At 53.2% G+C, this 283647-nt stretch overlaps 1 protein-coding gene across 4 annotated transcripts; it reads left to right on the plus strand.

Moving 5' to 3' along the window:
- The first annotated feature begins 37038 nt into the window (after positions 1 to 37038).
- Positions 37039 to 197297, plus strand: LINGO1 (leucine rich repeat and Ig domain containing 1). 4 transcript variants are annotated; one of them, XM_054837044.1, is made up of 6 exons: positions 37039 to 37375; positions 51855 to 52027; positions 86292 to 86334; positions 127623 to 127793; positions 132643 to 132728; positions 195090 to 197297. In XM_054837044.1, the coding sequence occupies exon 6, from the start codon at positions 195102 to 195104 to the stop codon at positions 196941 to 196943; it is 1842 nt and encodes a 613-aa protein (XP_054693019.1). In that variant the 5' UTR covers positions 37039 to 37375; positions 51855 to 52027; positions 86292 to 86334; positions 127623 to 127793; positions 132643 to 132728; positions 195090 to 195101; the 3' UTR covers positions 196944 to 197297. The 4 variants fall into 4 exon arrangements, with proteins under 4 accessions (XP_054693019.1, XP_054693020.1, XP_054693021.1 ...); XM_054837045.1 differs by lacking the exons at positions 37039 to 37375; positions 51855 to 52027 and adding an exon at positions 64391 to 64496; XM_054837046.1 differs by lacking the exons at positions 37039 to 37375; positions 51855 to 52027; positions 86292 to 86334; positions 132643 to 132728 and having other exon boundaries at positions 127628 to 127793.
- The last annotated feature ends 86350 nt before the right edge of the window (positions 197298 to 283647 follow it).

Consider the following 283647-nt stretch of genomic DNA (forward strand, 5'->3'; position numbering starts at 1 on the left):
GATGTTGTCTCTCTGCTCGCCCACCACTGTCACAGCCATCTTGTAGCACACGATCGCATTTGCAAGGCAATGTTAATCACCATAGTAACGAGGGCTTTATTTCTGGCAGGATCTGTCCCCCTGGCTGTGTGGCAGAGCGGGGCCGGCTCCTTCCTGGGCTCCACGGAGCAAGGCTGGCTGCGGTGGCTCCTCGAGGACACACCTGTATTTCCATCCTCTTCTGTGCCACCATCCCCAACTAGCCCCTCACTTGCTGGTTTCTCTCCATCACCTCCTTCTTTCCAGAGCAGTGCCCACAGAGGACGTGTGGGGACCTAAGTCCTGCATTAAGGAGGCCTCATACATCTGGGGTCAAAGCTGGGACTTCTGGGGCAGCAACAGCCTCTTCAGTAGCATCTGGAGGCTCTTTGGTGTCTGCACTCAACTAACATGAGAGGGAGATGGTTGCAGGCTGGTTTCTGCTCAGACCACCAGATTTTCCTTGACATGCTGGAGTTTCCATGAGTGTTATTGGTCTACAAAGACATGCACCAGTTTCTAGACGGCAGAAATGATGGATGACTATCGACTGTGAGGCCCAGCACATGCTCACCATCGGGCTTTTGAACATGTAAATGTGAGAGCTGGAAATGTCACTGTGATCCTTGAAGTCTGGATATTTCTGATCTTGTACCAAGGCCATGTTTCAGTGGGTTCTGGCATTTTTCCACCTGTGGGAAGAGCCATGGAGATGGTCCCAGAGATGATTTGTTCCTCTCCAAACCAAGCAGGGCTTCTCTGAACACCCTTTTCCCCAGCTGGGGTTGATTCCCAGCAGAAACTGGTGATGTGGAGGATCCTGGACATGTTGTGCTGGTGGGACTCCAGCACTGTCTTGAAGGAAACCAGCTGCTGGCTTTGTCCTGTTGAAGGCAGTGGAGAAGATGCTCCCAGAAACACTCACACCTGTAGGCACTTGATTTTGTTCTTTATGGTAAGGAAATCCTCTCCCTGTGGTGCAGGCTGCTGGTTAGCAATGATGGTGACAGGAACGGCTGTGATGTGGACATCTGTCTCCTCGTAACTAGACTGAGACCAATGCCTTATTCCCTGGCAGGCATTCATCAGTCGGCAACGACTTTCTGTCTCGATTGACCCGGGGCTGGAGCTGAGCCAATGACACAGAGGTAAAAGGGTCTATTTACCCATGAAGAAAAAAAACCAAAACCCTCTTGAGTCATCCAGAGCCTCTTCAAGCTTCAAATGCTGGTGAAACCAAGGATGTGCTGTGAGCGAGGAGATACCGGTAGGACCGGGGCACCCAACAAGTGTGCACGGAGCCTCGCCGAAACCAGTGGCGTCGGTGTGGGCGACGCTCGTGAGACATGGACGAGCCGCTCTCTGGGCGTGCGTAGGTGCTGCAATGATGGCAGCAATTTAGGAAGGTGCCTCTTGTGTCCCCTTTTCCCTCTTAGCTCCCCACTGGGTGGGGAAACCCCCAAAACCCCAAGCAGCCGTGAGGAATATAGCCATAATAAAGCCAGCCCCCTGATGGGAAGGGTGTAATGCGCCGGAGCGAAGCGGTTCAGCAGGCAGCGGGTGGTGGGTGCATTAAGGAGTTGGGGATAATGAGAATAATATTAAAAAAAATGTCAGGGAGAGTGGCAGCTCTGGCAGCCTGGGGTCAGGCTCGCCTCCTGCTGGGATCCTGCCACCCACCGGCAGCTCTGCTGAGCCCCGGGAAAACTGTCAGTCGCTGACATGGCATGAATAGAGCTGTTTCCCTGGAGAAAAAAAAAAAAAAAACCCAAAAAACCAGCCTCTGTTGTGTGTTCCCACTCAACGTGTTGCTGCTGTTGCCCGGTGAAACCCCGTGCCGAGCGCGCTCGGGCATACGCGTGGATGTCTCGGGTCTGACTGGGGATGGAGAGAGGGAAATAGGGATGACAGAAAAGGGACAAGATTTTTTTTTTTTAAAAAGAGCAAAGCCAGGAAAGAGATTGACTGGTTGGAGAAGGAAATGGGGGAGAAAAACTCTTTTGGATGAGGAAAGAGCAGCCCCCGTGGTCTCCATCCAGCCCAGACTCTGAGGAAGAACACAAGTTGAAGGAGGAAGAGTAAGGTAGGAGGAAGAAGAAAGGATGAGCTGGCTGGAAGCTATGTTGGAAGGAGGAGAGAGTGGGCTTGGTCTCAGATGTGAGGATGGATTTTCAGAGTAGCCTTGGGTTTGGGTTTTTTTTTTTTTTGTTGGAAACTGCTCCTTTGTCAAACAGAAAGTGCTCATGGGGAAGGTCAGACTTGATAAATCTCCCCAGTTTGAAAGCAGATGTTCAGAAATGAGCAAGAACGTCCCATTTTGGTGATTTGTAAGCGGACAGAATAGGGGAGAGTCGGTTCAAAGAGATTCTTTGCCTGGGAAATGTGAGTTTGCAGTACAACATCTAAAGACAAAAAATGAAGCAAGCCCCGATGACTGAATCCACTCGGTGCTTTCCGGTGTGCTGGGTTTGACTCCCGGCCCTTCCTGGCCGTCCCTGTGTCCTTGCGTCACAGCCCCATGGGGATGCCGGCCCTTTTGGGGGGGACAAACCCCTTTCCTACTAGCTCTAGCAAGAAAGTGACTGAAATCCAATCCAGAAGCCCAAGACAGGGGATTCAGGGGTCTGGAGATTTAAATATGTTGAAAATTCAGTGTGTCTTGCCCAAGTTCTGGTTTCGTGGGTGCTGCTACTGACCCCCTGCCCCTAATTTTTCCGGCCGGGGCACAGGGAGCGGGAGCCCTACGGCAGGATCCGCTGGCCCTCACGCAGGGTAAGTCGCTAAATCGGGGGGAATCTTCTTTAACCGGTCTGCACTGGAGTGAGTTCTGAATGCCGTGTGGTTAATGGGGATTAACGGGAATTACATGAGAAGGGGAGGGAAGCGCTGGGAGGGCTAAACTGCCTTGGGAATGCGGCGTTAAGGGGGGGGGAGATGGTTGCTGGAAACTGGGATGCTTTGGATGATGGTTTTCACAGAGCCTCAGGGTGGGGAGTGCTGGCACCTGTACCCCGAGATGCGGGTTGGGGGGGGCACCGCCCAGGGCATGGCGGGGGCTGCGACGTGCGCAGGTTCGCTATCGCGTTGGCTGGTCTGTACTTGGCTCTGTGAAATTACAGCAGAGCCCCGGTGAAAGGCTTTTCTGGCGGATGCTGCCCAGGACAGCGTAGCCTGGGGTGCCTGTGGCATTAGGAGCCCCCCGGAGCCGAGGGCTGTCCTGGCTCCCGATGACAGCGGCTCCTCTGGGAGATGTCCCAGCCGCTGGCCCGAGCTCCGTCCAAGCTAATTACATGTCGTTAGTGGCTCCGGAGTGCTGACACGTGTCATGTTGACGCTTCCCTGCCTGGACTGTGACGGAATCGGGTGCGGAGCCGGGTCGCGGTGCGAGAGAGGACGTCCCGCTGAAAACACCCTGCCAGAGCTCCGGGAGAGGGGCATGCCCGTTTCCCCCCAGTGCCAGCCGGCTGGGCTCGCCTCCGAATCTGGCTCCTGGGGGTGTTTTATGTCTGGGCAAGTCTCACGGGGGCAGCTGTCGAGAGGCAAAGCAGCTGAATTGGATTTTTGTGCCCGCATGAAGTAGGCTCTGGTTACACAGCCGGAGAGAATAGGATCCTAAATTGGATTTTGCTGCTCACTTGGAATGGGCTCCAGTCATGTGGGATTATTGGAGATTTAAAGCTAACGTATAGGAAATGATAATGAAACCATCCCCCAGCCAAAAAGCTGGGGAGCTCCACGTGCTGCTCCGTTAACAAACGCGGAGGAATCTCACTATTAACGTCTGAGCCGTGAACGGAGCGTCGCTGGCGACGCCGGCGTGGTAATGAAAGTTTGCAGGATGGCGGCACGGCTATCATCTCCTCCTCTGTTTGCAGAACACAAAGGCGCACGTGCCAACGCGGCCGGCTCCTTGCTCTGTGCCCCCCCCCCCATGCCTCTCCCAGCCGGGGTGAATGTCACCGGGGGGGGGGCGGTTCGAGGGGACAAAACGCATCCCCAGGCGCCGGGATGGCCAGCACCCATCCGCAGATCTGCAAAAGCATTGTGTTCTGGGGCGAAATCAATAATGGAATTTTTTTTTTTTAAAAAAAAGAATGAAATTTGGGATGCTTAATTGGATTTGCCTGGTGCTGAGATTTAGTGTCTCTGATTTGTTTCCCGCTCCTCCGCCTCCCCTTCGTTTTGGCCCCGGAAATGTCAGGGCTAATTGCCAGTATTATTTTTCCCCTCTGGTTTCAGCGTCTCTCACCCGAGCGCCAGCAAATGAGGTGGGGTGTCTGCGAGCACCATCGCCCGGTGCTGGCATGGGCAGCCCCTGGGAACTGGGGGGGCTGGCAGAGACAGTTTAATTTGGGGAGCAGAGCTCCTGCAAGCTGCTTAGCTGGAGAGAGTCGGGGTGCGGATCTGAACTGATTTTTGTGAAGAGATTAATTAAAGTGGAGCCGAAGTGGGGGGATCGGAGCTTGCCTGCAGCTGGGCAGGCTGGGTTTTGGGGTACGGTGGGGTCTGAGGCTGGTTGGGTCTGTGCAGAGGGTGGGGGACCCGCACCCTGGCTGGATTTGGGGGGGTCTTGGTGGGGTGGGGAGCGGGGCCGGGTGCCAGCAGATGGCACTCCTGAATGCACCGCGCAGCCTCTTGCTTTGCAGAAGCTGCTCCGAAATGGCTTCCCCGGCTTCTCCCTGCAGCCGCTCCGGGCCAGGACTGGCCGCTATGGGCCAGCACGTCCCCCGAGCTCGTCCTCCATCCTTGCCCTCTGCTCTCCTCGCTGCCAGCATCTCCTGCCCACAGAAGACCCCGTGCCCCGCATCTCTTGTTCCTCCTCACCTGGGTGCTCTCCCAGCCCCTGCTTTGCTCTCCCGCTGTGCCCAGGGTGCAAGGACGTGGGGCCAAAGGTGGGGTCTGCCCAGCGACCCCCCCAGGTTTTGGTGCCCAGGTTGGACGCGCGAGCATCACCAAGAGGGAGGAGGAGGAGGGCCGGGAGCAGAAGCACGCGGAGGCTGTTTATTTTTTGTCCCTTGGGTGATAGGCTCTCACCTCTGCCTTGAATTACGAGTCATGTCACATCTCAGGAGGCTTGAAATTGTGTTTCTCAGCAATGTTCCCAAAGAGATTAGAAGCACTGAAATGGCTGAAATACCCTCTGAGCTGGGAGTGGAACAAGCCACCCAACGCAGCGGAGTGGGATGGGGAAGGAGCTGCGGCATCCTCACCGGGGATGGAGGGAAGGGCTGGGGCAGCTCATCCCTTGCCCCCTCCCGGCTGGGATTGGTGGGGTTTTTCCCCCCACTGCCAGTTCATACTGGTGCAAATGGGATATGGGAAGGGCCGGGGCGGCCACCTTCCCTCTGGTGTGGGATGGAGAGACCCAAGCCCCATCCCAAAGAGCGCTTCAGAGGGATCCCTAAATGCTCACCCGTGCACCAGGGGGTTGCTCCCCAAATTCACCGACGGGAAGTGAGAATCTCTGACTTAAGGGGATTGAGAAGGACCGAGCAGCCAGGCAAAAGCCGACCCCGAGTGCCGAAGGGATTCATTTCCAGGGCTGATCTAGAGGAGGTAGAGATTCAAAACTTCTTAATACAAGGCAGAAGCCAAGTGCCTTTCTGCAGCCCGGCTGTTTATTTTTGGTTGCCTTATTCTAACCCAACCAAAATCATCCTGCTCTGATTGTTTGCACTCTCGTTTTGCCACAGAGAGCTGTGTCTGCTGCATCCCGGTCCTCGCTGCCCTCCTCCCTCTCTCCCGTGCGCATCCCTGTTCCCGGGACCGCGCAGAGCTGCCTGAGATGTCACCAAAGTGAATTGGTCGCCAGGTGCCGCTTTGAGGACTCGGCTGATGGAGTGATTGGTGATCAGCCGACGCCTCGTACCGCAATTAGAGACCTCCTGGTAAGAGAGAGATTCAAAACCCAGGCAAAGACCAAGTCGGTTACAAATATCGAAGAAGCCGTTAAAGATGCGACATCGTTATCTCCCGAGCAATCCGGGGATGCTCACGAGGACGTTAGTGCCAGAGCAGCGCGTAGGAATGATGAACGTATACGTACGCGTGGGTTTTGTGGTATGGAGCGGGCAGAAAGGCGAGCTCGACGACGAACACGTCCTCAAACGTGGCCATCGTCCCGTTTAGAGCCTGGGGAGAAAGGCGGGGTGGGAAGGGATGGAAGGGGCATGGATGAAGCGGGGCGAGCTCTGGCCCGCTGTGAGGAGCGGCGGCCAAAAAGCTGGAGCTGCTGGGATTGAAGGAGGAGCTCACACGGTTGGGTCTGTTTGGGGAAGAGCTGTCTCCTGTTGGGATTCACCGCTCTGGTCTCTGCTGGCTAATTATGTTGCCGCGTTCTTCATGACTTGTGAGACTCAGCAAAAGCCTTGGCGAGGGTTGCCTCGGAGGTCAACACAACTAATTGAACTGAATTTCCAGCGAGAGTATTTACGTGGCTATTTTCAGAGCGTGCTTTTTTCCATAGCTCTTGGAGAGAGAAAAAAAAAAATTATAATGCAAACTGAAAGGGTCAACCATCCTGCTCCTCCACAGCCTGGTGGGACCTGCTGCTCCGGTCCTGGCAGCAGCCCTGCCGGTGGGGAAGATGGTCCTTCCACCGCGTACGGTCACATCTGTGGTGGAAGAGGAGCAGGGCAGCGAGATGCTGCTTCAGAGCCCTTCCAGCTGGGGTATTTAAATCCTCCCGTTCTGGTGAGAGAGAACCCCAGACCCATTCCTATCCGGCTGTGTGGCTTTGTCTCTGCAATAACAATGTGCTTAGTGCGCAGGGTGAAATTAATACGGAGCCAAATTTACCTTGGGAATATTTGAGCAAGTTTTTAAATGAATATTCATTGGAATTTTCATGCTCTTACGTCTTGCTTGGCTCTAACTGGGCAGCTGGGTCAGCTCTTTCCGGGGCATCGCTTGCCATGTCAGAAATGCTGGAAACGTCCCACAAGAAAACATCCACCTCATTTTCTCCGCAGCCTGTGAAGCCGCGGACGTGACGCAAATCCCGCCGTCGACACCCGTGCTACGAGGAAAGACGAGCTCTGCCCTCCCAGGGTACGGCTCCCTTCTCCCATCCCGAAGGTGCCGACCGGCTGGAGCGGAGGGATGCGGGAAGACCTGGGGTGGGGTTGGGGGGGTTGAGGGGGGAGTTACAGCCCTGACCGAGGAGGCGTCTGGCAGCCAGGAGCTGGGTCAGAGCCGCAGGACACGGGTGGGCTCAGCAATTGTAATAAGTACGTGAGCTGACCTGTGGCCAACTCCACAGAGAGCTCTCGGTGCTACGACTTCAATGAGCTGGTGGTAGGTTCAGGCAGAGCTAAAATTAAAACGGGTCAGGTACAGCCAGGGTTTCAAAGCATGCTCGCTCTCTCTGAGAGGGAGAGCAGAAGAAAAAAAAAAAAAAAACCAACCCTTCCTGAATATGCAAAGGGCACTTCCAGAGCTCTAATCCTTTGATTATAACAGATCTTAAGAGAAACTGTGCTACTCCTTGAAGATGGGAAGGGGGGGGGTGGAAAACCGTAACTGCTCTAAACTGATGGAAACCGAGCTTCTAATCAGCAGAGAATAATGATCAATTTATTGGATGTGATACATTTAATGATGAAATACCAACTGTCTTTCCTAATTCCTGTGACTAATGGAGAAGGACGTAGCGAAAAGCATCGGCGTACACCGGTACAGGAAAGCGCTGGAAGAAATACCGAGCTGGGGCGATGGGTATTTATAGGAGCGCAGATGGACAAGGAGCAAAACGTGGAGCTCAGGGAGGGGATGGGGCTCCACGGGGGATTCCCCAGCTCCCTGGGTGCTTCTTAACAAGCCAAGAAAAATTAAGGGGAATGATTTTCCCTCCCCCTTGCTTTACTGCTGACAAAGGCAATCTGTAAAGTGGTGAGGGGGAGGCAACAAGGCTTGTCTGGGTTAAGCAGCCAGGGGAGCGTTGAGCTGGGGCTGTTGGAGAGGAGCGTTAGAGCCTGGGATTCTGCTGAGGGACCCCACTGATGTGTGTCGTCCCCCCCCCACCTTGGTGGCCTTCATCCCTCTGTCCTGGCTGTGCTCCCCAGCGCTGCAGGGACCCCGTCTTGGTATCCTCACTCTTCTGGGTGGTGGGTATGGCATGTCTGCTCGTTTGCTGGGGACGGTTTTGGAGGGCTGTGCTGCTCTCCAGGACTGGAGAAGGCTTTGCTGGACAAAGACCCCCTACCTCGGGATGAACTAGGGAGGCGTCTCTCCAGCAGAGACACGGCGTTACAGCTCTGAGGGGCAAGAAAAGCCCATAAAGACCTCCGACCCTTTGAGTGGGTCTGATGCGCGGATGCCCAGCCTCTCCTGGATGGCCGCTCATCCCAACCCCGCAAGAGGCAGGGGCTCGCTGACGCTTCCCGTGGTGTGGTGGGACCAGCCCTGGGGTGGGAGATGCCTTTGCAGGAGAGCAGCAGGCTGCCTACCACCTTGGCTTTGGTAAGCCCCCCCAGCGCGAAGGCAGCTGCCCGACGCCACTCTCCTTGCCTGCGCGTCTTGCGCTGCCGCTTTTCCTTATTTTTTTTTTTTTTTCATCTGCTCGCAACCCGTGACGTAGAAGAGGGGTGGTGGGAAGTGCAGAAGCTGAGGCAGCCTGTGAGCCGCCCGTGAGCATCCTTGGACGAGGGGCCGTACGGAGCTCATCTCCCGCTCTTCCCACGGGCACAGTAGGGATGAGCATCAGCGGGCGAGCGATGACGACTCAGCTCCGCTCTGCTCCAGGAGCCGCACGTGCCTCCGCCGGTGCAATAGCAGAGCCCGTAGCTAGATGCCACTCAGTACTAAGGCGTCATTATTTTTTACGAACTAAGAGAACATTCCCTAATGCGCCTTGGAACATTATCGTAAATAATTAAATCTGAACTGCAGTTGTCACAGTAAATGAACAAAAGATTGTTCCGCTTCCCATGTGCAAAGTACAAATCACAGACTTTTAGTCTCCCTGAATTTTTACTGCCAATTTAAGGAAAGCAGTGAAGAAAGAACCGATATAAAATCTCCGGGTTGGGAGCAGATCCAAAACCCTTCCTAAAAACTCAGCCTTTGGGCAAATCAAATCCATGGCCGAGGAGGTGATGGGGCAGCTTGTTGCAACGGCTCCGATGCTGAAGGCACAAGGGTTTCGGCGCCGAGCATCCACCTTTCCCCCCGTGGGATCAAGGAACCGTTTGACAGCAGACCAGAATTAGCGAGCTAATGAGGCAGATCGCGAGCTCCAGGTTTTTCCCAGACTCAAGGACGAGCCGCAGGCCATCACGCCGGCCAAATTCTGGGAAAACTCAATATGCGGGATTTGCAAGTCCTGCCTTCGTTTTAAAGCTCAAATCCCTCTGTATGTGATGAAGCACTTGCGTTAAGTCTCAGGAAGGTGACAGGGCGCAATTAGGGGTTTATTTACCTAACAGGAGCATCTTGGTCTGCTCCTAAAGCAGCTGCTAGAGCCAAGAGGACAAACGATGTCCCTGAAGGGTGGGACCCAATGGCCTGCTATGGCCAGGACTTCAGGAGAGCAAAATATAACCTGTGTCCGGGGAAAACCACTCCTGTATATCACAGGGACCCCTGCGGCAACCTGGGCTGAGCTTTGGAGAGTATCTCCTGCCCCTTCCGCCGCCTCGACGTAAGGCCGTCGGCGGTGAGGACGCGGTGATTCGATGACGGATCCTGCTGGCTGCCGCCCGTGCCTGAGGTCCGCGTCTCACCTCCCGAAATCTGCCCGCGCTGCTCTTAACTCGGCGCAAAGTGGGGACGCGTCCCTCCCCCGTCTCCCGCCGTCTGGGAGGGCTTTGTCCTTCCTCTTCCTCGCGGCTGCAAGGGGCAGGGCGGTGAAGGGGGAGGAAGGCTGCTGCTCGCCCGGGGCTTGGTGTTCATGCAGGCGTGATCTTGCCCGCTAAATTTGCATCACGGAGGGGATAAGAACCCACGAGAGCCAACAAGGCCGGGTCCCCGGTTTGGTCGCACCCCCAAACTCACGCTGCGGCGCCCAGCGAGGGAGAGCAAGCGGCAGAATAATCACCTTCCCCCGCTCCGTCCCGGGTTTATGAGGCAAAACGTTTGAAAAGGGCGAATAATTAAGTAGCTGCTTATAAAAGAGGCGCTTTGGCGCTGCTGCCCAGCTCCTCCGTCTCCAGGACCCGGGACCCAGCCCGTCGGGGGGGGGGGGGGCCGTGCCATAGCGGGGGGAGACGAGACCTGAGACTCATCGTCTGCCGGGTGCTGGGCTCGTCCCATGGGCAGAGGGACCCGGCGTAGGGAAAATAAACATCCCGGTTTGCTCTGACGAGCCGGACAGAGTATTTTCGTTTGCTGAATAGGTCCCCACAGCTGAATCCGTTTGCAGACTGTCCGGTACAGGGGGTGTTTCTCTTGGCGAGATCCAGCCGTGGTAAATAATCCGGAATTTGTGCTTGATGGATGTTCGCTCCCCGCCAGCCTGTCTCCGGAGAGTTATATAATTCCCTTTCCCGCAGCTCGGCTGTAAATTCAGCGTGATTCATGGCAGGTCCCTCCACCAAAGGCTTTTACAGCCCTGCCACCCCCCCCCCCCATGGCAGGCAAGGACGGGACAGAGGGCACGGGGCGGCCTGCGCCGAGCGGGAGGATGCTGCTTGCCCGTGGGGGGGGCATCGGGTCTCCGAGGGCAAAAGCTCTTGCGTGGGGTGGGCAAGGCTGCGGGGACAGAGTGGGATTTGATTTTTGGAGGGAGCCAGCCCCTATTCCTCTGTGTAATCTCCTGCCTGGCTACGAACCCGGCTGAGGCGGTGGGAGCCCGGACAGGGGGTGATTCACGGGGTGGGGGGGCTCCCCGGGTATGAGGCTGGCCCCTGCCTGCTCCAGCACTGCCAGGGGAGGCTGTGGCACCCCGGGCGCTGGGGAACGAAGAAGCAACTCTACAAACAGCCTTCGAGTCTCAGCCGGAGCCAAAGGACGGGGTGCTCGCGTGCCGGACGTCTGCCGAAGCATGGACCCCGCAAACCATCGGGGCGCTGCTCTGGGGGACTCCCCGGGGGACACCGGTGGCATTTTGCCTTGCAATGGGGTTGGGGTGGGAGGACGCTGGGTCAGGCCCCGAGCGCCCTGTCCCAGCACAGGGACCCTTGTTAGCGCCGTTTGCCGGGCTGCTCCCCTTCCCCTTCCCCTCCCAGCCCTGCCCGCGAGCTTCCCATCGCAATTTGTTCGGCCCTGGGGGGTGATATCATATCTGCAATATTAAGACACGTGTAACGGAGTACATACCTATCCCCCCCCTTAAATCAGCTAGACCCTGTGGTGGCAGCAGCTGATAAATCCCCTGGGCAGTTAGAAAGGCAGCGGAAAGGCAGGCAAATTTAATCAATCCTTATCGTCTGCGACAGAGGCAGCGAGGAGCGGGCAGGGAGAAGGATCTTTTCGGCCTCTTTTCCCCACCGAGGAGCAGGAGGGGAGGGCAGGGGAGGCCGCGGGATCCTGCCCAGCATCGGGGCTCCGCGGCCGCATCCTGGTGACGTGGAGCGGGGCTGGGGCTCGTGCCTGAGCATGGGGGTCTGCTGGGAGGAGAGGAGACGGAAGCCTGCCAGCCTGCTGCTCATGGGCTTGGGCCGTCAAAATCCAGGCACCAAACCGCGTCAAAACACTGGGACTGTATAAATATCTGTTTCCAGGGACGGGAAGTATGTCTAAATAAAACAAACTAGCCTCCACTGCTCATCTCGGACAATAAACACCTGTAAATCGTGAGGTTTCTGTGACGCGCTGCTGGAGCGCGCCCATTTCTGCTTGGAAAAAATGTTTCTGAGCTGAGCTGGTGGTGTTTGGCTCCGGCGGTTGGCTCCGTAGCTGGGAAAGCAAAGCAAGGCTGGATGCCACGGTGAGGGGCACCCTCACCCGCCCGGCTCCAGGTCGGAGATAAACCACTCGTCCCTGCAAAGCTGCCGGAGCAGGCGCGAGAGCATCAGGCGGCTGCTCGCGGGGACGAGCGTGTCCGTCCAGGCTGCTCCGACGGGGTTGTGGCCTCTGGGGCTACTTGCCAGGGGTGAGGACGCGCTGGCCTCAGGCTCCGGTGGCACAGCTCTGGAAGGTGATGTTTCTGGAGGACGCTGCGGAGCGTTCGGATTCCATCCAACTTCACCAACGTTGATCGATTACTCAATTTTTAATATTACTGTCCTCCCAAGAAGCTTCGTTTTCTTTTTTCTTCTCCTTTTCTCCCTATCGCTGGCCATCGCGTTTTCGTCTTAATCTGCCGATAGTTCATTTTCATCTGACATATTAATCTATGCCTCTTTCCGTATAGATAACTCATCCCTGCGTGATGGCAGGAGCGCATAACCAGCGCCACGCCGGGAATATTTTCCTCACTTCGAAAAGACGGTGCAATAACAAGTAACCAGAGTTGAGCTGGTATCGCCCGTCCATTTTAAGAAGCCAGAGGTCCCTGGCAGAGACCCGCCGGGCGATGCCGGTGTCAGAGCTTCGCTCTCGCTTGGGTGAGGCTTTGAAGCAGGAGCTGGGGGTCACGACGCCAAGGTGGGGTTGGGTGCTGGGACCCCTCCGTCACCTTCCTCACGCGCACCCGTCAGCACTGGGATATTCGGCTGTTGGCACCGGATTCATTTATTTGAGGCTGTTTATCGGGTTTGCGGCTGACTGGGTTTTTTTTTTAGCGCTGTTTGTATAAGGAACGGCATCAGCGTACGACAGCAATTATTTCTGTATAAAGAAGAGCACGGATGCTGTCGGCCGCCCCCGACAGGCGCTGGGATGGGAACTGAGCTGATCCCTGGAGGTGGGGACACGGGAGGTACCGTACAGGGTGGCAAACGTCACCGAAAGGAAGATTTGACAGCAAAAGCTGCCCGGCTTCCCCTTCACCCCTCTGCCAAAGCCACCCAGCTCCAGGGATGCTCCTGGTGCTGTTCCCTTAAACACATAAAAGGGCTCCATCTGGTTTTAATTATTCAAATGAGCTGACAGGGTAATCAATATAAATGGTTAAACGTGGCCAGGATTAGCGTGGGTTCTGCTGCAGTGCTGGGTAAAGGCTCTCGAGGTGGGGAATTAGCTGTTGCCCTGGTGCTGGGGGGGTGGAAAGTGGGGTGCTGGGGGCTCCCCCTTACTTGTGGGGACAGCGTGGTGTCACCGGGGGGGGGGGAGCATGTGTCCGCAGCTGCTCAGGCAGATGCAGGATTTAAAACAATAACCTGCCGTACTTCTGGCGCTGGCTGCTTTTTTTTTTTTTTTTTTTATTGCTAATATACTGCTAATTGTGCTCCGCTGTGCGCTAATACTAATAAAGCAAGATTTAGAAAGCAGGAGGTTTAAGAGAGTAAATCAAGGGCACGGTGCAGCCTCGGCAGTCTGCGGCGCCATTAGCCGCCGCTCCCCGGCGCTGGGGAAGGGTGAGGGACCCCACCGCGAGGACCCACGTGCGGGGTCCCCGTCGCACCCCAAGCTGCCGGGGCAGAGGGGTTTTGTGGGTGCCGCACCCTGGGGTGGGAACCCCAGTTCCTCCCTGATGCTGGAGGATCCCTGTCCCCCTGCCCTCCCTGGCAGCAAAGTTTCTCCTGACCCCTTTTTCCTCTCGGGGTTGCTGCTTTTTTGCTGTGTTGCCATGGAAATCCTGCCTGCATCCGTCCCCGGTCCTGCCTGCATCCGTCCCCGGTCCCGCAGCCAGCGAGTGCCGCCAGCCTCCTCCCTCGAAGAGGGTTTGGTGGGTTTGCTTGAGCCACGGCTCCCATCTCTCCAACCGCTGGATAAAACGGTATTAAAAGATGAAATAGGAGGGGGGGGGGCACCCCCTGGGTTATTCAATCCATCTCTGCCGGTCTCTTATTGAAGCCGCCGGTGCCCGTGCGCCTCGGCGTAGGTGTGCTTCATCGAGCCGGCGCCCGCCTCAGAGGGGGTCGTGCAGAGACACCCACCCTAACGAGATTGCTCTGGGGGGGGTGGATAACGACGTCCTTGTCCCCACCGTCAGGCAGCCGCAGGCTTTTCTAGCCCCGAGTGACGGGAGAGCCGAGGCGAGGCCGTTCCCGTTCCCTCTCCTCCCAAACCCTCATTTTCGTCTCGCGTTATGGCATGGAGATGTTTGACTTTACAGCCTTAGTTTATATTGCCAGCAAGTAACTTAACCGTGCTCTCTAAGTGTTGAAGCTGCGTTTCTTTTTGATGATTTCAAAGATTTATTAAGTTCTCCTAGGGAGAAGGAAGGAGGAAAAAAAAAAAAACCAACCAAACCCAAAACCATACAACCAAACCACGCACCAGCAAATGAGCTTCAGTGGCAGGCCCAGCGAATAAACAGCTCGTGAAGACGAGAGATGGGTCCGGCTCACCGTGCGAGTTAGTTGCAATTAATTAATGGATCGGGGCTATTAATTTACTCCCAAATCCAATCACTGGGGGATGAGGTCACAGCTGGCAGAGAAGTACCAGAAGTATCTGGTGATGCTCCTGCCCGAGCCCTGGCCAGGCCAGCGGGGCCATCCCCAGCCTCTCGTTATCCCTCCCGGGATGCCAGCTTAACGAGTTTCTGCCTACGGCGCCCTAGGTGAAACGCCGTAGGCAGAAAATTCCCGTCTGCCGAGGAGCAGGCGATCGCGGCAGAAACCAGCAACCCCTCGTTACTGCAAACGCTCCTGGTATCGGAAAAAAGAAAATTTTTTTTTTTGGGGGGGGGGGTGGCGTTAAATGCGAAGAAACTGCAAGGTCAGCAGAATTTGGGGCTGCGTTGAACACGGGATGCCGCGCGCGAGGTGCCGCGGAGGCGGTTGCGCCGTGTTACCGCGAGTGTCTCTTCTGAAGGAAGATATTCAGTTGGAAACACGCTGCTTCGCAAGAGCAAAAGGGAAATAGTTACCTGGGGGGGAGACCCCAGGGAAGGGCAGAGGTTACAGCCGGGTCTTGCAATCTCCCTTAAACATGGGTTTAAAACATGCCAAACGAGCTTTCTCTTTTTTATTTTTCTAATTGGTACCCACTTCTGGCGTTGGCGGCGCCGCTTAATGCTGCGTTTCGGACGGGCGCTGGAGCTGGCTTCTGATTTTTACCAAAAAAGACCATTTTCTCCCTATTTAGTCTGCAGGCAGAGGTGGCAGAGCCCCGATGGGACCCCGGTGAATTCGGGGAGCCCCTCGTGGGGTGAAGCCGGCTGCTTTGCTGCTCACGGGGCTGAGCCACGGGCGTACGGGAGGAGCGGTTCCCGGGGGAAGCCGGTCTAATTCACCGTCTCCCCAAACAGACGTGATTTGAAATAATTTCCTCGAGCGTGAGATTGTTACAGGTAGATTATATGGTGATTTTTGAAGGCTTTTCGGATGAGCAGAAACACTCTCCCCTCATCACGGAAAAGACCGAAGGGTTGGAATGTGGTTTGGTTTGGGGTTTGGGTTTTTGGGTTTTTTTTTCCTTTTTTCTGTTTTTAATGAGGGGAAAACACATCAAAATAAGGCAGAGCTGAGCCACGGGAAGGCAGCGACGCAGCCAAGGTCTCCAAAACAGCTCTGATCACCGACTTATCCTCTGAGAAAGGTTTCAAATCGTGGTTCCCAAAGTCCCAACGGGTGTTTCCCCACAGCATCCCCCTCGCCCTGTCCCCCGGCAGCCCTCCAGCCCGGGCAGGGGGATGCTCACCCAGGGAAGCGCCTGGGATAAATCACTGCTGGTCTCCGCTCGCTGTACGAAAGGGTACCCGACCCTTTCTCTCCTCCCCACGCTGGATGCGGAAAACAGGTTTTTCTCTTCCGCTTTGGGTCGTCCGCTGTATTTGCAGGCTGGGTTTTGCCCTTGACCGTCTCTCCTCTGGGTTAAGCGACTGAAATTCATTCAACCTTTCGTATTCCCCGGCTCCTCCTGGATTGACTTTGTTGAATTCGTTAGCGGACACTTGGTGCCGGGAGGAAGGAAGGTCCTGCCCGAGCCCAAGCTCTTCACCGGAGGCAAGTGTTCCTCCTCTGCCGTGATGCTCGGGGGCTTTTGGAAAGGCACAGGGGATGTTCCCAACAGTTTGAGGAGCTTTTTCGCCCGCGCCTCTCTTCCACGGCTGCCAACTGCCTCGTGCCAGCCGAGAAACGGGCTCTCGGCGTCTTTACCTTCACCTCAGCCCACCGGTTTGGCTTTTCCTGAACGCAATCCTACACAAGCACCTCGCTGTTCCTCCCCCCTCCGCCCCCCAGCCCCGCTGCGTACATCTTTAGGTGTTTTCCCGTAGCCAATTAATTCGGCCCCTGCCGAAGGAAGTGTCGCACCACCCCGATCCATCCCGCCTTTCATCCTCCCGCAATAAAGGCGTCCTTCGTTAGCGGCTGCGTTTCTCCATCTCCATCACACCCCTAGAAGCTGTTCGGTAGAGACGGTCATCACCCTCTTCTGCAACCCTCGGTGCCGGCGAGTGGAAGAGAAGAGATTCATTATATTCTGCGGAGGTACCTGAGCCTGAGACCCCCGGATGAGAGGCAGCCGGAGGGAAGGAGAGCTCAAGCCATGCTACGATTAGTTGGAAAAAAGGGGGAAAAAAAAAGTTGAGGCTGTAACCCCGGGAGCTGTGCCAGAGCGGGGTTTTTTAGCACCAGCTGCTGTATTTCCGTAGTGCTGAGCAACGGTGCTGGGGGAACCTCGGTGAGCCGCGTCTCTGAGCTCGGCCACGGAAACTGGGGGAATCTGCACTTTTCCCCCCCCCCCCCCCTTTTCCCCATCACAAACCCTTTGAGATAATGGAAATTTTTTCTGCTATGTGTTTTATTTTCATCTTCTCCCCTCCCAGCCCAGGGATAATAAATCCAGCCTGGCTGGATAGTTCAGGCACATCCAGGGAAGGGGATTCTGCCGGGGGGGTTCATCCTGTACCCGGCGGGGTTGGGGGTGTCCCCCGACGGGGTCTGGCTCCCAGCGGCTTGGGGAGACGCGGCTCTTGCCCGGCTCCGCGTCCCCTGGCCAGCAGCCCGGAGGCGTTAAGCGGGAAAGGTGCGATCGGGATTACAGCCGCCGAACCGGGCATCGCCTTCGCTCGGCGATGAGGCACGTCGTACGGAGCAGGGAAATTACGGGGCACCGGGAGATGCCTTCTCGCCTCCGTGTTTCTGAGGTCAGACCCGATGCTTCGTCCCCAGCTCAGCTTTTCCACCGTAAAACCAACGTCCCTTCATCGGGGCGCTGGTTGACGGGGGGCTGAGAGGTTTTGGTGCGGAGAGCTGCCGGCCATCAGCATCCCCCCGGGGTCCCGGTGGCCAGCAATGGCAATCGATCCGTGGGACTGGGCAAGCGACGGGTTGTCTTTGCACCGAGCGCTTGGCAGGAACGCCAGCCGTAAAGCCGCGCAGCCGCCGAGATTGAAGCGATCCAGCTTTTACGAGCGGAGATAAAATTAAACTGCCGGTGCGGGGAGAGTCACCGCGGGCAGAGCTAAGGTGACTCCGTGCAGGACCAGGTCCTGCTTCACCCGGCCCAGGGGGGTTTGCAGATGTGAGTGGAGATGACTTCTCCAAAGCCCCGAGGGATGAGACCCTTCTCCTCGCCCCTTTCCCGGGAGGGTTTTGCGAGCAGGTCGTTGCCATCCCTCTCCTTTCCCTCCCGATGAATGCTCTGCTGTTCCAAGTTAGCGTCGGTGGGTCTGTCAGAAAAATTAATTTTTTAATTAAAACCATTTTTTTTAAATTTTTTTTTTTTTTTTTTTTTTGGTGGTGCTTTAATGTCTGGGTCTGGAGTAATTATTAGTAGCTCCAGGGAGAGTGTGCTTTAGAAAAATTGTTGGTGCTGCTGCAAAGGAATTTATCTGATTAACGTCAGCCTTCACACGTGGCTGTCGGAGGAGGAGGGGGGGGGGATGAATGAGGGTGGGAGTCCTGCCGCTCTCGAGCGAACTGATTAATCACGGAAAACAAGGCAGGGGTCTGCAGGTGCTGATTTTTCCACCTCGGAGGTGGGCTGGGAGAGGAGGAGAGGTTGGGAGCAGCAGCACAGGGCTCCCTCGCCGTCCCCCGCCCTGCACACGGGTCCCGGGATGCGGCTTGAGGGATGGAAGAGGTGAGCAGTGATGATTTTGGCCCCCGCTGGTACGAGGAGGCAGAAAACCACCCAAGGAGAGCGTGAGCAAAGCCCTGGGTGATTCTCGCCCCCGTCCCGGGTGGGAGTGGAGCGGCTGCTGCCGGCCGTGGGGCCGGGGATGCTCAGCGATACCCCCCGCGGCCGCTCGCACGGGGGATTTCGGCTTGCACGTGGCCAAATCCTTCTCTCGGCCAAAGGTCAAAGGTTCCCTTAAGGAAGCAGCTCTACCCCCGGCTTTTTCCTCCCAACTTCTCCATAGAGGCTTATTCCCATCCCAAAGCGTAGGGCTTTAGATTCCTCCCAAAACTCCTGGCTCCGGAGGTTTTTGCTGTGCCGGTTTAATCCCCGTAGCCCCGGCTGCGCTGGCCTTGGGCTAGCCCGGGCGCGGGATGCTAGCCAGGGCGTCGGAGGGAGCCGAGCAGAGCGGCATCGTTAGCGAACAGAGAGAGCGGCATGATGAAACCCCTCGGCTTGGGCATCCCCCCCTGCTGCAAGCACCTCTGTCCTCCCCAGGGTGCCCAGGGGATGGAGGGAGGGATGGAGGGAGGGAGGGAGGGAGGGATGGAGGGATGGAGGGAGGAATGGAGGGAGGGAGGGATGCAGCAGGAGGGCCTGGGTTGCCTGGGGGGGCAGGAGGGGCCAAATGCTGCACAGCTCAGGACCACCTTCCCCTCACAGCACCCATTTACCCGATGGCATCGTAACGTTATCGGCTGCTTCTCTAATGGGTTCTGCAGGCTCCAGGCAAATCCTACCCTTTGTGCTCAATTAACAGGCTATACCTTAGAGAGTGGGAGGTAATATAAATATTTCCCATGTAGTAAGAGGATTTTTTTATTATTTCCTTTTTTTTTCTTTTTTTTTTTTTTGCTGTGGTGCCGTCATTATAATATTGATTTGACATCCAGGTGTCAGGAACAGCTGGATGGCAGAAAAAATGGCAACTTGAATTCATTTTGCAGAGGGGAGGATGATTTTCCTCCAGGCTTTTTTCCCCCCCCCTCCCCGCCTTCCCTCTGCGATGCTCTGTGTTCCGCCCTGACAGGAACATTTATAAACTGCCACTGTGGGGAGGATTATTAACAGCTCGATTCCTTAAAGATGCAATTAATTATTCACCTGCTTCCAAATCAGTTTAAGCAGCTTCTAAGCTGCAGTGTAAATAAAGCCTGCCCCAGCTCGCCTCTCCCGTTCCTCGCGCGCACGCACACGCACGTATCCCCGCTATTCGTGAAGCCGAGCTCTTTAACCGGAGCCAAACCAGCGGTTGTTGTAAATCACTGCAGCTCCGTCGGCTTCCCGGGTTCTCTGCTGAGTTACACCAGCCGGGATTTTAACTCATCCTTGTGGGGATGGCAACTGTCGCTATTTGCTCGTTTGCCGTATTTTTAGGCTATTTTTGCCTCGTTGCTAAATCCCTCCTGTTTCGTCGTACCCCATTCCCCCCCCCCCCTTTCAGCCCAATCTCCCTTTCACCTCTTCGCTGTATAATAAATCGTCCCCTAAATGAGCCCCTCACTTGAGCATCAGCTGCAACGCCTTGGTGGAGGTTGGGTTTTGGGGGGTTTGGGGTTTTTTGGGTTTTTTTTTTTCCCCTTTTTGGAAAGGTGTTGATTAGCTGCTTTGAAAGGAGAAAATACCGACTGCGCTCCCCGGGGGTCTGCGAGCGAAAAGCTGTGCCAGCCCTGGAAGGGGGGGATTTGGGGACCCAAAAAAAGCAGGTCGAAACAGCTTTAGGGTCACGGCGTCGGGTCCCTTATGGCCCTGCTGGGTTTTTATTTATTATGGTAAAGTTTCTGGCTGAAGTTTAGGTTTGGAAAATGGTAGATATTTGGGAGGGGGGAAAAAAATAAATAAATAAATTTAGGAAGAGGTTTGGGCTTTTTCTCTAATGGAAAGCTGAGACCTGCGGTGGATATTAATGGGAGAGGAGAGGGCAGCCTTGCCGTTGCCACCCCAGAAATGCTGAAGGGCAGCGGAGGGGCCGTGGCCAGCACCCCCACTGAGGTGGGGACCCTCCTGCCACCCGCTCGCTCCCCTACGGCACAATCCCCGCTCCCGAGATGCTGAGGGGCTGAAGGAACCGCTCACCATCGAAGCTATTCAGTGTCTCACCCTGTGGTCCTAACCAGGGAAAATCTGCAAGGGGGTGAGCGTGAGTGCCCGGAGGACGCTCGTCTCCGTAAATAAACTCCAAAAAGAAAAAAAAAACCCACCAAAAAACCCTAAAAAAAAAATTAAACTGATAAAAATCCCTTTTTCCTGTTGCGGGGTCCATCTCCAGCACGAACACAGCCGCCGCCTCGCACGCTTCAAACAGGCCAGGCCGAACCTTTGCATAGATTAGCCGCTAACAATGGAGTTAATAACGATAATGGCACGAACGTCCTGTGCCTGCGTGAGAGACGCTTAGAAAAATCTCCTAGCACCAGGTAATCACCGCGTTTCATAGCGCCAAAGAGATCAATCATGTGGAGAGGCCATCCATCAATCCGCTGTGCCAGGGGCTTCGCGGGCGGGGAGGGAACGCGGGCAGAATGCCACGCGCCCCAAAAAAACGCTCTGGAAAAGGGGCAGGGGGGTCTTCCGGGATATCGGAGCGGGGCTGGGAAGCAGGATGCTGGTGGGTTTGTTTGGGGAGGTGTTAAAGGCCTGGTGGGCTCAAAACCCGGCAAAGCCCCCGCTGCCCTCTCCTCGGGAGGATGCTCCCTCAGGTGCTCCCCTCTCGCTGGCGGCTGGGGCTGGCGGGGCTTCCTCTGCCGGAGACGGATCCTCGGACGCTGTTTCTCCAGCTGGCTGGAATCGCGACCGTCTCCCGCCATGTTATTTGTCGCCCTGTTGCCGGTTGTAACCCAGCCTTTCCCCTTTGCTTTCTACCGAGGAGATGTCCTCAGCTGGGTGGTCCCAGAGCCGCCCTCGGGACCCCACGTGAGATCCCAAACTGGATCCTGCTGGAAATCCTGCCCCGAGGGACTTTCTGCTCTGAAAAACAGGACCTTGCTCCAAAGAGCATCCGTAAACCCGCAGTCCTGGCAGCGGGCAGGGAACGGGCAGCTGTCCCGTGGCAGCTCCGCTCCAGCAAGCGGCGGGATGCGATGGAGAGTCTCTCCCCATCTGCAACGAGTCCGGGGCCGGATCCTGCCCGAGAGGAGTCAGCTGGCAGCCACAGGGGCCAAGCACAGCCTTGGAGAAGGGATAACAAGAGGCTGCCAGCAGCGCGTTACGGGCAGCTCGAGGTCTGCAAATCCTGCCGGACGACCCTTTATCGCTTGTTTAGAGAGGGCTGGTGTGCTGGCAAGGGGAGAACCCCGTCCTCCAGCCGCCCGGCTCCTCTTGCCCCCGAAGCGCGTGGGAGCAAGGCTGAGCTCTAGCCCCTGTGCTAGGTGGGGGTGCAGCCCAGGGAACCCCTCGGCTTCAGCTCCCTGCCAGGGCAGAATTTCGGGTAGAGGACCGTACCCCTTCCTTATTCTGGGTCTCATGGCCACGTGCCGCAAACCCCCCCGTGAAAAGGGAACAAACCGTCCGAGCTCTCTCGCCGCTCTGCTAGGTAAGGAGAGCTTGAAAAGCCACCGTGAGCACCGGCGATGCCTGCCTGCACACAGCCGAGATGGCGGCTCCAGGGGCCCAGCGCTCCCCGGTGAGCTTTAACTCCCATACCTGCACGGAGCCCTTTTAGAATTCACGAGGCGGATGTTACTGCAGAGCACAGCCCGTTGCGCCAGGCTCGGCGATGTGCTCTCCAGAGGTTGACCTGAACTTTCTCAAACGCAGTAAGGCTTCCTCGCTGCGCCGTGGCCAGCATCCTCGGCTTCCACAGCATGGTACCCGGCTACCTCAACACCTCTGCCGAGGATGCCGCGGATGTTGCTCGACAGGTAACAGCATCTTTGTCCTCACGGCCGCTCCGGGAAGGGACGCAGGGCAGGGCAAACCCCGGGAGCCCCCCATCTGGCTCTCTCCTCCCTTCTCCAAACCCTGCCTGGCCCATTCCCCTCTTTCTCCTGGCACGACCCTTTCTTCCTCCCCTCTCCTCCTTTTCCCCACTTCTGGGAGGCTGCTTGATTGCCTGGCTCCCTTCATTAGCGTAATACCTCCTGGAAAATTGGTAAACAGAGGCGTATGAATGAGGTGTTGATTGCAATCAGCGGGGGAGAAGGGGGGCTGAGAGCGTTGGAGAGGCCAACGACGCTTCCCAATCAGCCGGTGGCCTGGGGCGGCTGCTGGAGAGGATCCGCTCCCCAGCTCGAGCCACACGCAGCGGCTGCCCCGCACGGCTCGTGCTGGGGAATGGATCCTCCTCCGGCAGCTGCCCGAGCATCCCTCCGCAGACGGGACGGGATGCTCGCCCTTCCCTCTTGGGAGAGCTGGATGCGGTCTGGGGGAGCCCCTCCTCGCTGCCGGGGTGGGTGGGATGAGGAGGGGACGGGTGCCAGGACACCCTGTCCCAGACCGATGCCAGCGGGGTGAGAGCACCCTGGGGCTCTCGGAAAAGAAGAGCTTAAAGAGATAAGCGTGATCTAAAGCACGTCCTGTTATTCACCTGGGCAGACTGCAATGGAGCCGATCCCTTGCCCGTCCCTTCCCCTGACGCCGCTGGAGACGTCGCGGGGGAAGGCAGAAGACGTGGGGCTGGTATCTGGCGTCACAGAAGGAGATTTGCCTAATTTCTGGCTTGTCGCACGGTTAACTGGTCGAAACCGTCCTTCCCGGGCCACGTCCCGGTTTGGGGCGGAAGGTAACAAGACGCGGGCAGTCCTCCGCCAGCCGCAGCATCGCCGGCGGAGTGGGGAGCACGGGATCCCCTCCACCGGGAGCTCACCCCTGGGTGAGGGGTCCCCGGGGAGGGGGGGCGGGGGGGGGCAAAGCGAAGATGGGCAGCGTGATGCCCATCGTGCAGCCTGACGGCGGCGGCGGCTGATTCCTCCCGCTCCGAACCCTGGGCTGCTGCCAACACGCTCGCCCCAAAGTGTCTGTCATTAAGCAGCTATTTAGGCTTGCAGAAGTTGCCTAATTTTTCAAGGGTGCTGCAAACCCCGGATGCCCTTGAAGTCGGGAGTTGCTGAATTGACCCGATACCTCCAAAAATCGGTCACGGGAGGCTCGTGTCTGATGCCCAGCAGAAATAGGTGAGCAAAGGGCCAGCCCGTGTGACGGGACGGCCGTCTCCCTGCTAGCAAAAAGGGGGTGTCGGGGGGTATCAGAACCCCTCTGACCGCACGCCGAGGCGGGCTGCAGCCCTGAATCGCCGGGAAAACACCGAGAGGGATGGGGAAACACCTTGTCCCGCGGGACATCCCTCTCGCCATCCAGACCAGGGCTCCGCTCCCGGTCCCCAGCCCCGCCGCTCCGCAAAGGTTGCCTTCAAACCCGGGCGCCAAACTTCTCGCAAAGCCCTGCCTGGAAAAAGCGAGCCGAAAAAGGATCCCAGAGGATTATTCCCCAGCCGTCTCCTCAGCAGGAAAGGCGAGCGCCGAGGATGAAGGCAGGAATCAGAGGAGGGCACCTGGAGACTGGGGCTCAGCCTGGGAGAAGCGTCCCTGCAGAAGGAGGCGAACCACCGGCAGTGTTTTTTGCTACCGCGCATCTGTTATTTGACCTTATAAAACTCTGTTTGTGGAGGTGGTTGTTATTTTTCGTTAAATCTTTTAATCTAAAATCCCATTAGGCTCAGCAGCGTGTTCATTTGCGAGCAGAAGCAAAACAGTTCGGTGTTTGCTCATTCCTGCATCTTCCTCACTTCAAACAGCTGTAATAAAGTATTTTCTCTTTCCCTCTTGTTTCCCTTGGCGGTTTGGCTTTTTTAGGAGCCTTCGAGGCAGTTCAGCCCCGGCTTTTTTTCCCCCCCCCTCCCAGCGCCACACGCCGCTTCTAGCTCTGCTGCTTTCTGGTCTGTCGAAATCAAATAATATTCACATGATGTCCTCCGGAGCGGGGACTTTTCTTTGCCTGGTTCTCCCGCCCGGCTGCGCCGGTGGGGTTAAACCCACCCCGCTGTTTCCAGCCCACCATGTCTAGCCTTCGAATAAAACAGCATTAAAAGATACGTCGAGGCGGTGGCGGGGGGGGTTAGGGAGGTATTTTTACAAACCCCTGGGTGCGCAGAGCAAAGCCTGGTCCCCGCACCCGGGCAGGCATCGCGGTGGCCCTTTGCGGTAATTTTCCTCCCTCCCCAGTCTCTGTCATCTTTATTTCGGGACTCACTTAAAACCAGGCTTTGAATAATTCACCGGGAGCATACAGCAGTCCACCCTAACTGGTTCGTCACAACTTCCCTCAACTTCAATAATTCACTTTCCCGGTAGGAGCTGACGCGCTTTCCTCGTACGTGGGTTTGCTGCCGAGCACGCCCGGCTCCCGCACCGAATCCGTTCACGAGGAAGAGAAAAAGGGGATTTAAGGCCAAATGCCTTTGTTTTAAGAAAGGCTAACTTTCGAGCGGGGCAGAGGGTTTGCCAGGCAGCTCGTTCAGCTATGGGAAAGGCAATAATAAAGCGATCTGAAAAAAGGTCTCGGCTTGCTGCCGGAGATGTTCCTCTCGCTGCCGGCATTGATCCGAGGTCCCTACGGCAGCGGCGGGTGGTGGGTCAGCACCCACCCCCCACACACCCCCCCAAGAGCATCCCAGACCTCCCACCAGCGGGGACGTGAGCCGGCCGGGAGCTGCATCCCACCTCAGCCTTCCTAACGAGGTGCCCGTGTTTTCCCCCAGCAAATGAAGTCAGTGTGGTTTAATTAGCCGGCGACGGGCAGTAACAGCTTAGAAGAGTGAGAATGAGAACGGCAACAAGCCGTGGGGATTCGGCAGCCCCTCCACCCAGGCCCTGCTTATCTGGGTAAATTAGGGCTTAATTTAAAGGAAGGAGAAAGGCTCCTATTGCAGGCTGTTGGCAGGGTTGTGCTGGGGAAGGTAGGATGTGCATGGGAGAGAGGTTAAAATATATATATATATATAAAAAACATACCAGCTCTAGACAATAGTGTTTTTGCTGCAGATCTCTTTTTCCTGCCATCTTGGGAGCGCGGCAGCAAGGCTGGAGAGTGATGTGCAACCAGGACCCACAGCCAGGAATAACCAGCAAGCTCCAGGGAGGAGAGCTGGGTACGCTGCCGGGGTCCCGGCCCCGCAAAAGCCGGGGAACGTGTCTTGGCTGGGAGGCAGCCCGAGGTAGGTGATGGTGAGGATGCTTGGGTGGATGTGTGAGAGTGTGGCTTGCGGGAAAGGGTTTATGCTTATGCTAAGTGCGGTGAATTTAATTTCCTTGCAATAGCACTTCAATATTACAAGGCGCTCCAGAAAAATCAGAGAGGGCCTGAAGCGAAATGCAGCTGAGTCAATTGAAGTTAACTTCCCCGGGCACGGGGCCAGGCCCCTCTTTAGAGGCTATTTTTCCAGAAAGGCAGCGAATTGCCTGCAAAAACTGTATTTTGCACTTGCTTTTTGAGTCAGCTGCCTTGAGCCTACCTGAGCCCGAGCGAGCTGCCTGCGGGAAAGGCCCCCACAAGCCCCTGTTTGCAGGGGTGGGGGGCAGGCTGTGAGGAACTGGCCTTACTTCCCCCCCTGGGTCTTTTGGAGGAGCCCCAAGAGCCCTACAGGGGCTCTGTAGGGCCCCCCAGGCACTGCAGCATTCCCCGAGGAGGACTGGGGGGCCAGGCTGGCTGGAGGCAGGTGGGGGACGTTTTGCAGGCGGGGAAGGGTACGCAATCGGGCGAGGCAAAGTCATCATCCCCCCCCCTCCCATATCTACTGCTGGCCGGGGTGGCAGAGGGGTCCCCGACGCTGAGGGACCTTGCCCCCGGGAGACCCTGGGGGGCTCGAGGCTCCGTGTCCTGGGGCAGAGCATCCCCTAGCTCCCCTCGCAGGGTTTCCCTCCCCTAAGGCCGAGCTTCCCGCGCTGTGGTGGGGAGCAGGAGAGGTTTACGCAGCTTTTCTCCCCGCCGTCGCCCCGCAGTCTGCTGCTGCTGCTGCCCGATAGCAGCTATCCGATTGCCCTGCAGCCCACGGGGGAAGGGAACCACCGCTTTGCCTTCAAACAAAAGATGCCCTACACCAACTAACTAGCCACCTGGCTTGCTCCCCAACCTCCCGCGATGCTCCCGTATTTTTCACGCCATTTCTGCACCGTTAATGAGCAGAGCTGCCCAGGCTGTGGCTGGCGGCTCCCCCCCAGGACCGGACCCGGGCTCTGGCAACGAGCTTGTGCCCAGCATCCCGAGGGGATGCTCTGCCTCTTCTCCCTTCTTCATCCTTCTCTTTGCCATCATCCTTTTTATTCAGAGGCACTTCTCCTGGCCTACTTGCATCCAGTTCATTTTCCTTTTCTTAAATAAAACCTGACTCCAGGCCTTATTTGGTAAATAGAGCTGGGAGAAGCCGGGCTCGCTCTTTCTTCTCCTGACAAGCCTTTCAGGATGGGGGAGATGAGATGGAAAGAGAGACAGATGAATAGGATGAAAAAGCAGTGAAGAAAAATAAACATGAGATAAAGGGAGTGTGGGAGAGAGAGAAAAATGAGGCAGATCCGTAGCTGGGATGGGGGAGCAGCGTAAAGGTGACGGGGGGGCGGGGGATGGACCTGCTAAATCCCAACCGCCCCGAGCCCTGTGTGTGACATGAGGGACCGAGGGGAGCAAACTGGGAACGGACTGGGATAACGTGGGCAGTGCTTAGCGGCCCTCCCCAGCTCCTCCTGGCCGTGCCTACGTAGGGATTTGGGGAGAGGGAGGTGGTCTGGTGAAGAGACGCTTGCATCCAGGGAGAGGGTCTCTTCTCCTCTCGTGTCCCCTAACAAATCGTCACCCGAGGCGCTGGTCGCTCATGCAAGCAGCCGGGCGCTTTAACCTGGCTCTGTCTCCAGCTGCCAAACACTGTAAATATCTGGGAGGTGGTTAACACTGGGAAACAACGGAGGTGCTTTAAATGCAGCCTAGAGCCAAACTCACCGCTGGTAGGGCTCATAAATATCCCCTTTGTGTTTCTTCTCCGTCAGAAGGCGGCAATAAAAGAGAACAAAAGCCAAAGTCATCATGGGGTGGCTTCAGCATCTCTGGTGCTTCCTTACCCCTTCCAGGGCATTTCTAATAGCGATGGGGAGTAAAACCCAATTAGTTGGGGGGGAAACTGGTAGCACATGGGTGTTTGCTGGGCACCGGGAGCCCAGCGCCGAGATGGCGAGGCTGGGAGCTGGCACAAGAAGCTCGTGAAGGGCTCAGCGTGGAAATTATTGGTTTTTCCTATTATTTCCCCGTTTTCAGCAGGCTGAGTAGCGCTGAACATCTGCCTGAAGGCAAGTAACCTGCCCCAGCTCTTGAAACCACCAGCTTCATTGGCAGCAAACGAAGTCCTCGGTTGAAGAGATAAAGCGAGGGCTAAAGCGCTAAAATAGCCTGTTCTGAAACCGGGTGAGAGCGAATGCCGTTAAACAGGGTGTGCAACGGGGAAACAGGTAATTGCTAGCACCGGGCATCGCTGGGGAAATTGCTCCCTTTTATCATGGGTCCCATCAGCTCTAAAAGCAAAGGACCCTTGGGGTGGCAGGACCCATGCTAAGGGAACAGGGAAGCTCCATCCGGAGGCAGGTGTCAGCGGTATAGGTCTGTCCCAGTTGTGATTTTTTTTTTTAATAAGCTGAATTCTCAGCTGGACTCAGCAGAAAAATCAATAGCGGGACTCAAAGCTGTCAAAATACATGGAGTTAAATTGGCCAACCCGCAGGCATGTGGCTTCTCAGGTGTCGTGATGTGCGGCCGCACCGAAAGCGGGGAAAAATACAACAGTTCCAAAAATCCTTGGAAATAATTGCCAAAGATTGTTAAAGTCTCTTAAAATACCAGGGGAAGACCCAGAAAGGTGTTGTTTTTTTTTAAAAAGAGTTGGTGGTGGCCGTTGGAGGAGCGGGGGAAGCCACCTTCCCTGTGCTGAAGGCATCTGGGGAGGGTTGGGCTGGGCTGGTTCCTTCCCAATTAGATCTGAAGGATCTGCCACTCCACCCACAGAAGCCGTATCGGCTTTAACAGAAAGCCTCTCTTTCTCCAAAGTCTCTTTAATTCCATCCTTCTAGAGCTGCCTTTTCAAGCGCAGCCCCGACGATGTCCAGCTGCCCTCACAATAGAGACGGCGTCCTGAATCGTTTCGGTTTTGGCAGCTTCGGCTTCAGCTCCTCTGTGGCGGGGAAGCGGGGAGATGCTATCCCCCTCCCCGAGGGTGCTGTGATGCCGATGGGTTTGGGGGACGGCTATTTTGGTCCTGGGTGCCTCATCCGCTCGTAGAGGGACAACCCTGCATCCACCCCGTGGTGTACCCGGGTCCAGGCTGGCTTTTTAACCTTCCAGGCTTGGGGCTGGGAAAGGCACAGGGAGCCTAGCGCTGAGTTTTTAATGGCCAGGAAATTCTTCTGCAGCGAGAGGAGGAAAGTGGGGAGGTAAAAAACGTAAAGAAACAATTTTCTTCTAACGTTTCTCTCTTCTTTTTCAGTGTGAGCCCTTCCGGGAGGAGGTCTTTAAAATTAATAATGTTCTTTCTTTTTCTCTCTCTATTCCCAAGATTCCTGGTTTAAATTAATGAAATGTCAAATACTATTAAGTTCCAATCATGTGGTTGTGATAACAAAGGGACTGATTTCCAGCCAGTTTACAACTCTGATCCGTTCTCCCCTCCCCCCTCTCTTTTTTTGCTCTGATTAAACCCCCCCTTATTAGATTTGCTCTCTCACTGGCTCCCTCTGATTTCCATCCTTTGTGGTCCAAGGCTGGGGAAAGCCTTTCCATTGAGCAGCAGATATTTTTTTTTAAGGCTTTTTAGCAACCCAGTATTTTCCTCCAATGCCTACTCAGACCGTGGTGGCCCCCACCACGATGCTCTGCTGGGAGCCGATGGGTGCTCCAGGGACCTCGCAGCCCCTACGACCCCAAACCCCATCACTTCTTCTCTCTCTTCCTTCTTCCTGCGCTTATTAACTGATGATGTTAATGAGTTTAAAAGGCCACATAATAATCCACCGCACTGTAGCCGGTGGCCTTGCAAGGAAAGAAGAGCTTCGTTATCTTCCCGAGCGGCGTCTTTCGGCGGGGCGATGATGGGGCAAGTACCGTTAATGCAAATGGGAGTGTGGGTCACACGGAGGATGGCAGTGCCCAGGGGTTGCAGGGCATGGCACGCACTGGGACACGGCTGCTGAGGCAGCAGGGATGCCAAGCTGGCTTTTCCCCATGGTGACTTTACCAGAACACCATGAAAAAGGAGAAAAGAGGAAAAAAAAAAAATTCCTTTGGTGGCCACAAACTGCCTTTGGGAAGCCCAGCCGGGGGTCTCCGGCTCCCCCAATGCCTGAACTGCCCAGCTGTGCATCAGGGCAGCCCAGGTGGTAGGGCGAGGGTTGTACAGCAGGCAGCATTGCTAGAGGGATGATTTAGGGAAGGACGAACGGATGGGCTCACACGTAGGCAGCTGGATAGACCCAGCCCCGAAGGGACGGGCAGCGAGGCGACAAGGTGTTCCTGCCCGTGGCTTCATCAATCACCCGTGGGCTGGGCTCTCCAGCGTGCTGGGAAAGCTCAAAGGGTTGATCTGTAATTTAGGACTCAACACCAAAGATACAGTCGTACGGAGAGAAGAAAGCCCTGTCGAGGGCTTTAGGAAATAATTTGCCTTGGCACTCTCTTATAAGAGAGTGAATTGATTTTTGCTGGGCTGTGTCAGGCTGAATTATGAATGGGGAAAAGCAGGGCTGGTGTTCCCAGAGGTGAAGGGCTGATAATTAGAGGCACGTGCGGAGGGGGCTTGGGGGCTGCCACCTTCCCAGCAGTTCCCATATGAACCCGGGGCCACAGCGTCGTTGTCCCCAGAGCCCTTGGAGAGGTGGGTTTGCTCCAGCCTGGGCACAGAGGTGGCCCCCACATGTCGTGCTCCCCAGATCAAGCCAGGAGAAGCCTTTCCTGGACCATCCAGGACCATCTCCTCTCCCAGTCCAGCCAGCGGAGCAGCTGATGCTGGTTGCTGAAGGGCAAAGCATCACCACGGCTTATGGAGGAGGTGGGAGAGCGTGCAAGACGTGATCCCACCACCCTGCTGAGAAGGCACCGTGCCCCCCGCTGTGCTCCTGCCCTTAAAAGCTCCTGGTGCTGCCCGCATCCATCTCCATCGGCCTGGTGCTGAGCTCGCCGCCCGGCCGGCGGGGTGGCTCTGTCCCCCCAAGTGCTTTATCGCTCTCACGCTGTTTGGCTGGATGCTGCTTTCCGAGGCAAAGCCCCTGCCGCAGGCTGCTGGGAGTTGTAGTGCAGTAAAGCCGGCGGTCAGGGCTGGAGACAAAGGCAGGCTCTCGGCTCTGCTTGGCCAGACCTCGCCTCTGCCACGAGCCGCTTCTCCGGAGCTCGGGCTGAGCATCTTCCTGTGCAGCTTGGCTTTTGTCTCCCAGCTGGAGGGGAGGCAGTGGAAGGAAAATGAGGTCTGGGTTTTCCCCTGCCTCCTGCTCTTTCATTTATCATCTCTTACAAACCAGGTCTGGCTCCTTGGTGAGACCTGGGAACAGCAATTCCTGAATACGGGAGACCCTGTAGAAAAGCCTCACCTAATTGCAGAGGCTTCCCAAACAAAGGGGCTCAGGCTATCCGCTTCCTCCTCTGCCCCTTTTCCCGATAGATCTTCCCCGAAGAACAGCTTGTTCGTTAAGCAGTCTGCTCCGTAATCACAGCTAGCCCGGTAATAAGCACGGGGTTCATCCAGCTCTGCACAGCATCCCCCGGTTCCCGGGAGGATGGGAATGCCCTTCTCCCCAGGGAAATAGCAGGCACGGAGAGGAGGTGGCTGCCACGCGGCATAGCCAGCGCTCGGGGGTGGGGGGGTGACGGATGGGGGGGGACCCGGCCCCGTCATCTCCCAGAGCCGTGGCTCAGCCCCCCTCCCCTCCCCAAGTAATTGTGCACGGAAATGGATTCCCATTTCTCTGCTCAATCGCCCTGTTTGCTGTCACAGCCGAAGGTTTTGCATGTGCAATTACCCGTCCCTGCATATATCCGTGGGCACGCTCAGGTGTCGTCTGCCAGCCTTCGGCGGCCGCCGCGCAGCCACGTCACTCTGCGTTTGAGCTTTAACAGCAGCGAAGCAGAAGCCATTTTCCATATGAAGCTGCAGGACCTATGGGGTAAATAAATGGGTTTGAAAGCCTGGCGGTGTAAGGAGTTAATTTAAAACCTGCCTTCTCTTCTTGTGTATTAATTTACTTGGTATTATGTTTAATCTTTCATTTACTGGGGTTTCATCGGCTTCTTTCTCCCCTTCCCCCTCCGGCAGCTCCCTGGGATGCTCTGCCTTCGGCAGGAGGAAGCCAAGCTGGGGCTGGAGAGCAGAGACCAGACCCGGGCCAGGAGGAGCAGCCGGATCCCATGGGAGCCCAGGGTGGCACCTCGTGATCTGCTCTTGTGGGTGCCCACCCAGCAGGCAGGTGCGGGATTAAGACCCCCGCCGGGTTTCCCTGGTGCCGTTCCCCAAGGCGTTAATTGCTTTAACCAACTGGGAGGGCGGGCGAAGGAATTAATCGGCTCTAATCAGGACGAGGGGAGCTGACAAGGCAGCCGGGGGTGGAAGCGAAGGACTGGGTCGTGCTCAGCTCCCAGCGCCTGCTTTATTGCCCACCTGGCCGTGGGGGATGTCAAGCTCTGAAGCCCCCCAGGCACAGCGCTGAGCTAAGGAGGGGACCTCAAGTCGCCGTTCCCCATGTCCCCCCACCTAGCTGCAGCTCCAGCCCCTGCTTTGCTGACTTCTCATGGTCAGCCCCACGTGGAGCAGCTGAAGTTTGGCTGCTTGGGGAAGATCCTGCCCGAGCATCCGTCACGCTGGCCCTGCTCCTGTCGTCCTGCCAGTAGCCACAAAGCTTCGGGTGGACGTGGATGGCTCTTCAGATGAGCACCTCTCTGGAGGGGCACGGGAGGCCAGTGCAACAAATGAAAGGCTGGCGCAGCCAGGGAAAAGCAGGGCAGAGACGGCATTGGCAGGTCCTCAGCGCTCTGAGGTGATGCGAGCCGAATCAGACGAGCGAGACGCGAATCCCCATTGCACGGCGTAGCTTTGTATCCCCAGTCTCGCCGCCGGCAGTGCAAGCCGGGCTTTGTGTCACCCTGTTAATGAGGCTGCGATGCAGCCCTGTGCCCGGTCCGGATCCCCACCGGATCGCTCGCTGGTCCAAAGCGAAACCAGAGGCAGCACGCGGGGAGGGAGGGAGGGAGGCAGCAGGCAGGGCTTGGCAGGGCTCACCAGCAACATCATGACGATGCAGTGGTGGGTGCCAGAAAATGTGGCAGGCATGTCTGATGGTGGCAGGAAACCTCACCTAGAGCATCCCCTGCCCTTTCCATCACCTGTCTCTGAGGCAGATGAGCCTGAACTGTCTCGCAGAAGGACTGCTGGAGGATATGGGGGAGAGAGAGACTGGTGCGGGGCTTATTTAAGCCAGGCTGACTTGAGAAACTGTCCCTGAGGCCATCGTGGCAGGGTGGGTGAATGCCAGGGAGAGGAAGATGGGAAACTGTAGGGCAGGGGCCCGGGGCCGCATCCAGCCCATGCAGCACGGTGTCACGGGCAGGAGGTTCGGTCCATGCCCGGCTGCCTCTTGAGTGCATCGGGGGAGCATCGGCGGCAGCTGCTGCTGGGAACATCCCCCTCCCTCCCCGCTTCCTAATGAACGTAGGTGAAACTTGCTGTGCCATGACTTTAATCAGCAAAGAAAACTGCTAAGCCTTTTTCTTTTTTTTTTTTCCCCTCTCTTTCCCTTTCCCCACCTGCTGAATTCAGCGCCGAATGTGAATTAGGCGGCGTTTGGGCTTGGCTGCGCGCCCGCTTCCCGTGCTAATGCAGGGAGCCAGGCTCTCCCGCACCTCCAGCCTCGCAGGCTAATCCACGGCACGCCTGGATCACCCCTTGTATTTCACACCGTGCGCAATAACCCCCGGAGATTAAAGGCTTCTCGCCGCAGGCTCAGCCCGCCTGCCTCCTCCGAGCACCCGGCTGAGAAGCTCAACCCATGCCGGGGAGCGGGACCAGCCCATAGCACCCATGGGTGGCCGGGCAGGGTGGCTCCGGCCACGGCGCTGGGCTGGAGGGCGAGGACATGCCGCAGCAACCTCGGGAGCTGAGCCCACAACAAGCACTGCCGTCGTGTGCGTGCCATGCTTGTGGCTCCGGGGAGCTTGCGGTTGCGTTAGTCCGTGGCCAGCGTGCTCAGCAACGACGGGCAACCCCGGGGAAGGGACGCAGGGGTGGGTGTCCCGGAGCCCCGGGCATAGGGGGGGTGCTGGAGTGGCACCCCCAGGCTCACACCTATGGGTCCGTCGGCATGGCAGGAGTAATTTGCAGCTCCATTAGTGCTCGGAGTCGGCACAGCGGCCCCGCAAAGTGTCCGTTTGATAAGAGGCAAGTTCCACTGAATAATGAGCAGTAATTGGATTTCAGGGTTAACCAGCTTGCAGCAAAAATAGAAAAGAGCGGAGAGCCATTGGATATTTCTGTTCTGGCTCATCAGACACTGGAGGTTTATCTCTGCTGAGAATAGCACAGGAGAGGTGAAGTTATTAGTGACCATCAGAGCATGGTGATACCATCTCCCTCTTGTGTTTAGTGGGATGAGTCTGTGCGTCCTCTGTGAGTTTCATTTAAGGCTACAGGAGTTTATAACCCCCCGCGGGAGAGCCCCGCACGTACGCCGCTGCAGGCAGCGGAGAGGAGAGAAATCAGCCCTCTTCAGCATGCAGGAGCACCCAACCTCTCTGCCCTCGGCCGGAGGGGAAGGCAGGAGCCGGTGGCCCCGGGGGAGCGGTCTGGGACGGCCAACGGTTGGGTGGACACACTCAGCGGGGACGAGGCAAGGTCTCCTGCCGGTGTCACCTCCCGCAGGTGACAATCTGGCACGGGGAAGGCCGGCACACGTGTGGCATCTGCCGTGCTTGCAGCTGCGGTTGCCCGCTTCGGGGCGGCATCGGTGCGGGTGGAGCGGGCGCTGGCGGCTGTGCCGGCCGCCGGGAGATGGTATTTGAGGCGCTGCACGCAACGGCGCCGGCCCGTCTTCCAGCGAGATTAATTCACGCTGGAAGCGGTGTGGAGAAGGGCTGTTAGCGTGGGGGGGATGGAGAGCCTGTCTTATAAGAGGAGACTGAAAGCCCTCGGTTTGCTTAGCCCAGCAAAGGGAAGGTGAAGCAGGGGTAGGATTACTCCCCATAAATACATCAAGCTAGTAAACACCAGGTACAGAAAGAAACCATTTAAGCTAAAAGACTGTGCTGGCACAAGAACAAATAGGTTTAAACTGGCTAATGTAGGCTGGAAATTAGGAGAGAGTTTTTAACCATGGGAGTTGAGAGACAGTTTTTAGCCATGGGAAGCAGAGGAGGAAAAATACCTCATTGCTTTCCAAATGGAGCTGGACCAGCGTGCGAAGGGAGCGGAAAGCCGGCTGCCTGCGACCGCAGGGGCCTGAAGTGGGACTCGGCAGGGTCCTGCCCGCTCCAGGCTCCTTCCAGGACGTGCTGGGCACATCGTGTACTGCCGGTGTCCCCTGAGGGTCCCCAGTTTCACCGGGCAGGGACATTCCTGCAGGCTGGGACAGCCGACGCCAGCCTCCCTCCGCCCTGGAAATGGCACACAGCTGAGACGCCAACGCCGGATTTCACCTCCTGCATCAAATTATTCTGAATTCTCTGTATATTCTAGGGCCTGCCTAAAGGATGGGTGAAGAATCTGCTGATGAGGACTCTAATCAGTTTTGAGAGCAGGTAATTTCTCAGCTAGAGATCATCTCCAAACAGGAAATCAGATTGAGGAGCTAGCTGCTTTATGCAGCACACCGTGGTGGACTAGAGCAAAGCTTATTGTAATAATAAGCAGAGCTGGAATAAGAAGATCATTACTAATATTATGCATTAATTACTTTACAATCCTCCTACCAGGTGGGTTTTCCTATCTCACTTCTCTCTAGTGTTAATGGCATAGGAATAATTCTAGACCCACTCCTGGCATCTGGGCAGGTTTTTGGGATGCTGTGCCTCCTTCCTGAAACCGGAGGAAAGACATTCCCTGCCTTCAGCGCGTTTTGAGTCTGGCACCGTGCCTGGGATTGTAGTAAAACACAAAGAGCATCTGATGGAAGCAACCACTGGATGGAGCCTCAAAGGTTGTAACAATCCCAGGTTTTGGTACAGATGGTGCTCGCTGATGAAAAACGCCAAGCGCGAAAGCAGTGAGCATCGGTACCGCAGCGGTAAGGTAAGGAGGGATGCTGCCTGCGCTCCTGCCACCAAACTGGGGCTGGGCAGCCGTGCCCGAGCACACCGCCCTGCTCCGTACCCTTGAGTGAGCTGCCTGCACCTCTGCCTGCTCCTGCCCCCGGCTCCAGCCTGCCCCTGCTGCGGTGGCTGCAGTTTCCTCGGGGCAGGGAGCGCCGGGCTCCCTCCCAGTGGGTGCGCAGCACTGAGCACCGCCGGCACCCTGGCCGATCGCCCACGGCCAGGGGCACATTCCCACCCCGGGCTGCACAGGCTGGGATGCTCTCTGAAACCTCACCAAACACACTGTTTCAGTCCGGCAAAATAAACAGAGATAAAGTAACCGTGTGAAGAGAATTCCAGTTTTGATTAAAAGCCATGGAGCTGCAAGCCTTGGCTCCCGCTTGAATAAGGGTGAGGATAATATTGACAGGAGAAAAGGAAAACATCTGATGATATTTGAAGTAAGAGGGTGGCAGGTTTGCAGGGGGCTCGCAGCTTGGCTTGTGAAAGGGAGCCCAGCACATCTTCCCTGGGTCCAGCGTGCCGAGCCCTCTGCGGCTCCTCTCCCTCCAGCCCTGGGAAGGGGGAGGCAAACCCGGCCAGGGGGATAAGATTAGATCTGGGAACAGAACAATGCACAATTCAATCATCTTGCAAACTTGCAAGAGAGCACCCCGAACGCCGCCTAGCAATGGGTTTTACGGATGAGTGCATGAACGTGTTCACAAAAACGGGGCCTGCGGAGAGGGCAAGGGCTGCTCAGGGAGCAGGCTGTGCCGTAGCTCCGTACGCCTTTCCCTAAGGATTATCGTCTCCTGCGCCGTGCGGCCCGTGCCGGGTGTACAGCCACGAGCGCCGCGTGTGTGCGGGACGTGGTGCAAACTGGTCTTGCAGAGCGATGGCTGAGAATGATTCTGCAAGGCCGGGGGGGCTGTTTGGGCACGGGGTGCAGCGGGGATCAAGGAGAGGGGCGCGGGCTGCCAGGCCCTGCAGAGCTGGCAGATTGGGTCCGTAATTTCCAGGCAGAGTTTTTTGCATGGCTGCTGAATGCACCGAGCACCAAGGAAGGCTACGGCTTCCCTTCGGACTTTGCTGAGATGTTACATGGATAAAATCTTCCTTGGAAAGCTCCTCCAGCAAGATGAAGGCTGTTCGTAGAGCTGTGCAGCTGGGGACAGCTTGTCCCAGTGTCCCCTGACTGCAGCGTGACTGGGGTTCACTGGGAAGGTGCAGGGCAGCGGATAAGCACAGCCAGGGATCCAGAAACATTTCCCCCCCAGCAACCCGGCAGCGATGCCAGCCTGGTGGGGATCTCTCACTGTCCCAAAATAACAGAGGGGGGGGGGTGGCTTTGTGTCCCGTTTGTTGGGGCTCAGCATCAGGGCTGGCTGTGCCCTGCACCAGGGACACGGCTGAGTCCCGACAGCTCGACGCACTGATGGCTGCAAAGGCAGCAAAGCTGCCATCAGTGCGTCGAGCTGTCGGGACTCAGCCGCATTGCATACCCAGCACCCATGGGAGCCCAAGGGAGGCCGGGGGGGGGGAAATGTGATGGACATCATGCATCCCCTGGCGGGGGGGGGGGTGTCAGGCAGCACCCCATCTCCCCCCCCCCCCCCTCCTGGCTATACGGACGCTCTCTCTTTAAAGCAATCCCGGCCGCTATTTGTCACCGGGGCCGGGAACAAGGAGGCGGGGGCGGGTGGGGGGCGCGGCGCCTGGGTACGGCGGCTGCTGCCGTTGCTGCCGTTGCTGCTGTTGCTGCTGCTGCTGCTGCTGCTGCTGCGGGAGGTGCCCGGCGCCGCGGCGGCGAGCGGAGCCTTGAACCGCGTTGCGCGGGGAGCGGCAAGAACCGCAAGCCCCGGGGTATGCGCTCGCCCCCGCCGCTGCCGTTGGAGCGGGGTGTGGGTAAGCGGGCGCGGAGGAGCGCGGAAGCAAACGGAGAGCGGCGGGGAGCGGGGCGGAGGAGCCCGGCCGAGCTCCGAGAGGCGGAGGATGCGCCGAGCCCCGCGGAGCCGAGCTCAGCTGCAACGCGGAGCAGCTCGCCCGGCCGCCGGCCCAGCCCTCGGAGGTAACGGCGGAGGAGGGGAGCGGGGAGCGGGGCAGCCGCATGGGGATGGGGCTGGAGGGATGGGGGGGGCACCCTGCCACCGCCCCGTGCTCCCTGGGGACCTGCGGCTCCTCAGGGCATCGCTCAGCAAGTGCTACCCGGCTCCCTCGCAGCGGGGCTGGGATGAGGGAAGGGCCCCCCCACTCCTCCCACCCCACCCCACTCTTTGGGGCAGGTAGGTGGGGGTCGCCGTGCTCTCAGCCCCATCGGCCCACCGCCCGAGCTGCTGGAGGCCCAGCCCGGAGGGATGGCAGATGCTCAGTGCCAACCTCAAAACCGCTGCGATCGAAGCTCGGCTTTGAGGTTCGATGCATCCAGTAACCTCAGGCAGCGCGCACGGGAGATGGGCAGAGCTCGGCGCGGGGCTGCCTTGCTGCCGGCAGGCCGGCTGCTCGCCTGCCTTGCCACCCATTCCCCGAAACCGGCCAACTTTGGGCTGACTCCATGGGGCACCTGGCTCCCAGTAGTGGTGGGTGCAATGGGAGCCAGTCCCTGCCTTGGGCGGCTTAGGCTTGAGCTAGAGGAGATGAGAAGGGTGCCTGGACCATCATGGCTGGACCTCTAGGGACCAACGGCTCAATGACGGACGATAACCCAGATTTAGCAACAAGAGGGGTTCGATTTGATCCCAGATCTTATTCAATCTTATTCACCAGATGATCTGCCCTGCTAGGGAAGCTGCCTGCATGCGTCTTACGTCTTGCCCAGCTTCCCTGCCAAATTAGGGCAAATTGCAAAGCTGTCCCCTTGCCCCCCCATCCATGTCTCTGTTGAGAAACTGAGTCTCATCTCATGTTCCTCGGCTTGTACAGGAGCAACCCACCCCAACAGTGACCGGGGGGGCCCCAGGGCTCTCCTTTTATCTGCTGCGCTGCTAAGAGAGGAGAGAGAGGGGTTTAATTATCCTCAAGTGTCAGTTCAAGATAAATCTGCTGGGACACAGCTCTTGGCAGGTGCGAAATAACAGGACGTTTTCATGCATGGGAGGCTGAGCTGAGAACGGTTCAGCAGTTTAATTGGCGGCTCCTAGGAAGGGTTCATACCAGGGTACAGAAAATGGGACGGTGCAGGCTCCAGCAGCGATCCTGGCGCTACAGCTGTGGCAGAGGGAAGATGGATGCTGAAAGCTAAGAGCTTGCTCCGGTGCGTTGGTTCGGGGGCTTGGCGCAGAGCGGGTGCTCTGGGCTGGTAGCACAATCTTAGGTCGATGCCGTTCTCCGAGGGGCTGATGCTTTTCCAGCATCGTCTCGTTTCTGCTGATCTTTTCAGTCGGTTCCCGAGGGACTCCTTGCAGGGCCATCAGGAGATGTGCCCTGTTTTATGGGGTACTCGGGGAGCCAAGAATGAAGGAACCAGGGCACTCCAGAGCTGTCTTCTAGGCATGTAAGGTGGGATGGCCTCAGGCTTTATCGAACAGCTTCTCTTCCCTCCTTCTGCCAAAATCCCTGAAATGCTTTACAGGAGCTCTCGAGATAAGCGTTTGAAGAATTTCGGTTCTCTGACTCCATGGGGAAAAGCTTGTTTCCTCTCCGAACGGCTGCAGCAGGGGAGCTCGGCACCCACGGGGGATGTTCCTGCCCTGCCACGGCTGCAGTGCTGGGATGCGTGGAGCATCTGTCTCCTCGTCTCCCGTCCCGCCCGTGCCGTGGTCATTGGCCCCTGGAGCTGGATTCAGATCAGAGAACGGAAGCTCCTCCAGCTGTAGCATCCCACTGTGGCCATATCACTGCCATGAAATGAGGCCTCTCTGCAGCCAGACCCTACTACGTGTTGGTCTGGGACACACCAGCAGGATGAAGGAGGACATAATATTCTCTTTTATTGTTCATCCAGATGTGCTGAGCTTTTACATGTCCTCCTTCCTCAGCCTTCCCAGGGGTGGCACAGGACAGATATTTTAAAGAACGGTGTCCCCCATCCCTGCTGACTCGTTGGAGGGGATGTGGATACGCGGAGCTGGTGCCGCTGCTTTTCTGGATGAAGCTGTGGTGGTGTGTTGTTACTGTAGTTATGTTCCTAGTTTTAGGGTCCAAGATAATGACTTAGCCGTACTTCATTTCGGTGCTGGGTGGAAGAAGTCAGCCCTGGTGCAGTTCCCGCCGGCATGTAACAGCAGCTGGCGTTAGAGGTCTGGAGTTGGTCCTGACGACCGTCAGTTCTGGCTCCTCTTGCTTATGGCTGTCATCTGTTGCTGACACTGTAAGATGTTCAGTAAATGTTCTTGTAAGACGGTGAGTTTTGTAGGTGCGTAGATACGGTGTGTTCAGGAAGACCCGCTTACTAGACGTCATCTCAGCACCGTCCCCTTTCCGTTTGTGTTCGCTGTGACTGCCACCATTTCGCTTGCAGCCGTGCTCCAGTCCTGCCAGAGTCGCATCCCTCCTTTGCAAATCCATATTAGTGAAACTTGCAGGTTGCTTTTTGGGTTCGAACCTCGTTGATGCTCCTGGTGCTGATCCCCGTGGCCTGCGTGGTGCTGATGCTGATGTGGGATAGCTGGGTATCTGCCCAGGGGTGGCAGGGCCGAGGACAGCTCTGAGAAGAGGCTTTCTGTCCCTTGCTGTAGTTATATCTGTGCCTGAGTCTCTGACAAAGCCGTTTTGGAGGTGTGAGGCAGAGACTCTTCCTCACCTCTCATTAGAGGTCAAGTTGCCATGAGATGGGTGGACTGAGTGAGAGCAAAATCCACGCTTTATTTCTGCTGCAACAAGCTTTTGATGCCACCTGTGACAGGAGCATATTTAGACTTGATGTATATCCCCCGCCTTGACTTTGGGCTTCGGATCAAGGCGTAAGAGCTTTTGACACATGCACATACAATAAAGGAAAAAAAATAAATAAATTAAACCCACAATCTTCAAAATGTTTGCAAATCCAAGAGCTTATCCTCACCCCGGGTGGGCAAAATTAACCAAGGGTAGGATCAGTAAATCATAGAATCAGCCACTTTCATCATCGAACACGAGGCAGCTGGGAGCGCAGCTGGCACAAAGCAACGTAACCACACCGAGTCTTTGTGGGGATGCTCGGGATCCGGCGACGCAGGGGTTTTGTTTTTTTTTTCCTTTAATACCATTGCAGCAAGTGGCTTGGGAACCAGCAGGGCTCCCAGCAACACGTGGTCAGCATTGGGCCTCAGAGGGGTGGGATTAAGAAAAAAAGGCTATCTGAGGTACCAAGGGCATCCACTGGACATGGGGTCGGTGGGACGGACAGTGGCTGACTCGGGACCAAATGGGTCCCTTGTCAAAGCAGTCTGATAACTTCTCCCTCCTCATCACTCAGTTTTTGGTTGAACACTCAGACTTTTAGCCCGGGGAAGAGATTTAAACCATCCCTGCAAAGCTGAGAACATCCCACCTGGAGATGGGCACAGCAATGCCAACAATCCTAACCATAAAGGGGCTGGTTGTCCAGCATCCCACCGCTTTAGCCACTCTCCTACCTCCACTTAACATCAAAGCCCATCACCAGCGAGGCTGGGCTCTGCTGCCGAGCCATGCCTGTCACCTCTCGGTGCTCTCGAGGGAGCGGAGCCGTACGGTGAGGTGGGATCAGGCCGCCCTGGCATATCAGCATTGGTGGTGCACGACATCTCGAGGCAGCCTTCACCGCGGCTGACCATACGTGGGGCACGTGTCGGCAGCAGCGGGAAGAAGACGGGCTGGCATCTGGCCTTCAAATCCGTCCTTCTGCTGTGACGAAAGCAAACTCGGAGCGGGCAGAAGCAGGGCAGGTGGCATCTCCCTCACCTATGCTCGCATTGAGCCAGGCTGACGTGTGCCCCGCGGGCAGCAGCGAGCCCAGGCTCTCCTGAGGCAAGGTACGAGTGGAGGAAGACGGCACAGGTCTCATTAAAATCAGCGGGGACTCAGAAACCCAGCGCACAGGGAGCGCTGCAAGTGTTTGACGGTTTGGGTTTTTTTTCCAGTGTCTTTGGATCTGGGACGTCGGCCGGAGCGGCGGCAGCTCCCGAGTACCCTGGCGGTGTCGGAGGTTGGGGTCAGGCCAGTCCATCTGGAGTTTCATGGCATTATCTCTTAAACGCCTTTAACTACAATAGGATGGCCTGACTGATTGGATTGTGCTCTGTAATTAATTAGCTGGGTGCGCTGTACATGAAGGAGCTACAGTGGGAAGAGAGGGGGAACCTGCCAGTGAGAGCCGTTCGGCTTTAAATGGCCATTTCTCATTAAACCAGTGTCGTGCGGCATTAGTCACCGGGCACAGGGGGCCATTTCCAGTGTCCCGGCCCTTTTCTGGGACACTAATTGCATTTTTGCTGCCCGACCGTTCCCCCAGAGCTCGATGTGCTGCACCCCACTTCCACCCGGCCTCGGGGACTCACACCTGGGGGTGCTGAGGGGGTGCCCCCTCTCCTCAGAAAGCCCCTGCAAGCGGTGTAGGACTGTGCAGCCCTGCCAGGGCCCGTGGGCTGCTCCCCGCTCCTCCGGCCATGCATTAGCTCCAGCTCCTTTGTCTGCTTTTAGCATCCATTTGTATCTTTAAACAGAAAGCATCCCTCTTAGGTTAATTGTTTCTTTTTTTTTTTTTTTGTTTCTCTTTCTCCTTTGTGTTTACTGTGGGGATTAATAAGGAACTGCAGCGTAAGGGAAATATGCAAAGTTTATTGTTTAATTGAGGAAAACACTGCTGGGCCGGGCCCGGCCTGGCTGGTGCTGGGCCGGGGGCAGGGAGAGCACCCGGTGCCCGGGGAGCCGTGGGGCCTGTGGCCTCCCGGCCGGCCCTGACAGGAACCGTGCCTTGTCCCCACAGCCTGTACTGCCCGGTGAGTCTGCTCAGCTCCTTGCTGTCCCTGTGGCTCTACCTGGGTCAAATATTTCAAGTTTTTTGCTATTTTTTTTTTTTAAAGGGGCTGCTTTCTGGGCATGTGGGTGAAGCCTGGGGGTGGCTGGGCGCGCCTGGCTCTAGGCCCGTTTGTGCAGCTCTCCTTCCTGGATCCTTCCCTGACAGGAAGGGCCTTGGCGGCCTTAACCGTAGCGTGAGGGCAGGACGTGGCCTCACAGGATGAGCTGTGTACCCCGCTGATATTGTGGGCAGAGGGGTGTCCCCTGCCAGGCCCGGGCAGGGGTGGCTCCGGGGTGATGGCCACCCGGGGCACCGTTCAGCCCTGCTGCTGGGTGCTGGTGCGGGTGGAGCAGAGCTGCCTCTGCCCTGGGTGCCTCCACCCCTTGTTGGAGGTGTCGTCTGTAAAGTGAAATCTGCTTTCTGCTCCAGCATCCCGGTCCCCGCTGTGGGGACAGCAGGTTCGTCCCACGGTGCTGGGCCCGTCTGACTGATCCACGGCTCCGTCTTCAGCTCCCGGGTTCCTCTGGTGCCTGTTTGGAAAGCGGCAAGCTGGGGCGTTCGCTGCTGACCGGCACATCTCTGCTTTTTGCAAAATTTCAAGCTGGCTTGTGACAGGGAAGCTGATACTCTGCCTGCAGATGTCCCCTGGCATCAAAATGGTCCCTCCGCCTCTTAAATCTTGTTTTGCCTGCGTTCGCCTTTCCCCTCCCGCAAGCATAGGAAAGCTTTGCCGTACAACCCTGGGTGCAGCTGGGGAGCGCGACCCGTGCCTCCCTGGGAACTCTTATCAAACAATGCTTATCAAACATCCCTTATCCAGCAGCCCGCCGTGTGTCCGGGGGGGGTCTGGGATGGGGTCTCCCCAGGCTGCTGCGGGCCAGGGGCTCCCCGATGGTGCGAGGAGGCTGGGGCGGGGAAGAGAGCAGGGTCGGCATCGCCGCCAAGCCGAAGAAGAAGAGTTGTAGTGCCCTCTGCACCAAAGGCTGATAAATCTTGGAGGGAAAAAAAAAAACAACCCAAAGAAAAAAAAACCAACAAAAAAAAGGCATGTGCCAGCCTAGCTTAACCCACAAAGGAAAACCACGTCATTTAAAAAAAAAAGCTTTTAAAAATAGATTTTTTAGCAGAGAATGCCACTCAGGAGAGTCAATGAGCTCTGTTTCAAGAGTTGGGAAACAAAACGCTCTAGGAGCTGTGAAACGAAACCTCTCATTTTCAAACTCTCCAAGTGTCAGGTGCGGCTCCTCGAGCTCCATGTTTTTCTAGCCGGCTGTGCCGGATCCAGCCTGGCTGTACTGGCGCTGGCTGCTCTCAGTGGCTGCTGCTTGCTGGAAACAGGGAATTCACCATTTTGGTGAAGGGGAGAAGCTGTGGCTCGGGTCTGTGTTACATCTTGCCTTGGTTTCCCACTCGCCGGCGGGGCCGAAGGGGAGGTGGTGAGCCCCACGGAGCATCCCTGAATTTTTATTTTTTTTTAATTGGCTAAGAAGCCCTCTCATTTGCTTCGCCTCTGACTAATGAGGCGCATCTCACTTTGACAATGTGTCACAAGCAATAAATTTCTTGGGAGCTGCTGGGCTGCAGGGATGCCCTCGTGCTCCTGCCTGGGCTCGCCCTCCTCCACGTTGCCCTGCGCCACTGGCTTTTGCCCCAACCTAGCCCTTGAGCATCTTCCCGGAGAAGGAGAGGAGGGTTGGGGTGAAAACATCTGGGTGTGAAAGATCCTATGGATGACATTTTTTCCCATCAAAAATGCATTTTTATTGGGAGATTTTGCAGCGACAGGTCTCCTTTGGTGAGAAGGGGTAGGTCTCCAATAGGAAAATCTAGATGGATCCATGATTTTCAAAGCATTCCCCATGGGAAGGCAATTCTGGCTTTAGCAGAAGTGTCCTGGTCGCTCCAGGGAGGTGCGGAGACTAAATCCTCCTTCCCTACCCATCTCGCCGTGGTCGGGCCATGAGGTGCAGTGACAGGGGCTGGAGCAGCCGTGCTGGGACCCTGGCTCTGGAGGGTGACATCCTTGTGCGTAGTAAGAGCGTATGGTATAGGTATCGTATGGTATAGGTATCGTAGGGTATAGGTATTGTATGGTGCTCATATAGGTGAGAAGGCTGGGGGCTGCCACCCCGGGGCAGAGATGCTCAGCCCCATCTGGCTGTGCAGGAAGGGGTCAGATGTCTGAAGGTGCGGACACCTTTGTGCTGTCACCTCTTGTGAGGTGACACTAACCTTCCCTCTCCCGGTGTCGTTAAGGGACTGCTCAAGGTTTCTAATCATTGATGGGAAGCACCAACTATTAACAATGCTTCTCTTTGTATTCTTGATGGATTCTCTTTAAGCATTGCTCTTAGTGGCTCTCCACTGTTAGCTTTTGTTTTCTCCTCAATAGCTTGTCTAATAAACGCCATTATCGTGGGCACAAATCTACTTCATGTCTCAATTCCACTTGGCAAGAGTTGGTAATAACAGCGCAACAGCATCCTTTGAAAAGGGGCTCTGTCACCAGCAGCCGCGGATGCCGCTTCGCTTCCCACACCTGTCCCCAGAGCAGATAAAGACGAGGGGAAGATGCGTGGCCAGAAAGCAAAAGGGGCATCTGCTTGATAAATTGGATGTCTAAGTGGTGCTGGCAGCAGTCACTGCCGGGGATCAGGGCAGCATGGCCCCTGCCACCCTGGTAATTAGAGGAGATGTGCTTATGGCCTGAGATCCTTCCTAATTCCAGCAGATTGGAGGGGAAAAATGGTGGTGAAGGGTGATGGCTTGTCAGGGACAGAGATCAGAAGTATTTCTTAGAGCTTGGAGGAGCTTCTTATCTATGGCCAAATAAAGCTGTTGCCTCCCAGTCTAAATCTGGGCCTGGAAAGGCTTTAACTGGTAGGTGCTGGGGTGCTTACTGGGTTTTGGGTCAGCCTGCGGGTCCATAGATGGACGTATTAAGGTGACTCCGTGTTTCATCTGAGGGCAGCGTGCTTCCGAGGGCATTTAAACCCACCGAGACCTGACCCTGATGCCAGTGCTGCCGCGACTCTTGCTTGTTACCGTCCCTCCTGAGCGAGCAGCCGCAGCGGAGAGTGAATGGTGTTTTAATTGAGTCAAAGCTTATTTCTGCCGGGCCAGGGGGAGCTCGGCTGCTGCGTTGTCAGAGCTTCCCAAGGAGGACTTCCCATGCTCAGGGAAAGGGGACCAGCAGCAGGAGCACGCTGCCCAGGGTCTGCTCTGAGCTCTCAGCTGTCCCGTTGCTGGATGTCTGACTGCCTCCAAGATCTGTCCCCTCCCTGAGTTTTAAATATTTTATCCTCTCGGTACCTACTGCATGAAATAATTGTTTTAAAAGGCATTTTCTTTTGCTTTTTTTTTTTTCCTTACTCATTTCTTGCATTTTAAAATGTACTCGCCATGTGTGCAGCGCTCAGACGTGCTCTCGGCTTCCCCCCAAATGTAATTGCTTTAAAACTGCTGATAGCTGGTGAAAGCAATTTTCTCTACATCACGGAAGACTCCAGCTCCTCTCATCCTTCACGCGAGCCTTTACAGCTGCTGTCCCCCAACCTTGCCTTCTTTCTGCCGCTGTGCAATGCTCAGCACCTAGGCTTGCGGTACCTCTGCTTTCCGGGATGATGCTCTCGCTTTTCCAGGGGAAGAGGCTTGAGCGGGCGCATGGTGAGGGACCTCTCTGTGGGGAATGACTAGCTTCTTTTGAGCTTCTGCTGCTGCCACGTCTCCCTGGCTGGCTGGGTATCTACCCATGCCAGGCGTGTGCTCGCCTCAGTTTTACAGCTCCACCGCCCACGCATTTAACATGCTCTTTCTGTTTGCAGGACGTGTTGGGCTTTCAAAAGCATTAATGATGGAAAATAAATTGGAATCTGAGAGAAATAATCTTTAGGCATTCTCTGTAGGCCTCGTCTTGCCTTGCCTTCCTCAGCCATGTTGAAGGCTGCGGCTGGAGGGGAATATAAATGAGGAGGAGCCCCAGGTCCCTCTGATCTGTTGTGATGCCTTTTGCTCAGTGGGTCTCGCTGCAGGGAGCCTGCCCGCCTGCTGGTGCTGATAAACCTAAGGGGGTCTCGAGGGGGTGGAAGTGATGAGGCGTTGCTGGATCTTCTCAGAGGGCTTGCAGTCCTGAGTCAAAGAAGGTCAGAGAGCTTGGGGCATGCCAAGGCTTCTGAGGGTCTGTGCCCTGCTCGGGTGGCTTTAGTAGCATCCTGGCTCGGGGCAGTGTTTGTCTGTGCCTCTTTGGTTCTGCACCAACCTGTCCTGGGGAACCAGGACCTTGTGTCAGGGACCCACCTTGCAGATGGAGTTAGGTGGCAGGTAAATGCACCTAAACGTGCTCTGTGCACGCTCCAGCTGTAGCGTTCCCTGAGAGACCTCAGGGTGGTGGGTGTTCTCCTACTGAGACCCCATCAGGTGTCGGTCTCCTGCTTGGAGTGGAAGATGGGATCCCCCCCAGGACCACTGCCCTCAGAACCATCAGGGGATTGGTAGGTGATGGGGGCAGGATGTTTCCTGCCTGAACCTCAGTTTAAGCCTAAAAAGAATGAGATCCGCTTGTGTCTGAAAGCCAAGGGCTTTGGCAGGAGCAGATTTGGACGCGTGGAGGAGTGTCTGCCCCTCTCTCACAAACAGTCCCTGCGTGAAGTGTGACTTCCCGTGACTGGATAATGAACGGCACGGCGGGTTGTTCAGATGGGAACACGGTAAAGAAAATCCTACCAAGTTGTCAGAGCTGACATTTTCACGGCAGCTTTTGGAGGTTCCCTCTCCTCCTTCCCCCATGCTTCCCATGCTGGAGAGAGGGTGCTGGTCACCCTTGGGATGTCCCAACTGAGGCCAGCAGCATCTCTGGAGGCACCCAAATGTCTTGGATGGGCACCCTCACAGCAGGACAGGGTACAGCGGCTTTGTCAGCGTCAAAACATTCGGTCCTTGGAGGAGAGCCAGTGTGCCAGAAAACCTGCTCATTTGTCCTGCTCCTGCAAAAGAAACGTGGAGCTGGCACGGACCATGACTCCATGGAGAGCCATACCTCACGCCGGCCTCCAGCGAGAGGCTGTTCAGGCACTGCTGCCTATCTTAGCCTGGCCCCTGGGCTGCTCTTGGACGTGAACCAGCCTTACAACGAAAGCTTTTTCTATGTCTGTCTGTTTTCTGAGCATCAATTTAATGTCTGGAAAATCCTGTTGTAGTGGAGCCCAGAGCACTTCAAATATGCCTGGGGAGAGGACGGATGCTCTGTAGGGACCCTGCGTATGCCAGGCGGGGAGAGAAACCCAGCCGGCCTCCACGGACAGCTGCCCAATCGGGGGGTTGAGCCTCACGCTTGCAGCTGGAAGAGCTGAGGTCTGGAGGCTGTATTGCTGAACAGGATTTCACTTGAAATTTGGACAGAAATTGTAGGTTTTTGGCGACTCTAGTGCTCGCACGGAGGGCGGGTTGTCTCCTTCTTTCTCCGTTTAAATGGAGAGACACCCAGATGTCTCCAGCTCAAAACCAACTGAATTGAGACTTTCTGCCCATTTTCCAAGGGACTGGGCTTGGTGTGGTGAGGGGAATACCAGGGTTTGTTCCCACAGCATGGATGCCCCTTGCTGGGAGAGCCTGGCACAGTACGTATATGTCCTCCCAGCCTCAGACCTTTTGGAGATGTCTAGATGATGAGCTAGGAGTTTGGGCAGGGAGGTTGCACGGGTCTGAAACCTGCTGCGATCCTCACGTTGGCACGATGAGTGGTGCTTGTACATCCATCCCTTCTGGGGCTGGATGATGCTGATGGCTTTCAGCTCCCCCCGAAGCCAGAGTCACGGCCATCTGGCTGCTCTGAGGTGCTCCGTGTCTCCCCAAAGTTGGGACTTCTTGCAGCGCTATCCTCCCAGTCACATAGTTATGTGCTGTCTTAATAGTGTCAAGCTCTGAATGAGCTCGGGCAATTTGCTGTATAAAGCAACGCACTAAATATGTCAACACTCAGTGCATGTTTTTAATATAATATTTCAGATTGTTTTGAAAGAAGCCAAGATCCTTCTTTCCCTCTTCATTAGGAACGTTTTATGTGAAAAGAGATGAACAATAGAGAGAGTTTGCCAGAGAGAAAGCTTTCTCAAGTATTTGTTGCTGCTGAGAAATCAGCTGCTTTTTACAAAAAAAAAAACCCCTCAGTGCATAACTACCAGGGCAATTAAGCAGTGCTTAAGCTGCCAAGGAAGGTTGTAGGATCGGCTTTGGTGGAGATGTTGAAGGCCAGGCTTGACCATAGCCATCGGGCATGCTTTAGGCACAGTAAATCCCTGTTCTCCAAGGGGGAATGGACTAAATAACCCACCAGCAGCTCCCAGCCACCCAGGAGTTTTAGAAATACAGTCGGAGCTGATCTGGCAGGAGCACTTCCAGGCTGGAGGAGTGAGCGGGGTTGTGAATTTTGTACTGTTTCAGCCCAGAAATTATGGCTTTGGCTTTCAACTTGCTTCTCAGCAGGACCAGGGGTGGGTTCTGTCCTGGTCTCCAGCTGGGAGACTTGGTCTCCTGCCATGGAAAGGGTAAGGCCTCCTGCCTGGCTGCTTGCAATGCTCTGTTCTGGCTGATGCTAGCCAAAAGAAAAAAAAACAACAACCAAACCCAAAAAATCCCACTGCAATACTTTCATCAGGGAAACTGGGTTCTTGTTTCTCCTCCAGAGAGTTTTTCTTTTGTCGCAAGTTGGAGGAAACTTCCAGAGAACTCAGAACTTTCCTCTTCAGCAAGGACAAACCTGGGGAGATGATGTGAGGGAGCCGTTCCCCAAAGCCCCCGCCAGCCCTGGCTCTCCTTCCATCAGGCCTCCCCAGCCATGGCCCCACGGTGGCGGTCTGAGATGATTTCCTCATGAAATGGAAGGAAGCCAAAGAGCCTGGATCCTTCCCATCACGGAATAAACCTGTCTGAAAGCCAGGGAGCTCCAGCCTCATTAGCTGGGGTGGGTGGCACCGGGGTGGTGGACCCTGGAGAGGGATTTGAGAGAAGAGGGTGATCTCACTGCCAGGATCAGCCCAGGAGAAATGCTCCAGACAGGAGAGCATGCAGATGTTGGCATGATAGCCAGCTGTGCAGGGATGCTGGCTGTGCCGGGATGCTCTGACCCAGGGCAGGGCAGGAGGGGACACGACGTGGCTCTGAGGTGGGACCTGGCACGTTGTGCGTGTGCTCTCCGCGAGATGCTGCTGGGGGTTAGGGGAGGCCCTGGGAGAAGCATCCCTGGGGATGCTGCTGCCCGTCGCTGCTTGGTGCAGGCAGCTGCGGCACCATCCCTTCCTGCACCCAGGACAGGCAGGATTTGGTTTTTCTTCACCTCCTGGTAATCCTGCTCAAATATTCTTCCTGCAGATCTGGTTTGGTTTTTTTTTTTCCCCTGCTCCTAAATGGAGTGTTTAAGCTTATTCTTTTCTTTTCTGTGAAAGAGGCAGTAAATCCTTTATCCTGCCTGGCTATTTCTATGCGCGTATTTTCTCATTGTGCTCTAGCTTGTCAGCTGTGTCAAAGCCCGGAAACCTTGGCCTCTGTTGGACTCCAGACTTGGATTTCTCTGTATTTAACAACACAGGCTCTCTTGGACTAACAGTTCTTTTCTCTCCCCTTGGTGTCTTTTTTTTTTTTTTTTTTTTAAATACCTGGTTAAAAAAAGCCCTGACAAAAGGGAGCAAGCAGAGAGGTAATGGTCTGTTGGGTTCATCCCCAGCACCAGCCTGCCAGCGCCGGCAAGGAGTGAAAACTGGGGTGTCCTCCTGCCCCCCACCCCATGCCTCTGGGGTGCCAGGGCTGCCCTGGGGAAGGGGTACCCCCCCACAGTCCCCCCCAGACAAGGGAGCTTTCCAGAGATTAGCTTGGGATCGGGGGTACCTAATGCTCGGGCAGTGGATCTGGTGAGCACAAAGGCAGGATTGCGGCGTGCGGGGGGATTAGCCGGGGGGAGGCGGGTGGCTTTCGGTGTGCCGGGGACATGTGCCAGCTCCGGCCGTGGTGCCCGCTCCTGGGAGCAAACCTGGGGTGTCTCCATGGGGGAGATCTGATGGAGGGACAGACAGACAGACAGCCGTGCTCATGGCTGGGGACAGGATGGCCTGGCTGTGATGCTGCTGATGGCTGCAGGTGGCACTTGGGATGGTCAGTGCCCCCCGTTCCCTGGGGCCAGCTCCACCAGCTCCGCTTTGCAGCCATGCTGGAGCCTCGGGAACGCTGTGGCAGCTTACCACGCCGGGCAGCGCGGGTGTTTGTGCGAGAACAAAGGAATAAACAATGGAAACTGTGATTAATTAACGCAGCTAATTAGCAGCGCGCTTGGCCTGGACTGGAGCTTGGTAAGGTGCCAAGATCAGAGGAGAAGCCAGAGGAGTGACTGTGGTGGGAGCCTCTTTGGGGAGTGAGTGGGGAAGGGGAGAGGATGCTTTCCCACTACCACTTTGCAACGTGCCTGTGCTGGGAGCTGGGATTGGGGAAATCACTGCCGACAGGCAGCTATCGCCGTCCCCAGCAGCATCCTTCCGTTCCCCGGTGCTGCCTTTGCCGAGACATCGCGTCCCTCAGTCACGATCAGCATCAGGAGCTGGGTGTTAGACTCTCCTGTGCTCCAGTGCTGCCAGTGTTAATTACCGAACCCTCATTAGGGTCGGTGGAGTCGTTTTCCCCGCAGAATAGGATCCTCCTCGCTCGCCTTCCCCTACACAGTAGGGCCGTCTTATTCTTTGCTCTCCATTTCCAAATTAGCGCGAGGACCACGATCAGCAAACAAATTTGCAGCAAGCACGTGGCGGGCTTGGAGATTTGGAAGAATCCTTGGCAAATATTTGCCAGCTTCTACCGTGAACCTCGCAGATACTTTTCATGACCGAGAGACTCTGAGCGTAACTGGCAACTTGGGATAGGATGCCAAACCTCGGTTTGGGGATGGATGCTAAAAAATACCTAAGCTAACACTTGCTTCCATCCCTCCTCCTTCCTGTCCTCTCGCTGTGCAGCATCAGGATATCTTAAGATGTGATACACTTGACTGCAGCCATTGCGGCATCACATCATTCCCATTAAAAGGTGGCTGCGGCTAAATACCATTTGCTCAGCAAGGTCTAAAGCGATGCCCTTCGGAGTAATTGGGAGACACGGCCCCTTTTCTGAGGACCGGAGAGTCTATTTTTCAAGGCGCCATCGCTTTATTATTAATTTGTTAAACACTGACTGCTCAAAACTGTTTCAGACGCAAAAAGAGGATGTGAGCTCTGCCTTGGGGACCTCGCCGCTAAATAAATGTATTAAATCAAACCCTTGCTGGAGAGGATAGTGCTGCATGCAAAGGTGAAGCTGGTTAGAGGAGAGGGAAGGTGCCACCTCCTCCATCAGGAAAGGATCTCGCTTCTCTTTCAGCACTGAAGTTGGGAGGAGCGCTCGCAGATCAGCAGGTCAAGGACCTGCTTTCTTTAGTATTTCCAAGGTGGCAGTGAGACCTCTTGACTTGGGAGCAGAGAGGGAAAAAAAGTCAATATTTAAAGTTCTTCACTTTCCTAACTTTCAAGTCGAACTTGCTGTGGGGTTGGGTTTGCTCGGTGGGCGCTCGAGGCCGCGTGTTCCCAGCCTGACGTCTCCTGTGCCTTCTCGCCCGCAGCCCCCTGCGCCCGGGAGCCATGAGCCGCCTTCAGCACCCGCAGAGCCACCGGAGCAGCCCCCTGACCGCAGCCCCTCAGTGCTGTTAGGCTTCCCCGCTCCCCCAGGAAGGTGCCCGTCGCTGGCAGGGAGAACCAGCTGTGCCCGCACCCAGCCTCTCGCATCCCTCCCAAGGTAAGGACCGCATCTTTTCTGTCTGTAAAAAGCAAGGGGTTTACAAATGCAAGTGAAAGCCGGGTTATTTCTGGTGGCGTTGCATCTCCTGCCTTGCCTGGGTGGGCACCGTGCCCGGGGCAGCATGCACGGCTGCCTGTCTGCAGCCTGCTCCTCTCCCCCGGGCTTGCCGGGAGGGCGAGGTGCTGGGTGAGGGGCAAGAACTGCCCTTGTCTTGCAATTAAAAGGTGATTTTGAAGGTGGGGGGTAGCTCCTGATGTAACCCATTGCTTGCAGACCGTATCCTATCTGTGAATTTGCTCGTAGTTTTTGAAGGTAGCCTGGGCTGCTGCAAGGAGCTGGGCTTGGGCGGGACTGGCACCTTGTGAATGCCTTGGCTTTCCCTGATATACTTCCGAGGATAATTGTCTATAATTTGCCTTTTAATGATGCTCTGGAGGCTTCCCAAGCACGCGCCGCCTTTCCTCCCACTGTAAAAGGCCTTTGGGGTATTTTGGAGGCTTCCTGTGGAGAGGAGCGAGGGGGGGGTGTTTGGGAGGGGGCTGAGCCCCTGTCTCAGTGAAACACCTCATCCGCCCTTTGCAGTTTGCAGTAGGGTGGTTTATTTAGGGTTAAAGAAGTAGAGCTTGGTGTGCAGAGAGTGAGCTGGGGCTGAGGCCGATGAGGGGCTAACCGCCCTCCCGATGGGTGCGATATCAGTATTCATGCCTGAGGAGTGGAAATCAGGTTTAGAAACCAAAAACTCGATTTCTGGGATTGTTGTGGGTTTTGAGGTTTTTGGCCTCTTGTTTTCAGGCTGCTCCTTGCAAACAGAGGCATCAGCTGTGTGCGGGAACATATGGGAATCATGACTTGTCCATGCATGCAATCCCTGCGCCCGCGGAGCTGGGGCCTGGAGGAAGATGTGGATGTCACCAACTTATGGCAGGGTGGGCGAGGACACAAGACCCTTGTTTTGAGAGGTCTGCGAGAGGGTCACAGCAGCCCCAGTGAGCTAAAACATAAGCCAGAGCTGGGATCTGGCTTGTCTTGGCTCCCTTTGGGAGCTCCCTGCCTGCACCTCTGGAGCTGGGATCAACTGGGATGCTCCAGCCGAGGGAAGCAGGGGCTGGTTAGCGCTGCTGAGGCTGACATCCTCGGCCATAAATATCCAGCCTGTTCTAATCCTCCCGGTAGCTCCAGCACTGCTGTTTTCCTAAGAGTTATTTGACTCTTTGTGTTGCACTTCTCAGACAAATGGCTTTTAAATAAAACCCTCTGCTAACTCGTTAGGCCTCCTGTCCAGGTCACTTCCTGCATGGGTGATTTATAGGGCTGCTTTTAACATTTTATTAACTTTAAATCGCCGGAGCCAGTCAATCAGAGTCTATCCCATTAGCGGTGGTGAGTGGCAGCCCCGGGCATCAGGCTTTCCTGCAGCCTCCCTCACTTCTGGGGCGACCACAGGGCGAGAGATGGGAAAGAACAGGAGGAGGATTCAGATAAGGAGGAATAGATCGGGGACGGATAAGTGAATCGCATAAGGGTTAAGGAGATAATGGGGCTTGTGATTGTATATGGGGAGCTGGCTTATCTCCTGCCGCTGGTACGTGTTTTGTCGGCTGCATCCCCTGCAGCGTGTGCTGGACCGTGTAGCGATGGGTGAGAAGGATCAGGGCTTGGTAAGGAGGTGGCTGCTCCACCCTGGGCAGGATGTGCCTGTATTAAACCCCTCCTGTAGCAACGCTGGAGACAGAGCCTTCCTCCATGCATGTGTGCATGCACAAGCCCCTTTAGGTCCTGGCATCCCATCCGATCCAGCGGGCTGCTCCCGGGGAGCTTTGAATCCAGTTCCTTACCATCTCAAACCCTCCTCTGCAGCTCCTTCCCCCTTTGAGGACAGCCAGCTCTGGACAGTCCCTAGCGGCGGGGTGAGCGGGGCTGGGCCCAGCACCGGCACATAGGATGCCGGGTGCTGAGCGAGCAGAGACTGCTCCAGCTGGGAAATCCAAACGAAACAGAGATCGTAAGTGATGTAAGGCTGCAGCAGCAGCTTTGATTATCTCTAGTTTTGTTGCTGCTCTCCCCCCGTGCCCCGTCTTTGTTCCACCCATGCTCAGAGATGTTATTCAGTGGAGTTTTCCAGCTCTTGGTAACAGGGGAAAAAAAAAACCCTGAACTCCTGCACAACCAGAGCTAATGAGCTCTCTCTGGAAATAAAAGCATCCTGAGGACAGCCTTGCCATACAGAACAGCCCGTTCTCTGTGGCTGCTCTGGCCACCGCCTCCAAGCCATGGCCCAGCGCGGGGCTGTTGGGAGCTGAGCGGAGCTGTCACCTCCCATCCTTCCCCCCAGCCATTGCTCATGTGAGGCATCGAGAAAGCCGAGCCGTGGTTTGCTCCTCTGGCAGAGCTCTGCTGCGGGGACGGGGATTTGGGAGCGTTTGCCTGACACCCTGACGCAGAGCCCATCCCCTCGGGCATGCTCGCAGGGCACGGCGAGGGGGGGACACGAGTCCCCACAGGCCAGGACCAGTTTTAACTGGCTTGGAAAGGGATTTTTGGGTAAGGCCCTGGCTCCCATCACCAGCTGGGTGGATGGGTGTAAGGAGGTGGGCCCGCCGCAGCACTGCATGTCTGCAGGGAGAGCAGACCTGCAGTCCCCGAGGGCTGTTGAGATTGTCAGGCGTATGGCCAGGAGGGAATTTATCTTGCAGCAAAGCCGGCACCTGAAAGCCATCGCTTCTGATGTGCCCATGATTTGCTGAAACCTGCATCTCCTTTGTCGTATTTCTGTCTGTCTCTGCCTCAAATCCCAGAGCAAAGACTGAGAACTTGCTCGCAGAGAGGAGCAGGGGGGGTTTTTTCTCCACCTTTAAATATTTATTCTGAGCTCTCAAGATATGCACGCTGTGATCCGGGGAGCCTGCCTGCGTGCTGGCAGTGCCTCCTCTATGGCAGAGGGGGGGCTGGCTGCCCTTCCCTCTGGGGAGCACAGGCAGAGCCTGCCCCCTCCTCCTGCTGCTGCCCTGTGCAAGAACTGGGTCCGAGAGGATTGACGTGGGGTGTTCACCTCTTCCCATGCACGTGCTCGTGGGAGAACAAAGCCCAAGGCCCAGTGAAGTGCTGCGCAAAGAAGGCACGGGGTTGTAAGCTGCCTGTTTGGGGAAGGGGCTGAGACAGAGGTAAAAGCAGCCTGACCCATCCAGCGAGCTCCATCGCTGGGGTGGCGCATCCCAAATGGCACCAAGCCGTCTGTACCCTGCCTGACTTTCCCGGTCCCCGGCAGCACGCAGAGCTGCCGCTGGAGGTTTTCCCTCTTGTCTTTGCAGCCTGTCCCGGGCTCTCAAGGTCATGCAGGTAACCGGAGTGATGCCGCCAGCCCTGGCTTTGCAGCCTGAGCTGCCGTGCTGCGCTCAGCTGCGGGTTTGGTCCTCCATCCCTTTCACTTTTTTTGCTCTACTTTTCCAAACCTTCCTGCTGCCACCGCTTGGGTACACAGATTTAATTCAGGGAGAGCAGCCCCGTGCCGCTGGGATACATGTGCCCAGCATGCCGATGAGGAGCGGTGGCTCTGCCCTGGGATGTGCTGGGCACCGAGGGGCTGTGCCAGAGCACAGCCACGCTGCAGACGTGGTCCTGTGGGTCCCTCCGAAAGGAGAGATGGAGTCCCAGCTGGCTCCAACCACCACTCTCCAAGCACGTCCCTGGAAGCTGGTTGTCCCGCAGAGCTGGGTCACCTCTGGCTCTGCCGTAAGGGTGCCTGGACAGAGGGAGAACGGTTTTTTGCACCTTCTCGCCGTAGCTCAAGTACGGTGGTGTTTAACTTCTAGGAGAAAGGCTGGGAGCAGATTTCTCAGCAGCTCTGCAAGGGATGGGAGGATGTCTGCCTTTCCAGGTGAGCACACAAATTGCTACCTCTGCCTCCAGCTGCTGCAGCCCAGGCGGCCCGCTCAGCAGCTGGCACTCACTGGCATAGAGGCTTGTTCCCAGTCCCCCCCGGCGGTGCCAGCCACGGGCTCCCCAGGACCCGTAAGCGTGTGGGCGCTGATGCAGAAAATCCTCTGCAGAGGCCTAGGATTGGATGGCAGGTGCAGCTCTGCCGGGAGATGCCTTGAAACCAGCCCGTAGCCAAAGGCAAGAGGAGGCAGAGACGACAATAGCTGATAGAGTGGTTTGTTGGGGTTTTTTTAAGGAGAAATAAATGCAAGCCTGCTCACTGGTACAGTGAGGAGAGCTAAACTCCAGTAAGCTGCAAAGTGATGAGGTTGGGACCATGGCGGTGGTTCCCTGGCTTGCGCTTCCCACGCCTGCCTGCCCTCTGCCTGTACCCACCACGAGCTGGCAGCAGGACCAGCCCTCTCAACTCTCACTGAATTTCAGACCAGAACAGCCTCGTTAGCAGGAAAAGTTTCCCCGAGAGAAGTTACTGAGGCTGTAAGAGGTGCAATTATCTCTCTCTTCTGCTATTGCAACTGTGGGCACTGAAGTTTACTGCTCTTACACCGTGTCATGGCAGAGCTCTTGTGCACAGGCGGGTGCTGCCAGGAGGAAAAGTTAAATTATAGCAAGGACATTTTTGGGAAAGAAGCTCTTGTTAGCAGTTTGTTCCTGCTTGGTTGTCTCATTGGGTCAGAGCCGTTGCGCCCGTGCGGAGCAATGCCAGCCCCTGCCTGTCTCTTCCCTCCTGCCTGCGTGAGGCTTGGTGGCTGCGAGCGCTGCTGCATGTCGGGCTCCTGCTCTGCCCATGCCCCCTCCTCCTCGCAGTGTCACCCCTTGCCCAGGGCTGCAACACCCTGGGACTCCCTGGCTCCAGTGGGATTATCCACTGAGCAGGAGGAGACAGTGCCAGAAGTGTCTCCTGGGAGTGAAAAGACGAGGTCTGAGACTTATAAGAAATAATTCGTTAAGATTCGAGCTTATTCAGTCATCGGTCATTTGACCTAACAAAACCCCATGGCACCCCACAAGCCGTGGCGAAAGCTCCCAGAGCACACGCAGGGCAAGTTTGCAGCCGGATGTTGCAATAACTTACTGGTGAATGGTTGGGATAAGTCATATTTCATAAAATTGGCCAGGAAAAAGATTGCTGTTTAATTCTTTTTAATCAACAATGGTGAGCAGTGTGTCTTGGTTCAAGCCAGACTAACTTTTAGAGTGATTCATGGATTTTTCCATGGGAAATAAAGTCACCTTTGTGGGGATTGCTGGTATGCGGGGTGCCTGCTTTCCTTCATGAGTAATTCCCCCCCGAAAGCACCGAGGTGTGGAAAAATGATGAACTTCTCTGCGGGAACTGCAGGGGGGACTTGAGAGGGAGGAAGGGTGTGCTTGGCTCTACCACCGCAGCCATGACTGTATCCTTTTGAAGAGCACCGCAGGAGGTGGGAGAGTGGGAATTTCACCGCCAGAAATGCTGAAGGAGGCGAATCTCGGGGAAAAAAGAGCGGAGCTGAGATGTCTGTGCATGCCGTCCTGGGCTTTGCTAAGTGAGGTCAGTTGGGACCAGCTGATGCTCCCCCTTGCAAGGTGCTGCAGCACTCCTCTGCCAAAGCAAACACCCGAGGAGAAGCGTGTCCCAGCATCGTTCATTTCTATTTAATTTGGCTTTTCTTTATTTCCAGCACCTTGACTTTTTGCTGGAAACCGGCCAGCCTCCGTGGTCCTCCGTGCCGTTGGGATCCATGGGTCCGGGGTGGGAGCGTGCGCAGGAGGCGGCAGCGTGCGGCTGGAGGTGTAGCGTGCGTCTGTGCGATGCTGCTTTTTTAAAACAGCCGGGGTGGGATGGGGAAATGCCGGGCGAGGCACTAGTCATAGGTGTGAGCAGTGCCTGCGCCTCGGAGGCGGCGCCGGGGGTGGCGGCGGCCCTTGTTGCGGCGTTGGGGGTTGTTTTTTAGTTTGGAGCTGGAAACCAAAAAAAAAAAAAAAAAAAAGTAGTAGTTCTGCTGAACTTAAACTTGAAACTTGATGTGGTTTCTTGGTGAGGTTGTTTTGGGTTTTTTTTTGGCTGTTCTTGGTGAAAAATGCAGGTATTTGGCCAAACTCTTGAGTTTCCCAGCATGGGAAAGGAAAGGCGGCACAACGGTGGGAGAGGCTTGTGTAGAGATGCAGTTGGGAAGGAGGTAGAAGGAGAAGTCAGCCTGGAGGTCGGTCCAGCCCTGGGAAGCCACAGGCAGGCCGACACGTCCCTTGGTGCAGGAACGGCCCACGGCAGTGTGGCTCTGCCCACCAAATACCCGCCCAGGTCCCCTGTCCTCGCCGCCGCTCCGTGGCGTTGGCAGGGGCTGCGTTCCCAGACCGGCGTGCCACCTTCTCCTTCTCCATCCCTCCCTCTGCCGCGATGCCCATCCCGTATTCATTCCGATGCCCGTGTACTTCTCTAAGCCCAATATACTTTGAATTACTGCTCATCTATTCCTCTTGACATCCTCACGCTCATAACTAGGAAGCCTGCATTACCCGTTTGCACATCTGTCAAACTGCGTGTTCCTTGGCCATTTCCAGAGATACATAAAATTGCCCGTGGTTATGACATTATTGACAACCCGCCCCATCTCCTTCCCCCTCCCCGAGCCCAAATGGCTGCCTCGCTTTATGAGGATTGATATTTGGGCAGTAAATATTTTAGAGCCTCATCTGATGAGTGTGTCTGTGCGGGTGAATACATTTCTGGCTGAGGACAGATGTTGGAGCTATCTTCATTGGAAATGCAGGGTCTTGGCTTTCTCCCTCCTGCCTTTGCAGCATCTCTGTCATCTCTCTCCAGCCCCCAGCGCTGCCTGTTCCCGCTGGGAGGAAAGGGAATCGGAGGGAAAAGCCAAGCAGAGGTTGCCGGGAAGGACTAAGGCTGGTTGGGCTGCAGAGCTCTGCGAGAGATGTTGGGTGTGGATGGCCCATCGCTGCAGCATCCCCATGCTGGGTTCCCCACGTCTGTCAGCAGCAGGACTGAATTTCCACGAGGAAGGTGATTTCCTTTCCCAAACCCAGGGAAGCCACCAATTCCTGCTGTGTCGGACGAGTAGTTTCATCCCTTTTGAAAAAAAAGAAGACAAGCGTCAAGCTGTCTCGGGTTTCCGAGGGATATATTTTGACTCGGCTGTTCTGAAAAGCCGCTTCATCTCCAAAAGTTTCAAAACACACTTCGGTAAATGCCTCTAAAGAGGAAACAACTTGGGAACAACGTATCCTGGGTGACCTGAATCATTTTTTTTAATCTTGCGGAGAAGAGCAAAGGAGCCCATTTTCAGTTCCTCAAAACAATTTGCTCTCTTTTCCTTCAATCAGCAAAACGAAAAGTGTTGCCCGCTTCCTAAGGAAGAGGAGCAGCAGATGCGGAGCTGCAGCGATGGGCTGGGCTCCGGGTTGGGGTGTCACACCTGGGCTGGGGCTGGCGCTCGGCTGGGGGCAGCAGGATTCGGAGAGTTTTTACAGCACATCTGCCCTCGGGCTCTCTGGGAGCTTTGCTTGTGCTAGTAAGGGGAGTTGTCCTTGCACCCGGGTCTGAGCCTGGGCTGGGACTCAGGTCCCTTCCCTGCGGGGAGGAGAATTGCGCGGGGGGTCTGGCACAAGCCCTCTCCCCTGCAGCGGGCTTGGAGCACGTGCAAGGCAAGTCAGCCCTTGGGTCCCTCGCTCCGTGCCTCCTCCTTACCATTTTGCTGCTTTTTTTTCTCTCTGAGCCTGGAGTGAGTGCATTGAAATGTGTAAAAAAAAAAAAAAAAATCGGCTGCCTGGGGGCGGCTTTGCAACCGCTCGGTTGCAATTCCTGAGAGCCTTCATCGTGAGGGCAGGAGTTTCCTGGCTCTGAAGCGGGGTGCTGCGTGCCGGGCTGGGACCTGCCAACGGGGGTGGGGGGACCAGGGCGAGGTGCTGTGGGGGCTGCCGGGCTGGCACCCCCGCCGGCGCGTCACCCGAACGCCGGCTGTTCCCAGGGTGTGGGTGTCCTTTCCGCACCCTCTCCGCTTGCCGACGGGGGAGCGATGTGCAAAGGGGACTCGGCAGCATGGCTGGATGAGGAGGGAATAGGATGGAGCGTTTCTGGGTCCTGCTGCTTGGGGTTTGAAGCTGTTGCACAGGCAAGAGCCCATCAGCCACCTTCTTGGGGGCCACAGGTGAGCGCAGGTGGTTGCTGGTTCCGCGGTGCCGATGTTCGGTACCGTGGAGTCTGGTGCAACACGTGCAACGTCGAGGAGCTAATCTGTGTGGGACAGATCTGCAAAGATGCTGGGGAGAAGAGACAATGTCCAACTCTGCTTGCAAGGGCTTGCGTCTCCATCTCTGAAAAGCCTCGCTGCGGGAGCCGCGCACCGAGGTGAGGAGTTCAGTGGCCTCATTTACTTGCCGATGAAGGATGCTGCCCTGGCCCTGGCCAGTCTGCTCTTTAACGGCAATATAGTATCTATTTATTTATGATTTCCGTGGGTGGTGTTTTGGATGATCTATTGAGCCAGAGTGAGATATTTTGAGGCACAGTGAGATATTTTAAAAACATCTCATCACTCTGGAAATATCCATGGTGCGATAGCTGCGTATTAGTCATTCGGAAAGGGAGTGATTTCAATGAAAGAAAAAACATTTCATCTTGTCAGAGCATTTTCACTCACTGTCTGCCAGGCAGCTGCTGTCAGCCTTCAGTCTCTGTGGCTGGTTTTACTCTTCTCAGGCTCTGCCTTTTTATTTTATTTCCTAACAAGAAATAAAATAAACCCTCTAATGGATATTGGTAGCTATGAACTCATCAATTGTCAGTAAGAAAGAGCCTTTAAAAAGATGCAATAAACCCTCTTTGCACTGGATTATTTCCAGTGGGATTATTTCTCCCGGGGACTATCTCCATTTGGAAGGAGAAACTCCTCCTCCAGGTATTGGACCTTGAACAAAAGCCCCTGCATCCGACATGATTTATCCCCCTGGAAAGTGGGAGTAACTCCAATACTCTCGCACACCAGCTGGGGATGCAGAATTAGGTTCACGGAGAACAGGAGGAAAGATGGTTTTCTCCTAGGAGAAAGAAAAAATAAAAAAATCTGTAAGAAAACACAAATGATGAGGCCCCATCCTGCAAGAGGAAACAGCAGAAAGCCGTTCAGCAAATGAAAAGCCAAATGAGCTGTAAAAAAACCACCACCATGGTAGGAGAGATTTTCACTTGGAGGGAATCCACAATAAATCACCTAATATTCAGCTTTGCACTGCCATTTGAGAAAACGTTCATCATCATCTACTGGTCTCTGCTCTACTTTCCATATAGCTATAGCTGGGGTTTCTATAGCGCAGCCCACGCGCCCCGGGGAGGAGGCGATTCGGCCGAGATGCTCCCATCTCGTTGGATCATTCTCCGTAATCAGGCTAAGAGTAATTACACTGTAGTTACACCGTGAGTACTATGCACCATCGCTTTGCAGGACGTGATTGTCGTTGCCTTGTGCGACTAGTAGGTGACTGCCGAAATGACTAAAACTTACCCCTTGTGGTTAAATGCTTGGTTGGTGCTTATACCCAGAGTTTTCCCAGGGTGTGGGATGCTCGAGCACGTCCAAGGGCACCTCCAGGGCAGGCTGCTGGGGATGTTTTGAGCTATTTTAGGGACGTTTCTCCGCTGCCACGGTTCCCCCTTCGCCATCTCCTTCGAGCTGAGCAATCCTGGTTTCCTTCGCACCCGCTGCCGAAGCCCTTGCTGCGTACGTACAGGCAGGTGCCTTCGCTGGGGCTTGCCCGCTCTTCCCGGCGTGCTGCCGTGGTGCTGAGCTCTGGTTGCGTCCCCGTGCGTGCCCACCCCGCCTCCCGCCACGGCGGTCAGAGCGACTCCAGCCAGGGGTTTAAAATAGAAGCTATTAACTAAAGAGCAGGAGAGGGCGGTGCCGGGGGGGGAGGCAGCCGGGTCCCTCCGGGAGGATGCCAGCACCATCTCGGGGTTTAGTGAGCCCTGGTGCCTTGGATGACGGGGCATCGCTCCCCGTGAAAGCAGGAATCAGGAATTTAGGCTGCCCTGAACCAAGCACCCGATAAACCACATCTCTCGATAAAAGCTGGGCTCGGCGGTGGGGACTTCTAAGCTTTACACCCCTTGCCTTTTATTTCTGGCGAAACGAAATGAAAATGGCAAACCAGAGCCATTTCTTCCCTTTAACCTTTTCCCTTTCACACCCATGCTTGACCCAAAATATTCTTCTTTTGGTTTGCACTCAGAGCTCTCTTGCCGGGCGCTCTTAATTTAATTAACACAAGCTGATCTCTTGCATTTCTTGGCCAGAGGCAGGAGTTATCACCCGTGTGGTGAATCCTCCGCTCTCTCGGCGTGGCATCTTCTGCATCCTTTTGCTGACGGCGAGTGCATCGCCGTCCCGCGCCCCTGAGTCAGCAGTATGCTGCTGCCGCCGGCGTGCTCTTTTGGCTTAAAAAAAACCCCCGAAAGTTTCGGTATTTAAAGTATTTAAGCAGATGGGAAGCCACAAACTACAGTCGGTGGAGGGAGCGTGTTTCATGACTAACAAAATATGCCAGGTAGGCCGTTCCACTTGAGATATTTTCAGGAATATAATCACTTTCACACATCTTCATAAATTTGCCAAAGTGTTAGTTTTCCCCCATATGGATTGGGGAGGATGCAGCATGTCATGACTGTTGCACAGCATCTTGAATGCTGTGTCTTCGTCGTGGGTTTTTTTTTTCTTTTCTTTCTTCCCCCCACCCAGGCTGTAATTGAAATAAAAGGTTGATTGCCCTTCCCCCTAATTAGCGTGGGCAGAGGGTCATCCTCAAGCGTTCCCTGGTCTCCATCCAAAGCAGGGCAGAGGCGGCAGTGGTTAAATCTCTAATAATTCCCACAGAAAAGGGTCCGGGTTGGGCTGGAGCGGGATGGAGGGATGCTGTGCCTGGTGGGGTACCAGCGGGCGCTGGGGGGATGCTCTAAGGGAGCCCCAAAGGCTGCGTTCTTCCCACCGAGCTCCTTTGAATAGATACTCCAGCGTCGTAATGGGGTAAACAAATGCAAAATATTTTGAAGTCATTCAGTCTCAGCATTGGAGTCTTTCTTTTCGTTTTGGTATCGTGGCAAAATTAAATAAAAGGACCCGTTTTCTGCATGTTATTGATCTTTCACTCAAAATCTGGGCCCTTTTCCAGGAAAAATGAGCCCTTTTGTGAACAAAGAGACAGGCACCTTCCCAACAAAAGTCAGCTTTCAAATCCAATGTTCTTTGTGTTTGAAATTTCATGTTTCTGATAGGAAAATATCAATTTCACTCAAATTTGCAGTGAAGTGATGCTAGGGGGGGAAAACGAGGACGACACTGCCCTGAGTGGATTGATGAGCACTTGAAGGCCAGATTGCTGGAGGGATTTAAAAGCAAAGGGAAAAGCAACATTGTCACTGATTTTGAACAGCTTGTGTTGTGAATCCAGATCCAGGCTGATGTGCTGGAGATGGCCCCGCTGTCCTCGTCCCTCGGGGACTCGGAGCCTTCATCGAACATCCTGCCCGGGGCAGGAGGACTCAGCCTGGCTGTCCTGGGCAGATCTCAGTCTTGGTGCTTTATATTCCTTGTGGGGTTTTTTTAACATGCTAGGGCCAGATGCTGAACTGGTGTAAATTAGTGTTGCTCTGGTGTTGCGCTCCACCGAGAGCTGCCTGCTAGTGTCTTAGACAAGCGGTATTATACAGGTTAAGTCATTAAATCTTTGTAGCTCATTTATTTGTTGGTAAAGCACTTGGGAATTGCTTGGGAGGAGATGCCTTGCGCTCCCTTGGACCGTGCTACCACGTGGATGCTCAGCTGCAGAGCTGGGTATCCTAAACATGTCTTTATAGTGCAGCCCCTCGCTGCGACACCCCCGTTGTAACGAGGGGGGCTGCGTTCACCTCCCGATCCTGCTGCTGCATCCTTTGATAGCAAGAAAATTGGTTTTCTGTATCTGCTTTCTACACGTGCTGCGGTGATGCTCTTTCCTCGCTGTAATGCGGAGGAGATGGAGGCAGCGCTGGCTCAAGGGCATCGCTCCCAGGGTTGTCCATCCGCCGCCATGCTCATTCACTACTGTGACATAAAAAGTTTGCCTGCTGACTCCGAGCGGAGAAGTTTCTCCCCCCCCACCCCCCTGCCCCGATGGGATTGCTCCCGGTGCTTTGATCCCTGGCTGCGTGTGTAAGCTTGCTTATCTTTGGAAAAGCACGGCAGCGCTGACAAGCGGGTGCAGGAGATGGGGGCTGTAGGTGGATCGTTTTTAGCAGCGCGCACGCACGGAGCAGACAGCTTGGGCATGTTCCAAAACACTTCCCACGCCCCCGGGCTGAATTTTAAGAAGCTGGGGCATCTGCACATTCAAAACGCTCCGGGGTGGGGGGGGAAAGAAGGAAAAAAATCCCAAAGGCAGGCAGAGCAGCCAGCGCGTGGAAGGGGCGAGCAGCACCCACAGGCTGATGTCTTGCTGCGGAAGGGAGTTTGTTGCAAAGGCTGAGCAGCTCCAAGCCGCTCTCCGGAGGGGCAGAGCACAGGTGAGCGTGGAGCAGCGGTCGCTGGCTTGCCTTGCGGCTGCTTGCAGGCTGGTCTTGCTCTTGGTTGAGTGGGGGGAATGGGAAGAGGAGCTTGAGTTAGGCAGGAACGGTGTCTGGGTGAGTGCCTGTTCCTCCCGTCCATCCGGGGTGGTGCAGCGTCCGAGCAGCTCCCTACTTTTGGGGGCCCCAGAGCCTTGCAGGAAGAGGGGGGTAGCGGGGGGCAGAGCTGTCTTCCTTACGGTGACGGGGAGATGGGGATGAGCCCTGTGCTCGTCCCCCCTTGGGTGCTTCCAGGGGCTGCCCGGGATCCTGCCCATTGATGGCGGGAGGTATCCCACCGACTTCTTTCTGTGGGGCTGCAAGGCTGAGGGCGGCCCTGGTACGCAGGACCAGCATCACCCCCTTCTGCATCTCCTAGGGGAGCGGGCAGGGGCGGATGTCGGGAACACGCAAGCCCCGGGCTTGCACTGGCTGGCTGAGGGCTAGTTCAGCCCTACCCTGGGCTCGCCGGGGCAGGGTGGGACATACAGCCAGAGGTGGGAACCTCTCGGGGATGGAGGATGGCCTCTGTGTATGTGTGTAGGGTCCAGGGAAGTCCTGGAGCCCCTGGAGTGATGATCTGGGGCTTTGTCTCTGAGTCCTGGTAGAGATAAGTAGGTTCAGGCTGTGTTCCCTGGTTGGGAGGCTTTCCGAGCTGGGTGCCCACCTTAGGTGCCTGCAAGCGCAGAGAATAGCCCCAGTGCTTGCTGTTGCTGCTCCCTTGAGATCCAAGGTCCCTGCTCCTGGCGACGTGGGGCATCGGAGGTCTTGCACTGGAGCGTCGGGAAGGGATGGGTGTAAATCCAGAGAGCCCGAGCTGTCCTCTGAGTTCTGAGCTGGTCTGCACTCTGAGATCCAAGGATGGAGAGCACGTCCATCTGTGTGGTCCATTGAGATCCTATTCCTGCTGCCGTTGAGGAGGACAACCGTGTGACGTCCTGGCAGCCCTAAGCCATCCTTGTAGGGGTGTCTGGGCTCCGACAGCTCCCTCGTATCTCACAAAGTGCGCGTCTGCTGGGCCAGGCACCGGGGGATGCTCCTCCCGGTGTATCACGTGCAAGAGGGGCATCTTCCCAGCGCTCCCCCGTGGTTGCCTTCCGTGCTGCTCAGCAGACGGTCACCCTGGTGTCTGGGTGACTCGCGCTGTGCCCTTCTGCAAACAAAGCTGGTGGCTTATTTAAATGTGCCTTTTGCCTGGTTGGTGGCAGCTGGCAATGAGGAGATGGGGAAGCTTGTGAGAAGTGAAAAGGGGAGAAGTCCAGGCATGGAAATCCTCTCCTGTGAGCTAAATGTCTCCAAGCTCGGTATTATTTTTTCCCTTCCTTTTGGGAAGAGGAGACTTCCTGGGAAGCCTCCGCTTCCAAAGCATCCCTCTCAGAGGAGGCTGAAGCAGGGTCTAAATTAATGAACTTGCAAGGCTCTGGGTACCAGCAGTAGTGCTTTCCACCATGTCCTCGTCCCCCAGGTAGCCTTATGGCAAGGAGCAGCCTCTCGGCAACGGCTAAGTTTCTGGGGTCCTTCTGCCCTCTGTCCCTTGTCCCTTGGGGGACCAGGGGGGTGTTTGCACCTCTGACGTCCAAGGGGGGAGGACAAGACCCTCCCCGATGCCGCGCTAGACACAAGATGCTCTTCTGCTAGTGTGCCCCGGGGTGAGGAGGAGGAGGAAGGCAGAGAGGGATGGGGATGGACCCAGGGTGCCCTGGGGGACTGGTTTGTTCCTGCTAATTAGCGGTGTAACCAGCCATCGCCCGGCCAGGCTCCTGGCAGATAATTACCTTGCTGGGTGCAGGGAAGGGAGCAGAAAGACTCGCTGTCCACGGGGACTTTAAAACCTCCCAATTCTTGAACTCATTTGGGAAAGGCAAGCAAAAAAAAATAATACATATATATATTTTAAGAGAGCTATTTCTGCCAGTCAGGCAGGCCAATTTGTTACCAAAGTGACACATTTGATTTGAACTGTAAGAATCAAGTTTTCTTGGCTTTTCTCCTTTTTCGGTCCTTGGGGCAGGGGGTGGCTCAGCCATGGGGCGAGCCGGGGTGCTGCAGGGGGGGTCGGGCTGGGGGCTCTGGCTTCCTCCGTAGCTGATCATTGCTAAGCTCATGGGTGTTTTAGAGAGGCGGGAGAAAAATAAATCTGGGAGCAATTCCCAGCCTGCTCATTGCAGCACGGTCAGGTTTCTGTGGGGCCAGGCTATCCCGCCATCCCTTTGTAACGTGACGGTGTGGATGCTGCCTACGGGCTGCTGGGGGTCCTGGCCCCGAGGCTCGCTGCTCTGCCACCCTGGGGACGGCTCCCGGGGGCTGCCCTGCGGGTCCCCGCCGGCTGTGCCAGGGCTGTGCCGGGCAGTGCCGTCCCGTGTGTGCGCCGTGTGCCCGGCGGGTGGGATCGCTGCCGGCCAGAGCAGCATCTGTGCTTTCCTCGCACCTCGCGCTGGGGCCGGGGACCTCGTTAGCTGCCTCCATCTCCTCTCCCCTCTGTTTATCTCCAGTTTTTCAACTGCTTGTCGGATTTTTATTTTTTAATTTTTTTTTTTTTAATTTTTCTGGCTCGAAGGGAGACATGACTGCTTGAGTCATGATGGGGCCTGACAGCTCCCTGCACGCCCTGCCAGGCTCCACTGAAGTTGGGATGGGGGGGCTGCAGCGACGGCTGCCCACATGGGTCCTGGGGGGTTATGGAGGGACTGGACATCCCAGCCTTTTCCCCCCCATCACCCATGAACCCTCTGCTCTGCGGTGCATGGCACGGGGTCTGGCAAAGCTCAGGTGTCCCGGGAGGTGTTGGGGGCAGATTTGTGATTCTGCTTGGGAGAGCAGAGGGGTCATCGTGGCACGGGGTGACAGGAGGGCAGCAGGGTGGGAACAGCTTGGGATCAAAGCCCAGCACAGCCCTGCCTCTCCCCGCTGGCTGTAGAGGGTTAGGGGCCGTGCCGAGCTAAAGGAAAGGCTTTTGGCCACACACACGCACCCTGTCCAGAAACAGGCTCGCAGGGATGACGGGCTCCTCGCGTCGATGGCCTCGTCCCTGCGCCAGTGCACCCGGGATGTCTGCTCCCTTGCAGAGCGGGGTCCCGGGCTGGTGCTCCCCGTGGCACCTCCCTGCTGAAGGAGCACTGCTGCTCGGTGCCACCCACCAGCGGGGTGCAGGGCATGGCGGTTCCTCCTCCTCCTCCTCCTCCTCCTCCTCCTCCTCCTCCTCGGCACAGGGCTGCGGGTACCAAACCGCTCCTCTCCTGCTGCCAACCCTGCCCTGGCGGCAATCTCATTGCCCCTTCCTCTACACCCCATCTCCCTTCAGAAAACCAGCAGTAACTCTTAGTCGGTGCTGTCTTACGGATCATTACTTCAGAAATCCCAGGGAGAAGGGCACTTGCCCACGATCCTGCGTGGCCAGCGCCATTCTCTGCGGCCCATCGCCACCCTGGCACCCGTTGCTTAGAGGGCAGGGCCACCCCGACCTCTTCCTCGCTGCTCTAGGATGCTCCCAGCATCTCGCCCATGCTTTTTTATAGCCCGAGCCCGCGCTTCCCGGCAGGCTCGCCAGCTGACCTGGATACGGCCGTGCCGCGTTTGGGCTGCACTCGCTTGTGTCTCCCCTGCTCCTTCCTCGCGTTGTGGTGGGCTGGAGACTGCTTTGCGGGCTTGTCGGTGCCGAGGAGGTGGCCTGGTGCTCTGCCTGCTACACCCCAGGCTCGTCTCACAGCAGCGTCCGTCACCCTGCCTGCTCTCGCATCGAGCATTTTCAGTACAGCTGGGTAACAGGGATTTCTGTGAGCACACATCATCGGATCTCTGCTCCGTGAGGGTCCCTTCTCCGTAGCAGGTGCTTTTTCTCCCAGATGCTGTTCTGCAGAGAGGGAACGGGGACAAATTAGCATCCCCCAGCATTTCTGGCTCTCCCGCTCTCTTTGTCTCCCTGCTCCCCCCCCTTCCCTTCTCTCTTTAAAGAGATTCAGGTCATGCCTGGAATTAGGGCTCCCTGAACTGCAGAGAAACAGTGTTTAAACTGCTTACCATCGATTAGATGGAGTGGTTTGGGTTTGGTTTGTCCCCCCACCCCTGCCATCAGCTTCCGATGGGTGTTCGCAGTGCGGCGCGTTAATCCTTGCTTCAATGCCTTTGCCGTCACGGGCTGCTCTTCCCTCCGCAGGTGGGTCTGGGGTTGCTGGGGGGCTGCTCCCCGCTTTGCACCCCACTAGGTAGACAGCTGCTTTCAACACTGAGACTTTGCAGGAAGGCATTTTATTTAGCCGACTTCGTTTATCGCGGCGCTCCGGCTGGGATTAGAGACAGATAAGACGATCAATAAATCCTCCTCTTGGCTGAGATGTGCCATGAATTTTTTTGGGAAGGGGAGGGAAAGGAGGGTGCCTGTTCAAAGGTGGCGAGCCACAGGCGAGGGAGGGGACAGCCAATGCTGCGAGGTGGCAGGGAGGGGGCCTTGGCCAGCCCCGCCACGATCTCGCTGCTGGTTTATAAGAAGACATCTGTACGTGTTGGAGGGGACAAGAAACCCCGCGCCGCTGCTGCGGCTGGCGTGGCTGCGCTGCCGGAGAAAGTAGGTCAGGCTGTGCTGCAGAACCCGGCGCGAAGGCAGAGCCCCCAGACCACCACCCGCTTCCCCCCTCCCCGGCACGGCTGGGCACCCGCCTTTCCCCAAATCTCCCCAGGATGCTCCGCTCGCAGCCGGGAGCAACCTGCCCCCCGCCAAAGGCAGGTACCGCAGGGCTGCGCTGGCGTCAGCCCCTCACCCTGGCGTCAGGGCGTATTTGGCCGCAGGAGAGATGCCCAAGGGATGCAACTCCAGCACCACGAGGGAGCAGCTGCTCCTCTGGCTCCCAAGCATTTTGGGGTCCCCCATTTGCTGGGGGTGGGCAAAGCGCAGGGCCAGCTCCCCCTTTCCGGGAGCATTTTCTGCATCAGCAGGGAGAACTGGGGAGGGGGAGGAAAAAAAGGGTTAAGGGCAGAATTTAACCCCTAAGTCTGCAGCGATTTTGGGTGCCTTGTGGGGCTCTCAAAGCCCCCCTTGGAGGGGAACGGGGGGCAGGACAGGACGAGTGGTGGGGGTCCCGTGGGTCGGGCTCAGGCGGGGCTGGAGGGTGCCCCAGCTTGGCTCAGGAGGATGGCTCGGTCCATCATCGCTTCCAGGAAGGTTTTGTGGCTGCTGGGATGAGGGGAAAGATTAAGATGTGCTTTCAAGACAGAGGTGTTTCAAGTGCAAATCGTGAGCGTTTCCCCGGCGGAGCCCAGCACTTCGCTATAGCTGTGGGCACCCGTTGTTAGATGGAAGAAAACTTTGAAATCGCCTTTGCCACACGAGGGTACGGCTGGGCTCCCGGCTCCCGGCTGCACTCTGGGGAGGGATGCCGTGGGTGCTGGATCGCAGCCGTGGGAGTATGGCTTGCTGCGGCCAGGGCCACGAGGCCACCAGCCCAGGACTGCGAGGCTCAGGGAGGTGACAATCCCATGTTAACGTGGCTCTGGTGGCATCGGTGCCGTGACCCAGAGGGGAGAGGTGGGCGGGGACACTGCAACCTCCAGCGAGGACCTGGACCGATCCGAGAGGGCCGGTGGTGAAGATGCAGCAAGGCAGGCGGGGAATAAATTGAGCGTGTATATCACAGGTAGGTCTGGGCTTTATTGATTTTCAATGAAAGACCGTGTCATGAATTTTTCTCTCCCACTGTATTTGCTGCAAAGTTGCATCTTGACTCCAGGCATTAACCACTGACTGGAGAGCTCGTTTTCCCACCTCAGGAGATGCCGAGGGAGGAGGCAAGTTTGCACGTGGTCTTTTTAAGTGCATGATGGATGCGGTGGCTTTACTAATCCAACACCAGAAAAGAAAGCGGGTATTAACAGCGGAAAATGTTATGTCCAGCATTTTAAGTGACTTATCGCTAAGGGGCTGCATGTGGGATGCGTCTTGTTTGATGGGTTGTGTTACGCATCCCTCGCTGCTCTGGGATCTGCCCGGGAAAGGTGGTCCTGGTCCCTGCTGTCCCCAAGAGGGATGGGATTGTCACTGTTCTTGCTGGTTTTCCTTTCCTCCTGATGACAGGAAGACCTTAAAAGAGAGGGGACATGGTCTCCATGTCAAAAGTTTTTTGGCAGCTGCTGAGGCATCTTGTTGCATCCCTTTTTTAAGCTGGTGTTTGGAATTTAGAGTGGTCTTTAATCCTGAAGTCGTTGTTTTAAAACATTAAAGAACATTTGGAAATGAGTATAGCATGAAATGGTTTAGGAGACGTTTCTCCCCGTCTTCAGAAACGCTTACAAGTCTTTTTTGTTTCTCTGATGAACGTATCGAAAATCCGGGGGAAAGCATTGGAGCCAGCTGAGGGCTCTAAAAGAGGCGATGGCGAGGAGATGTTTTACCCGGTTTCGGGGAGCACCATGCGGTGAGATGCGCAGCCGCGGCAGCTCGTGGCCTCGCAGGGAGAGGCTGGCAAGTCTTGCGGAGGGTTGGGAATGTCCTGGAAGGGTTAATTCTGGCGCTTGGATATAGCTGGGTGCGCTGAAGTCGAAGTGGAGCAGTATGCAAATCTATCCACTTTCATAAACTGCTTAATTAGGCGAATGTTAATGAGACGTTAATTACTGTTGTGCCGGCGAATCCCACGGAACGGAGATTATGTTTCTCTTCAAACATCCAGTCTTAATTATAACTTGCACTTAATTCCACTGTCTTGCCTGGGACGGAGCTGGGTAGGAAGGACGAGGCGCCAGCTCCCGCGGGTGCCCGCAGCACGTCCTCCGTCCTTGGCCACGCCGCCGCGGTGGCTGTGGGCACGTGGAGATGGAGCCGTGTGGCGATGGCTTGGGGACAACGGCAGCGGACCCCTCTCTTGCAGCCAGCTCCTTGCACTCGGGTCCAGCCCAGGAGTGAACCCTCTGGGCGGGTCAGGGTGGAAAATCCAATGCCATGCGTAAAAGCTCCCATCCTTTTCCTTCACGGGCTTGGGAAGCCTTCGGATAGTCCCCGTTCATGCCCCGTGCGCTCCAGGGATGATGCCACATTGCTCTGCTCTGGAGACACCTGCCCCAAACTGGTCAGACTGGGACGGGGGAGCCTCCGGGGCCGCGAGCATCCATCCTGCACCTGGTCCCCTCCTTCCTCGCTTTCTGTTCCTACCTGCTGTGGCCTTTCCAGCCGGACTGCAAATGCTTTCTGCTGCCTGTGATTCCCAATTCCTGTATGGATTTTTAACTGATGGAAGTGAGAATCACTGGAGGTCCTGCTTCCACAGCACCTGATGTGCGCATGTGAATATTTTTAAAGTATGGCTTCGACTTGGAGATCAGCAAGAGATCACTGCGATGATGAGCAGAGAAACGACATCCCGTTTCCAATTTTAACACCTTTTTTTTTTTTTTCCCCTCTATGGCTTCCATTAATGTTCAGGATAATGTAACGCTTTCAAATGAGGTATTAGCGAGCCATGAAATCTGCATCCTCAGGTTTTTTTGGGTCTGTTTTTCATCCATGCATAGCTGGTGGCTGCTCCGGGCTAACCACGAGGTTTCCTGGGTCTTTGCTCCTCGCTGCTAGCCGGGTGGCGAAGCATTCTGCAGCTCCAAACCACTGGAGAGGACAGCATCGTAAAGCTGAAACATGAGATTTGGGCTCCATCCGGGCTTTTTTGGTACCCGTGGGGAGGATTTCTTCCAGCAGCGGGGCTCTTCTTACACAAGGACTTGTTCACCTTGCCACCGCTGCTGGTGGGAGAGCCCAGGGGCTGCCCGCACCGCTCATCCTGGCAGGAGCTCCATGTCCTTCACGTCCCGAGCAAACAGGCTTTTTAATTACGCACGCTGCATCTGCACGCCTCCGAGCTTGTCGCCGGAAACCTGCAGCTGGAGAGCGGCGGCCATCGTTGTCTCGGGCCTTCTCTGAGGGCTGGCGGTGGCTCGGGAAGCTGCTCCAGGGTCAGAGTTGCTTTGGATTCCCACCGCACGCCGCTGCAGCCTCGAGGGGTGATGAGAAAGTGCGTTGTCCCTGGAGCAACCCACACTGGGGGTGATGATTCTCCGTGTTGGATGTTTTCAATTACAAAGGTTGTCAGCTTAGGTTTCGTTTTCCCGTCATTTCTTTCTTTTCTTCCCTCTGTTCCGACTCTGCTGTTTGATTTCCAGACAGGTTTGATATTTCCTCTCCCGGCATGGCAGCAAGCCCTGGGGACTTTTGCGGGCGGCTCGCTCCCACGCCGTTCCTTTGATGGTGGGAAGTGTCCCTCCCGTGACGGACAGGCTGGGCTGGAGGCTGCACCCACCACAGCACCTATGGGGTGCCAGGCTCCGGCCAGCTCTGCCTGCTTCTCACCAAAGCCCTCTTCCAAAATCATCTGAACATCATGTTTTTAATCTCCTGAAAAGCTTTTCCACCAGAAGAAACGTGCCCAACAACCAGAGATTTTTACCTTTTTTTCTTCTCTGCATTTTGCATGTCTCAACGTTGAAGTCTCTGTTAATTAATTAAGAATTAGTTCATTCCAATTCCTTTAATTTTTTAAAAATGGCGGGATCCAGCCACGTACCCCCTCGCAGAGCCTCCCGTCCTTCCCTCCTCCCCTCCTTGCAAGAGCAAATCTCGAACAAACAGAGCCCTGCTGCAAAATCAACAGCTGCGTGGGAGGCAGAGGCAGCGTTTTGCATGCGATTCCAATAAAATACAGCGTGTCTGGGAAACAGGAGAGACGGCAAAGCCAACGCGGGGTGGGGACCAAGAGAGGCTATCACCTGTGTTGTGACCCCGCTGCTGAGATGCTCCGGCATGTCGGTGGCTCCTGTGCCGCTTTTCAGAGCCCAAAGTGCCGTGAGCAGGTGTCGGCAGGACCGGGTGCTCTGGTACGGCACCCCTGGGTGCCAGCACCCGGGGTAGGTACCCAAGGGGAGCGGCTCCGGCTGGACATTGTGGGCAGAGATAGAGAAACCTTCACCCGAACCCGCGATGTTCTGCCTGCGGTCGCCTGTCGCTTCTAATTGCCGAGCCCGGCACCCACTGGCTTTAAAATAAAATGAGGAGAGAGGAGAAAGAAGGGTTCGCTTCAACGGCATGTCTAAATTAGCCTTATTGTGCTGGGAGCCGGGTATCGGGGTAAATCCATTTCCACAGCGCCGTATATCTTTACCGAGTGGGAAGTTGGGGGATAAATGAATGTTCTTCATATATTATCATAGCCTGACAGCGATGAGGCAGACAGAAGCAATGCAAAGGTGATTAATGGGAAAGTTTGAGTTAACGAAGTGTAGTCGTCTCTCATTAGGGGGAAATGAGTTCCCTTTACCACCGGTTGTTGGGCTTGTGAATTTGGGAGCGCTCCTGCCTTTTTTTTTTTTTTAAATGCCAGATAATTTGTTTCTTATTTACCTTCACTCGCCAGGTTGATGGCACGATATCACTAGCCCCGTCTGGAGCGACTGTGCTGGACTTGGGGCTTTCTCGCTACCTGCCGATAGCAGTACCAAGCGTGTGTGGGGGACGCCGATGGGGGACAGAGATGCTCCTGGGGACACCAAGGCAGGGACACGGTGTGCAGAAGGGGATGTTTAGGGCTGGGGGAGCAAAGCCCCTCTCTGCCAGGCGAGGGAGGAGGAAGAAGTGGCTCTCCGGCAATCAGCCAGAGCCAGAAAAGCAGGGCTGGGGCAGGAACCTGCAATATTAACGAGTCTTTTAATGAAAAATACATCTGCTGTTCAGCTGCCTCGTGGCCTGAGATGCAGGCGTGCTTTTTGGTTCAGCGATGGTTGCTGCAGGACCTTTTATTTTACAATAGTTGAAACAAAACTGGAATCTATTTTTAATCCTTTCCCTTTCCCCCTTGCTGCCTTCCCTTGACTCCCCACTGTTGTGCTAACCCCGAAAAAGCTCAATCGGGGTTTGGGAGAGGCCAAGGGCCGAGCTGGGTGCCCCGGTTCGCAGCAGGAGGACGACCCATCCCTGTACGGTCCCTTTGCCCTGTGACCCTGGCTGAGGCTGTCCCGGTCAGGGCTGCTTTGCAAAGAAATAAAGATCTGTGGCTGGCTGCCATTTAGCAGCTTTAGCTTTTCAAGGAGAGAGGATTTTTTTTTTCCCCTGCTAGATTTGGGGCAGGCTGGGCAGGATCTCCTCAGCCTGGATTTCAAATTGTCTTATGGCAATCGTGCCCGGAGGCAGAGGTAAAGGCTGGGTCACCACAGTTTGCTCTTCACTGGTGCTTTTCATGCTGGGATTTCTTAGCGTAGCCATTGCAAAGCCTATCCCACCGGCGAGGAGCGGAAGGGGCTGGAGAGGTGGACTGAGGTCCTGTGCAGGATATTTGCTGGCAGACCCTACTGCTTGGTACGGCTGAGCATCCCCAGAGGTGGAGCACGTGTGTTTGGGCAGTGTCTGGCCCTGCCAGGGCCACGGGCAGCCGAAGCTGCAGCCCCCAGGAGCTGCCTTGCTTTCCTTGCCACCCGCTGCCTGCAGCCACAGAGGCACCATTTATCTAGAGCAAAGAGAGACCTTAGAAAAATAACAATAAAGAAAAGGTATGTGAGAAGCATCTGTGAAATAATAACAAGATCCCAGGGATGGAGCTGCTTTCATCTGGGAGCTCTTTGCTAACCGCGGGTTGCTCCTGTCCCTCGTTAGAGAGGGAGCCGGGCGGCGATGCGCCCGCTCAGATCTTCCTTTCCTTTCAAGATCCCCCCGTGGCGTCCCGCAGGCTGGCGAGCCTGGCCCCTGCCAGCACATCCCTCCTGCCGCCAGCTGCCGAGCCGGTTTTTAATCCCTCTAATCAGCCCCGTATCCAACCCCGGCGGCAGTGGCAGAGCTGGGCTCACCCTGGTCCGTCGCGCCTCCCTGCCGCGTTACATCCCAAATGAGAGCTGTGGCAGGGCTGTTCCCATGCTGGGAGCTATGGAGCATGGAAACCCCACGGCTTTGTAAGGCTGAACTGCCAGCTTTGCGGCCGGTCACCTCCCAGCCAGGGTAGATGCTGATTTACGCTTATGCCGGGTCTGGTCCAGACCCCCGGGCAACATCCGAGCAGTGCAAGTGCTGGCAGGCGCTGTGCTCTGGCAAATGTCCATCAAAACTTGCTTTCCTGGGAAAAAGCTGGTTCAGCCAAGCTAAAACACTTGTGGGGGTCTGTGTTGAAACCTGGGGAGGTTTTTGATGCTCCCACGCGGGTGCAGAGGAGCGTGGGCTCCCAGGGCTGGGCTGGGGGAGAGCTGCCCCTGCCAACTGCCCCAGAGCAGGGTAAAACGTGAAGGGACCCCACTAGCAGATGTTGGGGAGCACAGAGGAGGATGGGGGGGCTCCAGACAGATGCTGGCCATGCCTTGGGCAGAGCTGATGTTTCCAGCTGAAGCCCGTGTTGCTCTGCCCTGCTCTGCTGCCTGCCAACGAGAGGGGTTTGCTGGCTGTTAATGGGTGGTTATTTGCACATGGCTTGGGAAGGGCTTTCGGCACGGTCCCTGGTTGGACTTCTATAATAAAATAATTTTGCTACTCTGGAAAGAGATTCTTCTGCGAGCAAAGCATATTTCAGAGAGTTTGCTTCTTGGTCTGCGGCATGAAGAGAGGCGCAGGGGAAAGGTACGGCATCTTATTTCGGGGCTCGGTAGTTGAAATGTCTGGTGCGAGCTCAGGAGAGGAGGGATTTCTGCAGACCTTGAGAGCTATGGACTTCTGCAGGTTGCTGGAGCTAAAAAGTGGGGTCTCGGAGGAGGAGCTGTGCCGGTTATATCAGAAGGGTGGGCTTGGGGGTCTTGCAGGCTCGTTGTCACCTTGGAGGTGAAGGGAGCGATGCACCAGGGACATCTGAGAGCACGCTCGGACACTGGTGTAACATCCAGCGGCGTGGTTTCAGCCATGGATAAACACATTTACAGCGCTGTGCACGAGAGCAGGATCTGGCCCAGGGCCTCCAGCAGCCATGGAGACGCAGGAGGCCAGAAGCGGAGTGTTTAAAGGCTAATGAAGATGCACTAGAAAATGATTAGCTTTGCAAGCAGCATTCCTGTGTGCTGGAAACAGGGGTATTATGAAGTTCGCACTAAGCCCTTGGAGATCTCTTGAGCAAGAGTGATCTGCATGCTGCGCAGTGCTATTATTGGAAAGGGTGGCTTCGCTGCCTATCATCTGGCTTTGCTGAGTTAGCTCTGTGGACCGTCGCCAAACATAAAGCATCTTTTCCTCGGCCCTTGCCAACCCACCTACTTGGAGTGGGTGATGACTTGTTTGTTCCTCAGCTCAGCTGGAAAAAGTGAGTGTCCCTGTGGGAGGGTGGGAAGAGGGAGCGTCGCATGGTGGCATCTCCTGAGGAAAGAAGCGGATTGCTGGGCTCGGGCGTTCAGACTTAAAAATGTTCAGTTTCCCAGTGCGATCTCAAGGTGGTCCTGCTCAGCTCCTGCAGGCACCCTGTGCTGTGTGTTGGGCTCGGGCATCGCCGCCTGCCGGGCTTGCTCAACTCATCCCCCCCTCAAGTTCCCGAGGGAGCTGCATGTGGTGGCAGGACCCCCACCTTCACTTTTGGGGGGCATGGGGATGCTCTTGCTTGGCCTGAACCCATCCCAGAGCATCTGGACTCCCCCCAGCACTGCCACTGCAGCGAGGCTCAGCCCAGCCCAGTTTTCCCAGTGCTTCCAGGCTCTGGTGTGGCACAGCATGAGACATGGTTCCCCTCTTGGCTCCCGCTGTTTCCAAGGTGAGGAGCACTTGCCGTGCTCCTGCTCGGGGTGGGAAGCATGCTTTGGACTTGGCACTGGATCCAGGCATCCCTGCCGAGACGTGCTCCTTGGGGGATCGCTCCCCGGGGCTCTGACAGCAGCCGTGCTGGCAACACCTGCCGCTGCCAGCCCTCCCGCTGCTGCTCCAGCCGCGGATTCCCCCCTGTGCTGCTGCTAACATAAATCCCCAAGTCCCTTCCATGTCAGACATGAAGTAGTTGCTTTGCAGTGAATTAGGTTGTTGGGGTTTTTTTTAAAAGAAAAGAGCTGGAAAGCGTCCTTTTGGTCCCAGAACTGCTGCCCAAAGGACAGGAGCGGGAAGGAGGTGGGAGAGAGGAGATATCAAAAGGAGATGAGGGATGCCCAGGTGACTGCCAACACAAACAGGAATGACAGGAGAGACCTCGGGAAAGGGCAAAGAGCCGGGGCGCAGGCACACAGCCTTGTGACCAAAGACCTTAAATCTGGCTCCCGAGTGCTGGGGAGAGGGGGTGTCTTCGCACCCCCTTGCCCAGGCTGCAGAAGGGGAAGGTTGCCCCAGCTGGCATCCCTGGCAGCAAGCACCCTTCCTCCTGTGCCGGCAGCCCTGCTGCTGCCAAGGCCGGAGGGGAATTTGCAGACGAGCCGTGCTGCATGAGGGGCGTTAGGGGTGCGATGCTGCTGGGGCTGCCAGCCCCCCAGCCGCGGTTCCCTGGCAGGAAAACTGGGGAGGAACCGGGAGTCCAATTCCCCAGGGACCTCTGTGAGGGCAGCATCGCTCCGGGTCAAGGATTAAATCCATTACAGAGGAGCGCCTGGGGGAAAGCCCTGGACGTGATGCACATGGAGGCTGATGCATTAAACCCGCTTCCTGCGGAGATCTTCTCCCGCTTGCAAGGCAAGAAGAGGGGTCGGGCACGAAACCACCACCCGGAGCTGCCTCCAGCACTAATGGCTTGCATTTGCTGGCAAACCGGGAGCAGCCTGGTTACCAGGCTGGTGCTTCAGACCCCAGCCCCTCCAAGCCACAGCTGAGTGCCGGAGGCAGCTGAGACCCTTCCCCTTGCCGTGCCGGTCGGGTCCCGTGGGTCCCGGTGGCTGCCGGGCAGAGCTGCAGCCCGGGGACGCGGCCGTGCCTTTGCTCCGCCGGAAGGTTACCAGAGCTGATGTGTTTTTCCCAACCGTTTCAGATCCAGCCATAAGCGTCGTGCAAGGAGAAAACCCGTTTAGTCAGAAGGTTCCCAACCAGCTCTAATTCTAAATGATACCTGGGTTCCCTGGAAGGTGGCGTCGCCTTGCTGCAGCCTCAGCGCCTGGCTGGACACGGCTGCCTGCACATGAGGTACAGGCAGGTGTAGGCAGGCATGCCTGTGCCACTTGCTCCCTAGGTGTTGCCTAACAAATGACAGGATGCGAAGAGCCTTCCAAAACTTGCCACATTAGTAGACCTTTTCCACAGTGGGTACTGGAGTTGAAGCAATCGGCCATTCCTGATTTGCTTTGAAAACCACGTGTCTTCACTCTTCTTGTATTTTTCCCTTCTCTCCCCTTCCATCTTGCATCCCCGCACATTTCCTTTTATTCCCCCCCACTTTCCTCCTCCTTTTCATGAGCTATTTTCAAATGCCAGGAAGGGCGAGATCTGAGGGAAGGAGGAGTAACCGAAAGAAAAAAAAAAAAAAAAGGGTGGTAAAATTATTTCACACATTTATGGGGGGAAAAAAAAAAAGATGTGGGTGTGGGGAAAGAGAACAGCTCCAATTCCCACATGACAAAAAGCAATTTCATTCATTTCCCGATGTAGTTTTATCAGGTAGAAAGGTTTGGTTACATTTACGCAGCCCTACAGCTCCCAGTGATGATCCTGGGGTTGTCGCTGGTCCCCGAGAGGAGGGAGTTGTCCCTCCTGCTTTGCTGCCCTGACCTGGCGTGGGTTTGGTGTCAGGGTTTTGGTACCCGGGGAGCTGGGACAGGAGGATGCTGAGAGAAAAGGAAAGATGAGCTGCTGAAAAACGTGGTTTTGGATGAAGCCAAACTTTCATCCAGCTTGGCCCTGGGAAGGGTAGGGGAGATGTTGCAAATATCACCAGCTTCACGGGAAGCGTTTCTTCACACAAGGACAGTATGTTGGATGGTTTCCCATGTTTAATAAATAGGATTAAACCCAGCAACAACAGCGCTCACTGAGAAGTAGGAGTTCAGGTTGTGATAAACTCTTTAGATGGCAAAATCTTCTTATACTCAATTGTTTTTTCATTTAGCTGGGAAAACTGGAAATAACTGTTTTGGTTTGATCCGAAACAATCTTTAAATGTGATTCATTTGGTTCACTGGCCGCGCTGACAAATCTCGTAGCCGCTGGAAAAGGGAAGAAAAAAAACCCCCAAATCTCAAAGGCAGCTTTCCTGCGCCGTGATGCTAAAGATAAGCTGGAGGAGTGATGCTCTGGCAGTCCCAGATTGATGTCCTGTCCCCTTCGTGCTGTTGCCTTTGGCCAGCGTTGGAGAAGTCCCCCAACGGGAGGAGATTGGGGACCCGGCAGCAGGTATTAGCTTGCCCATCTCCCCGGGAGCGAGCCCGGGTGCTTGCAGCAGGCTGGCATTTCACACCTTGGGGAGGGTGACATTTTCTTTGCCGCATTTCCACGTTCGAAAGCTGGCATTTCACCCCAAGAGGAAGCTGGTATTTATAAGGCAGGGCACTGGCATTTCATTCATTGTTACCATCCAGTGATTCAGACAAGGTCGCTTAGCCAGAAAGGTCAGCTGGGTCTCTGCTGTTTTTTGCTGCTTTTCTGTCTTTTTTTTTTTTCCCCCGAGGGAAAGAGGGAACAACAAGCCAAGCCACGTACCAGAACTGCTGATTGCCATTTTTCATGCCTTGAAAATGAAGGTCTGCTATGCTACATAAAAGCTAGGACTTTCCAAAGTCTGTCTGGCAAGAGTGTCTTTTGTAAGGTCCTTATTTTATTTTGCTTTGAGTTCCAAAGATGCAACCCAGAGCCCGGTGCCGGGACGGTGTGGGTGGCACCGGTGTTTGCCCCAGCGCTGTGCCGGTGCTCACCATTGCTCTAGTAATCCTGCGTCATCCTCTTTCTTAGCCTGAGGAGCTGAGCTGAAGCCCACGTGAACCTTAATGTCTTCCAAGGAGCCCAAAATGGCATCTTTTCTGGCCAAACACCAGATTTTGTTTGCAGAGTTGCCCTGGGGCAGGTGATTTCACGTTGCCCCTTCCAGGGTGGGCGAGGCATGAGGAGCGGGAAGGGAAAAAGCAAGTGCAGGTCCCCGCCGTGACTATGGGACTCTTGTTGGACTGGGGCAATACAGACACTGCCAGGGCCCGGGGAACATATATAAAATCAATAAGAAGCTGTTAAATTGTGCCCGAACCTCGCAAGGAACAGCGTGGGGAGTGCTGGCTGCAGAGATCTATCTGCTGCCACTCCGCGGGCTGTGGCACATTCATTAAGTATCTTTAAGATGGATACACCCCCCTGTTCACCTCCTGCGAAAGCCTGGGAATTTATTTCCTCCTGAACCGTGCCATCAATCACCGGTGACAGCACCGCCTCGGCACCGCGCGGCTCAGCCGCCGAACAGCCGGAGAGGCGCAGGGCCGGCCGCCCTGCCTCGTTGGGAGGGGGCTGCCTCGGCCCCCCGCGCCCTGGCCCATGTTCCGTGCTTGCCGGGCGGCTGCTGGGAGCTCCCAGGGCCCCGCGTAGTAAACACGAGAGCCCAAAATCTTCGCAGGAAAATTTTGCCGTGCCCGACTTGATGCTTGTAGCTTTTATCGGAGCAGCCAGACAGGAGCAGAACGAATCCAGCGACCCGGGGCAGTGTGGGAGACGGTACTCGACGACTGAGCTGCTTTGCTTTCCCTCCCCCCTCCGCCTGCCGTGTCAGTGATGCTTTGGACTGGAAAGATGTGACAGGTCCACTTAGCAGGAGAAAAGACCGGCTAGAGGGGGCTGAGTGACCCTCCTGCCCTGCGCCCAGCACCCTCTGCCCAGCCCTTCCCGGACCCCACGGCCACCCCTTTCCTTCCCCACGCTGACATTGCACCCTCCGGTGCTTTCAGCTGTCAGCCAAGGTGCGTGTTACTTCAATTTATGCAGAGACCTGGGTTTTACTTCTTCCTGTAATTTCTTCTCATGCTTTTAATTTTTTCCCCCATATCAGCTGGGAACCTACAGATTATCCCGTAAGAGCAGAATAAAGACTTGTCAACCTTTCTTACATGCTCCTTGAGATGAAAATAACTTCCTGAACCCCTTATAATGCTTTATTTTCTGCCGCTTCTGCTACTCTGAGTATAATTTGACTGACTAAAGGATCTTGAAGTTAAGGAGGAAAAAAAAAAAAGGATAAAATAATAATGATGATGATAAAACCTGCTCCCGAGAGAGCGATAAGGGCCTGGAGACTCACACCCTGGCACCGCCTGCCAGGGCAGGCGTGAGCCTGGCTTTTGTTCCCCAGCTCCGTAAGCTGGTGCTGGGAGTAGGGACAGCTGGTCTCTGCAAAAATGGGACGTTTTTCAAGAGAAGAAAGGTATTGTGTCCCCTGTGATATGGAAATGAGCAAGGAGGTGAGGGCAGGGAGAGAGGATTTCTGATGGTAATGAGGCTTTGCACTGGTTTTCTTGCCTTGCCTGTATCCCTCCCTTTCAAATGTAGGATGGGGTTTCAAGGGCTGTTGTATTCTTTCCCTTGGATTGTTTGTCATGTTTTTTTTCTAACCCTCCTATTGTGTTTTTTAAAGATAAAATGCAGGAGCTGCAATGAAGGGGAGTTTGGGGGAGGGCTGGGAGATGCTGCAGGGGTTATGGTTCCCGAGCTGGGGATGATGCCAGGATGCTACGAGCTCTCTCGCAGGCGGGTTAGGTGGCTTGGGAACGCTTTTCCTCTCCCACCCCACGAACCTCAGCGCTCCTGCTCTGCTGCTGCTGGAGACGGATGGGACCTGCTGAGCTGGAGCAAAGGCTGGTGGGGAAGGTCCGTGCCACAGCCGAGACTGCGGTGGCCGTGCCATCCCCGAGCACCAAGACAGACTATTCCTCTTGCTCCTGACTTAGCGGCTGCAGTAGTACTTGTGACTGTCTAACACTTGTGCCTTATTTTTAGTCTGAGCTTGTCTAGATTCAGCCTCCAGCCACTAACTCTGGTCCGACATTTATCTGCTGCCTTGAGGAATGCTCCGCTATTCCAAAACCCTTCTTCATGTAGGAAGCTGTGCCGCTTGATGGAAAGGGCTGGACACAAATTTCCAGGGCAAACAGTTTCTGATGGAAAACTGAGGTTTGGGCTGAGCTCGATTTGTCAGGTAAAATACGCACTCTCTGCTGAAGAGGTGAACATTCTCCTCTGAAAAGCCAGTGCTGCAAGCCCACGGACCTACCTCCTGGGGGAACGAGGTGGGGAGCGGATGATGCTGGTCTTGCTAGAGGAACGAGAGGGCATCGAATGAGCAGGAGCTGTTTCTCGGGCAGTTTCAGGGTTGCTCTTGCCTCTGTGTTGCAGACAGCCAGCAACGCAGCGAGGCACCTCAGCCGGGAGGGCAGCCCGGGATGAGCAGCGAGGGCTCGCCCGGTGCTCGACTGTCAGTGCTTTCCATCCGTTGTTGATCTGAGGAACTTTACTGAACCTCCCGGGGCAGCTCGTCTGCCCACACTGGGCATAGGAGCTGCCTGCCCCTCCTGCCCTGCCTGCCCTGCCTGCACTGCAGCGAAGGACCGCTGAAATCTGGCTGATTTCTGAAAGTGCTGATTCAAAACCCAGCCGGCGCTCTGCGGGGCTGCTGCGGGTCAGGAGGGTTCGCAGGTCAAATTTGCTATTCAGGCAGGAGCTGGAGGCAAAGATGCCTCATGGTGAGCTTCGCTGGTGTTTATTCCGGAGCTCCCTTTTTAGCCAAAGCCCTTGAGCCGCGCTGGTGGTTGCTCCCCCCCTGCCCAGCAGACATTGCTGCTCAGCTGCTTGATTTTATCCCTCCTAATTTCACAAGAAGTGACAGTAAATCTATCCCGTACGCACAGGACTGCGTGGGGTGTTTAAACAATCATTTGCATCCAGATGTGTTGATAGCTTTGGGGTATCTCCTGACAACGTGGGTTGGAGCTGGATATATTACGCCATAAAAAGTTAACGTTCGGAGTCTGACATTAAATCCGCAAGAGCAAGCAAGTGTTTGGCAATGAGCTCTGCTGCGTGGGGCAGCCCCATCACCCATGGGTGCCGGGAGGGTGTCCGAAGGGTGCCGGGGATGTCTCCCATCAGACCTCCTCGCAGATGTAGCCACACCAGCATTTATGGGCTCCCAAGCACAGCCAAGGGTACCTCTACAGCTTGTCTCCACGTCCAAAAAAGCCCATTAGCCTGGGAGGAAGAGGAGGGGGAGCGAGGAGACGTGGCAGAGGAAGATAAGGCCAGGGAGCGGAGGATTTGCAGGGAGTTAATGGGCGGTGAATTGGCATTACGCCCCGGCAGGTTCTCATTTCCCTGGCTCTGTGCTGGCTCATCCGCACCCCAGCGCAGGGAGGGAGCATCTCCCCGAGCATCCCCAACCTGCCACGGCTGGACCGCGTGGCGCGGGGCAGGGCAGGTGGGTGCCGCCAGTGTCAGGGGTGCACGGGGACGCAGCCGGAGCCCGGGGCTGCCCCAGCACATCGTGGCCACGAGCCTCCGGAGCACAGGGAGCCAGGGTTTGCAGCTCTGGCACGCGGCCCTGGGACCTCTGGCACGCGGCGAGTGGCAAAAGGGACAAAGCAGAGGAAAATGAGGTTACTTCACTGCTGTCCCGCTGGTGACGCTGAGGGAGATGCTCCATTTTAAATCAAACCCGGATCAAAGCGGAGATGGCTCCTCTGCTGCTTGGGGATATATAAGGCTGTGTCTGAGCTCATAACGTAAGGGCAGCTTTTACTACTTAAAGCCATCTCCTTGCTCTGCTTTGCTCATCTGTGCTTGCAGAACAACCCTGTATCTGCTCTGCTTCATATTACATCAGCTTGGAGGAGCTGAAGGGAGCTCGCCGTGGCTTCCCCTCTGGGCAGGAGCGATGTCCGTGCTCAGGCTGTGCCTGCTCTGAACTGGGGAAGGATGCTGACTCCATAGCAGGGTTATTTTTGAGGCTTTCTTGGGCATGAGGGCTGCAAGGCGGTGGTTTGTTACCCTGCTCCTAGGCACCAGGGCAAGGTGTTCCTGCCGGCAGCTCAGCCTGCACCCCTGGGGCAAGTCCCCGCCGGGGAGCCGGGGTGCAGCGGGGCTGGGGGCAGTGCGGTCCGGCCCCACGGGCACGCTGGCGTTGCAGCTTTCCTCTCCGCAGGGCAGGTAGAGGCCATCACCTCGGCCAAAGCAGAAATTTTCCGGTGCAGTTATTAATTCTTCAGCTCGGAGATAACAAACAGCTCTTCTCCTGGTGACTGGAGAGCACTCTTAGCAGCAGCACCGTGACCGCTTAAGTCCTTCACCGTGGCCCCTGTGTCCCCAGCACACCGCACCAGGGAGGGCTTGGCGCTCCAGGAATGTGACCGCAGTGCTGGCATAGGGTTGGGAGCAGCCGGGATGGTGGCGTGCTGGTTTTGGGAGCTGCCGGCAAGGGGCGAACCCTGGGGCTGTGGCTGTAGGTGCTTTGGCCCCAAACAGCTCTGGTCGCCCTCCTCCACGTCCCCCCCTCGCAGAGCCAAGAGGTGCCTGGGAGAGGTCCCCAGCAGCAAGGGGACGTCGCAGGGTGGTCACCTGCGGGCCAGGCCCTGCTCGGTCCGGGGGGCTTCAGTGAGACCTTTTCCCTGCTCATATTCCCTTGCACGGGCCTGGATGGATGAAACGGACTTTGCAGCCCCAAATCCCTTAATCTCCCGTATATTTAACAGTATTAGCCAGATTACAGAAGTCATATACACAGTAATTGCACTCGGCGGAGGACACGCTCAGAATTTCATACTGGAAGGACACGTATTATTCATTTTCTCCTGTCTCCCACCCATCTGTACGGAAGTACATGGAAGTCATGATAAGGATACGTTAAAACACGCAAAGAAATGTCATAGCTGAAATACAACATGCTTTCCTGGCAATTAACCTGGGCGGCCTTGCAGGAGCTGCTCCGGGTGAAATCTGCTGAACGTGGGGTCTAGCAGCGAGGCAGATTTTCAATTTTAATTTATTTATTTTTTCTAAAGAAGCAAGGCAATGCTGGGCACCAGATCCTGAGCAGAGACCGAGCTGCGGGATGTCCCTTGGCTACGTGGACCTCTGGGTCCTTCTAACTCTTAGAAGCCACCGTGGCCCCCTGCGTGGACGTTGGCACTGCCCGGGGACCTTCTGTGGCCCTGAGCGAACACAACCTGTTGCTGGCTGTGTCTGATGTAAAGCATCCCCCCTCCACTGAGGAGGAGGTGACATGAGGAGCCAGTCCCTCATCTTTATGGCTGGGTGTTTGCACGCCCTGTGCCCGGCGCTGCTCCTGTTTGCGGAGCCGATAACCGATGGTGGAGAAGACTTTATTGTCTGAGGAATACTTAATGCAAATGAGCACAATGGCTTAATAGGGAGCACCTGGAGAAATCTCCAAAGAAAGCGCCGTAAATTCCCCTTCCCTTGGATTTATGGGGAGATTTTTCACAGATATTTATGGTTTCCCAGGCGCATTGTTGTGACTCCTTAGCATAGATTTGCATGGCAGGCTCCAGGAGCAGATGAGGCACTGGGAGAGGGGAGCGGTGACAGGGCAGCCCTGTGTTCATACCGGCACAGGAGCGGCGAATGCTCCTTAATCCCTTGGCAAATTCCCACCGTGTGCCACGGCTTGCGATCCCGCCAGCGCCCGGCGAGGCTGGTGAGCGGGGCCGGGTGAATTTAGGTGGCCCTGATGAATTTAGATGTCCCTGATACAACGAAGGCAGAGGTAACGTCCATCCCGCTCGCCATGCCACGGCCCTGTCCGAGCGCGCAGGCAGGGAAGGTTCATTTTTTTCCTTTTAGGCTTCGGCACCGTTAGCTGCTTTGTGTGTCACCCCCTTAAAAATGCCCGCTGCTGTCAACAGCCAGCCCACTGAACGGCGTCTCTCTCTCCTCTTTTCCAGGTTCCTTGCCTAACCAGCAGGTCCTTGCAAGATTTGGGCTCTGGTAAGTGCAATAGCGTTTGCTCCTCATGGAGAGCGTGCTGGTGGCTAAGCATGGCGTGGTGCTGGAGGAGCAGTGGGGCTGGGCACCGGTGCTGCTCCTCAGGCGGGTGTGAGAGCCCAAAGGTGCCTCCGCCAAGGAGCCAGCTCCCGAACAGGGGCCCGGGTGTTAGCACAATTATTTCCCCATCACAGGAAAATTGGCTGAGATAGATACATTTATTGCTGCCTCTCCGTAATCCGTGAAGGGAAACTGTGTGGGCATCTTTGATCCTTCCTGGGTAAACTTTGATGGATGGGAACCAAAAACTTCAACTGAGTAATTGGCGTGATGATTGCAGTAAAAGCTGGGATGGCTTGGCCGCTGCCACTGCTGCACCGCAGGGCTCTGGGGTGGGACTCGGGGGACCTCTGGAAAGATGAGAAGGTAAAGCAATGGGTGGGAGCGGAGCAAAACCTCCCTAGGGACCCTGCAGAGGAGCCAGGCTTAGAGGAGCATTTAGGACTTGGGAGAAATGTGAAAGTCAGAGGTAGCAGTCCTGGCTGCAAGCTAGCATCGTCACCTGTAACCTTTCCAGCGATGGGCTCCTCTCAGGCCACCTGCTCTGCCACCAGCCACCCTGCTTCCTTTCTCCCAGGGAGAAATACTCCCCGGAACCCAGTGGGGAGAAGCATAAAATTTCCCCTTTCTCAGGCACAAGTCCTTGCGTCACTCTGTGTTTGACGTTTTCACGCTTCCAAAGTCCCCGCGGGTTTTCTAACCATACACTTTACCCAGCAGAAAGGGTCCTGCTTCTGTGCTGGGATAAATTAGCAGGACTGTCTTGCAAGCAGCGGGGCTGCCGCGTATTGCGTCATCTTCGCCTTTGGCCTCTTGACATGTTTTCTTTAAAAAATTATGTATTTATCAAAAAAGCAGCTTCTCTGTTTGACGTTACCTGTTGGGTTGATAATTGAGTCCCACCGAAGGTGTTGACACCAGCCACGTGCCCAAGGCTTTGTTGCTGTTGTACCAGCTCGCGTGGCCCTGTTAAACTTGAGAGTTTTTTCTTTTCTTTAGCAAAAAATGGTTCACTAGTTGGAGCCTAAAAATGTCCAAGGGGCAGGATTTGTAGCGGTGTCAGGGTTTTGGGTGCTGCCGGCGTGACCTTGCTCCGGGATGGGACACCACTGCCCAGGGCGCATCTGACCACAGCGTGGGGCAGACAAATATTTGCAATGACGATTGCTTCTTGCCATCGCCGGCCACGCGTGGTATTCCCCGGTCCAGCCCAGCCCCGTGGTTTCCCAGCTGTGGTGTTTGACAGCTCCCCGGGCTGTTGTCCGGGCAGGAGTATTGGGATGCAAGCTGCTGTGCTGGCTGTAAATCCTGGTGCCCTCTCCTTGCGCATCCATCTCACCGGAGGGCATCTGGCACGGCATCGGCTCACCCCAAAAACTACTCCTCACCCCAAAACTGTGCAGACTCCCAATCCATTGATGCTTTGCTCATGATGTTGGCAGACTCAGTTGGGTGCAGCTCAGGTCCCTTCCCTGGTGCCGCTCGCTCCCGAGAGTCCTTCCTGCCCGGCCGGGACGGGTGGGCTGCCGTGTGGCATCCTCTCTGGTTGTGTCTGCTCTGGCAGCCCTCGCTGCCTCGGCTATCACGTCTGCCGTGCACATGCAACTGCTCGGGCCAGCGATTCCCATGGAGGACACACGCAGGCTGAAACCGGCGGCTCGTGCCTAACGCCGGGTGACACTCCGAATGGGATGTCTGCTAGCAAAAGGCATCGCCAGCCAGGAGAGCCCGGAGATGGACCCTGACCCAGAGCTTGTGCCAGCGCAGGATGCGATGTCACGGTGGAAATGAAGAGAAGAGCTGTCTCAGCCGCTGCCAAAACGCTTGCAGGCTGCTCTGCACCAGCACGTCGGGCTGCCTCAGCCCTTGGGAGAGCTGCTCCATGTCGCGCAAGCAGCATCGCTGCATTGGGAGCTGCTCCAGCACGTGGAGAAACTCCAGTCAAGGGATAGATGAACCGACCAGCTGATTTTTCCATGTCAGGGCCATGTTACATCAGGAAGCGAACGTACAGCTCTGCCTTCCCAGGCAATTTCCCCAGGAGCAGCTCTGGCCAGCAGCGAGGAGCAAGTGTCTCTGGACCCGCCAGTCCCCAGAAAAGAGGATAAGGTGGAAAACGGCCTGGAGGTGGGGGGGGCAGCGGTGGTAGAATTGCCTCGTCTGAAGCACGGTAATCAGCTCACGGCTTCTTCTCCCGATCCTCTTATACCCCTCCTGTTGCATATCTCTCCTCAGCCGCGGCCATGTGTGTTAGCATAGATAAAAGCTCTCTTCCCACGCGGGGCTGTTCTCCCCCAGCATGCTTAATCACGAGCCAATGTGGCAAACAGCCTTCCTGGGAGATGCCCCGGGCTCAGCTCCTCACTTTCCCTCCCTGCCTCCTGCCTTTTGCCTCTGCTCCCACTTTCCCCCACACCCCGGGGCTCCCCGCACGCCCCTGCAGCCCGCGCGTTCGTCACGTGCCTCTGATAAATGAGCTTCATCTGCACCCAAAATTAATCACATTGTCATGCCGGCAGAGGATGAGGCAGCTGCGCCGAAATGCCTGAATCTCTGGCTAATTTATCACAGGGGCTGGACGCAGAGTCGCTCTGCAGCTCCTGCCGCATGGGGACACACTCCGGAGAGGCGGCCGGTGCTGGGGAGCTGGTAGGGCTGAGAGCGGACGCCTCGGGAGGAGGTCTCTTCCCGGAGCTCAGCTGTTGATTTGCAACCAAGAGTACCTGGCAGGAGGTTCCATGCATCCAGGAGGGCTGATGCTGCTCCTCTGAGCCACCTCGGACCTGGGAGCTGTTGTCCTCCTGCGCTGGAGGATGCTCAGGAACCCGGAGCAGGAGACTAATGAGGAAAATGGACGTGAAAAAATTATTCCAGGACTTCCAAAACCATTGTTGTTTGTGGACGGTAGAAGCAGGAGGTGCCCAGCCAGGCTGACATGTCCTGTTCCCTTAATTACTACAGCGCTATTCATCAGAAGCAAAGCTTCCATCGGCCGCATGCCTGCAGCACGCGTGCAGCCTGCGATGGGCTGGTGTCAATGCAGAGGACCAGCTCCAGGGACGGGGACGCTCAGCTGCGCCAGCTCCCGGTACAAGACATTTGGGATGGGAGCCGGTTGTGGTGTTTGCTCCTGATATTGCATAGCGGATGCACATTTTTCTGGGATCCAGATCATCCTGCTTGCTCGTTGCCAGCTGCTCCTCTCCATTTCGGTATGAGTTTGGCTGGGCAGACCCTCTTTGCCGAGGTCTGCCCCTAGGACAGACGCGGGTTCCTCCGATACATTCATTCTCGCTTGTCTTGTGGCAATTAATTACTGATTCCAGACCAGACTCAGCTCTGGAGTGCTCGTTAACTAATTGGACGCCTTCCAGCCAAGTCCCAGCAGTCCTTCCACGACGGGAAAGTCGCACGTTCCTTGTCTGCTCCCTGATTGCTTTTGTCCCCCCCCGTAGCCGACGGGAGCACCTCGGAAGAGGTCTGCTGGGGCTGCCCTGCCGGAGCTGGCAGGGGGCTGCTGACAACACGGCGGATGCTTGCTTTGGGATGCAAAACAACAGACAGCCTAGCAAAGCACCATGCAGATGCCCCGTACGGTGACTGATGGCGTGCTTCAGCGGGCTCCGAGCTGGTGGAAGAGGATGGAAACCTGCTCTGCCCACTGGTCTCTGAGGGTTTCGCGACGACTATCTTTGCAGACGTTGTCAAATGTGGGTTTTTGCCTTGTGGCCCAGCAGAAATGCAGGGAAACTGTTGTACTTTGTGATCTGAGGCTCTGCGTTGCCCACGTTTTGCTGTCGCGGGGAGAACCGGTCCCATGTTTTTAGAGAAAAGAGGCTTTTATCAATAAAAATTGAGCTGCTGGTGCTCCCAGCAGCTCGCCCAGACAAAACAGTTAATTGCTTTTGTTAAAACTTTAAATCTTAACTCATAAGGACATGGGCTCCCTTACCGCTGCAGTAAGCTGGCTTTCAGACAAACACAGCGTTTCGGGGATGGGGTGTTCTGGGTCTCCTTCCTACACGTGCCTGTGACGGCCCCGTGGGGTCTCTGGCCAACAGGCACCAGCAGTCATGGGCAGCTGAGCAAGAGGGGACGGAAAGCTCAGTCTGAGCATCTCTGAACCTCATCCTCGGACCTTGCAGCCTGCCGGGCCAACCGCGGGGTTTTCCTCCCTCCTCCTCCGCTTTACAGCGTTTTTTGGGGCTGTGCTTGTGACTCTGATTCCAAGCTCTAGGGAGAGGCAGATGTGCTCATGGCTGTGAGCGGGAGACATGTCTGACCTGATGTTCATCCTTATTTTGACTCCCCCGGGGGCCTGTGGGGTATGATGCAGCCTTCGGTCAAAGCAGAGGAAGAATTACTGCTCTCTCGGCTCAGCTGCATGCTCCGTGAGCCGCTGCTGCGGGGAAAAGTGCTCCCCCGGGTGCCACCACTAACCCCGGTGCCATCGGTGATGGGTCCCGGTGATCGGTGTTGCTCAGCCTTGCCGAGGTTGCCTGCTTCACCAGGCTGTCTTATTCTATTCATATTCGCTTTTTTTTTTTTTAAGGCAGGGCTACAGCCAAGGTTTTTTAGGCACCCCTTTGGCTTGTGGCCCCCGGTTGAGCGGAGATGCCGGGGAGGAGCGGGGGAGCAGCTGAGACGTTACGTGGGGAGTCGGAGGCGCGTGGTGACGCCTGTGCGAGAAATGATTCAACAGCCTGGGAAATAACAGCTCGGGTTGCCAAAGCGCGTGTTGAGAGGGTGGCAGGCAGCGTTCCTCGGGAGTCTGACAGCAGAGAACAGCGATGTTGGGCGATTCCGAGAGATGCTTTTGGCTCGGGTTGTCTGAGGTGGAAGAGTGAGGATCAGTCCCAGGTCTTGCCGAAGTGGCTGGACCGCTGCTGGTGCCGGGACAGGGCAGGACCCGCTGCCGGAGCCCGGCCAAGGCAGCCGCTGGTGGCTCCGCTCGGCGTTTGCTGTCCCCTTGGCTGGGAGGGAGCCGAGATGCTGCTTGGGGCACGGCAGAGCGAGGCATCCCTGGGAGCACACAGGATGCTCTGGAGATGTTGAGCCACCTCGGGAAGTGCTCATGTGCCCGAAGAAAAGGCTGTTCCAGTCTCCGGCCACTGCCAGAGCTTGGGGAAAGCCAGCTGTAGGACTTTGCCACGCTCTGCAGCGATTGCTGTGGGGGTGCCCAGGCCTTTTAGGACTCAGAGCTCAGTTTCTGAAGGACCCGCTCCCTAGAAATTGAAATGAAATGTCTCTGCAGATCCCCATGTACCAGCAGCCGGGGAAACACTCAAGGACTTGCCGTGGCAGGGCTGACCCTGGGGAATTTGCCACCCCTCTTTTCCAAGGTGCAAAGTATTTCGTTGGGTCTAGTCCAGCCCCGCGGTCGTAAATCGGGGTGGCGGCGGAGGCTGCAGACAGGCAGGGAGCGCCAGGGAAGCGCTGCCCGGCAGAGCCCTGGGCCGCTGGCTGTGCCCTGCCCCATGGCTCGAAGGAGCAGGGGCCGCCGCTGCGTCCCTGTCGGAACCGGAAGACGGTGCTGAGCCATTCCCCGCCGGGCTTTGCAAAACAGCTGCAAGGCAGATCCATGGCGTCTCCTGTCCCTCCGTCTCTTGTAGGATGCGTGTGGGTGCTTTGGATTTTAGTGGCATCTTGCATTTTCCTCTGGCCAGGCACAAATAACAGTATTTCTCCCCGGCACCCAGCGATGCAAACCCCTTGCACCCACATTTTGGAGAGGGCGGTGCTGTGAAGCACCCACCCGGCCTCCTCTGAGCTCTGCCTTTGGGGGTTCGGCATGGTTTGTGTTTCCTCGAGCCTCCACGCTTTCGGGCAGAGCTAGAAACGCCAGCCTCCCGGGGGGGCCGGTCCTGGCACGCTCTGAAGCCAGCTCAAGGGAGCTGGAATAACCTGATATGACTCTGAGGAGCCTGATTTCTAGTCCCTGTAATTAAACACCCAGCTGTTGAGATCTTTTGTGTGTATTCAAATTGAAACTTGGCAGGCTTATGGGTAGCAGGGAGCTGGATTCGGTGACCAGGAAGATCTATTGCACTCTTAAAGCAAACTGCATTATAGCCTGGCCGGGATGGGCAGGGATCTGAGCGTGCCAGAGATGCTTTTATGGGCCGAGCCGATGAGATCGGGTGGGAAACTTTGCCGTGTTATTGCTGATACCCGGCCCATGGGCAGGGGTGAGTGGGGGCTTCCGTAGAGATGGGGTCTCCGGAAGGCAAAAGGAGTCCCCAGAGGCCCCTAAGACACATAGGGGCCATACGTTAGGCTGTGGAGGGAGAAGAGGGCTCAGCTGCTGGAGATCTTCCAGGCAGTGCCCGAGCTGAGCCTGAGCAACCACTGCCTCATCCCGGCGGAGCTGGCAGGAGAAGGTGGCTGCTCCTCTGAACCAAACCCCTAAACCCGAGATTTGTCCATCGCTAGCGATAATCCACCGAGAAGTAAATGTCACTTACAAAATTTATGGGAGGGATACTTTGCTAGTCTCCTTTTTAAGGTTATACTAAAAATTAAACCACATTTCCCCCCCAAGGGGGAACGGCAGGCTGTCACCATAAAAGTGTCCTCGTGTGTTGCGGAGCGGCACGCGTGTGCGCGCACACAGCGTTTGCCGGGATCGAAAGGCAGGGCAGCACAAAGGCACTGCTCCTGTGGCTGTTTAGCTGAGGAAAATCGTTATTTTTATACGTGTATTTTTATATCGTAATTTCCTGGCCGCATAAAAAAAAAAAATCAGAGCATTACACAAGCTCAGAACTGAGTCCCCAGTATAAAAACTCGGTGCGTGACTTATTTATGCAACTGAAGCATAAACTCATCAGGGACGCGGGCAGGCGTGCTTGGCACGGCCTCTCGCTCCCGCTCAGGTAGAGCAAGAGAGCATCCCATCCCGGGAGGACCCGCGATTCCCGAGCCACGTGGCATAGGCGCCGTCGGCTCGGAGGCAATGTTCATTTGAGGTTAAGCGAGGAATCAGCGTGGCTTTGACCAACATTTTCTCTTCCCACCCCGAGCAGTGGGCAGCGGCTCGGGGTCCGGCTCTCCCCAGCCACTCGCGTGGCACGTGGCCGGACAGGGCTCCGGCGGCTTGGGGATGTTCATCAGCTCTGGCAGCGGAGCTAATACGATTAAGGGCTTTTCTCGCCCTCCACTCAGTGCTCATTAACATTTCCCTTCAAAGGCATTTATGAGCATCGCTTCGTCTTGCCGCAGCTTTGGCTCACGCTGAGAGGAGCCCCGAAGGCTGTGGGTGCTGCCTGGCCGGCGACGGGGCAGCAGAGGGAGGGAAGGAGAGAGGGAGGGAGGGGATGCGGCTGGGAGAGCCGCTCTGCAATGCCACCAACCCCAACGCTTCCAGCAAGGAGTCCTATTTATACCGGGGACTGGGAGCTCGGGGAAGGCAGATGTCCTGGTTGAGGGAGGGTGAGGCTGCCTATCTGGTAGCCTGCGAACGGAGACCTACAAACAGCTTCTCCGTGGTGTCACAACCCCATCCTCTGCGCAGGCAGGGAGAGAACCCAATTTTGGAAACCTCCTTCCCAGCTCTCTCGATCCAGGACCAGGAGAGGTATTTTTATTTGGTCTTACAAGTAGGTCTTGAGACATCTCTAAGTGGGTGCTTCAGAGCCTGCACGCAAATAAAACCCTCCCGTGCGCCACGCAAAACCCATCGCAGCAGCAAGCCTGAGGCTTTGCTGTCTCTGCCCTGTGCTCTCCTTTTGCTCCGTGTCCCTGTCCCAGCTCTCCCAGGACACCTGCCATGGGGACTGACCCGTGCCCAGCGAAGTTTGTTTGCAGAAGATGCTTCTAGACTTACCGTGATGGCTTCCAGTTGGATGGGGTTGGTGGGACCTTTTCATTCCTGGGGAAAACCGAGGAACGGAAAAGTTGAAATAATTTTTTCAGTACGGCATTTCAAGAGAAACATGCGACTCCTGCAAAATGGGATGTCTGGGTCGTGTCGTGGTCCCTCGTGCGCTCGTGGGGCACGTGGAGTCCATCTCCAGCCCAGGGAGGTGAGGGCATGTGGAAAAATGTGGAGTAGGGATGTGGGATGTTTAGTTGAATTGGAGCCAGACTTTGTTGTCTTTTTAGTCACCTGAAATGTCTTAGTCTGTGTTGAACCAAAGTAGAAAAGCGCGTTTGATTATTTTTTCTGAATATTTTAATTCCTCCACCAAGAAAAACTGAATTTCCCATGGAAATTGCAGTTCCTATTTGGAAACAGGTTGTTAATGTGCTGATCAGCACTACACAAGGCTGCTTTTCCAGGGGCTAATACCTGAAGATTGACTGATTTCAATATCTAGCAAGATGCATCCTCTGATTCAGCCTTTCCCCTGCATCTTTGGGGCTTTTATGCTTTTCTTTCCTCCCACGTGGATCCTCTGGAGCCTCGCAAGACCCGGGCTCCTGCTGCAGCCTGGCTCAGCTGAGCCGAGGAAGGCCTCTCCTCTCTATCCGCCTGCCTATTTTCATGAAACCTCCAGGAATTTAATATCTTTGAGATTTCCAGCTGTCACTCACACGCTGTTGAATTTGACTGCTGAGTCGGAAAGTAATTAGGGGAGACAGACAACACGTGCAGCACGTGATTGCACAGACCTTGTTTTCTTAAGGAAATCGTGCCCCCCCCCCCAAAAAAAAACCCTTAAAAATTCCTCTTTTGAAAATCTTTGGGTGCCACCGTGGGCAGGATGGGTGCTCTCATCCCCGCAGCCCATGGGAACACGGCGCTGAGTGCTTGGTGTGATGACTTTGGTCCTTCTGCTGTGACATTGGGTCTGCATTAAAGACATGGCACGAGCACCTCCAGTGGTGCTGTACAATTTCAGGGCGGACCCATCACCACAAAGCCATCCTTTATAAATAAAGGAGATTTTAATTAAAAGCACTAATTGTTAACAGTCTATTATGCTGCACATTAAGGCGAGATGTTAGCAAAATAGCAGAACATCCATTAAAATACCTGTTAAAATACCGAACGGTGCTGCCATTGAAGGGATTCTGTGATTGCTGAAGGCGTTGCCTTCAGCCCTAGGTCCAGGACGCGTTGGTGGGACGAGAAGTCTTGGTTAAAGCAGCCAACGGTGGCTTTGGAGGTGACGCCCGATTGCTTTGCGTGCCCCATCTTGCCATTGGCGTGGGGGGACCCCAACATCGCGGGGCAAAGGATAGGCAGGCACGGGTGCCACGGGAGCTACCGACCCTGGTACTACGTCAGGAAGGAGCGTAAAAAGCACTGCCTCGTGCTGCAGGCAGCGGCAGGCAGGAGGAGGAGGAGGAAGGCTGCTGATGGAGGCTGCGGGTCCTGGCCGGCTCGCTGCCCTCTGGGCTCTGGCTCTGGGATGCTCGGAGAGACCCGGACCCGCACAGCTGCCTGCCCACGCCTGCTTTTATTCCCCTTCCCCGCTCCTTTCTCTCCCCGCTGGCAGGCGGCCCGGAGCCAGGCTGCTTTTTATGCTTTTTTCTTTTTGTCTTTTTCAACGAGAATAAATCTTTTATCTGTTGACTGTGAGACCGCAATGGAAACAAAAGTCCTACAAATCTTGCGGGTTTTTTATAGCCACCTCCATCTCCCAGGTTGCCTGTTTGCAGCTTGGTCTGTGCCCGGACTTGGCACCGCTGGTTAGGACGGAGCTTAACCCCGGCTGCTCCGTGCTGGAGGCAGGGACGAAGGGATGGAGACGTGGCGGGGGGGCCCTGCCGCCCCCGTGGCACGACGCCGTCTCCGCTCGCCTTGCGGAGAGCGTGATAGGAAAGGAGAAGCGTGCGGATGGGAGGAGGGAGACGTACAGCAAGGAAAAACAGCTCGTTTTGCTTAATTATGACTGACTGTGACAGCCCGCATCTTTAGTTTGAAAAGTATCTGTGAGGTGCGGGTTGCTTCTCTCAAACAGGATAATTATGTTAATTAAAATGCTTTCTTTATAGCAGTTCTGATTAATAAAAACAGTTCCAGTGCTCTCTTTAAACACTCTAACCTTCTGTTGTGCAGGAAAACTGGCTTTTCTCAGCAATTTATGACTTTTAAAACAGATTACAGCGGGACAGCCTGCTGCTTTCACGCAGTAACGCTTCCTACCCGGGGGAGAGAAAGGCAGCCCACCACCGCAGCGCCCTGCTCCCGGGGAACAGACGGAGGAGAGCGCTCGGGCAGCAGCGCCGGAGCAGGCAGCAACATGTGCCCGTGTGGGAGCCGCGGATGGGAGGCGTCGGGGAGCTCTGCGAGAGTGCCAGGGAATAAAAATACCACTTATTTCTCTAATTGCTGTTTATTTCCTCTGCAAAGTATTGGGATAATTAACAAGCTCCCAATTAAGAAAAAAAAAAAAAAAAAAAGAATGTGTGTAGGGGAAAAACAGGTACGGGTGCCAAGAGAACTGGGTTTGTGCCAGAAGATGGTGAGGGGCAGGGGTGGTGGTCCCTCTTGCTGCCCACTCATGGGACGGAGCTTTTCGGGGACTCCAGGACACTGGAGGGCACGGTGGTTCCCCAGCTCCTCGCCGGAGACCTTTACCGAGATAGTGGTTGTGCTTCTAGAGGTTTTAAAGGTTGGGAGCTCTTGTGATCATTGGCGTTTGGCTGATTGATGTTTCATCTCTTGGCTGGTTTGTTGGCTCCTGAAGGGGTTTATTTCTTGCGTGTGGATGTTCAAACCCCCTGAACGTAGTCTGATGTGGGTTTGGAGAGTGGCTGAGCATCTACCACCCTCCCGTGAAGCAGCGGCAAGCCAGGAAGGCTCGGTACCTCTGCGGGTAGCTCTGAAAATACTATAAACAGGCAGCCCGGCGCATGACTTGGTGCTCACAAGGAGGGTAGGATTGCCACACGCTTGTCCCCAAATGCCAGTCCTCAGCCAGCTGAATATTCCCACCATGGCAAGGAAGTTTCGTGTCCTCCCCTCCCTCCCTTTCCCTTCCTCCACATCTTTCCCCCGGCTTGCTGGTACAGTCCTGCAGGCAAATGCCAGCAGGGCTCAGGGGAGTTTGGGTCTGTTCTGCCTTGCTCTTGTAGAAGAAGAGGAAAGCGAGTGCTTGTCTCTGGTTCTGTGAAATACCGCATGTGAAAAGCCGCCCTTGCCCGAAGAGATGACGGCATCAGTTTGCCATCCGGCTGTGACCCCTGACGTAGAGCGGGGTGGCTGGGTGACTTCACTGGGTTCGCTCGACCCGGGTGAACTGCTGGCAGGCGTGGGGAGAAGGGCTGCACAGCCACCACCCCGTCACACATGCACTGGGAAGCAACCATGCGATAGGATTTTTATGCCCTCCATCCCTCCTGTCCTTCCCCGCCCCTCTCCTCCTCTCTTCCCATGTTTGAAGCCTTTTGGGAAAGATTGCGGGGGGAGAAGGGGAAACCCTGGGTACAAACCCCTACAGGCTTTAGGGGAGGGAGGCGAGGGGCCGTGGCGGCGAGGGGCAAGGCAGCTCTGCCCTCCGGCATGTTTGCACCCCGCAGAGCTAGGCGAACGGGGCAGTCGTACAGGGAAGCCATCCGGAGCTTCCCCGCAGGTTATCCCCCCAACCCGGGGGGGCCACAGCAGCCCCAGCACAGCTCCAGCCCTCTCCCTGCCCCGCAGGCTCAGCTGGGGCTGGCCTCACTCCGCTCCTCTCCTCGCTGCCCCGTTTACCTCTGCTATATTTACATGTCTATTTTATGATTTCAATTTTTAATGCTTCTGCTCTTTGAAGATGCTTAATGCTTTGGAGTGGAACATTTTCTTCTGAGTCCTGAGTGCCAATTGAGGACAGACCAATAAATCAACTAATAACTGGAACCTCATTTTCTGCTCCCGTGGCTGCAAGTTAACCCTCCTTGTGCCGCCTAGGCTCTCCCGGTGCTTCCCCGTCTCTCCGGGCAGGACTTGGCTTCCTTCACCGAGCTGGGCTGTGTCACTGTGCCTGCGGTTGCCTGTACCGGGAGGGCTTCGAGGGCGCCCTGCGCTCTGGGTGCAAGCACAGCAAACATTTGCATGCTGTCTGCGCCGGCTCCGAACATCCCTTGGCTTGGGCAGAGTCAGGATTTTGGGGTTCCCACGCTGGGTTGTATCTTAAATGAAGGTTTCCAGCTCCCACTTGCCTTCACCACCGGACCTAATGCCCCATTGCTGGCTGGTCAGCAGAGCTGGAGATTCGCAAGGCTGCCTGCGGAGAAGGGAGGGACATGGTGGATGGGTCTGGCAGGTCACCCAGTGAGACCCAGGCTGTCCCCAAGCCCTCGGCAGCGCCTCAGGCTGGAACTGCTGAAGTGCCAGCTCTGTGGCTTTGCGATGCTGCAAAATCCAGGACCTCTAACTGCGCTCTGCAGGAAAGACATCCGGAGAAAGCCTCTTCCCTGCTGCTCGCGCAGGTGCTCCGGAGCCTGGCAACTTGTGGTAGAGCCGGAGGAATCCCTCAGGAAAGCATCCCGTCTCCGTTTCACTGGCAGCTGGAGCAGATGAACCTCCGGCACAGGAGAACGTGCTCCATGCTACATGTCTAACAGAAAGTGGCAGATCTTAGGTAAATCTTCTTTCCAGCTATTCACCCCAGCCCATAAGGGCTGAGGACTTTGCATGCTGCTGCCTTCATTTGTCCAACTCTATTTACTCTTCTCGTTCATATCAATACCATCTAATCCTTAAAAGAACCACCTGCTTTTACTCGCTCCCGTAGCAGCGAGTTCTGCAGGCTGCTCGCAGGGCGTCCGTGCTCCCCCTCCGCTTCACCTGCACACACAGACCTGCGCGTTTGAAGATTCAGGTGCTATCCCTGCTCTCAAGATACCTTCCCCAAGACAGGCTGCCGGGCTCACCTTGCTGTAGTACTTTATTGCCTGTTGAATTATGAAAGTGCTGCTTGCATCACCTGGCAGACAGCCACGGAGCTGCCTCTCTGCTGCTCTTTAACTTCTGACTTGAAGGTGTTGGGTGCATTAGCCTCCGCTCCTCTTCATCTGGAGCCAGGCCGTGTCTGTGGGCTGCACTAACGCGGCCTGGCCGGGGCCCTGGGGACGCCCTGGCCGTGCAGAAAGCAGCCAGCCGCGGTCTCCGCTCCCTGCAGGCTGCCGTGGTACCGTGCTGCTGCACGGCCGGGCAGGGGTGCAGGCAGGGCAGCAGGGCAGACCCCTGGGCCGGCAGGACACGTGGGCTGAGCGCAGCCACGTCCTGTGGTGAGCCCTGCCAGGCAGGGGGGCTCAGCACCCCCATGCCCCGGTCCCTCACCGGTGGCGGCAGCGGCACCCCCGGCTCTCTGCGCCCCAGCACTGGCCCGCAGCCTTTGGCACGGCTGCCCGGGTGGGGAGAGCGGGGCTTCGCGAGGCTCCGCGGCCGCCTAATGAAGTGCTGAAGCTTCATTAAATGGTCCCTGAGACAGGTACGTCTCCCCTGGTACGCTTCCACCGCCGCAGAAATACAGGGCCGCATAGTAATAACATGAGGCCGTGGCTATGCTACTCCCCCACCTTTTTTTTTTTTAACCAGGCTTCTTGTCAATGCTGTGGTTTTGCTCCCAGGGGCTGGAGCCCTACCAACACATCTGCACGGGTTCCTGCAGGGGCTGGGGCTCGGCTGCAGGTGCCTGGTGGCAGTAGGGGACCCAGCTCAGCGAGGGTTTGATTCCCAATTTTGCTGTCAGAAGTGATTTGTCCCCAGGGAACCCTCCCGGTGTTTGGCTCGGAGCAGCCTGGCCACCGGCCAGCTCGTTTTTGGCAACCCAGGACTGCCCAGGGCTGGTTGGCAGAGCCGCTCCGGTGCGTGGCCGATGGCTCAGGCTGCCCATCGCCGTCTCCATCGGTCCCAGGGAGAGGATGGGGAACAGAACAGGGCCCCTCTCCTTCCAGCCTCGCGCTCTATTGCGCTCCAATGGCCCACGTTGTGTTTATCCATAATTATAACGGGGTGACACGGCTACAGTTTCCAAACCCATACACAAATGCTTAATAACCCAGGGTAATGCTTTCCCGCTCGTGAAGTGGCGCAGGCAGGAACCGCTCCGCCTCGGCCCCTTCCCCTGGTCCTGCGCAAGCCGAGCGTGGGGAAGCGTCTCGAGGCCGCAGCCTGGGAACACGATGCTGGAGGGACATCACCTCCTTCCCCTGCATCCTCGCCCGGGCAGGTCTGTGCACCCGCGCTCTGGAAATGGAGGCAGAGGGTATCAGGGATAGAATTTTCCATTGGAAAATGCCTTTTTTTTTTTTTTTTTGTCAGGCTGCATTATCAGAATCGGCGTGTAGACACGAAGCAAACATTCAGGTGGGAGAGTATCGAAGCAAATCATTCTGACTTCCGTCTGTTGACAGGGTCCAGGAAATTCAAATGTATCACTTTGATTTGACATGTTTTGACTTTTATGTTTTAATTTAATATCCAGGTTATATTTAACATTTTATTATGGTTCGTGTTTGAGAAATGAAATACTTTTTCCCTTACTGCAGCAAAACGCCTGAATGTTTCCCAGCGAAATGCGAGGGCTTGGATTTTTCCTGAGTCCTGTTCTGCGGATGATTTTGATTCATTGAGTTCAGTGCAAAACGAAACTTTTAATTTAGGAATCTCGCACAGGCCGGATATTGCAGTTTTTGACAGATGTGCGGATTTTCTGTTACGCGCGCCCTGCAAAAGGGCACCTGAGCCCTGGAGCAGGTACGGGGGGGTTGGGGGAGCAGCGCGTCCTGGTCTGGTGTTTAGAGGTGCTGCTGAGATAACGTAGAGGAAGCTTTACGGCTTTGACCCGATTGTACCCCCAGCGAACCCCCACTTGTGCAAAAGCAAAGCGGAGCCGCGGGCAGAGCTCAGGGCAGCTGAAATGCTGCTGCTGCCGCCGGTGCCTGTTGAGCACGTGCGCGTGTGTTTGTGCATGCATATAGGGATAAAGCTGCTTTCTGGGCAGCTTTTTTAAAAAACAGATGACAGCTTGTTTGCTGCTAGGATTGCAGGGCTGCCTGGCAGAAGCTCCATCCCAGAACTTTATTTGGAAGATGCTGCCAGCAAATAGCCAAATGCATTTGTATGGTACCAGTCGACAGCATGTTCCAGCCTCCACCTCTGTCGGGGGGGTGTGAAATCATCTCACTAATATATGTGTTTCAACACCAATTATCCAAGCCTCATTTGCTCTAGACTCACAAGACCATGTCCCATGACATCTATTAATTGCATTAAAAATCTCTCATTATCCTAAATCTCCAGGATGCAGAGCTGGAGTTGCTCAGCCCGGGTTTTTGGGAGGGCACGCGTGTGTGACAGCGCGGGGCGGAGGACACATCGTGTCTACGGCAGGCAGGGCACGTGCAGCCACCGCTGTCTGCGCGGCCTGAGCCCCTTTCAGGTTGGCAGCGATCGTGTGCTTCTCCCAAGCCTCTGCCCCCCATTTTTTCATAGTTGGGTTGTACTTTTTTACGTGGCTGATCCATCAGCCAGGATGTGACGGTTCGGCTTGGGGTGGCTCGGCGGTGCCGTTCCCTGTGGCCCCTCACGGCGTTAGGCGACGCGATGTGAGCGATGAAACGTTGCCAAGCACGAGCCACTTGCCTCCTCCTTGCCAAATACTTATTGTTCCTGCTTTGAACTTCTGCAAAGCGAGGTTTGCCAAGGCTCCAACATGAATCATTAATTAATTCCTGGAGGGTTTTTTGGGGTTGGGTTTTTTTTTTTTTGTGTGTGTTGTTTTGCTTTGATAATTGAAAACAGGGAGAGGGAGGCACTGTAGGTGTGGGAGAGCAGAGGTGTGTTCGGGGCCGTTTCACCATCCCCGGTCAGGAGGGTGCTGCGGGTGCCCCGCTTGCTCCGGCTCCTTGGCCCAGGCTGTAATTGCTGCCCAGACCCCTGCCCTCAGCCTCTGCCCTCATCCTGCCTGCTGGGCTCCGTGGGAGAAAACGTACCCGCCTCTGGCTGTGAGCATCCCTCTCCCCTCATCGTCCTCCTCCTGCATGGTGGGGTTTCCTCCGGTGTCTGCGGTGCTGGGGGTGCCCTTTGCCGAGACCCTTGCTCGACACAGGAGCCCCGAGGTTGAGTGACGGGGAATTGCTTTGCTTCCTTTGGAAACATCGCTGTCCGAGGGGCTCTCCGGCGGTGCTGGTAGAGGCAGAAAGCTCAGCAGGGCACCAAGAAGCAGCTTGGAAAGGAAAAGACAAGTAAAAAGGACTGAAAAGTCTCATTAAAAGAGAAAAATACAATTACTGGGGCAGCCTCGGGACTGTGGGGAGCGAAGGCGGGCAATATGATCTTGCCTGGAGGCTGAAAACCCAATGGTTCCTCGTACGCCACGTGCTCCAGTCCCCAACCACCCCGACAGCTCCCTGCCGGACTCGCTCCAGTATTTCAGTGCCTTGTCGGAGCGGGGAGCCCCAGACGGGCCAGTCATATGGTGCTGAAGAGAGGCAATGGCCTCAGCCGCGGCCATGGACAGCAAGCCTTGTCCCCACGCCCCAGAGCCCAGGGACGGGGCAAACGGGATGCATTTGTAGTGACGCCCGGGTCCCCGAGTCTCCGGGAGCTCTTGCTGTTTCCACTCTCTTGCTGGTTTAATAACTTGTTCCTTATTGACATTTTTATTCCGAACACAGGGAAAATGCCAGCGCGGTAATTGCAGTACATGTAAAGCAAGGCACCGTGCCATATCCTCCAGATCATCTCCTTCCCCCTTTCCCCAGCTCGTAAGGCTCGGGTGGAAACAAGCGGTGGCTTGGCTGGAGGGTGGGATACAGGGACCCACGCGTGCCGTGGGGCTGCCGCCGATGGATGGGTGGGACGTGGGCACCGGCCGCTCCTCCACGGTGACTCGCAGGGCAGCGGCAGGGCTGGGAATAACACCAGGTCTAATTGCTCCGCTAACAGCTAGACCAGCTGCCTCCAGGAACACTTACATCTGCAGATATCTTGTGGTTTCTAATACCATCAGAAATCCCTCTTGCTCTCATGTTTACCAGCATGCAATCGCAACCCCTTGATGTCTGCATAACAGCCTTCCATCTCCCGGTTCCCCACAAAGAGTGACAGAGCTATAACAATCTGGAAAGAGGCAAACAAGAAGCAAAAACCCACTGTGATCCATGGAAAAATCTGTGTCCTGCAGGATGTAAATCAAAAATAGAAATGCTTTTCCTTCCCTCCACCCCAAAAGTATTCAATAAACGGATAACGTAAGAAATGTATAATTTTGCAAAGCCACAGTAGCCACCTTTTTTCATGCAATAAGCCAGAAAATGTTTACTGCATGAGCAGAGCAGAAGCTGTAATGTTGTAAAATGATAGTGCTGGGGAGCCATCTGCTTATTGACTGAAGTCTGGAGCACGGGCTTTCTGCTACAGTGTCTTACACAGACGGGTGTGCGTGCACGTGTGCCAGGGATATACACTGAGCGCAGACTGACTACGCGATTCCTTATTGGCCCAGGGGCCGTTTGTTCACGTCTGGACACACGAGAGCGTGCGCTGCGGCACGCATGCAAGCTCGCAGGTAAGGCTGTCCCGTGCACCGGGGAAAGGCAACGATGTGCTTCGGCAGCGTGTCCGTGCCCCGCGTGCACTGGCAGCCTCCCCGTCTCAGCTTGGCTCTTTTTTTTTTTCATCCTGACGCATTTCTCCTCCCGCCTTCATCAACCAAGAGCCAAGCCGCTGAGCCCCACCAGCGTTCGCTGTCGCCTTCTGCGATTGTTAACACGAAAACACGGTGGTTTTCCTAAATTGCACTGTCACTCATGGCAACCGAGGGACCCCATCCGCACGTTGCGCTGGGGCCGGCGCCGAGCTGCGGGCTCTGGGCGAGCTGCTTTCCCCGGCGTTTTTGTACGGGCGGGCTGCACTTCACCTGTTTAGCTCGGCGACACCTCGGGGTGTTGTTGGGTTACGTCGGGACGGGCTGCGGGGTGGCGGCTGGGGAGGGCAGGCACAGGGGGTGCAGCGGGAGGGTCTTCTCCCCTCACCCCCTGCGACTCACAGCTCTGGTTTTCAAAGAGGGACGATAGAAAAGCGAACGTGAAGCAAACAAGCAGACCGATAAGCATAGGGGCTCTCAGGACGCCTTTGCACTAGCATACGATGAGAGGGGGATTTCACTGGCACAGCACCGGCGAGGGGCGCATCGGAGGGCTCAGCGCAGACCTTTCATGGATTTGCATCTCATGAGAGCCACGTGCATCCCGGGCTCCTCCGGCTAAAGCCTCTGAGCCACGCCAGCACATGGTCGCCTGTAGTTAAGTGGAGGATTATGCATGTATGAATGGTTGGCATTGAACTCCTAAACTCTCGAAATCAAATTCTGCCCTGCAGAACGGCGGCACCGCTCCTGCTGAGGTCAGGGGGATTTGTGGCTGCTTGTAAGAGAGCCAAATCTGTCTTTTCTTCCCCTGCGGAAGGTCGTGCCACGGTGCCTTCAGCATCTGGCTAATCCAGCCGGTGCCCTTCACCCATCCACAGACCCACGCATCTCCAGCGCCAGCCGGGGCCGTGCTGAGCCCCGCGCTGGTGTCCCATCTCACGCAGGGACCCGGGCTGCCACACGCGTCCGTGCACCCATTGGTGCAACAGCCTGGCTGCAAGAAATCAGTCTGCAAGTCTCCGACACAGTGAATTTGGTCTGTAGCGTTGCATGCCTTTGTTTTGATGACAGGAGTGGTGAAATAACACCCCTGGGACAGAAGGGATACCAAAATTATGATATTGCCCTTTGGAATTATTTCACAGTCAATGTAGCTTTCCTGTCCTCTCGGTGATATTTTACCCAGACATTGCTCAAAGGATCACTGTCTTCTATTAATCCATTTCTGTTGATGCACCGAATAAAATGCTATATTCCCCCTAGCACTCCTGCTGTCCATTTTGTTTCCGAGCAGCAAGCTGCCACCGTTCACGGGCAGCGGTGTTTGTCTGCTGCTGTGAATTATGATCAGCTATCGCAGAACAGGAACGGGGTACAGAATCATTCAGTCTTCTGCTCTCTCACAAGCTGCTCTTGTATTATTGATAATCCAGGGCTGAGTGATTATTACATATAGAAATTTATTTTAATTTCTTACGATTGCCGCTGTGATGAAATTATGTGCCAGGTTGTACTTACCCTGGCAGCGATAAGATGCTACAAGCCGTGGCAGAGTTTACGTACAGGGCCTGGCTTAGTGAGACAGAGGGATGAGACAGCATTGGTTTTCTCCACTCAGGGCTTTGGCCCAGACCCGCAGAGGGATTTCGGCGTCTGCATTTGCTCGATTTCGGTTTTGGTGGGTCTGGGTCCTGGCCTTGAGCTGGGCGCGGTGCCATTGTTTCGGATGTGTGACCTTTAGACGTTTCCCAGGAGAGCTGTAGCCCCAGCAGCACACGTCAGGCTCCTGACGTGGATTTTCTTGGTTCCCTTTTTCAGAGCCGGCGAGGTTGTCACCATACCCTGGGACTGTTTGGTCCAAGCCGGGCAGGAGCGAGTGGCTTTGCCTGGGTGGCCGGAACCAAATCCAAACTGCATTGTCATTTATTTGTTCCAGCCTGTCCCGTTTTCTATACAATTACAAACTTTGGGCCAGAGTTACAAAGGTACTTAGGCACCTAAGGGTGGAGAGAGGAGCGGAGAAAGGTTAGGCGTCTACACCCTCCTCTTCGCTTGCCCAGTAGACACCCATCTGCGTTTTAAATGTCTTTCGATATCTGGCTGTTAGGGCCAGGTAAAGCTAATTGTATGAGTAATTCTGTTGACTTAGTTACTCCTGTAAACATTGAGAGAATCAGCCCCCTTGTTACTCAATAGAAAACACTTCCCAGCAGCAAATACAAACAAATCACTCTTCATATCATAACATTTTAAAATAAAAATATCAATAAGGAGCTAAGTCAAAACTGCATTTTAGATGCAACAGATTATTCAGCAGAAACCGCGAAAACAATGAAGCTCCTCTGAGTATGATAATAAGCGCACACAGACGTATTGCTTTTTCAGATCACAAAATCTCAATACCCGAGATCAGTAGAAAACTAAGTAGAAAATGCTTTTTATAGGATTCAAATTCCAATTAAATTAGAGCAGATTATTCAACAAGAAAGCCTACAAAATGAAGTCTCAGTTTATGTATTGGAAAGCAAAATGCAAATATGTTGCTTTCCGGCTCGCAGGTTTTCAAACCAAAAGACAAACTTACTTTAAGTAAAAATTATTTCATTCAAATTCTGGGGGAATCGACTCAAGTAACTGATCCTCAACTGAATTATTCAGCTTTTTTATCAACAGACTTATTTCTTCCCTCTTTATTCTTAATTTGCCTATTCATAAATTCCACCGCTTTGTCAGTCATAAGAAATACTTTCCAGTAGCTTTGACAAAGCAAAAATTAGCAGGGAAGAGAACTGGCACATAAACGCTTCGCTGCAAAATACTTCCTTGCAACGTAAGATATTTTTCTCTTCCTGGAGCTTTAATGCCAGCAGAAATCAATGCGATCATCTCAGCTAACCCTCCCGCGCGGTGCTCGCCGCAGGCTTTGGGGACAGTCCCCAGGTCTCCGGACAGACCCGTGGTCTCCGGTGGCCGAGGGAAAAGCATGTGGTGGGGGGGGGGGGGGGTGTCCCGGTGCCGCCGCTCTGCTCAGGGTCCCCGCTGGCATCCCCAAGGGAACAGCTTTGCTTTTAGAAACTCTGCTTTAGGCTGAAAGGTCCCGCTGGGCAGAACAACGGGCTCTGTGGTAGACGTCTCTGTTACTCCATTTCCTTTGCTCTTAAACAGCGGTATCTTTTTTCCAGTTTGCAATTGCCTGGCTTTGACTTCGAGCCATTGGATCTCATTACGCGAGCTTGTGTGGGTCATGGGTGTTTCTAGGGGAAATACCGGTGATCATAAATCTTTCCTTTTGATCTACAAACATCAATCTCTGCTGATCTAAAGAAGACTCAAAGGTTACAGTAAGAGTTTCAGTCAGAGGGGTAGAACTAGATGAAAATCTTAGTTCTGTAATTTTATTAGGAATTGGGAAATATTTTAACAGGGGGATTAAATGTATCTTTAAATACAGAACTTAAAAAGAAGGGATTTGTTCAACTGACATACCGGAGGAATTGTAGGACCTTAGAAACAATTTGTAAAACCTCATTAAATAGGAGAAGGCTCTGCGAATCAGTCCAGCTCTCCTGAAGAACTCTGAACCTTCCTGCTTGCTCCAGTTTGCAGCTATTTGCTGCTGCGGCTGCAGAGCAGTAACCTGCCTGCAGGCACCGCGAGCCGCCGAGCCGCATCCCTGGGACCCCGGGGCTGCGATGCGGGGTAGTAAATGCAGTCAGGGTCAGGGTCCTTCCTTGTAATCGCTTCTGATTCTCCCCGTTTCTCCAGGCGATGGGCTCACCGTGAGGCTCGTGGTACTGCGAGGAGTGGAAAGGGCAGTGGATGCCTTGGATCGGAGGTGGGACTTCGGGGGTGAGACGTGGTCTTCCCTCTGCTCTGGAAGCATTATCTCATGTCTCTGCTGCCAAGCGTCTCCTTGTCCTCATCTCCTTGTTGTGAGGCATCACAGAAGAGAAACTGTGATGTCGTTGCCATTTTTCCCTCTCTGGCGAGCAGGCTGGGCGAGGACACAGAGGGGCCGCGGGGATCAGAGATAAAGCACTAACGGGGTGACTGCTTGGACCCGGCACCCTTGCACCCTGCCGCGGCATGCTGTGCCAGTGGCTCGTGGGGACATGCCACCCAGCCCCATCCAGCCCCGCTGGAAACGCCCCGCGTGCTGCGGATTTTTGCCTCCTGGGGTGTGAGAGGAACGCTGGAGATTTTGGCAGCGGCACAGAGAGCAGCTGGGGTTTCTGGCACCCGGGGAGCTATTGAAGATGGCTTACGTGTTTGAGAGACACTTGGATATGTTGGTGCTGAGGAAGGAACGTCCCCCCACCTTTCTTCTCCCTTGTTTCTTGCGTGGGAGTGAGGGTTCCCCACTCTTTGGTGCTCCAGCTGCGAGCGAGACTCCCTGTGCAAGGAGCCTTGGGAGCGTCAGCCCTTTGGCACAGCTCCGGGGCTCTCCCACCAGCCTTGTGACGACGGCGTTTCCCAGCGTGCTGGCAAAGCGGCCTTGGCTGCTGCCACCCTGCTGTGCCGTGGGGACCTCAGGGTGCGCAGTGGGGGACAGAGCCGGCAGCGATGCTCCTCTCGTGGAGAAGGCAAGCCCTTTGGCCGCTGCTGCTATTTAACACTGTCTTCATGCTGCCCAAGCCCTGTTCTATCTGGTGGCAGAGCCACATGGGAGCATCGAAGATTAACTAGTGCCCTGCGGAGAGGAATGTGGATTTGAGGAAGAAGGGCTTTCCTCACCCCCCTTCCAGATTTTAATGCCCAGCTGACGTGGCAGCAGAATGAAACCCCAGCCTCTGTCCTCCTCCCTGCGTGATCGGTGCTTTGTGCCCACGAGGGGAGAGCCGTGAGGGGTGCCGCAGAGCAGAGCGGCTGGGATTCCCCCAGGACGTGGCTCAGCAATGCTTTATCAAACCCGCAGCGCTGGCTGAGCCGGTGGCTTTTAGGTCCTGCCTTGGACACAGCAAGGGCACAACCCAACCTTTGCTGGAAGGAAGGGACAAAGCGCAGAGCAGGGGCTGCCCGTGTGCGGGGGGAGCTGGGGAGAGAGAGGCAGAGAGGGAGGGAGAAGGAAAGGGAGGGGAGATAAAAGGAGGGGGACGAAGGGTGGTAGAGGGCTGCTCCCTCCATCTCGTTTCCCGTTAGGGTGGCTCGAACAGCTCACAGCGTCCCCTCCTCGCAGAGGGTAATGGGCTTTCTGCAGAGCTCTCTGCTCTACCAGGAGGGAATGAGAAAGCAATGTCAAATACATGTTTGAAATGTCAACAGAAGGGCCCTGCAAGATTGACTGCAGTCTCGTGAAATATTTAATTCTTTCTCTCCTTATGAAGAGAGACGTTATTCTGGATGAAAGATTTATGCAGGGGGGAGGAGGGCAAGGGAGGAGGGGAGAGAGAGGGGGAAGAAGCGTGCGGGGAGAGGGAGGGGACCGGCTGGCTCCCTCTCTCGCTGCTACCCCTAACGGGGTGCCTGTTTGATCTGCCTGCCTATTACTCATCGCTGGAAATGTTGGATGGTGCTTTGTTATCTCAGCCTCGTTTATTTCTATCAGCATATTTTCCCTTTCTGCTGCCTTTATCTTTGCACAGATGTCTATCGCGGAACACGTGCCCACCTGCGCGCCCGCCACCGAGCCCCGGGCAGCCCTGGCACCGTAGCACAGGGTACCAGGAGCTGGCGACACCGGTGCCGGCGTGGAGCCCCGGTGGGATGGCCAGGAGAAGGCTGTCCACACCAAATGGGGGCAGAGGGGTGTCATATTGAACAGGACACCCCTTTTCCAGGCCTGCAGGTTTTATGTTGCCCAAGGGAGAGGTCTTGCTTTCCCGTGTGGGGTATCAGCGTCCGATGCTGCAGATCCGGGAGGACACAACTGTGTCTAAGCAGGCAGAGGGGGACGGGGAGGACAAGGAAAGCATTCCCCTTATCTGCTCCCCGCTCAGCACTGTCATGTGCGCTGTGTTCAAGGGCTCCCTGCCTGTCCATCTGTTTGGGGTCTGCTGAACCTGCAAACAGCCAGATACCTCAGGGCTCCAGAGGGACCCCTTCCCCTCGGCAACTTGCACCAGGGCTGTAACCCGCATCCCGCCCTGCCTCGTGCCCTCAGCTCATGAGGGTGACGGCTGATCCCGAGGGTCTTCCTCGCTCATCCTCCGCAGCAGGGCTGGCACTGGAAGCAGGAGAGGGATGGATGTCTGCAGACACGCTCACCCAGAGCCTCCTGGGCAGTGGAGCTTAGCGGAGGCCTCTGGCATCTGTTGTAATGTCAATAACAGCGATAATCCATCTGAGGTCATGTTAGCGAGACCAGAACCGGCTGAGGAAGCGTTTCCCCACCCCTGCAATTCTTGAGATAGAAAAAAAAGGAGTTCCCAGCAGCAACAGGAACAGAAATATAAAATTCCAATAGCAGTAAAAGAAAAAAAAAAACCCACCCTTGGAAAAAAACCCCTTTTGATTCCACTGAATAGAGGATTTTTTAAAAAATAATTTCAAAACATTTTGATAGTTGCTTTTCATTTCTAGTTCTTTTTGCAAAACTATAAATTACCTTAGATTTATTAACCTAAAAATTTATTTTCTTTCATTTCAAATGTGTCAAAAATGGGACATTTTGACCTTCTGAGCCTTTTCCCAGAATTTTTGTGAAGTGGGTAATTTGTCACAATTGATCCTTTTTTGGAAAGCTTTGAATTTCAACAAACCGGTATTTACTGATGAAAACACATTTAGCTGACAAATTCCCAAACCAGCTCTATTCAGGCGGTGGCTGTGATTTCAGGTTTCCAGAGCAGAGCAGAGAAAGGTTTTGGTACATGATTAGGAACTTCTACGTGCCGGGTGGGGACGCATCCTGCGAGCGGGCGCCTCTCAGACAGTTACAGCTCTCTGCACCTGCCTAGCTCAGATTCAAAACAAGGACCTGGAGCTGAAAAGGACGGTAGTGTCCCCTCCTGAGTCCCCTGGGCCACCCGTGTCCCCACCGTGCTCTGTGCGGCTGGTTCAGCGCAGGGCAGAGCAGCTCAGAAACCCACCGTTCCCTTTGCACCTCCCCGCTGAAACCACACGCGTTGGCATCACTGGCATCCGAGCTGTTATACTCACTGCAGCGTTAAACCTTGATAAATGCCTTTAATATTTAATTGGTCTTTAAAAAACATAAATAGGCAGGATATTAAATGCAACTCCTCAGGCAGAATAAGGCGAGTAATGTATGTTACCCAGCCACTCGTGGCATCTTGCAAAATGCACTTTAGTGTGGTTTGAAACTGAGGGCTTGGGAAATGTTTCCCCTTCTTCGGTACGCTGACGGGAGCGGGACTTCACTGTCTCCGGAAATGAGACGTGTGCCTTCGTTACGCACCCTCCATGGTGCCTCCGAGGCCACGGTGCCCACTAACGAGATCACCAGAGGCCCTCCTGCTCCAGCCTCCGCCGGCTGCCTCGGGCAAGCGGGAGCTATTAGCTCCAGCCATTAGAAACTGTTTCCTGAGGGTCCAGCAGTTGTTGTGTCCAGAAAGTTCAGATGGGAATAAGGCCACGGAGCCAAATTTGGGGTCTGAGTCCCAGGGCCGTCCGTGGGTAACAGCGGCAGCAGTTCTTCCAGCTGCAGTGCAAGTCGCATCCGCTCAGGATTTTGCAGGATGTGCCTGCAAATTCCCACGTCCAGCTGTGCCAGGTGTTCATAGGACTTCAACTCCAGCCCCAGACATCCTGATGTGAGTCCGTCCCTTGGGAATTCGATTCCACTGCCCCACTGAGACACAAGATCACCGTGCGAAGCTTGGGCCTGAGCTGTTGCTAAGGGCAAGTTACAGACTGTAAAGTGGACGTATGGGCAGATAACGGTTGGGAAAACTAAAACAAACAAAAAAAGCCCCTATTCAAACATCTTTTGAAGTTCGCAGGAGGTTCTGCTGATGTGCTGAGGGAAAGTCTGGGTTTATTAGGGAAGCTGGGGTTCAGTCATTCTCCCCTAACCACCCGAGCCAGGAATCCTCGCAGAGGAGGTGGGAGTAATGCAAAGAGCATCCTCCCCTGCCATCACCAGCACGCTCGTCCGACTCCTTCAGCATTGCCAGCACAAGTGGTGGGTGAACCTCCACGCATCTAGAGGCTGATTTTTCAATCAGACGAGCACTTAAGCCTCCCAGAGTTCAGGTACTTGTGTCTCCACTGCCACTCCTGCCTCTTCAGTGTGAACAAGTGGGCTGGAGATCCCGAGAGAACAAGCTTTGCTATGAAGTTGCTGGTGCCTGGGGCTCGCTGGTTGGGGGTGGCACGGAAATAGTCGCTCTTTGAGCTCGTCTCCCTGTTGTTCACCCACAGCAGTGTCTCAGCCACCATCAGCTTCTTCTAAATATGGAGAAATGCTGCAGGCCTTTGGCAGCAGCGCCGGCGAGCTGCCACTAAACACATGGGAATAATGATCCCGCTGCTGGGTGGCCCTGGAAGAGCAGAGATGTTGGGAGGGAGTGGCAGAGCAGCAGCAGCCATAATAAACAAGGAGCGATCTGGCGGGGAAAGGCTTGATCTGAGGGCTGGGTGGCAGGTCTGCCAGGGCTTCTGCCACGCAGGCTGAGGGAGGGACCTGGGACTTGTTGGAGGGAAGTAAAGAGGCAGGAGCAGCTTACAGCTCACCCGCACAGCATTCAACCCACTGCAACCGCGTCTTCGTGCAGCAGCGGGGAGATCCCTGCGCGGGCAAAGCCTTCTGCTCCTCCTCTCTCCAGATGGAGCGGGTGGGGGTGGCGTGCAAGTCTGGATCAGCCAGATCTCGCAGCAGTGCCGTGTCATGCAGGCAGTCCCTGCCTGCCCCCGCCTGCTGCCTGCCCGGGACTGAGCCGGCTGCCACCTTGCACCGACTGGCAGAGCAGAGACGTTGTGCTACGGGACCTGCTACACGCACGCTGGTCCTTCTTCTCCCATGAAGCTCCTCAAAACCTGCCCAGAGCAAGACAGAAGAAGCCACCGTAGTCCTGCAGGAGCTGGCAGCATCCGACTCTCTGCCTTTTCCCTTCTCTTTTTTCTTCCCTCCTTCCTCCACTTTTATTCTCCCTCCTTTGCAGAATCAAAACATTTTGGAGACTCTGCACTCTGTGCTAGCCTATTATTCACAGAACCTCCTATCTCCCTGCTTCAGGATGCTGTCTGGATCCGACCAATTACCAGCTCCCTTGATGTATAACACCATAAAACCCTTAACCTCATTATAGAAAATTTCTTTTGAATGGCCTTTAAAAACCATCTCATTACACAGGAAGAACTGTAATTACCTTTAACAAGACAGAGATATTGTGCGAGCGAGTGTGTTTGGGCTGTCAAAACAGCAGCGGTGGGAGTTCATCTCCAACCGGTTTCACCACAAGGGCAAACGCTTTGTAATTCCCTCCCTTGCCCCGCTCTTCATCCCGGCCCTCCTCCTATCCCTCACTCCTCCTCTCTCCCCGCCTTCGCCGGGCAAACACAACTCCTCGCTTGGCTCCGCTTTCCAAGATAAAGCCCGTCTTCCCTGGGTTTCGTCTAACGCTCCTCGTCTCTGCAGGCTGAGCAAAACTCTTGCAAAGCCCATCCCTGCTCCAAGATAACACGTGGTGGCTGCTGGGGTCCCTGGACTGAGGGTTGGCTTTGGCCAAGTGGAACCAAGGAGGTGACAATGTGGCTCCTGGGACTTGCCATTGCCAGAGCCCCGCGGTGCCGGGGCTGTGGGGACGACACCTGTCCCAAGCAAGGCCACCTGGGTTTAACAGGGAGGGCTGAATGCTGCGTTGCCTTTGCCACCTTCCAGGGAAGAAGAAAAATGCCATTTTGTAGGGCAAACCCCTGCCTCTGTGCCTTCCAGCTTCAGCCTCTATTGACCTGAAGGGCAGGGGTCCGTCCCTGCAGCCTGTCGGGATTCGGCTCTTTGCTGCCATGTTACAGCTCGCCCATGGAAGGAGACTGGAGGGGTTAAATTGTTTTCCTTTCTACGTGCATGTGACTCAAAAGAAGATATTTTTTTCCAAACAAAAATTTTCCCATCCCATCTGTCACTAATGTCAATGCACTCCTTTGCCCAGATCCAGTTTAAAAAAAAAAAAACAACAAAAACCTAAAAATCTAACATTATTTTAGAAAAATCTGAGTACGTGTTGCCAGAGCTGTGATATTTTCCATTTCTCGGAAAGGAACTGTTGCAGTTTTTAACCCTTGGTGTTCATCCCGAGGGGCTCCACCACCCTCGCCGGGGCTCTGCCCCTTCCTCCCTGCTCTCTCCTGGGGTGTTTCTGGCCATTGCTTCTTTATTTCTGTCCTTTATTATTTCTACCTCCAGGTTGGGGTTGGTTTTTTTTTGAGTGCGTTTTCATATTGACAAAGGAGAAATTCATCGAGTGACTCATTTCCAACATGTCCGCCGCCGGTAGCCCTGGTAGTGCTCACTCTGGCGTTAGGTGTTGAAAGAGCATTTCCCACCTATTTCCCCTGGTTTTGAACGTTTATGAACAAATAAAATGTCAGGGGCCAGACCCACCGCACTGCCCTCCCCGCTGAGGGAACCCAGGCCTCAACAAGGCAGGGGCTGGAGGGGACCTGGCAGAACCGGCCAGAACCAGCCAGAACCGGCCAGAACCAGCCGGAACCATCCGGAACCGGCACAGGGCAGCCCCACTCTCCTCACAGCAGCGCCCCCTGGGGCCCCACTTCATCCCTCTCAGCACCGATCTCACTGCTGGTTGTACTGGGAAACGGCACCAAAACCAGTATGGGGACTGGAGCAGCCCTCCCCGACACCTCAGGGCTGTCCGGAGGCAGCACGGCCCATCCAGCGGCCCCTTGGCACGAGCGGCTCCTGCCCAAGGGTGCGCAGGCCCCTCAGCAGGCAGGGTGCTCCCTCGCTTTGTCTGGCCATGCTGCCAAAACATGGTTGTCTTCTGCCATATGGAGAAGGAGAGGGTGGCTGTGGAGAGCCCAGCTGTCATCAGGCAAGCTAATTGCTTAAAAGCCTTAATTGCCCTAAGCAGCCCCACCTGGAACCTCCACCTGACCCTCTCCAACCACTGCTCCGGGAGCCATATTTAAGCTCAGGGCTTGCCCCTTCACTCTTTTCCTGAGCTTCAGTGTGGGTAGATGTGCCTCCAGCTTGTCTCCTTTTGCTCCAGTCTGGGCTGCTCAGGGAGCCTCTGGATGTGGTTTGTTGCTGCTGATGGACTTGGCTGCAGCACCCATCTCTGCCTGCTGTGTTTGGAGCCATGAGCCTGTGCCTTGTTGGTGAGGGCACCCTCAGCTCCTGGCTTGCCTTCTGCAAAAGAGCAGCTGGCCCTCACTGCACCCTCATGCTCCAGGGGATGCCTTTCTGAAGCCACCTGGTGAGTTTTTACCCCACAGTGGAGGGGCTGAGCTCTGGAAGGGCTCTGTCTTTCCTACCACCTCCCCCCTATTAGTAGTACCCTAGTTGAGGTTCCTGTGTGTATCTTTGGAGTTGGGCTTTCTCAGTGTTCTGTTCTTGTGACTCTGCGTGTGTTGAAGACCAGCATGGAGACTCACACTGGATTTATATGTGTTATCCACTCATGGTCATGCTTGTGATCTGCAGCCTTGCTGAGGGCAGGGTTCATGGTGTCCTCCTGGGGCTGGAGCCTGCATCTGGGAGGAAGGTTAACCCCTGGGGCTCAGCTTTGCCTCTCTCCTCTCTGGGGCAGGCAGAGGGGGTGCCAGGTCTTTAGGGAGAGGGTGTCATGCTTTTATTTCATGCAAGATGGCTAGGCTGGACTGTGGTTGATCAAAAGGCTGTGAGTGAAGCAGCTGTGCTGTTTGTGTGCTGTCCCTGCACAGAGGCATGCTGTGTTTGCCAGCCTGCCTTGCAGCCTGCTAGCAGGGCTGAGTTTTCTTTTTGCTCCCCAAATGCCTCGGGGGGGGGCCTGGACTTCTGACAGTCTCCTTTTAAATCTACTAAAGATGGGTGGTGATTGCCTTGGGTAGTTGCCTTCCGTAGTGCAGTGTGCCAGAGGCTCTGGGAAATGTTCTTGGTCTTCTCCCTGCCAGCAGCAGCTCCCTGAGAAGGAGCCTCGGGGTTCTCTGTCACACCAGTTGTGACCATTGCTGCAGCCTGCTCCCATGCTGGGATCTGTGGTATAGAAGCACAGCCCAGGCTTGTGCTGTCCTGCTTTGCGGGGTATTTATTGCAAGTATCTGTACCAAGCCTTGTGCAGGGTGCTCTTCATGGGCAGGTCCTCCTGTACAACAGTCGGTCTGGTTGGGAGCAGGCATGCCTGCAGTGCGGGTCCCTGCCACCCCCGGGACCCTGCAGCGCAAGCTCTGCCTTGGGAGCATCCCTGGGAAATAGGTCCTGGTCTGTGTTGGCTGAGGAGTGTTCCTGTCCTGCTATAACCACCCTCCTGAGAGCAGCTTTGCTCAGCCTCAATGTCTCTGACCTTTTGAGTGTTATGCAGTTGCATTGGCTGCCAGAGCTGCCTTCGGCTCTGCTCGCTGTCTAATGAGCCTGTGGGGATTGAGGGGAAATGGGCAGCCAATAAAAATACAGAATATTGAAAAGGTCAGAGCTGTTCGGTGTGACACAGTAACTCACAAAACTTCTCAGGCATTGCATTTCCTCTCACTGCCAGCCCCTGGTTGTGTGCCCAGGCTGTGGGGCTTGCAGCTTGGCTGTGGCTGGCTTGCATGGGGTGAACACTCACAGCTGTGCTCTTGAGGCAGTGGTGAGCTCTGCAGGCATGCCAGTACTTCTCTGATTTTACACACTGTGGTTGCACCTCTGCAAGCTGTCTTGGAGAAATACTCCTCCAGAAGGAGTCTTCAGAAAGTGGGCTTTGCTTTCATCTCTGTGGAGGGAGAGATGCCTCTGTGGGTGGGGTGTTTGTGGACTTCTGCTAGCAGGTTCCTGCCATGATCCCAAGAGCAGGGAACTGGGCAGAGGTACCTGGCTGAGGCTGTTTCAGTGTCCTGCTCTGGATCTGTGCCCGAAGTGTCACAGCAGTGCCAGGCAGGGACCACAGACCTCCTGGAGAGAGCTTGGTCCTGCTGGGTGCAAGGGGCTCTGGCTCATCCCAGGTTGGTAGCAGCTGAGGGTGCATTTAGAGTCAGATGTGCACCTGGCTTTTCTGTGCTCCTCTGGCACCCCACCTATGGGGGGGAGCAGAGACTCTCCTGCTTGCCTGTAAGGGCAAAGCTTTCCTGCAAAGCTGTGCTGATTTAGCAAATCTGTCCTTTCTGGGGGCAGGGGGGAAAAGAGCATCCAGAAGTTCTCTGACTCCACTTCTCCAGCAGTAGTGCAGGGGGCAGTCCCCCCTCTCTGCCTCTGACCCCTTCTAGTTCTCCACCTCTCTCTCAGCACATCTGTTGTCTCATCCTCTGCCACAGGCCACCGGCTGGTGGGGACCTCGCCTTTCCAGCCAAGGTACATTTGATGGCCCTTTGCGGTGGCAGAGCAGGGCCCAGCGATCTCACCATATGCTTGGCTATGGAAACATGCTGTAGGCCTGCCAGGTGCTGGGAGCAGAGGGAGAAAAAGGTCTTTTAAAACCCACTTATTTCATCCCACCAAAACTGTCATGACAATTTCACTGAAGGCTCCAAATCAGCCCTGTGCCACAATGACAGTTATTGGAAAATATCAAACAGCACTTCAGGCAGTTCCCTTTCCTGTGGGCAAGAGGCATTTGGAAATGACAATTCATTGAGCTTAGGAGTGAAAATTTTCAAGTGTTGGATGTGAAAACAATGGAGCAGGAGGAAATTGCGGGTGGGTGCCAGGCAGGCAGCAGCCAGGGCTGTGCACTGGCATGGCAGCAGGTCTCACCCTGGATGCTGATTTCTCTGCAGACTCTATACCCAACGGTTGGGGCTTGCCCAGGTTTCTGGCAGACTGTTTTACGATGTTTCCTTTGGCTAAATGTGGCTGATTATCCCGTCAGCTCCCCACAGCCGTGCTCCTGTGTGGCCAGCTCTTGTGTGCACCCGAACCCTGGCTGTGGGCACTGTGGATGTCTGTCCTGCCTGGTGCTTTTTGCAGCCCTTGGCTTTGCTATTTTAAGTTCTCATGTGGTGTCCTGGGGACAGTCTTTGTGTGACGTGTAGTTCAGTAAATATGTAATGTGTTGTTTTAGAGCTTTATTGCTTTTATGCAGCGCTAATGTTATGCTATTCAGAGAGCTCTGGCGTGCCTATTAGCAGCTGAAGTGGAGCAAAGGAAGGATGTTCTTCCTCTCCAAGCCCATCGTCTTCCCCTCTTGATGCTCTCAGCCATGATATAGTGGTCTAAAGGAGACAACTTGTCTCTGTTAGCACTCAGTGCAAAACAGTCAATGGGATTGTTGGAAGTGGCTATGGATTGGCCTCATTTTTAAGAGGGATCTAAAATATTTGGCTGAAGTCCCATTGGAGCATTTTCAACTTTTGCAGAAAAACTTGTTTCTGGAGTTCCTACCAGAATCATGCTCTCAGGTTTGGGGTGACCTCCATAAGGAATTGCAGGTGCTTGTAAGGGATTTAGATAGTCTAGAAGGTGTTGTCAGCACCCTGCTGTCCCACACTGCTGCACCTTGGTGCTCAAGCTTATGTGTGCATGGGTGTGCCCATAACAAGCTGCTGCTGTTCTGGATTGGCTCTTCAAGCACCTCACTGGTTTGGGCCCCTAGCAGTTAATAATGGTCATACCTACTTTTAGTGTAATGGCACTCGTTCAATCTGCAGTTCCCAGAATGTGTAAGTGACACAGATTAATATTACGCGGAAAAAGTCAAGCTTCTAGTGCGAGATCGATAGATCATAACTTGGTGATGTTTGAAAATACATCTTATTAGCAGTTCATATTTTGGCACTTTCCGTATATTCCTGTGAACTGCCCTCCCTGCTGTCCCAGGGAGTTGCTGTGCATGTGGCTGCTGATGGCTTCAGAAGTCCTGTGAAATAACATCACCTGTGCTGGATGCCACTTTGTGGCTTTTATCTCCTGTAAAATAAATACCCTGATGGAGAGAGGTAAAAGTGCTGCTGGTCACTGTGGTGCAGGGACCAGGAGCCATTAGCATCTTGCAGCTGTAATGATGAGGGCTTTTTTCTGAGCTGGCTGAACCCCCCGCAGACACCTTGCTGTTGATGTTGTGTGGTGCTGCTGTCACCAGCCTTAACAGAAAGGTGGGACTGGGAGAGCAAAGGGAGCCCAAGGTGGCTGTCCTGTCGTAGATGAGGACAGAGGTTCATTGGAAGGACAGCACAGGTCCTTGCCTCACAGTGACCCTTCTAAGCCGGATCTTTGCACAGAGGCCCTCGTTTGATGGTGTAAAGTGACTTCCCTAGGGACAGGGCTCAAGGTAAAGGCCCAGTCTATTCTGACTCTGGACCAGGGTCTCCTGTAATTCCTGTGCATATCTCCTCCTTTTCCCATGTGCAGTGTATGGTGTTGGGCTGATTTGTCTGTGTGAGTTGGGCTCTTTGGCAATGAGTTCAGAGCTGAGTTTTGCAGCCAGCTGTAATCATCTCTCTTCAGGGCATGCACATGCACCTCTCCCTTAGCATGTCTTGCTCTGCTTTCCCCTCCTTGGGAAGAAGCTAATCTCCTCCACAGCCCTCACCCATCACAGCAGATTAGAGCAGCTCTCAGCTCCTCCCGTGCTGTGGAGGAATTGCTGGGATCAGAGGTTTGGATCACAGCTGTGGGGGATGATCCCTCTTTCAGTAAGCCTGGATGAGAAAGGTGGTGTGCAGTTATTCTGCATCAGTGCAGTATGCTTGAGAAGATGCACTTTCCTCTAGTCCCCAGAGTCAACGGGAGCTGTGCTGAGTTTTGCTCAAATGGAAGATGCTTGTGTACACTTCTGTAAGCAATGAAGTGACTCAGGTTGCCCACTCAGTCTTCTCTTTCCACAGACTGTTCCCAAAGTCCCTCCGGATGTGTCTGAAGCATCCTAAATAAGACCTGTGCACGCTGTGCTCCGAGGTGGAGGCTGCACAGAGCTGCTCAGAAAAAATAGGCCACTGCTTTTCTCACGCAGGCAGGCATTTAAAGAGCCTGTGCGGGAGGAGTGTGGGCATGTGGCTAAATCAGAAGTGAGGAGCCGTCCCCTCCTTTGGCACCTCACCTGCCTTGCATAAAATGGGGACGTTGGGAAGGCAGCCTGCAGGCTGGCTGGCTTTTTATGGTAGCTTTCTTCATGGCACTGGCTTCGTGCAGTGCTCTTACCATCCAGCAGAAATCACTAGAGAGAAGCTTTGCCTTTCTGAGTAGCATTTGCAAAACTGCTCAGTTTTTCCCCTCTCCTCCCAGAAAAGTGAATGGCAAAACTTGCTTGCCTGCAGTGAGATTAGGTAATCAGCCTTGCAGGAATCCCTGCCTTGCTCCCCTGATCATTTCTCTAGCCAGATGCCCAGGCAAAGCATCTATCTCTGTCTTCCAACCTGAGATGCTGTCTCTTCGCTAATTAAATGAGGAATATCATCTCTTTACATTTCTGTCAGATTAATTCAAATTTAAAAGGGACCTATAGGACCAAGAACCACCTTATCCTCTCTTTGGGGATTGCCTTTCTTTTTATTTAAGTTTTTTTTGCGAACTGATAATTCCATCTAAAGGTCTCCTGTGATACTGCGGTAACCCTTGGATGCTATTCAAGTGCATCCTGGCCCCTGGTGTGTGCTCATTGCCTCCTAATTGCTCTAAATAAGTTGGGGAATGATGAAATTAAAGTGCCATTGATATCAGGCAGCCCTGGCATGCTGCAGTTACAGGCATGTGAGGGAAGTGGACAGATGGGGAGATGTTAGGATAATAGGTATTAAATGCAGATTTTACCCTGTTTGGGATCCCCATCTAAGCACGGTTCAACTTCTCGGCACAATAAGTTTGGCAGCCTCTGTGCTGGTGCCCCAGATGAGCATTTGGTGTGGCTTGGTTATGTACAGGACATAAAACTGAATGGCCTCCCTTGGTTCCCCAGAGATTCTTGGATATTGTGGTCTCCAGGGGCAAGGGCATGTAAAATAATCCTGAGGCCACACAACATCCCCAATCTGTAAATCCTCTGTTGCCAGTCCTTGGGGCAATGTGGTCAAACTGCAGTAGGTGTGGGCTGTTGGGTCTGTGCTGGTTCATCAAACAGGCAGGGCTCATCCTTATATTCACTGCCTTAATCTGTAATGGACTGACAGCTGAGGTTTGGGTTCTGGTATTGAACCCAGAAGGGAGAGAGTGGGATGTCGTCCTACTCTGGCGTGCAGGAGAGCTGGCCTGAGACAGCAGTGTGCCTGGGAGCGGCATCCCCTGCTCCTGCCCTGCCTGGGAAAGCAGCCCTTGCCCCAGTGTGGGGACAGTGATGGCAGGGGCTGGGGGCTGCCCTGGGGAGAGGCTGGGATCTGGGTGGCATCATTCAGTAGCTGCCCTTGTGCTCTGCTCACCTGGAAATGCTGATGCCTTTAGTTTCCCTTGCTCTTAAAGAAACTTGCCTTTTAGTAGATGTAGTCAAAGGGGAAGAATGATACCTTGTTCTTGGCTGGCAGTGTTACTGTGTCCTGTAAGAGCAGAGGAGCCTGGATAGGACCTGAATCTGCATCCTAAGCAAAGACAGTTCTGTGACAATCTGTTCCCAGCCAGAATAGACTCATCATGTAACCCATGGGGTGAAATTCATCCAAGTCATGGGCTGTGCAGACCAGCAATTCAACACTCATCCCCATGACTGAGTATCCCATCCCTGATCCTGCAGCAAGAGCTGCCAAGGTGTGGTAACACAATGCTCGAGAGGAGCATCTTGGCCAAAAATCCATTTTTGGAGCCTGCAGGGGATAGCTGGTCCCAGGACTGCAGGTGAGGATGAGCTTCACCAGTCTGCAAGCACTTGTGTGCTTGTGTAGCTTTACGGGTGTGTCCAGCTTTGTGATTGCACAGTTAATACTTTTCTGAAGATGGATGGCAGGTACAGCACAGCAGTTTTCTTTCCAAAAAAATGCCAATCATTTTAATCACTTGCCTAAGATTTGGGTCAAGTCCAGCCACCTGGCTTTGGGTAATAACTCTCCCAAGCCATCTTCAGCTAGTCTTGTGAAGCATTGGTGTTATCAGGACACTGGAAATGGATGGGAGGCACACTGACATGGCAGCCAGCTGGCCTGCAGGATGGATGGGTGGTTGCAAAGTGATGGAAAGTTACATTTGCTCAGCCTGAGCCAATTCTATTCCTGTAACTGGCCTTGGCTGTGACTTTGGCTTCCCCATGGCTCATCGGATGCTCACCCTGTGACATGCTTACCTGGGGGCCTGTTACACAGGCTTTGGGTTGAGACAGGATTCCTTGCTCTGGGCAGCCTTCCAGGCTTGGGGCTGATCTTTCAGTGGAGCTCAGGACCTCTGAATTCTACTTGGTGCACATTTGAAGGCCAAAGGAGACAATTCATGACCCACTGGTCTGACCTGCTCTGCAACAGAAGCCAGAAATTGTCCCCTGGTGATTCCTTTGTCAAGTGCAGTAACTCTGGGTGCACTCAAGCATACTGTTCCCAAAGACACAGGAGCTTGCAGGGTCTTGGCTCTGCTGGCAGGCAGGAGATGTCTCCATGAAGCTGCCATTTGTTGCTAGCTGGGGCATTTGGAGCAATCCTTTGAGTAAGGGTGATCCTGGAGTGCCCAGGCTGCCTGGTGCTGCTGGTACCCTGCTCTGGCAGGGGGCTGCGTGGAGTGAAGCAGTCTGTCTGCCTGAGGGATCATGGACACTGTTCTGGGCTGGTTGCAGCAACCAAGTGTTCAAATCTCTCGAACATGTGTCCCTCCAAGCAAATGTCTTGTGCTGCAGGAGGTGGTTACAGTGGCTGTAAATTCCTACAGGCAGAAAACACCCTGGGTTTGGAGGAGTTCAGGTGTTAATTTGTGGAGTTAGCTTTCTCAAAAGGCTCTACAAGCTGCAGGCATGTGAGCATGATGCCATTTGTGCTTTCCAGTGAGTGGGCCAGTCACCCAGCTGCCCAGCACCCTGCAGTGCTGCTGCCCTGTCCAGGGGTGCCCTCCCACCCATCACTGCCGTTCCCTCTGCTTGGGTAGAAATGCCCCCTCCAGTCGCAACCCCTCTGCAGTTGCGCTTGTGACCCAACACACTGAATTATTGACAAAAGCTGATGTATGCGCTGTTTAGCACAGTGACCTTGAGATCCTCTCTGTGCAACCTCCTGCCTTTGTGTTGGCTGGAGCTGAGTTAATACCTTTCTCCTCGTCTTGTGTGTGTGTTGGCTCATCCCTTGTCTTCCTCTGCTTCCCCTCAGCCACTTCCAGGAGATGACTTGGGCTGGGATAAGTCTATGTCAGCTCCCACCAAGAGCCATCCCCTTCCCTGCACGGCTGAACACAGCATGGTACATCCCTGGACCTGGGAGGAGAAGGCCCCGCTGCTGGTCATCAGCAAATGAGCTGGGCACTGCCACAGCACTGGGGAAGAGTGGAAGCACAGGGCATGGCTGGCTTATCCGTGCAGGCATGCTGGGTTTTGGCCAGTGCTAAAATTGGCTGTTCCTGCCGGGCAAGCAGGGGGAGGAAGGAGCAGTGCTGGGTGGAAAGTCCTGGTGAGCTGGGCTTGGTGTGGGAAGTGGAAGGGGCGTTGTCACCCTGTACAACCCCCTTTTTGGCTGCTGCAGCCAGCTTGGCTCTTATGGGCAGCCAAAAAGGCCAAGCAGGTATCCGGGCTTGTTTTGCCACTGGGAATTGCTTGATGCTCTAACCAACCTTCTGGCTGGTCTGTGCTGTGTGTAACCCTGGCAAGGTTTAGTCTGGGGGAGCTTCATTTCTGGGGAACAGATGCCTGGGGTTGGCTCCAGCTGTGTGCTGTGGTGGTGCAGTTTATCACACTGGGATTCTGCTAATTGGACCAAACTTGAGTATCCCATGGGCTTTGCATCCCCTCCAGACAGGGCAGGTCTCAGACCCTGTCTGGCACTGAGAAGAGCGGGTTGTTACTGGTCCCCATTTGCCCCAGGTGCCCAGAGATGTCCTGGCAATCATTGCCCTGCAGGGCAGTAGGTGGAAGGAAGGATGGACTTATTTTCCCATCTCCTTCCTTCCTGGCTGAGATTTCTGTGGAGCCTTTCACCCAGAGGTGAAGTCACTCACCGTGACCACCTTTAGCAGCTGCTTCTCTGCATTGTGGGTTGTAAATGTCCCCTTAATTTAGTGCCTGCAGTGCACTAAAGCAGCAACCTTAGCACAGCCTCTGCATAATAACCGAAGAGGCTTTAGATCCTTTGCTCTGGCACAAGGCTGCTGTCCTTGACTGCTGTAGTGGCTGATTGTCTCACCCCGGCTGCCTCTGCCCCATCCCTTCTGTGTGCTACAGCCAGATCTGCTCCTGGAGGTGATAGGGGGGTGGATCTGGTGCCCTCTGCTACCTTCTGCACCAGGGATAAGGAGAGGGGCAGACTGGGAATGGCAGCAGGATCCTGCCCCTGGGGTCAGAGAGCCAGCAGGGCTCCCTGCATGGCTCTGAGGTCCTGCCCCATCTGAGCAGGCTCAGAGCTGGGCACTGAACCATTGTGCTCCTCCTTGCTTGCACCGGGCTGCCCCTCTGCCCCAACACCGAGCCTCCCCACAACTTGCTTTTGCAAGATAACTCCCTGTTAAATAGAGATATTTAGCCTAATGCAACCAGGCAAGTCAGCCCAGGCAGTAATGCACTTGCTTCCCAAATGTTTCATTTTTTCACCTAAACTTACTAGTGAAAGGTGTTTTTTCTTTCATACAAGAGAATAACAGTTCTGACCTTGAGGAAAGAAATGATGCGGGTTCAGAGTTTCCCCTCCTTTTTTGTTGCTATTTTTCTTGCAAAATATTCAAGTTGAGAGGGGTTTTTTGCTTAAACAATTTATGCCCAGTGGATAGATTTATTCTGTTCAGCTGCCAGCCACAAGAAAGCCCTGTTATTCCCTGTGGCATGGCTTTTTTTTCTTCGATACTCATAAATACTCTTTGCTAAATCTGAGTTTCTACTCTTTGCAAATGTGAGGGACCAGGTACTCCTGCCCCATTCCTGATGCTGGATGTGCCTCCTTGTAGCCACCTTGCCTCCTTTGCTGGCCTGGCTCCAGGTACCCCGAGGGGTGCTCAGGACCTGTTCCTCAATCTCCCTCTGTCTCCCCATGCCTGATCCTGTTCTGTTCCCTCGTTATTTCCGTCTCTCAGGGATAAAGGCTGTGTAAAAATTGCTTTTTTGGAATGTCCTGGCACCAAGAGGTGTTTTGTAGGCAGCACTTCCAAATCCCACCTGGCTGCTACCTCCCACGCCTCTGCTCCCAGCCAACACCCCACTGTCCTGGGTTTTAGCAGGAACTGGGCAAAAAATGGATTTCCAGGCTGGTTGGGTGGTTTAGTGTTGTTCCTTCAAGGGAGAAGGGGAAAATGTGAAGGTTTGGTTTGGTTCTGAATGATTTATTTGAATGTGGCAGAAATGCAAAGTGAGTGTTTGGGCTTCACAGCAGAGTTTGTTTGGATTGGGGGTAGGAAAAAAGAGGAGATTCTTAAAATGCAAAGTGGGCTAAGAGAGGGGAAAAAAAGGGAGATGTTTTCTTTCAAATACATTAAAACTGGGCATTTTTAATGCTGATTGATCACTTAATAACCTTTTCTGAAATACCTTTCCATGTGACAAGGCACATTTGCCAGGGCTGGGATCGCTGCAGCCGTGTGGCTCACAGCAGAGTTCGGCTGTGGCAGCTCCAGAGCTGGCATGGCATCGCCTGCCTGCCAGCCCCTTGCACCACTAGTGCCTGCCTCAGTTTCCTTTCCCTCGCCCGCACCCTGTGCAGCTCATCCATGAGGTTTGGGGAGCCCTGCCTGCCTTATCCCTACTGGGGCGGGCTAATGTAGGGGATCCATGTGCTGCTGCAGCTCCCTGGCTCAAGAGATTTAATTGAGGTCTGGACTTGAGATCTGCAAACTCATTGCAGTAGTGAGCCTGATGGGCAGCTTGCTGACTCTCTAGTGCTTTTGATTTCTTTAGATCTCAAATTTTCAGCCTCCTCACCTCTCCACTAGCACAATGTTTTAGGAACAGATGGGCTTAATTTCCGATTGCCGCCCCCCTGAACTTGGGAGGAGGTTTGAGTTTGGAGCAAGTCTGCCTCTTATTCCGTGTGACTCCATCTGGCAGACTCCTGCCCATGGGCAGCCAGGTCTGCCCTGCCCCTGCGGACACACAGCCTCCTGCTGAGGACCCGGCAAATACCCCTCTTCGTGCCAAGGAGGGCTCTCTGAAGTAAGATTTTCTCTCTTAGCAGATAAATCTGTCTCTGTGTTACCTTAGCAGTAGCAAAGGCTGAGCATCATCTTACGGCTTGATGCTGTTGAGACGCTTAGTCTAAGCTTCATCTAATCCTCTTTCATCTAGCAATCGGGCTAGTGATCTCGCAGAAACAGGCTTTCTGACACCAGCCTTGGCATTTTGTGGTGCGTGCTTGTGCTGGAAGAGTAATGCTCCTGCAGTATCTCAGTCCTGCTGCCCCTGAACAGAGCCGGGGTGAAAGGGAAAAGAAAATGAACCTAAGTTTCTAACCTGAACTCTGTACCTCGCTTGTGGATTTCGAGGTTAGGTGTCATCTCTTGTTTTCATAGGATTTTGTGGCATGTGATTTCCTTACCTGGCTTCTTGTGGAACGTAAGCCAGACTTTTATAACTGTGACTTTGGGTTGGATTACAGGTTTGGGGGTTTTTTGAGAACATCCTCCTGAATTTCACCCCTTTTTGTTCCTCTGCTGCGCACTGCCAGTGCACCCCAGGAATCCTGCAGCTCTTTGGGGTCAGTGCTTGGCAAGGAAATTCAGGGGTTCGGGTCAGCACCAAGGGGTAATTTGGGAGAGGAAGAGAAGGAAGGATTAAAGCACATTTAAAATATTTCCATTCCCTTCCTGTGTGGTGAGGCCCTGAATTCGAGGCAGACCTGGGGGCTGCCAGACTTTGCTCATGCTTGGACTGTGAACTTTGCAGTCAAAACTCCCACCTTCAGCAAGCTGGAATCGTGCTTGTGTGTGTGCTTCCACAGGCTCATTGCCCTCCATCAGTGTCACCTAGAGACCCAGCTGGGGGACAAGCCTTGCTGTGTAGGGATGGAGTGACTGGCTGTGGTCCTGGCACGAGGCAGTGGTAGGGACTAGCACCCAGGACCACCCTCCTGTGGCCTCTGGGTATGGGAGAGGGGCCATGGGGTTTGTTGCTGGTAGATCTGATCAGCCCTGAGCTGGTTACCAGCTGGTGGTTAGAGCTCATCCCTGGGATCTGATTTTGGCCAGCTCTGGGATGAACATCATCCCTCCTTGAGCACGAGAAGTCAGGAGGGCAAAGCCTCCCTTGATGTCTGCAGTGGTTGATGGCTGTGGGAGGGAGCAACCTCTCCTGGATTGTGCTCTCCAGTGGGGCAGGTCCCTCAGCTTGGGTTTGCTACTGGAGTGATACTTCAGGAGTTCTGCTTCTCTCTTCTGTGGCCACTGGCACGGAAAGCCCTGTGCTAGTGAGCAGATGGGCTAATGCACCTTGAGAGCAGGGCAAGAGGAGATAAAAACTGTTGCATGGGGCAGAGTATGGTGTCAGGGAACAACCTGACACTGGCAGCTGCCCATTGCCATCACTTTGCCCTAATCCCTTAACTCTGCTTGGCCTTAGCCCCCAACATTTCCCTCCTTTTCTACCCAAACTGGATGTTTCTCCCTTCAGCACCTTCTCATGTTCTCCCCATCCTCCTGTCTTGCAGGGCTGTGTGTCCAGGGCTGAGCGAGGTGCCCTGCTGCTCTGCGTTGGGTCCCATGAGACAGGCAGGACCACCCTGTCCTTCCCGCCCGGGGCTGCGGCACCCCCCTCTCCCTCCACTGCACGGGAAGCCCCTCCAGCACACGAAACGAAGCTGCAGAGGTCTGCTGCCACGGTAAGTCCCTGGGCTTCTGCTTTTCTTTCCTGTGCTGCTTCTCTGGAGAAGGACATGCTACAGGGTTCGCTTTCCCATTTGCAGGATGTGTGGGGTGTGTACGCAGACCGGCAAAAAAGGCTTTGAGTGAACAGCTTATGCACCGAATAATTCAGGTTTCAGTCAACAGAAACAGCTCACGAATTCAGGTTGTATTTAGCAAGTGGTTTTGGCTGGGGAAAAAAAAAGTGAAACACTGAAAAGTTTCATTTTGACATTTTCAAAATGAAACCTTTCAGCCATCTGTTTTGAGATGACATTTCATTTTGAATTTTTTCTAGTTTTTTCAGTGGGGGGGGAGCCACCTACAAACAAAACCAAATCTTCACTTCAGACCAAACAAAATGTTTCATTCAGCCCCAGATTATTACTGGGGTTTTAAAATTTGGCAAAGAAAATAAAATACTTCAGTCAACCTTAATTACTTTTCACAATTTGACCACTAAACCAAAAAGTAAGCAAACAACTCCCCCCACTCCCATTTTTCCCAGCTCAAATCCTCAGAATATGTTGCTGTCAGGGTTGTGAGCTGGAGGAGTGGGTGTTACACCAGGGTTGCTGGGCTGGTGGGCAGCACCAGGGGGTTCGGGCAGCCCTGACAGGCAGGAGGAGGGACTCTTGCCCTCAGCAGTGCAGAGCAGGGAGGTGGTGGCTGCAAAACCTGTGGGGTTATTTGCTTTGTGAGTGCGAGAGAGTTGGAGCTGCGAGGCACGTACTACGCATCGTTGGGTTTTTTTGAGTGAGAGCTTGGAGGAGCCTGTGGTGGCAGAACATGTTGTACCAATGACTTCGGGGATGGCAGGAGAGACTCTGTGGGAGCTAATTTTAGCTACAGCAGAAAGCTTGTGCCTGTGAGGAGAGCATGCTGTGCTGAGCCCACCTGGAGCCAGCATCCTCCTGGAGATGGGATGGAGCCCTGGGGCTGTGGTGGTGGCCACTAGCACTGGTGCCCAGGCCAGTGCTGGGTGCCACAGGTGCAGGGCAGATCTCACCCAGCCCTGTTTGCTCCCCACAGGGGTAGTGTCTGTGCCTGTTATCTCATTGCTTTCCTGTCCAATGTTTGAGAAAGTCCAGTTTAAGGGGGGATTGATGTGACACTGAAGGGACCTTCTGGTCTGCCTGGAAGGTTTTTGCCCCTCTGGGGAGGGAGGAGAGCAGGAAAGGGCTGGGGAGGTAGCAAGGAGGGAGGGAAAACAGGTGGCTGGTTTGCATGGCCAAAGCATGGAGGCGAAGGGTTCAAACATGCCAGCTTGGTCTGGGGCCAGAAGATATAGCGAAGTCATAGGAATGAGGGAGAACCCCATCTCCCAGCAGCACCCTGGCTTGCAGAAGATCAGCTGGGTGCTGAGGGCCACAAGCTGCCAATGTAAAGCAGAGGTGCCTTGTGGTGATGAAGACCCTGCCAGTGGGCTGCAGAAGAAGCCTGCATGGGCTCCTCTTGGCCCCTTAATGACAAGGAGGAGATGGTCTGACTGTGCTTGCCAAACCCATCACCTGGGTAGCTCTTCCACCATGCTCTTGGCTCAGCTGAAAGCTGAAGCTACCTAATTAGAGGCTGCACTTTTCATGTACTACACCCTCTCCACCCCCAGTTTATCCTAAATGTGACCTTATCAACAGTCACATTGCAGAATTGCTGGATGTGGAGGCATGTGCTGGAAGGGAGATTGCTGTGCTTGGTGGGGGCTGCTGGACTCCTCCCTGGCATGGGGCTGTACCTGTCCCACGGTGGCTCCTGCCCTTCATCAGAAAGGAGGAATGGAGGGCTGAATTGTAGCGGGAGAGTAGGAGAGACCCAAAGTCATGCCATAAACAAAATCTGTGCTGCAGTGTGGGGGGCTGCAGGAATGCATCCTCCGCTGATTTCCTGGGAGGAGTGTGCTGCTGGCATGTCCCCGGCTCCTAGCAGCCTGGGCATGCAGGACTCCCACTCCAGCAGAAAGGCTTAAAATACAGGGAGTACCAGGCAGGTGTCTTGGTATGTGGTGGGACAGCAGGTGTTTGGTATCCATTCTCGTGTGCTCCCTATGCTTTTGTCAGCACTAGCTCCCTGCTGAAGTGTTACAGGGTTGCTGCCTTTGTTGCAGAGGCAAAAATTGGCTGTTCAGAGCTATGTGAGATCAGAAGGGATCAAGGGTTGTTGCGGATCTGAAATCAGTGCCTGCCCTTATGTGGAGGGGAGCCAGTTGTGCCCCAGCCTCTGTCCACTGTTTTGCAGGTAGCCATGAACCCAGGGTGTGCAAGTGGCAGTGCTGGGGAGGGTGGTAGGACCTCATCCCTGTGGCCTCTGTGCCAAGGGGTCCTTGCAGCGTGCCCGCGCCAGAGCACAGCTCAGCTTCTGGGTGCTTGGAGCAGGGACCAGCCTCTGGGATGTGGGGTAGATGCATGGAGGCAGAGCTCGTGGGGCTGTGTGTTCCTACACATGGAAGATGATGGTGGTTATCCCTGGGCAGGAGGTGGGTGGGCTGGAGGAAGGGGGTTTATCCCACAGGGAATCCTTCCAGCTAGGGGTGGGAGGGTCTTTCCCCAGGCCCTTACTGGAAGCACCTGAAACCTGCTGAATCACTACCTCTGGTTTTGCATTTAGTTCCATCTTCTCCTTCTCTGTTTTCATCTCTCCCTCTTTTTTTTCCCCCTTCATCTTTATCAGTAGCTAATGAAACAGGCAGGGAGAAACCCAATTCGTACAGTAATTAAATTTACTTAGTGGGTATTCAGCTGGAGTAATGAGAAGTTTAATTCAATGATTAGTTTTTTCTTTCATTAATTAAAAATGGAACAACGGTGCAGTTACAGTGGGCTGCATTGATCCTCCTTGTGGAAAGCTGCTGATGGAGGAAGAAGGAAGGCTTCTCAATTTTTTCTATCCTCCCTGGATGCTCTCCCCACACAGAGATGCCTTTATTGTCCCGTCTCTCAGTTGATCCCTCTGCCCAGGTGTCCCCAACCCTCTCTGGGTAAGGGGTGCATGGGGCAATGATGGAGGAGAGTGGTGGAACAGCCCCCCCCACAGGTCCTCTCCCCAATCTGTCCTCGGAAGCAGCCTTTCAGCTTAAAAAGGGATTTGAAATATTTGCTGTGGGTGGAAGATTGAAAAGCAGGTCCCAGCCCACAAGAAGTCTGGGGTGGGAGAGTTGTTTTCCTTCCTAACTAAACAGATTTTGATCCATTTGAATATGTTAAATTCATAAACATGTTTTTAGTCTTTTAAAATAAGCGATGTGTGAAAGCAAAAATAAATAAACCAAATAAGTTGCTTCCCATTTTTCAATGCTTTCTGCAGGCTTTTGAGCAATGTTAGGACCTCAGATGTCCTTTGAAGCACGGTTGGGCAGGTTGTGTTCCCCTAAAGCAGAGGCATTGATTTGCTCCTAGTTTTTACATGAAAGGTTTATTTTGGTAACTTTTGGGATCACTGTAAGATCTACGAAGTATATGAGTTTATAACAAGATGTAGTCAAGAATGGGAATAAAAAACCCTCACAACAAACAATGAACCATTAATTGGTATTCTAAATCCAGTCTGTGCAGGAGCGATGTGCATCAGGGCCTGGCTCAGGTGGCTGGGCAGGAGAGAAAGTGCTGCATCCCCCCTTGCCTGTGCCCTCTCTGCCCCACGTGTCTTCCAAGTCATCTGTTTCTCTGCTGCTGTTACAGGGACTGTGTGATGGTGAGAATTAGCCAAGGGCTGGGGACGGTGAGCACCCGGGTTTGAAGTCAGCGAGTGCAAAGGGCACTCAGCACCTCTAGAAATGAGATGCTTTTGCTTTCCTTGGGTGTCCTTGGGTTATCTCAGATAACTGCTTTGGAAAAGCTAGCAGGCAGGCGAGAAGCTCCTGGCCAGCCCAGTACTGTGTCCCTGTGCTGGGAAGGGCAGGCAGAGTCCCGCAGTGGGGCTGGAGCCCCTCTAGTGTTCCAGCAGCTGCTCAGGATTCAGAGAAATATTTTTTGTTCCAAAAAAGGAGGAATACATCCTCCTGCCTTGACCTCATCCCTCAAAACAGTGAAACATGTGATGAAAATGGTTTCCAGCAGGAGAAAAGGTGACTGTGGAACACTCTTCTTGCCACACATGGCAGGAGAGTCACAGCCATGGTACCTGCCCTGCCCCCCCTCTCCAGCGTGTGCTTTGGCTGTGGCAGCAGCGGGGAGGTGAGCCTGAGGCTGGGACGTGGTGGCTTTGGGCACTCTGGTGCAGGCGGAGGGGTCAGCTTGCCCATCTGGGCTTAGGGAGCATCCCCTACCTGCCAGGATGGCAGCACTGGGGGAGGCTGGGGTACAGGGATTCAGCCTGGGTCTGAGCTGCCCTGACAGCACTGCCTGCCCAGGGAGGCTTACTGAGGGTGCTGTGAGCCCACGACGGCTGGTGAGTGCTATCTGGCCTCGTAGACAGCTACAGCGCTGTCTTACAACAGTGTTTTTCAGAGGGCTTTTGCATGCATGTGTTTCTTGAGAGATCACTGCAAATGATTCCCAAGTGCTCTGGCCCAAATCTGTCCCAGTAGCTGTCAGCAGATCAATGCTCTGCTTAGTGCAGGCCTGCTCTATTTCCATGGGAAAATGGCTTCTGTTAAGCAGTTCATTTTGGTCCTTTCAGCAGCGGGTCCACTAAATTTTGGTAGTTGTGTTTTTCTGTCTGTTGTAGCCTGATTTATAGCTTTTAAATATCAGCTCAGATGAAGATTAAGCTCAGCTGAGCTTTGGTTTTGGGAGGGAGAGGGGAAAAGCATTCACAGCTCTTTAATTTTCTCCTGCTTGCCTCTCAAATGCCAGGTTTAAAGCCCTAATTGCGATATCATTTTGCCCACAGTGCATGAGTGGAAAGCAGAGGAGAGGCCAAAGCCCAGCGTGCCCCTGGCATCTGATCCCCCAGCATCCTGCCTTCATCTGACCTGGGTAGGTGGCACACGAGCTCGGGCGCGGTTGTATTGCTGAGCATATGACACTCACATGCCTCTGTCATGCTGAGTCCAGGACTGGACTGGTTTCCACTGCCATAAGGGTGGTAGAAATGCCTTCCCCTCCCTGTAATCGGGGGCTGCTACCCAGCCCTCCTGGGGCGTAAGGCGATGCAGCTTTCAAACAGGATCTGGGGCAGGTGCTGTCTGCGTGGCTGGAACAGGTAGGAAATGTTCGATCCATCATGCCTACACAGGGGAGGGTTTTACCAGGGATGGGGGCATCCAAAATGGATATTTAGATAGTTGCAGTGTTGAGAGCTTTGTCGTGGGGGGGCTGTATGGCTCTGCTCAGGCGGGTGGGTTTTGCTTCAACTCGTATTGCATCAGCGAGGGGCAAATGCTGCCTGGGTAGAGTGAACCAGCTCAGGCAGCCAAACAGTGCAGCATGGGCGATGCTGGGCAGAAATAGTTTCATCTTCCAGGAGAGGGCAGGCGAGAGGGTCCCCAAAAGGCAATGTTTTCTGAGATGTCTCTATTACCGTTGCACGGCGCCCGTGCACTCTCTGCTGACTCAGCCTCCTTCCAGCACTCTTGCTGGGACAGTGAAGAGATGGGAGCAGGTTTCAGCTTGTACTGTACATACAAATCCTCAGCTGAAATCTGTGAACTGTCAGCTTGATGCAGGCAACGTGTGAGACAGCAAACATCGGAGCTGACTGGGCTGAGGCAATTTCCCAGGATGTCAGTCCTCGGGAGAGAACAAAGGGATCTCTCCGTGAAGAGCATAATTCAGTTTCCTAATGAAAAAAAAAATTAGGATGATTCAAGCATATTTTATATGCCAGAGCTGGGGAGGAGTGTTTGAATTGGATGGTGTCCAAGGTGTGGTACGAGATGGTGGGATGTGCTGTGATCTCTGGCCTGCAGGAGTGGTGCCACTGGGAGGGATGCCTCTGCTTGGGGCAGAGTGCAGGGGCTGGCCCGGGACTGCCCGGGAGGCAGCGTCCCACACGTGGTTGAGGAAAGGGAATCAAAAGAGCAAGGCAGAACTGGCTTTCATAGTCAGACACATGCACACAGATATGTAATTTCCCCTTTACATCATGTTCTTTGCTCAAAGCAAAGAGCAGGCTGCATAGGCTTAACATGATGCATGCAAAAAAGGGACCTGTGTTTTCACCTTGCTTCATGTTCCTGCACAAGAGAGGCCAGTGGAGAGGTATTTCTAGCTTCTTGTTGTTTCCCATTTTATGGAAAGCAGGAATGAACCCAGATGCCCATCCCTTTCCACTCCTGCAGGCACTCCTTGCAGGTTGGGCCCCAGGGAAAGCTGCGTGCGAAGGATGTTTGGTCAGAGGAGTTCCCACCATGTCAGGGCTGACAGAGTAAGTGGAGGGACCATGGAAATAGCGGTTTTCTGTCAAAACACCTTCTCAGCAGTAAGCCCTGAAACACATTTATTCTTAGTGATCTTCTATCAAAATAAAATTCTGCTGGGAAATGGTTGTGCTGGTTAAAGTCCTCCCTGAAAAAAACAAGCACTGAGCCATCTGGTTTTGGTTTAGATTTGGGTATTTTCTTCCAGAGCACCATTTGCAAAAATTAAAGATTTTTCATAATAATAATAATAATTAGAAAATGAGGTGGTTTTGCTTTTTTGTGCATTTTCCTTTGAGAAAAGAAAAAAAATATTTGCTAGGAAATTTGGGATAGCAGAGGGGACTGTAGTCTGTGTTTCTGTGCCTGGTGTCTCTACTAACTAGAGCAAGATGAGGGTAGCCAGGCACCATGTGCGATGGGCGGCAGCCTCATCTCAGGCCCTGGACACCTCAGGGTCAGCACACAGCCCCTTGCCCTGCCCAAAAGCTCAGAGCGAAGCAGGACCCGGTGCTGGGAAGGGGAATCTGAGCTTGAGCATCCAGCAGATGTGTAAGCCCTCTCCCCAAGGAGACCGTGAACCTTGGGGCTGGATGATGCGGTCAGAGGTTTTATTTAGTTCTGAGATAGGACTGAACCTGAGTGGATTTTTAATGCATGAATTTTTAGTGTTTAAACTGAGCAAGTCTTTGAATGTATGTGGTTTCCGAGGGATGTTTCTCTTCCTCTCTGAAAGCATGTGCCATAAATGCTCCCAAAAAATCCTCCCTCTCCTCTCTGCTCTTGCTAGCTCTGGTGACGCAGTCAGACTTGTAGTAGGTCAAGCTTTCTGCTAAGCACCTGTGTCCTAGGAACATCTTGCATTTTTGCTTTTTAAAAGCAAGTTTTCAGCATCAGGGTTATGTCAAAAGCTTATGAGTGCAAACAGGGGCTCCCCATCTTGTGCTGCAGAGGGCCAGAAACCCCTTGTGAAGATGGCCAGGAGTGGGGAGGAGGATCTGGGGAACCTGGAGCTGGCGAGGGGAGGAAGGGGATGGTGGTTTGTTTACCAGAAGGTGCCTGTCCTGGGAGCATGCTGCACTGTGCTGGTCAGCACTGGTTTGAGAGGGAGCAATACAAGTTGTCAGGTGCAAAACAATACCTCCCCTTGATAACTTCATCTTGCTGAACAATCTCCTAGCTCAGAGCAAGGAAAATCAATGCAACAGTGCCTGGCTGCTGGTGTAGGAGACCCTGCCTGGGACCCCCTGCTTCCCAGCACTGTCCCCAAAGGGGACCAGCTGGTGCCCCCAGAAGGGAGGGGATCTCATGTTGAAGTAGCAGCAGTGTTGGTGCTGTCCCCAGGAATGTTGCATGGGACAGTGGGGACACTAGGGATGCCCTTGTCTTCAGCTGGCCCAAAAAGCTGTGGTTAAACAGGGTGGCTGGAAAGACCTGAGAGACAGAACAAGGCTGGAGGGAAGAAATGCAAGAGAGGTGTCTGTAGCCTGGTTTGGTAGGTGCTGTTTTGGAAGGTCTGCTCCTTCACCCCAGCAGGGCCATGAAAAGCCCTGAATTTCTTTTCCACACCTTACCTGGTTCCCACCTGGCTCTCTAGATTAAAACAGACTTCTCTCAAAGAGTTTCACTCTGAGGGCTGACAAAGCCATTAACAGATTTTGATTGCTGTTTGATATTTTTTGGTAGCACATTTGCAAAAATATTAATTGTGCAAAATACTAATGAGCTAGGCAGGGAGCCAGGCCGCGCAGCCCAAGGATGGCACCATGCATGCAGCTGCTGGCCCTTGGTGCAAACTTGGATGCCACTGCTGCAGTCCAGCAGCTTTAGAGAGCTTTGTGGTGGGATTTCATGTGGGGTGCCTGATGCTTTAGGGCTTTGCAGTGCCTGTGAGCCCTGGCAGGGACCATCGGGGTCTATTTGTGGCACGAGTTTGGGTGCTCTTAGTGAGGCTGGGAGGTACTTCAGATTTTCTAGCAGTTGAATAGCTCTTACCTGTCTCAGGATGGGAGATAGTATCATGTGCACACAGCTTGGGATGTCACATTAATGTTAAATGCAGGGAAGAAGCTGGAGTGAGCAGGAGCTGGGCGTGCCTGGCAGTTTGTTTCTTTGGGTTTATGCACTGATACTTTCTGCTTAATTGCACCCTGACATGCACAAAGCAGGGAGGAAAGGGATTTTCAAAAAGCTTGAAAAAAATTACCTTCTGTGAAATATTTGGGACAGGCTGGTTTCTTTTTAAGAGCTGGCATAATTACTCCTGCAAGGCTTCCAGTTCTCCAGGTTTCATTGCATTTGGAGAGAGGCAGCAGGAGTGTTTGCCTTCGTTAGCATGGAGAGGGGCTGGGCTGGTTTGTGTTCATTAGAGGAAGGTGGTCATTGTATTGATACTTGGAGATGGGTGAGTTGGGGGGCGGTGGGTTGGTTAGTTCCTGTGAATATTTGCTGGTGATGGACTGGGGATGTGGAAGGCAATGGAGGCAATTTAGTGATATATTAGAGTGCATTTGGAACAAGAAGAATGTCCCGTGTGCTGGGCTGTGCACAGGGGTGCATCCCACCACTCCCCCCTTGCAGATGTGGGGGAGCTGGTGTGGGCTGTGGCTGTGGGAGCACATCTGCCTGCCTGCGGAGAGCGGGGCCGCTCCAGGAAGCGCTCTCCTGATGCTGTTAGGCGTGATCCAAAATTAGCATCCCATTCACTCGCTCTTAGCTCTGTTAGCTCTGTGAGGCTAATAGGGCTTAAAAAAAAGGTCTCTTGTCACCGAAATCAGCAGCTCTGACTCAGAATGTGCAGAGGGAGCAGACTTGCTGAATAAGGCGACGATGCTGTTGTAAGCACTTGCCTGGCCACAGCAGTGCTGGGGGACTTGCCCAAGGTCAATCTGAGAGTCTGTGTCGGAGCCTGGTAGGGACCCTTGGTTCCCATGCTGGTGGCTAAACCACTGGGTGAGGAGGATGAAGGCGTGAGCCTCAAACCCAGCCAAACTGTGGAGTGTTCCCAGTGCTGTGTTCCACAATTAATCACTTCCACCCACGTTACACCTTCCCCCTCCCCTAAATCTTTCCTCGCCTGGTACTGGAGTGGGGAACGGAGGCAGCTCCAGTTTTATGAATCAATCAAAGACAATGCCTGCTTTTGAGAGCTGCTGATTTAGAGAGCCCTTTGCAAGCATGTGTGCAGTATGATTTCTTATCAGAGCATGGCTCTGGATGAGCCTGCCAAGAGGAGCTGTTCCAGCTCCTGGCCACATCCTGGGGAGACAGGCTGAGTGGTCTTTTCATCTACAAATAAAACAAACAGGAACAAAGAAGGCAATAATATTGACTTTCATCATTGATATTCCCATTTATCTCAGTAATAATTAGTATTTCTATTGCTGCAAGGGTATAGCTCATAATCTCACTGTTTCAGGGGAGCTTATTAATGTCATCACCAAGACCAGCCAGGCACAAAGTGCTGAGGAGGACAAGTGGGGCGGGGGACTGGGAAGGGAGGAGAGCTGGACATGGAGGAAAGAGGCTGCAGAGGGGTACATGGATGCTGTAGGGAGAGCTGGAGCAGCAGAGCTGGGGAGGGTAGGAGAGCTGATCTTGAGCGTATGAGCAGGGCCTGGGTCGGTGCTGGTGTGATGCTTCTGCTGTGCCTGGGGTGAGGTGGGAGAGCTGTATGGGCTTTTGCTGATGGAGCTGAGGCTCCCAGGGTCCCTCTCATCCAGCCCCTCGCTGCCTCCTCCAGCACAGCCAGAGCAGATCCCACTCGTCTGGGTTCAGGAGGGAAGGGCAGGACTGGTGCTTCATTGTGGTGGCCCGGGGGTGGAGGATGTACTGCGAGATGCAGTCACAGCGCCTTCCCTGTGGCGTGACGTGCTTCCAAGCTGTAAGAGCGGCCCCCCTCCTTGTCACCGGCACACCAGGCAATGTGGGAAACCAGGGCAAGTACTTGCGTCTGTCCCCATCCGCCCCCAGGGCGCCTATGCCATTCATGCACAAACTCCCTGCAGCATCCACAGTGCCTGTTATTTGCTGGTGCTTCATTAGTCATTCCCTGTCCTCTTTTAAAAACTCCTCACAGTGCAGTCTGCGGGTGCCTTGTTCTGTCAGAGTCTCGTACCTGGTCAGATCCTCCTCTGGGATCCCAGAGGAGGTGGGACACTGAGGTTTCAGCGTTGGTGCTGCTGTTCTCTATGTTGCTGCGAAAGATTTGGCACCCGACTGTTTTGTGCATCATCCTGAATCAGTCTGGAGGTCCATTTCCTGCATCCATTTTTTTAATTGTCCCATTAAGCGCACGTCCCGACCCTGCCTGTGAGGGATGGTTTCCGGTATGCAGCGTCCCGAGCATTATCAATTCCACAGGAACCACTGTCACAGCAGCCGCAGGGACCAGCGAGCAGCGAATGCAAATGCAGGGCGGTGTTTTTATTAGGATTTAAATGACTTTAAGGCTGTTCAGAATTACAATGTGATTTGAGCCAGGAGGGGCTTATAAAACTGGTATGAGTTCATATATTATACAGGAAACATGCCAAACCCATGACTTGAGCTGGAGCACCTTCCTCAGCAAGGTGGGGAAAGGAGCAGGCAGCTGCCAGGGCTCAGCCCTGTTGCCCCATCATGTAGGTCCCTGTGGTGGGAAAAGGGTGGTTTGGGATGGAAGGAGAGCTAAAAGGCTCAGCCGTGGAGGTTGCTGGGCAGGGGAGCTGGTGCCTGTTAACAGAGTCCATGGTGTGCAGTTCAGGCTGGCAGATGGTGTCTGGCTGGAAGGTAGGGGTGCAGGGGAGGCTTGTGGACATGTTTCGGGGCAGAGTGCACTTCATCCACGCACCCTTCCCTCTCTGTGTAGCCCTCCTGGGGGAAGGTGGCAGTGGGTGCTAGCAATGCTCCAGCGCTGGCCATGCTGGAGGAGGCTGTGCACCAGGGAAGCAGCACGGCTGCACTTCCTTCCTCCCTGTGCAGTGAGCTGTGGCTTCTCTGGGTGCTAGTGCAGGACATGGGGACCCTTCCTTGGGCCAGACCCTGCTCCAGGTTTCTGGTAGCAGGGAGCTTTCTCCAGTCAGTCCCAAGATGTGCCAGCCCCAGCTTGCACCTCTCCAGTAGACCTCATAGCACCCAGATTACCTGCCTGTTGCACAGACATCACTCATAAAGGCTTTAATGGCCATTATTGTTATCTATGGCAGTGCAGGGCTTTGTGTGGAGATGGAAGAGAGATGGGTGATGTGACAGACCTGTGTGCAGAGGTGCCCTGGGTCTGTGACACCTGGGAGCCACCGTGGTGGGTGTGACAGATTCCTCCATCAGCTCCCTCAGCCAGGACAGGGATGAAAGGGAAGTTTGAGCTGTTGGCTTGGGATGTTCGTGCCTCGCCTCACTTCAGTACTGTGCTTTTGATCTCTGATGGATACAGCTGAATATTTGAATGAGAAATATGTGGTTGTATTGAAACCCTAAACAAAATGCCTTTTGTGCCTTCCTGCACGTTTATTTGTGTAAGTGTTTTGCTGGAGAAACATGGGAAGGAGCTCAAGGGAGAGGAGTGAAGGCGGGGGTGAGAGCATTGGGGAACTTGCAGTACAATTTCAGGACTCTTAAGAGCCTCTTATTGTCAGTGGCAAGACAGCGACATCGGAGGCAGCTCAGGCAATTGTCTGATACAAATTGCTTTGTTTGATGGGTTTGTCGGTATCTCACTAGTTAAGTTTCTGGGTTTTATATATATATAAAGCACAGGAGAAATCCAGAAATACACATATATATGCATATATACATGGCTCTGTATCTGTAGTTATTTCCCATAAATGACCTTGCAGGTGTGAAATAATGTCATCAGCCTGCCCAGTGCTTCTGAGCAGCTGGGTGTTTGCTCCATAGATATGGGGAGCAAGGGAGCCAGGCCACCTCTCGGGGCTCCTGCTGTGAAGCCACCAAGGTGCTCGCTCTCATGCCAGGGAGCTGGCAGTGTTTGCCACAGGAGGGGGCATCTCCCCTCCTCCCCAAAAAGAAAGGTTTTGCTCACTTCAGGAGATGCTGAGGGAAGAGCCTTTGCTGACAGGTAACATGCTGCTATGCAAAGCTGCTTTCCCCAGAGAGGAGAAAATTGTTGCTGGTGCCTGCAGGAGAGGTGAAGGTGGAGATCTGATGGGTTTGTCCTACTTGGAGGAGAGATGGCAAGCTGGGGACACAAAGGCACCCTGATAAAAAAGCCCACTTGGTGGCATTTGGGTAGTAGTGGGGGACAAGCAATCGCTCAGCTATCCCTCCCCATGCATCTGAAACAGCGCAGAGCCCCTGCTTTGGACGGCCCTGCCCATGCCGGCAGCTCTCCTTGCACCATCCCCATGGTGAGGATGCAGCTGGAGGGCAACCAGGGCGGTGTTGGCCAGGAGAAGATGTGTGCTGCATTCAGCAGCCCAGATCAAAGGGTCCTCAGCCAGTGACATCCACCAGAAAGTCTTTAATGCCTAGCCCCAGAGCAGGGAGACTTACTCAAGGGACTAGTTTCCTTTCCTGAACATAAAAAAAACCTGTGTCAACTTGACATTCAGGAAACTTTATTTAATACCTTTTTATTCATTTAACAGTTTAGCTAATTGCAATGGGTTTTTTTGTTATTTTTATATACTTTTTGATTCATTCTGACTTTGTCCTTATACACACTTTGTTCCTTAAAGCCTTTTTGTTATGGGTATTTATTGCCTGTGCTGGTTCTTCAGGAGAATGGAGGGAGGAAAGGGGTGCCCTGGCTGCACCCACGTGCCAAAGCTTTTGATGGTTCTGGTGACACCGGCTGGTCTCAGCAGATCAAGACAAGATATTGCAGAAGCTGCTGCTTGTTCTTATTCTGGTGGTTATTGAGAAAAGTGCATCTTCGGCAGCACTGGAAGTTTGCAGACATGCCTCTGTTTTGCTGAATTGTTTGTTTGGGGCAGAAAAACAACAAAAAAGAAAATGTCCCAGGTTTTCATTCTGCTGTTCTCTCTATGAAGTGATTGCTATTTTCCTTTAGAATGAAGATTTTGGTTGCAAAGTTCAACTGTTATCTTAAAGAAATGGTTAAATCCTTAGAAATGTCCAGATGTAAAGTAAAGCACTATTGTGCTTCTCTACATTTTTAGATTTGCCAGCATTTAACAGAAGTTTTCTTCTGTTAAGCTAATTCTTAGTGAATTGTCAAAAATATGGAAAATATAATTGCAATAATAATAATTACACTAATGGTAATGTGCTTTCATAGCCTTGGCTTTTACCACAGCTAATTGTGCTCTTTCATTCCTCCTGCTCCATGTCTCAGCTGTCTCCTCTTGACTCAGACCTTTCTGCAGGCATGGTGGGTCCCCACCCAGCCCCCTGATATGTCATGTCTGGTGGCCCAAACTCATGGCACCCCCAGCCCCGTTACGTACTGAAGTGACTGTGTCTTACTGGAGCTGCCTCTGCCTAGGCTTGGCCAGATAGATGAGCTTGAGTGTGAGCTGTACCTGCCTTTACCCTTGACCCTTTGTGCTGGGGTGCCCTATAGCATCCATACCTCCCAGCCCTGGGCACTGGCCTGCCTAGCACCAGGTCCAAACTGTGCCATCAGACTTCTCGTCCTGCTCCCGAGCAGGGCATGCTCTGCATGTGTCGCCCCCCGTGGGGTGCCACCCTGCTGCCCAAACTGACCCTTTCAAGGCTGGGAGCAGTTTGCAGCCTCTGTTCCCCCTGCCCGGTGTGTTCCCGGCTCGCCCTCCACCCCACGCACGCAAGGAGCGGAGCTGGGGAAAAATGTCAAGAGCTGTTACAGCATGTGCAGGAGCTTATATACAAGGATCTATTTTCATTCTCCTGCTTGTCTGCTTCAGTCAAAATACAATGCCGCAGCTAACAATGTTTTGTGTCATAGCAGACCACAGCAAGCTAATGCACGGGCTACTGCGGTAGGCGCTACATCTCTCCGTACCGCAGCTGTCCTGAGCCCCTACCGCAGCCCCTGGGGCTGTCTTCGCCCCTGGGATCCCGCAGCTTGCCCTGCTGTGAATCATGTCTCCCACTGAATTGTAGCTCCTTGTGGGCTCTGCAGCTCCTGGGTTGCAAACCACAGCCCTGCTAGGCTCGTCTCCCAGCTGGGGGAGTGGCTCTCTGCCTTCTCAGTGTGAGATGGAGCAGAACCCCATGTGCTTGCTGCAGCCCAGCTGAGCCCACTGCAGGAGCAGGCAGGTGTCTCCAGCCCTGGGAGCAGCACTTGCTTGTGTTGCTGATCTTTCTGTTCAGTAGACACATGTGTGTACACATGCACACACATGTACTGGAGTGCCCTTAAGGTGTCTGGTACCTGGTGTTTTCATCTTTATTATTTAGAGGCTGTAAAGAGTATCTCTGTTTGCCTGTCACTCCATGGACATGTTGCAGGGCTGCTGGGGGTGCTGGAAATGGCAGGGACCCCGGGATGGTGCCTGAGGCCAAGTGGGAGCAGTGGAGGTTTGGGTATTTGACCTGCTGATTAGACTGCCCTGGAGCAGGGGATGTGCTGCGAGCCCTTAGGTGTGATGAGGGGAGTGTGTAGGGAGCTGTTTCCTTTCCTCTTCTCCAGTGTAGCTTCACCCATTCCTTGGCAGGGCTGATCTCACCTGGACACCCCCTCCTGTTGAGCTGAACCCTCCATTTTGGGGACATTTGACTTTGCTGCTGTGTTGGGTAGCAGACGTGCTCTGCGTAGCACGGAGGGGACAGTGTGTGGTATGTCAAGCCTGTTCTGAGCACAACTGCTTGGAGCTGGCACGGGCTCACAGATGCTTTGGGTGAGCTTTTGCTATTGTATTTTTCCCCCTTCTCCCTTAAGTCAGTGTTGCGTCTCCTTTGGAAATCCGGGCTGAGGCTGCGTGGTTGGGAACTGCGGTGGTGCGACTGTGGAGATAAGTGGCTGCCCTGACTTATAGCAGGTTGGAGGGTGCGTTTGTCGGGGAGGTGGACGTGGATGGCTCTGCCCTCCAGCAGCACTGCTCTGTGATCGTGCACCGTCAGGGACCATCCTCTGGATGAGGCACTGTGTCTTTGTTCAATATCTGCAAATTGCTCGTTACTGAGGACGCTGCTCCATGAGCAGGGCCTGGGTACAGCAGCAGACAATATGAATCATGAAACCTCAATGCACTGAGCAATTTTCATCAGAGGTTTTCACACCTTTCCTTTCTCTTCTTTCTTCTTTCTCTCATTTCTCCTCGGTTAGAAAGACATGGAAACAGGTCTCGAGCTTTGATCGTGAGCTCGCCACCACCCCTCGCCTCTCATTGGCGTGGGCAGAGCAGCTGATGGGGCTGTGGGGACGCGACACAGCAGAGCTGCAAAACTCTTCCCAGCGCTGGCTGGACCGAGGCAGAGGGCACCAGCCATCTCCCATCCCATCCTCCCAAAATGTCACTTGCTTTTAAATGCACTGGTAGTTTAAAATAAGAATAACCTGCTCCAGGGCTTCTTAAACCGTGGAATTAAATATGGTTCTGGTCTCTAGGCAGAGTCTGACTCTTCAATTCTAAATCTGCTCAGCCAAGCGAAATATTGCAGGGGGGAAAGAAATCAATATTTCTCAGGCCCAGCACGGAGAGGAAGCTGTCTGCGTGTGGCTGCAGGCGTGCAAGTGCAGATGTGCACACACAAGCGTACGAGGCTGGGGTGGGAGTGTGCGAGTGGCATGCGTGAGCATAGCAGGGAGGAGCGCTGCTGGGAGACAGGGGATGGGGAGGAGGACGTGGTGGTTTTGATGCCAGAGCACCATGTGTGCTGCTCTGGGAGAGGCGTGAGTGTGAGGCCGCTGCACTTGGGTGTGTGTCTGGGACGCAGCTGGGTTTCTCTCTGTGAGGTTCCCAGCACGGCCTTTCGGAGAAGGCGATGCAGGTTTCTCTGTTTCAATGCATGTAATTTTGTGGCCAGCAAGAGGCTGTGAGCTTGTGCCAGCGCAGGTGCGCTATGGCTGTCCTGGTTTCTGGTACCCAGTGCGTGGAGCTGAGCTGCACAGGATATGGGAGTAATCAGGGTTTGTAGCTGAGCGAAGGACTTTCCCCTGTGACCTACAGGCCCCATTGTTTGGAGAATGGCAGCGTTTTGGGGCACCCCTGCTTTCACTATTGTGTGTGTAATCTATCACGTGGAGGTTTTTCTGCACGGTGGCAGGATCCCCACCCTGAGGACTGCTCTGAATGCACCATGTGCTGCATTGCGTGGCCGATGGCAGCTGCGTACTTTTGGCATGGCTGTCCTTGCCCAAGGGCTGCCTCTTGCCCAGAGGATGCGGGCTGGGCGGGGAATGGCCCCTGGTATCTTCTCAGGGAGCATGGATGAAGATTCCCATCCTTCCCTGCAAAAAAAAAAATCTCGAGCTATATATACCTCAGGACTATAGTTCAGGGGAAGATGAAGCTCATTTTGCCAGGTCTAAGTTCTCCAGGTAGTTTCTGTCCAACCCCTCTTCCCACCATCACTGCCTTGCAGAGTCCTGATGTTCTCTCTCTCTGCTGCTGTGTGTCCTCCATGGTGTGTGGTGGTGGTGGGAGGGGGCTGTGCAGCTGTGTTGGGATCAGGAGCAGAGGAGGATCTCCATCTGCAGCGGAGAGGGGAAGGACAAATGTTATTGACCTACTCTGGCATCTGACCAAACCACAGACACTCACCCCTCCCAAAAAGCCTCTCTGATAGCTTAATTTCTTAATTGCTGTCTGTGATCAGGATGTCAGCTCTGGCTCTCCTCCAAGATATGTCACTTCCAGCAGCCCGGGGCTCTCTGCCACCTTGCCTGGTCACTACTTTCAGCTCACCCATTTGACCAGCTGGAGAATCTCCCATCTCCATGCAGGCCACCTCTGCTGCCCTGAGGGCATCATGGCAAATACTGAGAAACCTCAGAATGTTGAGGAGTGCCAGTTCAGGGCCCTAGCTCCAACACTGTTTTGTGCCTTGGCCAAAGAGCCAAGGGTTGGAGCTGGACTGTGTGTTTTGAGGTCCTAGCTAAAGTCCCAGCACAGCACCTGGAGGAGATAAGCTCCTCAGATGCCTGGTGCTGGGCTCAGGATGGAGCTGCAGAGCAGACATGGTGTGGTGCCTGGAGGTGAGGCCCTGGGAAGGGACCCAAAGGAGAGATGCCCTCTGTGGGGTCTGAAAGTGAGCTGATGGGAATTCCCGGTGGCTCCGGACATCTAGATGAGGCAGTGCTGTGAACACATGCAGCAGGAGCTTACAGGCTGCAGCGCAGCGAGGCTCTATATCTCAATAAGCAGCACTCCAAGGCAAACCTGAAAATAAATATTTGAAGAGGAAATAGTACTCTGTCTTCTATTGTCTCTCTTCCTTTCCTCTCTCTCTCTCTCCCCCATCTCCTGTCTTTTACATCTGACTGAACATGAGAGTTCATTGTTAAAGGGGTTTTGTTTTCTTGTATTTTTCCCTTTCTTTACTCTCTCAATGAGGAAACTACAGGAGCTGCACTATTAACAATCCAGACCCACGCAGCAGCAAGGGCTGTCTTCATGCCAAGCTTGTCCATGCCCAGGTAGCTGGGTGCTTGCTTTTGTTCTCTGCTGCTTAATTTGCTGTGATAAAACACGACTAGACAGCTGTTTCTCCTGCAGGGAGCAGAGATATGGTGGGATCAAGCTGTCTGAAAAGTCTGCAAGTGTGGTTCAGCCCAACCCTACAATAATTTTCCTCATTCTTAGTAGCTTTGGCTTTGAGCAGGTCAGTGGCGCCATGAATGATACCGCTCCTGGTCCCTGTTGGCCTTGATGGGGAAAGGTTAAAACTGGGCCAGGAGGAGACATCTGGCTTTGTGCCTTCCTGGACAAAGAGGAGTAAGGGACTGTTAAGCTGCAGATGGATGTGAAGGTCGGGGCTTGTGGCACTGTATGGTACTCCAAGTTGTAAAGTAGGTCACTGAGGCAGGAGCGAGAAAATCAACCTCTTGCCTGCCACCGGCTGCTGGCTGGGTAAGCAAAGAAAGTGGAGCCCCATGCAGAAGTGGTGGATACCCCATGCAAGCTGGGATGGGGCTGTCCGTGTTTGGAAATGGATCCTCTTGCCTGGTTGGCCTTGGAGAATGCTGCTGTCAAAAGCAGGGATGTTGGAACCCATGGGGGAGAGCAAGGTGGAATAACTCCCTGAAGGCAGAGGCAACTAACTCTCCCATTATATAGAGTTTGGGGTCACTTTTAGAGGAGGCCAAGGGGTATAAAAGCATAGAAGGAACACAAGGTATGTGCAAAGATGAGACTGTACCTACCAGAGGTGTGTGACTTACCCAAACTCCTCCTGTTTGTATGATCTCCCCCTCTGCATTTGAGGAGCTGTGGGCAGGGAAGGGAGCATTGGCATCATCTAGAGGCCTCCTCCGAGCGTGAAGGGAAGTGTTAGGAGAAATCAAATGTAAAAGTAGAGGTGAAGAGTGATAGTGAGAAGGGAGTAGGGAAGAGAGGGGAAGGGAAAGACTCCAAAGAGGAAATGGGACTGAAAAATGCAGAGGTGTTTAAGGATATCTGAGACATCACAGGCAAGGAAGATAGTCCGGGGAAGATGTAACTTTGAGAGAAGTCTTCTCAGCCCGGCTGCAAATGTTTGCTAAGCTTCTCTGCTATATTTAGCAGCCTCTGTGCCCTTTGGAGAGTTCTCCATGCAGATGGTGGAGGTGCAGCTTGCCAAATGGTGGATGCTGTGCTGCGTCGAAAGGGGGTGCCCGGTGTTCAGGGAGGGCAGTTTAATGTGAGCTTCGCCCTTTCAGCAGCGAAGCTGAACGGTTCGCTTTGCTGCCCAGTGGACAGGGCTGCCAGATGGCTAAATATTTGCTTGTAAATTAGCAATGGGAAACATGAGATGTAAAGCTCTAAATTGAAGAAACACAGGGCCTGGATTGGACTCTTCCTCCTGCAGAGGATGGTCTCTGCAGAGCGAGGTTGGGTAGATCCATTACTGGAGCAGCACAAGGAGATCTCAAAGCAAATGAACGCGAGCGCAGTGCTGCCATCTCTTCCCCGTTCATTGGCACAGTCATGGGCCATTACTCAAGCGTGCGCAGCCTCTGGCTGTTTGCTTTAAACCAATATGCAGAGACACACAGCTTTTCTCTCTAGGAAAAAAAAAATGCTGGTGGTTCTGTATCTGTGCAGTATCTCACTGAATGGGATGTGACTGGAATGAAATTTCCAGGCACTAATGCAATATAAGTACTCATAATTTGGGGCGGGGGGTGGTGTAGGCAATGTAATGATCCCGTGCTGCACGGCCCTGAGCAGCATTCCGTATGGTCTTGCCCTTCTTGAGTGTGAGCCTGCCTGCGAAACAGCTTCATGGCTTACTTGGGGTGTCTCTGCATCATGCCTGATCTGAGGCTCTGTGCTGGGGCAGAAGGTGGGGGAGGAAAGCCTGAGACATGCTGAAAGATTGGGAGGGGAGGTGGTGGGGGGATGACCACAGGAATATTCAGAGAGAATCTCACCAAGGTAGGTGTTAATGCTGCTTCCTGTGAGTCCTCCCAAACCACAGGGCTGCCCAATTCCCTGCTCTCTGCACATCTCCACTCCAGAGGCATAAGGTTATTTTAAAAACAAGTAAATATTAAGATATTGACTTCCTTTTATTTGCTGTCTGGAGTCAGAGCCTAGTGTTTTCATGTTCTCCAGTGTTTCTGTGCAGCTGGGAGGGCTGGCCCCTCTCCTCTCCCCTTGGTTTCTAATGAAAGCCAAGCTTCCTGTGTCTTAACTTGACTCCGGGGGCTGGGGCTTTGAGAAGCTCTACCTCTGTAATACTGGCAATAAAATCGTAAGAGCTGGCTACGCTGCCGTAAAACTTTTATTGCTATGTGAAGAGGAACAGCGAATCCTCCCGCCTTCCTCCCCGTCCCTGTGGCTCCCCAGCTCTTGCTCCATTCCCCCTCTGGGGTTCTGAGCCTTTCTGCCAGGCAGCACAGACTGCATCCCATTTCCCCCTGCTCTCCTTGATCCCATCCCTGTCCGGCTTCGCCTGGGGCTGCTCTGCCACTGCTCTTCCCTGGTCTGGCATCTTTGTGCCCCACTGGCAGGTCTACTCCTGCCCCCGTCCTTGTCCTTGCTGATGTCGCGTGGCTGCTCAGCTGCACGTCAGCTCTCTGTTTGCGGCATGATCGAAAGGAGAAGAGCTGTAATAGCTCCCCGTGTGGTTAGGCCATCCGTGCGTTTTGCGTTTCATGGCGACTAGGAGCGTTGTCTGCCTTCCCACACCATCCCTTACCATATTTATAGATCACAGCGGCATTATCTGTGTGGATGCAGATTGTGCATGACAGTTTTCTATAAATACAAATGCTCTGTAATTATCGTTAGAACTATTTAGCCCAATTCAAAGGTAGATTAAATAATGAATGTGTGTGTGATATGCCTGTCGACATCAACAAATGGAAAGAGACATCTCTGGATGTGTATCTGGAGGTTTCCCCAGTGAAGAAATTGGGGGAGGAGAGTGGGGAGGGAGCTGAGCAGCTGTAAATGCCTCTCTCAGGGATTTGGGGGGCACAGTGTGGCCTGATAGGTGCTGTCCGCTCCCCACGGGGTCTCAGGGCTGGACAAATAGGTGGTCTGGGAGACACCGTGCCAAGGGATGGACAAGGAGGATCAGCACATGCAGAAGCCACTTGGTATTCACAGCTACCCATTGCTGTGCATCTTCCCCCTCGGCTTTCACTGCGCCTTGGGAGCAGCGGGAGGTAATTTCAGGCTAGGCTGCTGATGGAGAGCAATGGAAAGTACACGGTAAGGCTCCCCAAAGCTTCTTGGCCCCTTTTTTCATATGATAATTGATTTTTCTCTGAGGCCATGCATGCCCTGGTGTGTTTCCCTTCCTGCTGGTTCCTCCCTGGCTGTGAGCTGGTCCGCAGCGGAACCCTTTGGGGACACTGTTCTCCCCTGTTCCAGCTGTGCTACTGCCCCAGCCCTCCCTATGAGAAAGGAAGAGGGGAGTTTTAGTAACATGAGCCCCGGGGACAGTCTGCTGGTGCATCCTTGCTGAGGACTTTACCGGCATCCCAGATGGGTGCAGCAAGGGGACCATGCACGGCGAGGCAAGACTGGCATGTTTGGGAAGGCGTTTCAAGGAGAGGATGCAGATAGGGCAACCCCTAAACACTGTGGGGAGTTTGCAGAGCCGATAGAAGGATAAGCTAGATGTCACCACTGCTTTTAACACGAGAACCTCTGTTGCCCTCTCCTCAGGTGCAATGAAGCCCTTGCTGCTGCTTGCAGGCGAGAGCTCCATTAGCTCATGTGTGGCTGCTGGGTCTCAGTCCTTCCCTGGCTCTGTGTCACGCCATGGGCTGCTCCCCCACCCCAGGGACGGTAGCATTGGGACAGGCAAGGGAAGCAGGGCTGGGAGGAAGGGCTCCATCACAGTAACTAATAACTGTGCTGACAAATTGAATTATACCTTTTCCAGTTGCCTGCACTATTGATCAGAGAAAAGGTTTGTGTTTTTGTTAGGCTTTTTTTTCTTTTTCCTTTTAAGTTACAGTTGCAATGTCCTGGGGGCTTATAATGAACTAAATAAGGTCAGGTTAGTAGAAGAATCAAATATGCTCTGGCAGCAGAAGCGTGGGCTTTTCCTAGTGACTCTGAGCGGAGGGGAAAGCAGTGGTGGGAGCAGCAGCGGCTCCTGCTTCTCAGTGCCCTGGTGCATGGGAGCATCCCGCCGTAGCCCCCTGCTCCCCAGTGAGGGCAGTGCTGAAGCAGAGGGTGGGCTTGCAAGGTCGGCAGCATGAGTCTGAGCAGGCAGCTGATAAAGGACAAGCAGCGTGGGGTGAAACCAGACCCTGCCATGCCAGGCAGCGTATGGAGGGCTGCTTGGAAATGGGGTGATGTGGGCAGGCTGGGGGGGGGAGAGGCGATGCGAGCGTAATTGCACTTGGCCTGATCCTGAGCAGTGTGGCAGGAGCTGGGGGGGGAACCGGGGTTCACCAGGGTCTATCTGCCACCTGCCCCAGCTCATGCCAAACTGCACTGCCTGGGCTGCTCGAGTGGCTCCCATCCTGCCTGGGAGGCTGCCAAGGTGGGCAGGAGATGCACAGTGGGGTGCAAGGAGCCAGGATTTGGCCAGGCGCAGCATTTGCCTGGTAGCTCTCTGTGGGGTCCCTGCCTGGGGAAGCTGATGGTGTTTAGTTCTTTGCTCCAGTGCTGGGATCCCACTGTGAACTCAATTAAAGCTGTGTTGGGAAAGAGGGAATAAATTACCCAGATGAAAAGGATGAGTAAAAAACGTGTGCGGAAAAATGCCAGCCCACCTTTGAAAGGTTTTATCGAACTTGGACATGTGTCACCTTGGCGGCAGCAAAGCTGCAGGGAAGGGGGAGCACTCCCTGGTGTCCCACTCCTGGGCTGGGACCAGGCAGGGCTGTGGCAGGAGAAGCAGAAGGTTGAAGTAACCTGTTGGTGCCAGACTCGGGGCGGAAGCGAGGGGTTGGAAAACCAGCTTGAAGCTGTGCTCAGGTTGAGATTTGCGATGGTAGCAATGTCTGCCTGAGAGAGGAGGGTGGCTGCACGTTCAGCAAGTGGCTCTTGGGTCTATCCAAATGCCCAGCCATCTGCCCTGCTTGCCCCTAGCCCCTTGAGTCCCTGCTCTGTGGCTTGAGTTGTGCTCTCCTGTTGCTGGAAGAGGCCAGCAGCTCTGGGTAAAAGCTGGATTTGCTGCTCAGAGCCATAAATGTAAAGGGAGCAGCTGCCATATGGGAGCAATCCCTACTGCCACCAGGCCTGAGACCCAGCTACCAGTCAGCTGGGGCTGGCAGATAAACCCTGTAATGGGGGAAAATCACTTTGAGAGGCCAGGGCTAGTGTAGTGTGGCTTTGGCCCCTGACTTTTAGCTGGACAGACCTGCCCCTCCAAAAGGGGAATCCAAGGGCAGTGTAATTCAGTGGCCAACTCGGCAGCCCTGGGGCTGTGCTCGGAGGGGTGACCTGAGGGCAAGCCTCAGTGAGCAGTAGAAGCAGGGACATTCATGTCTTGTTTTTGCGTAGCTCTGTTTACAAAGGCCTAGACTGAAATCTCGGCTGCCCGGGGGTTGATCTGGACAGTCTCCAGAGCTGTCTGTGCGCTGGCAGAGCTGCTGTGCTCCATGCCATGGATTTTCCCACTTCGCGCACAAGTCCTGTCCCTGGTGACCCAGGAGCCCCAGGCTCTGAAAGCAAAGGCTCTGCCAGTGCCAGTTCCCAGCCTGCCCGTGCTCCCCCCGCTGTGTTGGGGCCTGCTTCTCTTTTGGACTTCAGTGTACAAAATTCAGTCATCACAGGCAAGGACCAACAAACTCTGCGCTGTCATAATCTGTCTTATGGTATTGGGTCTTGGTGGAGAAACGGGCTCATCTCCCCTACATGGTTGTCTGTCTGACCTCCCTTCTGTGTGACTTTGCGTATTATGATAATCCCTCCTGGTAGCAAGGTGTGCCCCCTCGCCCCACCACCACACGGGAGCTGGGAGCACTGGTGCAGGGTTCAGAGGTGTATGCAAAGTGCTGTGCGTGCTTGGCAGACTGCAGGGCTGCTTGCGTTTTCATTGTGTCACCAGGAAAGTGAAGTGCTGGTCCCTTGACAGGTGCCTGTCATCCAGCACCTTACCCTGGTTGCTCTACACCCAGCCCTGAAAGCCACAGTTGTGGCAGGAGAGCTGGGTTCCATCCTGCTTGGTGTCCCCGGGGCCTGCCAAGGTGTGACCAGCAGCTGGGGGACACTGTCTGGGCACGTGTCTGACATCTCTGCTCTTAAGTGCAACCTTCCTCCTCCCGCACTGCCCTGCTTGAGAGTCCGGCCACATCGGATACCGGATTAACATTCCCAGCACAGCATCACTCCATCACCATTTCTATTAAACTCATTTGCTATCTAAAGGAATTCATTTTCCACTTTGCCCATGATAAAAAAGAGCCCTCTGAGCTAAGGCCCCAGCGGTTGAGAGGGGGGAGCACCCAAGCAGGGAGCTGGGTGCCAGTGTCCTCTCCTTCAGGCGGTGTGCTGGGAGCAGGGAGGGCATTCCCACCAGCCGTGCAACAAGCTGCCTCTGTCCACTGTGCTCCTGGAAGGAGGAGCTGCCTGTTGCAAGCAGCTCCAGGCACCGGGGCTAGTGTTCGCTTCCTTTCTCAAGCAAATGATACTGCTTCGCCCTAGGGTGAGGCTTTGCAAAATCAAATCCCTGGACTTCAGGAAACTCACTTCCTTCTGAAAATCAGCTTTCCTTGGAGTCCGCAGCAAGTCCAGGGAAAGTTAAAGACAAAATGGGTTTTCTCTGCCCACTTACCTGGCTCCTTGTGTGCCATGTCCTTCAGTCAGTTGGTTTGAGAGCTGGCTTCCTGCCCCTGCCTGGGGCTCAGGGCCTGCATGTGTGCTTGGGTGCATAAGGGAGGGGGAAATGGGTACAGGGGGTGCCAGCAGGAGAAAAGAGTGTGTATGTACCTGTGAACAAACCCCCATGTGTGCATGTGCATCTTCTTGGGGACCGCGGCGCTCCTGTTGACAGCCCCCTGCTGCGGTTTATCACCGAGCCTCCCCCCATGGGCACCTCCTGCTGGAAAAAGGAGCAAGATGCTCTGTAGCCCTCTGCGCCGCTGCTTTCAAGGTCGGAGGCTGCTGGTAATTGATCTACAGCCTTGCTATAAATCTCATGCAGAGGGGAGCCTTCCCCGCTGGCGCTCGACAGCAGCATCCATCCTGTACGGCCTGGCCAGCCCGGTTGCCAGCAAGGGGGACTTTAATCACTCCCTGCCTCTGCCGGACGGCATTTGGGTCTGCCATGTACCCTGTGCTGCTTGTGGCTGTGTTCACAGGCGGTTCCTCCTGGGGTCAGCTAACCCCTGCTGTGGTCTGCAGGCGTGGGGCAGGAGAGCATGAGTGACCAACATCGGGCCTGGGCTGCAGCTGCTGGGGCCAAGTGGTGGATCTAGTGGGTTTGGGATCTCCAGCACAGCCTTGGGTGCCCCACAGGACCCAGTGTTTAGGGTAATCCCCTGGCAGATGGGCAATCTGGCTCCAGGGCAGGCAGAGGAAGAGTTGGAGTTTGCACCCCCCTTCCCAGGGAGCCTGTGAAGCTCTGTGTCATGGGGGAAAAGGAGCTGGGGGGAAAAGGGCAGTGATGGTGGCCATCAGCTGTGGAGCACTGGGGCTCAGCACCAGGTCACCCTCCTCACCTGGTGTCCACCCAGTCTCAGACCTGAGCAGTTGGATGCCAGGCTGGGTCCTGGCTGTGGTTCCACTGCCTGATGGACTGGTGTGGTCATAGCAGTTGAGTCTGTTGTCAGCACATGAGCTTGCTGGGTGTAGTTTGCAAATTGAATTGGAGCCCCTGCAAAATGACAGCCCTTCAAAACAGCAAAATGTTTCCCTTCATAATAATAATTTGCAACTAAACAGCAGCTCTGTTAGTGATCACAGCAACTTTCAGCCCTGGAGCAGGTGCTGACTTCAAGCCCTCCTCATCTGTGCCATGAGCAAATCTCTGTTCTCCCACTCCCTTCCTGTGGGGTGAGTGCTACCTTCACACCCAACCACCCGCCCCGTTCCCACAGAGCAAAGGCATATCCTGCTCCATCTGGAGAGAAACCAGTTTCTCTCCCACAAATCCTTTCTCAGAGTCACTGGTACTAATGGAGAAGAGAAGTAATCAAGCCAGTTTAACCCCCCTGCTACCTGTGCATTGCACTGCAAAGCCTGCTAATGAGCAGGCTCAGGTTGTGCTAATTACTCTAACCCTGGCAGGCCAGATGAGAGCACCAGGAGTTAACTAATACTCAATTAACCCCTGGTTGCTCGTGCTTATTTCCCCTGTTTCCAGCAGCCATCAGAAAGTCAACGTGTAAATAGCGACAGGCAGGAGGCAGATAAATCTCCGTGCAGCAGCCGGGGGGCTGATAACCTCCCCTGTGTGGCACGGGAACTGCGCAGCCCACCCACGCGAGGGACCTGAGCCCACGCTGCTGAGCTGTTTTGGCACTCTTGCCCGGTGGCTTTGGGGCACCTTGGAGCCCCTCTTCGAGTCAGCAGAGTTAGGTCCCGACTGCCTCTCTGTCCCTTGATGCCCTCATCCCTGGAAGCACGAGTGCAGCTGGATGGATGGATGCAGGAAGCTCCCCGCACTGTGCAAGGGGCCAGAGCAGGCGGGAAGGAGAAACCAGGAGGGGTTGAGGTGCTCCTTCCCCAGGAGCACAGCCCGCATCCTGTGAGTCTCAGGGAGCTTTTGATGGTGGTGTTTCTCATGCCTGCAAAGCTGCTGGCTTCTCAGACAGCTTGGCTGCAGGTTGGGATGCATGGGAGCCAGGGCTGCCCCAGCCCCTCTGCACCCCACAGCTCCTGCCGATGCGCTGAGCTGCGGCCCAGAATTTGCCCTGCAGTTGCTATGGTGACATTGCCGTTTCTTACCTCGCTGGGGGAAAAAAAAGCCTCCAAACATTTAATTCTGCAGCCCACCTGGGAGCCTTTTAAACTCCCCATTCGGTGTTTGACATGTAATAATTTTTCTGCTTTTAAGATTATCCTAAAATGCTCATTCTCTTTCTCTCTCTCAAAATCTCAGCAGTGCAGCCTCAGAAAGAAATCAGCATAAAAAATACCAATACAAATTTCAAATGCCAATTTGTCACCGTCACCGGGAACAGGCGGTGACAGGCACCGGGGAAGGGGATGCAGCAGCGCGAGTCAGGGCTGACCGCGCAGGCACGGTGCAGCCACTGCCGGCCGGCTCCCATGGGAGCTGCCACGATGGAGGGCTGGGCCCAGGGATGAGATACCAGGGCCAAGTGAGAGAAGGGAAGGAGATGATGGGCTGGATGGTGATTCAGGGAAAACAGTGAGAAAGCGAGGAATTTGGGGAGGAGGGCTCATCCTGCTTGGTAGCAGGGAGGGCTTTGATCTACCGCCCCGTATACACAGCGATGCGATTGCTCAAGAGAAGAAACTCCTCAGTGGTGTAGGCATCAATGCAAAAAGGAAAATAAGATAAAACCTCCCTAAAGAAACCAAATTAAGACTTGGCTCAATTCCTTGAATCTGTCTTGGGTTCCCCAGGTGACCTGGGCTCCCCCATCCCTCCCCGGGTTTCCCTGATGGTGCAGGGGAGCAGAGCCTGGCTCCACATCACAGCCTTGATGTGCGAATAAATAGAGTCGAAACTGTCAGGTGCCGGGTACTGCGGTGACAAGAGGCGCTTGGGTACCAGCAGTGGGACAGCATCATATGGCTGTTTATGTATGCTTGGGTATCTGCACACCTTACCAAGCAGATGGTCTGCTCCAGAGCACTGGGATCCAACAAGCCTGTGGAGCAATTTAATCTCCAGAAATAATTTAATATGGCTTCCTCCAGAGTACGGTGGTTTGATTTTTTTTTTCTGGTCAGCCATAGAATAATTTAATCCTGCCTTCTGTGTGAAGGTCTATTTTGAGCTTGCCACCTGCAGAGTGTTTTAATCCCCCAACTCACAAAGTAATTCAATCCTCTCCCTTGGTGAGTAATTTAATCCTCTCTTTCCAGGGTAATTTAATCCGCTCCCTGGGGAATAATGGAATAATTTGATCCTCCATTTCCAGAGTAATATGATCCTCTCTACCTGAGAAACTCAATACTTTAAACCAGCCACCTGCGAAGCTGCGCACATGCCTGTCTGCAGGCACTGCTGTTGCTGCAAAACGGTCCCAGCCTGGGGGATTCGGCCATTCGCCGAGTAAACCCATCCCCATGCTGGCTGGGGTAATCCAGGCAGGTTCAGAATGGGCAAAACCATTCGGTAGTGCCTGACCTTGGGGCTTTTGAACCTGGATGTGTGTGATTGCTTCATTTAAATTCCTCCTCAACCGATTAATCCATTTGCTCGTGAATTAGTTTTAATCTGGTTGGTGCCATGGTTGTTAAAGCAGGACAGCCTTCGCCCCCCTCCGTGGGGCTGCTGGCGTGAGGATGGTCTCCTGTGGGCTCGTTTTGGCCTTAGTGTGGAGCGGCTCAGTTCTACTGAGGTAGATGGGTAGATAAATATATATATTTAAGGATTGACTTCCTGTTTATCTGGAAGGGCAGTGCTATGACCACTCACCTAGCGTCACGTCCAGCAGGACTCACTTACGGGGAACCAGCTACCGAAGTGGCTGAACCCTGGGTGCCATTCAGCCAGGCTCCCCCTTTACTGGGGGTCTACAAGCAAGGTCCCGGCATCCAAGTCTCCCACCGAGGAGCTCGGAGCACGCAGCACGCTGGGGCTGCAGAGAGCACCTGCTCCTAGAGCTGAGCATCCCTGTCCTGCCACAGCATCCAGGACACGTGCATTGCCTCTGTCCATACTGTCACCCTCCCTTGGGTCCTCTGGGCATGTCACACACCTTCTCCCAGCATGGAAATCCACCTTGAAAGCAACAGAGACTCCCTATTGGGCTGCATGAAAGAGAGATTCGCAGCGGGAGTCTGGCTGTTTTACACCTCTTCCCCCTCATTTCTGCTATAGCAAAGGCTCACGGTTAATAGGAGAAAAAGTGTTTCTTTAGCTGAGATGTTAAAAAGAGAGAGAGAAATACCAATAATGATAGTGTCCGTTTCCATGCAGAGGAGGATCTGTGGAGTATTCAGAACAGAAATATTTCCCTGCCCCTCCAAAGACTGCAGCGGTTTGTACTCAGGAGAGGGATTAGCGCACTAAAAAAGAAATAACACCCGGAAAAAACCCTGTAGAATAGGAGGGAGAGGTGAGGCAGTGGGGCAGGAGGAGAAATCTGGCAAAGAGGGGGAAGCACTGCAGGACCACGTAGCCGCATGCCGGGCAGCCCTGTCCACACCCTGTGGGACCCTTTTGCACAGGGCGGTCTGCCCTGTGTCACCCATCACATCCCCAGGGAAAAGTTATGAGGTTGAGGCTATTATTATTATTGTTTAATCCCACTGTCAAGTTAGTGCTTAAGTCTTTCGGAAGCCAAAGGAGAGCAAGTGGTTTGGAGGACCAGAGCCAGCCTTCATCGCTCCCCGTCTGCAGCTCCCATCTGCACAGTGTTGGAAATAACTCCCCGTTCCCCCCAGCCTGCTGCAGCCCCCCAGGACCACCCTGTCGCCCACCGTGGCTCTCGGCAGCCTCCAGCCGGGGCTGCACTGGGCTGAGAGGTGCCAGAGGTGCCAATAATTGTCTTTCCTAGGGACAGAGAATTCAGGCAATAATCCTTGCCTGGGCTAAACAGAAGTCATTGCTACTTCCACCGCGTGCTTTACGTGCCCCAGTCCCTCCTGGGACTGCTAAAATTCTGCTTTTAAAAGTCTGCTTTATACAAAAGTCTGTCCTGGATATGTCATCTTGCATTCTAACGTGATATATTAGACAAATAATTCTTTATGTGCGAAGCGTTCCCAAGTACCTGCAGGCCAGAGGGAAGAGAGGGGCCTGAATATCTTTAAAAATCCCATTTGAAATGTCTCCACTTCAAAGTCTTTTCTGCAAATTCTGCTCCGTGTCGTGTCTCTTGCCCAAATGTCAGCTCCGCCGGCAGTTTCTGGGTCACACTGAACGCTCTGTCAGCCTGCATGCCTGGTTTGGGTGGCTGTGCCCTGCCCTTTGGCCACGGAAATGGTGGGCTTCGCTGGCTGCAATGTGTCGCCCAGATGTTGTAGTGTTGTATCGGGGTGGGGAGAGACAGCAGGAGAGAAATATCTCCCTTTACTCCTTGAAATGTGAGCTGCTCTGTTTAAATAGTCTTGGTGTTCACTCACCTCTCTTCCCCTCTAATGAGTCGGGTTTTGTTCTCCCATATCACGTCTGAATGCACATTGCGGGTAATTGATGGACAGGACCTGGCCTCTGAAAGCTATCAGCGTAGCGACTGTGAAATCACACGTCCAAATATGTTTATCTTCTTGGCTTTTTGGGCCCGAGTGCTCTTCGGACACGGATTTCCGTACTTCAAGGAGGAGAGCAAATTTCCTTCAAAATGTCAGCATAGAAATGAGAGATAAAAGGGAAGACACAGGGGCTGCTTAAACTTTGCATTCACAACAAAGCAGGGCAGCTTGGCTCAGAGGGAAGAAACCAGAGCTCAGCCATAGCCGAGCCTTATTTCGGAGGGGGAGTAGGGTGTGGGTGCCTCAGGGGTCTGCATTCTGCAGCAGTGGGGTGAGAAGGCTGGTGCCATCCCTGGATGCTGCCCTGTGCCAGGTACACCTCCCGTGGTGGCCTCCAACCAGTGTTGGGTGTGCAGACCACCCGCTCTTCTCAGCTTGTTTTCCCCGGGAAGAGACATCTCAACAGGTTGCAGTCTGGGGGTCTTCTCCCGCTGTGAGCTGACCCTCAGGTGCTCGGCATGGGTGAGTCCCTGAGGTGACACCACCGTGTCTGCTCCAGCATTGGGGAAGGTCTCCACGCACCCCGCATTGCTGCAACATGCCGGGAAACAGCCATGGGCGCTGCGGCTGCTGCTGAGCTGCTTTGCTTTGCCTGCACGGGACAAGGCTGTCCCACAGGCAGCAGCCCGACAGCGCCGAGCGACAGGCAGTGGCCTCATGGCAAAGGGCTCAGGTCCATGCCGGTACATCCTGCCTGCTCTTGCATGGCTCTCAAGTGCTCTGTGAGTAATTCTCAAGTGCAGGAATTACTCTCCACACAAGCACCTCTCCAAGGCTCGCACAGTGGCAGCAGATGTTAGATGTTTCTCCTCGGTCCCTCCCCGAGTGCTGGGCATGGGAGGACAGCAGCCAAGCTGCGAGGAGGGAAGCGGGAGGATTTCCCCAACCAGCCAGGAGGACAGAGCACATTCCCACCGTCTGGGCACAGCCATCTTCCTCCCCTGGCCAGACCCCGGTGGGGCTGCCCATGACCACCATGGAGTAATTTCAGTGAAACCATGAGCCCTCCTCTGTCACAGACAGAGCAGCCGCAGCGCACTCCCTGCACGCCGCTGATTGACGGCAAAGACGCACGACCGCACATCTTGTTTTCAGCAATCTCGGTATTTGGGTTGTCAGAGCCTGGCTCACGCTAACGACAGGAGCTGCCTCTCACTGTCAGTGGCAGCTCTTGCCATCGCTGAGCCTTTGCACACACGCCTCTTCCACGGAGCCGGCAGCAGCTCCACCAGCCTCTGCTCCTGGCACCGCTCGCACGGCCGCCCGCAGCCCTGGCACTGGTGGGTGCCTGCTCTCTGTCCTCTTGCAAGCATGGGTCTTGCCCCTCTTTTGATGTAGCCCTGTTGCTCACCGTCCCCCTCTCACCATCCTGGGGAGCTGGGGGGCTCCTTGCGCACCAGCACCAAAGTTTAGTCTGCTTCAAAACTGCGCTCTTGAAATCGGAGCTCTGTGTCTGTCTTAAATACCGATGGCGGGTTAAGTGAGGAGCCCTTGTGGGTTTGATGCCGGAGCTCCTGGGGGATGATGTGGTTTGTGCTAAGCAGAAGCTGGGAGTGTAGGCTGAGTGGTCCCTCCGGGCTCTCTCATTGCTCGGTCTCCAGTCTCCTTTTCCTGAGGAGCTCTGCGGAATGGAGATGAGCCGCAGGAGGGGACCGCAGGTCCATGGTGGGATGCAGGTGGAAGCCCGACCAGCGTGCCAGGGCCCGGGGTGCTGGGGCTCGGGGAGCCCTGCTCAAAACAGCACTGCTCAGCCCATCAGCTGCAGCCTCTCTGCCCCACTTGCACTCCCAGAAACTCTCCAGGAGCTCTGAGGCTGCAACCCCTGGGACAGGGTTTCTTGGCCAGGCTCCCGCTGCATTTGTACCTGGGCCCCATTTGATCCATTTCCAGTGTGGAACGTGGGTGCTGGATATGAGCTGGACCTACTGAACTGCAGCCACTGTCCCACCCCGTGTGAAGAGCCCAGGACCCCAGGGTGCTGCCTCAGCTCCTGGATTTGCAGCCACGATGTCCCTCCCTCGCCGTGCCCTCTCCTCCTGTTGCGCTGTCACCAGGAGGCTCCTATTGTGGGGCCAGCCAGCCCGCCGCCTGCCAGCAGGACTCGGGCTTTGCCCGCTGCTGCCGTGCAGGGACCTGACAGCGGCACAGTGCGAGAGGCTTGTGCCTCTGCCTTGCGATGACAGATGCTGCTGTGGCACTGCGAAGCTTTCGGGCTCAGCCTTAGAGCAGTCAGGAGCATAAGAAGCTCTTGCCTGGCATTGCCGGGGAAGGGAGGTGAGGAGAAAGAGGACGAGCCGGAGCACGGGTGCATGCGGGGACACTGGCTTGGGAGCACGCGAGGGCTGCACGCTGTGGGTAAGCCCGGGCGGTGCGGGAGAGGAGGCATGGGCTCTGCATGTGCCTGTGCGTGTGTGCAAAGGTCGTGTGTTCGTTGCATTTGACTTACAACGCATCCATATAACAAAATCACCTCTGAGGATCCCCACTCCAGTGACAGTAAATAATAATGAGACATCTGTAGATACTTCATGATTCAAGTGAGAGCTTGGTTGCCAACCTACTCCTCTCCTTCTTTCCTACAAACACTAAAATAATCAGAAAGGAGTTTTGCAGCCCCAAATCCAGCTCCTGGCTCATTCTCAGCCCACTGGCACAGTATCAGGTTGGGGCACTTGGTCTCCAAAGCGCAGGGCTGCGGGAGGAAACCTTGAGCCACCTCTGAGGCCTTTCAGTAGCCCAGATGCGCCTTTTGGTTCTGTCACCAGAAATGCACCAAAAATACACCTTTTTAATAGAGAAATGTAAACATTTTGGATACCAAGAAATAGACTTTTGGAAGTGTTTCTGCAGGAGTGAGGACAAGCCACATTTCATCCCGCTCCCATCTCCCTGTATCCCAGGAAGCCCCTTTTGCTGCCAGAGGAGCTATTGCACATGTAGCCTTCCCCCCCGGTTCGTGTGTACCCTCCTCTCTAGCAAACGCGTTTACCACAGTGTGAAGCACAAAGTTGTCTTCTCCATGTGTGACTTTGGGCTGTATTGTAGATTAAAAGATTTGTCTTTCTCCTTTATCCAGCAGGTGGGTCTCTGGTGGCTATTTCAATACCATTCCTCGCATGGGCTCTGGGATGTCTGCGCTGAGGTTCTCAGTAAACTCAATTACACCGTGGTAATAGCATGGTATTGACTCAGGAGCCTCAGCAGCACAGGACTCTTGCCGTTTATTAGTTGTTTAATTATATGGCACATCAGGCCAAAATAATGTCATTAGCTAATTAGCCCATGTTGGGGTTTTTTGTAATTTTTCTTAAAAGAATGTTAACATCAGTGAAAGGTGCCAGCTGGTAGCCCAGGAGACCGGGCTCCTTTTATGCACAGAGCAGGTCAAGATTGTCCCCAGCTCAGATGCTCCTCCACACCATCCCACGGGCACAGGTCCCCTGCCACCTTCAGGGAGCTGTGCCAGGGGACGGGACGTCCCCCCACAGCCTCTTTGCAGGGTTTGGGTGAGCTACCTATAACGGCACCTTCTCATTACGGGCCAGCTCCAGTCCCAACTAGACTGGGACCCCCAGCACCCTCCAAGGAGCTTCCTGTGGGCATGGCTGGGCCAAGCCCACGTCCAGGGGTCCTGGGCTTGCACAGGGTTTATTCTATAGCAGTGCTTTTAGGATTTCAGGAGTTATACTGTGGTATTAGAAAGGCACAGCTCTCCAGGACTGTCATGCAGCTCACCCCAGACAGTGACCACGCGCTGCTGGAGCCCGCCTGTGAGTCACTGCCCCCTTGTTCAACACCGGCACGATTACGCACCGCTGAATACGCAGCAAAATGAAAATAAGTGTTCAAATGCCAATGGCATGTACTACATTTATAACCCACCAGAGGGGGTGACAGCAGCACAACTATAGGTCTAAACCTTTTATTACACACTCGGTGCTGCTCACGCTGCCCGTTTTGTCCAGGAATTAACCAAATTACTCAGCAATGCTTTTATTCTCCTCTGCGCGAGGGACTGAGCGTGGGTGTGCGTGCGTGGGGCTGGGGAGGCAGAGCCCATGAGTCCTGTGCAGGAGGCACTGCCAGCGCTGCCGTGACTTGCCGGCACACGCAGCATCCCCGTGCGTCCACCAAGACCCCTTGCCTGCCTGCAGGCAGAGCTGCCTGCATTCCTGGACCGCAGTATGGGAGCTGATGGACCAGGACCGTGTGCTAGCGGTCAGCCTACAACGGGATCCACTCCCCGTTTCGCCCTGGTGTAGGTATGCAAAGGAGCAACATCCCAGTGGTTGACCCGGAGGTGGACACAGGCTGCTGACATGGAGATGGGGTGTGTAAATCCTGTGGGATTAGGAGATCTACAAGACAGCTTTAGCTTTCTCTCGGTGGTTTCTGTGGCTTTTCTCAGGAGGAGGCAGCATTGCCACGTGGGAGACGCTCCGGGCAGGACACTGCAGGACTTCCATCAGTGGTGGTTTTATAATTAGCTAGTCTTGGCTGCTTTATCACAACAGCACCAAAGATTTTCAGTGCGATGGCTGCTGACTTATGGAGGTCCTTCAACTGGCTGCTTCAGGCCTGCAATTTCCAAAGTGTTCATGTTGCCTCTGCAAGCATCTTACCATTATTTAACCCAAACGGATCGGCTCTGGGCTTTACAAAATGCATTTGCTGCTCCTAAAGATTTCTTAACGTCTTTCGACCTGGATTGGGTCTATTCCAAACTCTGAAAAATTGCAAGCCCCTGCAGACGCTTTCATGCCCTTGAAGACAAGTGCTGCAGACTTGAGAAACTCCCTGGGGAGCCCACGCACTTTGGAGAGGTTCAAGAGTCCATAGCAAATAACTCCAAAATTAACCATGCAGTCCTCCCCCAAGTCCTCAAAGGCACTAGTTCAGATGAATAAAATAAATTTGGAGTTAATAGACCACACTGAATTTAAAATATGACATTCCAAAAAAGGGGGAGGGAGGATAGAAGACTTTTCCAATAGTGAGAAACTTTCCATTTTTCAAACCTTCTTATCTCCCCAATGCCTTAGCTGATTAATTGAAGACTCTCTCGAATAATTATTTTCCAGAATAGAGAACTCTTTGGTGGACGGATTTTTTTTTAAAATATTTTTTTAAGAAGCACTAGGGAGAAACAAAATTAGGCTTGTAAGGAGAATGAGTTACATCCTTAAGCTGGACATTGCTTGTGTGGTTCCACAGTACTGCTGCAAGACAATCACCCGTTCTCCCATGCTCTGCCGCTCACCTTAATAACTCTCCCAGGATTTGATGTAATGGTTTACATAACCTTTCTGAAGCATCCTGAATTCTGATGCATCCAGCACTTAAATGTGACATTGAGTCAACTCCAAAGTGCTTTCCAGCTGGGTGATGCTGCTTGGGGCTAGCCGATACGATGAATGAAAAGTTTCACTTACCAAGCTGAAGTGGTCATAACTTTTTAACAGCTGAGCCGTGTGGCTGGAACAAATCTCAGGGTTTCAAACCCTGAGCCGGGGGGTGTGTTTGCCTCCCTGTGCCGCCTGCAGATGTGTGTAGTACCGGGGTTGATCCAGAGCAGCAGCTACGTACTTGGATTCACTTCACAAGACTGCACGTGGCCCCTCTGTAGGTACCTGCCTCCGAGCCCGCTGGCTGGATGACATTTATAGTCAGCGGGGAGAAAAAAGGCACGTCCAGGCACAATTCATCTGACCTTTCTCAGGCAGCCACCTTAGAAAGAGATTAATCCTGCCCCGGAGAGGTCTTTTCTCTCCATTAGCGATACGGCAGTTCATCTGGCTCGTTCATGGACGCAGGCTGCGTTTGGGCAGATGGATCCTCTCTGGCTCCCTCTCGGGCTGTAGGATTTAGGTACCTGCATGCCCCGTGCGCGGCACTCGGCTTGTACGCCGGGGAAGACGCTGTGCTCTTTCCCGGGGCACTGTGCAGAATGCGTGTGTGGGAGATGGGCAGCCCTGGCTCCCCAGCACCCTCCCAGCATCCATCCTGCCTCCCTAGCACCCTCCCAGCACCCTCCCCAGCTGGGGTTCTGGCACGTGGCGTTCGCCAGCCTAACCAAAGGCACAGGCTGAGAGGGTAAAGATAGCCATTTTCTGATAGCTGGGACTGATTCTGCAGTCTTCAAAATCCTGCAGTAATTTCTGGTGTTGATTATATATGTAAATCTGTATCTATAATAGTCTCTTTCATATATGTCTGTGTATATATACGCACACACACGTAGATGTGTGTATATCTAACATATGTGCTCTCAACCCACACAACATATGCGGCTCTGAAAGCCGCTGGAGCGTGCGCATTTCTCAACCCCATCCTGCGTGGCACCCACGGAGTGGAGCAGGGTGACGCGCCTGCCTGTGCCAGCCTCACCGCTCGTCCCGACGTGGCATCGTCCTCCCTTATCCTTCCAGCCAGGATTTTTTTGACCACTGTCCCCCCAAAAGGTGTGAGGTGTGGCGGCACCCTCCTGCGCTCCCCAGGGTCCTCAGAGTTTGGGCTTTTGCTGGGGAGGACAAGGCTTGTGAGGAGCCTTGCCTTGTAGCGGGCTCCCAGTGCTTCTCTGTGGTTCATTCATTAGTTTGTGTGTCTTAATAAATCAGATTGGCTTTCTGCCAGCAGGCATTAACTCAGGCTGGATTTGTTGGGGAGGGGAAAGCACTTTGGGCATTGGCGGGAGCTGGTGCCCCTGGAAAGCATGTCTGTGTCCTGGGCACACGCAAGACCCCACCCCACAGCGCTTGGCGCTTGTGCTACTTCAAATTCTGGGCCAAAATCACTCGGAGAAGGGGCTTTCGGGCAGGAGCATTGTCCCTTTTGCCCTGGTGTGAGACCCAGGCTGCAGAGCGTCCCCAGACCAGTGTCCAGCACCGGCACAAGTGTCCACGGCAGTGAAGGTGGCAGTGGGGGCGGCCGGAGTTGCCTGAGCACAGAGCTCCGGGTCTGCAGGGTGAGTGGGCTCTCTGGGGTGCCAGTGGCTGCACAACACTCAAATCCCACAGCAGTCAGAGGTGCAGCCTGGCCCTTTTCCCCGTCTCTAGAAAGGTCATCGCGTCTTCCAGCTTCTTCTCTTCACCGGTGTGGGTATGTACATCAGAGAGCCGAGCGCGGCCCCATCGCTGTAATGCTGCTAGCGGTAGCATGGCCAATCACAGTTAAGCAACACGATTCAACTTTGTAATTTCCAGCAGTAGCATGTTCAGAAATAGTCTGGAGGAGCAGATCTGACGGAGGCACGCATCTGCAGGAGCTGCGGGGATGGGGAGGGAGGGCACGCACATCTGATAAGTTGGTCTCTCGGCTGGCCGTGAATGGAGCATGTCTTGCAAAAGAGCAAGAAACAAAGCAGGGAGGGGAGGAAAGGGCAGGTCTAAGGAAATTTCAGGTGCACAGCTGAGAAAGAGCCTTTCCTTAAAAGAGCTGTTGGTGTTGACGACATTAGTAGTGTCACTGATGGAGAAATTCAATCACTTCCAATGAGAGAAAAATAATTGTCTTTTGAGGTACAGTAGGTTGTTGTCATTTTCCTGTGACACACTCCATCAACTTTCAATTTCTAGCAGAAAAGCCCTTCGTTCTTGCTCGGGCCTCTCTAATCCATTGCGGTGAGCACTTATGGCAGACATGGCATGGGCTGGGTGAGTCGTCTGGGAAGAGAAACGCCCAAATTGTACCAAAATGAGAGCATCACCCAGACCCCGCTGGGGTGGGGAGGGTGCCAGAGGGGGGAAGCCAGCTCGGGTCGGCAGTCGCTGAAATCTCTCATCTCCCTGAGCCCCAGGTTCTGTGAAACAAGGAAAACTGTGGTGAGGGGCTCACATAGTTTGGGTGGTAGGGTTTGGGGTGACCCCTGGCACCGGCGTCCCAGGCGGGTTGGGCACAGGGAGGCTCAAAGTCTCTGGGGCTGGAGGATGCAGGTTTGGCTCCGTCGTCCCCTCTGGTACCGGTGGCGGTAGGGAGGGCAGCGTAGAGGAGAGGAAGGGGAGAAGTGCGCAGCGTGACTCAGAGCAGAGGTGTGCATTCAGGAGAGCCAGAGCTCGGTACGAAACGCTTCCCTGCCACTGGGTGAAATAAGAGGTGATTAGCAACGTATCCCGGCATCCCAGCCATGGAGCCTTCTCCTCAGGCGTTTAAAGAGGAAATATATATTTAAAAATACTGCTCTAACAGAGAGAGGTAATGATGCATTTCGAGGCAGAGATGGTATCATTCATAAAGCCCGTGCTGCTTAATTATACCAGCACCATTTAGGAGAGGAATGATTTCCCAGTGAGTTTCTGGTTTGTTTTCCCTCTGTCCCGCTGTATCTCGCCACGGCTCCAGCTGTTTGTCAGGCTCTTTGGTATCTCCGTCTCCAGCCACAGCTTGAAGCTGGCTGCCAGCCCCGGGGACTGGCAGACTGTCACTGTCACCAAGCTGCCCAGAGAGGCCCCAGAGGCTCAGGGTGGGCAGCACCGTGCCACTGGGGTGATGCCATCTGATTCTGACCCAGGGTGGGGTAACAGGGGTGAGCAATGGGTCAATGCCCCCTGTCCAGACTAGTTGACCCTATTTCCCTGCTGTCCTGGGCCACTACCTGTACATCCAGTATTCCCATGGTCTGGGGAAGTTCTGCTGCCACGTGAAACGAAGGACACCGTCTGCATTAGGCACATAGCCGTGCTGCCCTTTCTGGGGGCTCCTTGGGGACCCCGATATTTTTCTAGCAGGCTTTTCCCTGATACATCACTGTCCTTGTGCAGATGTGTGCCTGCTCGCCCCTGTGCCTGCTGCCAGCTCCACTGCTCGCCTGCCCCGAGGCTCTAGGGCTCTTCCTTCCAGAGAGGAGCGTTTCACGCTGCTTTTAACCAGCCTTGCCTCGTGGTGCTTTCCTGTCGCCTGTCACATCTATCCTGACGTTATTTGGGTAGGAGCAGAGGGGTGGGAGTTTAGAGAGGCAAAATGGTGCGCTTTTTTTTTTTTTTTTTTTGCATTCATAAGACATTTCAAGTGACACACACAGACAATAATGTATCACTCAGCTTGAGTACAGCTTCAATGGTTTAAAAATACGCTCCTGAACTTTCCACCCCTATTCATGCACAGGCACCATCCCTTTGGGGTCTGCACTTTGGCAAGAACAAGCAAGGAGTTAAGCAGCTCGGCAAGGCGAGCTATTTATGGATGTTGCAAGCTCCCTGCTCTTCTCCGATACCCCATTCAATCCTTTAATTATCTGCAGTTGTTTCATGCTGTGTCTCACCGCACGCTCGCTGGGGGAAACCGCTGGGGCTTTGCCAGTCAATGGGGAGGGGAGTGGGAAGGGGGAAGACTCTGTCACACGCGCTGACACAGCCTAGGAAAATAAGGGACGCTGCGAGGTTGCTTATCTGAGGGCTCTGAGGGCTGCAGGGAGACCAGGGCATGGCCATGGGACCTTCTGGGAAAAGGAAGCAGACCTTATCACAGCAACACGTCCAGTGGGAGTTGCCTGCGAGAGAGGTCGTAGGAACAGAAGATGAGAAGAGACTTCCCACATCCCTGGGTTCAGTCCCCTGCATTCCCTAGCCCTCCCCGTGAAATGTAGCCCAGAAGCTGCAAAGCGTAACATGTGAGAGGGAAGAAGGCAGGAGGGACCACATAGCTTGCCAGCCTCTGACGTTGCTGCCCTCCAGACAGCACTGTTTCTCTACAACACTGCCAGTTTTGGAGAAGAGAGCGGCCGTTGCCAGGACTCTGCGCCTCTTGTTGTTCCCCTGGCAAGCCCGCCCAGCTGCAGACTTGTTCCAGGGTAACATGAAAGCTACCCCTTCCACCTCCCTAAGCCCCCTGTGAAGATGCTGCTCCAGCATCCTAAGATTTTTAGTTAATCCACTAATAGTCTTTGAGTAAGTCGGCCAAACAAGAAAGAGATGAGAATAATCTCCAGCGCCTGGAGCTGCATAGCTGTTAATGAAACCGGATCTTCAGGTATCCTCTGTACTGCAGCCTGCACCCCACCTCGCTGAGCATTTCGCACTCCCAAAACCCACTCTCAGCACCTTTTCTGGCGCTTATGAACTGTGACAGGATGGTCTGGGGGAGGCCGGCCAGGACCAGGCATGTGGGGCTGTTATCTTCTGTACCCGTATCTACCCATGTCTCTCCTCCTTCCTCCAACCCACTGCCTTGCACTTCCCTTCTGGCTTATCCCGGCCAGCACCAGTGATCCTGGGAGATGCCTGGGTCCCTCTTCCCATGCAAGCTCTGGCCCAGCTCTGCGCAGGGATGGCTTCTGGGCTCCTCATCTCCTCCCAACGCTCTCCCCAACTGCCCTGAGGGTACCCCACACATTACACCCCTGGGAACGGTGCTCATACCCAAGAGCTTTTACAGACACGCGCACATCCACGTGGGTGAATTACCTGGCCTGTGCCTCTCCTGGCATCTGGGCTCTTCCAGCCTTCCGCTCTGCTCCCAGCCTGCTCCCAAGCCCATCAGCAGGGCAGAGAGGCCACAGCCAAGCCCCTGCATGGTCCCAACAGGCAGCACACATCCAGCTCCATCTGCCATGGCAGCCGGAGGCACAGGCAGCCCCTGCGCTGCACACCTGGGCTCGGGAGCAAGCCCGCGTGCCTCCGGCCGCTCTGTCTGTGGGAAGTGGGGCCGAGCCACCGGTGCCCCTCCAGCTGCGCAGGAGCTTTGCAGGACCGTGCAATTTCATAGGAAATGTCTCTGTGTTTAAAGTGTTCTTTCGGGTGGAGACATCGCTTTTTAAAAATGGCTGGCTACTGCAGATGTCAGGGGGTTTATTCTTAATAATCATAACAAGATGTAGGGGAGTTCTTCCCTCCCTCTCTCTGCTTTCTTCATGGCATCTGCGCTCTCGTTCAGCTCTGGAGGGCCCTGGGTAAAGGCAGGATCCCGGCAGCCCCTGCACATGGAGGGTTAGGCGCTGGAAGGGCCTCTCTGTATGGACCCTGTGTGGCAGGAATTTGGGGCTCAGCCCCCACGAGAGCAGGGGGCCTCTTCCCCTGGAAGCCCAATTCTGGTAGGTGCTGATGGGGCACTGGGGGCCATTGCCACGAAGCCCCCTCAAGCCCTGGTGGGGACCTGGCTGTGGAGTTGGGAGCTCTGCCAGGAGACAGAGGCTCCCTCTCCTTCCCCAGCTCCACTCTGCATGAGTTTGCTGTATTCTCACCTGATTAGCGGATTTGAAATACAGCCTTTGGCTTTGAGACCCAAAATAGATGTTAGGTTTTCTTTACTCTGCTGGAGGCTCCTTAGTATGTAAATCCCTCCCCAACATGGTCGGTGCAGCACCGCCGGGATCCCAGCTTTGCGGGAGATCCCCACTCAGTCTCTGGAACGGCAGTGTCCCGCTGAGCAAGGACAGCACGCTCTCCTCCACCGGGCTTCCCTGGCCCTGCTTGCAGCCGTGGCACAGTTCCCCTTATGCCATCGTTTTCCCCTGTGATGGGTACGGAGGGGGCCTGTGCAGCGGTGTTAGGAAGGATGTTTTGCTGGGGGGGGGCAGCATCCCCTATCCACCACCACCCTCTTTGTCCCCCTGCTCTCCATGGGACCCAACAGGTTTCCAGGGAGGAATCAGGGCCAGCGGGCAGTGACATTTGTTTTGTCACTTACGCTGTCATCACCAAAAAAAAGGAAAAAATAGCTGCCTCTAGGGGTGAGCTGGGCCCTATGACATTCGCTTCATCTTATGGCAACTAATGCATCCAGCAGCATCCCCAGAAACTACGCGCTCCGCCGGGATAAACAAGCTCCGTGCTGTCAGCAAAGCCGTGGCAGCAGAGCTGCCTCCCAGGCCATCCTGGTGCTGGTGGCCCACCACACTGGGGACCCACCGGGCACAGGGCAGGACCTCTCCCGGGGGTCAGGGACACCCCATGCCGTAGCAGCCACCTGCTCTCCACAAACTATTGGCTCTGCGGAGAGCAGGGAGCGGGTGTTCATTAAGTGACACTAATTGCTTGATACTTTTGCAGTGTTTCCTACCTTGTAAAGATTGAGTCAAAAACCAGCGCCCTGAGGAACCGCCTCTATTAAACTGATGTTCATTAGAGCTGACTTTGTGCTACCTCATTAGGCTTCTGTAATTGAAGGAGTTAATTGATTATCAATAGCTTCAGTTCCCTCTTCCCATGCCCGCCAGGCCCTGCCGGGTCTTCTTCAGGGTCCGCCATTCATCATGTGGCTTAAATGCACCTCGCTGCTGGCATTCGCGGACTGAAGCGGTTGGTCCGTGCATCCCCATCTCTGCGCCGTGCCGTGGCTGTCGGGATGGTGGTGCTGACGGCTTCGCTGCAGCAACGTTTTCTGTGTGGGTCCTTTGCATTGCAGCACATTCACCCTGATTTGGCACTAGCTGCTCTAAACTCTGTTTAAAATACTTTTGATGGCTCCCCTTTCTGTATCTGTTTTTTAATGCATATGTATTATATTTGGAGAGGGTGCGTGTGGGGGTTCATCTCTTCAGTGACTCTCTCATGGGTGTGAAAGCAGAGCCTCCGAACCAGCTGCTTCCCGAGCGCAGGCTTGCTCTGCCTTGGCGGCGGCGTTCGCTACGCCCCGTCCTGCAGCGCAGGGGTGGGGGGCACAGCCTGCACGGGGGGGCCCGGCCGGCCGGCGGAGGCTGCGTGGGTGTGCTTGCGTGCTGGTTTTCCTGTGCGCGGGCGCTCTGGCTGACTCCCTCACTCAGACACGTGCTGCCTGACTCAGTCGCATGTCTGCTGTTTTTAGAGGCGGCCTTCTAACACCCTGCCTCGCTCAGCAAAAAATCAGGGAGATGCTGTGCTTCCCCCAGCCAGTCTGAAACCAAATCCCCTGCGCTCAGGAGCAGCCATCAGGCTTCGCACCCTGGCCCTGGTCTGCTGGAAAACTGGACAGACGTGGCTATTGCACGGTGAGAGGTCCCCCAGGCAGGGACACGTCTGTGCTCAGCCCTCCTGCCATGGAAATCTCTGCCTCCTGCCCTGTCCTGCCCTCGGGGTCCACCTTTCATGTTTGCCCTCCCTCCGGGAGCAGGGCACCCAGAGCATCTTCAGGTACCCCCAGGAGCTAACACCCCATTGCTGCATCCAAGCAGAGGACCGCAGGTGACATGAAGATGCCACAGCCTGTTTCTCTGCAGCCAGTGTTTCTGATTTGCCCTGGGACTTCAGGTTTTTTTAGGCAAATGCCACCGTTCTGCCCCAGCCCAGGGTCTGCGCTGCGTCGCAGATGACAGCAGAGACAGTGAGAGGGGAGATAGACAGGGCAAGAGGAAACTGTTGCTCCCCACCTTCGTTAGTTTTAACTAACGAGCTGTTTATAGAAGTGACATGACACCTGCTTTCCTCTTTATAAATTCAATAATTTATGAAAGGTATTAAAGGCAAAACAGCCTCCCGGATAAAGCCTGTGATGCGTGCACTCTGGGTATTAGCCAAACGGGACAATGAGCTACACTTGAATAACACACGAAGATATTTACCCTCTCCCTCTATAAATTATTAAGGGGCTTTTTGCACATAATTACACGAGCTTTTATGTTTCTCACTCCCTGCTTTTAATCCTTTTTGGAAAGGCGCCAGTCACTTATGACAGGAGCAAACAGCGAACGTTACGGCTGGGTTTAGGATCCCTGCAGATGAAGGCGTTGCAGGAGATGGCACCGGCTTGAGCCCACCCTGCTCGGCACGCACCGAGGCCGGGGCTCTCCCCGCACATCGCTGCAGGGAAGGGAGATCAAAAGGTGCAAATTGTAGGGGACCGGGCCAGGGTTTGGCTCCGGCGTGAGGTGCTCTTTCTCATCGGCATCGGTTCACGGAGGTGGCCGTGGGAAAGTGCAAAGCAGGCTCCAGTGTTTTAATTGCTCTCCAGCCGTGCATGTAAATCAATGATATGCAGGTGTAATTGGGCGTGCAAATGTCACTAGGCGGCTGTTTACATGTGCAGTGTACATTAGGGGAGCGTGTATGTGTGCAAAGAAACACTAAGGATATTAGTAATAATTACACTTCCAAGGGTGTCCAGGTGCTGGGTCTGCCACCTCTGTTTCTCCAGCTCTGGCCTTCAGGGAGCAGAGCTCCCTCCTCGCCCTGCCCCGTGCCAGACTCCCCTTCCCCGGCCGATGCTGTTTGCTCCCCCATCTCTGCCCAGCCTCCAGTGCAGCTCAGCTCCCTGCCCTGCTCCCCAGCATTGCCTTTCCCTGCGCCAGGCAGGCTGCAGCCCCAGCTGAGGCATGCCTGTCTCTGCCTGGCACACCAGCCAGGGGCCAAACCTCTTTTAAACATTAAGGTGAGGAGCCCGTTTCATCCCCTCCAGGCACCCTGACCCCTTTCCGTTAGTTGCCAAGCATTTGTGATTCAGCCCCAGCGGGATGTCTCCCACACCACCTTCCCATCCTCCTTGTCCAACACAGCCTTTTCTTTTTCTGCGTGGGCATTTGACACGACTCTCATGTCCTCCACACTCACTGCGGTCTCCAGGCCCTCTCTCCTTTGTGAAAAGATCTTTAATCATTGTTCTTTGTCCCATTGTGCGGCTCCTATTCTTACACCAAGCTGTTAAAAAGCTGTCACTGTCATAACTTCCTTGTCCCAGAAATTATCTTTCATCTCCTGGATGTGGGCTACAATAGACACTGAGGTGCTTGATATTATTAATACCTCTGTATATGTGTCAATGAGCTTAAGAATTTAATGGAGCCTTTTCCCGCAGCCTTTCACACAGCGTGTTTGGGCTGCTTGACAGAGCAGTCAAGTAATCAGACACTTGAGTCAGGCTGACATTAGGACATGTGGCCTCTCTCCGCGGCAGAGCATTTCATAGCGAGGCCTAATTTCCACACCCGGAGCTCGAACAGGACGAGGTGTTGGCAGTGCCCCAGCAGAGACCTGGGTGAGCTGAGCTGGGGCAGCCCCTGTGCAGCAGCGCTGGCACCAGCAGCTCATCTCCCCTTCAGCAGCACCTGGAGGGCTACAGAAAGGCTTTTTTCTCCACTTTCTACCTGTTCTCTGGAGCATCACGGAGGTCGTGTGATGATTTGAGATGGGCAGGGCATGAGCATGGCATCTCCTGCCTCTCACCGTGCTTCAGGTGAGCAGAGATGCCTGGAGATGGGCTCGGCCATATGTCTGCTGCTGGAGGGGCTGCAGCCTCCCAGTGAGCGTGGCTGTGCATGGGGATGGCAGTGGGATTGCCCTCGATGGCCTGCACAGCCTGAGCCCATGTCAGCGGTGATGTTGCGTAGCTCTGGCCACAGATGTCCCAAGTGGGCGGCTGGTGGTCGAGGCATTTTTGGTACATCACCTCCTTCTGCTCCAAATCAATCAGCTGACCAGGGCAAGGAGCAGTACAAGACAGTACAGAGAGAAACCATTATGATAATACTTGATAACGATCCTCAATTTCACTCAGGAGCAGCCATACAATGCAGAATTTGGACTCTCTCCAGCTGATAATGAGAAGCCACTGGACTGACTCAGCCTGCTGTGAGGAGGCATCAGTACACATCCAGATGGCTGTGGGGATGGGGGAGCAGGAATATCCTGCGTTGCCCCTTCGTCCCACTCCCCCCACACACACCCTGAAATGTCACCACCTCCGAGGAAGAAAGCACGCACGATCCGAGAGCACGTTTCTCCCCTGACTGCATCCACAGGGGCCGGGTGCTCTCAGCTGTCCTCGGGAACAGGTCCTGCTGCCTGCAGAGCCACGGCCCCGAGGTGGGCAGACGAGGTCTGTGCAAGGCAAACACGAGACATCCGTGTCACCTTTCTGTCCCCATCTTGAGCAGCCAGGCTGCCTTCTCCAGGGACTGGTTAGTACTGGGCAGGAGCGAGGAGCCGGTTGCCGACCAAGCCGCCGGGGAAATGCAGGGCACCTTCCTCTCCTGGTGCGCAGACCCTCCCTCTGTCCTTGCTGACGAAGGGAGGAGGCTGGAGGGGCAGACAACCGATCTGGCGTTCCCAGAGCTGGTGCTGGCAGTACTTCAAGGTGTGGTACATCTTATCTCAGCCTGGCATTTGCAAGTATTTTCTCAGCTCAGCTTGTTACGAAAAAAGTGTGAAAATCTGAAAGTAAAGGAACTATAATAATAATGGGAGTAATTAAAATCCATCTCCCTCCTGCCAGCTCAGCCCTTTCTGAACCCTTTGTGGGATTCCTGGACATGTGCGCCAAAACCAAGAGAGATGCTGCTGGGGAACATGAGAGCAATGTCCCAGCTAGCCCCGTTGAGGGGCAGGTCTGCTCCCCGCTGCCCAGGCGGGAGGCTCGGTCCCTCGTGCGGTGTGCAGGTGCCACCTCTCAGGAAGGGAGCTCAGAGCAGGGATAAACTCTTGCCTCCTGCCAACAGAAGGGAACCATCTGCCACAGCCCGTTATCATCTGAGGATGGCAGTGGCAAAGAGCTGGAGCATCTGTCTGAGGGATGAGCCCCTGCAGATGGACACCCAAATGTTCTTGCCGCTCCCTGCAGGTTTTAAAGAGGAAAATGTTCGATGATGGCTTGCAAGTGGAGCTGCTCTCTGCAGTGTCCTCTGCAGCCTGGGGCTACAAAGAGGTCAGGACAGGGTAGTCACCCCTGAAGGGCCGGGATGCCCCTCATTTTGTCACTCTATGCTGCAAGAAGGAGGTTGACCCAGTTTGAGTGGGTCTTTGTGGCCTCCCACAACAGCTGGAGTTGGTCTCCACAGCATGGGGGAGGCCAGTAAAGGTGATGGGAGAGGGAGAAAAAGCATGTCTACTGCAAAGCTGGCAGCTGCAAATAGATACAGGCTGTTAGTGGGGACAGGAGAGGGCAATACTTCCAGGGAGGTTTGAGTGCGTACTTCTGGCTGTCCCCAGCGCTCTGTCACCCGTGCTACAACACCTCGGGGACCTTAACAGTATGCTTACCCTTGCCTTAAGTCTGAATGTCCCTCTACAAAAGCAGCCCCTCGTCAGGAACGGTAGCACCCAGTTATCCTGTTCTTTTTCCTCATGTCCCACTGATGCCCTTCTCCCAGGTAACATTACAAACTTACCCCCTCTGGGCTGCATCACTGCTCCTCTTCAAGCGGGACCTTCACGTCAAGCATGTGTTGAGGGTGGGCTGCGTTACCATCTGCGTGCAGGATGGGCTCAGTCCTCGTGGTAGTTGTTTGTGGGGGCGAGATGCTGGCCAGTGGTGGTCCGTGAAAAGCTGGGGACAACCTGACAGTCCCAGGTAGATCTGTGCCTCTGGTGCTGTGTGGGGTGAGCTGTGCTGCTCACTGCTCCCTGGGGGAAAGCGCCTTGGCCTTGCTGTCCCCATCACTCACTCCAGTCCCAGGAGCTCACTGCCGCACCAGGGCTGCACGACAGCAACGTTTTGGGGCAAGAAGGGCACAAAGGATCTGCCGGCACAGAGCCTGCGATGACAGCTCGATAAAGGCAGAAATGTGGGAGCCTTTGGGGCTTCTGGGCAGGGGCCAGCGCAGTTCCTCCTGCAGAGATCAAGGGGGTTTATTGCTGCTGGGACCTGCCTTTGCCCAAGGCATCCTTGGGGCTGGTGGGTAAGGAAGTGTTGCCCTTGAGGTGGGGTGAGAGTTTTTGGAGGAAGGGAAAAGCCCAAATGGCAGCACTGCTCCTTCAGGGTTGTGTCAAATCTTGGGGAGATTAGGCGTGACAGCTCTTCATAAACTCTGGTGCCGTGGATAAGGGCGTTAGTGCTCCTGCACCCAGCTAGAAGAGCAGTTATTAAGTGCTTTCTTTTCACTGCGCTGTCCATCTTCCCCATTGCCTCGCCTCGCTACTGGCCAAAATGCACCACCGTAGTAGCTGGCAGAGCAAACCAGGGCTCTGCTCCGCTGCCGCGCCTGGTGCACCCGTGCTGCTCTCGCCTCTCCTGCTGCGCCGCTCCCTCCGCCTGCCCAAGTCAGAAATCACACGCAGAGGTTGCAGAAAAGGCAGGTTTTGCAGCAGACTTTTCTGTAGGAGAGGTGTACACAGATGCTGTCCTAGCCCAGAAGCTTGTCTCTGCTTTGCACGCCAAGTCCCCTGTCCTCTGCCGCTCACTGCGCCGCTGGGGTGGGGACAGCCGTCGGAGCTGAGGTGGGAAAGACGGTCTTGGAAGGCCCCCTGCTTCCAGGCAGCGTATAGCATCGCTCTCACACGGCCACCAGCGCCGCTTGCATGGCGTATTTGCTGTATCTACGTGGAAGGGCTGAGGTGAAATTTCCCTCTCTCACACCAGACAACGCCAGGAATTATTCTGGAGTGTTATTATTGAATACGTGGTGCCCTGCACTTTAGTGGGGCTTTAACCATAGGGGGGAAGCCTTAAAAAACAGCATTCAGAGCTCTTAGCCTGTCTTTTGTCCTCTGTTTGTTTTTTTCTGGCTGCATTCAGATTGCTGGCTTTGTCTGTGTTTGTGAAGTGCTATTAACATCGATGGCATCGCTGAAATAGCCATAATAATAAGAGACATCGATCTGTGCTGAGTAAAGGTCTGAGGACCACTGAGAGGGGCCAGGCTGAATTTCCTTGAAGTCAGGAGCAGAGTGCGCATGCATGCACACACGTGCTCTCACACACACACACACCCCCCCCCGTGTTTCTTGCCACGAAGATCCTTTGCCCAAGCCCACGCAGGGCTGCACGCCTGACGGGCACCCACCCTCCCAGCCGAGCCGGGGTCTGCGCAGGAGTGCCAAGCGGGAGCAGGGAGCTGGAGTGATTCAGCCCTCAGCTGGCGAGCTCACAGTGCCTACCCTTTGTTTATTCCTGCTCCACTCAGAAGCTCGCGTGTGCCGAGCAGGAGGATAACGAGCTCCACTATGGGCTCCGAGGAGGCAGCAGCCTCTGTCTGAGTGCGGAGGGGGGCTCGCGCCGCCCTGGGTTTGCTTGTAGCCCACTGCAGGGGCATGAGCTTGGGACAGCGGCTGGGCTTCCATGCTCCATGGCAGGCAAGCGTGGGCATTTGGCCCAGCTCTGGCACGCTGCCCACTGGCCACCCCACAGGCTGGGGGGGGACGCCATCCCACACGAGAGGCCTGAGGAGGGCACGCAGCTCTGCTTTCAGAGGAGGGAGGAAGGGAGGCCTGCCCAGAGGGATGCTCTGCATGGGAATCTCCACCCCTGGGCTTAGTTAAATGACTGGTGGAGGAAGGCCAAGCCATCGTCTTCCTCAACAGCTCCCACTGGCTAAAAGAGCTGTCCAAGAGAAGACTCATGGGATCCAGAGAAGGGACTCCCGCAGAGCTTCCAGCCCCAACCCATGCCAACACAGAGGGCCCTGGCGCAGCTGCCTTGGGTCTGCCTTGGCCCACAGCCGGCCAGGCTGTGGGGACAGCTGGGTAGAATCAGGAGAGAGTGGGAATCACCCCAGGAGAGCCCTGCCGAGAGGAAGCAGGAGGGGAAAGTGCACATTAGAAGCAAAGTTTGTGTCCATTACTGCCAGAGAAATCGGCCTCTGCTGGAGGAGCCAGCGCTGGGCAAATCTGCTAATGCTGCTCGATAAATCAGTGTCCATTATGGAAGGGGGTGAAGCAGTGGGCAGCGCTCGGGAAGTCACGCACTTAGTCCTGAATGAGATGCCACCAGCTCAGCGTGCGCCAAGCCTCCGAGGAGGCCTTTGGGATCGCCAGGTCCCACATCAGTCCTCAGAGGCATCCCCTCCACACCTTGCAGCCCTTTTCCTCTCATGTGCCGGGGCAGGGAGGGGGGGCAGTGAAAAAAGAGGAGCAAAACGCTTTGCAGAGGTAGCTGCTGTAGGACGGACCACTCCGAAATCTCCAGGGTAGCCTGGCATCTTCCCTCAGCAGGCTCAGGCAGGGTTGGGCACTGAAGCAAGGGCGACCGGCAGCGCTCCTCTAGTCCGCTCTCTGCGAGCAACGAGGCTGCAGCAGCGGCGGCGGCGGAGCGGGGACTGCCGGTGGTCCCCCTCCGTGCAAGTACTGCCGGGGGCGACCGGCCACCGGCCGGCCCCAGCCCCGGCCCCGGTTTACCGCCGGATCGCGGGGGCAGGCGCTCGGTCTGCCGGTGCCACAGCACCCCTCGCCCGTGCGAGGGAGACAGCGGCCCTTCCCCGAAAAGCACCGCTCCCCGCCCCCGCCCCGCTGCCCGCGGGGGTCGGGGGGCTGCTCCCTCACTCCGGCGGGGCCCGCACCCCCCGCACCCCCCCCCCCCCCCCCCCCCCCCGGTTCTCGCCTCCTCTCGCCGCGCTGGAGCGGGGGAGGCGGCGGGAGGAGGGGACTGGCCGCGGCTGCCGCCGCCGCTCCTGTCCCCGCGCCGCTTCGCGCACCGCCCCGCGCCCGCCGGCGGCTCCTCCCGGAGGGGAGGCGGGGGCCGGAGCGGCGGCGGCTCCCAGCCCGGCCCCGCCGCGGCAGACCCGGCCGGCGGCAGCGGGCGTGCGGAGCCCGGGCCGTGCCAGCCCGCCCGGTGGGGCGATGCCGCCGCCACCGCCGCCCCGCAGAGCCGCCGCCGCCGGCCGCCGCCCGGCGGGTGCGGAGGGGAAGCAGCCGGTCGCCGCGCGTCCCTAGGGCGGCCCCGGAGCGGCCCCGTGCCCGGCCCGGCCCTCCCCCGGGCTCGGGGCTGGGGGGGGCGGCTCGGACCCGGGAGCGCCGCCGCCTTTCGTGCTGTCGCTGCGGAGAGGGGGAGCTGCGTTACTGCAGGTGGAGGTTTTGGCGGAGGGGGTGGGGGCCGGGGGAGATGCCATTTCTGACCGAAGGAGATCGCCGGCGAGAATGAGATGCAGGTAAGCGAGACGGGGATGTTGGAGCGGGGGGACCGGGGCTGGCGGTACCGGCGGCGCCGGGGAGCTGGGAGGGCTCCGTCATCCCCCCCCGGGCCGGACCCGCGCCGTTGCCCTCGGGCCGAACCCGCGCCGGTGCTCGGAGGCGCCGGGCTGGGAACTTCGTGCGTGCACCGGAGAGGGCACGGGGGGGTGCGTGTGCGTGTGTGTGTGTGCGTGCGTGCCGCGGGTGCCCGCCGGTGCAGGGTTTGCGCTGCGCCCCGGGGTGCGGGTCCGGGTCGCGGGCAGCGGTGCGGGCACCGCCGGGCGGGGAGAGGAGGGAAGGGACAGCGGGGCCGGGGGCTGCCGGGGCTGCTCGCCGCGGGGCGGGGGGGGAACGTGTGCCCCGGGCCCTTCCGTCCTCCAGCCCCTCTGGTGCCGATCCTGCCGCCTCCACCGCCCTGCTCTGCCCGGCCGTCTTCCCTCCGCCCATCCCCTCCCCAGCACCCCTGTGCCTCTCCCCTGCCGTTCCCCGCAGCCCCTGCCCAGCCCCTGCGGGAACAGCAGCTCGCAGCCAGGCGGGGCCGGGGTGCGGGACTGGGGTCCCGGCCACCCGAGCCTGACTCGCCCAGCAAACGGCTGGGGCTCGGTGGTGCTGAGGTGAGCGCAGAGCTGCATCCTGATGTGGGAGCTCTCCTCCTCCCGCCGGTAGTTAAGCAGACGAGTTAGCCGGTCTGGAGCAGATTACATATTCAGGTAGGGTATGGCTGGGACAGGGCTACCTGCCAGGGCTTACTGGGGAGCCGGGGGATCAGCCCTCAGGCAGGCTGTGCCCAGCTCCCCAGCCAGCAAGGGTTAATTCAAGAGGAGGAATCGTCCCTTTGCCTGTCCCCAAGGCAGAGACACGAAGGGTTAAATACACGGGCAGGGATAGCTCACCAGCCCCCAGTGACCAGGCTGGAGGCAGGAGCCATGGGGGGGGTAATTTTTCAGGGCGGGGGCTCACCTCTCCATCACCAGCCCCCAGCTTGGAGGTAGGTGAGTCGGGCCGTGGGGAGTTACTGCCGAAGGGGATGATCCCTCAGGCTCCGGGGAAGCTCTGAAGCACTGAAGGGTCCCCCCGCCTGGGCTCAGCCCCACGCACAGAAGCCAGCCCGGAGAACTGAAGATGCTGGGGAGGGTCAGGCTGCCAGCGCTGGCTCAGCCCTCGGTTTGCATCTGGCAGAAAAAAGAAGGGTTTAACGTTGAAGGGGCTTTGCAGGGCGGCCGGGATCACGAGGATGCCCAAGAGCCTACTGGCCACAAGGGCTTTGGGAGCCCTCCTGGGCAGTGTCATTGCTTGTTGCTCTCTGATACCGTGTGTAGGTTATCAGATTTTTCACCTTGCACCTGAGCCAAGGGTAGAGGCATGGTTCGCATCAGGTGCCAGAGGTGCCACCTCTGAGAAGAAATAGGAGTGTTGGTGCCGTGAAAGTGATTTGCACTAGGAGGAGGGCCAACGGGTGAGCATGAGTGTGGGCACTGGTGGGATCAGGTGTCCTCGCTGCCGGTGCGTGCTGGTTGGCGAAGCCGAGGCTCCGCTGCCTCTCTCTGCCTGTCGCTAGCCCAGCTACCACCCGAGCAGTCGCCATCCACGGTCCTTCCCCAGCAAACGCCCTTTTCAGCAAGCGACTCTACCTGCTGGCCTGCAGCAGGGGACCGGTGCGACAGCCCCGCGTTCGCCCCCAGCCCATGTTGTTCTCTAGGGTCTCAGCCCGTGGGGAGAGCGTGGGGCAGAGCAGTTCAGGCATTCCCAGGAGCAGCCCGACTCCACAGACCTGCTCCTTCTCCCTTCTCCCTCCATCTCCCCTTCCTCTGCACCACCTACCGGAGCCCAGCTCTGAAATTATATCCCTTCCACATCCCCATCCCAGCCCTCCCGCCAGCCTTAACCCTCTCCTCGCTGCTCTGCCACTTGCAGCAGCCCTGACCTGACCTTCACGCCTGCTGGAGACAGCCGTGGAGCAGCAGCGTGGCCATGCCTCCAGCCAGCCCGCCAGCACGGGGGGGCTGCATGGACCTTAGCAGGGCTGCCTGCGCTGCCCAACCCATCCCCACCCCAAAGGCAGCTATCCCAGCCCCATGCCGCTACCACAGCCCAAACCTTTGTTCGACTCCCTTCCTCCATGTCTGTTCCCCCAGTTTCAAGTGCACGCCTTGTCCCTCTCCTGGCACTGCAAATGGGCAGTAGCACCCCATGCCTGTCCCAGGTGCTGTGGAGCCGAGGGGGAGCCTCACCCTCCGGGTGCCTTGCTCAGCCCTCCGCCCATCCCAGCAGCGTGGGCTGGGGCTTGGTGGGAGGAGATGTCTGGGCTGGCCGTGCCATCTCCCCTGCTGAGCCTGGCTCCTTCTCTGAGCACAGCTCGGTAGCTTAATACCATGGAGGAGAGGTGGTCTCTGAAGCTCTTAGCCTAGCAAGGCTGGTGAGCGAGGCCAAGAGAGAAACGCATCCCTGGCTAAAGCCTCCGTGTCTTCCTACAGACACGCTGGGGCAGTTTTCTCCTTAGCCAGGCCCTCCCAGTGCCTGCCGCTCTGGGACAGGGACAGACACTCCCCGGCGGCAGCAGTGTCCCTGGTGGGGACTTTGCAGTTTACCAGGTAGCAGGAGGGGGTTTCTCCTCCTCTCTTGGCTGTGAGTCCCCCACCAGCAGCTCGGAGCTGGCAGGGCTGCAGGCAGGGGCACCTGCCTGCACCAGGTGCTCGGGCAGCCCCAGCTTTCACTGAGGCTCTCCCAGGGTGGGCAGGAAGCGGCTGGAGGAGACAGTGGAGCTGAGTTTACAGCACCTGGGGAAGAGTCAGGTTTTCCAAGACGTTTTGTGGAGGGATTAATTACAAAACAAATGGTTATACTTCTGTAATACAGTACCATGCTGCAGTTACTCTACACTTAGAATGTAATTACTCTGTGATACCTCTAATTACCACTGTTTCATATCACTGGAAGGTTAACAGCATGACTGAATGACTTATTATTCCTTTAGTTTCCCGTTTAATACGGTCACTGTAACGATGCTGAAGTTTATACTGCTTGATGTATGTAACAAGTATAAAATCCTCTAACTTGAGGTTTTACTTCAGGGGTTGATAAATCACTTTATAATAACGCCACAATTATAGTGTAATTATAGTGTAATTACAGTTGCTGAATTATAAAGCGCAGCTGAACCTGTTGTGGTTCGATGAGGATTAATACACCCCCATCAGGTGTTGGTTCAGCGATGGGCCCGGCGTGTTGGACAGCTGTTGGGTGCGGGCTGCCGTGACAGCTCTGGGGTGACACCCGTGTCGGGCTGGAGGTTGGACCCCATCCCCTCAAGGGGCGGATGTGAATGTCCCGGTGGAAAAGGAGATTCCACCAACTCTTTTGCGAAGCTTCAGGTGTAGAAACTGCTGGAGAGACACTTTTCCATGTCACCTCAGCTGGGTCCTGCCAGCCCTTGGGTCCCCCCTTGGCTTGTGGCTCCTCGGGCAGTTTGCGCTCTCCTTCCATGGTGCAGGCTAACACGAGCTCGGTGGGCCCATACTCACCCTTTATGCTCGACACTGGCCACCGGTGAGGCATGAGGAGAACACAGCCGGCGGTGCAAGTTGCGGCACAGCTTGGTGAGGGAGGGTGTTTGCCCGGCTCTCGAACACATCCAATGCACTGAGTCAGCAGCTCTCCTCCAGTCCCTGCTAAACCCCGAGAAGGAAGGGAGCAGGGTTTATCCTAGCATGAACAGAAATGGCTTTTGGTGGGAAAAGAGCCAGCAGAGCTCGTCAGGTAGCAGGGAAGGTTGAGATGAGAGAGAAGAGGGCTACAAATGCTTAACGCAAATCAAACAACCCAAGAAAAATAAAGGGAGAAAGCAACTGAAGGCCACGGCCTCAATTTTCTTCCGAGTCAATTTTTTCCCCCTTCTCTCTCTCCATCCGGGGGAGTAAAAATTGGAGCTTGCGGAGGGGAGCGGCTGCATGGAGAAGGATCTCTGTGCCTTTGCCGCGTGTCCCAGCTCCCTGTGACCCTGGCTGAGGACATGTCTTACTAACAGCCGGTTTTGGTGGCTGTTTGAATCTGCAGCCTTTGGGACAGTGTCAGGGCATGTGTGATACAGAGAGGGAGAGGAGCGTCTGAGGACGGAGCTGGCTTGGGGAAGGGGAGAAACACCAGCCGTAGCCCCCCCCCCCCCCCCCGCAGTGCTTCCCCAGCCCCAGGAGCACTGTCAGCAGCGCAGCGTGGCCTCTGCCCCTCCGTGGCACGGCAGAGCCAGGAGAACGACAGGTCGCACAAAGGTGGGCAGCATTAATTGTCACCTTGACCCGGGCAATTGAATAAATGCTAATAAATGTCACGGAGGGCCTCATCTGCTCTTTAGCCTGGGCTGGGAGCATGAGGCTCCCTCCATCCCTGAGAGCAGCAGGTCACGCCGGCTGGCTCGAGAAGGGCAGACAGTGCGGGGAGCACCCAGCTTGAGCAGAGACCCCACGCTGCTGGAGTTAACGGCTGTGCCGGGGCAAGAGCCAGGTGATTCCCACCTTGCGGGAGCAGCAGTTAGGAGTGACTAACAGAGCCCACCTCAACCGTGCCTTGCCCTGCCAGGAGGATGCACAGAGTCTATTGATGCACTGGCAGCAGCATGGCTGTGTTGGGGGGGAGCCCTGCCATGACCCCACCAGCGGCTCAGCCCTCCCTCTTGCTGACACCTTGGCCACCATCCCTTACCCTCCATGGTCCCATACCCCCTCCAAACAGCATCTCCTGAGCGTGGGACTGGGCTAGGCAGCAGGTCAGCATCCCTCACCAGGGCTGGTTTTGCTCATTCTCCCAGTTAAGCACAGAAATGGCTTCTGTTTGACCGTCCTGCATGTTTCCTTCCATCATTTTTTTCACGTGTCTCTACAAGCTGGTCAGCCTTTCAGTGCCCACGGCATCCTGCAGTGGACATGTGTCCACACGTGGACATGACTCTCCTGGGCTCCAGAGGACCCAGGTGTCCTGGTCAGAGGCCAAAGGCTTTGCCCACTGAAGCTCTCAAGTGCCAGGGCTGGGATTGGTGTCCTGAGCTAGGGACAATTCTGCGGGTGAGCCAGAGGGTCCCCGTAGGGAGTGGGGACAGGGTGAGGAGGTGCAGGACTGGGCTGTGCCTCCCAGGACACGGTTCCTGGGGCCCAACAGCATCCGAGTGATGCTCAAATGGCAAAATACTCACCGGGAGCCATCAGGCTGGGCTGATCCCCTGCTTTTGGGGACAGGCTGGCCACTGCTCCCTGAGGGACGTGCCCACGAGCACCCAGCCCCTGCCCTTGCTGCTGTGGGGTCCCTGGGCTGGGTGCCTGCCACCCTGCACAGCCCTTGCTCCCCTGGCAGCCCTTTCCCCCCACCATCCCACATTGCTCTTAGTTATCTCAGTAGGACCCACAATTACTTTTTTTTGTCATTTCCATTCCATTTCTTCATCAGAACGCAAAACATTAAATATCGCTCTTGTAATTATGGTTAATTTCATAACCAGCACCTTAATTGGATTGGTCTCTGATGGGGAATTCTCGTAGGAGGGAGAAGCAGAAATATTTTGACGTGATCTATTCTTTCAGCTCTTTGTTTGGATTTGAGATGTCAAGTGTGAAATGGGAAACAACTGATTTAGACCTTGGAGGCAACCTGGGGGTGGCGAGCAAAGTCTGAGCGCTCTTCTTACCCTCGCACAGGCACGTGGACAAACCTCTCCCTGCTGTACCTGAACCTGGCCTTTCCCCACCACCCCTTTGGACTGGGGGTAGTCACAGAAAGCCAAATTGATGTGGTCTAACCCAAAATGTGAGCCTGGGGAGCCAGGGAGGGCATTACGGGCGAGCACTGGCCTGGTGGCTTGCTTCTGCCCCAGCTCCGCTGGCAAGTGGCTTGTGCATTGTACCGCAGAGCAAGGCACAGCAATGAGGATTAGGTAGAAACAAATAGATGGCCATGCTTTAAATGAACACGCACTGCTGGAGCCAGATGAAGGGAGGGAATTAGGGCCACAGTGGTGAGCGGTGTGAAAACCTCCTCGCCCAGCCCATGCTGGGGGAGCAGCCTGGCACAGCTCTGCAAGCTCCCAGTGGGTCGGAGTCTGCCGCCGGGAGCTTGGGGATGTGAGGGACGCTCGATGGGACACCCCTTTTCTGCTGGGAATCGGGCAGGCAAGGGCCCAGCGGCATCCCCAAGCCTGGAGAGGGACACCAGCCCCTCCTGCGCCCTGGTGAACCAGGTTATTTTGGCACTGCTGCCAAGGGCAGCAAGTCCTGCGGGGGCCCTGGTGGCCCCCCACGCGCAGCTGGGGCTGTGCCATGCCGTGGCCGTCCCACGGAGCTGGCAGGCTGCGTATCGCGCTGTCGCTTTGGGCTTGAGCTACGATTTGCTCTGGGAAACATGGAATTGCGCTGCCATTAGGTGCTGCCATTAAACTGATTTGTGCTCAGCCTGTTTATCCTTTTCAATGGGAAACGATACAGAAGCTGAACTGAAATGGAAACCCTGGCTTTGCATTTCCGATTTAATTTCTATGCACTGTATTTCCCTGTGATTACTTTTGTTCTCACATACAGCCCAGAGTGCAGTCTCTGTATTATTATCAACATCACTGGGGAGAAGGAGGAAGGGGCGGAAAGCATCTCTTTCAGTTCAAGCAAAACACAGCAAAACCACCCCAAAGCAGCCTTCCGTCAAGGGCAGCGGGGGAACCGCTCCATCCCCACGGTGGGTCCCTCCTTCTTCTCCATGCCCACGGGCTCAGCGCGATCGCCTGCTGGAAGACAGAAAAGGCCGGGGAAGGGCTCGGCTCCCCGCGGCACAGCTGAGGCTGCCGGCGTGCTGACAGCCCTTAGCGTAGGCATTAAACCGATTGTGCTTTTCGCCCCTGCTCCAGCTGCTTCACAGCTGCGGGGCAGCGCTGCCCACCCTGCGCCCAGCCCTTCCCCGGCACAAGGCTGCAGGACGGCGCTGCACCTCCCAGGACACATTCCCAAAGCGCCTGGGGCTGAGATTTGCTGGGGCGCAGCACCCGCAGCCAGTGCCGGCTCAGCTTGGGGCACCCTCATTAGTGAAATCGGTGTGTTGGATTTCATGAAATTGCTCTAAAAAAAAAAAAAAAAATCACAGTTTTTATTGCTTCGTTTTTCTGCTCTGAACCAGCATTTCCCACCTTTTTCTTCTTGCTTGGGGGGGGGTGGTGTCTGAGGTTTGGGTGCAGTGCCGGGACCCCAGGAGCTCTTTGTGCAGCCCCCATACCTAGAGGACACGTACCCACAGGGCTGGCAGCACCTGGAGCCCAAATCCTGGCCAGGCCACATCCCGCAGCGCCTCCCCGCCCGCAGCGATTTGGGCTGGGAAGGGCTGGCGAGGCGGTGACCCCTCGTCCCCGGGCAGCTGGCACTGCCCGGCCACTTGCACCCGCGGCGCCCGCTCTGCCCCGCTTCGTGGGAGCGGCTGACTGCAGGACAAACGGGCTCAGCCGCGGCTCAGCACAGTTTGTTTTTATCTAATCTATTTTATTGTTGAATGAAACAATAACAGCAAATACAGGCCCTGAAGACAAGCCATAAATAATGCAAAAATCAAACAAGCGAGAAAGGGGGAAGAAAAAAGAATTATATATGTAAAAGCAGCACAGAGAAAGCCAAGCTGGGAAGAGGAATCTTCTCTCTGCGTTTGCCATCGCTCATGCTTTCTTTGGCTCCCTTTTTTCTCCAATTCTTTCTTTCTGGAAGTTCCTGGGGCACTAAATTTGTTATTATGTGAACGAAACTTAATAATAACTGGGATGGGGGGAGAGAGAGAGAGAGCGAGATCTGCCTTGCGGGAAGGAGTCGGGAAAGGAGGTGGATGGAGAGGGCTGGGGCTTTTGTCTCTTGCAGCGCCTTGAAACGCAGACGTGCCCCTGCCCGGGGCCGCTGGTCCTGGCAGCACGATGCACCTTGTCCCACTGATGGGTTATCACAGAGCCATTTTCACTGGGCCGGCCTGCGGTCGGCCTCTCCTGAAAGGCTTCTGAGGCTGCTTATTGTAGGTGGCACTGTAAAAATATCAGGGCTGGTCCTAAAGGGAGGTAAATCAGCAGGTTTCCCTGGAGTCAGCAAAGCTGCTGGGTTGAAGTCCTCTGAAGTCCTCTCACTACTATCCCAAAGGTTTCCAGTGGAAGACGCAGAGCTCCGGAGCAACCCTTGTACTTTTCTAGGTGTCCTGCAGTGGTTGTGGGGGTATTTAATGGCTGTGGCGTGGGAACAGAAGTGGTGCCATAAGTACGGTCTAAGCTTAAATGAAACATAAGGCACATGCTCAGTCCCTGGCAGCAACATTGCTCTGTAGCACCGCAGGCTCGGGCCGCGCTTGCTGGTCCCTGCTTGCTGCAGCTGTGTAGAGTTTGGGACTTTGATCTGGGATTTCCACCTTCAAGCAGTGCCAGGGACACAGTGGGGACACAGCGGCTCGGACTCGTGGCTGTTAGAGGGAGTCACATCCCAAAGCCTCGACGACGTCCCCTTATGGCTGTGTGGGGCGAGGATGCTTGTGGGGCCAAGGGTGTCGGGCTGGTCTGGCATTCACTCGCCTGCTGAGTAAATGGAGTAAAGGGGGGGCAGAAGGCACCGGGATCCTCCCCCATCTCTGCTCATGGCCCTGGTTCTCTGCTGCTGGAGCTGCTGGGTGCCCCAGCCCCGCTCCGGGTGCTGAGCAGAGTTCCAGCACGCTGCAGAGCCATGGGACACATTTTGGCAGAGGCTGATGGCTGGAGGGGACGGGATGCCCCCAGACAGGGAGCGTCAGGGAGGGAGCAGCTTGTCTTGGTGCCAGGCAGCCGCCCCTGCCTGGGTCCCCCCAGGTGTGGATTGCGCATTGGGATCGCCAGGAGCAGCGGCTCAGCCTGGCAGGGCCTGCCCACCTCGCTGCTGGGACACTGGCGCTGGCCACGGCACGGGGACTGTCCTCGGGGACTGGTGCCTGGGGCTGGGGGAGCGGGAAGCCACCAGTCACTGCAGCAGCCACCGAGGCGGGCCCGTACAGAGCTACCATCTGCTCCTGATCTGGAGGAAACGCGGCAGCGGGGTGACTTTGTACCAGCTGCTTTTATGCTGGATCAGGTGGTGTCCTGCCCCTGACACAAACACAGGGTTTATCACAGGCACCGTACAGCTGAGCGCTGGCTGATTCAGCAGCGCGGTGACAGCGTGCCGAGCCACGCGGAGCCACCCCAGCGGCACCAGGGCCGTGTGGAGCTGATGGGCAGGACGGCCGAGCCGCCCGGGGTCTCCCCCTATCCTCCTGCCCCAAATCTACCTCTGCTGCCCAGGGTACGGCCCTTTGCAGGGCCCTTGCCAGTGCTGGGGCTGCTCGGAGTGCTCCTGGGGAGCTCAGGGGGGGTGCAGAAGGTGTTTGGATACCACTCGAGAGCATTCCCAGGGGAAAAAAAAAAAACAAAAACAAACAATCCTTCCTCCAGTGCAACAAGAAAGGGTGGCTGCCAGCTGTGGCTGGGCTGTGCTGGGAGGAGAAGGCAGTTTTCTCCCTGCATGAGCAGGAGCGGGATGGTGGCCCAGGCTCTGGCTGCTGCCGATACCCTGCTCTCCCCAAAGGGCCTTTGCAGGCGCTGGCTCGGGGACGGCCGTGTCCCACGATGCCTTGCTGGCCGTGGGCATGTCAAGGCAGAGCGCGGGGGATGCCTTTGCAATGTCATCGTGACCCTGGCGGCTCTCCCAGAAGACACTCATTGGACAGACCTTTCTTTCACCTCTCCGGTGCAAATGTTTCCATAGCCCTAAGAAGAGCCTGGGGTTTTTCCACCCTCCGTTCACAGCTACAAACAGGGAAGAAAAAAAACATCTACAGAGACCTTCATGCTGTACTGAAGCCTTCTCTGCCCAGCACTCGCTCATCACTCAAGTGCCTGCTGAGCTGGGTGCCTTCGGGTGGGCACCTAAAACATCCTGGTGACCCAGCCCACGTCCACAGAGACAAGACTCCCAAGGAGATTTGCAGAAATAAAGAAAGAAAGAGGAGATGCCCCATTCAACTAGCTGGTGCACATCCTTCCCAGCCTCCCAGCACACCCCATCTCATCCTCCTCCTCTCCTGCTCACCAGCCCGAAACATCTCCGGTGCTGGAGTCCCAAGGCCAACCCTTGGGAGATCTTCCTCCAGCAAATACAGCTCCTCTGCTCTTTGTCTCACAAGCAGAAAAAAAAAAAAAAATCAGCCTCCTCCCACCTTGCCTGACATGGAAAGTGTTGAACCACCAACCGGCCGCGTCTGCGGCAGTGGTAGGCCAGCCCGCGTCCCGGCCACCTCAGTCGATGAGTAGGGGAGCGTGGTTGGCTCCAAGCCTGAGCTCCACGGTGCACTGCACCCTTACACTCCTCATTTATCTCTTGCTAGCTCAGGGCTTTACACCCCCCGGCATCCACAGCTGCCTTTGCAATTACTTATTGATCACTTGTCAGGATGTTTTCTTTGCTGATGGGGCACTGAAGCATGTGCAGCCAAAGAGAGAGGAAAAGATGTTAAAAACGAAGGAGCAAAGGTGTGAGGAGGGTGAGCAGCACTTGCACAGATGTGATCGCAGCAAGAAACAGCCTCAGCAAAAAAAAAACCTGCTCTGAGCTTCAGCATCTTGCAGAGATGACCGGGATCTCCTTCCTGTCGCCCTGCTCCAATAACCTGCCTGCCGAGCCTGAAAACCACTCTCCGGGTTGGCTCTGGGCCATTGCCAGTTGTCCCCCTGCCATACATGGGGACATCACGCAGATCCACAGCCTGGAGCTAAACCAGTGTTTGGCTAGGCCAAAGCCTCCCCCCTTCCAGCATCCCAGCCCCTCAGCCCGCTTTAGAGCTCTTGTCCTCCCCTGTGCACCCCCCTCCCCTTTTTTTTTTTTTTTTTTTTTTTTCCTGCTCTTCTTGCTCTTTGGCTTGGTGCTTCCCAGCCATAATCCCCTGTGGTGCTGGGGACACCATGTTTTGAGTGGAAGAGCCCCTTCCCACGAGGAAATGCCTTTGCAGGGCAGTGCTGGAGGCCAGCTGCTGGGGTATCTGGTGCCAGCCCGGAGTGCCGGAAGGGAATTGGCATCTTCAATACTTCTTCGTGCTCTTTTACAGCCTCAGAGCAACTGCCAGAGCAGATCAGGTTGCCGCACACCTATTCCAGGCTCCCGCCTCGGAGCAGCTGAAAGCAGATACTTCAGAAGGCTGAGCCAAAGCTCCTGGCTGGAGAGTCGTGCCTTCACGTGGGTGAGGGGAGCCGGTGACCTGGGCAGCTTGTGGCTGGTGGGATTGGGGGTGGTCTCCTCTCTGGCTAATGTGCCATGGTTCGTTGCCTTGCATGACTCGCTCATGTGTCCCCACCACCCTGAACTGGAAAGGTCCTCAACTTCTGCCTGTTTCTCCCCACTTACACTCTCCTGTGCTGTTTCTGGAGAATTTGGGGCCAGGACAGGCCACAGGGCAGCCTGTTTTCATGCCCTTCGTTAACAGCCCATCCATTAATGAAGGTCCAAAGGAAATGCGGCGGCAGCAGCTTTCCATCACCCAGGCCAGCGCTGTGCCTCCAGCCACCCGTCTGCTGCCCGCCAGCCAACCCTGGCAGCAGTCAGGGCTTACTTTAGGCTCTCTGTCTTTGGTTTCTTTTTATCCATGTGAAGCAACGTGATTCTGGGAGGGAAATGGCCCCCTCCGTGCTATGTGCTCTGGTCCCTACTCCCACCCATCCCTGACCATCCCTGGGCACTGGGGAGGAGGGCAGCTACTGCTGACGCCTGTGCTCTGGGGACTGGGTGGGAAAAGAGGAGGAAGAGGGAGCAGGTGGGGTGGGGAGGAAGGAGAGAGAAAGCAAAAGGGCCCACAAATGTGCGTTGGATGCAGGGGGAATGATGGAGAGAGGAGGAAATGGGCACGAACGTGTTTGGCAAATTAAAGCTTCTCCCTTTGTTTTGCTGCTTTGCAGATAGCTACAGGAACATTTAGTGCAGAGCCCGGGGTCTGGATAAGCAACTCTTTTAGCAGCAGGAAAGGTTGTTAAATATTTATTTGTAAACCTGGAGTCTTTATCTCTAAAATGTAGTCAAGTTCAATAAAATTTGATTTAGCGAGAGCAGCTTAGAAGAGACGAGAGCACTGACTCCAAGAGCTGTGTCTCGGTGGCTTTGTGCGAAGCCAGCAGAGCAGAGCTGGGGGTGCGCCCCTGGCTGACCCGCACCCATACCCAGATCCACACTGCAGCCCAGCGTGGGTGCCCGGGCTGCTGGGATCAGGCTCACTCCTGCATGTCCCATGGCACCGCAGCAAGGTTGGCTCCTGCAGGGACAGATGGGGTGGGGACGTGATCCCCTGGCCCCGCTGAGCCCCCAAAGCACTGCAGCCCCCCCGGCCCCCCCAGGGATATGGCTTCATCCTAAATTGCCTGTTGTTGTTTGATGCTCTCAAAAGCATCTGGTTCAAGGGTGAATGCCTCCTGCACTGTAATTTATGGCTGCCAGGTGGGGGTTATAGCTGACTCGGGGATTTTTGCTGCTGTCAGCGTGGCAGATCGCTTGGTGCGGAGGAGCACCGGCCCAGCCCCAACTGCTGAGCACCCTGTGGGGTGGTGAGCAGGGGACAGCCCAGGGACAGTGGTGACAGCAGAGGGCACAGCCAGGTGTGTTGCTCACCCCTCAGGGCAGGAGAGCGGCTTCAGCCTCAGGAGCAAACCCAGGTGCTGAGCCTGGGCTCCCTCCTGGGTCATTGCCTGGGTTTGGTTTCCACGGGGCTGTTCCTGCCGCGCTGGGGCAGCCTGTGCCCATCACGACCGAGCAAACTCCACGCACATCAGCGCTCCAGCCCAGCCCCGGGCTGCGTTTCCAGGCACAGACCCAGCATAGCATCTTTCCTCCCAGTGCTGAGCCCAGGTGGAGACGCTCAGCAGGTCCTGCTGCATTTAGCACCGAGGCAGCGTGGCTCCAGTGTGCCCATCTGCACCTCTTGGGCAGGGTCTAGCAGCTTCCCGGGGTACAGGGTTGTACTTTGGAGCCGTCATCCCAGGCAGCAAGGTGGCGAGGACAGGGGTCAGTGGATGCCGTGGCTCTGGGCATGATTTTTGCTTTGGTTTGCTCATTGCCTAAAGGCAGTGAGTCCAGCAGCTGCTCCTTTCCTATCGATTCTTTTTTTTTTATGTGAGAAATGAGAGCCACGTTCACGCCAGAGGGCTGCAGCTCTCCCTAGGCTGGCCTGGCCTGATCCTGCCTGGCAGCTTGTGCTGAGGCTGCGTCCAGGCACCCTGGAGGGGTGCTCAGGCACGTTTCATGGTCCTACTCAGCGTAAATCTGCGAGGGCTTCCATTTTTGGAAAGCCCTTGGTGGTGCTTTGTCTCAGTCACTTCCCAGGTGGCAACTGCTGAGAGTGGCCACTGCCACCTTTCCCCCAGGGACACCAAGCCCTGTCCCCAGAGTCAGCCGAGCTCATCCAAGGCGGCCGCAGCCCCTCGCCCGCCCAGCACCGCATGGCAGTAGACACAGGCGGCCAAAAGGACAGCCCGAACTTTGGGCTGAGGTTTCCTGATGCAACCCAAGTCCAGCCACCGTGGGGAAATGCGTGACGGTGACTGTAAGTAAAACCAGGAGTTGTTGACCTCAGCTCACAAGAAGATCACCACGCGAGTCATTTTTAGAAGGGCACCTCTTAATATCCGCCTCACCTTGAGGCACGAATATTCCTCTCTGAACCAGCCAGAGGTAAATGGGAACCAGAAGTGATTTAAAGCTCATCTTAGCCCAGAATTTTTCAGCTTATTCATTGTCTTTCTCCCAAAGCTCTTCTGTGACTCTGGCTATTAAGATTACAGATGTTTTTGTCAGGGATTGTATTTATCATGGATTTAAATTTAGCTGAGAACTAATAACATGTGAGGTGTGTCTAGACTTTAATTCTACGCAAGTGGGCTTATCTCGTCTTTTAACGCCATGCAGATTTTGCTTCATTCATTTATCACTTCGCTTACATTTTAGCCGTTGACGTCGCGTCGCTCCCGCCAGCTCTGGCCGCTGCCCCTCCGCCGAGGCCGGTGCAGGGACAACAGCACCAGACCAAATGTGTTGCAGGTGCAATCCCCTTCCCATCAGTGGAGAGGCAGAATTTGGCCCAGGGGAGGTCCGGGCTGATGCAGGAGCCATGCGTGGGGCCCCACGGCGGGATTCGGCTCTCACCCCCACCCCGCACCCAGCAGGGACCATCGCGTGGCTGCACACACAGGCAGAGCTGAAATTTCAGCACAGAACGCAGCCAAATAAGGCCGGCTGCCTGGCACTCTAATGAGCTGAAGTCTTTTCAATCCTGGTATAATTAAGCCCCTTAGACTGTATTTTGTTTTGCATGCAGTGTTTTGCTTTCTTTGATGGCTTTCTCAGCACGGTTGTGAGGAGCGGGAATTGGTTTCTGAGAAACACCGGCCAAGGGAGGCTGCGAGCGAGCCGGCCCGCGTTGGCAAGCGTGCCGTGGGAGCGGCAGTGCTGCCGGCACCTCACGGGCAGGACGGGGTGTTCGTCCGCTGCCTGCTGCCCGCAGGGAGAGGCGGCAATGGCGGCACGGGGAACCCCTGGCAGCTCAGCTCTGGCCAGGGCTGTGGCACGAGCCTGGGAAGCAAATCCATGTGCGGCCCTTTGCCTGAGAACTGCCAACCAGCGGTGCCATCCCGGCCCTGGGGCGCCGGCACATCCCTCCGGCAGGTCCCGGCTCCACCCCGGCAGCATCACAACAGTAGCGGCAACCCCGCTTGTATTTGTAAGGCTGCCCAGCACCGTCAGCACTCAGGAGGTGATGACATAGGAGATGATGAATTGTAAATACCCGGCAAATGGCTCTGTGCAGGCTGGCCCAGGCCCAAGCGAGCCCACTGGAAATGTTTCCACGGGACTGGGACATGCTGGCCCGGGGCCGGCGGGAGGGAGCTCGGCACCGCTGCCAGGGGAGCCGTGTGGGATCAGCTCCCGGCACCGCACCCCTTCACATCGGGGGCCATGTGCTTTGGGTGGTCCCCAGTGACCTGCCCCACTGCAGAGGGAGCAGGGAAAGGGGATGGAGGAGGACAGCAAACTGGGGGGGGGGAACGGCAGGAGGATTTCTGTGGGGCCTGCGGGACTGCCTGGTGTGCCAAGGTCTGGCGGTTTCCAAGATGGTGCTGGTGGACATTTTTATGGCCAGTCCATCACCCTTCATCCTTGTGTCTTGCAAAGACATTTTAAATAATTTGGGGGGAACAAAAGTTATACTTGGATCATAGATCTGTATGAAACGATGACTATAAACAGATGCAATGGAAGTAATGCACAGAATACGTACCAGAGCCATAAAGAGTGCCGGAGCAGGGAGAGTAATGCACAGGATATATAATGATGGATATAAACGGAGCCAATGGAAGTAATGTATTGAGTCTATTCGGCGAAAGCCATAAATAGCATTAGTAGAAGCAACGCGGGGTGTACACATAACAATAGATACACAGTCCAGAGTAGCTGTACATCTAATATGCAATATTAACATGATTTGATCCCTCATAACAGCTCGAACAACAAGGAAATAAATGCAACAGAGGCAGCGCGACTGGGAGCGTTCGCTTCCGCTTGCCAATGGGCCGGGGCGGTTCTGGGCCGGGGCAGAAGCCAGACGATAACTCCCGAGTGGGTCTCCCAGTGCTCCCCAGGGAAGGTGGCAGGAGGCCAAGCCTCCCCCAGCTGAGACCCCCCCATACCCCACAGACCGACCCCCTTACCCCGTAGCACCCCTGGACCTCACATCAAGCTGTAGCTCACTCCGTAGACAGACCGACCGGTTGCTGTTTCTCAGAGGGGAGCGGTGCAGGTCTGCGCCTTGTGGGCAGGCATGGCGGGAGGCAAAGGACAACCCTGGGGGGACACTGAGACCGCGCTGCTGCAGAGCCTGGGGGAGCATGGACAAAGGGGACTGGTCCCCACAGAGCTGTCACCGTTGTTCCCCACTCAGACACCCTGCCGCGAGCCGGCCCCAAGTGGGGTTCCCCCAGATGCTCGATCCTGTTCTCAGCTCCTCTGCGTTTGCAAAGCAGCCTTTATATTCAGGCTCCATCTACAGGGAACTGAATAATTTCAAGAGCTTAAAATAGGATGTAGATAGATGTGTTTAGTATTAATTTTTTTTTTTAAGAAGCCGAGGAAGCGAGGTCTGTCTGACACAGATTCCTCCAGGCTTTCCACTCAAAGTCTGTGCACGTTCAATCATCAAGTGGAAAGTTGGGGGGTGGGGAGGAGAGATGGTCTTGTAGCCAAAGGGCTGGATTTCAGCTGGAAAATGAGAACCTCTGCTCTGCCTCGGTGATGCCTTTCACCTTATTGGCGGCTCCACCAGGAGGGTAAACCTTTTGCCGTGGTCGTGCCTGTCGTTTGTTCATGTCCACCTTGCTCTTTCTCTCCCCCCTGTTACCTGCAGGTGAGAGATAGGATGGTAGCTGGGGAGGCGAGTATGCGCAGCCCAATCCTGGCCTGCTGGCAGCCGATTCTCCTCCTGATGCTGGGATCCATCCTGTCCGGCTCCGCCACGGGCTGCCCCCCGCGCTGCGAGTGCTCTGCCCAGGAGCGGGCCGTCCTGTGCCACCGGAAGCGATTCATGGTCGTGCCGGAGGGGATCCCGATCGAGACCAGGCTTCTGGACTTGGGCAAGAACCGCATCAAGACGCTCAACCAGGATGAATTTGCCAACTACCCTCACCTGGAGGAGCTGGAGCTAAATGAGAACATTATCAGTGCCATTGAACCTGGGGCTTTCAACAACCTCTTCAACCTCAGGACGCTGGGGCTCAGGAGTAACAGACTCAAGCTGATCCCCTTGGGGGTGTTTACCGGACTCAGCAACCTTACCAAGCTAGACATTAGTGAGAACAAAATTGTGATACTCCTAGACTACATGTTCCAGGACTTGTACAACCTGAAGTCTCTGGAGGTGGGGGACAACGACCTCGTCTACATCTCCCACCGGGCCTTTAGCGGCCTCAACAGCCTGGAGCAGCTGACCCTGGAGAAATGCAACCTGACCTCCATCCCCACGGAGGCCCTGTCTCACCTTCATGGCTTGATCGTGCTGCGGCTGCGCCATCTGAACATCAACACCATCCGGGATTACTCATTCAAGAGGCTGTACCGGCTCAAGGTCCTTGAGATCTCACACTGGCCCTACCTGGATACTATGACGTCCAACTGCCTCTACGGGTTGAACCTGACTTCCTTGTCCATCACCCACTGCAACCTGACGTCCATCCCGTATGTGTCGGTGAGGCACTTGGTTTACCTCCGGTTCCTGAACCTGTCCTACAACCCCATTGTCACCATCGAGGGCTCCATGCTCCATGACCTGCTCAGGCTGCAGGAGATCCAGCTGGTGGGAGGGCAGCTCACCACGGTCGAGCCCTTTGCCTTCCGCGGCCTCAATTACCTGCGCATCCTGAACGTGTCGGGGAATTTGCTGACCACCCTGGAGGAGTCGGCCTTCCACTCGGTGGGCAACCTGGAGACCCTCATCCTCGACAACAACCCCTTAGCCTGCGACTGTCGGCTGCTCTGGGTTTTCCGGCGGCGATGGAGGTTGAACTTCAACAAGCAGCAGCCCACCTGCTCCACCCCCGAGTTCGTCCAGGGCAAGGAGTTCAAAGACTTCCCCGACGTCCTCCTGCCCAACTACTTCACCTGCCGCCGAGCACGGATACGGGACCGCAAACCTCAGCAGATCTTCGTGGACGAAGGCCACACGGTCCATTTTGTCTGCCGGGCAGATGGGGACCCGCCCCCCACCATCATGTGGCTCTCTCCCCGGAAGCACCTCATCTCTACCAAAACCAACGGGCGGCTCACTGTCTTCCCTGACGGCACGCTGGAGGTGCGCTACGCCCAGATCCAGGACAATGGCACCTACCTATGCATCGCCAGCAACGCGGGTGGCAACGACACCATGCTGGCCCACCTGCACGTGCGCAGCTACTCCCCAGACTGGCCCCACCAGCCCAACAAGACCTTCGCGTTCATCTCCAACCAGCCCAACGAGAGCGATGCCAACAGCACGCGCGCCACCGTGCCTTTCCCCTTTGACATCAAGACTCTCATCATCGCCACCACCATGGGCTTCATTTCCTTCCTGGGCGTCGTGCTCTTCTGTCTGGTGCTCCTCTTCCTGTGGAGCCGGGGGAAAGGCAACACTAAGCACAACATTGAAATCGAGTACGTGCCGCGCAAGTCCGACGCGGGCATCAGCTCTGCCGACGCGCCGCGCAAGTTCAACATGAAAATGATTTAACCAGGCAACAATTTGCAAATAATAATGGTGGTGTTTTGTTTTTTTTTTTTTTTAAAAAGAACAAATGGACAAATAAAAATAATTAAAAAACAAACATTGCTACAAACATACCGACCTCTCTCCTTCCACCATGTCCTCTGCCCCTGTCCAAACCCACTGCACCCGCACTGTCACCACCTCTTTCTCCTCCTCTTCTTCTTTATACCAGGAAAACATTCAGCCGATGTCTTCAGGACTCCTGTGTTTGTAAGGACTTTGTCTGATGGACTCTGGTGTCAGATATAACTCTGAGAGGGAAAAACAACAGAGGGGGGAAGAAAAGAAAGGAAAAAGAAATAAAATCAATAAAAAGTTACGAACTTTCTTCTGTAACTTTGATTTCAATAATTATGGATTTTTATGAAAACTTGAAATAATAAAAAAACCCTATTTCCTATAGATAGTTGGAATGCAAAATCTTGACTTCTTGATCTGTCCAGTTCTGTACCTCTGGCGAGCGCTCGCTCGCTCGCTGTCTCGCCACGGAGGCGTTTTCCAGCCGCCTCACTAACAACAGCCCCAGGCTGGGGCGACTCTCCCGCCGACGCCAAAGGTTGGCGCTCCCCCAAAAGGCCCTTCCGCCGCGTCTTGGGCCCTGCGCAGCACCGAGAGGAGTTTGACTTTTTTTCCCCCAAGGAGCGGCTGTGGTTTTACAGCCAGTTCCCTGCCCGCCCCCCAAAGCCCAGGGGATGCAGCGCCGATGTGCGGAAGCAGTGCGTGGCGGGGCTGTGTGTGTGCCTGCCCTCTGCGCGCCAGGACGCAAAGCCCCGTGGCGCGGCGGGCAGCAGTTCGCCGTGCCCGCGGCCCCCAGGCAGTGCTGGGGTACCTGGCATCCCACCGCCTCTCACCTGGGGACAGGACTTTCTGCCTGGGGCTGCCAGCAGCGCAGCGGTGTCTCCTCTCCACTGGGGGACAAGCTGGCTCTTTGTGCTACGGACAGCTGTCCCGGCGGGCAGGGGTGCTGCAATTCCGTTAGCGCCCTTGCTGGCAGCGCAAGCAGGCAGGGCCCTGCCTGCCCGAACCTGCCTGTAATGACTCTCACAGTGGTTTTCGCACCTGACCGCTGGCAGCCAGACCCGCAAGCACCTTGAGGCACATCAGAGGGAATTTAGCTTCCAGGTTTGCAGACCTCTTCTGAAAAAACAAAATAAATTACGTACGTTTATAAACACACACAGCCTGAGCCAGAGGAGAACAGGCACAGGGCTGCAGCAGGGAGGTGGTGCAGGCTGTAACGCAGTGGCTGCCCTGGTGCTAGCTCCAGCGTGCCCATCACCATGGTGTCTGGTCGCCTGGTGCTCAGAATCAGGAGGTCTGGGAGGTTTGTATTGCCCCAAGGAGGAAAAGGGGAGGAATGTGGGATAAACCAGCCCCTGGGCAGGGCTGCACTGGCCATTGCATCCCTCGCGGGAGAGGAGTGACAGTGCCGCCCTGCCCGGAGCCCAGAGCTACCTACGGCAGCGAGACATGGCACAGGCTGCAGAAAGCGTCAGCATAGAAGTGTCGTACAACAAGTGAATTAAAAGAAGCAACTCACGCGGGCAACCACAGAGGGAGAGAGTGAAAGTAAGAGCCTGAGGGATGGGGAAAAAGATGTCTCAAGTCTTCAAGCTTTGAAAATAAAAGAAGTATCATCAGACCGGCTCAGCCCCTCCCCAGTTGGTTTGTGCCAACTTCTCAAGCCCCCGAGGGTGCAGAGCGGGGTGAAGGGCACGGCCAGCCCTGCCGCAGGGCCTTTCCGTGGGAGAAACAGGGTGGGACCGTGGCTGGGGGACCTGATGGCCTTTGGCTGTGCGGGATGCACAAAACATCTGTGCGAACACCGGTAACGTGGGCACTAAAGGGTCTTACAAGCATTAACTGAAGCAGCGGGCGCTTCCCACCCTTCCCGGATGGCACCGGGACCGGTGGCACCGCACAGGCAAGCGGCTTCCTGGCCCACCCAGCCTTGGCGGCATCTCCAAGGTGGATGAGCTGAGATTTGCATGCTTGATTTGTAAAGCACTTAAGGAGTCTTCAGGGATCAAAGTCACTACAAGATGATAAAAAATAAGCAACAGGAACCTGGAGCGCCCACAGGGAAAAGAATGGATTTGCTTTTCTTCCAGCAATGTGCCAATCTAGAAGAACCAACCTGAAACATCTGTGCTTGTGGGGAGGGGTGGTTTTTTGCTGGTTTCAGCTTTCTATTCATCTTCAAACAAAACATTTTGTGTTCCTTTCTCTGCAGCGGGTTTCAGGAGCTTTGATTTGTTAGTTTCTCATCCCTAACCCATCTTTCCTTTATAACTTTGAAACCAAAACATTTTATTTAACAGCCTTTTGCTTTCATTTTGCTTTTTAAAAGAGCCAAAGCAAAATGCTTCTTTGCCAGCTTCCCCTCCCGCCAGTGTTTAACCAACATTTTCAGTGAGCTAAACACGAAACCACAAACAGCAACACACAAACCTAGACCCCACGCTGAAGGCAAGCGCGCTCGGCTCCGCCTTGCACTGCAGATCCTGCTCCGACCCCGAGCGCGGGCTTGGGGCAGTGCTCCCCTGGGAGAGGCAGGGATGGGATGCGCAGAGGCCTCAGCCCTCCGGGGGAGAATACAGCTGAGAAAGCCACGTACGGTGGCACGTTAGGTGCAGAAATCTCGGTTTGAGCCTTGTTACCAGGGCTGACAAAGCTCAGTCAGTGGTTCAACAGACGGCAGAGAGGTGGAGGGGGGGTCTCTGTGTGCCTGGACAGCTATTAACACTGACAATCCAAAAGAGCTTCTTAATTGACTCCAGTTACCCTTTTTTAATGCTGTAATTAAAAGAGCTAATTCAACATGCATAGATTAAAAAAAAAATACTAATAACCAAGTCCAACAAGGTACTTGCAGCACACTACAGTGTCCCAGCAATCAAAGGGAGGAATCGAGCCTTTCACTGTTAAAAAGAAGCTTTAGTAAAGAAAACAAGAGAGAAAATTATTTCTTTTCTGCATAACATCTCAGGCTCCGCTAGCGCAGGATTTTTCCCAGCCCGGGACCTGCCACCCAGCACCCAGCCCCACATGTGCCCCCAGACCCGCTGCCTCTGCCGCTCGAAACCCTCCCGGGGGGGAAGCCGTGCTGCCTGCCCTGCATCCGAGCTGCGGCTCAAAGTCCCTCATTAGCACATTTGCACGATGCTCTGTGGCACTGCTGCCTGCCACACAGTTTATTATCCACACTGATTTTTTTAATCTTCGATGCTTTGTGAACTGGATAATTTTTTTTTTTCCAGTCACCACGTGATTAAAGCAGATGGATGGAGCAGAAGAAAAGCATCTCAGAGTGGTCAGCATCTCAGCTCAGCAATTTTCATGGCTGGTAAAGATGGGAAAAAAACCCACTAAAAATAAACTCTTTTTGTCTCCTTTGCTGAAATTTACAGTGTGTTTCTTCTGCAGTTTAATCAGGGGTGAGAGAGCAGGGGCTGGATTCCAGCGTTGCTCTTCAGGTAACCGTGGGCTGTGTGTCAGAGCCAGACAGCACTTCTCACTTGTGGTTTTTTTAATAAGGATAAGTAAAAAGTACTTAATAAAACAGCTTAAAAGAGGTAGCAAAAAAAAAACAAACCAGGAAGAGTTGTGCTTAGGGCAAGGAGGGGAGGCTGCCTGTGAAACGTGCCTTACCTCCCTACTTCCAAGACCGATGGGAGCACCATGGAGATCTCCATGACAGGCACTGTCCCTTGGGATGCTGCAGGGAGGACGACAAGGGGTTATTCTGCACTTCCAACCTGGGCACGTCGCCCGCCCCAGGCACTTCCCTCCCCACGAGGCTCCGCATTTCCCCCCGCCACCAAGGGCTGTGGCTGCAGGTGCCTGGCTCTCCCCTTCTGCCGCGGAGTCCGAGTTACGAGCATCCTGCGGGAGAGACATTTATACCCGCCGACTCCCCGACCCTCCTCATCAATCCCTGCAGCTGCTCAGCTCCTCTCCCCGGGTCGTCAGAGGCACGCAGAGCAGCGCAGAAGGCCAGGTTTGAGACCAACACCTTTGCCTACGCAGGGGTGAGGGTGACAGAGGAGAGGGGGTTGGGGTGGCCCTTCGCCTCCCTGCACCCCTCAGTCCCTCCCAGCTCTCTGCCCACAGACCCTGGCTGCACTGCCTTCCCCCATTTCTATCGGGCCTTATCGTGCTTAATTTTACTCCTTCTCTCACTAACTGCCCTCCTTCTCTTATCTCTGCTTCAGAGTAAATTTTTTACTCTCTCCCTTTTTTCTTCCTTATCGCTTGCTCTCTCCATTTATTTTTTTTTAAATACTTTCTGCCTTCTGTGCTTCTCTCTCGCTCTCCTGCCATTTCTCTCTGTCAGGTGCTCTTCCCTCCCTGCCATGTCTGTGCTTCCCGCAGTCCCCTCCCTGCTCACACATTTCTCGCCCACATCTCTGCCTCCCTCCTCCCCCCGGCAGCGTCCCACCCTGCTCCCTCTGTGGCGAGCAGCACAGTGCCACGGCAGGGAGGAGGGAAAGACCTTTCGGCTTTGCCTCCGATTCTCCTTTCTCCCTTTCCTTCCCTCTCTTCCCCCACCCTCCTGCCTTGCCCCCCTTTTCCCACCTCCCCTTCCTCACTTCCCACACGCTCTCCAGCCTTACCCAGCCTGTTCGCCATGAGACACGGCACGGGCTTTGCGGTGCCGCCCCTGCTACCAGGTTTTTGCAGGACACGGCAGAGGAAAAAGGCTTTGGGGTGCAGGGGCTCAACACCCCGGAGGGGACAGCTCAGGGAGCAGCCCTGCTCCCCATTCCCCTAGCCCTGCCATGGGTACACGCAGCTCCTCCAGGAAAAAATGGGCCCATTCCTTTCCTCTCTTTTTTCTGGGTCCATATCTGCATGGTTATGATAGATTTACCGTGATTCTATCAGTTTATGATTAAAACCCATAAATTTTACTAGGCCTTTTTCTTATTTTCCATAATCCACAGGATTCAAGGCAATCAAATTTTAACTGGAAAGAATGGGCTGTGCAGTTAGGTCCCGGTGTAATGGGGAACGGTTCATTTCCCAATCCACCCCCATTACTGGTGGTACTAAAGAAATATTGCCCTGTGAAAGAGATTTTTCCTCAATTCCCTTTAAAACAACATCTTTACCTGAGCAAAGGATCAGAGGAACGATAAGAACCTCGACTAAAACACAGTGCCGCCTGCCACAGCAGTCTGTTCCCATCCTGAGGTTTCCAAGCAGAGCTTCCCGGCGGACTCGGGCGGGTGCTGAGGGTCTCGGGGGGACCCAGCCTGGGGTGGCAGTTGCGGGTCCCTGCCAGCTGCTCTGTCTCAGCTCTCCATCACCAGGCAGTGGGTAGCTCCAGCCCCTCCGGAGATTTCATCATGTGCCTGTTACGATCCAGGTAATAAGACATTTCATTCAAATGAGCAAATTTATTCCAGTGGCACTTTAATAACAAAATCAATAAAACTACACTTCCCAGCAGGGCTTTATCATATGCTAAAACTACAGCATATTGCCTGGATATACTAAATTCTCTCCCTGAAATAAAGTGCAAGGTTTAGAAGACAGATGACACCATTTGCAGCAGTAGTAGGATAATACCCTAATAAATCCACGGCCACCTGAGCACTTCAGAGTTGTCACACACTGCACTCGGTGGCCTCTGGGAACTTCCCAACGACAGCGAGAACAGGAATGAGACCTTTGTGCTCCTCGGGCTCATGGTGCAGACGTAGGGAGTGTGGGCTCTGGAGCATAACCCTGTGTCAGAGCAGTGAAGCACCCACGCACTGATAACTGGGTCCACAACGCTCCCACGTACGCTGTCTGCATATGTGGGAGCATCGTGGACGCTGTTATCAGCACGGGTTACCTTTATCTGTGCAGGTTACCTTATCTGTGGTGGCTCTCTCCAAAAAGAGCGGGTGGGAAGGTGAGCATCCAGCTTGGGAACCAGCCGCTCCATGTGGTGGGGACCGGGCTGGCCTCTCCCAGCAGAGCTCCTCAGTGTCCCCGCCGAGCTAGGAAAGAGATGGGATGGTCAGGAAACACTGCTGGAGAGTCAGCAGCACCGCAGCTGCCCAAGGAAGCACCCATGTAAGAGGACAGTTGCTGCCCTGCCCCTGTGCACCCCCCGTGCAGGATCCCACCCCCTGAGCCGGGCTCTGCAGCTGCTCTCCCACGGACCATCCCTCTCGTTCCCTCCCCACCTCACCATCCCCCTCAATTACCGCGTGCTGCTTCATCGCTGTTCCCCGTATCGTTACACTCCGGCACCTTGCCTGACATGAGATTATGGCTCTTCCCTCCTCCATCATCCTTCCCAGACCATCATCCATCAGCTCTCCAAACCCTGCCCTGCTCCCAGCCGTTCCCGTCTGCCAGTCAGCCATCTCCCACCAGCTCTCTCCTCCTCCTCGTCCCTCCAGCTTGTGCTTCCCTATCAGTGTTCCCCAGCCTTGACTGCTGCGAAACTAATTAGCTCGCTACAAAGATTGAGGAATAATTAGGGACTCCACTGAAAGCACAAAACTAGGGCATCTCGCCTTAAATAAACGCGAGGAAGCGTCTCTCCGTGCCACTGACGGCCTGCGATGGCTTCAAGCAGATGATTACACAACTCACCGTCCCTCGGCTCCCACTCCAGGCGTGTTCACCAGAGGGGCCTCTGCCTCCATCTTGCCCCTTAGAGAGGAGCTTTCTGGCTTTTTTGGCTCCTGTCCCTGCCGCCGAAGCCAGCTCCTCCCCAGAGCTCCACGGCTAGCCAGGCACTGAAGCAAGCAGGCAGCTTTCCCAGCGATGCTGGGGCTGCTGGTTTGGGCGCTGCCTTCTCAGCAGTCCGCTGTCTTCAGCTCTCTCTGGGGGAAAACTAACACCAAGCATGGGAAATAGTTAGCAAGAAAAACGTTCGCAAAATTTCTTTTCCAGTTGCCTCTGCTGGGTAGAAGAGATGCTAAAACAGCTTTTCCACTGGGTGGCTCTACCGTAATGGGTGGGACTCTGGCCTGCCCCATACCGGAGCCCTAAAGAACGGGGTGATACTAGAGGAGGAGGATCTGGGGGGTACGCAGGTGATCCTTCCTCACTCACAGACCATCCTGGGGACACCAGGCTTGCGCATGTTGAAGCTCCCTGGTGACACGCAGGGGTTCCCTGCAAACCCACGTCTCCCCCGGGGAAACACCCATCCCTCCTGCCTCCTGGAGGTGACGGGCAGGACATGGAGTTGGAGGCAGCCCAGCACGAGGCACCTCTGACCCCCACGACTTGCTCATCTCCCTGGTGCTGCCAAGGATCCTCCTCCAGCCACTGTCTGCGCCTCAAGTGCTCCACGCAGTTTTGTCACTTACTAATGATATTTAATAACAACCTGACACTCAGCCCCTGCGTCTCACTCGGAGGAGGCCTGACTAATGTCCCCAGCCATTTGGGGAGGAGCGGTGCTTGCTGCCTCCCGGGGAAGGTGGGACAGGGCGTGGGGGAAGCATTGCTTTGAGCCCTTCAGAAGAGCCCCCCGGAGCTCAGTCCAGGCTAAGCATCCCCTCCTGTCCTCAGCACCCCGCTCCTGCCCTCGCCCATGGTGAGGAGCGCTGGTGGCCACAGTGGGAAACAACAAGTTCTCATCTTAGGGATCAACCAGTGAAGGACCTTATGGAGGCTACAGCACTTTACCTGAAGCCACAACCCCTGCCATCAGAAGCTTTATGGGTTTGGGTTTTAATTCTTCCCAGGGCTTTCTTGCCTCAGGTCATCTGCCCAGATGCACAGCCCCAGAAGGGGAAGCGAAAGAGGGGTGGGAAGGGGGTCCTAAGCAGCAGCCTACACCAAACCTGAGGACACAGTTTCAGCATCAGGTCCCTGATGCAGGCTGCAGGGTGTACGTCTGCGCCTGTGCTGGAGGCTGTGCCCTGGCCAAGCTGTGCTGGGGAAAGCAAACCTAACCCTCACCCAGCCACAGCTCCTCCTCAGCACTCCGGAGAGGCGAGGGATCAGGTGTCCATCACCCACAGGATGCTCCCTTGCCATAGCCAAGGACACAAGCTTGGGGAAGATGAAAAACTTCAGGGTTCAGGGACCGGGGAAGGGCCGCACCCCAAGAAGGGCCATGCTGAGTCAGCCCCAGGGCCGTGTCCCCCAGGAGCGTGTCCCCAGGCACGGCTGCAGGCAGGTGCCCATGGCGAGGACAGAATAACCCTCACCACCCTCCTTCGGCGCAATCCTTCCCAGCCTCAGGCAGCCTGTGGTTAGAGAGCTTCTGAGTGTCTCTGCACCGTTTTCTTATTAGCCCTTAACAAACCTCTCTTCCTTGAAGTCATCTGATTGCATTTTTTAATCTGCTCATGCCCCTGGCCTGCAGCAGTAGTTGTAGCAGTGGGTGCCACCCCCAGATCCTGCTCGGCGCTTGGTGCATTTGCTCAGGACACCCTGCACCGTGCATAGGAAATCTACGCTGTAAATTTAGTCCTGCCCCTTTTTTTCCACCTCTGAAGGGTTAAGGATTTGCAGAGAGCAGGTGAAGCTAGGCAGAACAGGCAGGGCTGCCTTCCATCCTGTATCTGCACCAGCACAGGGACCAGAGCAGCTGCTCCCTTCTCCGGGGTGGCTGCTTAAAGGGACAATGCCAAGGTCGATTACACCCAACCCTGGACCTGCCTTTTCTTTCTCTTTTCTTTTTCCCAGGGCTCGCAAGCGTTGAGAATTCAAATGGATGAGAATTCAGGACAAAAAGCAAGAGCGAGGGGTTCAAACGCCTTCATCTAACAACCCTTCCCAGGCAGACTGGCGAGGCAGCTCAGCGTTGCCTTTTCCACTGCAGCTCGCCTGCCCACTGTGACCTGCTCCAGAAGCCACGGGATGAGAGGCCCAAAGCTTTTTAAATTCCCGTGCCTCTCTTTCTTTGTGTAACCAGACAGCGTGGTTTCACACTCACTGTGTCTGCTCGCAGCATATAAATCCTTTGTGGCAGAGCCATTTTAGGGATAAAACCTCCACCCGTGCCGTCTTACATCAGGGTGGAACCAGAGGCAGGGCAAACAGGTCCCCTCCTTGGTTCTGTACCAAGAACCAGAGAGCAGAAGAGTCCCTGGGCGTTGGTCCAGCAGGTCCTGGTCTCCATGTCCACGCATCCCGAGCTGTCAGTGAGGCTGTGTTGTCAGGACCCCAGTGATGGCACCAAAGTTGAGACTATTTTCCAAAAGCAGAAGCGTGACGAGGAAGAGGGGACACAAATCACCTCGGACAAACAATCTCGCCCAGCGACAAGAAGATCCAGCGCTGGCACCTTCAAAGGAGAACGAGAAGCGCCCTGAAAGCCTGGGGTGGGTTGGGATCTGCGTAGAACCAGGAGGTTCCTTCTGGTGCAAGGCCCTCACGGATGGATGCTCAAGGCAGCAAACGGATACGTCTTTATCCTGCAGCGCAAGTGGAGCTGTTCTTGTCTTTCAAACACACACCTAATCATTTTTAAGATCTCTGCCTCAGAACTATCTCTTTGATAAAACTAATCATGGGCTTAAATTACAGATAAATACCTGATATTAAAAGAACAGTTTGAAAAGGAGAAAAGGGGTAGTTTAACGGTGCTCATTTTCTCTGCTTTTCTATAGCACACATCTTGGGCTATTTAACTGCAGAGCTTATGAAGCTTCATTCTGACAACTCTCCTTTCTTTCAAACGTGGCTTCCACAAACGTTTCCCCGGCTTTCTTTACCCGCTACGCTGCCGTTAGCTGTATTATTGCAGCAGTCACCGTATCTCCAGCCGAGGCTAGGAAGCAGGCACGCAAAGCTCTGTGTGAACGCACTCGAAAGAATAAACCCGGTGCTTAAAAGGCTGGACCCAAAAGCATCTACATCGGGAACGAGGGACACCCAGGTGCCCGCGAGGGATCGGGGTTATATAGCTCAACAAAGAGTAGCTGGAAAAAAAAAAAATAATCAAAGCTGCAAGCGGCTCAAGAGCCAGGACGAAGACCGCGGTCCGTGCTAGCATAGCTCCCCTGCCCGCACCTCTGCCGGTCCTTGTGCTGCCGGCCGGGAGGACGGAGCGGCTGTTGTTGGGCTGGCAGGAAGGATCCCGCTCTCGGTGCTTTTAAACACCTCACCATCCAGGCTCACACTGGCTTCCTCTGCTCTGCGGGAACAATGGCTTTGATCAACAGAAGATTGCTGAGTTAATTGTAATGATATTCTAATAAAGCTGGGGAGATTAATTACGGCTCTTTATCAGAGCTGGCCCTCTGCCAAGGGTTTGCAAAATTGTTTTCCTCTGTTTCTTGTCATTTGAATTTAGGAGAAGAAAGGAGGAAGTTGGGTGCCTTTTTTTCCTCCAGCAATCAGAACCGTGGCCTCGTGCCCTGCTCACGCTCACAGCTCGGCGCGTTTACGGAGGGGAGCGGGGAGGGTGCAGACAGAGAAAGCAAATGGAGAGCGACAGAGCAAACCAATTAGACATGATGCAGCACAATTACGCTCCCAGTCAATAAGTGGCTTAGTGCAGAGAAGCACAAAGGAAGGAGGCGACGGTGTGGGGACCACAGACGTCGCTCCGCGGAGGGTAAACCTGGGGCACGTTACCCCTCTCCAGGCTGGGGGGGGGGGATACGGACAAACTGCACGCAGTGCTTGCCTGACATCAGGCAGGGTGAAGGCAGCTCTCTTTTTCTGGAAAGCTTTCTTGGCCTTCGTTCTCGCTTGTACCACTCCGGTGCAGAAAAGCGAGTGTCCAGAGAGCAGCCAGAGCCCTGCTAAGTGGCCTTGGGGAACGCGAGACTCAAACCTTCCTATTTCGCTTGACAAATAGCTGTTCCTTCCAGGGAAGATTTAGCAGCGCCCAGGCAGGTGAGAGACAGACCTGCAGAGGAATGATCCAGACTGGAAGGCAGCAGATCAATCAGGCAGAGCTGCCAGCTCTCACTCGCAGAGGAGAAGGGAGGAGAGGTCCGTCCTGCAGCCGGCTGGCATGCGATGTGCTGGGGGAAGAGGCTGCGAGTCAAACCAGGGAAGGAAACACGGTCTTCACACAAACCAGAGAGAAAGCCGAGGATTAAAATAATACCACTCGCTTTTAAGCAGGTAGCAGAGCAGTACGGGGAAACTTCCTACCAAGGGGTCAGGGCTTGCCGTTTTGAGGAGGAAAACCACCTCCATCTAACCCACGGCCTTCAGCTCTCCGAGGGGCACCCACGAGACGGGCGGCTGCTCCAGAGGCGTTTTCCCGACGGGCTCTGGGAAGATGACACATTGGTAACTGCTCGTGAACCATGAAGGCAGGGTGGGAGTCTAGATTAAAATTTTAAGTATTATTCCTGCGGAACAGAATATCCGCTCTGCACTAAACCAGAGGACTTACAGCAAGGTCACAACAGGGTAAGAGTAGGGTCCGTGTTTTGTACCATCGCCCTGTTAACAATCTAGAAGATTCTTTAGCGTTTTCAATGACCCATAAAACTACCTCACATCCGAAATGTTTGTTCCAACTGAGAGGAAAAATGCTGATCTAAATACTTTTCTCCTGGAACATGACAGAAACAATTATTCATTTAGGCTTTTGTAAAGACTATTGAGTTTGGCAAAATGTTGCTCCAGGGGTAAAATAACTGGAAAAAAGTTTCAAAAACCTTTAAAAGCCCTACTTTTTTTAAATTAGAAAATTCTACTTAGCCCATTTCAGAACAAACCTTTACACTAAATCTGAGTTTATTGCAAACACACAGAAACAAACAAAAAATTAAGCGGACGATTACCAAGAAGATCAACACTAGAAAGCAAAGTGTTGCAAAACTGTTTTCATTCCTTTCCACTCCAAGAAATTTTGCCCTTTTATATGGATTCTGGGTGACCAACGTATTTCAGCAGCTTAAGAGATTTCTTAAGAAGAAAATCTAATTTCCAGCTGCCTCAAGACCTTATCCCTGCCTGTGACAGGTCTGGTACCGGTCCCTCTCAGAGGGCTCAGGACCACCGGCATCAGGGTGGCACGGCCAGGGGCCGGGTGTGTGCCCGCCGGCACCCACCGCTCTGGCACGCACTACCGAGATTCCCCATAAATAAAATCGTCGGCTCTTGTGTTCATTTCACAGGCGACTGCTCAGCTGACAGGTTTCACACGCCACTACCGTGTCTTGTCAGCTTTATACTCTCAGGCCAACGCTGGCTCACCAGCTCCAATGTATATACATAAAAATAAATGGCTCAGAAACCCCAATAAAGTGACAGATAACATAATGGGACCTGGCTTCAGAAAATAAGCTTGTTTATGGAACCTCCGTGCCTCCAAATTTGATTTATGTCGTGCGGGCTGTCTCTCGGCGAAGGTTTGGGAAGGAGGGCTTGCTCGTGCTCGCTTCCCGCAGGCGGCGGGGGGACGGCTGCTGGTTAAGAGCTGCCTTTAGGGCTCCTGCCCTAAGACAGGCAGCATTAGCGTCAGGAGCGGAGAGCAGAGCTTCCCGCAGGATCTGGTGGATGTGATCATCCCCCAGGTCCCGCGGGAGCTCGGCATCTTTGCCAGCAGCCACCCCAGCCAGGTCCAATACCTGCTCACCTCACCTCATCCTCACTAACCCTCCTCCCACACAACTGCCTTCCTTAGGCTCTCTGGGCTTGCCGACGCTGTCTGCAAGCTGGAGGTAGCTGCAAAGAGCTCAGGGCTTCAGCAGCCAGCAGAGCATATGAAGTAAAACCAGACAGTGCCTAAAGGAGACCACGCGCGCTTCAAACAGGAGAGCTCCTGATGGCACGAGATGGTTCTCCTGGTAGACCCTTTGCTCTGGGCTGCAGATGGTCCTTATTCAATCTCTTGCTAGAAGAGCTTCCTTGCAAACAGGGATAATCCTTCATTTGATGTTTGCTCCCTTGGATATCACTGTTCACAGCAAGCATCGCAATTTGTGTTTATTCTTGCCAAGCCATGTTTATTCTTGAGCCGCTTTGATTGTTACAGTGAAGGCTAGGATGGCTCTTTCAGTCAAAGTGCCTGTTTCCAGGGGGCTAATAATGAGAGACTGTCAATCTGGAGACACAAGGGAAAAAATCACAGCCCCTCCTCTCACAGAAAACAATCAGCCGCTGCCAGACCCCACGCTTTGTACTTCTCAATCTTTTCTATGCAGCTGGAAGATCCTTAGCTCCAGACTCAAGCGGACGTGCCAATAGGACGCCGGCCCCAACACTTTTCCTGCAGCGGAGCGCGGAGGCTTTCGGGAAAAGCCTCACAGCCGCAGTATATAAATGCCATGAGACAGAGGTGTTCAAGCAGCCTCGTGGCTTGTTCGCACAGCGTGAGCCCCGTGCCACGCGCAGGGTAGATGCTCGGTGCAGGGTGAGCCTAGCAGAGCCTGCATGGTGGAGCTGAGCTGCTGGGCCAGACGCACCAGAGCTCCTGCCCCGGCGAAGCTCTTCAGAGCAACCCACGATACCCAGAGTTCAAGCTGCAGATGGTGGGTTGCGGTAATTTGCTGCAATTTCCTACACTGTGATTGATGCACCCAGCAGCTCCTGTCCTGAGCCCGGGCTCCCACGTGCGGAGCAAATCCCTGGCTAGCTGCTGCCAAGCATGAACCACGCTGTGAGAGGAAGAATCACCGCGGCAAGATGCAGGATCACACGCACAGACCTGCCGTGGCAAAGCAGGGGGACCTAAGGCTCGGCTGGCAACCACGTGGCTCCCCATCCCTTGTTCCCATCTCCAGACCTTCATCCCATTCAGATTTTAATCAAACCTTACATTATGCTGCCATTTGTCTGGGGCTTAGTACTAAGGAGGGCTGTGGGGGAGGTTCCCCCTCAAATTAAATAATTAAAATGTTTTTCTCAGGCTAAATAATTTTAATTTTTTCCCCCCAGCAGACCAGTGGCAATAAATATTTAATACATTCCTTGCTTCACTGCATCCAGCGTGTTGCCATTTTAGAAATCATTTTATTGTGTGTATTTTTCTTCTTTTAATTACAGTCACCCAGTATCAAACCGCTTCAATAAATAATCAAAGGCAGGGGAGAGACGGGGCAGCCATGACGCTTCAGGAGATGCGTGCTGTGCTACCAGCACGGGGAGGTGTGCAGGGGACGCGCGCATCCCATGCTTGGGGCTGACATCTGCCCCCACCCTAACGCTGCCATCCTGGCTGCAGCCAGCTCCTTTGGGGCTACCGAAATAACGCCTCGGGAAGGCAAGTGGAGCCTGCCAGCTCCAGCACAAAGGTCCGTCCTGCCAACATCCACCCTGGCAGGGGCCAGCAGCAAATGCCAGGGGAGGGGTGTAAAAGCCAGCCAAGCGTGCACTGATACCTCCCCAGGACGTTCCGCGAGCCGCCGGCAATCTGCGGCTGAAGGACTTCCTGAGTCAGGCATCCTATCTCTCCTTTAAAAGCCCTCGATGGATTTTTTAATTTTTTTTTTTCTTCCAGGAATTTCTCTAATTACAAGGATAGCCCGAGTGCTTCTTAACTGTTCTCTGTCCAGACCGGCCACTGATTTCCAGCGCCGGCAGGTGAAGATGCCCTCCGTGCCGGCAGCGATAGGCGGGCTGCCCGTGACGCTGGGTGCAGCAAGGGGGGACTGCATGGGAGCAGATGTCAGAAACTGTCCCCCTGTGCTGTTGGAAGCTGGAAAGCTAGGAGCCCTGGCCCTTCACTGCATGGCTGCATCCTGCCGCTCCCACAGCCGTCCCCGCAGCCACCGGGCTCACGGCTCCAGCGGCCTGGCAAGGAGAGGGTTACCAACTCCCACAGCCACCACCGCAGCCAGCCTGGTGAATGGTATTAGCAAAAATGAATAGAAATACTACATGAAGCTAATAAGATCTGAGGGGAGCTCCTTAGACAAGTTGATTTCCAAATTGGACTGACTTTAACCTCACATAAATAAAAATGAACGCTTATAAAATATGGTGGAAAAATCCATAAGGGCAGATGAAGGCATTGATGCGTTTTTATCTCCCTCCTACACTTGCGGTACAGACCGGGGCTCCACAGGCTGCTCAGCGTCGCCACGACCTTGCCCACGCTCCAGATTAGCGCAGGCAGGTAGTGTCTGGGGCTGGACTCGCTCTGCAATAGAAAACGCTGCCCTGGGGTGTCCCTCAGCCACCAGCAATGTTCAGGGCCTGGTGAGCTCCCCTGGGCCGGCTGCCTGCGCCCTTCACTCCAGGCACGATGGAGCAGGTATCAAGCAAAAAGGGGCAGGGGCTCAACCTGCCCCCCATCAGCGCTGAGCTGTACAAACCCAGTGCAAAGCAAGCCTCCATCTCTGGGTGCCAGAAAAGGTTCCCCTCCGGTATCCAGACACCCCTTTTCACTAAACCTGGAGGAACGTAATGTCCCCACCCAGCCTGCCAAATTCAGCTTGAATTCCCCACTGCTTCCATAAAACACGGTAGCAGGACAGACACGCATCACGTGCACACAGGGCCGGGAGGATCTCACGAGCTTGTATTTCTTTAGGCAATCACTGCTAAAAAAACGCCCTGCCCCAAAGGTCTTCAACCTAAGCAGAAGATGAACCAGAAGGAGAAAACAGGGTCACTGCCTGACGCTTGCACCCGAGTCATTGTCTCCAATTTGGGACAGAGGGTGGCAAAGGAGGGGCGAAGGGCAGGGAGGCATTTCTTGCAGGGTGCATCTAGGAGCTCCTCTTCAAGCCAGAGGCACTGGGGCAGAGAGCAGAGAGCTGGGAGACACAGCAAGTGCTGGCAGAGGCTGTCAGCAGAGGGTGACTGACAGCGAGAAACCACGTGTGGAGAGGGACTACAAGGTTAACGGGAAAGAAAGCTGTGAAAGGCCTGGAGAGCAGAGACAGGTAACTGCTGTTTGCCAGCAGGAACCAGCAAAAGCAAGTAAAGCATGGGTGACACGAGCAAAATGACAGGCGAGGAAAATGATCCTTGCAGCAGAGCCCTGAACAGGCAGGAGTGGGAGAAGATTGCATTTGTCAAGGCCAGAGAAAAGGATGTTGAAGGAATTGAGCCGTGAGATGATGACACTCCGGATGAGAGTTTAGCTGTACCTTAGCAACCCGACATGAGGGAAGGAGGCAGGCTGAGCACAGCCATCTCACCCGTGGGCAACGCCGAGCTGGCCCTAGGACTGGGGTAACCTTCAGTTACCCATGTGGAGCTTACACACGGATGCTGAGATTCTGGTCCAGGCAGCGCAGGAGGTGATGGCAACTGAGGACGGGCTCTGGGGAGCCGTTCCTGAACCCAGTTGTCCACTGGCACGATGAAGAAGATCTTCAGACAGACAAGACGAACGAAGAGGTAGACAGAAAACCAGGAAAGACAATTTGGGTTGTCCAAAGGAGGACAGGTCTTTAAGAGGTCTGTGGGATGAGGGATCAGGAGGAGGGAAACGTTCTGCCGATGCGGAGCTGTTGCCAGGGAGAGCTTATCAGCATCAGGGAAAGCAGGGCACGGGGCCAGCCCTGTGCTGGAACCAGAGGAACAGAGCTGGCCAGCAGTCATCGACAGCACGTTCAAAAAGCTACGGGAATTGGAAGGAAAAAAAGGGTGGGGGAGAGCTGATGGGGTCTAAGGTAGAAGGGAAGAAAAGCAGAGCTGTCTGGGAAGGGAAAATCAAAGGGGAAAGACACAGGGAATCACGGTGCAAGGGAAAAGTCACTGCACCCCCTTGCAAGATCAGTCAAGCGTCCTGCAGGGGAACCGGCGAGAGGCATCAGGAGGCAAAGCCCTAAACCGACCAGCTCAGAAATCCTGGTAACGGCAGCAGCTGCCCTTCAAAAAAGGGGTCTGGCCTCTGGAAAATAATGTGGGCAATAACAAAGTGGAGCAGCCTTACATATCTATTTCCTCCACACAAAACCCACTGTCTGTAACTTTGGCTTTACAGGCAAATATTTACAGGGCAGAGAATCTACAAAAGATAAATGAAAACTTCAGGGCTGCTTGGGACAGAGACAAGGAGCTCAGAGATGAGCTCCTCTTGCCTAAAGTGAGCAAGGTCCCTGGAAAAGAGTGATGGGTCCACGGACCTGGGCAACTAGCGGACACATTGGGGGCCACGTGCCCGTCTGAAAGCACAAGCAGTTGTTTGATGCTTGTGAGATTTTTTCTCTGCTGCCACGTGCCAGCCCAGAGCTGACTGCGTGCAGGATCTGGTGTTCACGGCAGGGGAAAGGTCTGCGAACTCTCAGCTCTGCTTCTGCCAGGAGATAACCTGGGGATGATGGAGGAGCCAGCGTGCAGCAGCTAGAGGTCTGTGCTCACCCATGAAAGCCAGGCTTGGCCAACCCACCACTCACCCGTACCAGCAGGTTTCAGCTCAAGAAGAGGGCAAACAGCCTCACGTGTGCTGTACAGGGTATAAGCCTCCCTGCCACCACTTGAACACATTTTTGAGACACATCGTTGCCAGACAACCCCAACCCCAAGGAACCAGTCCCAAAAATGTGAGCGTGTCCCAGGGGAACCCCTTCCCAGCCACCTCCTGGCAGCTGGGGGAGCACCGGGTACACGGCAGTTCCAGTGTTTGTGAAATAATATCATGCACAATTTCGGATACATAAAAAAACGCAAAGCTTTTCGACCCAATTCAGGAGTGAAAAAACCACAAACAACAAACCCAGACCCATGTACTAAATCCTCCAAGGTTTTTGTGGCACTGAAATTCAGGCACAGAGCAACTTTCTAGGAGAGAGGAATTCCTGCTGTGTCCCTCCTCTGCACTCACCGCTCATTATCCTCAGCATGGAAATTATTTCTACCATTTTCAGGAGGTGCTTTGAGCTGTTTTCAGCTCAAAACGCTCTGTGCGGCAAGTCCAGATTGGACTTGGTAGGCAAGGGTAACAGGAGGCTGCAAGCAGGAACGAAAACTCCGTACAACACATATACAACATAAAGACGCTTCCAGCCTCGAAGGGTAAGTCCAGACCTTGCAAACTTCTCCTGAGCTTTACTGGTCAAGTTTGATTGAATTTGGCGGTGCAAGGGATTAAGCCTACGCACCAGTCAGTGCAGGATCAGGGCCTTGGTGTGCGAGGGGCAGGCACACGCAGACAGCTTGGGAGCGCTGCAGGACGCGGCGTGCACCCACTCACGTCCCGGCTGCCGCGTTGTGTCAGCGCAGATCAAACACAAAAACTCACAAGCAGGTTCTTCTCCACAAACACCGTCATGGCTATTCCAGAAACAAAGGACGATTACAAGGGAAGAAGCCTCCGTCTGCCCGGGGGAAATCAGATTGTTGCTTTCATGTTTGGATTGTGTCGCTACCCACGCGCTGGGAGCCAGCGGCAGCGGCATGGGATGGGTGGCTCTTCACCACAACTCGGGGCTTGGACAAGTCCCCAGTCCTCTCACGGGGCACGAGGTGCAGCAGAACTTACAGGGGCTTCACAGCAGGCTCAGGCAGGGACAGACACGCAGACGTCCAGGGCAGACTGGGACGAAGGCAAGGGAAATTGTTCATAAAAGCGATGGATTTACCTTTCCCCTCTCCCCCCTAAAACACAGTTTTCATATCAACTCAAAGACATACAGGTCAAATTCAGAGACAAACTTCAGAAAAAGAAGTGAAAATGAAAATTTCAGACCTGATTTTCTTTTTCCCTGGACATTTCTGAAACAGAGCACTTTTCAGTTAGGAAGCAAGCCGGCGTGCACAAACAAGAAGTAAAATGAAATGACCCCGAACAAATGAAATGGATTTTCATGGTTTGCTTCTTCCTTAGGCTGTGTGTGCAAGGGAAAGGGATCACTGCCAGTCTCTCAGAGACATTTTTTAACTGTTCTATTTCAGACACCACATTGGGAGACTGAGTTATTCAAAGAGCTCTAATTGCAGCTCCGAGGTACCGTACCCTTCCCTTCCTTCGCACAGTACCGTCCTGGGCAGAAACTGCTCTTTCCTACTGCTTTCCCAACAGATACAGGCTCTACCTGCATCCAGGGACCATCGTGTACCTATTCCCAACAGTACGACACCTCGGGGGGAAGACGCTTTTTCCAGATGAGCGTGCGCAAGTCCGTACACGCGTATATAAACTTCGCGGGATGGAAGGAAGAACAAGAAATAATGAATCCCTTTGCACTCACTAAGTCCAAACAAATAGACTGAAGTGGGATCCTGATTTGCATTGGTTTGATTGAAGATGTAATTTGCTGCTGAATAAATGTGGTTGCATCCAAATCAAACCCTTAGTCCCTCAGACATTATAACTCCTTCCTTTCTTCCCTCAGGGTTTGCCAACCTTTAAGACTGACCAAGGATGATGTATTACAAGAAGGAATAGCCTTAAATAAGAGAAGGCCAAGTTTAGAATAGATATAAGGAAAGACTTCCCATAATGAAGGAGATGTTTAAAAAACCTCCAAGGAACGATTGGAGCCGGCCCAGCCCCACATCCCACACAGCATCACCTCAGGATTATGGTGTCCCTCACACACGGAGCTGTGCCCTGTGTGCCATGGGGCTGGGGCTCTGTTTTCCCAGCAGCATCCTGCTCAGAGCACTTTATATCTACCATAGCTCCCCTCAGGCCATCCCATGAGTCCCCGTGAATGCAGGCAGCTCTCCTGGTGCCACCATTTCACCATGGTTGCTCATAGCATGGTGCGTGCTATCATATCCTCAGGATGGGTGGGAGGCAGGCAGGTCTTGGTAAGCATGCATCACTAGGACAGGCCTCTGATAGAAATCTGGGCTCATATTTAATGCTATTAAAATTGGAACGTATTTTCCAGAGCTTTTCAGGAACTTCAGGTCTTGGCCCTGCTGCCTCTCCCCCAGTAAAGCCTGGTGAGATCCAGACCTTTCCTCCTTTGCTCGTATCTCACTGGCTCATCACGAATGCCACCTGGCTGGAACTGGCACTTAAATGCTGTCCTCAGGCTGTCTCCGACTGGGTGAACCTGCTCTTCGTCAGAGACCCGCTACACGCTGAGCTCCCTCGCTTGTTCTCTTTTCTTTCCTTATGATACCATGTTTATGAGATCCCTCCAAGGCCTCTATCGATCGCTCGAGCAGCCTTGGCCACACAGCAGCTATGAGAGCAGCAAGGATCCCGTCAGCCTCTCGGGCAGGGAGCAAAGGGGAACCAGGGCCCAGCAAGAACAGATTTACCGGGCAGCGAAGGAGGACGTAGCCCGCATCCTTGCTAGCCCCATCCCAAGGCACGCCACAGTCCTTCCCCTCCACCTGCCCCCCCATCCACATCACAGCTGTATCCAGCTGTCAGGCAGCATAGCACTGAGCAGAGAAGACACAAGCCAGTGCAAGAGAAAGGAGCATAACAGCCACAAAGATGAAAAATTGTGCATTATAGCCAGGGAGGAAGTCACTCGCACATTACTGAGCAGCTCTTTGCTCTGCCCTTTGTCTGAAGCCCTGGGGACTCGCAGCTACGCTATGAATACGCAGCAGAGACGTGCACCTCCTGGGCATGAATTCTGCCCTGCACAAGCTTCACTGCTCCAACTGCAACTTCCCAGTGCAGAGCATCCCTGGGAAGAGCAAGGATGCTCACAGCCTCAATTTATGTGAGGGAAATCCATCACAAGGCATGAAAGCCTTTCATTCAGGACAATTTGTTGCAGGAGTTATAAACTGAGGTGCTGGGAAGCCAGTTGTCAGGCCAGGAGCACCACAGATTGGCAAGGCGGAGAGGGCTGCCCCTGCAAGAGGGATGAGAACTACCTAATAAACATTTATTGGGCAGATGAGGCTGTAAATAGCACATCCGCTCCCGAGCTGGGCACGGGGGAGAAAAGGGGGCAAGGGTAGACAGCCTCGTCCCTGGGCACTGTTTGTAACCTGGAGTCATCACTCAGAAGCAAGGACCATGGTGCAGGCAATGCCAAGGCCAGAGGAAGGGAGAGAGGGAGAGATTGATTATCCCATAAATCAATTGCTGGGCACTGATTACAAAATAAACCACCAGGGCAAAGGTCAAGTGCTTTATTATATCACCCAGCCCACAAGATTTATTTACCACTTGGGCCATCAGTCCCTCTTGCCATCTATTAGAGGGAGCTGCAGCTCTCCTTTCCCCGCTTCAGGCAGGGCTTCTGCCTCCAGACACAACCAGGCACAGCCCTGCAGGCAGCAGCACAAGGCTGAGAGAAAAGATCCAGCAGCCAGGACCGGGTGGGACAAGGCATCGATCCTGTAGGACCTACATAGCCTCATCTACAATGCTGGGAAAGGCGACAGCCAGGCAGACCAGCCCTGCTGCAGACACCAGTGGTGCCTAAGGGTGCTCACCAAGTCCTCCATCACCATCAGGCTGCCTGGAAGCAAAACACTTCTCCACAGCGGGAGAGACCAGAGGAACGTGGTATCCTCTGCAAAAAGCCACCAGGCCTGGCTGGGGTGGACTACACGGAGACTCCCACGGCGGGCTGGCCTCTGGGTGCACTTGTCATTTCTTTCTGGGGTCCAGGAAAGACTGAACCCTTCGAGAGGATCAGCAACTTCCCGGCAGGGGAACAGGGCCTTGCTCCAAATCAGATCTGTACCCAGCCAAGCTTTCCATGCCCACTTCTACCATCTGAGCTCTATATCCATAGATAGGGATATATATATCCACAGGGAGAGCTGCAGAGACCGTCTCATAGTGCTTAACTGGAATTCAGCCTACAAAACTTTATTTTTTTTTTCCCCCCCCTCCCTTTCTAACTTTAGATTTTAAACACAGGCAGCAATAAGAGGAATTCCTGGGAGTATTGTTCATCTGTTTCCCATAAGCTGCTTGTCACTGACCATGAAAAGATTTTTCAGTCTGGCTCCCAAAATATAAAAACCCTAAAATGGACATTTTTGAGCCCTTCACATCAAGCAAAGGAGAATAACGTCAGAGCTGTAGGATGCGTGTGTGCGTATACTTCAGAGGGTGGCGAAGAAATATCACGGGAAGCAGGGGAGGTGCCAGCCTGCGTGCCGTGGGCAGGGTGCCTTCTGCCTGCCTCCGACCATGCACCCCATGTGTGCCTGTGGCCAGGGGAGGCGAAGGAGCGAGCCCAGACGCTGCTGGGCGGGCTGCGAGGGGGTGTGAGTGCAGATAGCCTGGGCTGGGGCTGCTTCCACTTATGGATGTTCCCATTGACCATGAGGTTGTTACCCCCACCCCCCCCCGTGCAACGGTACCCTGCCAAAATGGTTGCTGCAGTTGGCGCTTCCTTAGGAGTTTATTTTTCTTTCGAGAAGTGCTGAATGTTTCGGCTCCTATTTTAGCCCATCTGCCAGCAGAGAGTGGAGGTTCCAGCTCACGGGCCCAGCCATGCGTTCCCACAAGACACCACCGCGCAGAGGGGCACCACCTCAAGGGGACAGTTGAGGCGATGAATCGCAACACACTCCGACCATGACATAAGTCTGCGCTATCACTAGAAAAACCTCAGTGACTGACCCTGGCTGGGGATACAATCCCCACAGACCCCTCCTGCCATCAGCAGGGCAGCACTCAGCCCTGCCATCCCCTGCCCTACTCCCGCCAATGCCACCCTCTCAGGAAGCTCAACCACCACTCAACCTCAACTGTCTCCAGCTTGAAAACACAAGGCACCCTCAATCCCCAAGAGATAAAACCCCCACTCCAGTTTCTCTGAACTGCACCAAAACCATCCCCAGCATGCCAGGACAATTCTATGTCCCAGCAGAGACAGAAAAGAAGGACCCATGGTTGCTCCATTGGTCCCTGCTTCCCCAAGGGAAGCAGCAAACTCCACAGAAGTCCTAAACAGTGCAGAGATAGGCATGTCTACCAGTAGCTGTGTTGCTCTTAGGAGTTACCTTTCCCACTGCACGGATGGGCTCCTCAGAGTACAACACTCATCTCCAGAGCTGGCGTTGTCAGCCACAATCACTACCTTGACGGGGAAGAGTGTGATAGGTAACCAGCCTCTCCTGCACTCTCCCAAGGAACCCGATGGCAATAACACATTATTCCAAGCATCGATTGCCTCGTTCCTAGAGGCTTTTGCAAATCCCTTGGAGTCAACAGTATATTACTTTTAGAGCTTGGTATGTCTGCTCCTCTCCCATAGGAGCTTTGACCTGCATGGACGTCCATCACTCCTATCATTTGGCCTAGCTCCACATTTCTGATGGCAGTAATGAACAGAGGTCGGTGCGAGACAGTTACATTCCCCAGCCCTCTCTTCACTCCTCCTGGCAGATTTAGAAGTTCATATTTAATCTGAAAGAGGGAAGATGGAGAGGAGCCTCACCAGCTGCAGTTTCTGTAAATGTCAGGATAGGAATGAGATCTTAGCAAGCCTTAATATACTATGCAAATCCTCAGAGCATGACCGTGTGTTGCCAGGGCTTTTTATTCCCCTCCGTGGTAATTGGAGAGACAAGGATTAAAAAGGGGAGTTGCCACATAACTAGCTGGTCCCTCTGCTTTACTAACCACTTTTTAAAGACAAAATCTGGACATATGGGCTTAAGGCTCTGTAAAGATCTACAGGCAGAGGTGGGTGTTCTCCTAACGAGTGCTAGCCAAAGACTTTTGCCTGCATCTCCCTACTCTGGAGTATATTTGGTACATGTGCAAAGGGATGAAGCACATGTGCGTGCTTCTGGCTGCGTCAGCAAACAGCACGGATTTGGCACGTGCGTGGCTGAAAGTGAGATTGTGCTCCATGGAGACGGGATGAGGAGGAAGGTCTGCAGGGTGTCCAGGCATGCAGCTCTGTGTACCTCTTTCTACAACTGCATGTTTACATTGCTTTTTTTCTTTAGTTTTTTTATGCATGCGGAAAGCTCCATCACTTTCCTCTGCTGTAATGTTGACCTGATTAAAATTTTTATTGGATTTTACAAAATAATTTCATACATGCTGTTCCCTGGAGCCCTGCAGGGTGGGGGGAAGGCGGGAGAGAGAAAGAGAGAAGATAGTATATTAAGAATGAGGTGGAGAAGGAAAGTATTTTATTTTACTCCAAAATGATTTTTCCTGAATAATAGATTAGAAATCTCACTTGCCTTTTTTTTTTTTTTTTTTAAAGAGTGCTCTTACAAGTGCTCCTGAAACATGCAGGCACGAAAAAGTCACCACTTGAGCATTTTGGGGCTACTTCAATAAGAACTTTGCTTTCCTACTGCAGCTCCCAACCCTTTTCACCACCTCTCAGCAGTGAGCCAGCCATGGCTAATGGGCTGCCGCAGCCTCGGAGATGGGCAGGAGCATGAGACAGACCCCTGACCCTTCTGGCCATCCATAGCACCTTCATCAGCCAGCCCAAAGCACCCCCTGCAGTCTGACTCCTGTTTTAACTTGATGCTTTAACGTAAGAGTGGGGCACCACTGAGTCCCTCTCCTGTGGGGATTATAATCTGGGGTTCATCCCAGGGACTCCGAAGAGCTTCTTGTTAACAAAGCCACACAGACAGGTCAGAAGCAGCAGGTTGTAAGGGTCCAGCACAACAGGCTCTTGGCTCCTACCTCCCTGACCCCAGCAGCCTTGGCCAGTGACAGCTTGAAGACCCTGATGTGCCCCACGGGAGCCATCCAGCAGGGCAGACCTCTGGGAAGCTTGAGGCTAATGAAACAAGTGAAAAAGGGTTTGAAAGTTGTGATTGTCTTGCTATTTTAGCATTTTTCTACTGCTTTCCCTCCCTGCCAAGGCAATGTCCTAACACTAACATTTCAGGCACAGAAATCCCACTGTCATTGGCTCCCTAGAAAGAAGTCAGGTCTTTGCTAGTTTGAGGAATAACATGGGGATGATTTAGTTACCCAGTTATGTTTTCATATATTCAAATTAGATTGCAACCCTCTGGCCCAGGGACTAGCTGTTGCCTTCCAGAGGAAGGCAGCTATTTCTGCAATAGGCAGCTTTGCACCCTAGGCCCTAGTGCAATAAAAAAAAAAAAGCATTTTAGGGAGCTCAACATTTGCTTCAGATGTCCTTTCAGGAGTACCCCCGCAGGGCTGGCTTGTTTTGAAATTTAGTTTCCCTGGTGGATGCTTACAAAATAAATATTTCAGTGCTGCATAGATGCCTCACCAGAATCCCCCCAAGAGGCAATAAGTCTCTGAGCCAAACCTGATGCCAGCAGAGTCTCAGGTGACAGCAACGGCAGTCAAGTGAAATCAAGGTGAGGAATAAAGCATGTTACTCTGTGGGCACCATTCGTGGCCAACAGCTGAGATTGCCTGCAAGTTTCTTACTCTCTAGGTGGTTCTCAAGGTCACGTTGCTGGAGGTATTAAGGTTGTCTGGGTAACCTTTAATATAGGTTTAGGAATGAGTTTGGGGGGTGAGGGTTGAAGTTTTTTCTAGCATCATGTTCTCTAACAATTGCTGTTTGACATTTCCCCACAGGTTCTAGTTTTTCTTCCTGCAGCAAGTGTTCAGACAAGCTCCAGGTCAGACCACCATGGCTGGGGGGCGGGGGGATTGCAGCCCCCTAAGTCCTGCGTTCCTGCCCCTTGCCTGGTGGGACAGCACTGCTGTTTTACACGGCACTGTCTTGTTACAGGGAGCTGTGGCAGTGTCATCTCACCTCAAAACACAGGCAAACCACCTCGTCCCCAGCAGCACTGCGTGCCATGCCTGGGAGCACCCTGCGGTCTGCCCTCAGAGCACCATCCCTCCCACTCCTGTCATCTCCTGCTGAAGCCCTGTCCTAAAGGCATCCATCCATGTGATTTCAGGCTGTATCCATCACTCAAGACATCTTAATCTTGACTTTCAACACTTCCTGCTACTCCATTCCCACCTGAGCCCCTCCTGGGCAGCGGCCAAGGGCAGCAAGTGGGGGCCAAGCCTGCTCCGTGCAGGCTCTGTGCAAACTGTCCCCCACCTAGAGACCAGCAGAGCAGAGATCTGGCAGCACACAAAAGTATCTTGCAGCAGAAAGGGATTTGCAATGTAGTGAACAGCTAACTGATAAATACTACAGCAGCCCTGGATAAAAATGGCTTATGGTGTTAAGCCGTGCCCACGGTCCAAGAAACGGAGGGTACCTGCAGCCGCTATTACATTGCCCCACAGCCAGCACAAAACAGTCATTTGTTTCTGACTGACTTTTATTTCAAGTTAAAGACAGCAACAAAGAACAGAAGAACATAAAGCCTCCGCAAGAGGCTAAGCACAGCAATTCACCGCGCAGCCTAACTGGAGCGAGACACAAAATGGCAGCTGCTCCTGCGAGCGGGCAAAGCCAGCTCCTGCCTTCGCAAGTGCAAAGAGCAGCGGCAGCTCCTGTTGCTGCACAGCTGCCTCCCCCTCAGCCCTGGCTCAGGATCTCAGGAGGTGAACAAGAAATTAGGGACATTAATTTCTACTCTGCAATGGGCAAAAAGAACAATCCACAGGCTCTAACCAAACCTGAATCTTTCTGGAACTCTGGCATTAACCTTTAGAAAGAATAACTCCCTCTAAGTATTTGCATTTTACTCTTCCCAGTCTGTGAGGAGATACAATGCAGACACAGCCGCTCTCCGCCGGGTGACCAGCTCATGCATAACAGAGCTTTAGGAATCTCGTACATGATCTGCAGGCCCACTTCCAGGCCTCACAGCTTCACCTCCTCCCGTAGGAGCTCCTGGGAAGCCTCCAGGCTTTGAAGCTCACATCCGCATATCAGCGGTCCTCCATCCAGGCTCCCTGGAGCGCCTGCCTCGCAGCTGAGGGCAGCCACCAGCTCACGGGCCACTGGCTTGGCTCGTTTCTTGTCCCTAAATCACACGCGCAGATGGGTTTAAATACATCAAATGGTTTCCTAACCTCACATCTCCCTGCGAGCAGGGGCTGGAGCTGTCACAGGCATGTTACGCAGAGACAAACAGGAGAGGCGTCAGTTTGGGAACCCATGATCTACTCCCAGACCAGGGGGAAGGGACAGGTCAACGTCAGCTCCCACGAACCCCTGCCGTCAAAAGCCATCTTTCACAGGCAAGGATTTGGCAGCCAGCGCATAAAAGCAGCCTGCAACCCACACCACAAAACTCCATCGCCACAGGTCGCATCTCTTGGCTTTCGCCAAAGCAGTGGAGCATGAACTGGGTCCCTCAGCACTCGGGGGAAGCTTGTGCTGTCACTGCTTCACCCTGGATAACGAGGGCTTTAATCTCCAGGTTTGTCAACTTAGCACCTTGCCAGAACTAGGACTCATTTTTAGTATTAAAAAAATAATGCATATTTATCAAACCTAGTCAGGCAGCAGGGAGGGGGAAACAGCTGGCAGCAGTCTCCCTCTCCCCATCTGACATGTGCTTGCCATTTTTTTTTTTGCAGTTTCAACAGCTCTCCAGCTCTAGTCCTTATAATTACGATGAAAAAAACCTCACACTCAACCATAGCGCCTTGCAGCCAAGATGCCAATGTGTTTCCACATAAAAGCCTTGTTGGAAAAACCCTAAAATTTTTCAGAGTCTCTGTTTTGTTCCCATCCTTCCTTACATCATTGTATTCACGTGGTCTTCAATTATTTACAAGCATACAAAACACTCCAGCCTGGATTCTCAACTGGTATTAATCAGTGAAGCGCCAGCTAAATCAACAGAGGGGCTACAAAGGTTTGCTCCAGAGAAGGATCTGTCCTGCTGTCCCTGAAGACCCCTTCTTCCCTCCACAGCACACATTGGGAAGGATAGGATAAAATCAGCTTTTTTTTCCATTCCCTGGGTTTACCAGACACACACAAGCACTCTCATGCCCACAGAGACCCGCTTCCCACTGCTGACCTACTTTTCATTCACGTCCTTCCAACACACTTCTCATCTCCCACGGCAGCCCCAGGTATTCCTGGAAGCAGCCATCCGCACCTTGCACGGAGCCCTCTGGCAACACCTGCGTGCTCTCTGCACGAAGCAGGCCCCTGGGCACTAGGATAACATCCTCGACTTTAATGACAGATAAAGCTTTCAGATTATTCAGCCAGCCCTGGCGCTTCCTTGGAGCTGGTGCAGCATCATCTGTCTCCAGTCCGTTCCTTCAGGGCTTTTTCTCCAACCTTTTCGAGTGGCAGCACTTCCGAGGAGGCCCAAAGGGAGACAGCTTCCCCCGGCTGGTGGGCAGAGGGCTAACACAAGATGGGCTCCTTTAGCAATGGCTCATCATTTCTAGCTTTCCAGCCTCCACCATTTTTAATTCAACCAACAGAGCCCCAGGACACAGATCACAAATCAGAGCGGCCAATATATTGGGATAGGCATGGGGCATTCCTCTAAAGCCACAGGACAAATCTTCAGTCAATCAGTGTTTTTTTAGGCTGGATGAATCCCCATAGACAACACTAAGCTTTCCACAAGACTAGGGCCGGTACAACCAATCTTTCAGTAAATCACTTTATCAGGACTTTGTGATCACACAAAAAGCAGAAACTGACTTTTGAAAGGTATTGTTATTTGCACCTTCACTTAGAATCTGAAAGTGAAGAGTTCGTGAAAACATAATATGAGTGTAAAGAACAGGTCTGTACCCTTGAGAGCATTTTCACACACAGACTGGAGAATTATGTGTGAAACCCCGGGCCACTGGGCATCTCATTAGAAGACAAGAGTTTAAATTTACTCCTATTACCATCACCAGTTCACAAACGGGGGCCACTCTGTTCAAAACCAGCAGGCCAAGGAAGCACAGGTGATGGACACCAGGCTGGATCTCACTGCATTGAACCCAGCTTACTCATCCCTCATGTACCACCACAGCAAAGAGATGTCACAAGGCCTTCATCATGACTGGAATCATAATATCCATGATTCACATGGAACGCTTTTTATACAAAGCACCGAGATAAAAATAAAATGAAGGGGAAAAAACTTAAGAAGAAACTTGTTTCATTCCCTACAAGATGGATAAACCGAGACGAATGTAAACAGCTCAACTTGACCCAAATATTTTTTCGTTGCTGAGTAACCCTGCAAAAAAATGTTATCTCACTAGCATCTGTGGAGATTAGATGGAAGGGAATTTTAAACAAACATTCACTGTCCCTTGTTTTAGGAATTTCAGCCTGGACATGAACTCTTGGGACCGCTGCTCTTACAGCACCCCTGACCCCTTTCGGTAGGGAACAAACAGTCAAGGAGGGCAGGAAGCATCTGTAACGTCTCCAACACATTAACACACTGTTGACATGAAGGCTTACATGAAACACTTGTGTTTACAGCTTTCCAGATTCTTCTAAGAGAAGGTTGCAGCTGCTTTGTGAAGGTTACGAGCAGGAAATACACGTTCAGGCCATGACTACGGCAGGAGGTGGGAGGAAGGGTAGTCACAGCAGATGGCTTCAAGCCATTTTGGGTGGCAGTAGGCGCCCGCCAAGGGGCTCAGGCTTTACAACCCACACTGGCTGCCATATGTTGCGACAGTGGCTCAGCATCACACAGCACCCAATTTATAGCATACTTCATGGCTGCAAGTACCACACTACCCTGTTACTGCTCTCCATTAGTACAATTGTCCCTTTCAGCCAAGCGTCTTCTAGCACCTCGCTATCGTATTTACTGATTTTTTTCATGTTTTTGTAGGTGGAGGGAGATCTGATAGATCAGCTGAGAGATTCAGGCATGAGGTTTTAGTCTCATTTGTGCTCTGGAGGTCAGGCCTGCTCACTCCTTCACTCCCTCCCAACAGATAAGCGCTATCTCAACAACACACAGATGCTTTTAGAGATCACCTCGGCCCCTGCTAACCTGTGCAGCATTTCTGCCGTGTGTGCCCTGGAGTTGGAAGTGCGCAGCAAGCAAGGCTGCGCCTGTGACACAGGGAGCTCGGAACAGGTGGAATGGGGAGATTACAGCTCTGAAAATGGCAGCCCTTCCAGCAACAGCAGACTTCTCTGTTGAATTTCTCCTGGAGTAACTCAGGGAAGTGAGAGCAGGGGGTGGAAAAAGCCCGGAGGTGGCAGGATGGAAATCAGTCTTCCATCAGCCGGGCCTCAAAGGGAGAGGATGCCGATGTGCATGAAGAGCGGGGTGAAAGTACAGCATCGCTGTGCTATCGTGTGCTTTTGTTATACAGCAGCAGCAGTATAACCCCAGTGCTGTGGCATGATGGTGGGGCAATACTGCAGCCCTGCAAGCTCCAGAGATGGGGGAAGTGGGACGGCTTCCCCCAACCAGAGGGCAGGGTCCTTCCACCCTGGGGATGGGGAAGGCTCTCACCTCTGGAGGACTCTCTGGGAAAAATGGCAGTCTGCTCAAAATACTGTGTCTCAATCACGTACAGACAATCCATGGGCTGGACCTTCTGTCCCACAAGAGCAATGAATGAGAGGTCAGTTCACACTCAGTTCACTGGAAGGAACAGGTCACCCTGAAACCAGTGGTTTACATCCCAGCTGGATCAGCCCAGCTGCCAAACTAAAGATTAAGGCAATTTACTCCGTAAGGGTCCTTAAAATATCAACTTGGTGCGAGGTCCAACCAGGGTTCTGAGGGAGTACAGCCATCCAGACTCGTGCTAGGCAACTGCAGTTGCATCTCAGAGAGAATCTGGGATATTTTTAACATTTTGAAAGAAACAGCCACTCAGCGTCAGTTATTTTAACTCAGTACAGAGTCCATGCATTCAGACCAGTCCTACTGCATGTACATTTGCTACTGCCCTACCCCTCCCTCCATGGCAGCTGCTAGCCCTGGTCTGTTTTGCCTCCGAACTCACAGCAGTTGCATTTTAATCCTCAGGTGATGCATCTCCTTGACATGCACAACAGGCAGAGTCAGGAAGCTTCCTGGAGGAAGCGATTAGAGAAATTGAGCTCACCCAAACAATTAAAAAACTGAAATATCTCTCAAAACTCCAATTTTTCTTTCTGCTACACCTAGGACCCACATCAGACTAAAATGCATCAGTGGGAGCAGACCTTGCTCTTCCCCAGTTGCTGCCTGAACCTCCACCAGTGCTGACAGCTCTACAGGGCTAGCCCAGAAGCTCCAGTTCACCAAGGAGGTCCACACAGTCCAGCTGTCCTCTTTAGGTTGGATCAACCAGTTCCATAATGGAATTGGTATGGAGCATTTGGCCCCACAGCAGCATTTTCAGTCCTGGAAAGCAGAGGCTTCCATCTGATCACAGCCTGCTAGAAGATTTTGCTCCTCCTGCCCTACCTGGCAGCCAACACATCACAGCCAACTCCATAATCCCCCCAGCAAAACAGATCTCTCGGCTGCAACTTAATCTGAACTTCTACTTCAGCTCTCACAGCTAGCTCAAGTGAAAATGAAAAGCAACTGATAAAGGAAAAACCACAAAGTGAAGCAGGTGGTGAGGGGGCCAGAGGCAGAGAATGTGACTGAAAAGAGCAATGCCACCACAGATCTAGCAGTGCAAACATTAATTGCTTTTTAATTATTCCAGCGCTTTCCTTCCCCGGTGGCTGGTAATTGCAGGATTCCTGCCTGCCCTCCGGTGGCTAAGGAGGAGAGAAAAAACCAAGAGTGTGTCAGCAGAGAAGCCTGGAAACCGAGCATCCACAAAGGCCTGTTTTACCCCACGGTGGACAACAGCCAGCTTCAGTGAGCCTGAAGCTTCTGACAGTTCTGTTGAGCACCACTGCAGAGCAAGTCTGCTTGGGAGACCTCAGCCCTCTCTGGGGGAATCTGAACCACCAGTGGAGACTATGGAGATGTCCAGTACCTTGAGTTTCCACCTGACTCAAGAGCATGATGTGCTTCTTAGAGATATGGGTAGGAAAGAACATAAAGCAAGGACAGCACAGATGTTTTGCCCCAGATTCAGCTGCATTTCTGAGGCTCTAAAGAGGGAATTTCTTTCTCCTCTGTCCTGCTGCGCCCATGCCCCTGTATCCAGTCACTTCCAGCACTCAGAGAAGGGCCCCACTGCCTCTCAGCACACCTCCTGCTATCAAAACCCTTATGACAAAGCCAGCTTTGTGCCACTCTGACCTGGAGAAGCCCAGCTTGGTAAAGCACAGCCAGATAAGTATGGCACAGCCACCACCAGGTACCACCCATCAGCTGCCATGAGTGTCATCTGCAAATGTCCTCATCCCCTCCAACCTCTCCCCACAACAGTCCTGAGCCAGCACCAGGTTCAGACTCTCAAGCCTTCAGCAGATCCCCCACCATGGGAATCTCACCCAGCACATAAAAATTTTGACAGACACGTGTTGTGAACAAGCAAAGAGACTGCTGAGAAAAACCTGTGCTTAACTTTCGGGTTCAAATATATTCTCCTCCATCTACTACAGATGCTACTCAAACACTTTGGAAATGGATATTTAAAGACATCACGATCAAAGCAAGAGGAGGAGGAGGGCAAGGGCACAAGAGTCCCATTAGTAGGAAATCAGAATTCAGCTGCATCCCTTACACAAGACAAAGGTGAGATAAAAGCTCTGTGAGGAAGACAACATGGGACCGCAGCAGCATTGACTTCCTGAACATCTGTAAGCAGAAAACATGCTCGCTGACTCCATACAGGAAAGGGCACAAACTCAGCAGTTTTCTTCTGGTGAGTTGATGGGAATTTGAAGCAGACTTTTCACGGCACCAGTTATTTCTGGATTGTAAAGGCCCAAGAATAGCTTCTGCTTCTTGCAGGCCCAAGTGTGAGCACCCAGACATCTGCCTAGGGAGAAGCCAACTCTCAGTACAGCAGATATCCTCTAGCAGGATGGGAATGGGACTAGTAGCCAGGAGACCTGAGCGCTGTTTGCTGTACAATCCTCTGCTTCACCTCACAAGAAGGACAAAGGTTTCCATCTGTGCAGCATTCCCACTGGGGCAGCTTGATGCTAGCACTAACACATTAGCAGCCCTACAATTTCAGACTCAATTACTGAGGGTGCAAGAGCGGTTTCAGTACTTCCTTAGGCACTCATACCCCCCAAAACAGCAAAGAACAATCCTTCATCACCCACCCCCCACCCGCCATAGCTCAGGGAGATCTAAAAGAGAAACAGCCACCAAGAGGCTTGTGACAAAGTGTTTGTGTCTACTGGTGAGTCAGAGCAGCTCAGCTTGCACCCACAGTATGATGTGTCTTCTTCAGGATGGTCGTAACCTCCCTCCATCTATTTCCTCTAAGGCAGGAGGGAATGGACTCAAGCCACAAACCAGTCTGGCCTCAAACCCACAGCACGTGCGAGGGAGGTGTGTGACAAGCTCTCTCTGCCCCAACTTTGGGATCTGCATGTTGTACCATTAGCCGGGTGCTGACCCCAAGACCCATCAGTGAAGGTGCTGAACACTAATGATCCCATAGCAGCCACAGAAAAGTAAATAACCTGTCTTATCCAAACCCTCCTCCAAGTGGGCAGGAACCGGTGCTGACTCCACAAGGCCATTTTTGCTGGCATTGTCATTACAGTGCAAGAAAGTGACTCACGTCTTTGATGGGAGCTCAGAGAAGAGGGACTAGGGAAATCACATCTCATCCTGCCTTTCCGTAGCCAACCATCTAATGAGAGAGGGGAAAAAAGCATCATCCTTTTTAACATAACAGAAAAGAATTGGTGCTACAGAAGCCCAAACAAGCTCACTCTCCATTCAGTGCAGCTGGTCAACACTGTACAGTGGGAAGATTTGGGGCTGAATGCTGTCAGTGCCTGCAAGGAGACAACCAGGCATGTTGTGAGCAAGAGGGGACTGAACCCCAGGCTCACAGCGGGATCACGGCACAAAAGCTTCCAAAGGAAGAGTGAGAAGTGAGTCCCCCGAAGCCTACAGCAGGACCACATCCATGGCCACTGTGCCATCTTGCCACTAGGGTGTGACAAAACACCACCGAGGGCACACGGGTAACGGCCCCATCGCCACTTTGGTACTGAGGAGCAACAAGCAACATGGGGACCAGGAGAGAGACACTTCAGTGGCAGTGGCCAACAAGACAATGTACATACTGCAGATACGAAGGTCTTGTACACACACTGCCCTGTTCTCCGAGAACCCAATTCCAAGCCCTCCAAAAATCAATGAGATAACAAGGAGATGAGTTGCAGCCAATATGGATTTGTCAAGAGCAAATCACATCAAGCCAATCTATCTTCCTGCTATAACAGTGTAACAGGCTTTCGGCAGAGAGCACTACCTGTCAAAGCTCAGCTTTAGTAAGGCTTTTGACGCTCTCTTGCCTGCCTTTCCCATAAGCAAGGGGAATATGGTCTTAAGAGAAACTATGACAGGGCAGGTATGAAACTGCTCAGATAGCCATATGCAGAGGGTAGATACCAGCGGTCGTCTCTGCTACAAAGGAAGAACGTGTTGACAAACAGGATTTTGTAGGAGTCTGTCACTTACTGGCTCTCTCTAGGGCTTTCGCTACTGACCTGGATGATGGAGCAAAAAGGAAACTTATTAAATTTGCAGGTGGGAAGAAGTACAAGTACTTTTAGAAGACAGGCTTAGAAGATCTTGATATCTTAAGAAATCATCCCTTTTCTCAGGCAGATACAAGGGCCAGGTTTTTCTCTCAGGCAGAAATAATCAGCTGTCCAAGAACAAGTGTCCAAGTACAAAGAACAAAATTTTCAGGGACTATTGCTTCATTACTCTTGCATATCAAGGGCTACGGATGCTGCAAGGGGTCTGGGGCCTCTTGGTCTTGACCCTATGACAGTAGCGTCTAGGGTCCAGGACAGACTAGCAGCATGTTGTGCTAGGCAGGCATGTACCCAGGGCATCCCTTCCCAAGCAGCTTGCAAACAGAATCAATATCAAGCTCAAAGGGCTCTGAACAAGATCAGAAAACATGAATTCCCACTCCCAGGCTGCTCTTTATCTACTGCATCACCGTCACCTCGTTGCAACTGGCACATTCGTTGTCTTTTCTGAGAACTGCTTTCAGCGGGGAAGGTGTTCCTGTGCCAGCAGCACATCACACTAATGATGACAGCCAAGCACATACTAGATCTGACTGCTGTGCGCACCATACATGTTGCATAAAGTTGTCCCAACCGCCTTCTCAAGCCCTTCCCATAACCAGCTGCACCTGATTCTGCTGTCAAGCAACCTTCCTCTTTCCCTGCTACATCTCACACAATTTTAGCCTGTAGACTCCGCAAGACAAGGACTTCCTATCTCCGGTTGAGGTTGCCACTGGAAGCAAACAAAGCACAAACCCCCTGAACAAACAATAAGCCGGCACATCCAGACATGGCACATTTTATGGAAAGCCATGGCCAAGCCCCTGCAATGAGCTACATTTCTAGCCCGCAGGGAAGAGACACTTGCAGCCATTCTCCACATGATCTTTGGGCTTTACCCTCTGACCATGCATTTGGTTTATCTCAGCATGAGCTGGTAGGGAACCCTGGGAGTTCTCATGTTCCAGGTAAGTTCATTCACTGCCAGAATAAGAAAGCAGAGTTTCCAAATAAGTGACATGTCTTTTCCTTAAAAGAGTTACTTTTGGCAGCCAATTGCAGGGAAGGCTGCAAAGCAGCAATGGATTGATTTGGCTCCTATGGAAGTGACTAATGGGAACATGATCCAACAGCTAAGGCAGAGGACTAGATGGCAGTGCCCCCCACCGCTGCCTTTGGAGGAGGATGTTTCCCTCGCATGTAATGAGGGAATTCTCGTCCCACGCTCCCCATGCGTACGTCTCCTGGGGGTGAATATGGTATTTTTGCCACGTGCTCCAAGAACGGGAAGTAAATGCTTGAAGTGAAAGCAGGAGAGCCATGGCTAAGGAAGGAAAGTCAGCATTGCACCTCAAGTTCAGAAGCATCCAGTCAGCTGGCAAAACCCTCTTCACTGCTGTGGATGTGAGCGATGGGTATTGACAAGGCAGATTACACAGAGCATCACCCAGACCATGGGCTTTTAGCACCCTGTGGAGCATGATTGAATGCAGTCTTATCCCTCCAGAATAACGTCTGAAAAAAAGCGTTGCAGCAGAAATTGTAGTAAGACTCGAGGTCATCCCAGGGCAGGTCTCTTCATGGTGAGGGGCAAGACAATCTATGCATCAGGAACTTGACCAAATTTAAAAGAAAGGTCACAGGAAGAGCCAAAGCAGAAGATGAACTGGCTTGTATTTATTAGCCACCACAAAAGACAGGAGCAAGTTCAAGCCATAAAACCAAGGCATTAGCACCTCTATGATCAGCATAAATCTGTGAGGATCTGCCATCTCCCTCACCGGTACTTATTGCGGTTTCTCTCCTGAAGGATGGGCTATATATGTACATCTGTACACACTCCTCCAGACTAACAGCATCTGACAACCTTGGAGCAGTCAGGTGAGGCTCCACAGCCTGCCATTGCATTTCCTCCTTCAGAAGAGCTTGGGCATCATTACTGCACACTTAACACTGCCAAAAAGCCTGTGAAGTTTAAAACAGGATTGTCATCGCTTCTGTCATTCACACAGATTCCAGTGCCACAAGGGTGTTCTAGAACTTAGACAAGATCAGCTCACAGCTAAGGGACCACACTGGGAGCTGAATGGAAGTTACAGGCTGTGTAAATTCACCACAAAAATTGCACTTTGAGTTCTGGAAGCCAGGGGTTAGTGGCGCTACTGGCACAGTCAGTTCAGTCCTTAGTTCACGCTTCCTTGCATCCCTTACTGCTTTTAAGCTACCATGTCAGAGCACCTGTGATCCACAATATTAATGCCAGGCTCTCAGCTCATCTCAGCCTGAGAACAGTGCCACAGCCACAGTTATTCATGCCTTTCGTCACCTCTCAGCTAGACCACAGCAATATGACAGCCCTGCAAGAAACTCTAGCTGAAATATCCTCTGCATCCCTGAGTGCTCTGTAATCCTGTTACAACCACCCCAGGCTCTCAGTCAGCCTGTTCAGCCATATCAAATTAGCATGGAAGTTGTTTGGTTCCTTTGGAACAGGACTGGGATAGTTTATTTGGAACAGAACAGATATTACAGACATGAATGGGAGAGGCTGGCAAGCAATGACTATCACAGCATGAAGTGACAGAAAGAAAGAGATGGTGTTTGTGCCTCTCCTGAGCTCATACAATTCCCCCATGGCTTAGCTCCCTCATCCACAAAGACAAGGATAACTTTACTCACCTATCAGTTTCCTATTTGCATCAGCGAAAAAGAACAAAGGTCTGGTCCCATGAGGTTCTGATTCACTCTGCTGAAGGTGCCTTATTCTCTTAAGACAAGTTAATGGGAGTTGTGGTAAAAAGCAATACACCTTGTTTGGAAGTGCAAGAAGAGACGACTTATCAAGAAAGGCAGCCTCGACGCCTCATCTTGCAGATTCCCAAACATTGCTATAGGCCTTTTCTTTACCTGCCTCTGCCAATTTTCACCATGAGCTGTACTGCTTTATTATCGTCTCTCTAAGGTTCCTCCACATGCTCCAAGCTCATCTCAGACTACCTAAATGCCAGCCGTTGCAGGCAGAGAGCCATTAGCACTGCAGTGCTGTTATTGCTGCTGCCTGGGCTGGAATTAATGCAGCTCAGCACAGCACAGTGAAAATATTGACTTTCCAGCTAATCAAACCAAATTCCATGAAAGCTACAACTTCAAACTTCAAAAAAATCCATCAATGATTCATAAATATTTGAAAGTGCCAGATAGATTGCATCTGGATTACTGCAGCAGAGGGGACTGAGGTCTTGTTGAGGAGGAGACGGACTAGACAGCTGTTCAGACCTTGATGTCATGTATCACCCTGCGCAACCAGGACTGCACAGATCTTCTCAGCCTCAGACGGAGGGTGAATGCTACATCCCAGTGCTGTTAGCTCTGCTGATGTAGCCCCGCTCACTCCAGAACGCCCAGCCTGCAGCGAAGATGTACCATCCCAGCTGCTGGGACCACAAAGATTAGAAGCTTAACAACTTGGTGGTTCAATTTCTGACTCTGGAAATTATCCAGGAAATTATGCAACAAGTCAAGATGATCTATTTTTACTTCACCCCACAGAGAAGCTCCAACTTTTCCCACATTAAAGAAAGTTAATCTGGTGTCTAATTCCAACAGAGAGGAGAGGGGGAAAACCTTTTATAAAGAAACACTTACAATAAATAACTTTGGTTGTGTTGCAGGCAGCCTTTACACCGCATAAAAGTTGGTTTGCAAAGCCATTTCAGGCTGCCTTTGTCCTCCAAGTCTCTGGAGCTATGTTTGTACACAAGAGAACCTAGCACAAAGTCCTCTCTTGTGAAACCATATATTCAGCTCTTGAAATCAAGAGGAGAAACAGAGGCCTGCAAACCTTACCCTGAAACACAAAACTCCTTTGTTAGCAACTGATGTGAGGACAGTATCCCAGATGAAGTGGAAGAGTCATGCCCCTTCAGGGCATAGAAGACAAGTATCAGAAGAGAACCAAGGCAGGTACATGCACTGTGCCGAGCCTGATCTCCCGCGACCGTGCCTCACGCTGCAGTGACTGCTGTGGCAAGAAGCACAAACGATGACTGAAGTGCTCCCATGATTTCAGCATTCAGAGTTTCTCCTCCATAATCTTCCTTTTTAATCCTGTAAGCTTACACAGTGCAGCTCCACACCACAGCCTCTCCCTTGGTGGGAGCACTAAGAACTTCACGGGGTCTGCCGAGGCAGGCTGTAGAGATAGCTGGAGGAGCACATGGCTGCACAAGCCTGGTCTCAATACTACAACAAGCAGTAAGAGAGGCTGGCAGTACTCTGTCCAATGTGTCAGCTTTCCCAGGAACACTGTATCCACCTCCGCATGGAAAGGCATGGGCATGAAAACCTCAGTTCGCTCACTCAGGTATCTCTTGCCTGTGGTGTGCACACAGAGCGCAGCACACGTGCTGATGGTAAGGACCGTCCCACACTAAAAGGGGCAAAAAGTCTTTGTGTATCTGTTCCTGATCCTTTCTGGAGGTCAAGCTCCCAGAGTCAGCCAGCCGCTTGACCACAGACCCTGAGGACAAGGAAAACATTTAGCTGCCAGCCTTCTCCAACCTCAAATCTCCACCAAGTTCAAGCTCTAGGCAAAGGGCCTTTCCCTCCCTGGCACTAAACACAGTGGACAGTGCACCTCAATACTCAAATCACTGCTTGCACAGGAATAAGGAAATTAAAGCACCCATTTTTTCCTCACCACTGAAAACAAACTGAGACCCTAAAATAGCGATTCTAGACACAAGATTGGATAATGTTCCTTGCCCGTAAGCTTCCTGGAGCAAGCCATCCCATCTTTCACACCAGAGTAAAGATACCTTTAACACAACTCATTCTAGAGCACTGCTGGTTCCTCCCCAAATGTCTAAGAATAACATCTCATCCTCTATGTATTTAAATAAGATTTTCCCTAATCAGGAAAGAAACAGGATAATCACTTAATTTAGTGAACTAGTTGAGATTCACAGAAACATGACTTTTATTCGGCAGGGATGGCACATACATTGGTTTGACCCTCAGTACCGATGTCGGGAGTTTGAGAGCAGGGTTGCGTCTCGGTTCTGTGCACCTGCAGCGCCAGAGCACAGGGTTCCTATACCACAACTGAGCATCACAAACATCACAACAGTCAGCAAAGCAGCAAACAGGCAGATACTGCTCTGCCTGGGTTTTCTGCCACAACACTGCTCTGTGTGATGCTGCCTCATAAGAGGCTGCGTGATGAGGAAGAGGATGGTCACCTCAGCAAGGGGAGAGGTCAGCACCACATAATGAACACCACTTGTCTCAGATGCCACCACCCCTCATTTCCAGTGCTGCTGCCTTTTCCTGTTCTCCACCATTCAGTTCTGGCTGCCCTCCCCACCCAGGTCAGCTGCTTTTCCAACCCTGCTGCCCGCACACACCCCCCACCATTTCTTGCCATCATCTGCATGCTCACTCCCAAGGGTGAAATTCTTTCTTCTCATGAAAATCAGAGGCCAAGGTTGAAACTTGGACTTCATTTAAGTAAAAGCATTTTCAAAAACCCTGTACTCAGAGTTTGCACATGTAAATCAATGGCACGCTAGCAGATGTACCAAATATCCCTCAATGTGCATGTGTCAGTGTATTTCTTCCTTCAGAGATCATTAATGGCTCATGACCAAGGTCAGGAGTCAAGTCTAAGACTTTGCTGCTGATATAAAGGAAATCATCTTTGCAGTGACACAGGGCGCAACCCACCCGGCTAATAGACTCGCAGGAACTCCATTCCCGGACCTCATCCATCCCCCAATTTATAAATAATAAATTGCCATTGTAAAGCTGCTCTCTAGGAAGAGCATCCTGAGCCTTTCCCACCCCTTGGAGAGTGTAAACAGAGATGAGAAGACCAAAATACACAGTGGATTAAAATCGCTGTAACTAAAATCAGCTTCAAAGTCAGAATAAAAGCAAAGCACGATGCCAAAAATCTTCTGCAAAAAGAAAGGTTTTTAGCAGAGAAGTCCTAAAATGGGCAGACCTGGGACCAGCCCCCCCAGCCACCACCAGGAAGGGCACTCAGTCACCATAGAGACAACATACAGGCGCGATGCTCCCGTCCGCGCTTCGCAACCTCTGTCTCCTCCGAGGCTCTGGAGCAGATGGCAAGCTGTGAGCAAGGGGAAGGAGGGACTGGTGAAATGCTGCATGTAAATAAGACTGCTAAACACTCCTGTTGTGACTCGGCAGCAGCCAGGAAAGGCTATTAAGGGGCTGCTGCAGGCAAACAGTTAGCCAGCAGTAATGAGCTGGCTACGAGTGACTGATTCCATGTCAAGGTTGGGCGGTATCCATCAGAGATGTACGGCTGCAGCCCTGCCACTTCGGAAAAGATGTAGGCTGATGGATCGCCTGCAAGGCCTGCATCACCGGGTAAGGCAAGGGAGCACAGCGTCCCGAGAGAGACCAGGACAGCACCGTGACTTTGGACAGGAGCCATCCTGAGCATCGAGCTTCTGCCCATTTCCAGAAGCAAATGAAGATATTCCTTTTGCTGCTGTCCCGATGCCCTCAGGAGCATCTTTTCATCACAAATTTCTATCTGGGTCTAGAAGCAGAGAACAGATATAATCTATTTCTCCAAAGAAGCGAAGTTATGTGATTTGCACCACAGCAGCCATAGTCCTGTTGGAGATTCCTCCCCACTGACAGTAAAGGGAAGGTGAAGAAGCACATGCACATTTCCACGCTTTGACCTGGGAAAGACTGTGTCGCTGCAGCTTAGACTGTCACATCACTACACCAGCCAAGCAGCAGGTGGTTTTTCAGGACCCTCACCTTGCTTACCAGGCTTGGAGGGCATCCTTCATCCGACATATTTTCCACCTTTATCTCTTGCCTTTGTGCAAGGAGCCTGCATATCTCCTGGGCTCAACCCACTGCTCCAAGAAAAGGTGACGGCTCTGCACCTAGGGGACGGACTGACATAGCTTCTCAGTACGTGTTTGGTGCCCAAAGCAACATCAGCCAGTCCCTCCATGTACATGCAAGGCTGAGCCTTCTGCAAAGCTACATCAGCACATGGGTTCCCAAGGTAAGAGAAGAGAGGCAGGAACAACATCCATTTGGATTGCATTAGCACAGCAAGACCTTGATGGATTAGGCCTGCAAAGGGCAGCCTAACAGCCCGTGGAGACTGTCCCTTGGAGGAGAGGACTATCCCCACTCCCAGTGCTAACTAGTGCACCATATCCCAGCTCAGTTTGCAGGGCCTGGGGGTTTGAGATGAAAAATCTGCCCAGGATCAGTCACAAGACCAGTCACCTGCAGTTATGGATTTCTCTGGGATCTGTGCTCTTCCATCCCTCCTTGACTCACACCTTTATACAGCCTAAAAAGGCAAATGATAGTCACAACTCAAATACTCTATTTAAAGGCTGCCTTGAGGACTAGAAGTTAATTTTAAAACTAACTGACCTAAGCTCTCTGCCATACTACCTCAGGAGCAGTCTGGAAGGGTGGGGGGCACTGCTAATGCATGTCTAGAGAGCATGTGTTTTACCTCCCAGCTCTTATTTCTCATTATTAATGTCAAGGTTTTTTAACAAAATTTGTCTTGGTCAATTAACTCAGACAGGGATGCTTGTAACATTCCAAATAAAGCCAGCCACATCCTGCGCTCAGAAAGATGAGTGAGCGCAGCTCAGGAAACAAGGGAATGACAAGGGCAAGGCATGACTCACATCCACCCCGCATCCCGGAGAACAACCCACCCCGCGAGCCTGCCGAGGACACCGATACACCAACAGGCTCCTGCTTTCCCCATAAGGGCTCTCTTGGCTCTCCTGCAAACTGAGGCTAACACCTGCCTGGGGCAGAGAAGATAAAAACCTACCGCGAGTCACAAAGAAGCTTGCAATAGCACTGTTGCAGGCTAAAAATAGAAAGAGGGGTCCCTTCTCGTAGGAAGGTGTTACTTTCACATCAAAATATCTCCTGGTTTGATTTTTCTCCAATTCAATCACAGTGCATCACAATTTAAGGTATGGTCAGACAGACCAAGGCCATGAGGGGCCACCCAGCATCCTTGTAGTTCGGTAAGGATCACATAGCAGAAGCTGAGGCCGATACCTTTGTTTTTCAGTAGTTATTCACACTCTGCAGTGGGTCGCTTCATGTTGAAGTGACCAGTTAGCACCTAAGGGAGATAAGGCACAGCTGTACAAATCCTTGACTGCTGAATGAGCCCAACTCCCTTCCTAAAAGTGCTTTAGGCTGGCCCCAACTGAAAAGTATTGTTTCTCTATTATAGCATCCAAGTGTTGGACTAAAGTATGTCATATCCAAGAGAAAGGATTAGTTCCCGGAGAAATCTGAGCAAAAAAGTAATTTAAAACTGCTTTGTACATCCAAAACAAAGTGTTTTGACTATCAAAATTTCATATCTCAGCTGAAAAAACCTTTTACCAAGCTCAGCTCAAATTTAGGGTACTCACAGAAGCTGTACTTTCACATAAATAGAAGTCATTGTACAAATAGTGAGGAAGGATTTCTGAAAGCCGTCATCCGAACTCACTGCTTTTCCTGAGGAACACATTCACAAGTATATTTTTTGCTACAGGAATTATAGCACATGTCACCTCCAACAAGAACATGCACAGGACTCACTAACATCTCAAATCTGAAATATGGACAAGGCAGGCACAAACCAGTGGGTGCTTGGAGCAAGAATTGCCTCTGGCCTTCCTGCGGGCCTTCCTCAGCAAGTCAACCGGTAATGAAGAGCTAGAAATGACCCATCTTAGGGGATCGGCCCCCACATGCTGCGTGGGTTGGGCAGACCTTGCTGCAGACTGTCACCTGGATTGCCAGATGCAGCAAGACCAGGAGAGGGGAGATTCCAGCAAGCACCAAGATCTGCAAGGGATGGGGCTTGTGTGGAGAAAAGCAAAGTGCTGGTGACCATGATGAGTACCCAGCCCCGTGCTAAACAGCTGTTTTGGGTGAGAGTTTATTCACCCTGCCACCACAATTTCATTTTCCAGGCAATGGAAATAAGGACAGCTCTACACATATTGGGTTTGGGCCAGAGCTCACCCAAAAGTTGGATCTCAGTAGATGTCAGCTCTTGCCAGCCATGAAGTAGAAATCCCAGGGCACAGATCCAGAGCATCCCACTTTGCCCATGCAAAGCCTGCTGAAATTCCCCCCACAACCACCGTTTTTCATCCCAACCCCTCCAGCAGCTTACTCCTGCCCTCACACGACCTCTCACAACGTGCTTGCACACCTCCACTGTGCTGGTACAGCTATCAGGAGCTGTGTTTTGCAACCAGACCATTTCAGTGGTGAAACATGGAGCGAAGCCTCGTAAACAGCTCTAACAGGGCAACCAAGGGAGCCATGTAGGACCTTCCTGAGCCATCTTCAGGACAAAATACCGCAGGCATACATCGCTGCTCAAAACACTTCAGGATGTGCTCTCTGTTTAAGGATTTCTGACCCCAGCAGTATTTCAGCTGATGAACTAAAGCTTCATTCTGGCTTTGCACTGCTCACATCCACACAGGCTTGTGTGGAAGCACCATGGCTGAGTTGTGGTGCTTCTCCCTGCCACAACACACCTCATCCATGCTAGTCCTTCACAGCCAGGGCCACCTCCAGGACGCAAGTGAATTAGCAAGCCATATTGGTAAGAGGGCATCCCATTATCTGTACCGGAATGCATGAAAAACTGTAGCTAACAAAATAAATAAATGCCAGTTTCTGACCCAAGAGTGCAGAAGCATTATTGCTTTGATTTACAATACAAACTAGAACTTGAAGAAAAGCAACACTGATGTCTACTAATTCTTGGAATCTTAACTGGATATTTGTAGCTCATTCAAAAGGCAGGTGGGAATTGCATGGAGTAGAACAGTCCATGAGCTGTCACTGCTGCATAGGTGTGAAAGGTGAGTTAAGAAACACCTGAAGAAGGTTGACTGTGTCCATCCAGCAGTCCAAGAAAAAAAAAAAAAAAGAGTTTGCAGAATAACCTTTTAGTAGTGAATCCTGCTTCAGGCTGCCCCTGGCTAGCCAGTCCTTGGCAGCGCAGACCACCCGCACTGGATGACAGCGGCCAGCTCTCCAAATCCATCCAGCCAACACACTCCTGATTAACTGGGGGCACAGCATCCCATCCTGCAGGTCCCCAGGCCCAGAGGTACAAACAGGCATTGACTCTTAGGCCAGCACGGGTTTCTGTCTGCTGCTGCCAAATGCTAGGATCAATACCATGCTCCTGCAAAACCAGCACCGCGCTGAGGTCACCGATTTGACACTGACTAGAAACAGGAGTAAAACTGACCTCATCGATTTTCATTTTCCAAGCAAAGGCAGTGAGTCAGGAGGAGACTAGCAGTGCCAAGAGCAAAAGACTTATTTGGTGGGGGGTTCTATTTTTAATTATTTTACATTTAATATCCACGCTTTTGATCCTACAGAGATTTAAGGTTTCTTTGGACTTGCATGCTTGAGTAAAGTTGTGCATGCATGTAAGCAACAGTGGGATGCAAGCCCAAGTTGTTACTAAGTACTAGGTAAGCAAATTTGCTTAATAGGATTTTTAATTTGCCATTATCCCTTTAAAAATATATTTGTTCTCTGCTAAATAGTAATAAATTAGCCTAACAGCAACCATTTATATTTCTTTAGCATCTTGGAGGCTTCTCAATACATTTTACCAACCACAGCAGTCCAATGATGCTAAATCAACTGACACAGATCTCACAGGGCCTGGTTAGAAGATGGGGTCTTTACAGTAGAGAGCTTGAATTTTTCACTAACTCACTGAAAAAATGTATTTATAATTTCAAGTGGGACAGGAGACGCAAAGGAGCTCTGCAAGAAGAGTTGCATCTGTTGAAAGGAAGAAATCTTTCAGCAGATTTTTCCACCCTGCCCACCTACCCCCCACTCCCTGCCATCATGCACCAGGAAACTGAGGCACACGGCGAGCCCAGCCCTTCCTGAGAAGCTGACACAGCCTCTCGTACACCTGAGCTTCGGCACACAGGGCCTCAGAGCCTGGCTGCTTACACCAGCATCACCAGTTGCCTCCCCCCGCGTAGACCATCCCAGCTCCGGAGGTGCACGCTCCTCCCGGCTGCTCTCCTCCCAGTGTGGAGGTGCAGCAGAGCCCAGAGCCCAGGCCTGCCTGCATCTCTGATGCTGGTTTCAACAGACAAGGACCAATCCTGAAGAAACCTCTGTGTTTCACAGGGACTACAAACCTTTTATCTTGGGGCTTGCCTGCTTGCCAGCACTCCCTCCCCAAACCCACAAGGGTACTTAACCCCTGAAAAGAGGCTGAAGAAGTGACAGACGCTAACCAGGCAGGCATCTCCAAACTGTGGCACTAAAACCTCTAGATTTTGGCACTCCTCCTCTCCACCATAACCTGCAGCATGTATCACAACCCATTTCACTCCCAACACTCTCCTCGGAGCAGCGCTATTGCAAAGGCAGGGAGGGAAAAGAGCAGCAATGCCCAAAGAGGCAGAGAGACTTATCCAGGGCGATGCAGGGAAAACATGTTACCTCTCCCCCAAACAGCCATGTCCCGGTCACATTGCCCTCCCCTCTCTCCCTCAAACCGAGCTGTTCATTTGAGTGTAGCTGGATGGTAATGAAGCACTTGGTGGAAAAAGATTTTTTTGTTCTGCCTGGCTGTGGAGACTGCTGGAGACAGGGGTCATTAGCTATGCATCGCTAGCAGGCAGCCGTTCCCTCATTAGCAGGCTACTCGTCCACTCCAGCCACCTACATTATTGGTTCAAAAGAGTGTGCCCAGCCATTATTGCCCTCACTAGAAACTCAGCCTAATTGGCTTAGGAGAAATACAGGTTAAGAGCACGAACAGCTCTGCAGCTAACACGGTTTTGCCAAGTCATGATTTTATGAGTTCAGGGAATTGCATACCCTCAGGTCCTGGAGTCTTAGGCACCGTACTTAACCTTGCTTTCTGAATCAACTGAAGGAGATGGGATGCTTCTAATCCTCATGGCTATAAGGTGGGGGGGAAGCTGGTGCTCAAAGGGCTGCAAGCCAGATGGAACAAGCTTACTTTTTTTTTTCTCTTTATTGAGTCACACAATTTGGAGGCCATTTCCCAAGAACGATTTGGTAATACAACCTCCACTAATGCGGAAAAACAGGCATGCTTTGCTCCTCTGAGCTAGGGAAGCAGCTGACCCACAGCCCACTCCCCCATGCGGTTAGCTTTCCTTGGCCTCTCAAGCCAGGCATCTGCAGAGCCCTCCTCAAGACCGGGGTACCCCTGCCCCAGGGCACCAGCCAGCACAGCTCGCTGCAGCCCCTCATCTCACACCCACCAGCCTGTCCCTAGGAACGAGGGTTAGAAGAGGCATCCCCATCCCCAGCCACAACCACCACCAAAACACACACAGCAAAGCATACCTTCAGTTCCTCCCGTTTAAATCACTTGCCCTTCGCTGATCAACCATTCACAGTCCTTCTCAGGCTTCTGCAGAGGCTTCTTTCCCCTGAAGCTAAAACAACATGCCAGAAGCGCCCCCAAATTTCTCCTTGCTTGCACACCTCTCCCCAGTGCCCTGACTATCTCACCCTCTCCTCCTCTGGTCAAGGAGATTTATTAGCTCTCGTTACCAATTCCAGGTGCTGCAATGTGCACCTGGCATCACGTTTCTTTGTTATTCCTCACCTGTTTGCAATTACCCCAGGGCTGAGCAAGGGACGTTATTGGTGGGCTACCCCCACCCTGTCCTTGCTACCACCTGAAACTTCTGTACTCACACATCTCACATTTCAATTGCTCCCTCATCTCCAAGCCTCTTGGCTGGGACAGGACTTGATTTCAGCCTTGCAACCCAAATTCACAGAAATGGTGGGGTTTGCCCGGTTTCCTGGGACCCATACTCTCAGCAGACACTGGACTTGGTGTTAGGGGTCTGTCTGAACCTTCATCACAAGTTAGGGCTTAGCTGATCTGCTGAGACTTCAAGCAGACTACAATGGATGGGAGAACTAGCGCTGTCTAGCTCATCTTGCAGCTTGTTTCCGTGGCTGGAGACCCAGAAAACTCCAAAAGGGAAAATGGCTCCAGAAATTGCATCTGATGTGGTACAACCTGTGACCACGCGTGCAAAGACTCTTCAAATGGTGCGTGAGCATCCAGCTGGAGATGGTGGGGTTGCAATCAGAGTCATAAAAAGACAGAAGAGAAAGCTTTAGGAATAAGTTGACTTGCATCCTTCTGATAAAATTCCCTGCAAGCTGCTAGAAGAAATTTAATTCTTTACATTGACGTGGGGCACAGAGGAGTTATGTGTTTAAGGCTTTTTTGATAGCATTGTTCATGCAAGCTTCCCTATACTTCTTGGAGTAGCAGATGTCTCACTCTCTGGATAAAGGCCAGTATATAATACACACCTTGCCTATGTTACGAGAGCAGATCACAAATTTTTCATCAAAGCATTGCTTTCCACCAAAAAAAAAGAATCAATTTTCACTTAAATCAACACATTTCAGAAAATACTAATGTCACATAGACTGTTCAATAGTCTTTCAATTTTAAAAAATGAAACAAAGCATTTTGATAAGTCTAAAACACCTTGTTCAAAATTATTTTTCCAAACAAAATCATTGGGTTTGTATTTTAAAAATACTGGCAAGCTGCAAAGGCTGAAATAGAAATGAAATGTTTAATTTTGGAAGAACATATGCTTCATCAGAATTTTTATATTCGCTTCAGAGTTGAAGGAAAAACTGATGCTGCAGACTTTCTTGTCAAAAGGAAAACTCACTTCTTCCCCAGTCCTAATATTTATCGCCTCAGTTTTAACAAAATGCAGAAATACTTTTCATTTCCCATGCAAATGCAGGGAGCAGATTTCAGTTTAATAGCTGCTGTGCTCCACCCCAGAGGCAGCTGCATTCCAGCCCTCTGCAAATCCCCCATTTCATGTGTGAAAGGCTTTGGCTCCGGAGGTGACAGCCTCACGGTGACAGCAGCCTCCTGTCATGACTGGCCAGAGCAGCGAGCAATAGATCAACGTTCCTGTCGCACACGCTGTCAGTACCCGGCCGTTAGTGGGCAAAGCGATGAATCCACCGGGACTGAATTAATTGAATCCCAATCCTACTGGCATCCTCCAGAGACAGGAGTTGGACATGGCAATCCGTGCCTTTGGCACAGGAGTGCTGCTTTTGTTTTAAAGTACCTCTTTCCCAGAATATGTTTAAAAGTGATTAGCAATTGGCACGTAAAAAAAAAAAAAATGACAGAAAGCTTCATTACGCATTAAAATTCAAATCTATGGTTAGCACATCTCCTCTGCTCTCCATTCCCTGGAATGGGAAAGAGCAGGGAAAGAGGCAACGTGGGCCTGGATGGGTGTGAAGCTGCTCTGCAGTGACAGGGCAAGAGCAAGCCGCAGGAGGAAATGTCCTTCCCATCTCCTTTCCGAAAAACGGTCCCTGGCAAATCCAGCTCCAGTCTCTGCGCACCATATGCGCAGAGAGACTTCCTTCGGCCTCTCCGCTAACATTGCCTGGAAAAATACCGATGGGTGATAAGTGCCTGTCTAAACGAGCAGGACCGAGGCATCCATCAACCTCAAACAGGCCACCGTACAGCCAGGGGACAGAGAAGGGGACGTCTCTGCCTGAGGAGATAACGAAACCCGCACTTGATTCGGTACTCCACTGATTTCTCAGTGGAGGAAGAGACAAAGGGTTTGCTGTTCATGTCCCAGCGAGCACCAGAGTTAAAGTGCTTTTTGGAAAAAGCATGTGGAAAGGGGAACACTGAAATGAAGCATGCAAAAGAAATCCTTCCCCATCCCTGTCGTGCCCTTCTTGACTGAAAATGCAAAGTTATTCCAGAATAGAGGGGAGGGTAAGTGGGCAATACCCCCATTTCAGAGGTCCTGCCTCCAAAGAGTGTGTCTGAGAGGCATCTGCAGGCCCTGCGGAAAGGGGCAGCTCCCACCAGAAAATTAGGAGTGCCTGCCCTCAGGGAGGCTGTGGGGCTGTCGCAGCCAGCCAGAGGGTCTTGCTCTCAATTTAAAGCTGCTCCTAACCCCACGCAGGTATAGTCAGGTACAGTTGACACAACCACAGAGTCTCACGAGGGTTTTGCACGTACACCAGGTTACTCACACCCCAGCGGGCTGCAGGGTAGGAAAGGACTGACAGTGTTTGCCCCACGTGATGTTTGAAAGTTCTCTTTTCCTAACACCTTTGAGAAAAGGAAGAGTCTTGTTCCAATCCTTAGACACCTGTCCCCAAACAGTGCCCATCCCGCCGAGGCCTGGGCATTTCTGTCTCTTCTGACAACGCCTGCATCCCTCAGAGAGTCACAAAACTCCACCAGCAAGAAGCGGGCAGAGGCAGGAGCTTTGCGCTCAGCAGCTGGTGGCACACCAAACGTTCAGAGCAGCCTGTCTCAAGGCATGGGGACTCACACGCCTCAGCAGCAACGGGGGTCCCCAAAACACCCATGCATTAGGCTCGCTCTCGGGGGAAAAAACGCTTCTGAGTCATTTCACAGCCTTCAAACGTGGAGTTTGTGCACTGCGTTATAAAGAGATGGGGAAAGAAGCCTTGAAAATATCGGGTTTTTTCATCTTTTAGTGAGGTGGCATGGGAAGGGGTGGGGATCATGTGTCTCAGTGGTGGAGCAATTCATGAGGCCCACAAGCTTCCCTGAAAGGAGGCAAGGCAGTCCTAGAGAGATCAATCGCAATTTTATCTACCCTTTTCAAGTTCTCATTTCTTTTTATCCCGTACTGCCAGATAAAAATCTCTGCCTCAAACATGGGTAAGGAGATAGAGCTTTATTATACTATTCCAAAAACATTAGACGCTGTAGGCTTCGCCCTTTTATGAGTTCACTTTGCTGGCACTCCCCTCTCTGCCCCCCCAAATCTCTTCCCTTTAATATTTTTTCTCTCCAAATCAGAACAACAGGCACAAAACTAATTATGTGATATTTCAGATCCATGTTGTGTTAATGGCACCAGATCGCGTGTGACATTTCCGACTTGTTAGACTATTATTCTCGCTTATTGTTATCTCTGCCGCTCTGAATACAGGCTCAGGGCTTTATATCCCCCCTATGCACCAGGCTCCCACCCCCTCCTTCCCTCTCTTGTTCTCATTTATCAGCCTGGGAGGATCTGTGGAATATTAAACTGGGCCATGCTGGATTGCTCTGCTCATTGTGGGCACTGGTGGAAGGGAACGTAGAAATGGTGGAGCAGAGAAAGGCACGGAAAAGCAAATGCCCGCAGGGATTTGTGGGGAGAAAGCATCACGGCAAGAGCCAGCCTGGGGGAATCACTCTGCCTTTAGGTGGAGTTCTGTCATGCTGTGAGAAGTTGTCCATCCCTCGGTGACCTTCCAGTGATGGCTGGCCATCTCACCTGGCTTGTATTCTCCAGGGATGGACAGGAGTCCACAAAGGACCCTTCTGATGTAGCTTCATCTCCCAAATCCCTTGCTTAAAAAGACAAAATTGTTGCTTCTGCTTAGACCTATGGGTCTGGCATTAGGCTGTGAAGGCAGCACACTTACGCTGGCCTTGAGCCCCTGGGGCTGCCTCATGGAGGTGATAGCCGGTGTGTCACGTCACACCTACAGCCTCTGTTGCTGACCAGAAACCCAAAGAGATGTCCTTTAACTCGAGGTTTGGTGATGGAGGCTGAGGTCCAAAAGCACAAACAGCCCAGCAAACATCAGCTGCTTTGCAGCCGCAGCATGAGGCAGAACAAATGGCAGGATCTAATAAAGGGGTGCTGCTGCCACCACACACCTACTGGGCAAATACCTGCAATGCCACCTCGGGGACAGGACTTCCTACGGGAATATCACAGCGCATCTGTTTCCCCTTTAGGTCCCAGGGGTCCAGGGGAATATGCAATCATTTTCAACAGTGTTAGCTGCTCCTTCACCTGCCTGAAAAGCTCCAATATCGCTAGGTCTGCTGAAGGTATTGGCCCAAACGCTGCCATCGTTTTGTTTCACTTCCTGAATGATTGTGCTCCTGGGTCTCTTTACTCATACAAATACAGCAGCTGATTAGTCTCCACGCAGCACTCAGTGAGACGGAGGGTGCCAAGTTCTTCCTGCTGATACAGGCAGTGGCAGTGCAATCGTGCCAGCACTGAGACTACAGGGAAAAGACTGAGAGGGTCCTCCTGCCCCCACTCCTGCTTGCTGAGGCTTCCCAGCCTGCCACAAATCACTTCCCTCTCCATCCAAATTCCCCCGCTCCCTTCCAACCTCACTCTTGCTCCTGCTCCGTGCCGGGATGACCCTGTGCTGCTAGTGAATGGCACTCCAGAGAAAGCCTGCGTGCCTGGCTCCAGCTGGTGGGTCTCTGAAACTCCTTTTACTCTGCAAAAGCATCTCAGGGGAGATCTATATTGGTAACTAAGACAGGGCAAGGGCACAGGCTTCAGACACTGTGTCATGGTCATCCAAGCCATTTAACTGTTCACACGCTCCCTGGCCTGCACTAGCCAGCACTCTCCCAGACGATCCTGGACACAGTTCAGGGGATGGCATGAGCCAGGGACTGTCACCAGTGAACTGCATGGGAGAGGCCAAAGTTTAGTTGTATCAGCACAAACCATACCACATCACGCCCCCTCAGGACCAGAGACTGGATCCTGGCTTGTTATATTTACTAGAACAGATACAACCTTGGTACAAATGAGCTTTAGAGAAAAGTCCTCGCCAGGAATATAATCTCCAGCTTTGTTCCTCTAGGGCTCAGTCCAGGAAGAGTTTGCAATCATGTACTGCTCCCTCCATGCCAAGGAGCTGGGAGGGAGGTGCAATACCAAAACCTGAATGGGTTCAGCGTAAATGGCTTTGTCTAACTCCGAGCCTCTGTCTTGGTTTAAGCCCCATCCAACTCCAATGCCACCAGGAGGGCTGGAAGTCACGCTGGCTCCCTGCCATGGGAGCCCTTATGAGGGAAATCGGGGAGGCCACGGATGCAGGCAGGGCTCCGCGAGTTCCCAGGCAGGACTAGGTTGTCTGTACGAGTCTGTGGGTTGTAGGCTGTTTAGCAGACACACACAGAGACCTGAAATGAACTTCAGGCGGGAATAGGTTGCTTCCAGAAGCATCTGCAGGGATCTGCTGCAGGAACAGCTTGGCGAGAGCTGCTCATGGGACGGTGCTGTGCCACTGCGGCATGCCCTCGGGGGCCCCAGGCAAGCAGCAATTTGGGGGGTTTCTCTGCAACAATTCCTGTCCAGAGACACTCTGGCTGCCCTTCTGGTCCATAACCCACTGAAACGCTGGCTCTGAGCAGCTCCAGGTTCAGCTCCATAAACCCATTTCTGTGGGCTCTCTACCCCTGTCTTGAAAAGATGGACTCACAGAGACTGTTACCAAGGAAAAAGAGAGCAAGGTGGCCTTGCTGCACCCCCAGCCCTTTCACAGTGGAGTCTGTCACTCTCCTGCTTTAGCCCCTTGCACTGTCAGCCCCTCAGTTCGCAAGGACCCCCTGCCCAGACACGTCTGTGCTCTTTGCCTGCTCCCAGACCACTCTGCACCTTGTCCCCGGTCCCTGTGTCACCGCTCCTGCCTGCAACAGCTGCAGCAGCTGCAGCGCAATATGCTCCACAACTTGTTCAGGGGGATGGGAGGAGGAGCGGCAAGATATAAATAAATAAAATAAAATATGTCTAGCTTAATCCTTTTATCACTATACTTCTTTCAGTCGTTTACAGAGATAATAATCGCCCAGGCTCTGCAGGAAGCACTGATGGAAGCAAGCACAGAAATCTCATGGCAGCACCCTTCTCTCTCATCTGCTGTCACTTGGGTGCGAGGCAAGAAAACAAAGTCTTAAAGAGGGCCAGGCCTGGAGCTAGCCACGGCACGGCTGGCCGTGAGGTGAACAAGGTCGGGGCCAGCAGGACACGGAAAAGGGAAAAAAATGGGAAAGAGGGGGGAGAATCAGAAGCAAAGCTATAGAAGAAGAAGAAATGCAGAGAGAGGGAGCAAGATAAAACGGCACAGCGGTAACAAGGAACAGAGCGAGAGAGGGAAGAGACGATATGGCAAAAAGCAAAGCCAGTACGTGCATAACTTTAAAATCTGTCAGTTCAACGCTGCTTTCCTTGGAGACCGAGGAAAGGTCAAACTGCTGGTCCACGCCAGGGTCTGGAAAGCCCTGCCTGGGGCTCCCGGCTGTTCTGCCCCAGGGTGCAGGAACAGCTGGAGCAATCCCAATTGATTCCCTGCTGTGTCCCCAGCAGGGACAACGCTCCCCAGGAGGGACCAGGCGCCCTGATGGCCACCAGGGTCTCTGCTACATTCAGCAATGAAGCGGGAGAGAAAAACGTCCCTCTGGGCAAGGGCAAGAGAATCACAGCAGGTTCCCCCTGGGGGAAAGTGGGCTTTGAGCTGATGCTGGCCAAAAGCCACCCAAACACAGCAGCAGAAAGAGCTCAGCATGTGCGGTCCTCTTAGCACATGTTGACTCAAATGCTCCCACATAAAATGGCAGCTGTCTCTTCCAGTAAACAGATGCCTTCATGGCTTTAAAGGGCAGTGGATCAAGGTCATCTTCTCCCAAGGGTTAGCCATCTCTTTCTTTTCCCTTCAGGCTTGCTAATACGGTACACCAGTTCGCTGGCTCTTCAACACATCTCTTCCAGACACACCGATTCACACATTAATTCGCTTAAGTGCAGCACCGAATGTAACCCCACTTTTCCCATGTTCTTCCCATCCGGAGAGTCTCCTGCCAGACCCCAAAGGTGCCTGCCACAGAGCCCCCACCCCTCTGGGCTCCAGCCAGGCCTGCCATCTGCAGCACCCGGGAGAAAGGACCCTTCCTCCAGGAAGTACCTCTGGGTGTGATTTTTAATTTCCTGCAACACAAAGAAGTACAATGCGATGCCACGAAAACAGTACAGTTGTTATTTGACTTGGCTTTACCCTGCCATAAAGTCCCACCACCTCAAGGCTCAGGGAGCTGTGCCTGTAAGGACTGCACACGCTTTGAAGCAAGACCCCTGTATGTGGGTCGCTGGCTCCTGCCCGGGGTCCCCATACATCAGCTGGGCTGGGGGCAAGCTGCCTCTGGCTTCTCTCCAAAGGGAAAAGCCTCCTGGGAGTGTCAGGCTGAGATTCCCCAGGCAATCCTATCTGAACGTGATGGGGTTTAGCCTCTTCACTTCCTTCAAGCCCCTTCCACAAGCCCAGCCAACTGCAAACCTCAAGTAGTGGCCCCTCCACACATCCTGAGCAGATCTGTGTGCATCGAGTGTGCTTTGTACGTAAAAAATGCCAATGTTTCATTCTGCCTGCCCCCACAGAGGGAGGCAGTGCCCTGGGAGAGAGACAGGAGAAAACAGAGCTATTTAATTCAATGTGTTCCTACATGGGATTATTGTCAGCGCTGAGAACATGCCATGGAACTGAAGAATGGTTGAAAAAGAAGCAAAAAGCAAATCCCCAGAGAGCAGCTTTCCTGCTCCTGACAAGGACATTCAGTTGATCACCAATCATCTCTTCCTCAGCCCTCAGGTCCCTTGGGCTCTGCTCCTGATTTTATTCCCTACCTCAGTGAAGAGGCCATACAGATGCGTTTGGGGAGAAAGGCTGCTCCAGCTGGATCTGTCCCTTGCACACCGCTTGCCCTGGTTTTAGGTCCAGTGCCAGGAGAGTGACACACAGCCATGTCGTGTTTCCCCCGTGCATTTCCAGGGCACCCTCGTAAAATCTGACCTTCGTGCTATAAACCTGTGGCTGATAGCTGAGTAAGTCATTTCCTCCTGGGTGATTTAGCAGGGACTGTCGAAGGAGCTGCAGTTTGTCTGGATTAGAAGAAGAATTCATCAGGCAGCGGCATGGCCCACCTGCTTGTCTCCTCTCATTCCCGTCTCCACAGCCATCCCCTGCTCGCTGCCCCCAGCAGTCCTGCCCCCTTTCTCCCCAAACAGCCCGATGCTTTCAAGAGGGGAAAAGTCAAGCAGGGAAAGAGATACTGGGCTGCCTCTGCTCTTTTCTTTCCCTGTCATAAAGCTCTCAGGGCCAGCTCTGCAGTCAAGGGAATATTATCTCTCCATGCTGCTGTTAATCTCTTTATGGCATCATTTGACCCTTTCTAACATCCATTGATTTTTGAACTACCCTTTACGGCAACTCTTTAGATCCCTTTGGTCTAAATTACTAAACATCAGTGCCCAGGGCAAAACATGGGAACAAATAAAGCAACAGGGAAAAGTCCATTCAGTAACCGTGACTTCACTGGCTGCTTTTGAGGCTCCTTCTCCCTCCTTCCCTGCCTCTCAGCCTCCCCTCTCTGGGCATCCTACAGATCCTCCTAGAAGCTGCCCCCTCCTTCCCTCTGAAAACAGGCACGATGGTGCCTCCCATCACCCATCTGGCAGGAGGTACCGAGCTTGCCCGGCACCATCTCAGATCTCCCAGCCCTGCACCTCCCCCAGCTCCATCATTCTCGGGGGCTGCCATTTGCAAAGGATGTTGCCATCTGCCCAGCTGAGGTGGCCAAACTCACGACACTTGAAGCCACATCCAGAAGAAGCTACTGGCCAGGCCTTTCTAAAGCAGCCTAATAGGGTAACTCAACAAGAAGTGAAGGCTGCTGCTTTTAATTTGCTGGAGAAATTACTTTTCACTCCAGATTAATATGTTTTAATTTATTTCTGTTTTCCTGAGCTCACCCCTTGTCCAGCAGTGGCTGTCTCCTTGCCTCATACTTGCTACTTGTCCAAATGAAATACTGAGCTGTATTGTCTACTATTATGGTAAAATACACAATATATCACACTGATGCATTCTGTGAGCATGACATAAAAATGACGAATGTGCTCTGGCCAAACACTGAAATGTATTCATCCCGCATTAGTGCAAAATGAATATTAATACTCTGGAAATGGCTTGGGTGATGAGGGTTTTGTGTCATATTAGAGAGGACACTTCATTCCTTCCTCATTTTTCAGACGGCATCAGCCCCCAGTCCTGACACAAGCCCTAGGATATCTAGCGCAGGCCTATTTCGACAGAACTCCAGCCAGGACCACAGAGGGTGAAATGCTTGAACACGACGCAGAGCCGAGGTCCACAGAACAGATTTAGAGGGCCAGGGTGGTACCAAAGTTAAAATGGACCTGGCTTTCTCTGAGCTACAAATGCCTCATGATATATCATCCCCTCCTCCAGTTTCTTCAGTCTCTTGACTATGTCAAAGACCACCATGAGGGCTTAATGCGTTGTGGGATCAGTTCATCAAATTTGGATTTGGCTGGATTCACCTGCTAAGTGCAAGTTTGTGTCAGCTTTTCATAATTACTGCCCTCCTCTATGAGGTGCAGTAGAATAGCTGATGAGTGCAACGATGAAGATAATACACTTTACAATTAGGCCATTTAATTATTCCATTGTGTGATTTCCATAACCACAACCATATCTCTGCAAACTTACAGAGCACGTACAACAGAATATATCAAGTGAAGAGGAAAAGCAACAATTTTAATGTATCAGTCATAAAACAACCCCTTTCTTCAAGTCTGCTCTGAAAGACTCAAGCACGGAAAGTGGCTCCATCTAAGGTCTGCCCACCGTGATTATTGTCCTGGTGGTACCAGCAGCCATACACATACTCATAGACAGTCCTTGCCCCAAAATACATAGTATATAAGTAAGATAAAGTAGGGAGAGGTGAGGGAGATTCTCACCTTATCTTAGCCATGTCTCAGGTAATGTGTTCTTACACAGTTGCTTAGTTGCTGCATCTTTGCCAGATTTCCTGGACTGCAACGCCCCCGAGCAAGGCTAACCCAGTGTCAGCAGTTGAGCCCAGCTCACCAGGGCTTCATTTGCTTCCAGGAGATGAGCAATGCCAGGCCAGGTCTACCACATCCATTTCTCTCTCTCTGGCCAATGCTTCAAAGGAAGGCGAAACAAATCTGTGCTTTATCATTATGGGTACAAAATTTCAAAGCCAAGACCAGCCAGATGGCTCCAGAAATGCACGTGTTCAACTCTGCGGGCCCCACGGCACGTTCCCTTGTGTCCCCATGCCCACTGCACGCAAACCCTCTCTCACAGCCGTGAATTGCTGAACAAAAAAGCCTCAAGCGCAGCCCCAAAGGAACTGTTTGTACCCAAACCGTTCCCTACTGCCTTTCATCTCCAGCAAGTGGGCCTTTCTACAGCACCATCAATACAGGATGGAGAAGGAATCGTTAGATGTGGCACTTCCATCAATATCTCTAAGAGGAACAGGTGACATGAAAAAAGGTGAACCTGAGACCTCTTCAGACTGGAGACAAAGAAATTACAAGGCTCTTTTATTTTAGATGGGTTAGCATTTTGGTTTATATCTGTATCTACACCTAATTTATATACCTAGAAATGCAGCATCCATTTTTCCTTTGTAAATGGGAAGTGGAGGCTGAAAGCTACAACCTTTGCCTAGAAGACTAAATGGCCTTTGGAATAGGCTGATAAGTGATAAAAACAACCTGCAAAAGCAGGAATCCCTGCATCATTTAAGATGACCTTTTAGAAGGGAGACACAGGAAAAGGGGAGAAAATGAACAGAGGAAAAAAAAAAGCTGGGGGAAACAAAATTTTAAAACCAAACATCCACTGTTGGCATTTGAAGCAGCTGCCACTAGAACAAGAAAATAAAAATAAAAATAAAAAGAGATTCGACATTTTATTTCCCCCTATCAAACAATATATCCCAGCTAATGGCAGTAGAATAAAAAATTACCCAATGCAGCCTACGAGAGAGGCAAGAGAGGAAGAGGAGAGAACAGGGAAGAGGGAGGAGAGAAAGGTTATTATAAATGTGTCAAGCTTGTTTATGGCCCTTTATCAGCAAGCGCAGCGGAAAGAGAGAGGCACCGTTAGCGCATTTTAAAAGTGTTTGGCAGCTTTGTTTGGGAATGTAAATAATCTTTATATTCAGGAGCATTTATGTTTCAGGGAACACGCAGGCACGTGCCACCTGCGCCGACAGATTTTTGAAGGACCTTCTGACATCCCTGCTGGGCTCTGCCTCCTGGGTCTGCGACATGGGTGCTTCATGTGAAGGTCTGAAACCGCATTCGATGGAAAAGGCTGCACTGGGAATATAAAGAGATTTAGGGGAGGACTTGAAACCCACGGAAAACCCTTCAGTGAAGGTCAGACACTGGGCTGGTTCACTTCCTCCCTGAAGTCAGGGGGGTTATATTCCACTTTCCAGCGATGTTGCTACAAATGTGGAAGAAGGCAGCTCTGAGGCTCAGTGCAGAAGACCACGGCTCTGCCCAAACTGCAGCCCCCCAGGAGCAGAGTGCAGCAACGGGGGGGTCAGTCCAGCAGAGGATCTGGCCACCCCTTTTCTGCTGCTCCCAGTCTCTACTTCAGTTAATGTAACTGATAGGTAAATCACTCCCATTTATTTACATGGAAAATATATTATCAGGAATACCCATGCCCTGAAGGGAGCTGACATCTCATTTTTCACAGGCAGGACGGGGAGGGAGAGCCCTGAAGAGCAGCAGTGGTGGAGATAAACCAGGAGACTACCATGAACACGGAGACAAAGGAGGACGCTGCGGTGCCTCTCCCCGCCGCGGCGAGGGAGATTCACGCTCCGCAGATTAATTCTGAAGCAGTGTTTAACGCATCTCCCTTTGGGGATGAAGGATTTGCCCTGCGTTTCAATGAGACGTTCAAAATCACACTCATCATTCTCGGAAATCGCACTTAGTTAAATTGTCACCTCTCAAGCGCGAAGGCGGGCGCGGGGCTGAGCCCGGGCGGTGAGGAGGAGAGCGGAGCCAGTGGTGTGATGGTGGGGCGACCACGCGGCTGGGGCAGGCTGGCATCAGGGTGGAGGAGCAGCAGAGGGGCTTGAAACACAGCTTGAGCAGCTCGAGTCGAGGGCTTGAAGGAGAGGCAGCTCATGGGATGGCCGTGGGGCCAGCAAGGACAGGGAGGGAGCCGGAGGATGAATGGGTGGGTGTGCGACTGCCAGTGTACGGAGCAGAGGAAAAGAAGGTGGTTAATGGCCAGAGGGCAAAGTTTTCCTTCTTGCATGGGAAATGCAGACTGGTCAGGCTAAGCCTTCCCTTTCACTGACCTCATCTTTTACGCCTTCATCATTCTTGTCTCTTTCCTACACTCCCTGATTTGGCAAAAAAGCACAAAATTCAGAGGGAACACGCAGCTTTGCTGTCCTCACAGATGCTGCACTCCCACAGCCAGCAGAAGAAAGAGGAAACAGCCCAAAAGGGGCAGCAGATGGGCACATGCATAAAGAAACCCAAATCTCAATCATGTACCTTGGTGGCCTGCTCCAGTATCCACCACATATAAAAGGTCTGAGATGAACAGCCTCGGGAATGTCTCCACAGGCACAGAAAGGCAGAGCAGACACACAGCCAGCACAGGCTGTGCTCTGTTCTCACGGTAAATCCACTCTGAGCTGGAAGGTTGGACCCAAGTCACCAGCCTGGGTCTCTCTACTCCGGTCACACAGAGCGCTGGTCTGTGAGACAGTTATCAGGGCAATTCCTCTCCCACAAGTCTCCAGAACTGCCAGCTGATGAGCGACAACTTCGGTGGCTACTGACCTGAGGACATCTGAAAAAAGTCCAAAGGTCTTTTTAACCCTTTTATCGCTCTTGAGATTCTTCACATCTGCGTTATGAAAAGGTGTGGCTGCATTACAGCATAGATTTTGAAGACACGAACCCTTCGCATAAGAGCAAAAAGCGGATTTTATTTTAAAACTCTGCGCACCAGCGCTTTCCAGGAGGCACTGGAATACTGTCAAACCTGTGATACCCTCCTGCTAAGAAGCCAGCAAATTCACTTTCCCCTGTGCAGCCAGGTGCCTGGAAATCGTCATATAAAGGAATTTAAATGTAGATATGCGATATTTACTGCAAAGCACGACCTGCACGCAGACAGGGGAAGGAATGCTTGAGCATGAGGAGTAAATGACTATCGCAGGCAGAAAACCCACTGCAATTCATGCATCACACAAATGGTTGTGTATATTAAAGCAATGAGGACAAAGGGTATTGATTTAGCACAAGTATCAAGAGTCCCAGGTGCTAAAACCTGAAGAAATACAAACTGTGCTGGGCAGAATAACAACAAAACGAAATGATAAAAGGATATGAGTGTTTGAAAAGACGCGTAGGACGGGCTATAAATTCTAATAATCCATATTTCTCGAAAGCAGCAGCTATTGACTCAAAAACAAAAGAGCAGGCATTGTAATGTAACAAATGTCAGACGGGATAGCAGCAGGAATTCAATTTGCTCTGGCCATATATCAACTTGAAACTTAATGTAATGGCACGTAGTTAAAGCTGCACCCTCACTTAATGGCTATTACCAGTCCTGGGTGGGTTTTCCAGCAAGCATAAAGCAGTGAGTAATTGGCCCCGCTCTGCCTGCATCACTGCTAATGAAAAAAAAGTGCTCTAGCCTGGCAGCAGCGGGAGAAGGGGAAGGCAGGGAACCCAGGCAGTAGCAGGCAGCACTAGAGCTGCCAAGAGCCTGTCCTGCCAGTATCCCTTGAAAGAGTTTCAGGAGAGACCTCTGGGACTTTAGCTGAGCGGCATCTCTTTCGCATGAGGGTTGGATCCTCACGGCAGCAGCTTGACATCCTTGTTAGCCTCCTAAGTGAACGGGATTCAGGCCTGCTGGAAGAAGAGGAAGAGAAACCCTGAGTGGTTACACCTCATCCAGCTCCTAAGCCTGCACTATTTATTACTACTTGGGCAGTGGCTCTGCAGTCAGCCAATTAAGGCCATTGTAATTACTTCTCTTCAGTGACTGCAAACGGCCGAGTTAAACGACAGATTTCCCGTTCAACAGTTATTGCGGCTGCTGAAGTGAAGAAGCAGAAGTGTCGGCATTGCTGCGAATATGCTCTGACCATATGTTAGAGGCAAGAGACGTTTACTGAATGGAAGAGGAGGTGGTAGGGGAGGAGGGAGGAGGCATGGATGTGGGACAGGACCCTTTGTAGCAATGAAGCATCCAAAGCAATCAAGGGAGGGCAAAGATGTAAAGCTCTCCTAATCACTTTATTGCAGATAGGCACGTTATAGATTCTACCACGAGCAAAGCTTGCAAAATGTTAACTTTCTAGGGATACGCCACTCCAAATTTCAGGACGCAATTTTGGAACAATCAAAAATAAGATCAGCCCCCAGGAAAAACTCTCTCAGGTTTGTCATTGAGCCTCACACATGGCAGAAAAGGACTCTGGAAGGTCAGTCAGTGCTGTGCTAACCTCCCTGCAGCACGAACACAACCGGTTGTATTCTGTATCATGAAATACGGAATCGTGGCCTTTGACTTTACTTTGTGGGAATGATGCTCTTTCAATGCTTCCCAGGAGGCTACTTAAACGCCTTCTACAGCCTTTTATTAAAGCAATAAAGATACCCAGAGCTTGGGTCTCAGCTTTGCCTCTTCATTTACCCTGAGCCCTACCTAGAACTTGCAGAGATGTCTAATGTGACATGGATTACTGCAAGTAGAGGTGTTAGTGAGCAGTCGCTTTGGGTGGCACAACTGGTTTTCATCGTGCCACAATACCACGAGGCATTGGTTTGGTTTCTGCACAGAGGAGCTGCTGAGCTGTGTAAACCCTGGCTCTGGCTCCCTGGGACCCCCGCCGCTCTCCTCGGGGACAGGAGGTTCTTGTTTTGCTGAGAATTTTCCTGCATTCATCTGTGGGTGAGGACACAGCCTAGCCACAACACCATAGACAGAGAATAAGGTCAAGTAAGAGCCCAGCTCTCTTGCTTATGAGAGCTCTTATGCTCACTTGGTGTCCAGTGCGCACAGGAGGCAGGGAGCAGATTTTTGTGTTGATCAGACAGCCGACGAATGCATACGGAGGTGCAGGAGGCTGAGTGTGCCCATGGGAACCAGGCCTTCAGGGTTAGAAGCAGGAAGGGGGAAGGGAGTTTGTACAAATCCACATTCCAGATTAAATCTCATCTTTAAACCCTGAGTTCCAGTAACAGTATCTGTTTTAATGCCCACAGGCCTTGCTTTCCTCAGTAATCTCAGCCATCAGTCTCCTGTGACTGACAACACCAGGAATGAATCTCTTTTGAAGCTGACAAAACTCACTCTGAACTGATTTTCTCTTGAGCTGTGTTTATCTGCGAGCGATACTGAAGAAAGCAGTTCTGAAGCAATCACAGCCTATATTTACCCCCCCAGATCTGCACTGATGCAGCAACAGCCACCAAGTATGGCCAAGGCCGGTCTTGGCAAGAGCAATGCCTGCCAGCAAGCAGGCCAGTTCGTTTTCTGTTCCCCAGGCCCCTTCCCCTACGAAAACCAAGGCAGTGTTGACACAGTCTTGGCTGATTCCCAAGGAGACCGGGGGCAGGCTGCCTGGCAGAGGGGGGACACCAGCCTGACTCACAACAAAACAGCTGAAAATATTCTGTGTGTCTGTTTATGGCCCCATAAAGATTTTATGCAGTGCATTTAGCCTCATGTCTCTGCATTCGCCGTGTTAAATGCTGAACGTTTTACTTTAATGCCATAGTGGCTACAAGCAGGAATACTTAACTTCAATAAATAAGAAGTAATCACATTTTCCCAGTGAATGGATTGCAAATGGCCACTGGGAGACTTCATCTTCTGAAGTCGAAAGCCAGGGACTGTCGCTGGCGTTTCTAGCAAACTATAGACCCTGTGGAGCATCTCCAGGGGCGGGGGGAAGGTATAAATAATAATACTTATGCATCTTTTAATTGAGGAACTGGTCTGTAGCTTGGTCACAGCACGCTTGTGCCCAAAAGCCAACATTAAGCATTCAAATTTAGGCAATGGAGGGAAAGAGGGACAGAAGCAGATGGACTAAGACTCTATGCATTTGTGAGTAAAATCTAGCAGAAAAGCACATTAGTGATCCCTGGAAACTAGAGCATTTCATGGAGGAACACACACACGGGAGAGGAGCTTCTCAAGTGAGCGCAGATTATCACAACAGACTCCCAGGCACAGTTTCTGCGGATCTCTCACTAGCCTTATCTAGACTTTAGGGACACGTCTTCTGGGAACTCCAGGCACTACGACCAGCTAAATTCCCTTGGATGCAATAAATCCTTTCTCGAGGTGGGCACATGACCAACTCAGAGCCATGCTTCAGCCTACAATCTAGATGTCCACTGTTAGGAAGACCTCAATGGCTCATGAGATAGCTTCGTTGTGGCACCCAACAGTGGGTTTACCAGGAAAGGAATTCAGGGTAGGTATTAAGTATGTTTGAGCTACTTCAATTGAAAAGATACTCAATAAGAAGTCCTGACCAAGAAGGTCAAACCCTAACTGAGTGTCTCCCGATTTTATCTCAAAACACCTTGCTACGTTGATAGGTTCACATTAGGTAACTATATTCTTCCATCTCCTTCCAAACACACTTCCCACTTCTCCACTCCCTGCCTCCGAGCTTCTCTCTACTCCAATCTTCTCTTCCAAAATTGGCCCTCCCTTGTTTCTCTCCAACAAGTTCTCATTGTTCCTGAGAACTTTACTGTGAGACTCTGGAAGCGAAAACTAGTGGTTGACTTGCAGCTGTGCTCTACAGCTTGCCCATGGCATCTATTCCCTACCACAGAAACACTGGGAATTAGGCTGTGGAGACAGAAGGTGGCAAGCTCATCTGCTTTTTCCATCTCAGTCTTTTTTCTAAGTTGTCTACAGAAAAATGGCAACTTTGAAGTTGACAACCAGATGCCAGTGTTGACCCACGACTGGTGGTCCACCAAAGAATATGACAAGATTTTCAATTTCCTTCAGCAGAGATCTTTCAGAAGAGTCTTGATCAGCTCTCCTCAACTCTACACGAAGATCCACAAGGTCTCTAACAGCAGCTTGCACAACATCACCCAGAATACCTTGCATGTCTCCCTTTGAAGCTGTGACCTGATTACCATAAGCAACGCACTGCAGATGTACCTCTGCAAGCCCAGAAGCACCAGGGGAAATGAATATATTAGTATTTATCATATTAATGCAGATCAAGCTGGGTATTTGTTCTGACATTTCAATAATAGCTTTTTCTATTTTTTTTTAAGCAGCAGCTTGTATTTTCTTCTCCTTTAAATAATTCATTGTTACATTAAACTTATTTTAAATTGGGGTCTTTTTTTCATCAAAGTAAAACCTTATTTGGATGGCCAAAGGGAAAAAAAGGTATAAATGAAAACTCTCTCTTTTCTCTTTTCCATTCTTTCATTCCCTCTTTTCTCTCTCTTGTTAAAATCTCTTAATCAAAGTGACAATCTGTCCTTCCCAGGAAGGAAGCTGGCGCCTTTGAACAGTGCTGCTCCGATAGCTCTCTGCTTTGATGTGGGATTTAACTTATGCCTTTAGCAATCTCAAGTGTCTGTGCATGCATGCACTGCGTGCCTGCGTGTATCCACGTGTGTGTTTCTGTGTTTGTCCTTGTTGCACATACACATACACAACCTGACCCACCCACACCTGACCAAAAAAAAAAAAAAAATAAGGGAAGGGAAAGACAGAAAATGCCGTGATCACACAAAGCAGCAATGTGAACCTTGTGGAGTTGCTGCGGAGCACAACTCAGAGGGGATCTTGTTCTTTGTCTTTTCCCACAGTGACATCTTCAAGCACTTCATCATCTGTTAACTTCAGTGAATACGGAGCAGTCTGGTACAGGAGGCTGACACCCTATAGAAGGTCAGGTGTACCGGAACTGTGTTCCTGCAGTTCATGGTCCCATGGCTACAGTATGTTCACATCCAGCATCCTCCTGGGATGACACAGTTCATGAGACACAGTGTGTAATTGTGGTGTTATCACTCATCTTGCCTTCCTCTTCCTCCTCTCGGTTTGACTCCAGGCTGCCCCTGTTCTCATCACTATCTCTCTCCTGCTTTGACAATTGTTTCCCTCTTCCTTTCTTTTAGCCCTCCTGACCTCAATACTGGCTCTGGGGGACAGCAAGGTCTTCACCTTGTCTCCTCTTCTCTGAGGATACAGCATAGCTTTGTCTGGTACAGCCCAGTTAGCAGATTCGACCTCAGGGAACATAAACCCATGCCTGGGCCAATGGACCATCTGAAGAGGCTGGGCCCACCTTGTTTCCCATTTCCCATGGGTGATTACTTCCTAGACAACTCCTCCTTCCCCTTGCCAGTAGGACTGCCTCTCACCGCTGTCCTGGTGCCTCAGTGGCATGTTTTGTTGTGGGATGAATGTCACTAAAAGCAAAACCAGAGCAGAGGTATTGAGATCTTCCCATTTCACAGTCAGAAAACTCCCTCCCTACCACATAACAAAGTCCCATCACTTGCTGCTATGATTTTAGAGCAGTTATTCATCACGTAATTCCCCAAGACCTCCACTGTACTTGTAGCAAGTGCCTTCTGGGATTTCACCCAACCCTTCAGAGATCGCCTTCCAGATCAGTATTGGGACCTTTCTCATCCTTAAGTTCTTGGTCCAAGCAAATCAGATCTCTTGGTTTTGTGTACATTGAAGATTTTACAGCTGCTTCTGCTTACTGAATGTCTTCCCCAGTGGTTTTCCCTAGCAGCAGGCCAAGTGTGCAAATGCTTTACAAAATACGGAACAACATGAACCTCAGAACTACAAATCTCCAAAGCAGCTTCAAGTCAGAGAAAACAAAACCTTGACAAGAACAGAATCCAGTACTGCCTCCAGTTTCTTGTACCAAAAGTCAATCTTTAGAGCAAAATTGGTGTCCTCTCCTAATGCCCCGCTATCAACAGTCTGAGGTTTTTTTGAAAGTTTAATGTTTCAAGTTTTCCCCACTTTTCTACTCCTTTGGAAACATACACACAAACACACACATATAAACACACATACAGAATTTTCTTCTGCTTTAAAAACAAACACAGACATACAAACACATACACAGAAACACATTCTTTTTTCTGAACTGTTTCTTTCTTTTATGTGTGTCCGGCTCCTCACCTCATCTCACCTCTTCTAAGGGTCACTGTAATTTATGTTGGAAATCTGTCTCACTTTTCTACAAGCTGTGGGGATAACAGGATGGGAACCAAAGCCAATTTTCTCCCTGCTGGGTTCTCTCTGGGAACCTTTGCTGAGTCCCTGCAAATTCCTGCACCACTGGGGAAAGCTCACACCTTGCCCATGGTGACCAACCAGGGAGATGCCAGAAGAGATCCATCCAATTTCCAGTGTCTGCATTGCAAACAATGGATTCTAATTAAAACAGAAGATAATGGTAGCCACAGAGTAGGAGGAGACAATGCTCCACACGACATGGGACCTTCAGACTCCATCTAAGCAATCGCTGTCCCTTTTTGTTTGATTGAGACGCTCTCTGTCCAGTTTGATCTCTGCTGCATGGATGTTTTTCTCATCTCCATGGTACCCTTAGGGTCATCTCCCTCTATTTTGAGAATCTCTGAGTTCGCCTTTGCTTGGGTCCTTTCAGTGCCCTCCCAGAGCAGTATCCCACTGAGCATAGATCATCTTCAGAATCTTTTGCCCCTCCCCTCCAGATCACCTTCACTGGATATCTGTTTCTTTAAGTCCTTGATCAGCCAAAACCAGGGGTTATATGCCTTCCGTGGAGGAGTGAGGGAACACAGCAATTGTCACTTAAGACCCAAGGAAGTCTGGAGGCCAGTGATGGACCGCCTATATCCAGGGATTGTGGGAAAGGACACAAGGTAGGCTTGAGATGGAGATGAAGGAGAAATGGAGTTCTTAGGGAATGAAACTGAGAGAAGAGGAATAGAAGAGACAAAAAGTGAAAAGATAGCATCCAGGGAATGGGAAGAACATGAGGAAGATGTTTTACAGTGGATAGGAAGCATTTTTTTCCACATGTATCAGGAAGCAGGGAGATCTCCAGGGAGGTTTCCCAGGGCATTAATTGTAGCTAGAATATGCACAGGAAACTTTCCACCCCCAGATTTTACGTTTGATGCAGGACGAGGTAGAGTCTGACTCCTCCTCCTCAGAGGTACGGCCTTGAGCTAAAACTTGACCACTTCACTGTCTGTCCTGACCGCGTTTGCATGGACAGCCAAGTCCATCCAGACACACTTCCGCTCTGAGCCCCTTGCTTTCCAGAGGTACTGAGCATCCACAGCTCCTGCTACACGTAACGCACAGCCCCTCTGAGAATCAGTGTGCCTACTTAGATATCAGAGCCAGAGCCCTGTGTGCAGCTTTGAAAAATGGGGCACAATTGGAGGCTGTGCTGAGTCTTGCTGCCAGCTCCAGTTCCCCCAGCGCTCTCTGGGGCATCTGGGATCCAGCTCTGCAATACATGGGGTACACGTGCCTTGGAGGTTGCAAATTGTGCACTCAGCGTGCTGCCCAAGATAAAAACCAGGAATGGGATCTCTCTGCAGAATCCCTATGTCATTTCCAGCAAGCAGGTAAAGCCAAAGGACAGGATAAGCACGTCCAGGTATAGGACACTTGTGCATAGCCATGCCACTCCAAGGGCACGTCCTTTCCCACTTTGTGCTGGTGGTGCTACCTAACTCCGAGTCTGCTGCCTGCAGTCGCTGTGCTGTACTCACCCTCACTTCACATTCTGCGTCTCCCTCCTGAGATTTGCTGCCAGCTTAATAGAGTGCACACTGGAGAAGGTCCCCCCGCCCCTACCCTCATACATACCCAATCAGGTCTCCTGATTATGCAAATTAAATACAGTAACATCACCCCCCCTGCACCTCTACCCCGCCCCATTCCAGCACAAAAGGGGGGGGGGGAGTAACAAACCCTCCATTCATAACCAGAAACATTAATTATATGTAATGATGGGCAGTCAACTCCCTGAAGCATTTGCATAATTACTAATGCTAATGGATTCAGAGTGCCTCTCTCCTTCTCGTAGAGGAAATTTAATTGGAAAATGCATAAAAGCATGAGGAGGGAGGAGGGTGCTGTGAGTGGTCTGAAGTGGCACGCGCAAAGCAGAGGAGCTCTCTGGGAATGGTGGAGGGAACCTGGTCACTCCCTCCCGGCTCCCGCGGCCAGCCTGCCTTTCCTTCCCTCACCTGCTCTGGCATCGCCCCAGTTTCTGGGGAGCAGGCACAGGAGGAATGGAAGGATAGGTTTAGAGAGCATTCAGGCCAGCTGTCTTGATCCCAAGAGGATTATAAAAATAAGATTTAATTAAATTAGGAAATTCTCATCTAGGTGCCTCAAAGACAGCGAGTAATAATACATGCCACTTTCTTGGCAGCAGGATTTCTTGGGCCCTCTGGCCCCACAAATCTCCGATAGCTGTGTCTGTCTCTGTTCCCCTATACATGCTGGTAGCTGCTGAGCTTCCCTACGGCAGAACTCGCTGCTTTCTCCTCGCTGTCTCCCGTTCCGTTGCCACCAGGTTTGGCTCCCTTTCCACAGCAAAACCAACCTCCCAGCAAAGGGCTGGCCGCAGCATGACAGCGAGAGCGCTCGAACCTCTCTGTGCCCTTGGGAGAAACGCCTTTCCCTCATTTCTGTCAATCTAATGATGCCCAAAGGAGGTGTCAAATGTGGGGCTGGGTCATCTCCTGTGGTCTTCTCAGGCCCGCAGCCCCCCTCCCACTGCTCTCCAGAGTACATCTCCATGGCCAGTATTTTCTAAGGGGTGAACAAGAGACCAGCCATGTGTTTGAACTTCACTTCTTCCAGCCTTTCCCTGGATTTACTCCCCATCTCTCTGGAGTTTGGCATCAGGTCTGGGGCTGTGACCTGCAGACAGTTATGCACCTTCAAGCCCACCGCCCCTGCCCTCCTTTGAGGGTCTGAGTTCTTGAATGGAGATAAGTTTTGCGCTGCACTGTGAGCAGCTGGTGAGGCAGCAGATGGCTGGGAATCTGTAAAAATAAAAAAAAAACCTGGGGCTGTGACAGCAGCGCTTTTATTGTTCGCTCATTCCCACTGCCGCCAGACTCCAAATGCATATCAAACAGGGTGCATGCCCTTGCAAACACGATCATAGACAATTGTGCAAAACGGTGACAGAGCCACTCTAACATCCCCAGCCAAGTGGTCCAAAGAGGACACCCTGTAACAATAACAAACCTCTGCATCATCGCGGAGGGAGAATCAGCCCCTTCATCTTGCCCCTTTGCCATACTTCAGCAGTGGCGCAACACCCCGAGGGACTGGACACCAGTCATTTTTTTTATTGCACTATAAAGCACTGTGCACACCTTCGGCAGTGCATCAATAATAAATAACAGCAATAATACAGTCCCTTGAGCAAAGCAGCATTTCATCAGCAAGAAAATTGTCCTCTCTTTCCCTCTTAACATTCCAGTGGGTGCCCACTGGCAGCCCCTTGCTCTGGGAGGGGTTTGCACATCTGCTTTTTGTTGCAACCAGCCCGTAATTCAAGGGAGGCCTTGGCTGTTTATCATCTTTCTGTTGTGAGATAAGTTTGGTTAACTTTTAATACTGGTGAGGGACCAGAGCCAGGCAAAAAGCAGCTTCGGCGATGAATCCCTCTCTTCCCGACTTCTGACTTGCAGCAGCAACAGCTGCTCCGGGCCTGGGTCTCCATTGTAAACACTGCCAATAAGACAGAAATCCGACTGACGCCTATGCGCACTAGAACCAGGGCCTTAGGCAAGGCTGAGATGGAAAACCTTCCAACTATCCTTGTCCTCTTTTGTCAGCTTGCCAGGGACCTCATTCGAGACCTGCTGAATTCAGTGGAAGCTGCAGGTTTCCAGCACCTCCACAAAACAAATGAACAAAACCCCTCAGGAGTCCAACTTACGACATGGAGAGTTGAAGTATTGGTATATACCCCAACAATATTTCTTACTCAGGCACGTTCGAGTGACTGATTCTTTCTCAGAATATTGTTTAAGCCATAAGTGACTTAACGATAACAAATTCTGAATGTTACCAGCATGCCTTGTTCACTCTAGACCCCCCAAAGCAGGTTTTGAACTATTTCCCTTGGGAGATTTCCAAAGTCTAAGCTCTCAGCCTACATTTCCCTTTACTTTGTTATTTTTTTTAATAACGGCACATTTGGACATCTAGATGTTTTGCCTGGATTACAAAACACTTTGAAATCCGGTGAACATTTGATCCATTTTTCCAATATACTAGAAACGCACAGACACCATGGGGCACATTTTCATTCCCTCCAGCTAATCCCAAAGCAAAGAGTAGCCCAGCATCCCTTCTTTTAGAAAACATCCTTTTTTCATTCATTCATTCATCACTAGAGAAAGGAGACGATGGAATCAAAGGAAATACTGCCAGAAAAGCCACTAAGCAGCATAACCGCTGATTAAACCTTGCTTCAGTTGAGTTCAGCTTGAACAAACCTAAACTTTTAACAAAAATTATCCAGACATTTCCATTGAGAAAAAAGAAAAAACCTTTTTAATTGATGTACGAAGCCTGCACCAGACTGCAGAGCGGAAACGGGGACCACGAAGGTGGCTTTGCCTGATATTACCCCAGAGCTCTGTTCCTGGCTTTGTAACCCAGTTAAGGGAAAGAAAGGCCAGGAAGAACAATTCTGCCGGAGTTTACTAAGGCAATAAGAAAAACAAATAACTGCCACAGTGAGTATTATTTCACTTTATTGCAAAGCTTTAATGTTACCGTGTGCAAAACAGGGGCTTGAAATACGGTAGATCTTTCTGGTAGGGCCCTCAAACATTTTAAGTGGAAGCTGCCCTAGAGCCCTGTGATATTTGCCCAGTCTCAGCTGCCTACGATGGAAGGGAACTCCAAACCCTTCGACACTCGCCTGTGCTGGGATGCCTGCCTGTTCCCAGCTGCAGGAGAGCTGCTAGCAGCACACCGGAAATAACGAGCTCCCTTACAGCTCAGGACAAGAGTTTTGGGGGACAAAAAGAGACGAAGATTTCCTCAAAAGCAAGCACAGGCTCTCCCTCTGATCCTGCAGCAAGGCTAGAGCTTCACAATGGAGAAAATCAATGAGTATGAGTCGAAGGACTGGAACTGAGTGAGAAAGGTACTTCAAATGCTCGCTCCCCCAGAGACAGTCTGGAGTGACTCAGGCTGTCTTGCAAAGGCTGCTTCATTTCCCCAGACTATCTTATTTGAGATCAAGGGCTGGGTAAGTGATCTCCAACGGCAGTAGTTCATATTTGTATAGCATCTTCAAGGCCGATGGACCCTAAATGTCCTCACAGATTTCATACAGAAATGGTCGCAATCATCACTAGGATCCAAAAGGCAAGTGGGCAGGCTACAGCTATTTTTAAAAGAGAAGTTCATCCAGATTATTGTATTTTCTGAGCCTGTTGATCTCTAAAGATTATTTTTTCCCCCTGTATTTATCATGGCCTAAATCCTGAGTTCCAGTATCTGAAGGATTGCTAGCCCAGGAATCAGAATGATACAGAACCAAAAAAAGAAAAAAGAGAGATCTGTAATAAAAAATGAGTCTAAGAATTATTTACTTATTTTTTTTCTCGGTCAGGTAACAACCTCAATGGCAATGGCAGCACTACAGCAATAACTCAAGATACATCTCCTGAAGATTTAGTATTTTCCAAGATGAGTGGAGAAATGATTTTGCATGAATCATTGAAGGTAGCTATAATTGCCAGGAGACTCACAATGGGTTCTGCAGAAGAAATTTCTCAGTTGCTCATGGTGGACTGTCAGATGCAAGACAGCATGCAAACAAAACATTGTAAAGGTTACTACAGAAAAGCTTCAAAGAACAACATTTCTGAAAAGCGTTATTGGTTGGAATTACAGAAATTCACAAAGTGGCTTCTGTGAAACCACAAAGGCACACAACACCACTATTTAGTTGTTTGCACAGATCTCTTGAATGCAGCAGCAAATTAAATAACGTTGTTTCTACTAGATTAACCTGTAGCTAAAATGCTGCATCTTCATAAGGCAAAATCTTTGTTTATTGACAAAAATATATTAACTTCTTTTTCAGTACAGGAAATAAAGACATCCTGGAGAAGGACAATTTTATTTGCTGTCTCTGATGCTACAACCTTTGGAAATATAAAAATATTTCCAATAATCATTTATAACTGCAAAGCTGAAAAGGAAGCAACCCATTGTCTTCTTGATTATTTTGAAAGCAGCGCTGAAAATTTATTTGGAATATTTTTAAAGGTTAAAGATTTACTGTAATGAAATTATTTCAATATTGGCAAAGTGTCTCCACTTGTAATTGGTAACATTCATTTGTATATGGAGTTGTATTTCCCAAGGCTAATGGACTATAAGAATATATCATATAGCAAGAATACGATGGATATATCATCCTTTGATCAAGAAGGCTGCATTGCAAAGTTTTAAATCTTTTTGACTCATCTCCCAAAGTGTTCCAGTGTTCCCACAGGGCATTTCTATACACTACATTTGAAAAGATTTTTTTTTATTTTTTTATATTTTTTTTTTAAATGTTCTTAAGCTACTGGAAGTGAGTTTAGTGCAGGGGAAGAGGATCAGATTGTTCAGTGGCAATTTTTAAGCTCTTTCAGGCTAACGAACACAGGCAGGCACTTTTAGTACTCCACGCCACTTATGGTCCTTTCACAGTGCACTGAAAGCTTTTTAACGATAGAGTTTTAAAATTAAAACAACAGAAAACCACATTAACTGAAAGGTAAGTTACAGAAGGTAGTTGGAGAGAAATTATTTGGTCATAAACGCAACTTTAATATAAGAAAATATTGTATCCAGAAAAAAAAATGGCAAGGAATTGCATTCAGCAGTATGCATTAGCTCTCAAATATCTGCCTTCGCACTTCAATTAACTAAACTGCCTTAATCTAATTCAGCCCCTGAAAAAATCCTGTTGCCTTCTCAAAAAAACCCCCAAATATTACTCAAAGGCTGAAATTTCTCAAAAAGCTTTGTGGAGCTGTACCCTGACTACAGCACATACTGAGAGAGTCGATAACACGAGCGCAGGCTTCAGAAATCCCGTAGTGAAAATTGGGCAAAGTTCTTTAAACTCTGGGTCTTGAGCCTCCTAATTCTTGTAGCATACATCACATCCCTTCCTTCCCCTTGCAGCAACAGAAATAACATTTTCCTTGAGAAACAAGCTAAGACAGATTGCAGAAATATTGACTTTGTTAGGGCTGAGTTTCAAATTAAAGTCAATTTCAATTATACATGTAAAGAGTTTTGTGAAATAATTTAAAAAAAAGATACATTGAAATGCATTGAAACTGCTAATAAGTATTATATTTTAGATAAAAATTGACACTTAAAATTGAATTTTGTACTTGCAGGCAATGGAAAAGTAGACTAGAAATGCAGAGGAAAATAGTAGTTCTTTAAAATGTCATTTAAAACAATCAGCTAAGAAAGGTGGTTGTGCTAATTCTGTGATATTAGTGTCCCACCTGTATCTAATTTCCAAGAAATGATAGCCAAAACTATTGTACAGTGTTCTCTCAGCCAAACAGAGACAGAGGACCTCTACATCGCACAGGTTTTCAGCTCCAGAGGAGCCACTTCCACACCCTCAGGTACAGCAGACACGCATCCAAAGAATTTCCCCATCCTGGCAAAAGGGAATTAGAGGAAGGATCACCGTTTTCTCCAGCCCTTCACAGATCTTTCTGGCAGAAGGAAGCTCTCTAGGACAGTTAGTTTTCTAGGTGGACGCTACCTTCAGCGCTCACGTGGTTCCCATCACACGCCAACCTGTGTGCCTCACGGTCTTCTTTTTAAAAGCATGTATTTTGTTGTAACACTTCAAAATGTTGTAACAACGCTTTAAGGCGTTGGCTTTCTTGAAAAGTTTGAGGTTCTTAGCTTACCTGCTTCTGAACATCAAGGCCCATACAACTAGGCACACCAGCTGCCCAAAATTACACTGATCACCATCCTTTCTATTTCACAAGCATCACACATATTTTTGTAACAAAGTCAAAAATAGTGAAGGCTTAAATAAGAACACTAACAACATCTGCCACTTTGTTGAAGTGTCCGTCCTTGAACTACTTAGAGATGTGCATTCCAGGTGAGCACGCATCTCGGAGCTGCTATTTGCTAGCCGTGCGTTTATTACAGCACCCGAAGCTCCTCGCAGGCAGCTTTGGACCAGGAGGGCATATGCAAATCCAGGACACGACCCAGAATTGCACCCAGACTCACGCGTACCCAAGCAGCATTCTCACAACCGCCTTCCCTAACAAGGAACCTCTGGGTTAGATGCTTAAGTAAAACCTGGGCAATCTGTATTCCAGTCATGATTCCACCACAGACTCCCTGCGTGACCTTCGGCAGGTCATTTAAGCTCTCTGTAAAAATAAGACAGATAACACTTCCACTATCTGCCTTGCCTATTTAGACCTTAAGCTCCTCAGGCAGAGATTGTCTCTTACATGCACTGAGCCTGTAACAGTTGGGGCCTCTAATAACTACTGTAATACAGATAATTATTAACAGTTAACAATGCAAGCAGCACTGACAGGGACAGGGCGGCACTACCCCCAAAAACATTGCAAAAGGAAAAAAGTATAAAGAAGAAAGTTGTGGTTGAGCGGAACAGGGATATTATCAAATGCAAACATATTTTTGAGCTCTGTGATCGAACTGGAAGGCAGGTTTGGGGCTGTAACGAAAGAAATCACATTATTACCCACTTGCACAGCCTGACAGCACAGCCCCACACAGAACGCATGAAAGCTTTCCCTTTCTATTATGCTTAGGTGCTGTGATGGAAACTCATTTTTTCCCCTTTTCGTAAATAAAACCGTAAATGACTAGCAGTCTAGAAAGTCAAAACCTCGCAGCGGGGGGGAACTGCTCCCATGTTTTATCAATGAGGAAGCAGAGCACTGGGCATCATGATTTGTCTGTTTGCCTGTTTTCATTATATTTTTAATATTAACATTAAAGTCTTCTGGAGAATGTATTTAAAAAAATCTGGTGTAGAATGACTCCGCACCTTTGAGAATAGCAGGTAATAGCAAGGCTTTGCTTCTGCCTATGAGCTAGGAATTATGTTGCAATGTCAATGCTGCGTTTGCTGAAAAATTCTTTCTTGTTCCAGGTTCTCTGTTTCTTCTTGCATCTTTTGGCCTTTGCTCAACAACAGCACAAAGAGAGCTGGGGGCACGGGACCCCAAACAGCAGCACTTACTAGCTATAAATGACCGTGCCATACAGCTGCTCTGACTCACTTCAGGCTGCTTCTCTGGTGCGTGCTGCCCCGCGCAAGCTGCTGCTTACAGGGTACAATCCCAGCCCATCCACTGGGAACTCAGGTGACTGAGGATGCTCTGTTTAAAAAGGAGTGTTGAGGGAAAATGCAAAGAAAATAGGTGTACTTTTATACCCTGTCTATGGCATACAAAGTAGAGCCTGAAAACTTTGGGATGGGTTTTATTGATTATTTTTTTTTTATTTGATTTAATTCTTACTGGGTTTTTTATTATTTTTTCTTTTTTTTCAAATTAGACATTCAGGTCTTGTCGATCCTGTTTCTCTGGAAGATTTTGTGGATGGGTTGAGAACTAATAGGTTTAGGATATCAGAGGAACTAATAAACTGGAAGAGCCCTAAAAAAAACCACACCACAAATAGATTTTTATCTAAAGTGAGGCAATTGCTTAAAGGGTACCACAAAGATTCATTCTACTAACCTAACAAATGTTCAGGCCAGCTTTTGCATAGCAGGAGGTGCAGACTGCTTAGAAAATTTGCTTCACAGCCCACCCAAAAACGCTGAGGCAAGCGCAAAACCCATACACACACATGCTTATGTGCACGCACACAGAGGGATTTTTAACAAGGAGTAAGCAGCTTTCCTGTGAATTCTTCTGCTCCTCTTACTGGTTTCTGACAGACTTTCCTCAATTCCACCATTGCATCCCTGTGCAAGAGCAGCTGCTAATTATCCTCTCTTGGGCATTAAAGCTAGAAACGATGGGTGAAATCACTTATGCCACATTCACATTTTTCATACACGCATATATGTTGCTTATGCCACAATTCATTCCTTCTGTCACTGCCTTGCTACAGAAATACTGGCAATGGGGCACGATTATCTGCTTGTGCCCTTCTGTCCCTGCGTCTCCTGATAGGGATGGAAAAAAAAAGCAGAAAAGAGTAGAAAAGCTCTACCAAATTCTCTCTGAAGGCTCAAGCAAACCTGCCACCTCTGAGTTTCCTGGAACAGATATTCCCCCACATGTAGCGTGCAGATGAAGGAAATGATTTGATTTCAAAATCAAAAACCTGATCAACTCTAAGGCAAAGTAAAAACACCATAACCCAGAAAGTGGCCCATTAGCTAAATGGGAGTGACAAGATGATTCCATTCTGTTTCTTCCTTGCTTTCTTTATGAAGACCCACGTACAGCTCCAGCTCCTATCCCGGAGCAAAGGTGCATGCTGGACTCCCACCTGAGCTTCAGAGGGGAGCCGGGGCTGGTCACTGGGGAGTCAGACCCCTTACGGAATCTGTGATTGAGGAATGCTGTACCGCAACTGCACTCAGGCAGGTGCTTACCTGCACAGAAAACTCATTAAGTCAATAGTAAAATTGAAACTCGTTATCATGGAAATCATTGGGACCTAAAGTGCAGGCCTAAAGATGAGCATGGTCCCCAGCGTGCTCCTGAATCAGGGCCAGGATAAGCAAAGAGCAGAGGAAAGGGAATTATTTCAGCTTTGTTCCCTTCTGGATGCTCCATATGCTACAGCCAGCTGTTGTGGGTTTGTTCATACTCATTACAGTGGGTATGTGTGACAGACTCTACCTCCCTTCAGAGTGACTCAATCATACAGAGTCTCAAATGGTTTGCTCAAAGCTCTAATGCAGTTTGCGTTCCACCCCCGCTCCACACACCCCCTCCCTGTATTTCCTCCTGTCTAAACCTAATGGCTTTAACAAGTCACACCCTCAGGACAAGCGGAAGGTTAGGTGACTGTTCTCCCTGTTCATTTAGAGTTTCCTCCTTCACTCACTGCTCATCTGCCATCTTATATATGTCTCAGAACCAGAGGGAACATACTTCACTAAAAGAACAAGCAAACTTGTTTTGGGAGGTCAAATTTATAGCCAAGAAGCTCTTAAAAAAAAATGAACAACAACCCACATTTTCCTTTCAGGAGGCTATGCAGCAAAGCTAAGCAAAAAGTGGTGATGGGGCACAGTAAAGGCCACCATGCTCTGCTGATCCCACCAGTTTCACATGATGCAGACTACAGGGGCAGATCTGGAGCTGCTGGAGAGCAGCCGCCCCAGCGAGCCCACTCCTGCAGTATTTTCTGCTAGACACCCCAACGCAAACACTGTCCTCCCCCCGGCCCACGTCCCGAAAGAGTGTAAGGCAGGCATGTGGAACAAATTCACAGGTTCAGAGATTTCACCATCCCAGAGGCTGACCTGCTGCACAGACACCATAGAAGCATTCCTGATCAGCTCTGGCTCCACCACCCACGCAAAGTCACCGTCCCCTTTGAGTCCCCCAACTGCCAGCTCCCTGCAGGATCCCAGAAGGAGCAGAGACTTGACCACAGTGATAACCCAGTATAATCTTTTCACAGGGTACAGGGCCAAATCCTGAACTCTTGGCTTAGAAGGACCTTTGCATACAACAGTAGGTGACCGGCACACTCCAGGATCAGATCCCTTGTTCATTCTCCACGTCCCCCTAAGCAGAGGGGCACACTGCTAGGAAAAGTCTTGGGGTTTTAGTATTCTGTCATCCTTTCCAAAAGCTGCTGTGCCACTTGCCCATAGTAGGTCTGAAACGTGATGACAGGAGAATTTTGGCTATTCTCCTGCTGCTGTCCCAAACCATCACATCTCCCAGACACCCGCAGCCTTCTCTGAGCCTTTCTTTTCTTATTACTTCATCCATTCAAAGAACAGAAATCCGTCCCCATCATTTTTTCCAGTAGATTTCCCTTCCACTGGCTCAGAGTTGTTCCTCCCACTGTTCCCCCACATGTTGTCTCTCAGCTTTAATCAAAGTCACTTCCTTATTTCCCATCTGATTACCCAAGTGCTGCCTGGCCCCCAGCCACCCTCAGAGCAGGCATAAGCAGGTGCAGCTCTGACAGTGACATCAATCTGTGTGCACCCTGAATTGGACTTGTCTCCCTGATGGAGACCTCTTGCTCCCAACTATTTCTGAAAGCATAGTCTCATGGTTTGCACATGTGCCTGAAGTGGAGGAGAAAAGGAGTCAGTTCTTCCCTCTTTAACCTACTCAAGGATCACCGGATGAATAAGCTGCCTCATCCTATACACCTTCTACCTCTCTTTGAAATGCAAATGTACTCTCTTCAGCTTGGGCATGGTAGGTCAGAGGGATTGATGAGACTGCTGAGTGCTCCTCCCCACCACCAAATCACTCTGCCTCTGTGCTCTCCCTTGCTGTTGTCCCATTGCAAGGTTCTCCCATTCAGAGTCCCTTCCCAGCAAAAAGAGTGTCACACTCTCCTCAGTACACGGCAAAGGGTCAAACACACAACCAACATCTGGCTTTTCTCCACCCATGTTGCTGCAGCACTACACAGGTAGTGGAGACTGTTGAACACAGCCTACACCTTGCATACGTAGGAGGCACCTGCAGTTGCACTACTGTGTGTAACTGTAACCTGATGTGAAGGAGAAAAAGAAACTTATTCTCTTTCCTAGCCTTACTGCTTCCCAGCTGATTTGCAGAAACGTCTGTCTGCAGATTCATCTTCAGGGAACTCCCAGAGTCCTGGAGCACAGGCAGATACAAACCAGAGCCTAGTTTTTAGAAGAAATATTCGTGCCAGGAGTCTTGAAAATATTTCTAAGCTACAGGGAACACTGCGCTGACTCACACTTCCACTGAAACCCATTCAGTTTTCAGAAGCATCAATGATAGCTGCCCAGGGACCTCCAGCTTTTTGAGTTATTAGGTTTGCTTTACTAGTCAAGTCAACAAGAAATCTTGTAGTTTGGACACCAACAGGATTTGAGCAGTGGAACTCCTTGCTTCAGGGGCTGGATGCTATAAATTCTTGTAAGTTGAAAAAGCAACTGCACAAATTCAAGGGAGAATACCCCAGTTCTAGAGCTACTGAATGTAATGAAATTACATTTGGCTAGGAAAGTCATAAATTTCTGAAGGTGGAAAGAGTATATTAAGGGGATGTCACTACACACTTGTCCCGTTCCTACATTCTTCCTCAGGCATCCACTATTTTCCACCTCAGGAGAAAGAAAACTTGGCTGGATGGACGTTTGATCTCGCATACTGCAGTTGCTCTTACATGCACTAAGGCAAACAAAGCACTCTCAAATTCACCTGTATCTCTAAACTACTTGCACAAACCCTCTCAGGTCTGTCCATGTGTCCACCCGTCACCGTACTGCACCAAGAACTACAATAAAGAGCCACGGTGTCACAATGAACGATTTGCCTCTTAGTACATTGCAGAAAGGGCTCCTATCGAGGGTCAGACACCACTGTGGGCAAATCACCTCAGCAGAGTAATCCCTGCATTTGGCCAAAGGAAAAGTAAACAAGACCAGAGTTCCACCGTGATTCTAGAGAGAAAGATGAGCAAAGGAGGCCTCCCAAGGTCACGGCAGAGAAAACACATCCACAGCTGCACCGGCAGCTGTCAGGCTCTGCCGAGATGCTTTTGCTGAGGAGGTCTCTGTGAAAATAAAGGGCATCATTGAGTGCAGGGACTAGATATGGGCAGTATGTATTGGGCTCCTCTGACCTGCGTACAGAGAATAAAGCCCACCTGCTTGTTCCCTGTGCAAGGAGCTGTGCACCATTCCTTCAGATGCAGTTCAGCCTCACACTGGAAAAACAAAGGGAGATGCCAAAGGCCGGAGCTTCTCCTTTTTTCCTTGACAGCTCTGAAACACCAAACATACCACAGCATCTGGCTAAGCAGCCTGGCTCATGCCGTCACTCCCTTGCCAAGGACACTGACTGACAGATTAGATGAGACACATGGATGATGGGCTGGGACATCTTGTAGCCTCATCTCAAGCTGCCTGTGATTTCTGTTTGCAGCATTAATCTCCAGTGACAGAGGGGGCCCCAACATGCATAAACCAGCTGTGCAGCACTGTAAGTAGGACACCATGTCATATACACTAAGGGGAGCACGAGGGACTTGCAAGGTGCCTTGTTGTGTGCTAAGGCAGAACATCCCAGTAAGAAACTCTACCACTGATGTGAAGAAAGGCTGGAACTGCTGTTGTGAAGAGGGAAGTAGAATAGAGAAGTCCCAGGATACGGACGGGAGGGTTGAAGTTTCCCTCAAGACAGCTCGTACGTAACTCATCGCAAAGCTTCGCATCAGTAGGAGATCTATAAAGCATTTTCCTGTCACTAGGAGATCTCTGAAATCTCTAAAATGAATGCCAAAGAGCAGTGACAAAATTAAGCCTTGATCACGGAGGGTCATCTCCCGCACCGACTGCGCTGCGCACACAGCACTCCATCAGCCCTGTCGTTCACTGGCTGGCTGCAGGGACAGCCTCTGCTTCTCCCTCTTCTTCACGTTCCAGCGTGACCTCTGCCTGATCTCCACTTCAAATACTCCATCTCCAGCCCCTCTGTCTTCCCTGGCGGCACATATACCCTCTGCTTCCACCACAAAGCTATGAATCACGATAGAATAATAAGCTCGTTTATGAGCTGCACACAAGCCCAAAGGACCAAAGAGCGGAATAAATCGCTACAAAGCTCTCTAAGCCGATTTATTCATTCAACAGTTTTTTTGCTTTGACTCCAGCCTCCTCGAACTGGTGTCCGAACAATGTGGTAGTACAACAGGACAAACAGCAACCTTCTTTCAAGAGGTTCATTACTTTTGTCTTTACAAGATCAAGAGATGAACTGACTTGTAAAGGATTTGAAACCCAGCGCAACAGTTGAATGCATCACTGCTCCTACTCGCAGGCTTGCAGTAAGGCCTGCAGCAGTGTGTAGTATGTAAATGAACTGCTAACACAGGCTTACGGCACACAGCTCCGCTGGGGAAAGATACTGCCTAACCTCCAGGGTCCTCTTGTCCTCAGGACAGTGGACAAGGATTTAATCATGGGCCTCTCTTGGGGTAGAAAGGCTTCCAAAGTTGAACACAGCTGTTTGCCGACTGGTATAATGCAGTATCAATAAAGAAGACTTTGCTTTTTCACACTAAGGATCACAACCCTCCGCAGACACCAGTCCTCCCAGGCGTAACTGCATCCATATGATAGCTCAGAATCACTCACCGTATCTTACAAATAGGAAAGCGAGGCAAGGCAGGTTTAAAACACTGATCCAAGTTTGCCTTTCAAGGTAGGCACAGAGATGGGATAGAAATCTTCAGATTCCTCCTGCCTGTCCCTCACCATCCCACCTCCCTTTCACCTTTCCTCCAATCCTTCACACCAAAAGCTCAAGTCTGCTTGTTGTTTTTTGCCAGGCCTGTCTGTTCTTCAGGCTTACCCATTCCTGGGCTTTCTCACCCCAGCCTCACTGAGATGCTGGCAGGAAAGTTATATTCCTGTAGCTTTTTCAACTTCATCACAGCTCAGGCACAGAGAATTAGGAGAACACGTGGTCACGCAGGATTTCCCCTTTGAGCAGTCACCCATGGAAATCCAGGCAAGTATCCAAGCCCAGAGTTTCTCTTCCTCAACCTCACAACAGCAAGTGTGATCTAGTAAAATGCACGTGACCCAGCAAGTGGAGATCCCAGATCGGCCACTATATCTGCCCCTGGATTATCTGAATGGCTCAGGTAACAAGGTTTTCTCATCTATAGGAGATGTAGAGCAATTGCCCCTTAAACTCCCATCTGTTACTTACATTAGAGCACATCCCAAGGGGTCATATCTCAGGCCCACAGGTAGAAACAGATTTAAGAGGCCAAAATCACCTGTACAATAATTCAAAAACTCAGCCCAGTGCAACATTCATCGTGAGACACAGGAGGGGATCAGGGTCCCATGGCAGACTACACTGCTGCCCCCAAAGCCTCTCTGCAACTCCTAGGTGTGTCTATAAATGCAGAATATTACTCTTATAGACGCTTTGGGTAGGAACTACAAAGGGAGAAGCAGCAGGGCACAGCTAAAAGAGAAAAATGCACAAGATGGCATCTATTAGCAAGCATCCTATTTAGTGACTATCTCTAAACCAGGCAGTATGAATAAGAGACATTAATGGATCTCTCACAGGCCCTTGCTATTATTGTTTCACAGGGGCATCACAGCAAAAAGGAAGTCTTAAGAATGAGTAAGTTGAGTCCCTTGATTCATTACTCCCTGTAAAGTCCTAAAAGCACCATAGCGAGACAGAAAACACCAAATCAAACTGCAAGCAGTGTTTCTCTGGTCCAGGGGGGGGTTTACCCTTCGGGAGGTAGTTGGCTACTTTCACTGATGTCCTCTCTGCCAAATCCACGAGATTTTCTGAAATCGCTCTGCAGAACAGTTGGCTTTCCAACTGTGTTGCCCTCATGCTGAGAGTATCCCTAATTTATCTCCGTGGGGATGAAAGGAGCTGGGAGGAAGGCATTCAGTTCTTGCTCAAATTAATCCCTCTTTGCTTTCAAAACAGCCCAGGAATCTCTCAGCTGGCATTTTCATTCATGACTAAACACTGGTGGAGGGTGTAATACGTGGCTTAAAGGAACAGCTCACTGTCAACACGTAAACAAACTGCCAGGCTCACGTTGCTTTTGCTGTGCAGCAGGACCCAGGGACACTGGGCTTTGAAAACCCCCTTCCCCTTGCTTAATTAAAAAGCGATTATTTTTGCAACACAGGATGGAATCATGTTCAACAGCCCAATGACAGCAAGGAGCTAAAGTAAGGGGAGAGGGAGACACACTTTGCAACTAGAGGATAAATGGCCTCCAAAAATTGTGGAGGAGGAACAGAAATTGCAAGGCAAGGAGAGGCTGGAAGTGAAAGGAGGAGCTATTCGATTCCTGTAGGGGTGTAAATTTCTGCAAAGTGCTTGCTTCAAGATCAGGGTTGAGGTCCATTTAGCAGAGCAGTGGGGGAGAATCTGAGAAGCAAATTAGTAAAGACAATGATTTTTTCCCTGTGCCCTCGGTGGAGGCTCAACTCAGCACCCATTGCAGTCCTTGGAAATCCTCCAAATGACTGTACTGACCCTTAAAGGCTGCCAGCCAGGCCTGGATTAGGAACCATTAGCAGGAGCCATCCAGGACCGAACAAAATCAGAAGTCTCTGAAGGGATCCCACATGAACTGGAATCTCTTCAGCTCTGTGGGGAACAGGCCAAAGCCTCCTGCTGGAGGTGCAGGTGAAGCTGCCAAACAAGATAGGAATCAGCTTGAAAAAAGAAGGCTGACCTCATTGATTGCATGACTGGTCATTTGTCTTTGGGAAGGCTAACACCTTATCTTTCTTGCAAAGATGAGGATGAAGAACAGCTTGCTTGGCAGTTCGGAGGAGCAGTGGTGGAAGCAGTTATGATGTATCACAGGCCATGAGCTCATGTTTGCCCCATGTTGCAATCCAGCTGGGCACATGTTAACTCAGCACCACACTAATTCAGACTTGACAATGCCCGAGCAGCTCACAAAACAGGCAGAGCCCACTTCTGCTGCCTGTGGAGAGCCACCCCAGCACTTACATGTGCTACCACTACTTGCATGCAAAGCAGCCAATTTAAATTTAGCCCTTGCCTGTCCTCAAGAATGGCAGCCTCAGAGTGATCACACTGTACTTAAAGTTTTCTTTAAAAACAAACAAGCAAGCAAGCAGCTCTGGCACTGATTTCAAAGGCAGGCAGGCAGTTTGGTGCTTTCAAGAATCCCTTGGATTCAAGAATCAAGAACCTACATGCTGAAAGCTTTGGGACACTTTTCTTAAGAGCCCACAAAGTGCTTTTGAACAAGGGATTCAGCCTCTTGAAGGCATTTTGCCACCACAGAGGTGCTATTGTGGCTTCTACAGCTGGACAGCTTCAAACTGGTTCCAAATAACCATAATGCAGAGACTGAGCCAACACCTCACTGTATTCAGTTTAGACATTTTTTCCTCATTTTCACATGCAAAATAACTACTTAAATTTGGCTTTGCATCAATAAATTGCCCAAGATAATAGGAGAGATGAAAAGAAGAAGGGCTGACTAGCAGGAAAATATAATAAAAAGGTGCTTGACTGCGTGAGTCAGTACTGGCCTCTGTGTCAGCGGCACAATTAGTCCTCCCCTCGCAGGCCGCATGGTTTGGTGTTGCATTTGACAGACAAATCAATCCTCCCCTTCTTCTAAGCACTGTCTAATGAATAAATCAGCAAGGTCACTGGTGCTGCTGCTTCGCCCTTTCCCTGCCAGCCAGCTGGAGCTGGACCTGCCACCCAGCTCCATCTGCTGTGCTTCCAACAGGATCCAAGCATCCCAGGGAGTGAGACGGAGCAGTTAAAACACGCGACTGGGCAGCAGAAGTCCCTGGGTTTACTCCCGACTAATGTGCTGTCCTGGGCAAGTCACACCAACCCTTTAAGCCAAACAATGGATTCACTTAGCACATCTTGTCTGCTGAGCCAGCTGGGGAAGAGGAGGGGGAAATCAAGGAACACTGCAGAAAGGAAAAAGTACCAAAGGACTTCAGGTCACTGCTGGCTTTGCATTGGTCTAGTTCACCACTGCCACATGCAATGAAGGTGGAAAAAAATGTGGGAAAAAAGGAGGATTGCCCAGCTCTGCAGTAGTTGAACAGTCTGTTTTATTGCGTGCTGAAGCAGAGTGGGAGCTCCCACGCACTGGCTGAGGGGGCAGGAGGACGCACTGCAGCCAGCCCCAGTCCATCCCCCTCCTGCTTGCCCACAGCCTCTGGCACAGCAGGCCAGTGCTTTGCTTGAGAGCCTGAGCTTGTTATGTCACAGCACTGCGAACAAATTGCTATAATGATCTGGTCTTGTGCTTGCAAAGGGCCCTGAGCTAATTAATGCGATAACAATAACAATAGCAGTAATTTACTCAGCACCAAGTATGTATTAAGTGTTTTCAAAACACCCAGGAAGATGAGGCTGCTGTCCCAAGCACTCACTCTAAATGGAGGGAAGGGAGAGACAGGAAAACAAACACAGGGGACTGGGCAAGAATAGCAGCATGTCTGAGACCTTCCAGATGAAGCTTCTTGCAGACCTGTTGCAAAACTGCCACCCAGCCCGAGAGAAAGGGCTGTGCTTGCTTTTTTTGTTTTACCCAAGGCTATTCCAATGGAGGATTTGGCCCAGAACTCCATACAAGGCCTCCATCCCCTCCACCGCTCCCTCAACTATAAATAACCCAGCAGCCTGGCACAGCAGGAGTACCCTGAATACAAACAGCCATGAGCAAAAGAAGAAAATAGAGCAGAAGGGAGAGCAGAGGCAGCAGGAGTCAGAGTCGTCGAGTGGTGCACCTCAACGCAGGGCGAGCGATTCAGCAGGAGGAAAGCAAGAGGCTGATGAAGTCCTTAGGAAAATGATCTGCAAGTCAGTCCCTTTTCTTTGGTATTACAACAAGGATGAGTTACCCACTCACTACTTTGGTCCCAAAATGGGCCAGGAAACCCTCGTCCTGAGAGACTGTTATGGCCTGGAGAAGCGTGTGTGTCTTCACCACATCAACTCTGCCCACCAAAGGGATAGGAGACGCTCCTAGGAAAAACACCAGAAAAAAATCCTTTGCCTTAGCTGGGCTAGCCAGAACACGTCTTTAACATCCTCCCTGAGGTGTTGATTGGGAGTTTCATTTAGATACTAAGCAACAGGAGGAACACTGCAATGCCTTCCTTGCCTTGCAGCACACAAACCGGTTCTGCTTGAGCCTAAAAGCCATCAGGACAGCTGACTGCCTCGACCACAGAGCGGCTGTTAGCCATAACGTCAAGAAAAGGCCCAGCCATCGATGCTGCAGAAGAGAGAATCCCCATACAGTAATGAAAGCTGACTGTTAGGCCATTGGTACAGATATTAATTACAAATACAGCTTTCTGCCATACAGGCACTCTAGCAATCATATGAACAACAAGTTCAACTGCCTATTTCCATCATATTGATGGAATAAGCAGCAGGCACTCCTCTGGGCTAGTATGAATTACCAAAATGCAGCCACCCCTAGGGTGGGATGCAACTGTGTGCAGTGACAGCACCTAATCTATTAAGGCAGAAATGAGCATGGCTGTACCCTGCCAAAACATAAGACAGAAGTGAAACAAGGCAGAGTAAATCAAAATTCCTCCCTGCCGCAACTTTCCTAAAATCAGAGAGGAGAAACTAGAAGCAGATCTCTTTTTGTTAACCCTGCAGCTGGCCCTGATACACTAGTGACTCCAAGGGCTAAAGACACCTCAAAGGCTCACATCCCATCTTGAAAACATCCCCGCTACTGACCATTCGCACCTTCCTGGCTGGCATAAATGCTGTAGGGGTTGAGGATGTTGTAAGGACAGAGCAAAGCACTAGGAAGATAAAGAGCCCGTCTGACTGCACAAGGCATAGCTCTACACA

Source organism: Grus americana, chromosome 10 (assembly GCF_028858705.1).
Source record: "Grus americana isolate bGruAme1 chromosome 10, bGruAme1.mat, whole genome shotgun sequence".
Taxonomy (NCBI): domain Eukaryota; kingdom Metazoa; phylum Chordata; class Aves; order Gruiformes; family Gruidae; genus Grus; species Grus americana.